The 288,358-nt window shown below is 41.8% G+C and overlaps 4 protein-coding genes and 1 pseudogene across 6 annotated transcripts in view; 3 read left to right on the forward strand and 2 right to left on the reverse strand.

The window, feature by feature from the left end:
• The first annotated feature begins 6,654 nt into the window (after window positions 1-6,654).
• On the forward strand, window positions 6,655-148,357 carry XPR1 (xenotropic and polytropic retrovirus receptor 1). Its single transcript, XM_080908461.1, has 15 exons — window positions 6,655-6,833; window positions 39,630-39,681; window positions 88,206-88,307; window positions 99,143-99,366; window positions 102,545-102,694; window positions 102,950-103,033; window positions 106,100-106,181; window positions 115,135-115,325; window positions 115,597-115,776; window positions 119,504-119,675; window positions 120,766-120,960; window positions 136,739-136,905; window positions 139,716-139,855; window positions 144,884-145,105; window positions 147,761-148,357. The coding sequence occupies exons 1-15, from the start codon at window positions 6,765-6,767 to the stop codon at window positions 147,819-147,821; spliced, it is 2,091 nt and encodes a 696-aa protein (XP_080764587.1). The 5' UTR covers window positions 6,655-6,764; the 3' UTR covers window positions 147,822-148,357.
• Window positions 148,358-173,030: 24,673 nt separating this feature from the next.
• On the forward strand, window positions 173,031-202,088 carry KIAA1614. Its single transcript, XM_080930027.1, has 10 exons — window positions 173,031-173,107; window positions 174,691-175,616; window positions 176,274-176,337; window positions 184,051-184,194; window positions 189,659-191,127; window positions 192,551-192,704; window positions 194,366-194,618; window positions 197,110-197,237; window positions 197,892-198,076; window positions 201,266-202,088. Exons 1-10 carry the CDS (start codon window positions 173,064-173,066, stop codon window positions 201,502-201,504), a joined length of 3,606 nt encoding a protein of 1,201 aa, XP_080786153.1. The 5' UTR covers window positions 173,031-173,063; the 3' UTR covers window positions 201,505-202,088.
• Window positions 202,089-208,065: 5,977 nt separating this feature from the next.
• Window positions 208,066-253,698, reverse strand: STX6 (syntaxin 6). Its single transcript, XM_080916587.1, has 8 exons — window positions 253,511-253,698; window positions 240,823-240,992; window positions 238,688-238,782; window positions 231,127-231,189; window positions 226,781-226,906; window positions 225,166-225,272; window positions 221,210-221,304; window positions 208,066-213,474 (listed from the first exon to the last, which is right to left on the reverse strand). The coding sequence occupies exons 1-8, from the start codon at window positions 253,543-253,545 to the stop codon at window positions 213,398-213,400; spliced, it is 768 nt and encodes a 255-aa protein (XP_080772713.1). The 5' UTR covers window positions 253,546-253,698; the 3' UTR covers window positions 208,066-213,397.
• Window positions 253,699-263,707: 10,009 nt separating this feature from the next.
• Window positions 263,708-288,358, forward strand: part of LOC308425732 (major histocompatibility complex class I-related gene protein) — a 25,435-nt gene continuing 784 nt past the window's right edge. The window contains exons 1-5 of one of the 2 annotated variants that reach the window (XM_080923215.1): window positions 263,708-263,840; window positions 272,538-272,798; window positions 273,470-273,745; window positions 277,656-277,931; window positions 279,519-279,623. In XM_080923215.1, the coding sequence (XP_080779341.1) occupies window positions 263,786-263,840; window positions 272,538-272,798; window positions 273,470-273,745; window positions 277,656-277,931; window positions 279,519-279,623 (973 nt within the window). In that variant the 5' untranslated portion in view covers window positions 263,708-263,785. Of the gene's footprint in view, window positions 263,841-272,537; window positions 272,799-273,469; window positions 273,746-277,655; window positions 277,932-279,518; window positions 279,852-288,358 lie in introns of those variants that run through there. The other variant, XM_080923214.1, reaches the window with a different exon arrangement.
• LOC308422150 (splicing factor 3B subunit 6-like) lies at window positions 266,288-266,665 on the reverse strand (annotated as a pseudogene). The gene has a single exon. The product of its transcript is annotated as a splicing factor 3B subunit 6-like (transcript).

The raw sequence follows: 288,358 nt of genomic DNA on the forward strand, positions 1-288,358 counted from the left end.
TCCATCCTCAAGATCTGGATCACAGGTGAGCCCTCCAATTCTGGAGTGTAGTTTGTTCCAGATATAGTCAAGTTGACAACCAGGAGTAGCCATTACAGTGAGCTTATAGGTCAAGGAAAGATGAGTTTATAGTGGGTTCGAATGGTTATAATGCAACAAAACTGGTATTTTTGTAGGAAGAGAAAGCAGAAAGGAGGGAGAATGTCCTATGAAACAAAGGCTTAGGCAGGCAGAATGCCATGTGATGAAGGAGGGAGAGAGACTGGTACAGAAGCAAGCCAAGAACACTAAATACTTCTAATATCAGAAGCTCAAGGTGGGTCCAGCACAGATTTGTCACCAGTGTTACTGAGGGTACAGTCTTAGTGAATGCTTGGGATCTTTACTCTTAGTCCCCAGAATTGTGAGATAAAATTCTGTTACACACTCGCCCCCATTTTCTCCTTTGTTTTCCACACAACAGAATAGATATGCCTTATCTGATTGATGACACAAGACAGACATTTCTCCAGAAAGCTCAACATGCGGAAGCATCGTCGGACTCAAGAACTCTCCTGGAGGCTCACAGAAGTTGAAAGCGGGTGTGCAGACATCAGCATTCACAGCAGCAGTACGTGCCGTAGTCAGAGCATAGAACCAGCTCAAACGGGCAGCAGCCAACGGCTAGGTCAACCGTGCATGCAATGGGTGTTTGTTCTACCTTTAAAAAGTGAAATACGGATGTATACTACAGCATGGATAAATTGTGAAAAGAACGTGCTAAGTGGAAAAAAAAAAAAAAAACCAGCTGGGAACTAGAAAAGGAAAATTCTATAAAGTCAGAAAGTACAACAGAAATTTCCAGGGGCTGGGGAAAGGAAGACTGGAGAGTTGTTGTTTGATAGAGACAGGCTTCAGTGGGAGACTGAGAAAAGGCTCTGGAACTTGATTAGTGGTACTGGCTGTGCAGCCCTGTAAATGTCCAGAATGCCGTTGATAAGTACATGCGAATAAAGTGGGAAACTTTGTTATGTACACTAATTTTAAATTAGTCAAATGAGAAGTTATTATGACATGTAAAGTTCCTCCTCCCCCACAAAAGGTAAACATGTACATAAAAGGCCCTATGGGTCTCAATTCGTTCCTCCTTAGCAGCAACCTACTCCCTGTTTGTGATGACCATTTCCCCAGGCCATTCACCACACTGGTATCCTTGCTGTTCTTCCAACTCTCTGCACACTCCAGTCTCAGGACCTTGCCCTTTGCAAAAGCCTTTGAAGGCTGTTCTCACCTCCTACTGCCATCTCCAACCTCTGTTTACATAGCCTTCTCTCTGCCTTCCCTCAAGCCTCTTATTCAAACCAACCTTATCAGGAAGGCCTTGCCTCACCGCCCTATATAAAATTATACGAAGTTCTTTTTCTCTCCACCCTGTCTTCTTTTTCCTCCACCGATGTGGATTCCCAGGTAACCTGCCATACGCTGCTTCCTTCTGCTTGTGTAGCTCAAGTTTAGCAAGCTCCTGAATCAGGGACTTTCAGTTACTACCCTAGCCACTGTGTCCTGTAGTGAAAGCCTAGTGGCTAATACTTGTTTAATGAGAATTTGTTGGATGGATGTTGAATAAAAGCAAATATCATAAATATTTTGAGTGTGTATGTGTGCTATGATGTAGGGACCTGCCTTAGTTAGGGTTTTTATTGTTATGAAGAGACATCATGACCCAGGTAACTGTTATTAAGGAAAACATTTAATTGGAGCTGGCTTACAGTTTCAGAGATTCAGTCCATTATCGTCATGGTGGGAAGCATGGCAATGTGCAGGCAGACATGGTGCTGGAGCAGCTGAGAGGTCTATATCTTGCTTGGAAGGCAACCAGGAGAGACTGGCTTCTAGAGGTGGCGGGGGGGGGGGGGGGGTGTTTCTCTTCCACACTGGGCAGAGATTCTGCATAGAACCTCAAAGCCCACCTCCACAGTGACACACATCATCCAACAAGGCCACACCTACTCCAACACTGCCACACCCTTCATAATGTTACTCTCTGGGCCAAGCTTATTCAAACTACCAAAGGGCCTACGTATGCAAAGCAGGCATTCTATTATGGAGCTGTGCCCCGTACAGGAATGCTCTTTTGTAAGTTGCAAAATACCTTACAACAACAAGAAGAAAAATCTCAAGTGTCTGGGAAGACAGCTTAGGTGTAAGGTGTCTGATGCTAGGAAGCAAGTTTGACTTTCCAGCACCTATTGAGAAGCAGTTCTTGTAACTCCAGCACTGGTTACCAGGAGTTGATGAGTCAGGTAGCTTAGCCAAATGACTGAGCTCCAGGGTCAGAGAGAGAGACTCAGTCTCAAAAAAATAATGCGAGGGGCAATAGGGGAAAACAAATAATATCAACCTCTAGCCTAAGTAGGCACAGAGGCACACATGCAAACATACACACAGATATGCTACACAGACACACAGACACACCCCCAGTGAGGTATATCTAATTTCAATTGTGTTAAAATAAAAGTATTTCTTGAAACCACCTTTGACAGACTACCTCGAAACTGTATTTGAAATTCCTAGCGTTGCTTTTTTTAATTATTTTTTGAGATTTATTTTTATTTCATGTGTATGGGTGTTTGGCTTACATATATGTCGATTAACATTTACACACAATGCCCAAAGTCAGTGTTGGATTCCCTTGAGCTAGTTATAGATGGTTGTGAGCTGCTGTTTGGGTGCAGGGAATTGAACTTAGGGTTTCTAGAAGACCTCTCCTAAGCCTCCTCTCCAGCCCCAGTGTGCTTTTCTTTAGAAGGAGAAGTAGGGAAGTCGATGCCCAGGCACTCTCTGAATGACTGCTTTGGAACTGGGCAAACTTTTGAGATGTGCAGTCTTGCCAGGAAAATATTCAAATAACAAGAAGAAATTGTTTTCCACGTCATTTTAATGGAGTCGCAGGTCATTTAAAGCTCAAGTATCAAACCTCTGCTGAGTCTGTAAACTGATCACATTTTAAAGCTGCACCCGGTGCTGCATCAGTGTGAATCTGGGCTGTACTTTGGACATGATCTTTACTCCTGTGATGCCGTAGCTTGCTCTGCCTTAGCTGAGGTGCACCTTAAGGTTTACTTTCTGAGCTGGTCAATTCTTCTGCTTTCTTTTGTCTTGGTCGCCAGTCTTATTTATTTATTTTTTTTTAAGCAACAGTTGGGCTTTATATTTATCACACATAATTCTAAGGTTTAAAACAGTTACTTTGTGGGAAGGATAATTGTTCCCAAACTTAGAATTATGTGTGATAAATATAAAGGCTTCAGAGCCAGTACTTATGAATTTCTAAATAAATTGCTGGGTGTACTATTAAATCCTCACTCCTGGCCCTCTACAACAGGTTCAGAGAATAAATACAAAATAGGATGGATAAAGGCTCTGCATTATTTAGCTTTCCCCAAACCTTCATGCTATCTTTTTCCTGGGTTATTAATGACATTCGACTTGCTAAAACCCAGAAGCTTAGAAGTCATACAGTTCAATGTCTCTGTGACATTTGACTTATTGATCGGTGCCTCCTTTATGAAACCATCTTTTACAGCTGTTTCAACATCACTCACTCCTAACTCTCTTGCTGCCTGCTCTGGCCATATCCCAGCCTGTTCCCTTGACCCTTCTTCATCAGCATCACACAGGTGTTCTCTTGGCCTCTTTTCCCTTCCGGTCTGTGCTTTATCTCTGGACAGTCTTGCTGGACTAAACTATCATTTAATCGTCAGCCACTTCCCAGTCTCCAGTCTGAACCCCTTAGAAGCCCTAGATTTGAATACGTAATTGGAGACTTCCAAATACCTAAGTCAGTGGTACTCCCATACCCTTTTTTGCTTCCATTATTCATCTTGGTGTATGGCAACACCATCTTCTCCTGTTATTAGATTTATATGCTGCATCTGGCTTAAACCATTGCATTCGAACACACATAATGTGATGCTCAAAGATACTCTAGATCTTGGCAGTAGGGGCTCAAATGTGGGTCTACCACTCACTAGGACTAGGGGACCTCACAGACAGTTTCAACCTTTTGGAGGTTATTTGGGTCAGATAGCATGTGGCACTCTTTAGCAGCCTTGGCATCCTGCTATTTGCCCTTGAGGGCTCTGAGGTGTGCTTTTCCCACTTGTCAGAACTTTGTCTGAGACTGGATTTCAGAAGCATCTCTGCAACGTGCCATCTTCAACTTTCTCCTCAGCCAGAGATACTTGTTTTCTTACAGCATAGATCACATTGTAGGCCATCAGTCTGTTTGTGACTTTAACTAGACTGTGATTTCCTTTGAAGAAAAGACAGTTTTATGTCATTTTGAATTGTCCCTTCATTCCCAAAGGGTATGGCTGGAATATTATAATGTTCACTCAGCAGAGTTTGGTTAAGTAAATAAAGATTATTCTCACAAGGGAAGTCTTAAGCAAAGGACCCATCTGGTTCAGAGCAAAACTATTCAGATAATTCTTAAGGCACTTGGCTTTATTTTCTACTGAGAGTAGGTGTTCAGCAAATGCCTTTCAAGTATTTGTTGAAATATTTGTAATAATGCTAGGAATAAAGAAATTTCTGTGGGGCATGATAGTGTGTGCCTTTAATTCTAGCTAGCACCCAGGAGGCAGAGGTAGGGGAGGATTTCTGTTGAGCTAGAGGCTAGCCTGGTCTACATAGAGAATTCTAGATCAGCCAGGGTTACATAACGAGACCCTGTCTCATTTATTTTTCCTTATCCACATGTGTGGATAAATAAAGATTTTATTTCTGGCTAGGCAGCTGGGCTTTGAGTCAGGCTGGAGAAAAACTAGGAATTAATTGGTTTTAGAGCTAGGACTAAGGATTTCATTTTTCCTTCAATAGGTCTACAGTTCCTGAATCTTGTATATGGTTAAGGCATGGGAGGGCTGTGCTGTGGTAACAGTGTACCCAGTGTATAATGCTCCCCTTTGCTGGAGTTTTTCTCCTGACACTGTACTGTTTTAAAAGAGGGATATTTTTGATGACAGAGGATTATCAGGCTGAAGGTGTCTGTTTCTTCCTTTTCCTCTACTTGGCTTAGCTTATCCTTTCTATCTTTTAAAAAGAGATTGCATTTATTATTTTTAATTAAGAATATCTGTGTGGGCCTGTGTGTGGGTACATGTATATGAGTATAGATGTCCTTAGGTGCCATGAACATCCCTGGAGCTGGAGTTACAGGTGGTTATGCGCTGTTTGACATGGATTCTGGGAATCAAACTCAGGTCTGCTCTTATCGTCAGAGCTGTCTCTGTAGCCTCTGATCACTCTTCACCAGAGGCTGAGGCTTTTACACAAACATTTGCCAGAAAGATTCGCCTTTTCCTGCTAAGCCTCATCCCTGTCTTTCTCCTGAAGAAATAGTCATAGAACCTTATTGCCTGAAATCTAGGAGAAGAAAAGGAGAAAAAAAAGTGTGTGTGTGTGTATGTGCCAACAGAGATATATATTGTCCCAGGCACAATAGTTCTCTAGCAAACATTTGAGTCTCAAGAGTTAAAGGACAGGGGGCTGGAGAGATGGCAGTGGTTTAGAGAACTGACTGCTCTTCCAGAGGTCCTGAGTTCAAATCCCAGCAACCACATGGTGGCTCACAACCATCTGTAATGGGATCCGATGCCCTCTTCTGGTCTGTCTGAAGACAGCTACAGTGTACTCATATACATTAAATAAATAAATCTTTTAAGAGTTGAAGGATAAAGTACATGTAGGGGGTTTAGAACAATGCTTGGAACAGGAACAAGGGTAGGGATACTCAAAAAGAAAAAAATGTCAGCTACTATGTTATCCAGGGTGGGACCTGGCTTTTCCCTCAGATAAGTCCTTCAGGGCATTCACTCTCACATTGAATGTGGTACTCTGCTACTTCAGTGGTATCTTTCCAGAGGTCTGCCTGGATGCGGGACTGTCTCACAGCGAGTGGACACATAGAGGATTCTCTTTTCCTTCAGCACTGTTTTCTGTTTCAATTCTTGCACCCAGTCCCAGTCAGCTGGCTTGCAGTTTCAGCCTTGGTTAGTATCCAGATGTTTTGGCCTTTCTGGTAGCTCTAGGACTAACTAGACAAATACATTGAAATCCAGAAGCAGCACAAACTTTCTGGCCCCGATATTTTAAATTGATTTCAACAAGCATTTTTGAGCACCTAGAGAATGCAAATACATTTTAAATACAATTGGCTCTTAACTGTTTCAACTGCTCAATTTGGATTACTGCTGATTCATCTTTAAGGGTTTTAGGAAGAATCAATATTAAAATGGAAACAATATTTGCACAGTTCTCTGCAAATATAAGCGTCTTGTGTGGATTATTGTTGCTCCAGTACCAATATTAATTGCAGTAACAACAGCGATGCTTCCCAGGCAGTACAGAAAGCAGCTGTAGGCAGACCTGAGGCAGGCGGAAGAGGTCAGGGGAGGTGCCTTCACACGTCCGGCCCAAAGGGGGCGGAGATTGAAGGAAAGCCCCTGAGGCCACACCTTATACTCCGCCCCCTCCGTCGGAGTGGTGTAGGCGGTTACCATGGCGATGACGTCTGGAGGGCGGAGCGGGGCGGGCCTATGGAGAGGAGGAGGAAGATGGCGGGAGGGCGGCTCTGAGGAGACCTCGGCGGCGGCGGAGGAGGAGAGAAGCGCAGCTTCGCGCAGCGCCGGGGCCCATGTGGGGAGGAGTCGGAGTCGCTGTTGCCGCCGCCGCCGCCTGTAGCTGCCGGAGCCGGGTGGGAGTGAGGGGGACACGGCAGGATGAAGTTCGCCGAGCACCTCTCCGCGCACATCACTCCCGAGTGGAGGAAGCAGTACATCCAGTATGAGGTACCCGCGGCTGCTGGGGTTGGGGCGGGCTCGGAGGGGCTGCCATCTCCCTAGCCGCGACCTCCGCCGCTGCCTTGAGCTCCCCGGCCGGAGCGGACTTTGACCCACCGCCGCGGGAAGCCACTGCGGCATCCCGGGCGCTGCTGGCCCCCGGCGGCCTGGCAGTCCTTCCCCTCCCCCGCAGCCCTCTGCCGCCGGGGTAACGGATATGCAGGCGGCGGCGAGAGGAAGGGCACAGCCGGGCTGGGGCTGGGGAATGGTGGTGGGAGGCCAAGCCGCAGGTGCGACGGCAGCCTGGGGTCGCGGTGGTTCGGCGCCACCCTCTCCCCACTCACGGTGACCTCCGGTCCCCACTGCGGGAGATCACCCTCTTTGCCAAGGTTAGGTGCTTTCTCGCTGCTCCCCTCTTGCCAAAGAACCGTGGTCTTGCAAGATAAACCTCTCCAGCGACTGCCTTCATTCCACTCAGCCCGTCGGCTTACCTCCACTTGCCCACTGTTAACAAAGGCATTGTAACAGGATAAAAACTTGGTGAAATGTGTATCACCTAATGCAGTGGTTATAGTTTTCAAATGCATTGAACTAATAGTTCTGTTGATAAGGAGACGGTGTCTTGTCTTTGTACTGATTGTATGAACTATACAGAATAATCACATCTTTGGATTTTTCACTCTTCTCTGGTTTTGGAATGGAGGGAAGATGAAGGAGGGAAGAGAATTATTTAAAATTTCAGGTTTTCTGCTAAGTTTTTGGTAGGGAGAAAAATCACTGTAATGTAAATATTGTACCTTACTTGTGCATTACATGAGTCGTGTTCCTTCTTTCAGTTTCTTCTTCTTGCACAGCTTTTGGAGGGTTTTTACTACATATTGTTAGGACCTTGCAGCAATATTGGGAAAAGTAAAGACAGTGAAAACCACTTACATACTTAAAAGGTAGGATACCTGAAAGGTGTTTTTTTTTTTTTTTTTGTTTGTTTGTTTTTGTTTTTGTTTTAGCTTGCAATAGGTTATTCTCAGAAGCTAGTAGTTCAGCTCCTGGAGAGAGGAAAGAGAAAAAGATCTGTAACCTCCAGGAGTTCACATCTATGGTATGAGCAGGAACAAAGAGTATAAAATCAATAGGAGCATGTACACACATACTAGCTAGGTTTTATGAATTAAATTATTTTGGATGTTTTAAAAACTTTTATATAAATTTAGTGATAAGGATGTTTAGGCATCAGCAGTAAGTTCATTTATTCATATAGCCAATGTAATAATTGAAGACCAGGGAAAGGGATAGTTAGGTTAAACACAATCTTGGAAGAGTGTAAAATAAGTTTACTTGTAATATATTGTATTTAATGACAGAAATGAATGACTAGTTACTAATACTCTCTTGTCAGTTTCCTTGTAATCTTCCTTTGCCACATTCTGTAAGAAAAGGTTCTAACAGTTGAGGCTGTGGAGTTGCTGATTTATTGTTTGTAATAACATTCAGTCAGTTTTAAAGCCTTGGCTAGAATCCAGATGGTGGTTTTCATTGAAAGGAGGGCATTGGGTGTTCATCTTCCTACTAGCATTTTCAGCACCGCTGCCAGTTCTTCCCCGAGGTTAGTGTTGGAGTGCGGAAGCATATTATACAGTATAGAATGCTTGCTTTGGTCTGAGGAACCATAGTTGGATGTATCCTCTGGTTCTTTTAAGTATTTAAACATTTGACTATTTTATAGAATTAATGTGGACTGTCTTGGGCTGGAAGGGGAAGCCTGATTTAGTTTAAAAATGTAATTAACCCTTGATTTGTAATGTCAGGTTTGTGGCTGGAGTAACCACAGTGACTCTGGGACTCCTTGATTTACACAACCTATTTAGTTACTATTATTTCTAAATGGTTACTCTAGATTGGTCACAGTGGGACAAAATTTCTATGCTTCTGAGTGACTGCATTATCTTTTTTAGACCAATTATAAATTACTTTTGAAAAATTCATTTATTGTGGATAATTGAAATTTGATTCTACAGAGATTTCCTTACTATGTAGCTCCTACCTCAGTAAATTCATCATTCCACAGGCAAGATGAAAAATAAGGGGCTTTTTTCTTCGTAAGCTGGAACTATTAAAGACATTTGCATGGGATTGCAGTCTTTGTGTTGGTGTTATTTTCAAAGATTTGGTGCTATTTCTTTAAAAATAGCTTGGAGGTATAAGTAAGGATTTTTAAGGTCTTGGAATGTTAGAATGTTCACTACTTTTGTCAGGGAAGAGACCCTGTCTCAAAAAAATTGTAATATGTATTTTTACATAGTTGAAAATGATGCTATCTAAAACAGTTAGCAGAACATACTTAGGTTTGTTTTTCAAGCATTGGTGATGGAATTTTGATGTATTACCTTTAGTTCAAGCCTAGGATGCCGTCTAGTGTCCTGAATCAACATGAACTCTTCCGCTTCTTTGTTTGTCACTTTAGTAAATATTACTTTGATCAGGAGGAGCTCTAGATAGGACCTGAGTATTTTGTTTACATCTATAATTCTATGAAACATTTAATTATATATAATATTATGGATACATGGCTGTATTGTAAGTGCTGGTTCATGTGTATGTTAGCTGTGAGGTCCTTGAGAGAATGTTTTTGCTCTTCCTGCTTTCTTCTTTTTTATAAAAAAAAATACACATGAGGCCAGAGCCTTTTAAGGTCTACTCTATTTCCTAAGTGCTTGGTTTAACTTTTAATTCTTTTTTATTCTTGAATTGCTGAAAATATTAATGATAGTAGCATATTAATATCCTAAAAATTATTAGTCTTTAACTAAAAAAAATGTGCATTCATAGGCAGAATAAGTAAGTATGAAAGAATAGAGAAGCGTGGAAAGACCATATATAGAACATCTAGGTGATGCTTCATAGATTCACTGGGAATAAACACAAATGACCAGAGATTATCTTTGTTTTTAATAACCCAAGTACAAATCTCAGTGTGGAAAATAGAACCTCAACAAGTATTTCTAACAGTATTTTTAAGAAATGTGGAATCAATGGTTGTATAGTTTAGATGTCTATACTAGATTAATCAAAATTAACTCAGGCCAGTTTCATACAGACTAGTATGATCAGTTAATATTTTACAGAATATTAGCAAAAGAGGCAAATATGTTTGAAGCCTTTGATTGATGATATGAATTTTTCTTTTGAGGGTCCTTTCTCAGGACTAAGAATGACTTTGTTTCAGTGACTACTGTAGAAAGCATCAGATGTTAAAACAATAAGCTCTCTGCAGTTCAGGAATTGAAAGGGAATTGTAAGGTTATCTGCCTCTTTGCTTTTTCAGGCAAAAAAGCTATGTATGGTATGTGAAGGCTGAGCTACTTGTCATCATTTAAATGTGTGCACATGTACACACACACACACACACACACACACACACACACACACACACGGCTAGTATTGTATGTTTTAATATTGGTAGCCAGGTCACATTAACTGTGTGACTGAACGCTGATGGTTTCTGAGTAAGTCTCATGTGATTTACTGTTCATCTAAATTTCCGTGCTTTGTTATGGTTTGATTAAGTTTATGAAGAGAGAATTTATGGAACTATTTTAAAATTCTAATATAAATGTTTAAATAATATTAATATAATATTATTAATTAATTATTTAAATAACATTAATATAAATCATAATATTAATGTTTAAAAATCATCTTTTCAAAAACTTTAATAAAAAGCCAGGCATAGTGGCTCTCAGCACCAGGGAGACTGAGGCAGGAGGATCTTTATGAGTTGAGATCAGCCTGGTCTACATGATGAGTTCCAGGATAGCCAGAGTTACTAGTGATACCTTGTCTCAAAAAACCAAACCAAACCAAACCAAACCAAACTAAACCAAACAAAAACCAAGCCAAACCAAACCAAAACCAAAAACAAAATTATAAATAAATAAATTTGAATACATTAAAACATTTTTTTAATTAAGATTTTGTTCTGTGACTGGAAACCTCAGTGAAACTATGTTTTCATTGCTGGGGATTGAACCCAGGGCTTTGGGCATGCTAAGCACGTCACCTTACTGTTGAGCTATACCCCCAGCATAAGACTTATTTAACTTAAATGAAAAAAAAAGTAATGGTCATGAACTAATTTTTTTGTTGTGTGATATGGAAAATGTAGTACATGAACTATACTTCCTTATTTTTCAGTATAAGGAAGCATTGCCATAGAGTTGTTGTGATTCTCATTTCTAGAACCCTCTCTTGGGAAAACTTGTGTTACAGGCTTCAGTGTCTCAAAGGTATTATGTTGATTAGTTAGGGTTCACTTGCCTTGCTGGAACTTGTTTGAAATTTCCAGGTCGGCCACCCGATGGAGCACAAACCACACTCTTCCTTTACGGGACTTCTGCAAATAAAAATACAGTGCAGTACATTTTAAATGGTATTTGCAAATGATTGTTAGTGAGATGCCTGGCATTTACAAATATGATTTAAATGAGTGAATAAAAGTTCTCATTGTTCTTTATTGTCTCTGTAAAGTGTGTTAGGGTAAGTATCCTCGTAAGATTATACTTGTCCATCCATTCCTGAGGTTGGCTTTGGATCAGCTTTTGGGTGAAGGCCCAGATCATAAGAACCTAAGAATCTTATTTGACCTGGGGTGACCATGGAAAACCAGCCCTGGTTTCACTCCTCATTTAGAAAAACATTTGAGAGACTGAGTTATACTAGCTAGGGGTTTCAGGTATATTTGAATTTTAGGCCCCAAATCAGTGTACCCCAAACTCTATGGAGTAAGAAAAGATAGTGTCAAAACTGTTAGTTTAATTTTATGATATAAGAAGGAAGAAATAAAGTCTACCAAATATATAGTAAATGGATTGGTGTAGTATTCTGCTAAGGAGGCTACTCACTTGTTTTAAATCTGAGGGAATCAATGTTGTCAGGGATTTGCTCTTCCTTCATTGTTCACAGCCCGCTGGTAGCAGTGAGCACACTTATGGGGGCCTAGGTTAATGGATGCTGTGTAAGTTTTAACTGGTCACCTCTTCACGACATAGATAAGACTTAAGACCTGTATAGAGATGCTCTAACAGAAATAACGGTGATGTAAGCACAGTGACAGCATGACAATGGCAGCTGACACATCTAGACAGCCCTCAACCAGACTACAGGTGAAGTAGCAATACTTTGTTAGAGCTGATCAAAAGGACAGATATTTCACAATTACTTTATTATGGTAACCCTTCGATGTCAGCGTTTACATCCTCTGGCATTCCCAATTAACAAGGCCTTTGGAATTAGGGGCATTTATTTATTTATTTATTTATTTATTTATTTATTTATTTATTTATTTATTTAGTCTTTGTAGCCCTGGCTGTACTGGAACTCACTGTAAAGACCAGGCTGGCCTCAAACGTAGAGATCCACTTGCCTCTGTCTCTGCCTCTGCCTTGGGTGCTAGGATTAAAAGTGTGCATAATCACACACAGTACCACCTACAGGTCTTTTACTGAACCTTGTAGAGTTGGTTAGACAAGGATCCAGCTGCTTTCCTTATCCCTGTCCTGGAGTTACAGATGCATGTTGTCATGCTGAGTTTTTACATGGATGCTGGGGATCCAGACTCAGGTCTTCATGACTGTGCAGTGAGCTCTTACCCACTGAGTCATGTCTCCAGTTCTTAGTCCCTAGCAAGTGGACTTTTGAAGACAGGAGACACAGACACAGGAAAGTGGCCAAGTCTCTGTCTCTGTTTTTCCCTCTCTCCTTCCTCTCTATCTTTCCTTCCCTCTTCCTCCTCTACTCCCCCTTTCCAGAAAGAATTTCATGTGTTCTAGGATGACCTTGACTCCCTATGTTGTCAAGGATGATCTTGAACTTCTGGGATTATAGGCATGAGCTACCACTCCCAGTTTATGCTGTACTAGAGATTGAGCCGACAAGCAGTCTTACCAGTTAAGCTATATCCCTCACCCCCGAAAGTGTGTTTTATAGGGATTTTTTTATTCCTTAGAACAGTGGTTTTCTTTTTTAAATCCCAAAACTGTTTGGAATTCTTAAAATCACAGAGGATACCAATGTCTATTGATAATAGAACAGGAATGTTTAATATACAGTATACAAGCATACCTTTTACTAGCTGCTGGGGGTATAACCTTACACTTTATGTATGCAGCACCTAAAAATCAAACGAGTGATAGGATTATGAAGGTTTTTGTGTTTTTTTTAAAATACAAGGTCTCACCATGTAGCACTGGCTAACTTCAAACTCCCAGAGATATTCCTGCTTCTGCCTCAGGTGGTTCCCCTAGTGTTGGGATTAAAGTCATGTACCATCATGCTGTTTTCAGAAGTGTCTCCTTTGAGCACAGGAATTCTTTCAGAAAGTTAGGAGGTTGCCTGAAAAAAGTATTCTGTTCATACAAAGCATGTGAGAGGATAAAAAACTCCAGTAGGGTGAGGATTACCTTGTGTCTGTTACACAGTGAAGAGCCATAGAAAAGAAAACTTTGGCTTTCCTGGATTTCATCGTCTTTAGTTTCTTTGAATTAGAAGAAATATGGTCAGCCTGTCTTAAGAACATAACTACCCACCACTGAGTACTTAGGGACTAGGTATTAGCTGCTTTGTGTTATGTTAGCTCTCACAATGTTTTGCAAGGTACATATTATCTCGATTTTACTTGATGAGGTAACCGAAAAATTAGTCAATTTTCACAGGCTAGTCACTAAGTCAGTAGAGCTAGAATTTGAAATCAAGTCTGTCATACTATGGAGCTCTTGCTTTTGTGAGGGAGTGTTAACAGCAACAGTAGTGGTAGTAATAAGGACAGTTGTTATTTATTTATTTACCTGTTTAGCGAGGGTTCATTATGTCAGGCATTGTGGTAAGCACTTTAAAAAACATTTCTCTTAAGAGCAGGCTGTGTCTCAGGAAGGGGAAGGGGAAGCTGAGCCTGTAACTATGTTGCTGTGCCTAGTTATAGGTAGCTCAGATGAGACAGTAAAAGCCCCTGTTCTTAATTCTCAGCTTCATGAAAATAGATGTTTATGCATGCATGCATAAACACACACACACACACACACACACACACACACACACACATTCAGTGCATTCAGGCCTCTAACAATGACCTGTTTCTGTAACTCTTATTCTATATTGATAGCATGTCAGCTGGGTTTGGAAGATAGTAGAGTTCTCAGTAGGACAGAATGCACCTCTGTTAATTATGTTTCCTCAAAGTGATCATAATATTGTGGATGAACAGCTAATAAAGGATCTTATGAAGATGAATGAAAGGAAAGGGGATGAGTTATGGTAAAGGGAGAATGGTGGGTGTGAATTATGTCGCTATGAACTATTGAGTTGCCTCAGTTGTGGCAGTTGGCTTCAAGGCTTATGCCATAAGATGTTAGACCTGAAAGAAACTTTCAGTTCCCATTTTTGTTCAAGAAAAAAATGGAATCATAGAGATTAAATGATGAAGGTCATTTGGCTTGCTCAGTGGCTGAGCTGTTACCCTGATTTATTTTATTAGTTTGTGTGTTAATGCAGAGAACACTCTCTACAGCCAGACTGAGCAGGTTCAAAGTGAAGCTCACCAGCTTTGGACAAATCACTTGACATTTCTTTTTTTCTCAGTAAATGTGTGTGTGTGTGTGTGTGTGTGTGTGTGTGTGTGTGTGTGTGTGTGTGTGTGTGTTGTGAGTGCACACCTGAGGAACTCAGGACAACTTTGAGGAGTTGTCTGTCTTGGGTCCTGAGGATTGACCATATGTCATCAGGCTTGCATGGCAAGTGCTTTTGTTGTTTTTTTCAGCACAAGGTTTCTTTGTGAAGTACTGGCTGGCCTGGACTTGCTTTGTAAACCAAGTTGACCTGGAACTCACAGATCCTTCTCCCTCTGCCTCCCAAGTGCAGGGACTAAAGGCATGTGCCACCATGCCCAGACTGAATGGTAAGTGCTTTTACCTGCTGAACTATCACCCTATCCCAAATCACTTGACAATTTTTGTGCTTTGGTTTTCTTTTGTGTAAATTAGCAATAATCCTAGTACAACTCTTGTAGGATTATTATGAAAATTGTCATCTGCAAGTTCATTTGTTCAATTGACATTTCTAAAGTCATTGAGACAGTTTCACAGGCTGGACTTGACATGCTAGGTAAGAACTTTGCTACTGAACTACAGCTGAGCTGTTTTGAGCTCTTGACACTTCAGTCTCAGCCTCCTGAGAAACTACTGGGATTTGATTTATATGCTGTTGAGGATTAAATGAGTTAAACAGGAAAGTTCTTAAAACAATGCCTGGCACAAAATAATAACAATATATTAAAAACATTTGTTTGTTTTGAAAGAGCTCAAGGTTGTACAGTGCTTGGTTAGCAGTGTTTATATTAGGAGAATGGAGCCTCAAGTTTTATCTATCAGATGTCAGATGGAGGGTTTTCTAGGAAATGACTGTGTTCATTTGAGCTAATACTTTTGCCATCTATAGTGTTTGTTCTAATGAATTGTTCTTAGCTGTTTTTTGTACACTAAGGAAACCAGGCATAAATGAAGAAGTGATTGTGAAATAAGATTGATTATCATTTGTAACATGCATTTATTTTGGCTAACCTTTGTCAAGGTATTCTTTAATTTTTTTAGTTGAATTTTAAATGTGTCCAGGTGTCTTCATCTGAGTACATTGTAGTGTCTTCAGACACACCAGAAGAGGGCATCAGATCCCATTACAGATGGTTATGAGCCACCATGTGGTTGCTGGGAATTGAACTCAGGACCTCTGGAAGAACAGTTGGTGATCTTAACTATGTCTCTAGCGTGACCAGGTGTCTTAAGTGAACTTCTGGTGGCTGCTTAACTTTAGTTTTTTGCAGTTTTATAGTAAAAATAATATTTTGCCTTAAAATTAGTTTTAGAATTAAAAAGACCTTCTCAATGTCTTTGTTTTTAGAATGGACAAATTGAGGGCATACAGACCAAGGCACGGGATCAATCAGTCTTGAAAATAGCTGCTGATAGAGCTTTCTTTAAGAGTATGGCCTTTTGCTTACAATTGGCCCTCGCTGAGGTATAGCATGGCCATATAAATTGTGCCTTTTTGTTGTTTTGCCTTAAAAGTTCAAGAATGAATTTTTTTTTGTACAAAGTAATGGATGTCCTGTGCTAATACATTTATCCGAATCTAACCTATTTATCTTAGTGTTTTATTGCTGTGAACAGATATCATGACCAAGACAAGTCTTATAAAAACAACATTTAATTGGGCTGGCTTACAGGTTCAGAGGTTCAGTCCATCATCATCAAGGTAGGAGCAGGGCAACATCTAGGCAGGCATGGTACAGGCAGAGCTGAGAGTTGTACATCTTCATCTGAAGGCTGCTAGTGGAGGACTGGTTTCCAGGCAGCTAGGATGAGGGTCATAAAGCCCAGACCCACAGTGACACACCTACTCCAACAAGGTCACACCTTCTAATAGTGCTATTCCTTGGGCAGAGCATATACAAACCGTCACATTCCACTCCCTTGCTCCCATAGGCTTTTTCAAACATATGAGTTTATGGGGGCCATACCTAAACATAGCATGATGCAAAACAAAACAAAAAAACCAAAAAAAAAAAAAACAAAAAAAAAACAAAAACATTTAATCCAACTTCAAAAGTCCCTATTACTTATAGCAGTCTCAACAATTTAAAAGTCCAAAGTTCAAAGTCTCTTCTGAGATTCATCCAATCACTTAACTGTAATCCCCAAAGCAAGACAGGAAACCAGATGGGCAAACTTCAAACTCTGCATCTCCATGTCTGAAGTCAAAGTGGTCTTCAAATCTCCAACTCTTTTTTCATCTTTGTTGACTGCAATAGACTTCTTTCTCCTGGATTGGTTCCACTCCCTGCTAGCAGCTTTCCTTAGTAGATAGCCCAGGGCTCTGGCATCTCAAACATCTTGGGGTTTTCAAGGCAACTTCAATGTTACAGTTTCTTGTTTCAATGTCTGGAATCCACACATGATGTTCTGGGCTCCTCCCAAGGGTTTGGGTTACTCCTCCAGCTCTGCCCTTTATAACACTCTAAGCTCATATTGATCCACTCTACTGATGCTGCTGCTGTTTTTGGCGATCAACCAATGGGACTGGAATCTTCAATATGCTGGGGTCTTTTGCTGCAACTAGGCTTCACTAATAGCCTCTCATAGGCTCTCTTCATGATGCTAAGCCCCAAATCCTTTGCATGACCCCTTCAGTCCTGAACCATCAACTGCAACTGAGGCTGCACCTTCTCTGGCCTTTCACAGTGCCAAACCTAAGCTTCACGACCCCTGCATGCCTTCAAAACTGTACCACCTGGGTGACTCTTACGTATTACCAAGTACAGCTGCAGCACGAGGTACAGCCTTGGCTATCTCTGAAACACAGCTTCTTAGTGCTCTCAGAAAACACTTCCCAGAAGATTTTACCTTACTTATACTGGTCTCTTCTTAATCAACAGTAATTTCTTAGCTCCAGCTAACCAGCATTCATTGTCCCAGAAATCCCCTTCTCTTGACTGTAAAGCTAGATACACATAGCTGAAGCTGCCAAGTTCTGCTGCTTGCAGGAGCTGGAACATGCCCCTTTGCTTTATTACACTACAATTAACCCGTTTTCCAAATCCTCCACTGTCTAAGCTTGGCTGTCTTAGATCTTGCTCTGTAGACTGACTTTAAATTCAGAGATCTGCACGGCTGTCTGCTGGGATTAAAGTGTACACAACATTTCTGGATTTAAAAATTTCTTCACCTAGAACACGCTCTGTCCCAGGCTGGCCTTGAACTCAGAGATCTGCTTGGCTTGTCTCCTGGGGTTAAAGATGTGTACCACCATGCCTGGACCTAAACTTAGCTGGGTAGGATCTTGCCCATACTTCTTTAATTGGTTATCTCCTAGAAAACCGGATTCAGGTCTATTTCACTTGGTGTTGCCCCTTTAAAACTTGAGCCATTTTTCCTTTCTAAGCTTGCTACACTTGTTCAAAACACTCTTCATGAGACGTAACCAGAGAACAAAGTCTCTGCTGGGATATTTTTGAGACTTCTTTTGTCAGTGCAATTAATATAAATCTCTTTACCTTATTAGACTCATGTAGACTCTTCAGACAAGGGGAAAAAGCAGCCACATTCTTCACCAAAATACAACAAAAACAGTTCCCTAGGCCGTATTCTGAAATTCTTCTCCACTGAAACCTCTTGTAGGCCACATTCTGAAATTATACTTCACTGAAACCTCTTGAGCCAGGTCTGCACAGTTCAAATGATACTCAGCAACAAAGTCTTCCATATTCCTACTAGGATAGCCCATTAAGCCCAATTTAAAGCATTCTACTGTTAAAGTCCCAAAATCCACATTTCTCCAAACAAAAGATTGGTCAGGCCTATCACAGAAATATCCTAGTTCTTGGTACCAACTTCTGTCGCAGGGTTTTACTGCTGTGAACAGACACTATTACCAAAGCAAGTTTTTAAAGGACATTATAGGCTGGCTTACAGGTTCAGAGGTTCAGTCCAGGTATCATCAAGGTGAGAGCAGAGTGCTATCCAGGCAGGCAGGATGCAGACAGAGCTGAGAGTTGTACATCTTCATCTGAAGGATGGTAGTGGAAGACTGGTTTCCAGGTAGCTAGGGTGAAAGTCTTAAAGCCCACCCACAGTGACACACCTACTCTAACAAGGCCACACTTTCTAATAGGGTCACTCCTTGGGCTGAACATATGCAAATCATCACATTATTAGATCAATTTAACAACCTAAGTGTTTTTCTGTATGCTAATGAAAAGACGAAGTAAATGACACCATTTACTTACTTACATAAATTAACCATCTAACTGTTTATAAGGTCTGATCACTAGTAGAAAGCCATTTGAATTAGGAGATAGGGGTCAGGTAGAAATGAAAGGAAGGCTCAGAAAGGTTAAAAACTGATTGTCTATCTTTCCATAACATGCCTGTTTGTTTTGAAACATAGGTTACATGTGCTACATGACACTACATTTACTGCCTTCTTTAATATACGTTGCCCACAGGTTGAAAACCACTGTTCTAGACACATTTGCCCTGACTTTGGTTTGGCAACAATAATAACCATAGCTAATGTTTATTAAGTGCTCTGGTGTGCTGGGCATTTTACATTTTATCCAAAGTAGGTTGAGTTATTCCTGTTAAGAGAAAACACTGATTTTTTAGTCTGAGTAGGTTGGCCAAGGTAACATAGCTTCAAAGTCCTTAGTGCTAGAATGCAAAAACAAGTGTGTTTTATTTTAGAAACTATTTCTAACATGGTGATGTACAGTTGGGATCATGTGGGGTGCTGAGGGTAAAGCCATTGAGCACTAATTTTTACCTTTGAGGAGTTTTTAACTGACATGGTCTTCTAATTATATATAAACATTATATATAAGTATTACATGTATGTATTTGATTTTAGTAGATAATATTGCACAGTTTATAGAACAAACTTGGAAAAGATCCCTTTAATCTTGGGAGGGATTAAAGGGCCTAGAACACTTGCTGAAAACACTTAAGATATTTTTCTGGGCATGAACTGGAAACATTTACTTATTGATGGAATCTCAGTATGTAGCCCAGAGTTGCCATCCTCCTTCTTCAGCCTCCGAAATGCTATGATTATGGGTATGTAATATCATTCTTGGCCCATAAAAGATTTTAAAGAGATGACACAAAGTGATGTGCGTGTGTTACTTTGTATCTTAGATGATGCTTTAGGTAGATTATGATCAGAACCATTACCAAATAGTATAGTAAAAATTATAAAGGCCTGGACCAATGTTTTATTTAATCAGTTTTATAAATAATCCACATTTTAAATGAAATTGGGGTGTGTTAAAATTAATGCTGTATTGTTTTGCAGTTGGTATATTGTGTTTCAGGCTGGTAGATAAGACAATGATGTGTGCTGTTATTAGTGGCTTTTTAGATTTGTTGTTTCAGTGTAACATCAGATGTGCAGTGTGCGTCAAGCAGGTAGATATTGTTCATTTAGCATATAGCTCATTCTTTGTCATATTTAACTACTCTTAAGTTTGTTGAATGAAGTTCTTGTATGATCTTTACAACAGGCCTATTAACATAGATGTTTATTCTATTTTTGAAGAACGATACTTTAGTAGTTGTCCAAGGTCACACAAATAGTTTAGGATGAATTAAGATTATGAACTCATTTGTCTTGGTTCAGATTCTATCTTTATTTAAAATTATTTTTTGAGATTATAAATGTCATTTCCCTTTCTCTTTTCTCCCTCCATCCTATTCCATGTACCCCATTCCCTTGTTTTCCCTCAAATCCACTCCTGCTAGGATTGGGGTAGGTTTTCTGTGCACTGGTTCTGCTGAGTGAGAAAAGGGTTGAAGAGGAAGAATGGATTTGTGAGGAACTTGGTAGTTAGGACTCTGAGAGCATTTGCTACAGGAACTAATAAGTACTGCTGCAGTTGGAATAAAAGGTGTCATTTGAGGTCAGTGACTTGCTTGGGAGCACTACTTCCCTGGTTGCCAAGAAGCTTCACAGAATGCCTTTACTTTGGTGAATTCAGTGTGCCCCAAGTTCTGTCTGAAATTGATCTTTTCACTGACCCCAGATTGATGGGGCTTGGCCAGTGGTATACAATTAAGTGGTTGACCGAATATTGTAAGCTCACAAAGGAGTGACAATGTGTAAATACTCATGTGCCGAATTGCTCGTTACACTGGGGAATGCGTTCAGCACTCACACTCTTGGTGAAAACAGCCTTCCTTGCCATCATTCTGTTCTGTGTTCTCCCCACCAGCCTGTTGAGAGGAGGTAAATTATTAGACTGGCTGAGTATGTGATTAGAAAGCTAGAGTTATGGTGCACTCATTTCATTCTACTAGGCCAAGGTTTTGTGCTGTTTGGGTGCATCTAATTTGTTGTGTAATATCTTTTTTACTGAAATATGCTTGGATATGCTGTCATGGTTACTGTTTTGAGATGCCTTTCACCTTTATTTTTACTGTTGACCTCTCCCCTATTCTATTTTTCTTTTCTTTTTTCTTAAGGTTAATGTCAGTGCTGGGCTGGAGAGATGGCTCAGAAGGTAAAGGCGTCTACTACCAGTCCAAAGATGATCTGAATCATTTGGTGGAAAGAGAGAACCAACTCCCATGGGTTGTTCTCTGATCTCCACACACGTGCTGTGTTACCTATAAACATGCACTCACACACATATTTTTTTTCAAAGACAATATGTTTTAATACAGAAATAACAGTTCCATATAAATATACCTCATTCTTTTGATTTATATAATACTTAGATTGATTTCAGCATTTCTTTTTTTTTTTCAAATACATTTTTAAAGGTTGTAATTAAGTATTTGTGGGTACATATACATACACATATGTATATATGTAACAATAATATAGGAAAAGAGGCTATTAATTTGAGGGGATAGGAGAGAGACTAGGAGGGGCTGTAGGGAGTAAAGGGGGGATGTGATACAGTTCTATTTTAATTAAAATATATTCTTTTTTTTTGTTGAACTTCACACAGTCTGTGAGTTGTTTCTGGGGTGTTCAGAGCTTTCTGGGGTTAGTATCCCATTATCGGTGACACACAAATTTTAAAGACTGCTTTTAAAAGACAGTGTTAATTCCTATCCTAGCATATGGTTGTTTTGTTTATTCCAGAACTAGGACTTGAACTTAGGGCCTTGTGTATGCTGTACAGTCATTCAATCACTGAACTACATCTCTAGCCTTAGCCTAGTTGGATTTTAAGACATTTGAAGTCTGGCTTTATTATATTAATATTATATATTAATAGTTATAAACCTTTTCTGAATCTTAAGATTCTACCTGTAGAACAGTATAAATAGCCTTTTCATAATTGTGATACTGTGTATAAAACACTGGTCTGTATATTATTGTAGGCAGTGATAATTTCTTTCTTTTTTTCTTTTTTTATCAAAGTAGGGCAGACACTTGACTGCTAAAGCTTTTATCACTAGAAGGAATGTTATTTGGCTCTAAGGAAAGCAGCATCGGTCCTCATCTTGATCGGTAACTGTAGCACAGCGCTGTTCAGGAGAACTTTCAGTGATACAGGAAATGTTCTATATCTCTATAGTCCAGTATGTGGCCACAAGTCATATATTACTGTTGAGTCTTTGAAATGTGGTTTGTGACTGAATATTTAATTTTAGCTAGTTAAAAATTTAATAGCAACATGGCTACTGGCTCCTGCAAAGCTCTAAAATTTTTATTATTCATGGCCATGACAAAGAAAGAGTATCCCAATTTAGGTTCCTTTTACTACTACTGATACACCTCTGTCTATGAATCTGGGTTTCCCAGCATCCATGGTGGCAGATGCCAGTGTTAGTAGGCTTATTGAATCAAGGTCTCACTTTTGAACTGTTGGAGATTGTTTCTCAAAGATTGGTCAGATGACTCTGCTTTAGAATTACCCAGGCTGCTTGTGAAGCAGAGCTGCAGGCACCTGCAAAGGCACCTGCTGAGAAGCCCTTTAACAGAGTTTGATACATGGGACCCACAAGTAAGGAGAGAACTGACACTTAAAATTGTTTTCTGTCCTCTGTTGGCATTTATTTGATCCCCACCCTGGATGCCTGAGGATACACACACACACACACACACACACACACACACACACACACACACACACACACACACACACACACACTGTTCCTATAAGCCAAATCAAACCAGCATGAGTTTTGAGTTTTGACTCAGGAAGGTGTAACTTGCCCTTTTGTTTTGTTTTGTTTCTTTCTTTTAGCTGCTGGCCAGAACTTAAGCATGGCCTTCTTCACACGCTCTTAAGCTCCCTTATCTCCCTGTGGCTGTGAGCTTCTTTGGCGAGTGGCATGGCTTTTACCCTTCTCTCCTCCATTTTCTCCTCTGGGTAACTGCTGAGATATGTATTTTGTCTACTCCAGAGTGGTTTTCTTTTAAACTCTAATAAAATTGTTCTTGAGCTTCAAAGCATTTAAATAAAGAGAGTAATTTTGAAACTGTAGAATTGCTAGTATCTAGACTCTGCTGCTAAATCTATGGAAAGTAGAATTTCTGGCCTTAAGACCACATGTTCTGATTAAAAAACAAAGCAAAACACACACCAAAAAAACCAACTTTTTGAGATGATTCTTATTATTAAACTAATTATATCTGTTCTTTTCACTTATGAAAATTTACAACAAGATTTATACATTTGTTATTTCAGTGTATGTGTGTGAGAGTAGTTTTACAGTTAGCATCTTTATTGGGGGAGACTTAATTTCTAATGTTGCTCATGTACTAGGTTCTGGAAAATTTTTTTGTGTTTCTCACAATTCCTGTAGATGTAAAGAAAGAATAACTCCCTTGTTAGTGAAACTAACCTAGAATAGCGTTTTCTAGTGCAAGGTTGATGGCTTCTATACTTTAATTAAAGAATTAAGGATGGATAACTACTTTAAAGCAAACTCACAGGAGGATTCTTTAAAATAAAATAGTAAGTGCTTGAGATTACTCTTGTGATGTATGCAGATGAACTCTGTTGAGGCTGTTATATAATCATCATAGTCACATGTCATTGTTTAAATAATCCTATTGGACAGAGAGTCAAGACAGTGTTCTAGTTTTCCTCCAGTTATATTCTCTAGTGCTTGTTTCTGCACATGCTCAGAGGTTAGAGGATATCAGTGTCTGTCTCTTTCACCCTCTACTTTATCCTTGTGTGAGACACAAGGGTCTGTCTCTGAACCTGTGGCTGTGCTGTCCGTATGCAAACCCCAGGGATCTTTTTGTTTCTATCCTCAGCAGTTCTGGGGTTACCTGTGCATGTAGCTACCACTCACTATTCACATAGGTACTGGGAATTTGAACTCAGTTCTTCATGCTTTACCCAGCAAGCACTTTTCCTCACTGAATCTGTTTCCAGCCCCCACATTTACATTTTCTTAGTTATGGGAGTTAGTGGAGAGAAACCAGCTTGGGATCCTACCAGATAGTGAATAGACTTGATTATCTATTCTAGACTATGCTTTATCCTCTGCTTGGTCTAGAGTCTATCCTAATCCTTCCTTTCTCCTTTAATTCTTTTTTTTTTTTTTTTTTTTTTTTGGTCTAAAGGATGCTGGTGTCTGTTGGGGTGTGTGTGGAAAGTATTGTGGTAAGCCAGAAGTAGACCTGCTAACTGCTTTATTCAACCAATCCTATAGTTAGCCTCTACTTTAACTGGCTTTCTCAACCATATGGTACTTCCAGTTCCTGGCCTGTTCTGGGTTTATAGACTTGCATTGGCTTGCTTCTTGCTAGAATCCTACTCTAAAGGTATTTCAAGTTTTCTGTGGTGTGTGCTTTGGTTTTGGCAGATGTGCTAAACCTGATGTCTGTTATCTCCCTCCTCATCCTTCTTTTCTTACAGCTTATACTTAAAGTAATCTCTACATTGTCATTAAGATTTTGGCAGGAAAGGAGATAGATATATGGAGTCAACATGCCACATAACTGGACTCTGCACTCCCTCACTGTTAGCTTAGAGTTACCCCATTACCTAGATTAGTATTGCTATTGGAGTGGCTACGAGAGCCATTTAAAAAGCACTTTTGAGGTTGGGGATCATAGCTGGTAGAGCATGTGTCTAACAATAGACCTCTAGGTTTAATCCCCAGTGCACCCCCAAATCCTGAAATGGAGAGTGGTGGTGTCTTTCAGGATTTATGATACAAATGTGTTTTTGTTTGTTTGTTATGTTTTGTTGGTGTTAGTTAAATGTAAATTAGTTAGTAATTTGCTCCAAATTAGTATCAAGACTTCCACAAACTCATGGTTTGACAAAGTTTAGTACAGTATGTTGAAGGGAAAAGTGAACAAAGAATTGAGCATTGGAATTGTTGACTGTGGATATGTGAGAGTGTGTGACTGACATGGGGAGCGGCCTGGGTTCAGTTCCCAGCTCCAAAGTTAGAAGTGATGAGGGAGGGGTGAGGGGGAGGGAGGAAGAGGAAGGGAAGAGGAGGAGGGAAGAGGGAGGGGAGGAGGAAGAGGAAGCCCAAGATTGTTAATCTTATTTCACATGGAAGTTTTAAACTTCTTTAGAATGACTAAATGTCAGGGAGCTCTGACACAAAGAGGAAGAGCAATTTAGAAGAGGAAAAGAGGTTGAAGGCAGCTAGCAGTGGGGGGAACATTTCATGTTTGTCTTCTGCCTGTAAGTGAGCTTTGGGGATGTATTTAGAGAACTTTGTTTTTTGTTTTGTTTTTTTTTTTTTTTTTTTGTTTGGTTGGTTTTTAGTTTTTTTACTCAGTAGGCCATTATTTACCACTAGGTTTTTGATCTCTTCCATCTTTCTAATGTTTTTATAATAGTGGATAGCAAAACTACCAATAAACAGATGAATTGGCATATATCATTACTACATAGTCCATACATCTTTTGACTAAACTTTTTTGTGTAGAATAAACTTATGCTTTGAAAAATAAATGCCTCAAAGTGCTCTGCTATTGATTTTTCCTAGAAAGGACAGAAAGTGTTTTCTATATGATTTGAATACATTGTGCTAGGGGCTTTATTTCCCCCCAGCCCCATTTCTCCTTTTCTTCTTTTTTAATTTTGGAGATGGCCTTACCATGTAGCCTTGACTGGCTTAGAGCTTACTGTGAGTCCGGAATTTACAGAGATCTGCCTGATTCTGCTGCTGGAGTGAAAAATTTAGTTCTTAGTAGGGTGATGTTAGAAAATTTTTGGCAGAGCAGTGGTGCCACATACCTTTTAGGCCCAGCACTCAGGAGGCAGAGGCAAGCAGATCTCTTAGTTCAAGGCCAGCCTGGTCTACAGAGCAAGTTCCAGAACAACCAGGGCTATACAAAGAAATCCTGTCTAAAAACAAAAAAGTTGATTTTTTAAAAGTTTATTGTATATGAGTACACTGTAGCTGTCTTCAGACATACTAGAAGAAGATGCCAGATCCCATTATGGATGGTTGTGAGCCACCATGTAGTTGCTGGGAATTAAACTTAGGACCTCTGAAAGAGCAGTCAGTGTTCTTAACTGCTGAGCCATCCCTCCAGCCCCCAAACAGTTGATTTTTTGACACCACTGAAATTGAAATTTTGAGGTAGCTCAGCTAGGGCAGGTCTGTGTCACAATTTTCTCATTCATAGATCACAAGAATTTTTTTTATATGAACTGAAATGAACTAATAAATGTAAAGCATGTAGACATGTCTGGGTACTTAATAAGTATGTTTGCCTTGCTATGATTGTTGTGAGAATTAGATGTAACCATACTTTAGATTCCATTTACTGTGCTTGGGATGTGCTAAAGTATCATGTGCTAGAGGCTTGGTTTCTGGTGTTGGGATGAAGTTTTAGAACTTTTAAGAGGTGTGGTCTCCTAGGGTGTCTGGGTCATTGAAGATAGAGATTAATGTAGTTCTCATGTGATTCAGGTTACTTCTTATGAGAACATTGCTATAAAAAGACCAAGACAGGCCCTGCCTTGCTCTCTGGCTTCTTATGTCATCATGCGCTCTTTTCCTATTACATGTGCTCTGACATGGTACCATCTGTCATGCTTTGGTGCAGCCACTGTCCTCACCTTAGCTGAGCAGAAGCCAGTGCCTAGTTTTTGCAGCTTCAGAACTATGAGCTTCATAAACCTTTAAAACTGGACGTTTCTGTTCCCATGCATTTCCTCCACCAACAGCAACAGTAGCCCTGCCACATTCAAATACCCAACCAACATTGGACACATCTAACACCTGCCATGATGCTTTCCTTCTGTATGATACATAAAATAACCATGTTTCCTGACAGCAGCTCAAGTTTGATGAAGTAGTATTTTATTAATACTAATATTTTAACATATGTTCAAGTGTAGTAGTAGGTTTGTAGGAACCCATATCTTACAGGTAATGCTTAATTTCTTGATGTTAAATTTCAGAAATTTAAACTTGAGTCATGAAGTAGTCTGAGACCCCTGCATTAAAAAGAATTTATAAGCACATAGGCAACATTGTAAAATTTAGTTCCTTTTTGAGTTTATTTTTACGTTTTGACTTTTTGCCACTATAAAATGACAGCCTTCTACTTAGCAGAGCAGTTAGCAGTATTACATGGTTAAACAATTATATTTGACCAAAATCCATCATGTTTTACTAAATTAAATAGTCTTAGTAACACACATGCACGCACACACACAAACACACACACACATGTTTAGGATGTCTAGAAGACAATCTTTGAAAAATTTTTCTGTGTATAGTGAATGAAAGAGATTTGAATTTTGTATAAAAAGAAAAGACAATGAAATTTGAGATTACTGAGAAATACTTTGCAATTTGATATCTCATGAAACTGGAAACACTGTAACATAGTTTAATAAAACTAATAATCAGCTAAACACTTTAAATCAGTGGTGAGTCAGAATAATTTATAAGTACATAGTTTGAACTTGTACTATGTTAGCTGCAGTGGCTCATAAAGGCTGACATGACATTGCTCTGTGCCCAGGAATGTAGGAATGAACTATATAAATTTCAGGGGTAGGAGAATGCATCTTATCAGTTTTACTTTTTTCATCAGAATAAGGCCCGTAGACAAAGGCAATGCTGTCTTAGTCTTCTGCAGATCTGTTCTAGCTGGGGAGTGAGTGATTTTTCAGGGGCATTTGAATTGGTGTAAGTTAAATTGTGGTAGTGGTGACTTTGAAATAGGAATGCATTTTTTCATTATTACTAAATAAATTACTTGAAGTTGCCATAGTTTTCCTTCTGTGGGTTTTTTTTTTTTTGTATTTCTTAAAATTTTATTTGTAAAAAAATTATTTTACTTAATATGTATGAGTGTTTTAGCTGTATATGTTTATGTGTCATGTGTGTGCCTGATGCCCACAGCCAGAAGAGGGCATCAAATCCACTAGGATTGAATATACAGTGGTTTATGATGCACCATGTGAGTGCTAGGAATCAAAACCAAGTCCTCTGGAAGAGCAGCTAGTGTTCTTCATCACTAACCCATCTCATCTGCCCAGCCACTCACATAAAACAAATAAAAGCTAAACTTTTAAATTTGTTTTATGTTAGTGCCTGCATATATGTCTGTGTACCATGTGTATGCAGGTACCTACAGAGGCCTTAAGATGATGATGGATTTCCTGGAGTTGGCATTACAGGTGGTTGTGAGTTATGTGGTGGGGGCGCTGGAAGGTGAGCCCAGGTCTTCTGCAGGAGCAGCAAGTGCTCTTAGCCACTGAGCCTTCACTCCAACCTTACTTTTCCATACTTTTTTTTTTTTTTTTTTAAGATTTATCTATTTATTTTATGTGTGTGAGTACACTGTAGCTGTCAGACACACCAGAAGAGGGCATCAAATCCCATCACAGATGGTTGCATTCCACCATGTGGTTGCTGGGAAGTGAACTCAAGACCTCTCTGGAAGAGCAGTTTGTGTTCCCAACCACTGAGCCATCTCTCTAGCCCTTAACTATACTCTTTAATTTTATAGAAATAAAAATTTATTCACCCATATGCAGCCACTAATCCCAAGTACTATTGCTGATGCCAAGAAGTACTTATTGGTAGGAATCAAATAAAGATGCCTTCACAGGGCTCTGCCAGAGTCATACAGATACAGCTGAGCATGTTTGTAGCTAACCACTAAACTGAACACAGGGGCCCCAATGAAGGTGCTAAAGAAAGGACTGAAGAAGCTGGAAGGGGTTGCAACCTCATGGGAAGAACATTACCAACCAACCAACCCCTCCAAAACTCCCATGGACTAAAACACCAACCGTTGAGTTCACATTGAGAGACCTATGACTTCAGTTGCATATGTAGCTGAAGACAGCAAGAGGCCTTTGGTCCAGGGAAGGCACGTTTTCTCAATGTAGGGGAAAGCCAATGGGGTGGAGAGGGTGATTAAGAGCAAGTGCACATCCGTGAAGACAAGTGGAGGGGTGGGGGATGGGAGAGGGTTGGGGAACGGGATAACATTTCAAATGTAAATTCAGAGAGTATCTAATAAAAAAAAATGGAAAAAAATTTAATCTGCTTTGATCAGAACAAACCAAAAGATGTTTGTTACAATCTATTGACAGGTATATTTGTTTATATAACAGTTTTTTCAAATCTAGCTTGTTATATTAATTATCTACTGGCAATTAATCTATTATTGCCATATTAATTGGATATTAATATATCTGTAGTAAATGGTTAAAAGACTTTCATGTAGTTCGTGTGTGGCAGAGTTTGGGAGCAGCTTGCCCAGGTAGTTCTGTGAAATTGTGAGTCTTAGCTGGGGCTAAGAGAACATTGTGTGGAATGGCATGGCCACAGATTTTTAGGTTTGTGCTACACTTTTATGAGGCCTCAGTTCTACTACATGGGGTTTCTGATAGAGCTATGTGTCAAATTGACACAAGTTGGAGTTATCACTGAGAAAGAAGCCTTAGTTGAGGAAATGCCTTTATGAGATCCAGCTGTAAGGCATTTTCTCAACTAGTGATCAAGGGGGGAGGGCCCAGCCCATTGTGGGTGGTGCCATCCCTGGTCTGGTAGACCTGGGTTCTATAAGAAAGCAGGCTGAGCAAGCCAGGGGAAGCAGGCCAGTAAGTGACATCCCTCCATGGCCTATGCATCAGCCCCTCCTTCCTGACCTGTGTGAGTTCCAGTACTGACTTCCATTAATGATGAACAGCAATGTGGAAGTCTAAGCTGAATAAACTCTTTGCTTCCCAACTTGCTTCTTGTTCATGATATTCATGCAGGAATAGAAACCCTGACTAAGACAGGCTACTTGAGGTTTTCTTGGCTGGCTTTCTCCAGAGTGGGTGATACTAGACAGAACAAGAAGAAAAACACTGAATCTTATGATCTATCTTCCCAAATTCTACCCTGGCATCTTTGCAATATTCAGTTGCCTACACAAACCTGCTGTCTGTAGTACTAGAAGGGCCTACACATGAGTGCTTCTACCGGGGAGCAAGGATCATCAGAGACTATAAACCACACCTCTTACAAGAAACAAAACAAAGGAAAAACCCAAAACAAGGAAAAGACACAGACAAAAATTAGAAATATATGGGAATAGTCAGAAAATTTTGAGGTAAAAATTAAGTTTGTTTTAGGAAATAAAATCTTACTCCCAATTATCTGTCTCAAAGAAATATTGATTGCAAAGTGAATAATACTTAGCTATACTTGGGCAAACTACTTTAATAATCTTTCTGAATCTCATATCTTTATTTGGTTAAATGGAGTCATATACTTAAGAGAGACTTGCAAGTTTCTCTTAAAATAGTAAATTACAATATTCATAATATCCAATGGTAGACATTCAGTAAATGTAGTATTTTTACTTCTATAATTTTTTTTATTGTAATCTTCATGGGCAGCTTGGCTGAATTTATTTTCACCCAAAAGACATTTCCAGAAAGGTTTAAGTGAACAAGGGAAACCCATCATGACAGTTGGAGGCATCATCCCATAGGCTGGGGCTTTGGACTGACTAGAAGGAGAGAGAAGAAGAAGCCACCTGAGTTTCTTTTCCAGTTTCATATGGTCTGAGAGTTTTTTCTTGGGTATTTAGAGCTTTCTAGTGCTTGTATCCAATTATCAGTGACTGCATATCATGTGTGTTCTTTTGTGACTGGGTTACCTCACTCAGAATGATATTCTCTAGTTCCATCCATTTGCCTAGGAATTTTATAAAGTCATTGTTTCTAATATCTGGGTAGTACTCTATTGTGTAAATGCACCACAATTTCTGTATTTATCCCTCTACTGAAGGACATCTGGTTTTTTTTCCAGCTTCTGGCTATTATAAATAAGGTTGCTATGAACATGGTGGAGCATCTTTGGGGTATATGTCCAGAAGTGGAATAGCTGGGTCTTCAGGTAGTACTATGTCCAATTTTCTGAGGATCGCCAGACTGATTTTCAGAGTGGTTGTATCAGTTTACAATCCCACCAACAGTGGAGAAGTGTTCCTTTTTCTCCGCATCTTCACCAGCATCTGCTGTCATCTGAGTTTTTGATCCTAGCCATTCTGACTGGTGTGAGGTGGAATCTAAGGGTTGTTTTGATTTGCATTTCCCTGATGACTAGAGATGTTGAGCATTTCTTTAGGTGCTTATTGGCTGTTCTGTGTTCCTCAGTTGAGAATTCTTTGTTTAGCTCTGTACCCCATTTTTTTAATAGTATTGTTTGATTCTCTGATTCTTGAGTTCTTTGTATAGATTGGATAGTAGACCTCTATTAGATGTGGGATTGGAAAAGATCCTTTCCCAGTCTGTTGGCTGCCATTTTGTTTTCTTGACAGTGTCAGTCTTATAGAAACTTTGCAGTCTTATGAGGTCCCATTTATCAACTCTTGATCTTAGTGCATAGGTCATTGGTGTTCTGTTCAGGAAATTTCCCCTGTGCCTATGTGTTCTAAGCTTTCCCCTACTTTCTCTTCTGATAGTTTCAGTGTAGCTGGTTTTATGTGGAGATCTTTGATCCACCTGGACTTGAGCTTTGTGCAGGGAGATAAGAAAGGATCAATTTTCATTCTTCTGCATGCAGAGTGCCAGTTGAACCAACACCATTTGTTGAAGAGGCTGTCCTTTTTCCATTGAATGTTTTTAGCTCCTTTGTCAAAGATCAAGTGACCATATGTGTGAGGGTTCATTTCTGGATCTTCAGTTCTGTTCCATTGATCTACCTGCCTATCTCTGTACCAATACCATGCAGTTTTTTTTTTTAACACAGTTGCTTTGTAATAATATACCTTGAGGTCAGCAATAGTGATTCCTGCAGAAGTTTCCTTGTTGATGAGAATAGATTTCACTATACTAGGTTTTATGTTATTCTAGATGAATTTGCAAACTGCTTATTCCAACTCTATAAAGAATTGAGTTGGAATTTTGATGGGGATTGCATTGAATCTGTAGATTGCTTTTGGTAAGATGGCCATTTTTACAATGTTGATCCTTCCAATCCATGAGTGTAGGAGATCTTTCCATCTTCTGAGATCTTCTTCAATTTTTTTCTTCAGAAATTTGAAGTTCTTGTCATACAGATCTTTCACTTGCTTAGTTAGGGTTACCCCAAAGTATTTCATATTGTTTGTGACCTATTGTGAAGGATATCTTTTCCCTAATTTCTTTCTCAGCATGTTTATCCTTTGAGTAGAGGAGGGATACTGATTTGTTTAATTTTATATCCAGCCACTTTGCTGAAGTTATTAGTTGTAAAAGTTCTCTGGTGGAATTTTTGGGGTCACTTAAGTATACTATCATGTCATTGGCAAATAGTGATATTTTGACTTCTTTTCTGATTTGTATCCCTTTGACTTCCTTTTGTTATCTAATTGCTCTGGCCAGGACCTCCAGTACTATATTAAATAGGCAGGGGAAGAGTGGGCAGCCTTGTCTAGTCCCTGATTTTAGTGGAATTGCTTCAAGTTTTTCACTGTTTAGTTTGATGTTGGCTACTGGTTTGCTGTATATTCCTTTTACTATGCTTGGTATGGGCCTTGAATTCCTGCTCTTTCCAAAACTTTTAACATGAAGGGGTGTTGAATTTTGTCAAATGCTTTTTTAGCATCTAGTGAGATGATCATGTGGTTTTTTTTTTTCTTTGACTTTGTCTATATGGTGGATTATGCTGATGGATTTCTGCATATTGAACCAACCCTGCATCCCAGGGATGAAGCCTACTTGATCATTGTTTTGATGTGTTCTTGGGTTCAGTTTGAGAATTTTATTGGGTAGTTTTGCATCAATGTTTATGAGGGAAATTGGTCTGACTTCTCCTTCTTTGTTGGATCTTTGTGTGGTTTAGGTATGAGTGTAATTGTTGCTTTGAAGAACGAGTTGGGTGGTGCTTCTTCTGTTTCTATTTTATGGAATAGTTTATAGAATATTGATATTAGGTCTTCTATGAAGGTCTGATAGAATTCTTCACTATAGCCATCTGGTCCTGGGCTTTTTTTGTTTTGGAGGCTTTTGATGACAGCTTCTTTAGGTGTTATGGGACTCTTTAGATGGTTTATCTGATCCTGATTTAACTTTGGTATCTGTCTAGAAATTTGTCCATTTCCTCCAGATTTTCCAGTTTTGTTGAGTATGTGCTTTGTAGTAGGATCTGATGATTTTCTTAGTGTCTGTTGTTATGTCTCCCCTTCCATTTCTGATTTTGTTAATTTGGATACTATCTCTGTGCCGTCTAGCTCGTCTGGCTAAGGGTTTATCAGTCTTGTTGATTTTCTCAAAGAACCAGCTCCTGGTTTTGTTGATTCTTTGAATGGTTCTTTTTGTTTCTACTTGGTTGATTTCTTTGCTCTGAGTTTGATTATTTCCTGCCATCTACTCCTCTTGGGTGTATCTGCTTCTTTTTGTTCTAGAGCTTTCAACTGTGCTGTCAAGTTGCTAGTGTATGTTCTCTCCAGTTTTTTTTTTTTTTTTTTTGAGGCACTCAGAGCTGTGAGTTTTTCTCTTAGTACTGCTTTCATTGCATCCCATAGGTTTCAGTATGTTGTGCTTTTATTTTCATTAATTTCTAAAAAATCCTTATTTTTTTTATTTCTTCCTTGACCATGTTTTGAGTAGTGCATTGTTCAGCTTCCATGTGTATGTGGGCTTTTTGTTGTCTTTGTTGTTATTAAAGACCAGCCTTAGTCCATGGCGATCTGATAGAATGCATGGGAGTATTTCAATCTTACATTTGTTGAGGCTTGTTTTGTGACCGAATATATGGTCAGTTTTGGAGAAGGTGCCATGAGGTGCTGAGAAGAAGGCATATTCTTTTGTTTTAGGATGAAATGTTCTGTAGATGTCTGTTAATTCCAATTGTTTCATAACCTCTGCTAGTTTTTCTGTGTCTCTGTTCAGTTTCTGCTTCCATGATCTGTCCATTGATGGGAGTGGGGTGTTGAAGTCTCCTACTATTATTGTGTGTGGTGCAATGTATAATTTGAGCTTCAGTGGGTTTCTTTAAGAATGTGGGTGTATTTGTATTTGGAGCATAGATGTTCAGGATTGATAGATATTTTTCCTGTGATGAGTAAAAAGGGTCCTTCCTTATCTTTTTTGATAACTTTTGGTTAAAAATCTATTGTGTTCGATATTAGAATGGCTACTCCAGCTTTTATTTTGGGGGGGGGCATTTGCTTGGAAGGTTTTTTCTAGCTTTTTACTCTTAGGTAGTGTTTGTCTTTGTCTCTGAGATGAGTTTCCTGTATACAGTAAAATGCTGGATCCTGTTTACGTATTCAGTCTGATAGTCTATGTCTCTTTATTGGGGGAATTGAGTCCATTGGTGTTAAGAGATATTATATTAAGGAATAGTATTTGTTGTTTCCTGTTATTTTTGTTGTTAGAGGTAGAGTTATGTTTGTGTGTCTTTCTTCTTTTGGTTTTCTTGCATGCTTATTTTCTTGCTTTTCCTAGGGTATAGTTTCCCTCCTTGTGTTGGATTTTTCATCTATTATCCTTTGTAGGGCTGGATTTGTGGTCAGATATTGTATAAATTTGGTTTTGTCCTAGAATATCTTGGTCTCTCCATCTATGGTAATTGAGAATTTTGCTAGATATAATAACCTGGGCTAGCATTTGTGTTCTCTTAGAGTCTGTATGATGTCTGTCCAGGATCTTATAGCTTTCATAGTCTCTGTTGAGAAGTCTGGTGTAATTCTGATTGGTCTGCCTTTATATGTTACATGTCCTTTTTCCCTTACTGCTTTTAATATTCTTTCTTTGTTTTGAACATTTGGTGTTTTGACTATTATGTGTTGGGAAGAATTTCTTTTCTGGTCCAATCTATTTGGAGTTCTGTAGGTTTCTTGTATGTTCATGGTCATCTTGTTCTTAAGGATAGGGAAGTTTTCTTCTATGATTTTGTTGAAGGTATTTACTGTGTCTTTTAGTTGATATTCTTCACCCTTTTCTATACCTATTATCCTTTGGTCTTCTCAATGTGTCCTGTATCTCCTGGACATTTTGGGTTAGGAGCTTTTTGGTTTTTGCATCTTCTCTGACTGTTTTGTCTTATGTTTTCTAAGCTGTCTTTGGCCCCTGAGATTCTCTCTTCCATCTCTTGTAGTCCGTTGGTGATGCTTGCATCTGTGACTCCTGATTTCTTTCTTAGGTTTTCTATCTCCAGCATTGTCTCTTTTTGTGATTTCTTTATTGTATCTATTTCCATTTTCAATTCCTTTACCTGTTTGTTTGTATTTTCCTGTAGTTCTTTGAGTGATTTCTCCTGGTTCTCCTGTAATTGTTTAAGGGAGTTGTTATTCATGCGTTTCTTGAAAATCTCCATCATCATCGTGAAGTATGATTTTAAGTCTAAATCTTGTTTTTCTGGAGTGTTGGGAAATCCAGTACTTGCTGTGGTGGGAGAACTAGGTTTTGATGTTGCCGGTTTGTCTTGGTTTCCATTGTTTGGGTTCTTGAGCTTTCCTCTTGCCATCTTGTCAGTGATTGTAGTTGATCATTTTGTTTCTGACTTGGGTCTGAAGGCTTGTGAGCTCAGGAGGGAGATTGCTCCTGGGTGTTCGGTTCTTTGTGGGCAAGCAGTAAATTCTGATGGCAGTGACTCAGTTCTGTCTTTGTGGGCTCAGGTGTGAGAGCTCTTTCGAGGCTGTTCTGGAAGCTCAGCCCTCTGCCACAGGTCCTGAATCCTAATGGCGGAGACTCGGCTCTTTCTCTAGGCCAAAAAGGACCCTTCTCCAGAGAGCACCATGCTCCCTCTGCTCTGAGAACTCCCTGCGTTCTCTCCAGACAGCCAGCATGCCTATGCGTCAGGCTTACCCCTGGTCCAGGTGGAAAAGCGCCTGTGCAGCAGTACCGGGGCTCAGTCTTCTGAGGGCAGATCCTGAGTACTGATGACAGAGACCTGGCCCTCTCTGTGGGCCGGAAAAGACCCTTTTCCAGAGAGTACTGCGCCTCCTGCGTCTGGAGAACTGGTGTGACCTCCCTGGGCCTGGGCCACAGGCTTACCTTTGGTCCAGGTGGAAAAGTGCTTGTGCAGTTCATCTGGGAACTCAGCCTCCTCAGGGCAGATCCTGAGTCCTGGTGGTGGAGCTCTTTGTATCTCTTATTTGGAGAAATACATCTTCAAGTCCTTTGAATCAGCATGGGATTTTTTTGGGGGGTGGTGGTGGTGGTGGTTGGTTTTGGTGTGTGTGTGATGTCTTGCCATAGTAGAAATCAAACCCAGGGTCTTATTTCTGCTAGGCAGATACTATGCACTGATATTATACATCTATTACGTTCGTGAAAATGTCTGCATTAGCTTTCATAAGAGATACTCATTTGTAGGTTTCTGTGTTTTTTTTTCTTTTACTTGTTCTTTTTGTTTTCCCCTCTTTTTTTCTCCCCCACCCCTCCTTCCTTTCCCTTGTTTTCTCTTCCCTTCCCTCTCTTCCCAACTTCTCTTTCTCCTTCCCTCCTTCCCTCCTTCTCTCCTTCTCTTCTTCTCTTTCTTTCCTTTTGTATGGATATTTCCCCAGCATCTATGTCTATGTGCCACATGCATGACTAGTGCCCACAGAGTCCAGAAAAGCGCATTGGATCCCTTGGGACCCAATAAAGACAGTTGTGGACTGCTGTGAGGTGCTGGAAATTGAACTTTGGTTCTTTTGGTAAGCAGCCAGCGCTCTTTCCTGCTGAGTCACCTCTTCAGTCTCGTGTAATGTTTTCAGCTTTGATACAGTAATGCTGGCTGGGAAGTGTCCTTTCTTATTATTTTTCTTCTCCTTTTATTTTTGTAAACATTTGAAGAAGTTTAATATTGATTAAAGTTTTTTTTACTCATTATTTATCTATTCCAATTCTCTATTTCTTCATGATTTAATATTGGTAGGTGTTTTAATTTCCTGGAACTTATCTGGTTTTCTCACCCTGTCAGTATACAATTGTTTGCCTCGCTTCCCCCACAGTCCCTTTATTGCTGTAGATCCTGTGGCTGTGCCTTCCCTTCCACTTATGGTTTTACTGACCTCAGTTTTCTTGTCCGTGTAGCTAAAGATTTGCTAGTTTTGTTGATATTGCCAAAGAAGTCTCCTTGCTCTCCGTGGGTTTTCTCTCGTTTTCCTATTCTCTGTTATTGGCTTGCTCTAATTGCATTTTCTTCTGGGAGCCTTGGACTTAGTTTGTTCTTTTCTTTATAGTTCCTTAGATTGTAAAGTTTTTTTAGCTGTTGTAGGTATAAATTCTCCTCTTTGTAACTACTCTCATTGTGACTCATAAATTTGTGGGTTTTTTCTTTTTCTTTTTTATTATTTGTTTGATCTATAAGTTGTTTGAGGGAACATTGTTCAGTTTCTATATTTTATGAATTTTGCAGTTTTATTAACTTTTTCTGATTTCTAATTTTATTATGATCAAAAAAGAAACCTCTGTGTACCATCTTTTAACAACTGTTGTGTCTGAGTTTGCCACATAAATAACACATGAGCTACACTGGACCTTTGAGACACTTAAGAGGGACAATAGGTGCTGTGCAGATAGCTTGGGAGGATACCAGGCACTTGTCCAGTAGGTAGTCAATGACAACATAAACCAGAGTTTACAAGTTGAATTGACCCTCTCATCTTTTAGTGTATATGACTAGCAATTTATAGTTTTCAAGGACCTAGAAAAGAAACTCAACTCTCTCCTCCCAAGCCCCTCTGTTTTCTACACATTTGGGAGGTATCATTACTCAGGCATAGTTGACTATGTGTGTGGAGGTGGTAGAACTTATTTCCAACAATCTGCCCACCCCCCACCCCAGACGTTTGGAGCTAGTACTGAAAGTTTAAAATTTACAGTTACTTAGTATTTCCATTGAGTAGTCTTTCTGAAGCCATCTGAGATTCTCCTCTAAGCCCTACCTTTTAGTGCTCTCAATATGTAAAAGACAATACAAAGGTTTCAAAGGTTCAGGAGTGCTGGCTAAGTACTATACACTTAAAGAAAAGATACACATTTTTATTATACCTCAGCCGTGCCTCAAATTCTGTAGTGAAGCTTACTGAATATTTTTGCTCTTAAATGTGACATTAAATTTTTGTATAGGTAGGTTTTTTTTTACCCTTATATAAAACATTAAAGTGAATAAAGATGAATTAATCTAAAAACTTTAAATTTTCTTGTTTTGTCAGAGATCTTTTTTTTTTTCCTATATGTAGTTGGACTTGGATAGATGTGGAATAGCAGGGTGATTATTAAAGCAAAGGAAGTAGTAAATTCACTTGGGAAGGTTATAATGTGCTAGATGTGAATACTCTTTAAGGAGAGCAGGCAACCAGAAAGGCTTATTTCTTTCTTTCTTTCAGTTTTTATATGCTTGAAGAGTGTGGGCAGGTGGTTCTGGGGAAGTGTGATTTTGCTTGCCAGGAGACATTTAGCAGTATCACTTCTGGGAGGTGAGGATTGATGCTGGTGTCTCTAGATGCCACTAGAGATGCTAAGAACTCCTCCTCTTAAATTATTTAGCCCCAAATGTCAATTATATTAAGGTTGAAGAACTCTGTCATATACCATTTTGGGAATTGGCAGTAGTTGGTTTAGTTAGAGTTGCTAAGGTTATGACTTCAGCCCTGGAACCTTATTCACTTGATGGGTTAAATGTTTGATTTATATGAAGAAAAGAGGCTCTCTTTTCTTTAAATTGGTTTTCTTAAAAACAATTAAGATGTATTTATTTTATGTATGTGAATACTCTGTCTTTATCCACACCAGAAGAGGACATCACATCTAATTATAGGTAGTTGTGAACCACCATGTAGTTGCTGGGAATTGAACTCAGGACCTCTGGAAGAGCAGCCAGTGCTCATAACTGCTGAGCCATCTCTCCAGCCCTATGGTCTTTTTCTTTTTAAGACATTTTATTTATTTTTCTGAGGGGAGGGAAGCATGTGCCACAGTGTCAGGGGGCAGGTTGGGGAGTTGGCTCTCTACTTCCACTATGTGGGTCCTGGGATTTGAACTCAGGTTATCTGGTTTGGCAATAGCAGCATTTATCTGCTGAGCCATCTCTGGCCTGAGAAATGCTTCTTATTCATGTTCCCCACCTACATGTTGAGAAACTACACCTTTACTACTCAAATTACCTAAATGTGGTAGTTAGCTAATCTACTCTGAAGTTTTGGGGAAAAATATAAAAATCTTTTTTTTTTTTTTTTTTTTAAATAGTCCTAAGCTTTTCAGAGTTTCACTGATTAAGGTTTATATCTACAGAGTAGGATTTCTGGGCATAGGTATGGTGGCTCAAGCATGGAGTCCTTGCACTCAGGAGGCTGAGCCAGAGTTGCTGTGACTTATAGGCCAGCTCAGCCTACAGAGTTTTTCTAGTTTTTCACGTTCTACTGTGTAAGTCCAGTGTTTACCTTTAGGATTTTTTTATTATTACACTTTATTTATTTAGTGTGCATATGCAGGCATGTGGAGCTCAGAGAATAACTCTTGGGAGTTGGCTTTCTCTCTAGTATTTGAGTTCAGAGATTGAACATCGTTCATTGGACTTAGGAACATATTTCTGTCCACAGAGCCAATCTCACCAGCCTCATCTTCAGGGCATTTTGCTTAGTCTAGAAGGTTTTGATCTTTCAGGTGTCTTTACTTTTTATGCTTTTTTCATTTTCAAATGTATAAATGAGCAGCCATTTTATAGATTATACAGCACTAATGGATTATTAAAGCTACCTGAAATACTGACTGAATTCTTTATTTAGAAAACTTAAATGTAGTTTCAGAATAATGAAAAGAATTGTTCAGCCTATGCTTCCAGCATAACTGTGACTTGTGAGTTCATGTGTTATCTTTTTTTCTGACAGGCATTCAAGGATATGCTGTATTCAGCTCAGGACCAGGCGCCGTCTGTTGAAGGTAAATTGGATTAACTTAGTCACAGAATAAGTTTATTTTTTTAAAGAAAAATACTTTAAACACCAGGTTATGGAATGAATACTGTAATTTGCTCTATTATGTATGTCTTTTGGTTTGGATTTATTTATTTATTTTAGTATTTTAGCTTTTGTTTGTCTGTTTCACACTCAACCTTGTGATGGATCTTGTGTTATATTCTTGAATCATCTGCTATTGTTTGGATATGAAGCGCCTCCCATAGGCTCATATATAAAGGCTTGGTCCTAGCTGGTGACACTTTTGTAGAAAGTTCTGGCAACTTTTGGAGATAGGCTGGGACCTATTTGGAGCAAGCAAGTCACTGGAAATGTGCCCTTGAATGACAGGCCTTGTCCTCAGACCTTTCTAGTCTGTCAGTGTCCTGCCATGAGCTGAGCTGCTGTATTCCACCAGAGGCTACCTAGCCATGGTCCAGAAACAACAGAGCTGGCCAGTCATGGACTTAAGCCTCCCGAGACTGTGAGCCAAAGGAAAATGTTTTTCCTTTTAATTTGGCACATTAACAAAAACAAAAACAACAACAACAAAAAAACTAAAACCCAAATGAACACGTCATCTTAGCACTGTACTGTTTAGTCCAATGTTTTCTCTGATGCCTTTCTCCCTCAGTGTTTATATCCCTCCACCCAGTCTTAGTTTATAATTACTCAAGCAATACAACTTTTTAAAAGAATTCTTTATTTATTATATATAAGTACACTGTCACTGTCTCAGACACACCAGAATAGGGCATCAGATCTCATTACAGATGGTTGTAAACCACCATGTGGTTGCTGGGATTTGAATTCAGGACCTCTGGAAGAACAATTAGTGCCCTTAAGCAATGAGCCATCACTCCAGCCCCACAATACAACTTTTCTGTTCATATAGTACATGAAGTTTAATAACAAAGTTTAAGACCAGATTTTAGCATCAACATTTTTTTCTAATTTATGTATTTCAGTGGTGGGGTATTCCATTGTATGCTTATACAGAGATCACTATATGGATTACAGGGATTGAACTATGGTTGTCAGACTTGGCAGCAAGGGTCTTCACTTGCTGAGCCATTTCACCAGCCCCTAAGCTTCAGAGAAAATATTTGGTGAAATAGATGGTATCTAAAAAGCACTCTGTCTTCATTCTCTTTCTGTGACACACAGAGCTTAAGTTTTAGTGGAGTTATGTATGTATGTATGTATGACCACAGTTGAGAACTTTTGCCATAAATGTTAAATACTTTTAGGTTAGTAAGGTTAATGCTAACCTTCCTTTAGACATTAATTAGCCAAGAGGTTAGTAGGTTTCTTAAGTTCATTGATAATTTGTTATTTTATTCATATAAGGACCGATTTATTTATTATTGGTTGATTGATTGAGACTGAGTCTCATATAGCCCCAACTGGCTTCAAACTCACCAGATAGCCTGAACTACTGTAAATTGGACCCTTCCACCCGTGCTTCCTGAACACTTGGATTATAAGCATGTATCACCACGTCTGGTCATATAAAGAATTTTTTTAATAGTATGTAATAGACAATTAAAAATAATTTAATAATTATTTAAATAAATAAGTAATTACAATGCTTATTATAGATATAAGTAATAGCTGTACCATGTTATTTAAATATGTTATATGCTTGTAGCATATTGTTAAGATTAAAGAACATTTGTAAAATTTCTGTTTGTCTGTTCTCCAAATGCAATCTTTGAAGTCTGCACTCTGGAACTAGAGCAGACTTTTAATAAATGTTATAAAGACTTATATAATTTGTTATATATGTTATATATAACATGTTATTATTATATATAAAAATGTAAATAATATAACAGTAACTATCACAAATATTGAAAACAGTAAAATCTAGGGAAATCTGAGTAAATTATGGACTTTGGCTGATAATAACGTGCTTTATACTGATTGTGATTGTTATAAAGTGTCAATGACAGGGATTGAGAGGAGGTGTATGGGACTGCTGTATACACTCTGTCACTTTTTGGTAAATTCAAAACTATTATAAAGTGAAAATGTTATTTTAAAAGAAAATAGGTATCAGAAGGTTTTATACAGCTGCTAGAAGCTAAATGTAGACTCTAAGGTTTTCTAGAGTTCCAAGGATAGGGCAGAAGAGAGCATAATTTAAAAGTGCAAATGGGAGGGCCTTGGAAATGGCTCAGGAGTAAAGGTGCTCACCAGGCAAGCCCTATGGCCTGAGTCTGGTTCCTGGAGCCCTGTTAAGGTGAATGGAGAGAACCAACTCTATAAACGTGTTCTCTGACCTTTGCACATGTGCTGAAGCATGTGTTTCCACACACACACACACACACACACACACACACACACACACACACACACACACATCATGAACATACACAGTATTAAAGTTTTAAAATCTTAAATGTGCATGAGGCAGATATATATTAGTTCCTCAGGAAAGGTCAACTTTGAGCAAGAAATGAAAGAAAAAGTTTTCTTTTGCCTTTATGAAGAGTGCTTGGTTTATGTGGTGGGTAGGATCTCTAACAGCAATTTCACAGAATGCTTAAGACACTGAGTTTAAGAAGGTTGTTTCCTTTGATCCAAGAATGTAATCTAAAAATTTATTACTAAGACCTGCAAGTCCCCTGTCTGGTTTTATGTTGATTTCACCTCCTGTGTCCTTCACTTGCTAGCTGGCTCCAGTTACATTGCCTGCATTTCTGTATCTAAATCTGGCAAAGCTTGTATTAGTATTAGAGCTTTGTTCTCTATTCCTTTCTTTAACCACAGATGCATCCTCCAGATGTTCTTCTGATTATCTAACTTAAAACAACCATCCAGTTCCATTATTTTACACCATCCTGTTTTGTTTATTGCTTTCCATAACACCAGGCACTATCTAATATTTTGTATATGTTCTAGTTTATTTTGTGGAAACAAGGTCTCAATATGCTGTTCAGACTGCCTTTGAACTCAGAACCCTCCCATCTTAGCTGAGATTACAAGTATGGGCCACCATGCCTATACTTAAAAGGATATAAGTCTTTTGAGGTCAAGATTTTTTCTGTTTTATATCTAGTATCCAAAATGCACATGACCATTATACATTTCCTTGAGTCACGAATGAATAGTAATAGTAATATGTGAAGCCAAACTTGTTATTGGACAAAAAGAACAAACAAAACTAGTTTGCTTCTTTATGTAGTGATTGTTTGTTGTTTTGTTCTCCTTTCATTTCCCTGTAGAATATAACATCTCACCTGCTGACTAGATAGATGATCAGACATTTGTTAGTGTTTTATAATGTTGACATTGTAATGTTAGAAAATATTGTGTGGTGTGATAAGTAGCTTTCTTTAAAATTAGTAAGGCATATAAAACAAGATCCTAATCTTTAAAGTTCTTGATGTTCTGTGACATTATATCAAAGCAATTATATTGCTTTGATGCCCAAGCTATGACAGATCATTGAGACTATATTTTCTTTGCAGGACACTAAGTTTCTTTTGTGTTTTTATATGTTTAGTATGTCTCCTTTCAAAGATATGTGAAATGAACATAAGGGTTTGAAAGATCATATGTGAGTTGTTAGTTGGTGTTCTTTTGCATTTGTTTTGTTTAGTCTAGTTAAAAATTTAAATAACATTGAATTAAGACAGAAACAATAATGGTATTTCTTCACACTAGTTTGTAATGCACTCCTCTTGGTGGGAAACATACTTAGCCAACCTTAGCTAAATACATCTAGTTCATTTATAACTCTATGACTCTAAGGCACTGTTTACTAGATAGACTACTCTGTTTTTCTATCACTTTTAAAAAAAAAATCTGACCACTTTCCCTCCAGTCTTATTCATGGGTTCTGTTGGAACATCTCACTTTCAATTTGTTTATTTTTGATTAGCAGATGTGTTACACTTTCCCTAAGCTCCTTAGGATTGAGCTCTTACTGGTATTGAAGATAAAAGTATGCTTGTAAATAATTCATTTTTATTATCTGCTTGAATGAACAGAGTCCACTTCGGGCATTTTTTTTTTTTTTTTTTTTTTTTTTTTTTGTGTCTCACCTCTGTTCCTGGATCTTTGTTGTTCTGAATAAATGTGAGCCCTTTTTTCTTCTAAAGATTGGAGTGCATTTCTAAAATTCATAAAGTAGTGTCTGCATGTGTAGGATTACTGTCGAGTGTACATTCATGATATATTACTTTTCATGATGTTTATAATCTAATCTCTTAGTCTCCATTTCCTTTTTTGTTGTTATGACCTAGAAATAAAATCTTTGACATGTATAAAAGAAAGCTGCATCAACCCACTATCTTTTAAGCTGGCAGCTACAAAGAGTAGCTATTCCTGTTTTGGTTGGTTATTTTGTCATTATGTTTTCAAACGTTCTTTTGCTTGTGATGAATTTGTTGTACGAGAAAACTAAACCATGGAGTGGTAATGGAATGCTCAGATTATTTCTAGCAACTTTGAGAGCTATAAAGAAATGAATGACTAAGAATTGGAAATTAAAATGGGAGCCAAATCATCTATTATTATTTCTTTAAGGATTAAAAAAAATCTTTCACTACTTCTGTTAGAAAGAATATAAAGTCCTGATGGAGTTGGAAAGTGGAATTTAGGGTATGTCTTACTTATCCTTATTTCATGTCTGTATTGGAAAAGGATTACAAGTTCATTTTACTTTCACTGTGAAGTGACGGCTTGCAGATGAAAATGATTATTCCCTAGAAAGCTGGGCTTTGTGTTCTCTGAAGATGCCGTCGACCTCAGTGTGCTTCAGTACTGAAGTGCTTCCAAAGAACAAACAACGCTTTGTTCCGCCAGAAGAAATATCTACTCTTTCGCAGAAAGTGAATTAGAGATAATTTAATGCTCATTCTTAAACATTAGCTAATCATATAAATAGGTAACAGAATAGTATTATAAAAATAAATGCTACTAAGCAGACTATAGATAGAATGGAGGAGGAAATGAAATGTTTCTAATGCAGGTCTTTCATCTTGGGGATCCTGCAGAGTTAAGGCTTTGAGGAAAGCATACAGTCACTGTTCATCACACAGTGCTGTTGTCTCACTTACAGGAACTGGACAGACAAATATGCTTGCATGTAGGACAAGTCACTTAGAAACATATAGTGAATGGATAGAATTTACTGTATGATAAAAATATTACAAGCACCGTTTGTTGGCCATCAGTACAACATTTATGTAAAAACAATCCAGAACTGGCAAGATGGCTCAGCAGGTGCTGTGCAGCCCTCACGACCTGTTTGGTTTCCATAATCCATACAACTGAACTACTGAAAGTTGTTCTCTGACTTCCACATATATTGCCGTGGTATGTGCATATGCACATGTGTACGTACATAAACATACACCAGTAAAAATTAAAAATTTTAAAAAGTCTTTTAAAAATCCAAATGCTAGCATTATCCAGAAAATGGTAGCAGTTAATCACAGTTGGGATTAGTTCTCTATTTGGCAGACTTTAATCACCTGGGAGATGGGTAGCTGGACATGTTTGTGGGGGGCTGTCTTAATTACATCAACAGATATAAGAAGCCCCATCTTTTGTTTGTTTGTTTGTTTTTTGTTTTGTTTTGTTTTTGTTTTTGAGACAAGGCCTCACTGTGTAGCCCTGGCTCTGGAACTCACTATAGATCAGAGATCTGCCTCTGCCTCCTAAGTGCTGTACTGAAAGGCAAACACCACCCCACCTGGCTGAGAAGACTCATCTTAACTGTGGCCAAAACCTGAGCAGTGGAAGTGAAGAAAGGGAACTGACCCCTAGATTACTCATATGTTACAAGTTACTCCTTGTTTCTGATTGTGGGTGTCATGTGAACAGCTGCCTCAAGCTCTCTTGGCTGTGACCTCCAGGCTATGCTACACTGTAACCACCAGCAGATAGAACTGAAAACTACATTAAACTCTTTCTCCTTTAAGTTGAGTTTAAGTCAGAGTATTTTATCACAGTGATGGGAAAAGAAACTAAGACTTAGATTTATTAAATTTTATAAGGTTTATTAAACCTTAGCTTCTTATAAATAAAACTAAGGTTTAGTTATAATTGTTAGAAAGTTTGAAATGTACTAAAACATTTTGACTTGTATTAGTGCTTTACATTCACATATTTTTATTAAAAATTGACACACAAATGAAGCCATAGCCAATACTTGATTATTTTTGTCCTCTATTTTGATATACTTAGGTACTTTTTGACCCCATGGAATGGAGAAATCTAATATTTGGAACTGTCGGTAGTAAAGAAGACTAGAAAGAATTGTTTGGATTCAGTTGTTTTCCTCACTATGTTCTTAAGCACATTCTCTTCTCTATGGATATGTCTGGGCTAGGTGGGTATCTTTTGGCATAATTATTATGTATGGGTAGGACACAGGTTGGTATCTTCAAAGAGGCCACTTGCCTTCTGCAAAGCACTTTTGGCTGCTGTTTTGAATCCTTGAGCAGTTTTTCACCGTATTTGTGAATTCTGAGGAGAGCCACAGTAGCAAGCCTGTAAGGTGGAGGCTTCTCCAGCGCTCCACTAGAGGGAGCAGTCTTTGTAGCAGCAGCTTTAGTAACCAGCTGCTTCTGGAGTGTGCCACTCCTGCTTGGCAGAAGCCAAAGGCCTTCAGCTAGAGCTTGGTGAGCCAGGTAGGAAGCCCTGGCTTTAGGGAGTGGCAGTGGTTATGAACACACCCTTCTTTTACTTAAAAATTGTTTGAAGAAGGGTCATCTAATAACGAAGGAATAACTACAAAACACCAAACAATGAAACAAAGGAAACAAACAGAAAAATGGGAATTATTGGTGTAGTTAGTTCTGTAGAGAAAATGTTACCATACATTGATGTGATAGTTTCAGGTAAATGTTCTATGCTAGTGCTGACAAACTGCTCCTTGCTCATACCTCCATGCCTTGTTCCACCTTTTTGGTGTTCCTTCTTCACTAAACACCATGGTAACTATACCTGAAGGAAACAAAGGAGCCCAGAGGACTCCCCCACCCCTGCCACCCCCAAACCTTGACAACTCTAAGCTTTTACAACTGTAGGTTTTTAGTGGCCAGTGCAGAACGTTTCCTCTAAAAATTGGTTATCATACTTTTAAAAAAATTATTTTATTGGTTGCTCTCTGTATTTACATTTCAAATGGTATCCTTTCTCCCCTTCCATCCCCCCTCCCCCTCAACTTGTCTCCACGAAGGTGCACGCTCTCCCACTTGGTTATCATATATTAAAACTTATTTGGTAGAACTTACTTTTAAATGGTAAAACTTAAAAGTAGATCTTTCAAAAATAGTTTATTTTGGCTGCTGTGCAGTTTACCACAAACTGGACTGCTTAAGCAACAGAAACTTATTCCCTAACAATTCTGGAAGTTACACACACATGATAGTCAGGGTTTTTTTTCTTGCGTTGTATTAATGTTACTAGGTATTCACGACAGTCGCCTAGCAGTAGCTCCATTAATTAAGAGGCACAGAGTGAGTCTATTCTGATGATCCAATATTCACTAGCTGGAGTTCTGTGAAGAGAAACTTAACCTTTCAGTGGATTATTCTTGGACACAGAATAATCTTGTCTAAGAATGTAGTATAATTGTTTCTTTCTTCTTATTTAAGATTTTAAAAATAATTTTAGCTATCTACCATTTTCCTCAAATTAACAGTGAAATATTTTATTTTTGAAGTATTTTTAAAAATTTATATATCTAAGCATATCTATGCTTTGGTCCACTGCAGATTTATGACTGTTAATTATTACGTTCTGAACCTTTGCCAGTGGGGGTCTCTTTGATGTCATTTCCAAAGGCCTTTGAATATAATCCTATAGTCTTCCATAGCCTTTCTGTATATGATAAATCGATCACACTTAATTTTAGTCTGGGACCCAGATAGATCATTTTTGCCATTTTATCATGGCTTCTTGGTTCTTTCAGTGCCTTCCAGGAAGATATTCTTTCTTTAGAACCTGAGTTGTGGGTGTGTGTTTGAACGTATCATTGCTGCTGAGCTATTCATTAGAATGAATACTTGCATATAGACTTGAAAACATGCAAAGATAAATACATGTGTATCTGTTTTTAAAACAGAATATTTTATTTGTTAAATGTTAGCTTTTTAGCAAGACTACTTTGGATTTGAAAAAGTGATTCAATTGAAATGTGTTTTTGTTTTTTGTTTTATTTTTAGATTGGATAATATTCTCAAGCATAGCAACCACAAGCACAGTTCTTTAGGACTGGAGTCTTGAGGATGGGGAAATATATATTGATTCAAATTTCATTTTCTTAGTCATAGGGTAAAAGGTGAAACATTGTTTATCACCTAAGAGATTGAGTGGCAATTTGTGGCTGCTGATGAGAAACTGACCCGCTTGCTATATGCTTGTTACAAGGGGTGCAATCAGTGAGATTGGAAAAGGAAATTGAATATATATTCATGTGTTACCACATGCAATTAATTTTACATATACATCAGAGGCACATAACCTTTCTCTAGGTTGAACCATCTATGCTCTGACATAGTGTGATAAATATATTTTAGAATTCTGTTCTTCTATAATCATTGTGTAACTTTAGAATATGAAGTGTTTATTAGTTTTCTATAAAGGAATGTTTTTATCATTATAAAAAGAAAAAATGGTTGTGTTTATTTCTTTTCAGAAAAAGATAATGGTAAAATGCATTATTTTTATATTTTAGTCTTTTCTGTAAGAAATAAAAAGTATAGATCTCTTTTGTGTTAATAAAATATGTTGTCATCATTTAAGACTAGCTACTATTTAAAACAATGTGATGATTCACTTATGACATAGGAAATAAATTAAGTGGATAATATTAGGATAGAAATAAAATCAGGAGTACAAAAAGAATGTTGTAGATTTTCATGGAGTTTTATCCAGTGACCACAAAATCACCTCATCTGTATAAGTAGTAGGAGAATGCTTAGTAGAGGGGGTGGGCTTTTAATCAGATCTTGAAGCCTAGCTAACATTTTTACACAGCTATAAGAGCAGGCGTTCTAGGCACAGAGATGCCATACAGAAACCACTTCATTAGCACTTTGGGATACTGAGTCATGAAGATTGTGAATTCAAGGTCAAACCTCAGCTGGACTGTGTCTCAGAAACAATTGTAATTAAGAAACAGGCTACAAAAAAAAAAAAAAAAAAAAAAAAAAAAAACCCAAAACCCTACAGTAATTAGTAACTATGGAACTTGTCATCATTTTGTTGCCTGGCATTTTAACTTTGTCTTTATGTTGTTGTATCTTGTTAAACAGATTTATATTTATGTAGAAATAATTTTATTTTTGGCAAAGTTAGTATAGTCGTTGGCTTCTGTATCACTTTCACATGTACTATGAATGTAGTCAGCACCACAGTTGTGATCTTTAGCCAAACTACTTTGCATTTTTAACATTCATGCATGCTTTGTTTGTCTGGAATGTGCTTTCTTAGAAAATGCTACCAGCAACTCCTACTCCTTTAAGACCCAGCTAAAAGTCATGTCCTTTTTTATCATTGAGGAGTTTATGGTGAAATGTATCACCATATATGTTTTAGTGCAGCTTGTGTTATGTAATGTGTAGCTAAAGCAGAAAAATGAATGAAATTACAGTGTATGGTTACACGTGGTGGCCCAGAAGTAGAGGCAGGAGGATCCTGATCTGAAGCCAGCTTGGGCTGTGGTAAATGGAAGCTTAGCATGTGGCTACATCCAAGACTGTCTAACCTAGCTTTCCTTCAAAAATAACATTCAGATTGTTACAATAGCTGACATTATCTCATGTCATCTACGTCACACTGATTTTTAAACAAAGTGCCTGGTGAAGCCTGGGGAACTGCAAACTATTACCCAAACTTTTAGATTGGGCTACCTCAGAGGAAAGTCTTTATAGATATCACCACATATGCATGCATGCATGAGTACATGTGTGTGCATGTGTATGTGTGTTGGTTTTTCAAGACAGGGTTTCTCTGTGTAGCCCTAGCTATCCTGGAGCTCAGCAATCTGCCTGCCTCTGCCTCCTGAGTGCTGGGATTGATTAAAGGCATGCACCACCATTAATAAGTCTTTAAATACATAAGGGGAAATGTGAGTGATCAGTTAGGAGAAATCAAACATTATGGAGGAAAATAGAGACTTGGGAATACAGATAGATAATCAAAATAATGAAAAGTGGTGAAGTAATCTTTCTGCTGCTCCATGGTGGGAGAGTAAGAGGTGGGACATGCTCAGTGATGTAGTCCACATATGTAGTGCTGGCCACACAAAGCTCACCCAGCTTTGGCCAATAGCAAACAGTGTTTGGCATTTTGCAGAAGCCACATAGTGGGTTGGGTTGTGTTTTTTTTTGCACCTGTTGCCCATGTTTACTTGAATGTTATTTGTCTGTCTCCCCAAGAAGATTGTCAGCTGATTTGCCTGTGGCAGACTGTAATTTAAGTTTCATTATACTTACTTTGGTTTGTGTCAAGGCCACTGTAACTCTCAACTAATTAATTTTGTTGATCAGCAAGGCTCCTGATGTGATTTAGATATTTTACTCCAAGACTAATAAATGACCCTGGTCTCTCAAACATTTTGTTCTGGGACAAGTCAAGTTTTAGTCCTAGAAGATCATGACTTTATTTTTTGGAAGAAATATGAGACAGTAAGGGGCAAAACTAAGGAGTTGTAAGTGGGCTTACTATTATCAAATTCTTATAATGTACTTACCTTGAAAGAAGATTCAGCTTTCACTGTGGGGTTTTAACTTAATGCTACAGGTATTACTATTAGTACTCTGGTTTTAGATCCATTTTGTATCTCTTGACTCTCACTTTGAGAAGTAATAGTTTTGTTCTATAAGCTCCTAGGAATGAATCTGGGTACATGATGAATGTTTGACACTGGTGTTCATTGACAGTTTTGTGATGTGCATTAAGAAGGATCTGTTCCCACTTTGTTGGAGCTCCCATCAGCATTGTATGTTGTACATACTCAAATTACTTAATTGGGACAGTCTTAAGTATTTTTTTCTTTTTTAAAATATGAATTAAATTTATTAATGTATCTTTATTTTTCTGCCAAATTCTTTATTTTTATTTGATTTAGGTTTGAGATAGGACTCCAGAATGATTAAAAACTGTTGAGGAGATGGGCATGGTGGCATATGATTTTAATCCCAGCACTCAGAAGGCAGAGGCAGGAGGATCTCTGTGAGTTTGAGGCCAGCTTGGTCTGCAAAGTGAGGTCCAGGACAGCCAGGGATATACAGAGAATCCCTGTCTCAAAAAACAAGCAAGCAAGCAAACAAACAAACCAAAAATCAAATAAACAAAAACTGTCCAGAGCTGTGGTGTGGTGAATATCTATAATCTCAGCACTTGGGAAGTGGAGGCATGAGAGTTTGAGGATAGCCTGTTTGATACAGTAAGACCCAGTCTCAATGAAAGTTTAAAAAATAAAAAAAGAGGAAAAAATGCTTTCTGGAGAATAGAGGAGACACGGGGAGATAGAGAAGGATAGAGGGGACAGAGGGAAGTAAGGAAGAACCCCTGACACTCGGAGATGCAGAACAGCTTCTCAGAAATTCCCGAGCTCTAGAGACTTAGTTTTGCCTGAGGGAGACCATTTCTAACAGGTTTTGAGGCTGTCAGTGTAAGAAGTGAGTTAGATGGTCATCCATCTTGTTAAGTATTGTCTCTTTGTCTACGAAGTCACAGAGATTGAGATCTAGGTGAATAGAACCCAAGTATGAAGACAGACAGGGTTCAAGTTCTTCTTCAAGCCACATTGTCTTCTGTGGTGCTGAGGGTTTTGACTCATCTTGAGAAAGTGCCTGAACATCCTAGAAGAGGGCACAGCTGGTTTTGTGTGCTGGAGAGATGGTTGGTACCCCTGTGCTTTTGTTTCCCCACATGATAGAATAACTCCAGTGAATCTGGGAGGTCATGGTTGTTTGACCATAATGAGTCAGCTAAAGACATGAATACCCATGCATTTGAGATTATTTGCATGAAGAGTGGTATGTGTGTGTGCATGTGCATACATGTGTTTGTAAGACACATGTGTTTGGTTTTTAGCTTTGTATTGTCTTGCTTCTAATTACCCCTTTTTTGAGTTGGATCAATGCTAGTGGCATATAAATTAGTTGGGATTTCCCCTTCATTTGGTGTTATAGAATACAGTGTATAGAGTAGTATTTTCTTTAACTGTTCAATTCCTAATGAAACCTTATCTGGCCTTGTAGTTTTCCTTTTTACTAGTGCCTCCTTCCAGGCACTCAGTACCACAGACTTACATGCTTCAGTTTTTTCTTACTATCTTTTCTTTTTCTTTCTTTCTTTCTTTCTTTCTTTCTCTCTCTCTCTCTCTCTCTCTCTCTCTCTCTCTCTCTCTCTCTCTCTCTCTCTTTCTTTTTTTTTGCTTCTGTCCACAGTTCTGCCTCTATCTTCCTTTCTAAAGATTGGTATTATAGACATGTGGCCCACAGCTGGCCTCTTTCTTTTTTCTTTTTTTTTTTCCCCTTCTTTTTTTTTTTTTAATGCCTCTAAGATCTATAGTTATAGATTTTATTTCTTGTTGATATTGGGGACTTGTGCATTATCTATTTTTTTTCCAGTATGAGGAAAGGTTATCAGTTTTATGGATCTTGTCAAACTATCACTTTTCTATAACATCGGGTGTTTTTAATTGTGGTTTTCTCTGCATGTGCAAAGTCTAGGCTTCATGCCTGATAGAGAGCTAAATTTGTAAGCATGAAAGTCTGAGTGGGCAGGTCAACTTGCCTCTCTGATTCTTCCCTCTCTAGAATTAGACACTTCTCTACTTCTTGCTCTTCGGTTACTTGTTGCATTGAAGTAGATGCTTAAAGTAAATTGCACTCTCTCGTTGTAACCATGTGAGTGCTGATTGGGCTTCTGCCTGCTTCTTACCTGGAAGTGACCCTTCCAAAACAAATGAATGTTGGGCTTTCAGCAATTTGTTCATCTCCTAGCAGTTCATGACTTGGCTCACAAAAGCAAGTCATGTGACTGTTGACCTAATTTTCTTTTGAAGTTGGTTTTCCTAATTGACTGGGTAAATGCTGGAGGCATGTCATTTCAGGTCAGATCCTTAAGGCCTGTCAGGTTCTGCTTAGGGAGGACAAAATGAGACGAGTGGAAATATAATTAGAGGAACTCTTAGCTAACTGAAAAAAAAGAATATTCAAAGAGTATTGTTAGATTAATGGAAGCCACTGTGTTTTTATCTGAGTGTATGTCTTAGAGATGCCTGAGGATTGTCAAAAAGGCCCACGTACCCGAGTTCCATGCTGTACTCACTGTGTCAGGATCAGAGACTAGTTGGGAAATGCTACTTTCAAATGCATTTGTAGAAACTGTGGTGGGAACTTCTAGCTAAAGTGGTGAGCTGAACTTAGTCTGGTCCCTGAGCTGTTCCACACAAGTTTGTGATCATAGTCTGCATCTCCTTTTAACCTCATATTAGTGTTGGTAGCTGGAAATGAGACATGATGAGATTCTTTCTATCATAAAAATTGCTAAAGTTTACAGACTAGTTCATCACTCTGGAGAACAATTACAAGCACAGTATTAGTTAAACTGAGTAAAACTGACTAGATGTGAAGGTATAAATGCCTGTAGGAATGAAGAATAATAACATGGTTATATATAATGTAAAGATGTCTAAGGATTTAACTATTTTCTTGGCATAAGCAAAGAATAAAGTTCTAGTCATTGGTACACAGTAAGTTTTACAGAACAACAATTACCCCCACCCCCCAATGCAGAGTGCTCTCCAACAATGTCTGGAGTATTGGGTGTGATAATGGGTACTATGACCTAAAAGGTTACTGAACTTTTCTAGAAATGAGCCATCGGCATATGGGAATAGGTACAGAGTAGCAGTGGTTTAAGAAAAGTTTAGCACAGAGTACCTGGGTCGGGGGGGGGGGGATACATGGATAATGAGCAGAATCTGGATGATGAACAAGAAGGAGGACTATTCTTTGGGCCACATAAAATGGGATTTTTAAAGAAGTGAATATTGAGTGACCATTTTTGCTTTTCAGAATTTTCAAGAAGTTGAAATAGCTCTAAAATGAAATTGATGGATATATATATATATTACACACACACACACACACACACACACACATCATACGTATATGTATGTATGTTAGTACCTGCTACAAACAGATTTTAGAGAAAATTTTTGTTATGGGTAGGAAGATAGATTAAACTGGTAACTTTTAACTGTAGTTGCACATCAGAATAACCAGAGAATGTCCAAAAAAGAAACTTGATGTAGTCTAGTTAAACACCTTTAACCCCAGTGTTCCTGTGGCAGGCAGATCACTGAGTTCCAGGCTAGCCTGGTCTACAAAGTGAGTTCCAGGACAGCCATGGTAATATAGTGAGACCCTGTCTCATACCTAAACCAACCAACCAAACAAACAAACAAACAAACAGTCAAGAAGCTTAATGTACCTTCTAAAGCTAACTAAATCAGAATTTAGGGACTTGGCATCTCTATGTCTTTACACAGCTTTTCGGATCTTTGTAATCACAACAAAACTTGAGAATCATCTGAATAGATAAATCATCTATCCAATGGCCTCACTTTGTTTTCCAGGAAAGGACTTTGAAGGACCTGTTTTGTAAATTCACAGAAACCTGAAATATATGACTATCTGGGAAGTGTTTAGATGTAGATTTATTAAATCTGAGATTAGAAATTCTTATTCTAGAAACTACTTAAGTGTCTGTGGTATGGTTTAATAATAAATAGCAAAGGTAATTAATTTTAAGGTCCCTATTTAAATAAAAATGCATTTTAAACCCATAAAACAATAAAGAAAACGGTTTATTTTAGTAGTTTTATTTCCTGTGTATAAACTGTGATATGATGGCATTTGCATATTTGGCTTATATTCTTTCCAGCTTTCTTTATTGGTTTTAAAATGTGATAGAAAAAAGACAGTAATAACACACATACTCACACACATATATATATACATGCATGCATGCACACATGTACACATGCATACACACAAGTGCACACACATACAGGCACACATACCCATAGCTTACACACATACACACACCAGCAAAATAAAGCTCTAGTGTTGGTCTTACAACACAGTGAAAGGGGATATGAGGCAGATATGTCCTGGAGATAAACTGTTTTATCATTTATTATTTTCCTCTTTTTAAAAGTAGTTCCTCGTGGTCCCCAATGGAGGAGTTAGAGAAAGGACTGAAGGAGCATTTGCAACCCCACAGGAAGGACAACAATATCAACCAACCAGACACCCCCCACCCTGAGCTCCTAGGGACTAAACCACCAACCAAAGAGTACACATGGAGGGACCCATGGCTCCAGCCCCATATGTAGCAGAGGATAGCATTGTTGGGCATCAATGGGAGGAGAGGACCTTGGTCCTGTGAAGGTTTGATGCCCCAGTGTCGGGAAATGCCAGGGTGGGGAGGGGGGAGGGAATGGCTGGCTGAGTTGGGGAGTACCCTCATAGAATCAGGGGGAGGGAGGATAGGATAGGAGGTTTCTGGAGGAGAAACCAGGAAAGGCAGTAATATTTGAAATGTAAATTAAAAATCCAATAAAGGAAAAAAAAAGCAAATAATTTTCAAGAAGAAAAGTAGTTCTATAGAATTTTCTGTGGTTATAATTTTTCTATAAAAATGAATTATTGGCATACTATATTGAGTACTTGGAGCAGAAACCCTTGGAAGCACACATATCTTCTCCCTGAGAGAATTAATATCTGAAATAACAAACTGTGGATTATAGTTGCTTGTAATATTCAGAAAGAGACTCTCCAGCTTGAAAAACCTTAGTGTGTAGAACTCAGTGCCATTAATAATGGTTTAGATAATTCATAGTTCTTTTTCGTGCACTAGTGGACTACAGGGATCATGCCTTTAAGTAATGAATTAATGGGTGTAATCTTTGTCCCCCAGGGTAGCGATGGTGGGTAGGGAAGCTTTTTTCTCCCCTTGAGTTCCTTGTTCCTGTTCAAGCACTAATCAGCCCTACCCCCCCTTATCTTCCAGGACTGATGAAATTGGTGCTTTCACAGTAGTATAGCCTTACCCCATCTGAGGTCCCCTTGCCACCAACTCCCCCCCACCCTCACCCCCATTTTTCAGGTTGTGTTCCCTGACTATCTTTCTTCAGCTACTCCTGCTCTGTTCTGATGTCAGCACTAATTTGTCTGTTTCTTTCTTATCCATTTCTCTTTCTTGCTTTTCTCATTCTGTATCACCTTTGTCTGATCCACTCCTTTGTCTTCTCAATTTGTTTGTCTGTTTAAATCTGTGTTTCTGCTTCCTTAACTATTGCTTAGTCTCCTTCTGTCCGTCCTTATCTTTCAGTTTTTCTGTCTCTCACCTAGTCTGCCCATTGTCTCTGGGTTTTGTTTTATTTTTTCCCCAATCTATTTGTATGTCTTTCTATTTCCCTTGGCCACCTGTCTCTGTCTTTTTTTCTCTCTCCTATGTTCTTCTATAAGATCTCCTTGAATTTGTGCACGCCCTTGTTTGCTTTCCTTTTTCCCAAACTTTTTCTTTCTCCTTCTTACTGATACCTACAGTGCCTGTCACTCACCTTTCCTGTGCTCTCTCTCACTGTTGAGAGGCATTGCTGAGAAATACTTTAAACTGCAGACTTGTCCCAGGAGCCAAGGGAGTATTAATGGAATGCTTACATTGTACAAAGTGCTAATGCAAGATAGTTTTGTTTTTTTTTTTTTTTTTACAGTTTCAGCAATAGATTTTCCTGTATTTCTTTTGTTCCTCTCGTATATTTGAAAAATGGGTTTGGGGGGATAAATTGTGGGCACAGTGTAAAATGTCATCAGGATATTTGGTTGGTGGTATCCAGTGATTTCAAAGTCTGGGAAATTCTGCAGAGTATAACCAATGGGATATAACTATTAAGCTGTTTACACTTAACTGCTTTAAGTAAGTAGAAATAGAAGGCATTTTTTTTTAGATTAGAGTTCCCATCAAAAATTAGGAAAAGCTATTGTAATTCAGAGCGATAATAAAGCTATGTCCCTTGGCTGTGTCATAGTTTTAGAATGGGCAAAGTGGTAGAGTGTTTAGCATGCAAGTGTGAGTTTGGATTCTCAGAAGCCATATAAAGCTGTACATTGTTGACTACTCCTGGAACAGACTTATCTCCTATTGTACCAGAGCACATTCTTATCTTGAGTTATTGTAGGTCTGGTATGACTTAGTGCTTTTAAATTTATTTTCCTATACAACTTTAGAACCTTTAACTTTATAAGGCACAGATTTTAGTTCTGCATATATTAAATTCTTGAGAGCATTGTAGGCTTATAGTTAATATTCATTTATATTTTCTGGTATTCTTTTTCCTTTTCTGAATTTCTGATTTTCAGCTTGTGATAATCTTCCTTAAAGAGCTGCCCTTTGTGATACTTTGACTGAAGTTCTCATGACAATAGATTCTTTTAAGTTTTCTCCTAAAAGAAAGCAAACCAGTAAAACGCCTTTTATTTCACCATCACTTTTTAAGGATGCTTTCACTGTGATTATAAGACAAGCTGCCAGCTGGTTTGTGGATACTCCACAGACACTGTCTACTACTCTCTGGTGGACCGGCAGTGACTGGTCCTATCTATATTGCTGCCTTGAGGATGATGTACCTTTTTCTTTTTTTCTTTCTTTCTTTTTTTTTTTTTTTTTTTTTTTTTTTTTTTGCTGTGGAACTTTTAAAAGATGTTTGTTTGTTTAATTTCTAGCAGTTTCACTATAAGGAATCTGGATGTGTTACTTTTTCACTCAGCATGAAATTTACTCAACAAATTTTTTTCCTGCCTCCTAGTTCTCTCAGGTTTTACCTCTTCACATACTGCTTCAGCCCATTCTATAGCCCCCTGTTTCTTTGAATAGTTCCTTAGATCCAAGGATTACCTGAAAGTTTCATCACTTATATAATTTTATAAGTAGATGTGATTTCTAAAGTCATTTTTATTATTGGCTTCTAATTTTATTGGGTTGATTTATAGGATATATCTGATAAAGGTGTTTTCTAGCTCATTGATGGTGGCTTCTAGTGCTGTCCTCATATGGTAGAAGGGGTGGACAGGTAAGCTCCCTTATAAAAGGATATAAGTCCCATTTGTGAGGTGTCACCTTAATATTCTCCAAAGCCTCTATCTCCTTGGGAGTTAGTATATTGACATACAAACTAGGGAAAGGAGTAAATATACTCAAACTTGTGTAACATTTAGAGACTAGGAATTTATCAGAATTTGTTTAAATATGGAACTCCCTCTTTATTAAGAATTAGTCCCTTTAATTTGTAAGTTTAGGTATTTATATAATCTGTTTAAGGCTGGGTTTCCTTTTAGACAACTGCTACTTATATGTAGATCTCCTGAACCTTCTCAGTGCATCTGTTGTCTTTTCCATCTTGTTTTCTGCTTTGTTCTTAGATACCTATTGCATCTTCTTTGCAGCTATAGTTTGGATTTGAATATTAAATATCTGCTTTATTCTTAATATAAGAAATAATAATTTTTAGAAATTGAGAACATTTCTTTAGGATGTCTAGTTTTATTACCTAATTTGTCCTCTTTCAGCATTTTATTGCACTCAGTGTTCTCATTACATATTCTGATTACTCTGTTTGTTATTGGCTCTGCCTCCCAGGACCCCACCCCGTCTGTTTGCTCTGCTTGCATTTAGCTCTAAAGTTTGGTATATGAGGCATTGGGAACCCTATGGTGACTGAAAGCACAGGAGTTCCATCCATATAGATGTGTGCTGGTACAGACAGGTGAACTATTAGTTTCCTTCCTGTGCCCCCACTGTCACACTCTTTCTAGAGAGACTTGACCTCTGCATTTGTTTGGGGGTCTGACAGGATGTGAACCATTAATGTTTAGTCATTGATGTTCATGTCCTCTCAGAAGTCCCATTTTTCTGAATGCTGAGGCTCAACCCTCCTCCATTGCCATTTGTTTGTTTGTTTTCCTTAGGTCTAGTAGTATCTTTGTGTGATTGTTGTCTAGGCCATGGGCAAACAATGACAGGAGGAGAAAATGGCAGACCAAGCATCTGCCAAGGAGACCCATCAGTTAAACTTAACTCATAGGAGTCACAGCAATCATGTTTCTGAAAAGTCATATATCTTGGAGTTTAGAAATGGAGTTAAAATCCTGGGGCTGGAGAGATGATTCAGTGGTTATGAGCACCGACTGCTCTTCCAGAGGTCCTGAGTTCAATTCCCAGCAACCACATGGTGACTCACAACCATCTGTAATGGGATCGATGCTCTTTTCTGGTCTGTCTGAAACAACTAAAGTGTATTCATATAAATATAATAATAAATATATCTTTAAAAAAACATAAAAAAGGAAGTCCTGCATTGTACTGTGTTCCAAAATCTGATTGGTTAAAGACTTGATTGCTGAAAGTGTTGCTGTCTTATTCAGCTTCCCCATTGCCCTAGCATTCAGCTCAAGAAGTGGCTTGATAGTGACCATGAACCAAGTTTGACAAGTTGAAAATACTTTGAAAGATCTTTTTATTTTTTTCCTAAAATTATAGGCACAAATTGTCCATCTTAAAAATGTTTTATTGATGCCTTTACATTTGTCTCCAAGTGTTTACTGACTAAATTTTCTAAATGCCAATGTTCTCATCTACACGATTATGTATAGTTTTTAAATCATAAGAACAGATGACAGGTAGACTGTAGTTATCCACATTTGGATGTTTGGCAGGCATTTTCTCAAAATAGGAATAATAAAGTAAGTCTCTCACTTCAAGAAAAACCTGTAGTATTGCTGCCATTAATAAAATTTGAGGTTTTAAATGAAAAAAAAATTTTGGGATATTTTTATCTGTTACCGTGAGTTTGGTAGCACACTCATATTTTCCTCTTGAACAGTAGTTTTACTGATCAGTGCTATTGTCTCCTAGAGTTCTGAAGCATGTAGTTTCAGTATGGAGTGCAGGCAGCATGGTTGGTGTAGTGAGAGCATTCTCTCAGGCTGCAGAACTGACACCTTATAGTCACATATAGCATAGAGAGGAATAGATTGCTCTCTGCTGTCTCTTCGGAGAGTCTTCTACAAAAATAGGTATTTTTCATAAAACATGTTAGTATGCAATGTTTTTGTTTGCTTGTTTCTTTTTTCATTGTTGTTTTGAGACAGAATTTTGTATCTGACCTAAAATTGTATATATAGTTCATGACCTTGAACTCCTACTCCTCTTGCCTCTGGCCTTTGGTTTGTCATTTTTAAATGGGTTAATAACTAATGTGTTAATCATGAGGACTCTATCTTTATGACTGACCATTCTCCAATGGCCTTAGATCCTAATACTATCACATTGAGGTTTAGGATTTTAACATATGTATTTTGAGAAGAACACAAACATTTAAGTCATAATTGTCATTTAAAATTTTTATATAAGCTGGTGTGATGGTGCATACCTATAAGCCCAGTGGGTTTTGGTAGGAAGAATGAAAATTGAGGGTTTGCCTGAGCTGTGCAGCAATCTCTAGCCAGCCCAGGAAACTTAACTAGATAATGTCTCAGACTAAAATGTAAAAGCTAGGTTGAAGCTGGAGAGATGACTTAGTGGATAAGAGCATTTAGTACTTTTGCAGAGGACTCGTATTCAGTTCCCAGAACCCACTTGGCAAGTCATAACCATCTTTAACTCCAGTTCCAGGGGAACTGAGGGAACTGGACACATGTGTGGTCTTCATGCATACATGCAGGCAAAACACTCATACACATAAAATAAAAATAAGTCTTTTTTTTTTTTTTGAGGAGCTGGGAATGCAGCTAAATGGTAGGGCACTTCTTAAGCGTGTACAAGTCCCTGGGTTTACATTTTCAGCCTTAGCAGGAAATACATTTATGATGAAATATGTTGACTTTTGGAAGAATTACATAATTCAGTAAATAAATATTTTCCAAATGACATATCATAAAATTGTAGGTGAATAGAAGATTCATTCAAAATGTAGAGTAAGCAAGGGATTTTACCTGCCCTGCCAACACACACGTCCCAACCATACACACAATAATAAATAAAATTTTAACAAGTGTAATTCATTTGTGCATTTTTGTGCTTAGGGAGAAGACAACTACACTAGTTGGCAGTAATATTTTTTCCACAATATTTAGTAAACTTAGTTATTTTTCAAGTTACCATATTCAGCAAGCATTTACTAAATGCTTTTTTTTATTATTGAATAAACATTTCTTTAAATGAACAAATAAAAGAATTTCAGGGTTTTTGGGGGAGGAGTAGGGGGAACAAATATATACTGAGTCATATAAAAGCATTTTTCTGAAGGCAAAATGATAGTTAAATTCAATATAAACTTATAGGTCAGGAATGTTGAGGTGGCTGTATGAAGCCAGTGACTAAGTAAGAGAAGGGTGAGTGGGTGCTTGGCTCAGATGTGCTTTAGAACTGGTACTAGGGCTGGAGCTCTAGGTGCTCTTTCAGAGGACCCAGCTTTATTTCTCAGCTCATACTTGTAATTCTTGTTCCAGGGGATCTGATAACCTCACACAGACACACATGCAGGGAAAACATGAATGTATATAAAACAAGATAAATATATAAGAAGAACTGTATTGAGGCACTACTGATTGAGAAGGGAATGGATATATTGGCATTGGAAAGATAAGATTGAAGAGATGTTGGCTCATCTACTTTGTTGTTTTAGAAATATTGGTTCATGTTGGTATCCATGTTTAATTTTGTAGAAATCAGTTGAGCCAGAGTATTTGTATTGGTTTATAACAAGGTAAGTGGCTCTGATAGGTCAAAGGTTAAATGCTAGGGCCTAGGGAAGGAGCCCATGGACCGTGATGGAATAAGAGGCACTTTAAAATATATATATTAATAAAGAATATTAAATTATCTTTCAAGAATTATTAAAAGGAAGAAATACAATTGTAGTTCACCTGCACTAGATTGGAATGTTTTAAAGAATAAGCTGAATTAATGAGAAATGGACACCATAATATACTGGTGTAGGGTAGAATTTAGAGATGTTTTCAAGCTGTCTTGAAGTAGTTGGTATCTTAGCACTGGGGAAAATGTCCTTCCTTTGACTCTTTTTCACTTCTCTCTATTTTCATTTTTATTTTTATTTTCTTCTTGAGGCAGAGTTTCTCTGTGTAGCCCTGGCTGCCCTGGAACTCATTCTTAGACCAGGCTGACCTGGGTCTTAAAGATTCACCTGCCTCTGCCTCTCCAGTGCTAAGATTAAAGGCATGTGCCACCACTGCCTAGCTTTTATTTTTATTTTTAAAATTTATTTTATGTGTATGGATGTTTTGCCTGCATGTATGTCTGAGTGCCACGTGTGTACCTGGTGCCCAAGGAGGATAGAAAAGGGTGTGGGGGAATTGGACTTATAGACAGTTTCAAGCCATTATATAGATACTGGTAATCAAGCCAAGGTTTTCTGGAAGACTGTCCCATGCTCTTAACTGCTGAGCCCTCTCTGCAGTGCCCTTTTATTTTAGATGGATTCTCACTATGATGTTTAGTTGGCCTCAAACTCATTGAAATCCTCCTACATCAGCCATCAAGTGTTAGTTTTACAGGCATGTGCCACCTTTTCTATCTGGAGCTGTTCTTTTTGATAGTATATCCTAAAATTCATACGGAGAAAAAGTATGTATATTATCCAATAAAAGAAATTGGCATAAAGCAACATTTATAAGTTGGTGATTTAGAATAAGCAGATGTATGACCTAAAAATTCAGGTTTAACATTTTACTAGATCGATAATTGTCATCATGCATCTTTGGACCAACTAAAGACCAATTTAGAGACTTGACTCAGAAACTCAGGAAATGGATCTGGGTCTTCTTTTGAGTTTGAAAACCCAAGACCTAGAATATTATTGCCAGGAACCAAAATTCTGTGTCATTCAGGAATTAGGCATTTATAGAAAGTCTCAACCATTTTATAATACCTGTATTAAAATATTTAAAAGAATTAACCATGCCTGGCAGTGGTGGCATACACCTTTAACCCCAGCATTCCAGAGGCAGATCTCTGAGTTTGAGGCCAGCCTGATCTACAGAGCTAGTTTCATGACAGCCCAAGGCCACACAAAGGAACCTTGTCTTGAAAAACCTAAAAAACAAAACAAACAAAGGGAACAGAATGAACAGAGGGAGAAATGATAACATTAAATGTTTAGACTGAGAGGAAGGAGAGTCTCCCATATTTGAGAAAACATGGTCAGGTCTTGGTATGGTAGATAAATTTATCGTTTCATTTTTTTCCTTCTTGGTATTATTTGTTGACTAATGGAGCTGCTGGGTTTGACAAACTGAAGGTAGCCTCTGTTAGTTGATCTTGGTCAGTCTAGAATGTCATTTGGGATGATGTCAGAATAAGTCCTGAGGGAGATGAGGGAAGAGATATTCTTGTCTTGTCTTGAGTAAGCATTAGGATAATCATTTTTGCCCCTGGTATGTGGGTCTTAATTTGAAATTTTTGTCTTAATGTATAAAATGTATATTTAAAAACATTTGTGTTAGCATTTATGGAGACAGTAAACTAGAAATGTTTGTCTTTTATTTTACTTGGTGCCTTAGTTTTGAGAAAGGGTGAAATGAAACTACAGAAAGAGATAAACAAAGCTGTGCATTTCTAATTGGCATATGGTAAAATGGCCTGGTACAGATGTAGGTTTAACAGATGTAATTATATCAGGTTTGTTTTTAACTGATAATCTCATTGTTTCCTAGGCAAGAAAGCTAAATGCTTGGCCATTAGAATACTCGTCCCAAAATAGGGTCCAGACTGTTTTCAACTTGATACATTTCCTCCTGAAATGTTTCCATTGAGGACTGGAAGAACTGGGATTATTTATAGACTAGTGTGCTTTGGACAGTTGCTGTGTTTACATAGATCAGTAGAGTTATCAAATGTCCCTGAGACCATTCAATGTCAGAACATTTTATTTTATCATCACCTTTTGTAATTAAAAGAGCAACTATGTGACTAGACCAAGGGTACCATTTGTGGGGGAAGGGGGTTACTCTCTTTTTTGGATTATATTTTATTTTTGTTTTGAGATGGAGTCTCACTGTAGTTGCCTATATTCCAGAGGTCTGCCAGCATGTGCTGGCACTAAAGATGTGTACCACTAAGCCTGTCTGGCCTTGTCATGAAGTTTTTAAAGACTATTTTTGTGTCATTGCAAAGAAAATATTAGTCCTAAATATTCTCTTTCCCCTCATACTTTTGGCTTTATATGATAGAAATATTTTTAAGGAACTAACCTGTAGAAACAGGATATTTATTGTGTATTATTGAAACTCTTGGTAAAATTTTTTTTCTCCAATGTATTTTAATTCTTTTTTCTTGTTTTTGAGAATTTTATACAGTGCACCCAAATCTTATTTGTTTCCCATTTCCCCCAGGTGCACCCTTGCACCTCTCAGCCCTCCCAAAATACATTAAGTTCAATTTTTGTTGCTCATTGGAATATGGTCAAACTTCCAGTGTTCAGCCCCTTAAAGATAATTGAGGGTTTTTTTTCCCCACTCCTGACCCTGCCAGAAGCCCTCTACTGTGAGGAGCTACACTTCAGCATCTTTATCACATTTTTTTTTTTTTTCAAGATTCATCTATTTCTTAGATATAGTGTTCTGCCTACATGTATGCCAGTGTACCAGAAGAGGGCACCAGATTTCATTATAAATGGTTATGAGCCACCATGAGGTTTCTGGAAATTGAACTCAGGACTCTTAACCAGTGCTCTTAACCTCTGAGCTATCTCTCCAACCCTCTTTATCACAATTTTAAAAGACTTAACAGCTTTCTGTCTAAACTTTCTTCTTCTCCTTCCCCCCCTCCTCCTCCTTCTCCTCTTTCTCTCTTCTTTTGGTGGGTGGAAGGTTGCCATAAAGCTTCCAGCGTCTCTCATTCTCAGTAGTCTATAGCCATCAAAATCCTAAATTAACTGTATTGTACTAAAACTAATACTGTGCTAGTTAATACATAACCAGAACTTTGAAACATAAAATATTTAACCCTTGAACCAATTTTTTATATTTAAAATTATCAGTATATTAATTAGGCAGTTTTAGACACTAGGACCACCTTGCCATAGAGGACATCAAATAGACCAAATAAAACTCTTCTAGTCTGTCTTCCCTAGTAAGAGTCTGTTTCTGAAACTTTTATTTCCTTCCTTTTCCTTTGTTATTTTTTGAACACTTAGAGTCTGTTTCCATTCAGGTAATACACTGTAAGATGGATCTCCTTTTCTCTTCCTTCTAGGTCTTCATCTCTCTCCTTGGGTAATCAGAGCCATCTGAAGTTCTAAATTCTTCATTATGTTTCTTTTTGTAACATATTTACTAGAAGAAATAACTTGCGCCTTGAGACATTGGCCCCTTTGAAGTCTTTTTTGCTTTTTAGTTAATTGCTTTTTTACATTCAGAATGTTGCCTCCTCCTTCTTGGTCCCCCCTCCTAGAGTTCTTTACTCTATTCCTCCTCCCCTTTGCCTTGAGAGGGTGCTCCCTCCCAGCATCCCCCTTGGCATTAAGTCTCTACAGTATTCGGCACATCCTCTCCCACTGAGGCTAGAAAATCCTCTGCTATATGTGTGCTGGGGAAAGGAGTTCAGACCAGCCTGTGTTTGCTCTTGTGGTTAGTGGCTTAGTTTCTGGGATCTCCCAGGAATCTGGGGTTAGTTAACACTGCTGGTCTTCCTATGGGGTTTCCATCCCCTTTAAGTTCCTTCAGTCCTTCCCCTAACCCTTTCATAAGGGTCTCCCACTTCAGTTCAGTAGTTGGCTGTGTCTGCATCTGTTTCAGTCAGCTGCTGGTAGGGCCTCTCAGAGGACAGTCATGTCAGGCTCCCATCTGCAAGTACAGCATAGAATAGTGCCAGGGATTGGCATCTGTACTTGGGATGGAACCCAAGTTGGCCCGTCACTGGACAGCCTTTTCTTCAATCTCTGCTCCATTTTTGTCCCTGCATTTTCTTTAGACAGGAACAATATGGGGTCAAAATATTTGAAGGTAGGTTGGTGATCTGATCTCTCCACTAAGAGCTCGGTCTGTCTACTAGAGGTGGTCTCTTTAGGTTCTATCAATCCACTCACTGTTAGGCATTTTGGCAAAGGTCACCCCCCTTGAGTCCTGGGATCCTTTTACATCCCCATGTCTCTTTTTCCATGGGACTTTCCAGAAGTTTCCTCCCACCCCACCCTGTCCCAGAAGCTTCATATTTTCATTCATTTTCCTGGCCCTCTGGGCTTCTCTCCTGCCCCCCCCCCCGCCACCTGATCCTCCCTCTTTTCCCTGCCTCTTCCACCCAAGTTTCTCTCTCTCTCTCTCTCTCTCTCTCTCTCTCTCTCTCTCTCTCTCTCTCTCTCTCTCTCTCTCTCTCTCTCTCTCTCTCTCTCACTTGGGCCTTCCTTCTTGTTAAATTTCTTATGGTCAGTGGCCCTTTCGCAGTCTTGCCGTACATGGTTGACAGTCCCTTTGTGCATATTCTCTGTGATCATTAGTATTCATCAGTCCTTTTAAAAAATATTTATTTTTTACATTATGTGGTGTGTTGGAAGTGTATACATATGAGAGCACAAGTGCCTGAGGAGGCCAGAAAAGGGTGCCAGATTCCCTGAAGCTAGAGGTACAGGTAGTTGTGGGCCACTCAACGTGGCTGCTGTAAACCAAACTCAGGTCCTCTGCAAGAGCAGCAAGTGTTCTTCCCCATCTATCTCTTCAGCCTCGCCTGGCTACCCTTCTGCCTCCCTCCTTTCCTTCCTTTCCGATCATTATATAATTCTTATTTTACCTTTATTTCTATAGAGATAGAGAGGACTGTGGCTACCTGCATCTGTTCTTAGTCTATCAAGTTAGCAGTTTCAGATTTGTCACCAACAATTACACCAAAGAGATAAAAATGATGAGCCTATCTAAAGCACTAAAATGTGTGACAGAGATTTCCTGATCAGATTCTGTAAGAAAGAGAACCAACTGTAACATGAGGAGAAAGGCTACAGTGAATTTGGAAGGAGACCAAAGAAGAGCTAAAAAACAAAACAAAACAAAACAAAACAAAACAAAAAAAAAAAAAAAAAAAAAAAAAACGCAAAGCAACCCAGATTTTATTTACTTATTTTATTTATTTATTTTGTTCAAGCCCTCGAAGTGGAGCCAGATATTAGATGCAGTAAATACAGCATTTTTCTGCTAGTGTGAACTGCCTCCTTGTAGGTCCACAAACAAAAGAACCAGTGACTCAGGCGAATTCCAGAAGCCCTTTCTCTCAGAAGTTTGTCACAAAGTGAGGGCAGACTTGATGGTGAAAGAAACTGCATAAAGTCTTTGGGTGTTTCTGGATAAGGATCCCAAAAGATAGCCAAACTAGAAACCTAGAATACTGACTGGATGCTTCACTTCATAAGCATACTTAATCTTTTTGTTAGTTTAATGTAGTATAATAGCAAACATAGGAAAATGCAGAAGACAGACATTAAGAATATGCACTCGCATGTAGAACAGCTCAGAAAACTCAGAAAATTATGGTAAATGGGTGGGATTTAGTACAATACAAATGTTACAACATTGTTTAGTTATATTAATCAGAAATTTAACTTAAAAATTATTTTGAGTTGTAGGTGAGATACATTGGCCAGGGATCAGTATAATTGACTAGTCTGGATCAGTTACTGCTGGACTGGAGATTAGGATTCTGAAATCATATTAGTTGGTAGGCTTCAGTAGGAAGCTCTTGGGATTCTGTAAACCCCACCCCTCAGTTACCTAGCAACAGCCAGGTAAACCCCATTCCTCAGTTACCCCTCCCCAGTGTCCTGACACTATAAAAGGGGCTACTTGCCCCCTCCTCTCTCTCTTGCTCTTGCTCTCTCTTGCTCGCCCCCCTGCCCCTCCTCTTCCCCTTTCCTTGCCCCCCCTCACGAGCTCATGGCTGGCCTCTACTCTTCTATTCCTCTCCTTTCTCTCTGCCTCAACTACCCTCTGAACTCCCCCATAACCTGAATAAACACTGTACTATTCCGTCTCATGGCTGGTCCTTTACGGGAAGGAATTTTCAACATGGATCCCCAGAGGCATCTCCCTTGCCCCCAGGACTCGCTGCACCTGCATGAGCCTTATTCCCCTACACACACACACACACACACACACACACACACACACACACACACTTCATCCTTTTCCTAGCATTGGTGCCAAAACCCGGGACATCATCTTTTAACAACAGAAGCACCTACAGTGAGTTTTGGTGTTGTGGAAATTAATATGCAGGAGTATGGTCAAGAGCTGTGAGTAGTCAAAACTGAAATGCATGCAGCCTAGGGTCTGTCATCTTAGCAATGAACATGTTATTTTGTGACCAGAAAGTGACCCTGATTCAAGTAGAATGAGCTAGTTACCTACCTTGACTACTCATGGGATTGTGGTTCCTCTCAGTAATGTCTGTTAGAGTGCAGATACACACTTTAGTTCAGAAGTACATATTGTTAGACAGACTGTGTCTGTTCTGTATTTAATAGTTCAAGTGTATTTGAAAACTGATTAAATAGTGTTTCAAAAATGGTTTTAAACAGATTTGAGTATTACATTATGGTTCTCTCTAGACATTTAACTTGTTTAGACTTAAGAAAAAATGATTTCCAATTAACACCAGATTTCATAAGAAAGAAAATATTAGCTAAACAATTCCATCAAGTACCATGTATTCCAAACAAAGCTAAGCACATCTGTTAATTCAGTTGGGAAGACAAGACTGAGTTTGATCCTCTTTTTTTTTTTTTTAAACTAGAATAATTTTGGGTTTAATAAATCAGTGAAATATAAGTGGGAGTAAAATCTTTTTGAGTCGTTAATCAAGTATTGATCATAATTTTATTTCAAGTATGATTTTTAAAGGGTTTATTTATTATTTTGAAATTGTGTAAGGCCAGCCTTGTCCACATAGTGAGGTTCAAGATAGCCAAGGCTATATAGTGAGACCTTATCTTAAATTTTTTAAAATTTATTTTTATTTTATGTGTGAGTGTTTTGCCTTCGAGATATACTTGGTGCATGAAGAGTTCTGAAGAGGGCATCAGATACCCTAGAACTAGATGGTTGTGATCTGACAGCTGGATCCTGGGAATTTAACCAAGGTCCTCTGCAAGACAAGTACTTTTAACCCTGGACCATCTTTCCTGCCTCTTATGTTTCAAGTACCTTTTATTAAATATGTTTTATTAAGTATGTTTCAAGTACCTTTATTAAATAGTAAAACAATACCAGAACTTAAAAGTACAGTTCCTGCGCACATCTCTCTCTTCCTCTGCCTCTCTATCTGTCTTTCTATCTATGCCTCTGTCTCTGTCTTGGTCAGTCTGTCTCTCTCAAAGTCTCACTCCAATTTATAGAGTCTCACCTGCCTCTGCCTCCTAGTGCTGGAATTAAAGGCATGTGCCACCACACCTGTCTAATCTTGCATGTTTGTTCTAATAGCAGAAATACTTCTGAGAAATGTGCCATGAGGTGATCTCATTGTGCAGATTATTATAAGATTACTTAAATAAACATAGATAATACAGGTCAGTTACTTGATGTACTCTTTGGAAAAAATGAAGAAAACTCAAGATTCAGTGAGTGAAACACTTCCATGTAAGTGTGGGACCTGAGCTTGTCTCCAGAACTCATGTGACGTTGGATGCAGTCAGTGTTCCTATAATTCCAGTGTTGCTGTGGCAGGTGAGGTGACAGGCAGAGACAGAATGGGTGGAACTACAGGAGATACTGTCTCAAAACAGGAAGAAGATAAAGGCAAGAACTAACACCCGAGATTATACTGTGAAGCATATGCACACATGCACTGGGTGGGTACTCACAGAGATATAAGCAACACTGTAGAAAAGGTTTTCAGTGAACTTTTATAAGTAGGAGGGCACTCAAATAATGGCAAAAGGTATAATGCAATCAATACACAAAGCAGTAACATCTGGGTCTACTGTGCTATATGTGGCCCATCACTAACCAAAATCTTAATATGTAGTGATTTTTTTTTTTTTAATAAAGGGTTTTCTGTGTAGGCCTGGCTGTCCTGGAACTCAATTTGTAGAGCAGGTTAGCCTTGAACTCACAGATTCACCTGTCTCTGCCTCCCAAATGCTGGGATTAAAGGTATGCACCACTGTGCCTGGGAAAAACAAATCTGTAAATAAGAATAAATGATAGATTTTGTTCAGAATAGTTTTATTATATACCACCACTGAATTCTAAGTATTTGAAATGATGAAATCTTTACTATTATAATAAAAACACTGCAAAGGGCTCTAAAAACCATTTAGTGTCAATTCCATGCTTTAGATAAAATGCTTAATTATTTCCTGGATGGATGTGGTCACATAGCTTTATTTATTTATTTTTCTATTTAAACATAATATTAAATTTATTAATTTTATTTTTTATTGTATATTCTCTGCATTTACATTTCAGATGTTATTATCTCTTTCCCTCAATTGCATTTCACTTCCCCCTCGCATTGCCTCCATGAAGGTGCTCCCTCTCCCAACCACCCTCTCTCACCTCAGCAACTTGGAATTCCCCTACACTGGGAAAATGAAACTTTGCTAGACCAAAGTTCTCTCCTCCCATTGATGCCAGAGAATGCTATCCTGTGCTACATATGCACCTGGAGCCATGGTCTCTTCATGTGAACTCGTTGATTGGTGTTTTAATCCATGGGAGCTGTGGTGGGTTTGGTTAGTTGCTAATTTTGTTCATCCCATGAAGAACATCCCATGTTCATCAACTCCTTCAGTCCTTTCTCTAGCTCCTTCATTGGGTTCCTCATGTTCAGTCTGATGGTTAGCTTCAAGCATCCTCCTCTGCATTGGTATGGATCTGGCAGAGCCTCTGAGAAGGCATCCATGTCAAGTTCTTGCCAGTAAGTACTACTTGGCATCAGCAGTAGTGCTTGGGTTTGGTGGCTGCATGTGGGGTGAATCCCCAGGTGAGGTGGTCTCTACATGATCTTTTCTTCAATCCCTGCTCTTCTATTTGTCCCTTTATTTCCTCCCATGAGTGCTTTGTTCTACCTTCTAAGAAGGACTGAGGCATCCACCTTCTGGCCTTCCTTCTCTTTGAGCTTCATAAGTCCTGTGGATGGCTTCTTGGGTACTCCAAGCTTTTTGGGATAGTATCAACTTATAAGTGAGTACATACCATGAGTGTTCTTTTGTGATTGAGTTACCTCACTTGGGATGATAGCTTCAAGTTCCATCCATTTGCCTAGAAATTTCATGAAGTCATTGTTTCAATAGCTGAGTAGTACTCTATTGTGTATATGTACCACAATTTTTGTATCCATTCCTCTGTTGAAGGACATCTGGGTTCTGACTATTATAAATAAGGCTGCTATGAACATGGTGGAGCATGTGTCCTTGTTATATGTTGGAACAACTTTTGGATATATGCCCAGAAGTGGAATAACTGGGTCTTCAGGTAGTACTATGTCCAATTTTCTGAGGAACCACCATACTGATTTTTCAGAGTGGTCGTACCAGCTTGCAGTCTCACCAACAATGGAGGAGTCTTCCTCTTTCTCCACATCCTCGCCAACATCTGCTGTCACCTGAGTTTTTGATCTTAGTCATTTTGACTGGTGTTAGGTGGAATCTCAGGGTTATTTTGCTCTGTATTTCCCTGCTGGCTTGGGATATTGAACATTTCTTTAGGTGCTTCTCAGCCATATTTCTTCAGGGTTATCTCCTTTTGTGATTTCTTCTGTTTCTATTTCTGTTTTCAATTTCTTCACCTGTTTGTCTGTGCTTTCCTTTAGCTCTTTAAGTTATTTTTGTGTTTGTGTGTGTGTGTGTGTGTTTCCTCTTTAAGGGCTTCAACTTGTTTGTGTGTGTTCTCTTGGCTTTCTTGTACTTCTTTAAGTGTATTATTTATGCGCTTCTCGAGGATCTCCATCATCATCATGAAGTATGATTTTAAATCTAAATCTTGTTTTTCTGGTGAGTTGGGATATCCACTATTTTTTGTGGTGGGAGAACTGGGTTCTGATGTTACCAGGTTGTCCTAGAACTCCCTGTTGACCAGTCTGGCCTTGAATTCAGAGATTCACTTGCTGTTTCCTGCCCTGGAATTAAAGTATGCCTGGTTTAGAACATGAGTTTTAACAGGAGAATTTCATATAATGTATGAGAGTCAGAGAGTGTTGCCTTAAGGTATATATGTTTTAGCTGACACTTGGAGGATGAATTAGCTACGAATAGCTGGGAACTTTTTCATAATAAAGAAAAAGTGTATGTGAGAATCTGGAGTTGGGAACATGACACACTGAAGACCTGAAACAACACCAGTGGGAAAGCACTTGTCCTTTTCTGCAGGATGCTAGCTTGGGTCTGAGTGTTGAAAAGTAAAGGAATCCTTTAAGGTTGAAGCTGGGAGCACCCCTGGTGATGCTTCTGTAGGTGACTGTAGAGGAAGCAAACAAATGGTAAACAGTGGGAACAGAGTAGGAAACCTAGGAGCACCCTGTAAGTAATGAACTAGAGCAAAGAGATCATGAGACATTGCACATGTAAAGGCAGTAAGCAGTAAATATTGGAGCTCTTCAACACTGTAAGCTGATAAGACAGAGGAAAATTTGAACTGTCTATACCTAACAAGCCATTTTATAAAGAGAAGACTTACACTGCTTTCCCCATTCCTCCCGTCTACCCTTTTTTTGTTAGGAAGTAGCATCTTGAAATTATAGTCAGATACACTGATACTATAGTTGCTTGACTTTTGACAAGGTTTTATATTTTTAAGTAAGCATAACAGTAAAATTAAGCTTTTATTTCTTGTAATTTATGGATTTTAACCTATATAGACAACGAAGATACAGAAGCTCTTTTTGAGTTATCCCTTTGCAAACATCTGAGGTTGTTCATCACTGTAGTTTTGTAGAAATAACATCAGAATGGAGAATTACAATGTATAACTCTGATTCTTGCATTTTTATACAGCTTAATTCCTTTGAGGTTTGTACGTGAGCTTTTACCAGTAACTCATTTCTTTTAGTCATCATAGTATCCATTGATCCAATTACCTGCTGAAGGATATTTGGGTTGTTTTGAGTTTTCAGTGGTTGTGAATAAAGCTACTTTAAACATTTATGTACATGTTTTTATACGAATTCATCTTATTTCCCTAGATACCCAGGCATGAGAGTGCTTAGTCATTTGTTGAGTATATGATTAGTAGGTTTTGTTGTTGTTTTTAAGACAGGCTCACTGTGTACACACTAGCTAGCCCAGAACACAGTTATTTAGACTAGGCTGACCTTGAACTCAAGGAGGTCTACTACCTCTGACTCTCAAATGCTGGGATTAAAGGTGCTCACTTTAAGTTCCACAGCTGAAATCATCCATAAACTCAGGAAAGCCACACTTTGCTGCTCCATAGCAGGGAGCCGAGTGCTCTGGTCTGCTGATGCTCACCTGTTCCAGGCACCACAGGCCAGTGAAGCATTGCTGCCTCTTCTCGGAGAGACCTGAGTGACCAGAGCAGTGCTTTCTGGAGTAAATGAATAACTATTAAACAGTTTTTAGGGTATACAGTGTTTTACATCTAATTAAGAAAAACATCCTTGAATTCCATCTAGGACTCTCTGGTTAAGGATACATTTTGGGATTTTGTGTGTTTGCTTTGTTTTTAGATACTCATTTGCATAGGTTTTATCTTTTTTCAAAGAACTCCTATCCCTTTGCTTACTCAAAATTATATTAATGCTTTATATCTTGTTACCTGTTTTTTTTTAAATTCTGATGCTTTCTAAACATTAAGCAAAAGATCTGATTTTATGGAAGAGTCAGTGAAGATAAGCGTCACAGCCCTTCCCGTTTGTATTTCATTAACTTGAGATCAATCGATGAAGCAAAAAGTAGGATTAAGTACCCTTCTCAAATTAAGGGCAATCTTGATTGGAACAACTATGGTCTGTCCTAGGCCTTATCAGATATAAATATATGCTCACATTAGTCTTCTAGAAAGAATCTGGGTGCCAGGTTATATAGTTTTATGTCTTTGGCATAAGTTGCCTAACCATGGACATTAAGCTCTTAGTTCGAACTTGTCTGCACACAAACTGATTTATTTGGTAACAGAGACTTAATCTGGAGGTAGACATCAATTCTTCTGCATGGACTCAAGGCTTACATACATTCCAGTGTGGCAGTAAGGTGTACTCATTTACTGAAAACAAGTTGAATAACCAAGTAAAATGGGGGTTTACTAAAGGCTTACTATGTTAGCATATAAAATGGAAGGAACAAATGAATGCAAGCAGCAGGCAAGAATGAACCTCTCTACTCAGTGTTCCTAGCAGTGTGGTCCATGAAGCGCCTTCACAGAAAGCATGTCATATCATCTACAGTGAGGTGGATCTTTACCCCATTAAACATGTTTAGTTTGGATAGTTGTGTCATTTCACCAGCAGCATGTCTCTAAGCACCTTTGCTGTGTGCTCCTTTGTTTCAGTGCTCACTACACTTGCAGGTGTTTTCTCCATGTTTTTGGCTCCTAAAAATTCTTCTTGCTCTTTCTTAGTTACACATTTAGTGAAATGGCAGCATAAACACACAGACTTTTACTACCTTAAACAACATACATTTATTTGTTATAGTTTTGGGGACTGGAAGTCGAAAATCTCAGGGTACCAGAAATGGTTCTAGTTAAGTAAGTCCCTCTTCTTGGTTATGTTGTCACATGACATGTCCTTGGTTTGTGCCAGCAGAGAGTAATCTTGTGTTTTTTTTTTTTTTTTTTTCTAATATGAGTTCTGCCCTTCTGATCGTACTGAAACCCAACTAATTGTAAAGGACCCACTTCTGAATGATATATTGGGGATTGGAGCTTCAACAATTGAATCTTTGGTGGGCAAGGTCCCAACACTTTTAGGTGTACTGTTCTATGAGACTCTGTGTGTTTACCTTGCATATACTAATCATTCATGTGTACAAAGCTTCTCACATGGATCCAATTTCCAAAATGAGATAGATGATCTTCCACACTATTTATAATGTGCTGGCAATATAATATCCATTATTCTTAAAAGTGATATAATATTTATCTCTTTGGTAGCCATATGATACTCAGCAAAGAATTTATGAATGAGTTTGGAGAAGGAGCTCTATCAGTTTCAATATGAGATTTATTTTCAAATCTTCAGTGATGCCATTTTATGTTTAATATTTGTAAATATTAATGTTACTTTGATATAGTACATTCTAATAATTATGTTAGCTCAGTGCAAGAGAAATTTTAATATTTAAAACATAGTAGTTAAGTTTTGGTATTTAAATTTTAATTTGTATGAATATTTAATGTCCATGAAATATGGTGGTATGTTTAGTAAATGGCTAAACATAAAAATATATTAACATAAAATTTTTAATCTAAATAGAATGGAAATATAAGTTCAAGAAGAAAACGTATAAATTTCAGTTCTAAAAAATTTTGTTTTCCTGTGTTTGACAAGTGCTTTTGGTTTTTAAACAGTACTGAGTGTTGAACCGAAGGCCTTAGGCTTGATTGGCAAGCCCTCTACTGCTGACCTGTGTCCATGGTCCTTTTATTTATGTATTTGAATGTAATAGTGAATTTTGGTAGTAGTGATGAAATTACTGTGGCATTTAAATTCCATTATATCTTTTTTCACAGTGTCATTTTAATCACAATCCAACAGAAATTACATTGTCTCTAACTACTTAAATATGTTAAAAATCCTTTCTTAGCTTAGAAATGTGTAAAATATATTCAGAAATATAGGGGTTACAAGAGCAAAATACTTGTGAGCGTCTCTTGGCTCACCAGCTCATCTTACTGTTGAGTGACGCCCTGTTTGGATGTATTTATCATCGCTTCTCGGCATTTTGGCTAAGATCGAGTGTGGATGTATTTGTCAATATATTCACATGAAATACTTGTTTGTCTAGCAGATATTGGGCGCATATTTATTAGCATAATTAATATTTTAGATTGTATTAAAGCTACCACAGATTAATTTCATTTGTTATATATCATTAGTATGATTTCAAAGATGTTTTGGTCTGTGTTCTGCCAAGTATATTTAAAACCACATTTGGTAAAAATTTTATGTGATATAAAACTTCAAAGACAGACTCGGCTCAGAGATTCCTGTTTAGGGCCACAGAAGCCAGGCAGAATTCAGATCAGTTTGCACAAATTAGCAATTTAAATTATGGAATTAAAAATTTGAAGATAAGAGAGAATTTTTGAGATTAACTATTTAAATGTTCACCCTTTTTAAAAGAGAGAATATAGCGAATCATCAGACTCTTAGGTAATGGGCAACAAAACCTGTTGTGAAAAATGTTAATTTTTATCTGTAAAATAGCTCTTAATTTGAAGCAAAGATAGGATTTATTCAGTGTGGCTACATTGAGAAAAGGAACAGATAAGAGGTCCGTTCACCACACCCATTCCCTGCACCCCAGTCCCAGCCCTACGGACCCAATTTTGAAGTGCTCCACTTCTCATTCTCCTGTAGTTCAGGCTGCCATGGTCTCCCTCGTGTTTTCTTCTGTGCTGTGCCTGATTGGTCTTCCCTAGCTCTCCTTTAGAAAACATATCTGCTCATAATTACCCCTCTGTGGTAATCATTCTTAGAAAGAAAGCTAGTCTTCCCGAGGCCCTGCTTGGTCAGGCCTTGCTTGCCTCCTGGCTTCAACGGGTCCCCTCACAAACTTGGTCTCTCAGATTTACTTTATCATCCATCCTATTAGATGCTGCTCTTGCTGCTTGGACCCTCTGCTGCTCCAGTGAATGACTAAATGTCCTGCAGACTTCATCTCTGAGGACACTTCTTTAGAAACCCCCACATCTCTCTCCCAGTCTTTTAGACTTGATATGGTCTCACTACTGAAGCTTTTTTTTTTCTTTTTTGCCTTTTCTTCAAAATTCATATTAACATTAATTGGCATCTTTTCCCTAGGTAGGCTGTACTCTCTGGGAGCAGAATTAATGTAGTTTGCTGATCACACCTGCCACATTACTTGGTGTGTAAGAGGGACTTAGTGTTGTTGAATGAATAACTTCCAATCTATTCTCATTTCTACTACACCAATGATTTTAGAGGAGTATTTTTATCTTTGGAATCTTTATTTGCAATGTGCATTTTATAATTTATCCTCCCATCTGTGGATGTAGTGTAGTTTCTGGGAAAAAATAGAATTTCAAGTTAGTTATTCCTAGTTATGAATTTCACACTCTTAAAAACTCCAACTAGTTTTCTTAAAAACATGAAACCAGTAACACTAAGTATTCTTTCTATTTTTGATCATCACATGTATAAAAATTTTAAAGCTTTTTCATAAGAATAAACTAAGAAGTAGACTACGGTGAAAATGCAGAGGTAGTCATGGTGACATTAAAGTTAATGCCTCCAGAAGGAGTGCGCTCTTGAGTACGGATCTTGGATTGTTATGTGTAAGCCTGAGACCCCTCACTAGTTTAGTAAAGCTTCCTTGCTGTAAAGCAGAGTTTTTCAGCCTCACACATTTGGAGCTATTGTTTTCAAGGGACAGGTCAGGGAAGGATTGCTGTCTTAGACATTGAAGGATATTTTGGCAGTATTCTCTGCCTCTACCCATTAGAATATAGTAAACTGTTAAGTCAATTATGACAACCAAAAAGTTCTCTAGAAAGCAGATCTTCCACCATTGAGAATAATACCTTAAAAAAAAAAAATTCACAGCAGGTGAGGGCAAGAGGCTTGTCAGATAAAGATGTTCACTGCTGACCAGTAATCGTCGGAGTTGGGTTCTGGAAACCCATGTGATACAAGGAAAGAACCAACTCCTGTAAGCTGTCCTCACCAGTTCCAGCTTGTCTCGTAGCCAGCTTGCCCCAGAAGTCTTTTTTTCTGTCTCCCAGGAGCTGTGATAAAGCATCAGTCAGACTCTCCTAGCTTTGACTTGGGCTCTGGGGATTGAAACGTCAATCCTCAGGCTTACATGGCTTTATCTTTTGAGCCACTCCCTCATCAGGTGTTGACTTTTATCGTTAATAAAGTATCACAAAATAAATTGTCTCCATAATATTAATATAATTTCAACATTTACATTTCAGAAATAATATAAGCACATGCTGGTAATATGTTTGACATAGAACTTAAATGATAAAGACAAAGTCTATAGCTTAGGTATCTCACAAATCTGGAAATTAAGACTGCTCTTTGTATAAGAATATCATAAACATTTAATGAAACACCAGAAATGAAGAAGAATCACAGAAGCTGTAAGTTGGACTTGACAGGTTTGGTGTTGTTCTAGCTAACCCAGGTCCTGCATTAAAAGATTATATGGCCTCTTTGGTATAAAGTTAAAGTATTCCTGAGAGTGGTTGTGAAGCACTTGATGGTGATTATGAGCTGCAGTAGTCGCTTGCCTTGATTGGTATTCTTAAAGAACATGGCAGGCTGGATGAAAAACTGTCATCCACAAATGTGAAGTAGGTATAGACATCTGTAGAAATAGCAATTAGATTCTCTGTATTAGCATAATTGATGCTTAACCCAGAACAAAGGGATCTCTACATCAGTGTTCTCTAAATCATTCTTTATCAGTGCTCAATTTTTTACACACTTTACTTTTTTCCTGTTATGTTAATGCTAATCAGCATAAGATATATTGATATGTCTTACCAAGATTTGTACTTTTTTTCATGCTAACTCTCTTTGAATTAAGCTTAGGGCTTGTGTGTGTGTGTGTGTGTGTGTGTGTGGTGTGTAGGGGGCTGACTAATTATTGAGCTTAGGACACATTTGACTTATTAAGTCAGCTCAGGCTGCTATTACAGAAGGTCACAGGCTAGGAGGTATAAGCAAAAGACATTTACTATCTCTCGTTTTAAAGGCTCAGAGATCAAGATCAAAATACTACAAGGCTTGGATTCTGGTGAAGCTTCTTGGCTTCAATCAGTCCTGGGGCTGAAGGTTGGGAGTGCATCCTTCTCTTGGAGAGCACCCAATTGTTGGACATGTGGAGTTACAAGATGATGAACCTTACTTAGGTGCTTTGGTCCTGGACTTCTTAGCTTTTATTGTTTAAGGTCTTTCAGACAATATTGGAGGACAACTTTAGAAAGAGTGAAAAAAATTTCAGATTCTGCAGGCTCTTTGGGGGCTTTATCCACCAAGACACAGTAATATCTGTCAGTCCTAGAATAGCTTTCCCCAAACCCCCCGTTTTTGAACAACAATTAAGTTAAAAACGCTCAGTTGACATCCACAAACAGATTTGTGCGTTCCTCTTTCCACTTTTCCTTGGACTATTACAGAAATGCCCGATTCAGCAGCAGGCACAGGCAGCTATGGGTCAGGAACCTGATTCATGGGAAAACTGTGTTTGTCATTCCCACCATTGATTTGGACCACACATCCCATCCAGTCTTCAGCCAGAGCATCAGCCATTACTTCTGTAGCCATTCACTTTTCATAGATAGTACAAAGCTTGTGTTCATGGTCCTCGTTAGTCAGTTTCTGATGGTTGGTGTCCACGAAGGAGTTCTCAGCCTTATCTGACACAATTGACCCCCTTGGAGCTACCATTAAGAAAGCCATGTATACTTAAAGATTACTGCTGTGGTGTAACTACTGTACCCCTTTGTCTTCTCTTTCATTATTAAAAAAATGGCGAATGAAATCTGGACAGATAACATTATCTTGTGTAGATTCCTTTAGAGTGTCTTTTCTATGAGTAGGATTGAGCATATTGAACATTTGATAGCTACTGCCAAACTGTCTTACTATAGAGACTACAGATTCACATAGCTATCGACAAAGAGCGATAGTGTTGATTTACCCTTATCATTGCCAAAGCGGTATTACTATTTTAAAATCACTCCCAATCTGACAGTGAAATTTTATTTTAGATCTTGAATTTATTTGGAATTTTGATGTTGAGCCTCCTTTCATTTTTCTGAGACCATTTGTCATTTTTCTATTAATTGCTTTAAATGACCCATTTTATTAAGAAATTAAAAATCATTTTAATATTGACTTATAAACATTTTCTAAAATAAATTTTGCATGGGTTTTAGAAAACTGAACTTGTGTTTTTAGTTGCCAGGCCATTTTTCCACTCTTAGTGTAAATTTTGATTATGAATCTTTTATCAAATGCTGCACATACAAAATTCCTTTTCCTGCTTCTTTTTTTTTTCCCCTTGGATATTCTCTGTATTTACATTTCAAATGTTATCCCCTTTTCCCCCCACTTCCATCCCCCCTCCCCCTCCCTTGCTTCCATGAACCAATCATGGCTCTCCCAACCACCCTCTCTACCTCAGTACCTTGGCATTCCCTTGGGAAATGGGAAAACATGACTTCACTGGACCAAAGGCCTCTTGATGCCAGACACTGCTATCCTCTGCTACATATGCAACTGGAGCCATGGGTCTATGTGTGATCATTGGTTGGTGTTTTAGTCCATGGGAGCTCTGGAGGGTTTGGTTGGTTGATAATGTTGTTCTTCCCGTGGGGTTGCAAACCCTTTTAGCTCCTTCAGTCCTTTCTCTACCTCCTTCATTGGGGTCCCCATGTTCAGTCTGATGGTTAGCTGCAAGCATCCTCAACTGTATCTGTATGACTCTGGCAGAGTCTCTGAGAAGGAATCCATATCAGGCTCCTGCCAGTAAGCACTTCTTGGCATCAGCAATAGTGCTTGGGTTTGGTGGCTGCATGTGGGATGGATCTTCAGGTGAGGTAGTCTCTGAATGATCTTTTCTTCAATCCCTGCTCCTCTATTTGTCCTTGTATTTTCTCCCATGAGTGTTTTGTTCTACCTTCTAAGAAGGACTGAGGCATCCACCTTCTGGCCTTCCTTCTTTTTGAGCTTCATAATGTCTGTGAATTGTTTCATGGAAATTCTGAGTTTTATAGACTAGTATCCACTTATAAGTGAGTGCATACCATGGTTTTTTTTTTTTTTTTTTTTTTTTTTTTTTTTTTTTTTTTTGTGACTGGGTTACCTCACTCAGGATGATAGTTTATAGTTCCATCCATTTGCCTAGGAATTTCATGAAATCATTGTTTCTAATAGCGAGTAGTATTCTACTGTGTATATGTACCACAATTTCTGTATCTATTCCTCTGTTGAAGGACATCTGGGTTCTTTCCAGCTTCTGGCTATTATAAATAAGGCTGCTGTGAACGTGGTGGTGCATGTGTCCTTGTTATATGTTGGAGCATCTTTTGGGTATATGCCCAGGAGGGGTATATCTGATTCTTCAGGTAGTACTATGTCCAATTTTCTGAGGAACCGCCAGACTGATTTCCAGAGTGGTTGTCTGGCAATCACTTACACCACCAGCTTACAACCACACCAACAATGGAGGAGTCTTCCTCTTTCTCCACATCCTCACCAGCATCTGTTGTCACCAGAGTTTTTGATTTTAGCCATTCTGACTGGCGTGAGGTAGAATCTCAGGGTTGTTTTGATTTGCATTTCCCTGCTGACTAGGAATGTTGAACATTTCTTTTACGTGCTTCTCAGTCATTTGATACTCCTCAGTTAAGATTTCTTTGTTTGACTCTGTACTCCATTTTTTAATAGAATTATTTGATTCTCTGGAGTCTTAACTTCTTGAGTTAACTTTGTAAATATTGGATATTAGTCCTCTATCAGATGTAGGATTGGTAAAGATCTTTTCAAACCTGTTGGTTGCCATTTTGTGCGCTTGACAGTGTCCTTAGCCTTACAGAAACTGCAATTTCATGAGGTCTCATTTGTCTATTCTTGATCTTAGAGCATAAGCCATTGGTGTTCTGTACAGGAAAATTTCCCCAATGCCTTTGTGTTCTAAGCTCTTCCCCACTTTCTGTTCTATTAGTTTCAGTGTACCTGGTTTTATGTGAGATCTTTGATCCACTTGAACTTGAGAATTATACAAAGAAATAAGAAAGAATCAATTTGCATTCTTCTGCATGCTGACTGCCAGTTGAACAAAACACCATTTGTTGAAAAGGCTGTCCTTTTTCCATTGAATGTTTGTAGCTCCTTTGTCAAAGATTGAGTGACCATAGGTGTGTGGGTTCATTTCCAGATCTTCAGTTTTGTTCCATTGATCTACCTGCCTATCTCTGTACCAATACCATGCTTTTTTTTTTTTTTTTTTTTTTTTAATCACGAATGATCTGTAATACGGTGAGGTCAGGAATGGTAATTTCCCCAGAAGTTCTTTCATTGTTGAGAGTAACTTTTGGTATCCTGGGTTTTTCGTTATTTCAAATGAATTTGCAAATTTTTTCCCTAATTCTATGAAGAATTGAGTTGGAATTTTGATGGGGATTGCATTGAATCTGTAGATTGTTTTTTGCAAGGTAGCCATTTTTACTATGTTGATGCTTCCAATTCATGAGCATGGGAGATCTTTCCATCTTCTGAGATCTTCTTCAGTTTCCTTTTTCAGAGACTTGAGGTTCTTGTCAAACAGATTGCTTGGTCACCCCTAGGTATTTTATACTCTTTGTAACTATTGGGAAGGGTATTGATTCTCTAATTTCATTCTCAGCCTGTTTATCCTTTGAATAGAAGAAGACTACTGATTTGTTTGAGTTTTTATATCCAGTCACTTTCCTGAAGTTGTTTATCAGCTGTAGGAGTTCTCTGGTGGAATTTTTGGGGTCCCTTAAATATGCTATCATATCTGCAAATAATGATATTTTGACTTCTTCCTTTCCAATTTGTGTCCCGTTGACTTCCTTTTGCTGTCTAATTGCTCTGGCCAGGATTTCCAGTACTATATTGAATAGGTAGGGGGAGAGTAAGCACCCTTGTCTAGTTCCTAATTTTAGTGGGATTGCTTCAAGTTTCTCACCATTTAGTTTGATGTTGGCTACTGGTTTGCTGTATATTGCTTTTACTATGTTTAAGTATGGGTATTGAATTCCTGATCTTTCCAAGACTTAATGTGAAGGGGTATTGAATTTTGTCAAATGCTTTTTCAGCATCTAATGAGATGATCATGTTTTTTTTTTTTTTTTCCCTTTGAGTTTGTTTTATAGTGGATTACGTTGATAGATTTACATGTATTGAACCATTCCTGCATCCCTAGGATGAAGCCTACTTGGTCAGGGTGAATGATCATTTTGATGTGTTCTTGGGTTCGGTTTGCAAGAATTTTATTGAGTATTTTTGCATCAATATTCCTGAGGGAAATTGGTCTGAAGTTCTCTTTCTTTGTAGGGTCTTTGTGTGATTTAGGTATGAGTGTGATTGTGGCTTTGAGGAATGAGTTGGGTAGTGTTCCCTTTAATTCTTTTTTGGTGGAATAGTTTGGAGAATATTGGTATTAGGTCTTCTATGAAGGCCTGGTAGAATTCTAGAATTCTGCACTGAACCCATCTGGTCCTGGAGGGTTTTTTTGTTTTGTTTTGTTTTTTGTTTTTGTTTTGGTTTTAGGTTTTTTGTTTTTGTTTTTTTGGGGGGATTGGGAGGCTTTTTCGGATGCTTTTATTTCTTTAGGGATTATGGGACTGTTTAGATGGTTTATCTGATTCTGATTTAGCTTTAGTACCTGCTATCTGTCTATAAAAGTCCATTTTCTCTAAATTTTCCAATTTTGTTGAGTATAGGCTTTTGTAGTAGGATCTCATAATTTTTTGAATTTTCTCAGTTTCTGTTGTGATGTCTCCCCTTTCATTTCTGATTTTGTTAATTTGGATATTCTCTCTATGCCCTCTAATTAGCTGGCTAAGAGTTTATCAATCTTGTTGATTTTCTCAAAGAACCATCTCCTGGGTTTGTTGATCTTTTTTTTTTTTTTTTTTTTTTTTTTTTTTTTTGCATAGTTCTTTTTGTTTTTACTTGGTTGACTTCAGCTTTTAGTTTATTTCCTTCCATCTATTCCTCTTGGGTGTATCTGCTTCTTTTTGTTCTAGAGCTTTCAGGTGTGCTGTCAGGCTGTTAGTGTATGCTTTCTCCAGTTTATTTTTAGTGGTTCTCAGAGCTATGAGTTTTCCTCGTAGCACTGCTTTCATTGTATCTCATCAGTTTGGGTATATAGTGCCTTCATTTTTGTTAAATTCTAAAACACCTTAAATTTATTCATTGAGTAGAGCATTGTTCAGCTTCCATGTGTATGTGGGCTTTTTGTTGTTTCTGTTGTTATTGAAGACCAATCTTAGTCCATGGTGATCTAATAGGATGCATGGGATTATTTCAATCTTCTTGTATCTTTTGAGGCCTGTTTATATAGTCAGTTTTGGAGAAGATAGCATGAGGTGCTGAGAAGGTATATATGATGAAATGTTCTATAGATGTCTGTTAAATCCATTTGATTCATAACTTCTGTTAGTTTCACTGTGGCTCTATTCAGTTTCTGCTTCCATGATCTGTTCATTGATGAGAGTGGGGTGTTGAAGTCTCCCACTATTACTGTGTATGGTGCAATATAGTCTGTGAGCTTTAGTAAAGTTTCTTTTATGAATGTTAGTGCCCTTGTATTTATAGCATAGATGTTCAGGATTGATAGTTCATCTTGATAGATTTTTCCTGTGATGAATAAAAAGTGTCCTTCCCTATGTTCTTTTGATAACTTTTAGTTGAAAATTTATTTATTCGATATTAGAATGGCTACTCCAGCTTGTTTCTTGGGACCATTTGCTTGGAAAGTTTTTTCCCAGCCTATTCTTCTGAGATAGTGTCTGTCTTTGTCACTGAGATGAGTTTCCTGTATGCAGCAAAAAGCTGGATCCTGTTTATGCATCCAGTCTGATAGTCTATCTCTTTTTATTGGGGGAATTGAGTCCATTGATGTTAAGAGATATTAAGGAATAATGATTGTTGTTTCCTGCTATTTTTGTTGTTAGAAGTAGAATTATGCTTGTGTGGTTTTCTTCTTTTGCATTATTTGCAAGGAGATTATTTTTATGCTTTCCTAGGGTGTAGTTTCCCTCCTTGTGTTGGAGTTTTTTATGTATTAGTTTTTGTAGGGCTGGGTTTGTGGACAGATGTTGTGTAAATTTGGTTTTGACCTAGAATATCTTGGTTTTCCCATCTATGGTAATTGAGAGTTTTATTGGATATAGTAACTTGGGCTGGCATTTGTGTTCTCTTAGGGTCTGTATGACATCTGTCCAGGATCTTCTAGCTTTCATAGTCTCTGTTGAGAAGTCTGGTGTAATTCTGATCAGTTTGCCTTATATGTTACTTGTTCTTTTTCCCTTGCTGCTTTTAGTATTCTTTCTTTGTTTTGAACGTTTGGTGTTTTGACTATTATGTATCAGGAAGAATTTCTTTTTTGGTCCAATCTATTTGGAGTTCTGTAGGCTTCTTGTATGTTCATGGTCAGCTCTTTAGGTTAGCGAAGTTTTCTTCTATAATTTTGTTGAAGATATTTTCTGACCTTTTAGTTGGGAGTCTTCTACACCTATTATTATCCTTAGGTTTGGTCTTCTCATTGTGTCCTGGATTTTCTGGATGTTTGGGGTTAGGGGCTTTTTTTATTTTTGCATTTTCTCTGACTGATGTGTTAATGTTTTCTATGGTATCTTTTGCCTGAGATTTTCTTTTTCATCTCTTGTACTCTGTTGGTGATGCTTGGCTTGCATCTATGACTCCTGATCTCTTTCTTAGGTTTTCTATCTCCAGGGTTGTCTACTTTTGTATCTTCTTTATTGTTTCTATTTCTATTTTCAATTTCTTTACCTGTTTGGTTGTGTTTTTCTGTGGCTCTCTAATTGATTTTTGTGTTTATTCTTTAAGGTCTTCTACTTGTTTATGTGTGTTCTCCTGTATTTTTTTTAAGAGAGTTATTTATGTGCTTCTCAAGGCCCTCCATCATCAACATGAGGTATGATTTTAAGTCCAAATCTTGTTTTTCTGTTGTGTTGGGATATCCACTACTTGCTGTGGCGGTTGAACTGGGTTCTGATATTGCAAATTTGTCTTGGTTTCTGTTGCTTAAGTTCTTGCACTTGCCTTTTACCATCTTGTTATCATTGATACTAGATGATCTTGTTGTCAGTGACTGGAGCTTATCTCTCGTGCGGATCTGTGGGCCTGTGAGCTCAGGAGAGTGATTAGTCCTGGGTGTTCAGCTCTCTGTGGGTAGGCTGTGGTGGTTAGCTGGCTCTGACTCTGGGCAAAGTTGAGGGTGGGAACAGTCTGTTCCCAAGCAGCACAGAGAGTTCCCTGAGGTCTATCCCCAGATAGTCAGGGGAGAGGAAGCCTTTACTCACCAGTGGACTCAGTAGGGAGATCCTCCTGAGGTTCCTTTGGGTGCTTAGCAGTCTGCAGGCAGGCTGTGAGTCCTGATGGTGGTGAGCTGGCTCTCTCCTGCTTCTTTTTTGACTGCACATATGGAATTTTTAAAGTGAGATACTTTCTTTTATAGATGTTTTAGTCATTTATTTATGGTTTCTGTATTTTCTGTAGTGTTTACAAGAGACTTCTGTATAATCCACTTTTTTATGTGCAAGTCTGTTTGCGTCTCTGTTCTTTCTGTCATTTTCTAACCTTCTACCCATGTTTTGTCTTTGAAATCGGAGAGGACAATAGCAGTAGCATTCATTGATTTCTTCTGCGCAGCTGCCATTGCTGTTACTTACACATCTCCTCTCTACTCTCAATTCTGACTTCCCTTTGTTGCTAAAAACCTTACTGTATTCTGTTAGGATTTGTGCCTGTTGTTTGTGAATAGATAGCAGTCTGCTGTGTTTTAGATGAAATAGCCATTGAAGTAAGAAAGTAGAATGTTCACAATTAATGCATAGATGGTTGCTTTCATTTCCAAGTCTTTGGCAATATTTTACACAATTTGATATTTCTGTATGTGTGATTTCTATATAAACTTTAATGTATTTAAAATTATTCTTAAGAATAGAAGCTATACTTAAATTACCTTGCTGGAATTTGCTACTTTATCTTAATGTTAGTAGAGAAGTACAGAAAATATAAGTAAGACCCTCTGTTTTGGAGATTTCTTCTTTAACAATAGGTAGTAAAATTAAAATGAAAAATGTAGGAAAATAACCTATTGCTCTTATTTTCAATTAGCTGGAGCAAGATGCTATTCTAAGCACAGCATCTGTTACCATGGCATTTCCTTAACTCAGGGTCAGCTTCCTTCAAAAGCTGGGGCCTGCTTTATGCTTTGAAAAGAAAATGGTTCTCAGTGACCTTGAGCAGCTATCTTTTGTTATACCTTAATTGCTTCCTTTACATGACAACATGAGTTATTTTTCCATGTATTCCTGAAGAATCAAGACAACTTCCATATTGTATGCTTAGACTTAAATTAAATGAGTAGATTTGATAACCTTTTTAAAAGTTCTTTTATTATACTTATTTAGGGGGGACACATTTGCCACCATGTAGACAGCTTGGAAGAGTCTGTTCTCTCTCCTGTTTGTACCACAGGAACTATCTGCCTTGTTGGCCAGCAACTCAGCCTACTGAGACATCTCACTGGTCAGATATGACAACCCTTTAAAACTGTTAGGCCCTTTTATCTCTCTTTAAAGTATTTCTAGTGCTGATTGTGTGTATCTTGTTTCTCAGGGAAATGTCATTTCATTTATTTTTACACAGGTTGACTATTTAAAGGTTTCTGGGATTGCACTCACATTCTAGGGCCTTGGGAATGGAAAGGAGCCTATTTTTTTTCTATACATCTTAAATTAAAGTTTTTTAAGTCTAAACATGGAAAGTTTCTATATTTTGGTTAACATCTGGGAAGTCTAGTTAAATCTCACATGAAAAAAAAATGGTCTTGGAGGCCCCTGAAGCTCTTTTATTCTGCATTTTCAGTAGATTTAATAGTTTGTAGTTTCTAGGACAAAACTTACAAAGTAGATCTAACCTATGGAAAGACATATATCATTAGCCCACCTGATGTTTTAAAAATACCTAGATTTATAATACAGATATTTATGATCCCACAAGACAGAAAGATCTGATAAGCCATATTACACACAGTGACAAGATGGCATTTCTAGGTGTCAGCTGTCATTTACCCACGGTATAGGTGACTTGTTTGAGTCACTGTGTTACTGGGATGCTTCTGACTGACCAACACTGTGGACCTGTCAGACCACACCACCCTCTCTCTACAGCTAAGATAGCATACGTAAATACTGGCATAGCATAAAACACAAATCTAGCAGAGTTTTCTGGAAACACGCTGCACTTTCTCTTCTTCATGTCTTTGTTGTTGTATTTTCTTTCTCTGAAACATTTTAATTTTCTTTTTGATTAAGTGAATTCTACCCAGTTCAACTGCCAGCCCTTGAACGAAGTCCTGAGCATTTTTCTTCTCAAAGTGGTGACTTTATTATAGCAGTAGTGTGTCTGCATTCGCTTCCTCCCATTCCAGGTGCTTGCAACAGGCATCAGTCTCATGTTTACTCCACTTTCCCCAGTTGGCCTTCTGCCCTAAATTTGAATGTTTTTTTTTTTTTTCTTGCTTTTCAGTTACAGATGAGGATACAGTTAAGAGATATTTTGCCAAGTTTGAAGAAAAGTTTTTCCAAACCTGTGAAAAGGAACTTGCCAAAATCAACACCTTTTATTCAGGTGAGTAGTCAAAAAGAGAAGAAACATTCTAGGATGTCCTCAGACTTGTTCAGTGTCATTTGAAGTTACCCTATGCTAGCTTCTGCTGCAATAATGGGTTTGTTTGGATGGATTAAAAGCATGTCTGACACCTTAGTGTTTACACTTTATATAAAGCTGCCTAGGTTCACTTACAGTTGTAAGACCTTCAGAGGTATAGATTTGATTTGATCTTTTTATCCACCTCCAGATTATTGCTTAGGTTAACTTTATGCCCTTTCATTAGCTAGAACACTATCTTTATCTCTTAAAAGTCCTGGTCCCCAGAGTGTCATCTACAAGGTGCTATTGGAGTTTGAGAAAAAAAGTATTAAAAAGTATTAAAGTATGTGTAGCTTGTTTAAAGTTTATGTTTTAATGTATTTTAAATAGAGATTAATAAAGTAATGTCCTTATAATGAATTGCCTAGAGCATTGCCTTAGGCATCACAAATCTGGAACCTAGTTGATAATTAGATAGTTCTGTGTGTACAGAATCAGATCAGAAAGATTTCATCTGTATTCCCTTGCTGAATTTACCCCTTCCTGCTTTGAAGCACCTGCTGAATGTAACTATCAATAATGAATTTCTTTCTTCTCTTGGCAAATACCTTTTAAAGTCTTAGTGCTGTTGTACTCATTAACAAACAAACAAAAACAAAAACCCCACTCGTATGGGTTAATCCAGGAATAACTATTCACATGGCTTTTTTAGTTTTTTTTTTTTTAACAAGAATGAGTTTTTCCTTCTAGCTTATGTACAGTTTTTAGAATCATTCAGTTGTTCTTTCAGCAGCTTTCAGATGGTCTTGTATATTCTTCTATGACACAGTGGGAGATTGAATGGAGAGAAGCCAAAACCCTAAAAGGCTAGATCCAGTGTTCTTTTAGGTGCCATTGTTTTTTGGTTTTTTTTTTTTTTTTTTTTTTTTTTTTTTTGGTAACTAAATGACAGCCATTGTTTTTCAACATTAGCACTGCTGTGTCTTCTGCAAAATGAATCTTTGAATATCTGGTTGTAATACAAATTGGATACTCCTATGTATTTGCTATTGCTGAACTCTTGGTTGCTCCCTAAGGATGGAGATGTCCAGCTCTCCTTTAAAGTTTTATCTCAACTTTATGCATAACCCTGGTGACTTAATTACCCATGTGGACAGTCCATTTTGGGTTCCACTCTACTTTGATGTATTTCTTTCCTGGTCATACTTGCCCAGAATTTTCTCCACATTAGTAAATCTCAGTGTAAGCTTCTATGACTATATGTCCCAGCATGTTTGAAAGCATGAAAATAGATAGGTCTGCAAGAGAGAATTGTGCAGAAAGAATTTCCAGTTTCAAAATAGACAACCAAGGAAGAACCAGCTGTGGAGACAGAGAGAAAAGTAGCTGTTGTGGGAAGTCACTGGTTTGAATCTGAACTGCCTCTCACAAACTTATATGTAACCGTTTGTTTCTGAGTGGAGTGCTGTCTTGAGAGGCTGTGGAATCAGGAGGTGGATTATGGACAGCAGAGCAGGCAGGCCACTGGGGGTGGACCTTTGACAAGTAGCCTCGGTCTACTTTCTCTACCTCCTGTTCTGGGTGATGTGAACAGCCTCCATCTCACACTGCTCTGCTGTTTTTCCCACTGCTGGGCTCAAATCTGAATCCTTGAGCCAGAACAGATCTTGCCTCCTGCTTTTTATCTGGTATTTTGGTACCATGATATAGAAGGAAGAACATTGGAAAGAATGTGTATACATTAGGAAAATGCTGTTAGGTAAGATCTAAGTTTGTAAATGAAAAGTATTTAATGTCAGGTCTACTAACATTTTTCTTTTACTGGGATGTTTTTAGAAGGGATCCCTGATCAAATCTAAATTGCTAGTTTTTGTTGCAACAGATAGTGTTTCTTCATTTACAAAGAAAAATAAATATCTACTCTTAGCAATAGAAAATTTTTTTGAAAAAAAAAATCTACTTTACAACTAAGCATACAAATATACAGATGTTCTCTTTTGTTGTTGTTGTTGAGTTTTTCAAGACAGGGTTTCTCTATGTAGTCCTGGCTATCCTGGATCTTGTTCTGTGGATTCAGAGATATCCCTGCCTCTGCCAGGATGAAAGGCATGCACTACACCTGGCTAGACCTTCATATTTCATGAGTACTTAAATGTACCTATGAGTGTGAATGCACAAATGTTTAAATAATTTAAATGTTTTTTAATCAAACAGTATTTTATCTGCTTTTAATATATTTTGTTTTTATACTTTTCTTTTACTGATTGATTTTTAAGATGCTGATTATAGTCTACAAAATTGTATGTGTGTGTGTTTGTGTGTGTTTATCTGTGTGTGTGTGTGTGTGTGTGTTTTAAGATAGGATATCACTGAGTAGTTCTGACTGTCCTAGAACTTGCTATTATATAGACCAGGCTGGCCTTGAACTCACAGGTTTGGACTAACTCGACCTTCGGAGTGCTGGAATTAAAGGCATGTACTACCACAACCAACCCAAATTGGCTTTGAACACTGGTCTTAACCCTATTAGGTTGCAAGATTCAGTTTAAAATGTGATATCTTTTGAGTAGGTCAATTTTCAAAAGTTATTTTGGGTTAGCTATTATTAAATTTTTTTGGATACTGTGTGTTAATGACTTATCTGAGTGTAATTGGCAGGGCCATTGGGGTACGAATTGATAGTCACTGAATTTTTTGCCAGGTCAGGAAATGGTAAGTAATATGAAAACATGATTGGCAGAAATAGAATCTGGCAGTTGTTGGAGACAGTATCACTTTCCTCCCTATTTAGCTGCTTCCTGCACCACAGATTGTCTTATAGACTGCAGTCCTCAGACACTCAAGCCCAAGAGAACCTGCTAGTAGTACATGAGTTTTGGTGAGGATTGAGGAGGTCTCACTATTTACCCAGGGATCCACCCTGTGCTTTCCAGTGCTGGGCATTGTAGTGCATGCCACCTATGGGAGCTTATTTTTATTAGCTCACCTTCTCCACTTCAGGTCTCAGCGATTACTTAATTCCTAAAGATGGTCAGCCTTTGAGAGACACATATCCAGGATACAAACATTCCAATACTTCCCAATTTTGTGTCTTTCTAATCATATCTAAGCCAAAAATAAATGTACTAATTCCATCAATTAATTACATTTCTAATTCTTTAACCTTTTGTTTTTGTTTACTTTTAAGATTTAAAAAAATGGCTTAACCTTCTTAAGCTTACATATACTTGCTTATAAGATAATTAAATGAATTCCACTTGTTAAAAGTAAGAAGCCATTTTTAATTGAAAACCTGACATAAATTATTTTCTTATTTTTTACTGTATGTTTTTGTTTAATTTTAAAAGGACAATTATTTATATTTATAGTAAAAAAATGCTTTCACAATTGAAAGACCACAGGGAAAGAGGGGAGTTTTAAAAATGAGGGACCCCAGTTTTCAAGATGAACATAGATGTAAATATCTTCAGTAAAATACTTGCAAGCCAAATTCACCAGTACCTTTTAAAGTTCATGCATGATCAAGTTAGTTTCATTCCAGAAATGCAAGGATGTTTCAGTAGCATATAAATAGAATCAAGAGCCCCAAATCACATGATCATTTCAATAAATGTAGAAAAATTCTTTGATAAAGTTAAGCATCCCTTTATTATAAAAACCCTGAATAAAGCAAACTAGCAATAGAAAGATTGTACCTCAGCACAATGAAGGTGGCATGCAGTATACCGATGCATAGCCAATATAATGAATAGGGACAAACTGAGAGCATTTTCTCTTAAGTGAGAGGTGGGCATCTCCCCTTATCACTCTTATTCAGTGTGGTGCTTGAAATCTTAGCCAGACCTTTAAGACAAGAGGAAGGAAAAGGGATTCAAAGAGAAAATAAAGAAGTCAAATTGTCCTTGGTTGCAGATGATGTAATCCTACACTGGAAAGACTTTAAAGACTCTACCAGAACTCTTGGTTTGATAAATGTAGCAAAGTAGCAAGATATAAAAGAAAGCATTAAAAAAGCTATCCTATAGCCAATAGTCAACTCACTTAAAAAGAGCTTGGGATACAGTCCCCTCACAGTTACCACCGCAAATCAGAAAGGGTGGGAGAAGAGGAGATGGATGTGAGAACAGGACAGGCATATGCTCACTGCACACGCCAAAGCTGTGTAGTGAGACTGTGAAGAAGGAACATGACAAGAGAGAAGCAATCTTATGTTCACGAGTTAGCAGAATTATTACTCTTACTAGCAGATCATACTTGCCAAAGCAATCTTTACACCCAGTACAATGCTATCAAAATTCTAATGCCATTCTGCACAGAAATAGAAAGAACAATTGTAAAATTATCTGAAACACAAATGACATCTGTAGCCAGATTTTGGCTATGTTGAGGTTCCTTTTTCTTCCACCCTTCTCCACCTCTCTTCTTCTCTTTCAACCTCCTAACACTGGGTAGGAGAGAAAGAAGCACAGAAGGCAGAGAAAGAAATTCCCCAATAAAGTCAGGGGTAGGAAGGGTGTCATAACATTAGACTACTTACTGCTCATTAGGGGCATTGAGCTTTTTAAAGCAAGTTTGATCTTAGCTGTCAGGATATCTTCTTTTATTATTATTATTATTATTATTATTATTATTATTATTATTACCATTACTACTACTGCTACTGCTACTTCTCCCTCTTCTTCTTCCTCTTTCTCCTCTTCTTCCTCCCCCTCCTTTCTTTTTCATGTACTTAACAAGCCACAAGCAATAGCATCCAACCACCAACCAGCCAACAACTTCCTAACTCTTGGGACCCTATAGCATTTATTTACCCTCTGAAGATTTCCCAGAATTCCAAATATCACACACTCCCAAAAACTATCTGCAGCTGAAAAAATCATGCTCCAGCTTGAGCACAAGACAAATTGTAGTCATCAGCTCTGGACAATCTGAAGCAGTCCCATATCCCACACCTGGGATTAAAATGAAACATACTCTTATAATATTTCTGTGTTTTTAAAGAAAACAAAATTCTCACTACCAACGCTAGTAGACAAAGCCATCTGAGCAGAAACAGCAGTGTCAGACGTATCACAATATCTTGCTCACTATACTATCCAGCCACAGTGTAACAAAAATAGCATAGCTCTAACACAAAACAGCCATATAAACAAATGGCTCTGATGACTTAGAAATAATCTCATGCAACTACAAGTATGTGAATCTCTGTAAGAGTCCTGAAACAGACATTGAGAAAAAGACTCTTCAGCAAATGCATGTAGAAAACTGCAACCCATATATAAAAGATATAAAAGATTCTAACTAGATTCCTATTATATACTATACCAAAAAGATCCATTCAAAATGGGTAAAAGGTCTTAATATAAAACCTGAAACTGAAATTTCTAGCAGAAGGAAATATAATGGAAATGCTTCAAGATAGAAGCATAGACAACAGTTTTCAACAGGATTTCAGTAACTAAGGATAATAAGAATTAATGAATAGAATTTTACACCCAACCAAAAAAGGCTTTTATAAGAAAGGAAACAGTTCTAAGGGTGAAAAGATAACCTGTAGGATGGGAGAGCATGTTTCACAGTTCTGTATCCAACAGAATATGTAAAAACTCAGAAAGGGAACACCCAGAGAACAAACGCCTAGAACATTAGGTAGGGAAACTGAGCTGGCAATTAGCAAATGAGACAGTACAAAAATTACTGGAGAAAATGTCCAGCAACTTTAGCTACCAGTGAATTGGAAATTAAAACTACATTTAGATTACATTTTACTCCATTCAGAATATCATCAAGAAAACAACAAGTGTTGGTGAGGAGGCTTAGCTATTGCGGAAATTGGAATAGAGTCTTCTCAGAAAAACTTAAAACTGTGTGATCCAGCTATAACATTTCTGGATAAGAATCAAGTTAGCTTACTCAAAGATACACCTGCATACACATGTTTGTTGAGGTATTATACACTAAAGTTACAGTCTGCCTGGATGTCCATCAGCAGATAAAATGTGACACATGCTAGGTTATTCACCAGAAAAGACTGCTCAGACGTGGGGTTAAGCCAATAGAAAGTCCTTATTAGTCAGCCGGCAGCAACACTGGGTGTTTGGGATCCCAGTGTAGCCTTGAACCTTTCTCAGGGTAAGCCTTTAACCACAAAAACCATGTCCTGGGTTGATATAATTCAGTTAACAAGAATAGTTAGCTAGAAGCAGAATTACAGAAGCCAAGAAGTACATTTTGAGCCTTTACCAGAAGGGGTTTTATTACTGTGGAAAAACATCATGACCAAGGCAACTCTTATAAAGGCAAACATTTTACTGGAGGTAGCTTATAGGTTCAGCAGCTTAGTTCATTCTCATCATTGTGGGAAGGATGGCAGCGTACAGGCAAACACATCTTGATCTGAAGATAGCCAGGAAGATTCCACACTGGGTAGAACTTTGAGCATAGGAGACCTCAAAACCCACTTCCACAGTGATCTACTTCTTCAAACAAGGCCACACATTCCTAATAAGGCCACACCTTCTAATAGTGTCATTTCCTATGGACTAAGCATTCAAATACATCTATGGGGCCCATACCCAGTCAAACCACCATTTGCACTTAGATAGATTGGGCCTTTGTTTTAGTTTTGGCAGGTGGTGCTGTCTACATGCTCAGTTTTACAGCCTGAGCAGCACACTCCATTGCTAGCCAGTTGTGCCAAGGTCAGCTTTTGGGTGGAGCCTCTCAGGACAGCCATGTTAGACTCCTGTCTGCAAGCATAACAGAATATCATTGGTAGTGCCAGGGCCTGGTGCTTGCCTGTGGAATGGGTTTCAAGTTGGGGCAGTCATTGGTTGGCCATTCCCTCCATCTCTGCTCCATCTCCTGTTCCTGCATTTCTTGTAGACAGAATAAATTTTGGGTTGAAAGTTTTGTGATGGGTTGGTGTTTCTATTGCTCCATTAGGGTTTCTGCCTGGCTACAGGAGGCAGCCCCTTCAGGTTCCGTATTTCCAATGATGTGAGTCACAGCTAAGAATGCCCCCATTGCTTCTTGGGTGCCTCTCATATCTAGGTCTCTGCCTTGTTCCCCTCACTCTGCTAGATGCATATTTCCATTTATTTTCATGGCCATCTGGCCATCCCTTATGTCCCCCCTCACACCTGATTCTGAACCCCTTCATTCCCCTCCCCATTTCCCTCATCTTCTCTCCCACTCATTCCCTTCCTCCATGTGCCTCTTATGACTATTTTATTTTCTCTGAAAGAATCTTTAACCATATTCTTCTGTTTGTTAACTGTTTAGAAAAACTTTTAAGCACAGGTTTAAAAATGAGCTACTATAGGCAGCTTTTAATAAAGTTAATGATTTTTCTGATATCACAAAACACATCGTCTACCTGGTGCTCTGACTGGGGCTGTTAGTGCTTCCGGTGAAGTGCTGAGTGACAGTGAGTGCTCAGTGCCACCAGATGCTTTTTCTTTTTTATGTAAATTTGGTGTCTCTTTCAATGTTGCTCTAGCACCATCTAGACACCAGTACCATATTTTCACTGTGAAATACTCCATTTGTGAATGGAGATCTTAGGTGATACTATGATATCAACTCTAAACTCCTCATACACACTTCCTTCTTAAACATACTTGTATAAAGAAATAATTACATTGTATCAGAATAGATGTTTCATTTAACTGAATTGCAAACTTTGGGATGTCCATATGCCTGTAAGAAATTGCATTTATTGGTCATTACAAATTCTGTATGTTTTTAAAGAAGCAGCATGATTTGATAAGAAAATTTTAGTATTTCATAACCATATATTTTTTTTCCCATGAACTATTCATTTTTAATAGTACAAGATAACACAAGATCTTTTATCATGTAGCACATTTTAAGTTTTGGGATTAAATAAGTTTTAGACAACACAGGAAATACTTTTAGTTGACAATAACAAAATGTTCAAAATATTTTTATTTGTTTGAATATTTTAAAAATTATTTCAAGTATTATAGTGACTTATTTTAGCATACTGCATGTTGAATATTAAGTTGTTTTAATTTAACTGGTTTTATGGTCTACACAGTCAGAAATTCATTTTCAGTTGAGGTTTTTTTTCATGCCATCACAGTTTTCAAAAGTAAGTCCTGCAAAAGTGGCTTTCATGCATGTCCTGTTCCATAGCAAAGACGGCGGCACTGCTGTCTGTGTCTTACTTTGTTCAGATTCAGCCACTTATCTGTAACAGAGTGTCTCTACCCGAAATAAAAATATTACTCATAATTTCTCAAATAAATACTAGCTTTAGTGTATAGTATTACTCTAAGTCTAACTTTTAATATGAATGTTTATGGAGCTATCAAGGTGCCTTAGCACCTGTCACTCAGTGATGCAAGCCTCAGGACCTTAGGTCAGTTCTACTTACATAGGAGTGGAGGGAGAGAACCAACTCCATAAAGCTTTTCTCTGACCTCCAGGTACAAATGTGCACATGTAGACGTGTGCACAATATTATAAATAAAGATTGTAAAATCATGTTCATGTACACATACATTACTGGTTTAGGAAATAATGTTTGTGATGAGCAGATTATATTTATGTATTTAGCAAAATAGGTTGGTAGGTTGGTAGATAGACAGATAGATAGCTGTATCAAAGAAACTGAGGTCATGAACTTAAGATAGAACAGGGTGTGTGTGGGAAGAGTAAGAGAGGGGAAAAGGAAAGGGAAAACAACGTAATTATATTTTAATTTCAAAAATGTGAACATTTTTAAAAATTGGTGGTTATACTTATATATACACCAGCAGTGATACTGAGAAAATAGTAAAGGACCTTTGTTTTTACTTGCTGTAGCTATGTACTCGTGTGTCTACGAAGGAAGGAGATCATAGCTATGTATAAAATCAGACATTCTAACAAACAACCTAAATATACACTGTTTTGATACTCACACAATACTTAGAGAGATGGTGGTAGGAAAATGCTGCAAGTCTTTTCTGTAATTACACCACTGTGATTCAAGGAGCAGGAAACCTTGTGCATACAGAAAAGGGACTAATACATAACACACAAGTAGTCTTGGTTCGGAGCTGAGTGGATTTGTGTGTTCACAATCAAGGCTCAAATGAAGTTGTGCAATACACCCTGGATGAGCACTATCTATCAAACTAACTACTAGTTCATTGTCTTGCTTGATTCTGAATTAAATTTTGGTCATTACATGTTCAGAAAGCTTTTACTATTGTCAGATAATTTGAAACCCTCATATTCAACCACATAATAACCATTTGATTATGACCCGGAGTTTAAAAGGCTGTATAAATATTAAAAAATGAAAGGTGACGTGAAATATATGGATGTTTTTGTAGGTTGACTGCAAGTATTACTCCATCTGTTAGAAACACTTGCAGATTTGGGGTCATGGGACTAGTCCTTGTATTGAGGTATCTAACAAGAACATATTTATTCAGAAATAGTCCTGTTTTAACACACAGTGCATTGGTTTTAGTGTGGTTTTTAGTGTGGGAGAGAAGTGATGGGTACAGTGGGAGGCACAGCGAACACGGCCTCAAGCTCTAATTCTAGTTCTGTTTGTGGATGAAGTTGAAGAGCCAGAAAGGTTTTTTTAAACATTTTTTAAAACTGCATTTATTGAGTGTGTCCACATGTGCATCAGTGTGTCAGTATGTTTGCGGAAGTCAGAGGATAACTTGGAGGAGTTCTTTCTTTCCCACCATGTGGGTCTTGGGTATTGTACTCAGGTTGTCAGGCCTGGCAGCAAGAGCGTCTAGCCCTTTGCTGGACCTTTAGAAATGTGTCTATCATAGCTTTTTAAAAATAAGCTATATAATACAAAAAAATCAGTTTTGTTATGTCTGTCTGTCTGTCTATCTATCTATCTATCTATCTATCTATCTATCTATCTATCTATCTATCCATCTTAAGTGCTGGAGATAAATTCCAGGACCTCATGAATGCAGGCAAGCACTTTACTAACTGGGCTACATCCTACTACCAGCATTTACTCTCTTAGAATTTGTAATTTCAAGTATAGTCACAATGTTGTAAATCATCACTATCTAATTCCAGAACATTCTTGTTATCCTTTTAAGACGTGTTCCCCTTAATTCCTGCTAAGAGTCACTCTACAGTTCTCCTTCCGTACTGCTAATGTTTTGTGGTTTTCCCCATTCTGGACAGTTCATGTGAGTGGATTTTGATCCTTACTTTTCTATATGGCTGAGACTGTTTGTATACAGCACACTACCTTTGTTTACTCATTCATCGACAGATAGACATTTGGCTGATAGGAGGACATGTTTATTTATGTATCAAGTTTTTGTGTGAGTACTTTATGTTCAGTTCTGTTAGATATATACCTAGGATCATTGTTGCTGATCACATGGTAAATTTTGTGTTTAACTTTTCGAGAACTTGAAACTGTTTTCCAAATTAATAGTAAATGTAATGCTTTTACTCTTAGTGACTCTAGCATTAACTTATTTATGAAAAGAAAGGATTCAGGAACAGCTTTGCAGGGAGGAAAGTGAGGGGAATGCACAGGTTTGGGCCAAAATGTTTTCTCTTATCATATTCTACATATCTTGTATAATTTTCCCTAGGAATTCGAAGCAAATTAGTATCATCAAGAAAAATTTAGAATTCAATAAAATAAAAATTATTCAAAGTTGAGCATGTTTATCACTTGTATCACTAATACAAGATTGGTAGATGAATACATTTTATTTTATTTTTAGATTCTAGTTTTAAATGTATGGGTGGTTTTGTTTGTATATATATCTTTAGCCTGATTGGATAATGTTCTTTCCTTATAGAGAAGCTGGCAGAGGCTCAGCGCAGGTTTGCTACACTTCAGAATGAGCTTCAGTCATCACTGGATGTGCAGAAAGAAAGCACGGGTGTCACAACACTGCGACAACGCAGAAAGCCAGTGTTCCACCTGTCCCATGAGGAGCGTGTGCAACATAGGAATATTAAAGACCTTAAGCTGGCCTTCAGCGAGTTCTACCTCAGTCTCATCCTGCTGCAGAACTATCAGGTGCTTAGTCTTATCTTACAGAATGGCATTGTAAAATAAAATTCTAATAAGTAGAATTAGAGTGTACTGAATCCCCTAAAGATTAAAATCATCTTTATTCTTGGGGTTCTTGGAATTTAAATGTCTTTTTGGGAAAAAGAAAACATAAACTAACAACCATGTACTAGAAGAATTAAAACTATTAACAAGACTTGTTTTTTGAACAGTTTGTGTGTGTGTGTGTGTGTGTGTGTGTGTGTGTGTGTGTGTGTGTGTGTGTGTGTGTTTGTACAGTCTTTTATAGGGATTGCTCAGCAGATAGAGCACTTGCCATTCAAGTCTAAGCACTGGAGTTCAGGTTCCCTGAGCCCATATAAAAGCCAGGCAGGCATGACAGCCCCCCTGTAATTCCTACATACAGGAGGCAGACAAGAACTTCCCAAAGAATATGGTTAGCCAGACTAGCAAAAGCAGAGAGCTCTTGGCTCAGCAAAACAGCCTGCATCAGTAATATAAAGTGGATAGCAAGTGAGGAATATATTCAAATCAACTTCAAGCCTCAAACACATACACAGTTAACTGCTAGTCTTTCAGTCAAAAGATGCCCCTAAGTACTTATAATGTTGGGTTGTTTGTTTTGTTTTGTTTTTTGAGACAGTGTTTTTTAGTAGCCCTGGCTGTCCTAAAGTGCTTCTGTTAAACCAGGCTGGCCTTAAACTCACAGAGATCTGTGAGTTGCCACTGTTGGGATTAAATAAAGGTGTGCGCCATCTCAGCACACGTTGGAATTTTTAAATACAAAGTACTTGAAATCCATATCTACAATGACCTAAGTTGTTAGTATGTGTACCTTCCCCATCAATTTCATAGTTTCTTTGATAATTTAATGTTTTAACGCTCAAAGAAGAAATAATTCAGCAGAAAAGTAATAATGGAGAAATAAATGATAAGTTCCTTTGTTTTCATTAGATTCCCCAGGCTGATCTGAAACTTGAATCTCTCCTGCCTCGGCCTTCTGAGTAGTACCTAGCTATTTAGTCCACATGCCTAGGCTCCTTTTTTGACATTTTTCCATAGCTTTATAATTTAATTTTTACAAACTCATATCAACAACTAAATATTGAAAGAAACAAAATGCTTTTCCACAGCTATTAATTTAGTATTAACTTAGTGCTCAATTGTTCAGAGCACTTGCTGCTCTTCTAGAAAACCTGAGTTCATTTCCTAGTAGCCACATTGGGAGCTTCACAAATCTCTACTAACTACTGTCCTTTTCTGGCTGCTACAGGCACCTGTACATGTGTGACATACAGTTACACAAACATATTCGAAAACATAAAAATAAACCTTTTTTAAAGTAATAGGAAATATCCATCTTATCAGCAATGTTTTATTTTGAACAGTTATTAAAACAAATAAACAAACAAACAAAAATACCAAGGACAAAACAAAGACATTTGTAAGTGACCATGTAGGTGCTAGTAATCCAACCTGGAATTTTTTGCAACAACAAGGGCTCTTAACTGCTGAGCCATCTCTCCATAATACTTATAATTATTATAAAAGTTATAATAACTATAAAAGTTCTGTTCTAGAGCTGGAGAGATGACCCAGTGCTTAGGAGCATGTATTGCTCTTTCAGAGGGACCTATTGGCCTCTGAGGGCACCAGACACATACACTTCATTTATATTCATGCAGGCAGAACTCTCATAAATACAAATAAAGGGATATTCTTTAAATTATGTCCTATTCTATAAGAAATTATTTCTATTTAAAAATCATATATATATATGTATATGTGTGTATACACACACACACACACACACACACATACACACATTTGTGTGCCAGGTTATCTGTATGTACGTTGCACGTATGCAGTATCCATACAGACCAAAAAACATCAGATCCTCAGAACTGGAGTTACAGGCAGATGTAACTGTCTGATGTAGGTTCTGGGATTTGAATTCAGACCTCTGCAAGAATACCACATATACTATTCCATTGAACAGTCTCTTCAGCCCCAAGAAAAGGAAAAACTTAAAGCCATATCTAGGATTGGGGAAAGTGTTTTTCATGAAAACATAAAGAACTGACTTAAGATTCCTAAGACAAAAGTGAAAGGGTCAAGTTTGGCCATACTGGTCTATACTCCCAGGAAAACAAGAGGACCCCTGGGGAGTATTAGCTAGTCAGTCTGGCCAAATTGGTGAGCTCCAGGTTCAGTAAAAGACCCTATCTACACACATGCATGAACACATACTATGCTGCATGCAAGCAAACACACACACACACACACACACACACACACACACACACACGTGCACGCGCACATACACATGCACCCCAGTTTCATCATGCATTTGGTCCAAGGAATAGATTCTAACAAATGAGCAAGAAACCTAACGGTCTCATGTAGATCTGATCTTGACCTACAAGTCCATGCTTTCCTGCCATTTCAGATGATGGGAACAGGTGACTGGGCATAGGAAAATGCACTCTTTGATTTTTGTAGAAGCTGAAGGAAAGTGGGGCTTCCACACAGTGTCACTGCCCTGTACAGTGGGGTTTTTTTTTTTCTTTTCTTTTCTTTTTTTTTTTTTTTTTTTTTGCCTTTCCGCTGGCCTCTCCTTCTTTCTCCTTTTCATCCCGAAGCTGAGATGAATGGAAAGAAATCGAAAGTTAAGAGAACTAGATATGTGTCTGTTATTCTTATATGTGTTTATACCAGTAGGAGTGAAAATACTCTTCTTTATTTCCAAAAAAGAAAGAAAAAAAGAAAGAAAGAAAGAAAGAAAGAAAGAAAGAAAGAAGTGACCCTCAAAAAACAAAGAAGTAAAGGAAATGGACTTAGTGAGTGATGAATGCAAGGCATTTTCTGAAAGGACTCTTTTGGCCAAAGCAGTAAAACAGCCCATTTTGAAATGGTTATATGTGGAAAAGTTGGGAATAAAAATGCTTAGAACTTAGGATTTTCATTAATTTATTTGGAAGAAAAATAACGTTCCTCGTGGGGTTCTACCTTGGAACCTGTGACCAGAGAGTCTTCCCCATGTCGGCAGTGTAGGGTGCTTCTAGGAAGGTGCTAGTGCACTTCAGGATTTGTTCAGTCAGCTCAGTCAGTGTCTACTGCTTCACTGTTTTAATCTTCTTTAATGATGCTGTGAGTGATAGTTATATTTCTTTTCTTCCCGTAGAATCTGAATTTTACAGGGTTTCGAAAAATCCTTAAAAAGCATGACAAGATCCTGGAGACATCTCGTGGAGCAGATTGGCGAGTGGCCCATGTAGAGGTGGCCCCATTTTATATATGCAAGAAAATCAACCAGCTCATTTCTGAGACTGAGGTACAGCACTGCTTGCTTGCCATATATGTTCAGTCTTGTTTGTATGTATTTTAAAGGAGTAATTCACCATTTTTACAAGTCCTGTAGGCTTTTGTAAATTGCTGGCTTAGAGTACCTATACTCTTATTTAAGGTCTTTTTCTTTTGCTTATCAGTATACTTATCAAGAGGCTATTGAGACATTATACATATGCATATGTATGCATAACCCTTTCATTTAGAATAACTTATACAAAACTTGATCATTTTCTTTTAGGCAGTGGTCACCAATGAACTTGAAGATGGCGACAGACAAAAGGCTATGAAGCGATTACGGGTCCCTCCATTGGGGGCTGCTCAGGCTAGTACTTGCTTCCAGAGCTTGGTTTCCTTTTGCATATTTAGTAACACAATATTGTTATCTGGTGTCATTATATTAAACAGTTTTGTAAGTAGTTGCTACTATTCTCATTCAAAAAAATTAGATTCTAGGATCTGGGCATGGTGACAAATGTTTTAATTCAGTGTTTAGGAGGCTAAGGCAGGATAACCATTAGTTCAGGGCCAGGCTGGGCTACATAAGATCCTATGTCAAGGAAAGAAAAGGGGAGGAGGAAAAAGTGGATGTGAGCCTTCAATCGTAATGAATTAATTGCAGAGCCTTGCCCCTTTCTCTTAGTGCTGTCCCCCCAGCTCCCTCCCCTTCTCGTTCTTATACATACTTGCTTCTTGCTATTATCAGCTGAGATGAAGCGTTTTGTTGTTGTTCATGATGTGGGAGATTTAGATGTACTGGGTTACCATATAGCTTTTCCCAAAATAACAATTATTACCCCTGTAAAAAGGAGGTGGGGGGAGGATTTATTAAATGCTATTTATATAGATAGCATTTAAGTCATATCTCTGTCTCATAAAATGTGTCTTAATAAATTAAAATAATTTTTATCATAGAGTATTTTGTGTCATAACAATGTATTGAAATTAATAATGAAGAGTTTATATATAACAACCAACATGTATGAAAAATTAGAATTAATGTCATACTTAACAGGAAAACATTTGAGACTTCCCTAACAAGACTGGAGCAAATTTTATATTCAGTCTTAGGACTGTCATTTCACCTTTTCCCAATGATTATAGCCGATGTGATAAGGTCAGAAAAGGACATAAAAGGCATTCAGGTTAAAAAGAAAGAAGTAAAACTGCTGGAGGTTTTGTGGTTTTGCTGTTTGTTTGTGACTTGATGATCTTTGTAGAAAATGCAGTGATCCATACACCTACTACAGCTAACTGGGGATAGCAAGCTGGTGTACAAAGGATCCATTTGACTGCACATCAAGTACAGCTGAAAGTAACAAATTTCCCCATAGACACATCACATTCAAACTGCTTGAAAGATAGAGAAAAACTATAAAAGCACCAGAAGAACAAACATAGAAGTTGTGTTTTAAATGTATATAATTTGTTATATCATTTATATAAGAATAAAACTTTAAAAGAGAGAATTAATTTTAAAAATTAAAGTGTTTAAGAATGTGTTTAGAGGAGACATAAAGAAAACATGAAGCGGTTATCTGGTGAGGAGGAAAGGTGTACACTGAGAGGGGGAGGGGAGCATCTAAGGACAGGGCAGTTACTGCATATATTCACTGCACTGTTCATAACATTTTAAATGATGATAGACATCCCTCTGTAAATAGAATGTAGTGTGCAATTTATGAAACTAAAGTAGCTTTGAGGAAAAGATAAATTACTGTCTTCCTTCTAGATACTTTCATTCTGAAACTGACAATACAGATAGCTCTCATGACAAGTAATCAGAGTTTTTATGTGGTGTGTGTATGTGTCTATATTTGTGTGTATTTGTGGGTGTGTATCTCTGTGTGTGTCCGTGTGTGTGTTTTGAAGGTCTATTTAAGCCTACTCTCTTATCCTTAACACTGAAACATCCATATCTCTCTATCCATTATCCCTTTATATTAAGAAATTTTCTGTTTGCTTTAGAAAAAAAGTAATTTTAATGTTAGATATAAAATCAAATTATAGCAAAAAAATTATTCCATTGCACTGGAGATTTTTATATGCCCATCCCTTTTTTTTATTTTTAATTCTTAGCTCTTGGATTATTAATGATTTAAGGTCCAGGAGTACCACATTCTAAGAGGGTACTGTACACTTATTTTTTTCCTCAGAAGGACTGAGGCTTTCACTTTTTGGCCTTTATTTTTCTTGAGCTTCATATGGCCTGTGAGTTGTTTCGGGGTATTCAGAATTTTCTGGGGCTAGTATCCTGTTATCACTGACTGCATATTATGTCTGTTCTTCTGTGACTGGGTTACCTCACTCGGGATGATATTCTCTAGATATATCCATTTTTCTAGGAATTTCATAAAGTCATTGTTTCTAATAGCTAAGTAGTACTCCATTGTGTAAATATATACCACAATTTTTGTATCCATTCTTCTTCTGAAGGACGACATCTGGGTGCTTTCCAGCTTCTGGCTATTATAAATAGTTTTACATTTTTTACATTTTCTCAGTACAAAAGCATAAGCATCATCAGAAAGTACATGTCCTTTCCTTTCCCATTGACTCTCATTATTCATAGTATCAGAGTAAACTCAAACTGAGTAATTCTGACTTCCAAAATATAGAGATAAATGCATTTTATAAAAATTTAATTGTATTCTAAATCATTCAGAGAGAACCTACTTTATTGTATTAATCTGAAGCCTAAGATTGCCATCTTATTTTATGACTCTGTTTCTGTCTGTCTGCCTGCCCCCTCCTTCCTCCCCCCTGTCTTCTCTCTCTCTCTCTCTCTCTCTCTCTCTCTCTCTCTCTCTCTCTCTCTCTCTCTCTCTCTCTCTCTCTCTCTCTCTCTCGTGTGTGTGTGTGTGTCTATGTGTGTGTGTGTGTATGTATGTATGTATGTGTCTCTGTGTGTGTGTGTTGTTTAGTTATTTTAAAGAGGTGTGTTTCTTGTTTTTGGAGACAGTCTATCAGTGAACCAGGAGCTCACAAGTTTGTCTGGGTTCATTGTCCCGGGAGGTCCAGGAATCTGTCTGCATTTGTCTACCTAGGACTGGAATTACAAACATGTACTGTGCCCAGCCTTTTATGTGGGATCTGTCTGGATTTTATGTGGGTATTGGGTATCCAGTTCATGCCCTCATGCCAACATAGCAAGTACTTAACTGGATGAACATCTCCCTAACCTCATGATTCTGATTTCTGTAAAAAGAACTCAATGGTGTCCCTATTGTAGTAATAGGAAGATGGCATGGGAATGATCTTCTGCTTCAGAGTTACAAAGGTTAGGATAATAAAATAGATTGTCCTTTATGCTGCTAAGTTACTCTACTGTGGCACACATTACATGTGTTTGCTCTCTTGTGTTTGACTCAGTTTTGTGTTCTGTCCACAGCCTGCACCAGCATGGACTACTTTTAGAGTTGGCCTATTTTGTGGAATATTCATTGTGCTGAATATTACTCTTGTGTTTGCAGGTAATTCTTTACCTTTTAACTCATTTGTTCTTTTTTTTTTTTTTTTTTTAATGTCATATTCTGCCCTTCTGTAAAGAATCAAGTATACCTACCAAAGCTATTGTAAGAAGTTTTGTTGGGTGGTTTTAGACATTTTTTTTTATTTTTCCCTTGGGATATATTTTATAGACCATCCCTTGATTTTTTTTTTTTGTTTTTGTTTTGTTTTGTTTTTTGTTTAAGTCCCTCAGATAAAGCCTAAACTTTTAAGAGAGGAGAGCCAGGTTGCTTACTGGCCCTGACCTCTTAAAATTTCCCCCTCCCAGTAACACTACAAGCTGGGGAACAACATCCATGGTACATACATAACCTTTGGCCAACACATATTTTATCCTTCATATTTTATCATTAATACATACAAAAAAATCTTACTGCTGTGTCTTTATACTGTTTGAATTTATCACTTTCACTCCATCTGTTAGTACGTCTCTGTCTCAAGAATCATTTCATGTTTACTGTACAAGTGTGCATCCACCGTGGGAGGGCGGTTTTCTTTCTCCCATTCTCCTTTCCTCAGCCCCTCCCCCATCGTAGTAAACAAGATCTTCAAGGATATCGCACCTTATTTGTTACTTCCTATCCGGTCTTTCTCCTGTGCTCACTCAGTTGCATTTACTGTTCTTTGAACACATCTGTTACCTAAGGAGCTTTTTCCCAGGGTATCTATTTGCCTTATTCTTTCCTTTCATTTAGATCTCTAAGCAATGCTGTCTTCCCAGTGAGGCCTTCTGTGATCACCTTACACTAAAATAGTCTCTTCTCTATTTTTCTACCCCTTTAGCCTACATTCATTTCCTCAGTTGCTTGTGACATGACAGTGCACCACATACTCATGTCTTCACTTCCCACTAACATGTAAGCAATATTTGGACTTAATCGCAAACACCTCAATGCCTGGGCGTTTGTCTCTAAGTACTAGAACACTACACGGAGATAACAGGAGTTTAACAAGTATTGAGGAAGTCTGAATGGATAGAAGAGAAAACCAATTGAAATTAAATGTACAGACCTTTATTATTTCTTGCAAGCATTCACCTCAGCGTTGCCTGTTTTACATTATAAAGTTATAACCCTAGTTGCAAGGGCTTTTACATGAACTTTCCTATTGATTGTATAATTTCATTATATTACTAGAGTTCTCTGGCTAGAGAGACAGCTCAGCCATTACTCAAAACCAAAGCATCGAGAGTTCTTCTTCCCTCCAGTTGCTAAAAAGTATTATGCAACTTTAGTGTACATTTAATATTGATGAGGTTTATGATAATTTTGTAACCTGTTTCTGTGTATAGAGTAATTATAGTTTAGTTGTATAAAATTCAGCAGTACACACACACACCTATATTATCAAGCTAGCTGCCAGGGAAAGAGCATAGATCCTGCCTGCGTTTCAGTCACAGTCCCACCATTGGTTGTTGGTTGTTATGGTCAACTGTTCTGTTCTAAAGCAGTCTCTTCATCTAGTCAGTGGACTCAGTACCTTAAATATATAGGATTATTGAGAACTTATTTTTATTTGCTCATCTATAAGTAACCTTAAAATGTGATGTGTGTGTTTTGTGTGTTCCATAAATGTAAATATAAGCACAGTCATGTGCCACTGCGCAGGTAGAGGATCAGGGGACCACAACAGGCATCATTCTATCTTGTTTTGAGGCAAGGTTTCTCTGTTGTTTAACTCTGCTGTGCCAAACTAGCTGGTCTACAAGCTTCTAAGATTTTCCTGTCTCCAGCTGCCATCTTGTTGCTAGAGCACAGGGATCATAGATTAATATTATAAAATCTCACTTTTTATGTGGATTCCTTGCATTCAACCTCATATCCTCTTTGCTCACTGTGCCATCTACCCAGTCAAACCACAGTCACTTTCGTGTATCTCTCGACTACCCTTGATCCCCACAAGTCTTAAGACAAAAAAAACGTAAGTGTGTGGGGGGAGGAGTGAGTTGTGTAACTCAGTACCAGAATGTACTGAAAAACCAGGAGAAATCAATCCTTTCTTTTCATGTGAATTAAATGGAAAGGGGTTTTGTTTGTGTTTTATTTTTTAATTTAGGACAAGCTGAGTTTTTAGTAAACATAGACTGTATTATTGTGACAGTTTTTTTTAATACATGCAATTTATATATCTAGCATTGTATTTTAACCTGGGAGCCCTTTTTTGTTTGATTTGCATGTGTATTGGTGAGGGGGAGGGAAAACAGATAAAGCCAGCTGTCTATCTTTATTTGTCTCCCCTCGGGTACTGAGAAGATGGCAGTGGTGAGCGTCAGAGGGAACACAGCAGGAGTAATGCATGTACAAGCACAATTCTTCTCTTTGAGCATTCACATAAAAGATTATGTGCATAATTGGTGTGGTCTCTCAAGGGGACATGGCCTAGTGTTCAATAATTTGCCAGAAAAATCTCATGTCCCAGAGTTTTAGTTTCATGAAAATGAAATGTTTCCTGTATAGATTTTTGTTTTTTTAGTTTTTCTTCTATTAACCTTTGCCTAATTTGAAACAATCAAAGTATGCCAGATTTCACAAACTACTTAATGTTTGCAGTAGATAAAAGGGTGTAAAATAAGCACTTGTAAATTAATGGTAAGACTATTATAGACTGTTGACATCCCTTTGGAGAATAATTGGTAATATATGTAAAATGTTACAGTCATTTTAATTAATTTATATTTTGTAAATGTAGCTCACAACCTAGGAGACTACAATACAAAGAAATTATTTTGTGCCATTTTGCTTATAACAGTAGCATCTTAGAAATTGTTCACAGCCATTGATGGTGAACTGTGTACGTGAGCAGTGCTGCCCTGCACAGTGGCACATCATGGCGGCAGTGCTGGAAATGAGATGTAGGCACAGCATTTCCGAGAACTGCTTGGCACTATTCTCCAAAACTGACTGTGTGTTAACCTATGAGGCATCTCTAGTCATAGAAATGAGAACATATATCTACAGGAGAACCTTCGAGAACATTAGTAGCTGTACTATTTTAATGTCCACAAACTGGAACAACCCAGTGTTCTGTCAACAACATAACAGATTTTTACCCAATGGAATGGTGTAGTGAAGGGAGTAGCATGAAGTGTAGCTTCATGTAGGAACAGATAAAAGTTTATAAGTGAGGTTTTAGAACATGAGATTAACCATTTTAAAGTAAACAAAAGAAGCCAAACACCAAAAGTGCATATTATATGATTTAATTTGCAAAAATATTAAAATGTGTATTAGAAGACAGTGCTTCCCATGACTGGAAAGAGTTAAAGCACAGGTACTGTTCTGTGATAAATCTCAACAGTGAAGCAGGACCTAGAACAACAAAGAAAACAGATCCAGAAACTTTGTCCAATACAGCAAGGGCTATAATGATAAAGTTTAGAATAGGCTTCTGTTTGGGTCATTGGTTTTTGTTTTGAGTTAACAGATGTGGTATATAACTTATATACAAGTTCAGCAGGCTCTGGAACTGGATTACTAAGATTAAATCCCTGTGTCCTTAGACAGGGGACTTGATTTAATTCTCAGTTTCTTCATTTATCTCCTGTTTTTAAAATGTATGGTTTTGCTGTGAAATTTAATAAAATTATACATGGCAAGCAACACACATCACTTAGCCCAAGACAGCTGCCTAATGAATGTTAGCTATCCTTTCCATAAGAGTTTATAAACTATGTGAGACTTTAGACTGGAACAGTATGTAGCTTTTTTTATATGGACCCATTATTCACAGAGGTGACATTCTTATTCTTACATAGAAATTATATTAACTCATCTTATTTTGTAATTACTTGGGATGTTTTGTGATGATCTTGTCTAACAAAAAAAAAGTTGTAATTTAATCCTCAGCCTATCTACGAAAGGATTGTACCAGAGAAACTATACCATAAAGAAGTTGGTATATTGTGAACAGATACACTTACAGTTTAGAAATTGTATCACTCAAAGTTTGTGTTCTTTAATGAATAAATTGACTACTAACCATTAAGACTGCTATATATCTTTGAGACTAAAACGGTTCATTAACAATTGTAGTCTTGTGTTTTCATTCAGAATGCTATTTCTTTAGCTTACTAAATGTCCTCAACGTTTGTTGTTGCTGTTGTAGCTGCTGCCACTGTTGATGATAAAAGTGGAGTTTAAGGATGTTTTCATTAAATTTAATTGTTCTAGTTTGCATTTCTGTTGCTGTGATACTCTGACCAAAAGCAAGCTAGGAATAAAAGGGTTTATTTGGCTTACATTTTAAAGTCACAATCTGGCATTAAGGATAGTCAGAGCCTGAACTCAAGGTAAGAAGGGACCCAATGGCAGGAACCTATAGCAGAAACCATAGAGGAACACTGCTTACTAGCTCACTTTCTGGCTGGCTTTCTATATATATATCCCAGGCCTACTTGCCTAGGAATGCTGCTACCCACAGTGGGCTGGGCCTTCTCATATCAGTCATAAGCAAATTCTCAATTGGAATACCTCTTCCCAGGTCACTCTAGGTTATGTCAAGTTGACTAGACAGAATTAGAAGTTTGTGGAATGTTAGAGCAATGTGAGTAGTAAACAGACAGTTCAACTTAAGAGAGGAATTGCAGTGTCAATTTCAATGTCTTATTACTTTCCCTCTCTGAAATTATTTCTTTAAATGAAATGAAGAATATATAAGATTAACACTCCTGCTCTGTACATGTATGTGTGTTTGTGTGTATGTTGTATGCATGTGTACAGGTATACCCAGCATGTGTGCATGTAGAAAGACCAGAAGTGGATGACAGATATCTTTTTTGTTCCCTGCTTTATTCCCTGAGGCCAGGTTGCTCCCTGAACTTGAGGCTGGTCATTTTGCTAGGCTGCTGGTTAGTGAACTTCCCAGACCTGCCTAGCTCCATGGAACCACACTAATTTATAAGCAGCTATGACCACACCTGGTTTTATATGGCCCAAACTCATTTCCTTATGCTTGCTTATACTAACCCATTTCCCTGACCTAAAAATTAACTATTTTACAACAAGAAATCAGTATTGTTGAACAATCCACCCAAACATTTTGTCATCCTAAAAGGAAGCTCAGTCACAGATTTCTATTGCTTCAGCTGTTGACAACTTCTGTCTTGTTTCTATCTCTATGGATATACCTCTTCTAGATAGTTTGTGTAACTGAAATCCTGTGGCTTCTTCACTTAACATTCATTCATGTTGTGGTATTATTCAGTACTGCATCCCACATACCACAGTTTGTTTATCCATTCATAGAGGCTTCTTTCTAAACTTAACGTTTTTCTTTGTTCATATTATTATGTTGGGGAGCCATGTGCATGTGCTTGCTATGGCTCACACATAGTGGTCAGAAAACCTGTATGGGCAGTTTAGGTGAGTAAGTTCTTTTCTTCCTATTGGAGCCAAAAATGGAACTCAGGTGTGCTGGCTTGGGGCACCATATTGTTTTCTATTTTACATTTTTTTAAATATTTTTTTCTAGTGATGTGTGAGGGTTCTTTTAAATCTATCCAAGTGAATGTGAGGTTTTCTCTTGTTATTCTTTTAATTTGCATTTTCCTAATAACTAATCATTTCATGCATTTTTCCCTAGGCTTGTTAGTCGTTTATGTATTCTTTGAATATATACCTAAATCTTTTGACCACATTTTTCTCTGAAGCTAGAAGAATTTTTTTAAAGATTTATGTTATGTATATGAGTGCACTGTCACGCTCTTCAGACACACCAGAAGAGAGCATCAGATCTCATTACAGATGGTTGTGAGCCACCATGTGGTTGCTGGGAACTGAACTCAGGACCTCTGGAAGAACAGTCAGTGCTCTTAACTGCTGAGCCATCACTCCAGCCACCTAGAAGAATTCTTTATCTATTCGAAATAGTGACTTGTCAGAGAGGTGATTTACAGCTTTTCTTCCATTTTTCAGAATTTTTTGTTCAAATTATCTGTTTTTTTCTTCTTTTTTGTATTTATTTACACATATATAGCCAAATACTACATTGTGGTGATATAACTTTTTCCCCCAAAGAATATTTAATAGTTTTTAGTCTATGTGTTAAGATTTTTTTTAAAAAGGTCTTACCAGGCTGGCCTTGCTCACTCTGTAGACCAGGCTAGTATCCTGCCTCTGCCTTCCAAGTGCTGAGATTAAAGTCATGTGCTGCCAGTCCCAGTTTATTATCAGTTTTGAGATAATTTTTGTCTGTATTATAAGATTAGGGTTCTAGCTTTATTTTTTTGTATGTGGATGTCTAGTTGTTCTGGCACTAGCTGAAGAGTATGTTTTCCCCATGGAATGTTGGTAAATTTGTTGAATGTCAACTGGTTGTACACATATGGTTTATTTGGGGGTTTTTTAACCCCTTTATGTATAAATCATTTTTACACCCTTACACACTGTTTTGATTATTGTACAATTATAGTACATTCTAAAATTTGAGTATGAATTTTTCAACTTTATTAATTTTTTATTACTATTAATTTTATTACTTGGTTATTGGAGACGTTTTCCCATGTAATTCTGAGATTTGTTGACTGTTCTATTTTTTTTTCCTGAAAACAAAATGGCCATTGGAATTTTGATAGGGATTTCATGAAATGTGTCGATTGATTTGCTATCTTAACAATATCAAATCTTCCAGTCAGTGACCATGGCTTTTCTTTCTATATACTAGAATACACTTTAATTTCTAAATGTTTTCTTACTCTTGGCATATAAACCTTTGACTTCCATGGTTAAAATTGCTACTAAATGTTTAATTCTTTTAAGTATTGTTAAAATTGTATTCCTAATTTTATTTTTAGATTGCTTATTACTGATATATATAAACACAGCTGAATGTGTGTGTTGATTGACCTTATATTCTGCAACTTTGCTGAAGCTATTAACTCTTACAGTTTTATCGTAAATTCTTTGGAATTATCTATATTTTATAATATGTCTGGGGTCGTAGGATTCATAATGTAAAACTACAAATGAGGTTTTCTACTCATCTAATTTCTAACTAATCTTAACTCTGCTGGTTCTCTTATGGACCATTTATCACATAACAGCTAGAGTAGTCCATTAATGTGAGTGACACTTACATCCAAAACTTTCTACCAGGTTATATATCATAATAAAAGCTTAAATCTGAGCAAAGTACTACAAAACCCAGTCTGGTATGCCACTGGGAACCTTAGTTCATTCCAGTCAGTGACCTTGGCCTTTGATCACTGAGCTCTTTGTGCCCCCTCTATACCTGGAGTCCCTAGAGATTCCAGGGTCTCATTCTTCATTCTGTAATAAGGCAAGTGTAATCTCCTAAAAGTCTTAGCCTGCTGTTTTACCACCTTCCCTCTCACTATATACTGTTATGTAGCTATTCAGTGGAGAGTAGTATCTTGTCTGCTTTTCACTGTTGAATAGTATCTTCAGTTCTTAGGATGATGTTGGACATATTTTATTTCAAAAGTATGTTGTTTGTTTTGTTTTTAATGGGTCGCTTGTAGTTCAGGCTGAACTAAAAACTACTTTGTAGCTAAGGATGACTATGAACCTTTGATCCTCTTGCCTCCACCTCTCAAGTGCTATGATAGCTGGCATGTATAATTTCAGTTTTATGCAGTACTGGGGATCAAGTCCAGTGTGAGAACAGATGATATTTTCACTGACCAAGAGGAAACTGAGAAGTAGAAACTCTTAAGTCAAATAATTTATCCTACTAGGATTTGATATCTGGTTTATATATTTGATTTCAAATCAAACACTTTTTCTATCCTGTTATTTTTGTTATTAAATATTTTATAAACAATAAATGGTTGTTAAAATTAAGTAAGTATAACTTGATAGAGATAAAATGAAAGAGCACAGTAGGTGCAGAGGGATGGGGACTCACTTTTTTAAAAGATAAGATACATCGGGTGGGTTTGGGAAAGGTAAGCTGGAGAAGAGATGTCTTTAAGAGCTCGTTCACAGAGCTAAGGTGTTTGTTTCTGTTTCACAGAACTAGGAGAGCTGTAGTAGTGGTACTGAGTGAATGGGCATTGGAGCAATGCAGTACTTGAGAGCCCCAGCTTTGTATGCAGTTGTAAAGGTTGCAGTCAGGTGTGGAGGTAGAGGCAGGTATGTCCCTTCAGGTTCAAGGCCAGGACAATGAAAGGCTACATTTTAGCTCAATAATCCAGAGCAAATTAATTTATCTGTGCTCCAGTTTTCTCAATCAGCATAGACATAGTAATTTAAATTCACAAAACTATTTTAATGGTTTAAACTAACTATTACATATAAAAGCACCAAGAATAAGACTAAACCCTTGCCATATTAAGCATTCCACAGATGTCAATTATTATTTATGTGACATTTAAATTTCCACATTGTCTTCTTTTGTTTTGTATCTTCATTTTACAACAAATCTGTGAAGTAGATGTTAAGTAACTAATGTAATGACAGAGAAAGCAATGTTGAAGAGGTTGTATCATACAAAAAGCTCCCATTAACAAAATGACCAAGCATGGTGGTATGCATGCCAACACACAGGAGGCAGAAGCAAGAGGATCTCTGTGAGTTTGAGGCCAGCCTGGTTTACGTAGCATGCTCCAGGATAGCCATGACTGCATGTCTCAAAACTAAAACAAAAGCTGGTTTTACTGTTCAAAGTCATTGAACCCTGTTGTCCTATAATTTAGAAAACAAATCAAAATTTAAAAAAACTTATAGAACAGCGGGATAACATGATAAAAAATGTTTGAGGGACAGGAGATTATTCTAATGGCACTCTGCAGAGTAAAGAGGCAGAAGAAAGAACCTAGAGGCTAATTTATCAGACCATTAAGATAATCTAGATACATATTGTCTTTGTAGAAACATCCTGTGCTGGGCTGTGTCTCAGAGAATGAAAAGATTATTAAAGAGAACATTGTAGATAACTAACCACTACATTTTCTTTCAGCTGTATTTAAACTTGAAACAGATAGAACTGTATGGCCCTTGATAAGAATCTATCGGGGTGGCTTTCTTCTGATTGAATTCCTTTTTCTACTGGGCATCAACACATATGGCTGGAGACAAGCTGGAGTAAATCATGTCCTCATCTTTGAACTTAATCCAAGAAACAATTTGTCTCATCAGCATCTCTTTGAGGTAATAAAGAACAGAGTCTTGCAAACATGTTCTCACTAAGTGAAAGGCCAACTCACTGGGAGTCTCATGAGTGCACTCTCTCTGAGCGGCTGACTCATGGGAGTCTCATAGATGTACTCCACTCTCTGAGTGGCTGCCCTGATGGGTGCTCAAGTCCATCTTTCATTTGAGGATTGTTATTAATCATTTTACTTATCTGTGTTTATTAAAGATTATTCTGTGAAATGATAAGAAGTAACTTTCTCTCTCTTGTGTTCCCTATACTTCATAGATTGCTGGATTCCTGGGGATATTATGGTGCCTGAGCCTTCTGGCATGCTTCTTTGCTCCAATTAGTATCATCCCTATATATGTGTATCCACTTGTCCTCTATGGGTTTATGGTCTTCTTTCTTATCAACCCCACCAAAACTTTCTACTATAAATCCAGATTTTGGCTGCTTAAACTTCTGGTAAGTCTAGAAGGTGTGCACAACATTTTTAGAATAGTGGGTTAGCATTGGCTTCCTCCACTGCCATACATGGCACAGCTTCAGAAGCAGGGTTCACAGTGCACCACCTGAGTGGTGCCCAGCTGTAGGAGCAAGTGCTTTCAATGGATACCAGATAACCCTGAAAGTTTACAACATGGTAGTCCTGCAAAAGTGCTTGATACTTTTTCTCTCCTAAAATGAAGAAACAGAGGATGGCCTTATCAGGCATCAAGGAGAGGAGAGGCCCCTTGGCCCTGTGAAACCTCAGTACCCCAGTGTAGGAGAATGCCAGGGCAGGGAGGTGGGAGGGAGTAGGTGGGTGGGTGAACACTCTCATAGAGGAAGGGGGAGAGGGATGGGAGATGGGGCTTCCACAGGGGTATCTGGGAAAGAGGATAACATTTGAAATATCAGTAAAGAAAATATCCAATAAAAAGGTTTATATTAAAAAATGAAGTATAAAGTAGCCAGATAGTAAATTGATTTTGCACATTATGATTAATTAACCAGTGTAATATGTAGAACTTTTTTTTTCTTTCTAAAGAAAAGAGAGTCAGGCAAAGTGGCATCCTGTAATTCCTTACTTAGGATTTAAAAGCAGAAGGATCAGAAGTCCAAAGTCATTGTACACTGCATTTACCTCAGTATCATCTTAGATAACCTATAACTGTAAAATCCCTATAAAGCGTTTATTTTTTGAAAGATTTGTTTATTTTTACCTCATTCTTCTATGTGGATGCCTACATATATATGTGTGTGTGTGTACCCCATGTGTGGCTGGTATTCATGGAAACTAAAAGAAGGCATTGGATCCCTGGAGTTTGAGTTACAGACAATTGTGAACCACAGGGGGGTACTGGGAACTAAACCCCATACACCACAGAGTAGCAAGTACATTAACTACTGAGCCACCTCTCTAGATTTTTATAAAATTATTTCTAAACGAGGTTTTCTTGGAAGATTCGGAAAGCTTACTGTAATAATATTGCAATAACAGGATGATGTAGATGCGCACCTGTTCCCCAGTGCATACTTTGTTTAAGTAGGAAGCCATGATTTCATGCATGGCTACTTTCTCTGATTAGTAGAATGATCCCTGTTGAGTGGATGTTTATGCCTGGGTCTGTACTGTGTGCTGATAAATGCAGACTGGTTGATTTAGTAGGTTGGAGTGATGTATAGGAAGGATTAACTTCCTAGAAGTAGTGAGACTTAGAAAGAAACAGTAGTTTGTTGCTTTTGTAATATTGTTATTAAAACACAAGTGTTATTGTGTATAGGTCACTTAAAACCAGTTGACCTATTTATTTTATTCAAACTTCACTGATAAAATTAGTCCCTACAATGTATGTCAGAGAATTAATAGAATGTTTTTACTGTAGTTATATTTTTTTGAAAATGTTTTTTAAAGACTTCTCCTAAAATAAAATTTTTATTTCTCTTGTTTTTTATCTCAATTTTTACTGTGGTCTTAATAGTAAAGACTGTTCACCATTTATATTCATAGATATATGGGAATCTTTGAAATTGATATATGCTACCTTACCCCCCCCCAAAAAAAAGCTTAAGGACCTTAAGTGCTAACTCCCCACAACGTTAGTATTTCTAATCTAGTGCAGTCTGTTTATACTCAGTAGGTCTTTTGTCCTCTTTCCTATCTCTGTATTTGCTTCAATTAGAAATGCAATTAGAAAGTACAAGCAAAGCCCGAGATTTTCCAGTAGTAACATTACCTTTTCTTTCTAATAAGCTAACTAAAGTTTCAAAATAGAGTCCTTAGTTATATCATGTAGAGATCAGTTTGTTTTGTTTTGTTTTGTTTTGTTTTGTAGTGGTGGTAGCTGTTGTTGTTTTTCAAGACAGAGTATCTCAGTGTGGCCCTGGTTGTCCTGGAATCGATCTGCAGAACAGGCTAGTCTTGAACTCCCCTAAATCTGCCTCCCTATGCCTTCCAAGTGCTGGGACTAAAGGCATGTGTCACTACCACCTGGATACAGATCAGTTTTTAACCAAATATATATTTTAGTTCTATAGTAAAATTGTGTGTACATGCACAAGGATTTAAGAGGCCTGGAGAGATGGCACTGGCCTCTGTGATTCCAGTTCCAGAGGATCATGGAACCAAGTATATCAGCTCCAGAGACTTGTTATTGTCATTTCCAAATCCAGCTTCAATACAGTATCTGCTATAGATGATACTCAGGATTGATTGATACTATATAGTCATGTATCTCTCTGAAGAGAAATTCTTATAGAATGAATAGAAAGAACCAGCCACTGAGAGGAGGACTGCTATGGATTTCCAGGTTGATTGTGTCTACTAAATGAAAACAGCTATCCATCCAGAGAACTAGGGATTTAAACTCATATTTAAAATTACTAATGTGTCAGAGGAATACATTATTATTATCTTATACATTTTCCTTTGTATAATAAAATCAATGGAGTCTAAGATCAAGATAAAAGCTATGTTTATCCATATTCCTTCAGAATCATCCATGTCCCCTGTACAACTTTATTCCTGATGTTTGCACTAGTGTCTGATCCTGCTCTGTTATGCCAGGATTTTTTTTTGCAATTATAACAGGTTTATACAGAACAAGTTAAGATGAGTTTGTGTTAATGGGAATAACAAAGGACTAGATTTGTAATTGCTCTGAGAAAGTTAAGCATGCACACTTGTAATCCTAGCACCTAGTGAGTAAAGGCAGGAGAATTTCAAGTTAGAGGCCAGCCTGGGCTACAATAGTGAGTTCTGTATCAACCTACTCCCCGCAAGAAAAGAATTGTTTTAAGGATTGAGCAGTACTATTCTAAAACCCTAAGAGAATGTATTGCATGACCTAGTTGCTTAATAGATTTACCATTACTTTCAAAATAGTGTCAGAGAGGTGATTTCTGTGGAAATTACAAGTTGAACAACAATCATTACCATTGCATTAGTGAAATCAATATTATATAGGCTATGGATGCAATTAAGTGGTAGAGTGCATGTCTTATATGTATAAGATCCTGGGTTTGAACCACAATGTTGTAAGAATGGCATTTAGGTCAGAGAATATGATGTGCCTCAGATGATGTGATCACCTTTCCTGCCTGCCCTCCCCCCCTGATTTTTTTGAGACAGGGTTTCTGTGTAGCCTTGGCTGCTGTAGAACTCACACTGTAGACTAGGCTGGTCAGGAACTCAGAGATCCACTTGCCTCTGAGTCCCTAGTGTTGGGATTCAAGGCATGTGCCACCACAGTCTGGCTTCCTGTCTTTTACAGGCAAAGGAGCTTTATAGTCAGCTGAGTGCCCCCTGTCCAGCCAATGCTCTGTAACCTCTCTGTGCTTCTATCACTTATTTTTTCGTGACAGGGTCTTACCTCAGGCTAGCCTCAAATTTGTTGCAATCCTGCCTCAGCCTTCTAAATGAAAGCTTACAGGAATGAACCAATGTGGCTAGTGTATTCTTCTTGCTTTCTGTTTTTTCCTTACCAACAACCCTTCACTCACCTACTGTTTCCCTTCCAATTTTGCACTCAGCTCTTTCCTACTTTACTACTTAACCCAACCTTGTTGTCTGAGTGATGTGTATATATGTCTGTAATTTATTGGTTTTCTGCAGTCACTCTGAATGGTCAGTCTTGAACTAGAGAACTGTTTCTATGTTTTCTCATTTTTCTTTCTTTCTTTCTTTCTCTTTTTTTTTTTTTTTTCTCAGTTTCGAGTATTTACTGCTCCCTTCCATAAGGTAGGCTTTGCTGATTTCTGGCTGGCCGATCAGCTGAACAGCCTGTCAGTGATTCTCATGGACCTGGAATATATGATCTGCTTCTACAGTTTTGAGCTTAAATGGGATGAGAATAAGGGCCTGTTGCCAAATGATCCACAAGGTATGGTATGGTTTTGTATTCACACTACTGAATTGCCAGCATAAACCAAGAACTATTGGGAACGAGAAGTACGACAGTTAAGGTCATGATGAAAACTCATCCAGTAGCATTACACATGTAATTAAATGTGCTTAGCATTTGGTTAGCAATCTCCTTATCTGAAATCATTTGACTTTTAAGTTGTATTAGGGTTTTAGTCAACCACTTGCCAAGAAAATTTACGACTTCCACTTCAAGAATTTTGCAGTTGTCTCTCAGCGTTCATATGTGTTGGTAGCTGTATCACAACTGCTAGAGTGCCAGCAATTTGTCCTCATAGAAATGCTCAGGATGCCATTGTAGGTGCCAGTGATCAGACAACTGATTGCTTAGAATCAGGTCAAGTACCTCGAGAACATCCTGGTCAATACAGAAGTCTTGATCTTCTTCTGGCTCTTTACCCATGCATGGGTAATGCCAAGTTTGTGTAGTTAGGAAATTTGCATTCATGGCAAAGATGTAATGGAGACATATTATAGTATGTACTCACAAAAGATAATGATATCCCAGCACTGAGGAGGCTGAAACCATAGGATAGTCCCTGGTCAGCCTGGGTATGTAATGAAATCCTGTCTCAAAACAAAAACCACTTCAAAGCAGCAATAAAAAACTAATAGCGAACCATAGGCTTGTTCTTGATTAGAAGGGGGGGGCCACAGAACATATACTCTGGTATGTTTTATAGTAGCTTACCACTTATAACATTGTCTCAGTACCTGTGATATTTCTAGGTTTTCCATATGTTTAAAGTCATAGAACAAAGCATGTGTTTTCTTCCTTTTATTCATAGACTCTTTCTATAGTTTTATTACACATGAAAAATTACACTTGAAACATATTTTCCCAGTAGTCGCCTTGGCTTCTCTCCTTGGCTTCTCAGCCACTAAAGAGCTTGAGCAAGTAGTACCTGAATAGGAGAAAGTGACTGTGAACCCAAGGGTTAGGATTTTCATGGACATGCTGATGGGTAGTTGTACTGTATGACTAAATGGTATGAGCAGTTCATTTTTTTGGATTGTGATTTTTTTCCCCTTCTTTGAAATCTTCACAGAACCAGAATTTTGCCACAAATACTCGTATGGTGTGCGAGCCATTGTTCAGTGCATTCCTGCTTGGCTGCGCTTCATCCAGTGCCTGCGCCGGTACCGTGACACAAGAAGAGCCTTTCCTCATCTAGTAAATGCAGGCAAATACTCCACAACTTTCTTCACCGTGACATTTGCAGCCCTTTACAGCACTCACAAAGGTATGCTGAGGTTTTTACATCTAAACTGTTACTACTTGAATTTGTTTCCCTGCACTTTGCCATCCCTGATGCTGGTTCTGCTGAGGCTCTAGACCCTGGTTATCTAGGTTTAGCTTTGAATACAGTTTTAATCTCATCTCAGTGGATATTTGCAAGTATCATTTACAAGACAATTTACAACTAGTCAGTTGGTAAGAGTTGTGATGCTGTTTGAATCCTGGCTGATGCTCAGTACCTTTAACCTATGGATGCCTTCTGGCAATCAAGTATATTTTTAATCGTTTTCTGACTAGTAAGGATTGTTTCCAGCCCATTTAACTGCAAATTGAGTTCTCTGATCCCTCCAGTTTCTCGTCTCCATGGCAACCTGCTATTACTTGCTACTGCTCTTCTGTTAAAAAGGGGGAAAAAGCTTTTAAGTTCAGAGCCACATGCCGACACTCCTTTTGAATTTTTAACCTTTCCCTAAGAACTGTCAATCAGTGATTTCCTGTCCTTGTACTAAAATGCACTCCTTCTTTGTCTGCTGAATACACAGTGTCCGCCCACACCTTTGACAGTGCCAAGAGCTGTGACTAATGCAGATTAGTAGAGTACAGATTAGTAGAATGCTTTTATATACTCAGGTAAATTGTTCTCAGTAACCTTTTTTGTGAGTCTGTATTGGGAGATGTATTCAGAAGTACAAACTACTGTTGCTCTATCTTGTGTCTGTTGTCATGTCAGATGAGGGCACTGTTAATACCCTGATATTGGTTCCACTTGAGCATGCACACGATGACATAGATTCTGTGCTTAGAATAATATTGATAAACGTATCCAATGATTTTGCTACCGGGTAGCCATTCCTGTTAAGTGATAGAATTTAATTGAATACCTCAGTGAAGAAAACATTTTTACCGGGCTGTGGGGAATGTGAGCAAAGTTCCTGGCTTGCAGAGAGACAACTAAAGTGTGCAGCTCCCGCTCTGTGGCCCTCGGACTTCTAGGCTCTGGGCAGAGTGAGAAACCAGTAAAGCCGATCCTTTTATTTTTAGCTCAACATATCCCCATGGCTTCCATAATTTTAATTCCTGCTAAGGAATGCCAGTAGTCAGTACCAATATGCACCATGATTTATAAAATTATTATTAGAGAATTTATAAATTTGACAATTGATTTAGTATAAGATATTATATGGCTCTTTTTACTAAATTATCAGAAACATCTGCCTCCCATCTTAGGTAAAAATGAGTATTTGAATATATTATACTAGTAATATGTTCATTAAGAAACTGAAAGTTGCCCAGGCTATTAGTGCTATTGACACAAAATTCAGCACTCACCTCAGGAAATAAGAGATACTTTATTCTTGAACCAAAGCTAAGTGGCAGCAGCTTCAGATTCAAGTTATAACCACTGAAGTGGTTACATGAGATTTTATTAGTTACAGAATAAAGAAAACCATGAATCAAGGTATTTATCACATTGGTGGTGAGCACAAGTAGGCTACAGCAACCAGAGGACACTCTCTATAAGTCTGGGTGTCTGCTTTCAGCTTTTACCTTGGAAAGGGCTAGTGTTCCGCTAAGCATACATTTCAGGGCTATAGTGATAACTCAGTCGGTAAAGTGCCTGCTGTACAAACTTGAGGATGTAAATTTGGTCCCCAACACCTACGTAAAGGTTGTGCATGGCAGCAAGCACCGATAATTCTATATCTGGGAAGACAGACATTGTGACTTGCTTGCCAGTCATTAAGCTCCAGGTTAAATCAGAGACCCTGTCTTACATAAGGTAGAGAATGCCTGGGGAAGACACTGATGCCAAACTTTCCACATACAAAGAATACATTTGACAGATTTTGATAGTCACAAGGATATTCAGACACAAGAGTGGACAGCCTTTAATGGGACAGTGTAAGGTAATCTGATTCTGGTTTTCACAATATCTACAATATTCAACCTTGTAGAATCTTTTTAACACTGGTATGGCTTTTTCCCCCAATGGGAAAAAGCTTGCCTTATTTATTTACAGAGTGAGTTCAGGCCAGCCTAACAACATAGTAAGACACTGTCTCAAAGTAAGAAGTATAATGGACAGAGAATATAGCTTACCTGTCATGCATGGAGCTCTGTGTTCAGTCCTCAGCATAGCATAAGAAAATTACAAAGAAGGCTGGGATAGGCCAGCAAAATGGCTTTACAAGGAAAGGTACCTGCAGCAAAACCTAATAGCCCGAGTTCAGTCCCCGAGTACCCATGGTGGGAGGAGAGAACTGCCTCCTTCAGATTGTTTTCTGATCTCCGTGTTTGTACAGTTGGCATAGGTGGAAATGGATGTTCTGTTCTGTCCCCGGTATCACAGGGGGTTGGGGAATGTGAACAGAAGTTGGACCCAGCATAATTTATCTTTAAATGAACCAGTTCAATACTAGAATATATTTAACTATAGTTTAATGTAGTGCAGTTTTACATTGGTATATTTGATACATTGATGACTTATCTGTTACACATATATGTAAAACTGATAGTAAATTATATTCTTTTCTCCAAAAAAAAAAAAAACCAAAAATATCAGAGTATATCCTTTCACTACAAGGTGCTAAGAGAATTTTTCCCATATCTGTCTTAAAATTATTGAGCTTTGTTTAGCTGCATATACTAAGGAATGGTTAGAATGATAAATTTTATGGGAGTTTGAAACCACATATTTTTGAAAGGCTATTTTGTATAAGTACTGTTTTATATAAGCAGTGTATCAGAACAGCGCACAGCACAAATCTCTCACACATCCTAATAGGCCACAGATGAAAGACGATGACATGTAGCTGGGAATGACCATGAATGTCTGATCCTCCTTCCTCCATCACCCAAGTTCTGGGATTACAGATGTGCGCTGCCCTGCATGGCTCTTTATTTCTATTTTGTGATACCAGGATCATGTTCGGGGGCCCTGAGTGTGTGTTAGGCAGTCACTGTGCCGTGGAGCTCATCCCAGCCTCACCTTGCAGTGTAAGGGAGAAGCAATCCTGTTTCCATACTTCTGTTTGCCCTGACCCCATTTCACGGCTATTTTGTCTCACACATAGCCATATCTTTAAAGTGGAGATAATAATACTTATGTCTATTTACTTCACAGAATTAGTGTAAGAATTGCTCCTGAAATCACAGTATAGACTCTATAGGTGTGCTACATTAATGCATGGAGAGGAAAATGTAGAGACCATTTATTATTTGTGTTGATCATATCCCTAAAGATTTTTTAAAATATTTATGATTGTTGCATATTGAGTACATTAATAACTTGTACCAAAAAGCCTAGAACTTGGGATGACAAAATGTTGACATTTGAAATTGTGATCAGGTTTTATTTCCTTCCTTTTCTTTCTTTAACATAGAGTCTCATGCCAGATGGTGTCAGTGCATGCCTTTAACCCCACCCTTGTCTATAGGCAAGGCTACCCTTGTCTATAAAGTGAGTTCCAGGATAGCCAGAGTTACACAGAAGAACATGTCTTGAAGAAGAAGACAGAGGACAAGGTCTCACTTAAAAATTAAGAAAAGACAAGGCCAGACCACACATAGGTCCAGTTAGCTTCAAATTCATTATGTAGCAAGCATGACTTTGAACATGTTTCCCTCTCCAGTGCTGGGATTACACATGTGCAACAATGCCCAGTTTTATGTGGTGATGGGGCATTAAACTCAGGGCTTCAGTATGCTAGGCAAGCATTCTACCAACTGAGCCATACTCTCAGCCCTATGTTATGAAGTTTTCTTGGACAGTGTCCTAAAAAAAACAAAGACTTTAGAAATAATTACCGAGTAAAAGAATCAAATCAAAATGACTAATAATGTAAATACTTTTCTACTGAGTGTGAGAAGAGTAAAAGATCATGACATAACCTTGTTCAGACTCTGATGTGATTCTTTTCAAAGAACTAGCCTGCCAGGGTTACCATAGTAACAACAGCATTATATTAAGTGCACTTTCAAAATCGTTACTGAGGTTGTTTTTATTTTATGCTGTAAGAGAGGTATATGCATTAACTCTGCACCTAGAATCATTTTTAGGTGAGGATTTAGGCAGCCTGTTTTAAGAAGATTAATCATGATAATATTTCAGTTTGGTCTCTTTTGTTATATTAAAAAAGACATTTGAAATAATTCAGTACATTTATTTTCTATCATTTTTGATTTTTGGAGACAAAAAGGAATTCAGCTAGCAGCTAATCTTTGTGTTTAAAGATTCATATTTCATCACATGAGCACATTTGAAACAACTCCTACAAGTGTTTTCTTGGATTGGAGGGTATGGAAAGTATTTTACATAGGTTCTGGTTTCCTCAAGGTTTCTTTGCTTTGCAAAGAAAGATATTTGGGAAGTACAGTAGCAGAAAGGTTTGATGTTATTGCTTCTAGCAAATTGTAATAAGAGAATGTTTCATCAGATTGTATGGCATTTGTAGCTTCTGACATTCTGCAATACACATATATTTCTAATGGAGTTAGAACCTTACTGTTCACATAAATATAGGAATTGGCCAGGGTGGGGAGGGAGCTTTACAGGTCACGTTTCCTGAGACTTCTTTGGGTGAGCACAGGGTTTGCTATTAATTTTTTTGAAGGTAGTTGTCTGTAGAGCTCCCTCACATCCATGTTAATTGTTGCCCCATCTCATCTGGGTCCCTTTGTGATTTCTGAAGGCCAATCCTCTCTGAGATGTCTTCTCAGCTCCAGTCAGTATCTTTGCAGCGGTAGCTGCTTCGTTATTTTGAGTGAGCACACACAATCCTGAAGTGCTGCTTCTCAGGGGTTCATCCAGTTGTTACTCTCTTTCTGCCCTGAATAATAGGCTTCTAGTCTACATTTTAATCTGCTTGTACTATAATAGGAATGGTAATTGTGGTTTTTAGTTCTCTAGGGAAATTTTTGTTCTATTATCTTTAAAAGATATATGTTCTATTAACAAAAAAAAAAAACTCATTTGGATAAATGTTCTAATTTTTGCCTTACTACTGAAAGTAACTCTTTTGGAAGTTAATATAATCTGTTGTGATGTCTTCACAGGGGAAGAAACTGTTTTACAATTTATCTTGACAAAATTGGCTAAAGACCTGTTGAACCAGAAAACCAAAATATAAATATACTGTTTTTTTCCTAATTAGTAATTACCACTTTCCGCTGTTATTGTGCTGATTTCCAAATGGCTATAATTGGTTTTATATATAAACTCATGTATAAATAAATTATTTCTCTATATTAATATTAAATTATAGCTTTGAAAAAAATTAAACCTTTACCTTCTTTGTCACTGAAGACTTTGTAAAAAGTAACACCCACATTGACACCATAATTACATTTTGGTTCTTTTCTCTTATCACATTGGTTTTCTTACTTGTTCTTACAATAAAACCGCCATTTCAACTGGATGATGGTGGTGCATAGCTTTGATAACACTTGGGAGGCAGAGGCAGTTGGATCTGAGTTCAAGGCCAGCCTGGTCTACAGAGTGAGTTCCAGGACAGCCAGGGCTACACAAAGAAAGCCTGTCTTAAAAACAAACATACAAAACAAAAAAAGAAAAACAGCATTTCTACAGAAGTTTGGTTGCTATAGTAATATAAAATAGTTTAAAGATTGTACAGTATCTGTAAAACTTTGTTGCTCAGAAGTTTGTTGATGCTTAAAGGAAGCAAAGGTAATAATTACTTGAATTCAACTTATACAACAAACAATGTCTGATTGGAGAGAAAGTTTAGACTTGGTAGAATTTTAAATTGTTCTTTTAGTCTATATATATATATATATATATATATATATATATATATATATATATATATATAACTTTATATTGATGCTATTAGCAAGAACAAATGAATTTATTGTATTTATATTTTTAGCCAAAAAATAAAAGGCAGAAACAGTGAGCAGACAAATAGACCATAAGGCCTTATTTCTACTATATGTGGTACTCTGGGAACAGAGGAGTTTGTATATAAATCTCTTCCAGCTGTTTTTATAGTTCACCATAGTAATACTCATCAGCTGTTATTGCCACATATAAATCCACCCAAAATTTGGTAATTTAAATAGCTGTAATTTGTTCTTACTAGAGCCTCTTTGAGTCAGCTGGAAACTGACTGGTGTAGGTTGAGCTCACCTAGTAGAACTGTTTCTGCCCTATTTTATCTGTGCTTAGCTCTTACTGTCAGTTGGGAGGGGGCTGTTCCATGTATGTTATTCTGGAGTCCCACCTCACCTTGCTAAGAGAAGCTCCTCACATGGCACTGAGGAAAGCAAGTCCTATTGCACAAATGCAATTAAGCCTCTTTTCTTGCTGCCTAAGAAAATCACACAGCAGGTCCAAAGGAAGCCTGTCCTGTCTAACACTAAAGCCAATCACCAAACCCAACATCACTGAGGCAAGGAATACTCTTGCCTTAGAAATGGATAGTTGAAGGGAATGATTTCAACTGCATCCTGACCACTACATGGAAAACAGTTCAAATTGACTCCTTAATTGGCAAAGGACCTAAACATAATTTTGTAGAATACACACATCAACAGTGTTTCATTTGACTAGTAGCAGAGTAATGCAAGTTAAAGTACTATTTGCTGAGTGATGGTGCTCATGGAAATAAAGAAAGGTACAGGGTGGTGATCATTAGTTCTCAGGCAATTGTTACTTTGTTTAAGAGTCTTAAGAATGTATCTTTTAGCCAGGTGTAGTAGTTCATGTCTTTAATCCCAGCACTTAAGAGGCAGAGGCAGGCACATCTCTGAGATGGAGGCCAGTCTGGTCTACAGAATGAGTTTGACACAGAGAAACCCTGCTTCAGAAAACCAAAATATATATCTTTTGTTCTAGTAAATCTCTTTCCATAACTAGAATAAGTAGAGAACGTGGGGAAAATTAAGACATGCTTATGGCATTCTATAGTAAGAAAATAAAAGAGTGTAACAAGTTTACAATAGATTTAGCAGCTGCAGTACATGAAACATTATATGGTAGCCCACCAAAGGATAATGTCATCACCTGCAAGGAGTAGGTGAAGGATAGTTAGTAAGACTATTACAATGTAAAAGCCAGGTATGCTGACACCTGCAGTACCCCAGTACTGAGCAGGTAGAAGCAGGGAGATCAATGGAACTTGGTCATTCCTAGTTGTCAAGTTAAAGGGTAGGAGAGACCGGATCTCAGTAGGGTAAAGAAAGATGGATGTCCCTGGGGAAGGACCTCTAACATTCTCCTCTGGCCTCCATGCACACAGCAGAAGCACAAAAAGAATGCTGATACCAAATGTGATATTTATTGGACGTGTACTAATTAGCTTTGTGCAGAGGAGTCCTGGATATGAAAATCAGAGCTAAGCAGGTCTTAAGGTGGCATTTTATTGAGAAACATTGCAGTTGAGGAAAAGGGATCATTATTCTTTCTGTGTTTGTAAGTGCACTTACATCATGAACAAAGAAATAAGGGTTTATAGCCAAGAAGTTCGGTAAGAACAGGAAATTACTAAAAGAAAACATTGGATTAGACACGGTGGATTCTTACTGACAGGATTCTTACTGAAGAAAGATGTAGGTGCTCCAATGTCTGTTGGATTTTCACAGTCTAAACTTACTTAGCAAGATGCTTGTTATGGCTAGGTGATATAGACCCCATGTGTAAACCACAAGTGCTAGAATTGAGGCCTAGAGAGGTTAAAGAATCTAAGCAAGTCAAAGAGAGAGTCTTTGATAGAGACAACCACTCGGTCTTCATTTTATAGGAAAGGAAATTAAAGCAGTGGTTCAGATATTTGCCCAAGCCCTCCAGATAGGAAATAGAAGAGCTGAAGGTATGAATATGCATAAAAGACCGTACTTCCAAAATCCACTACCAAGTGGATGACAGTGCTTGAATTCACGTCAGCATCTTGTGATTATTTGATGTGCTATTCTTCCTTCTAAGCTTGCAGAACGCTCTGAGTACTTCCCAGTGACACCATGTTAAAATCTAGGTAAACAAAACAGAACCAATGTGCTGTCATTCCATGAGACAGAGCAGTGTGTGAGAAAGCACAGAAGTACAGTGAGCAAGAATAATGCAAGCTATGTTTATCAGAAGATACACCCATTTCCTCCTTCCTTGTTCTAATTGATACATCCACTGAATGCAAAGCCAAGAAGGTGCCAGAGCATTGGTTCAAGCAGTATGGAATCAGCTCCAATATGAAAATAAGTTCTCCCTCTGCCAGAAAATAAGTTACCTCTGAGTTAGAGGAAAACAGAAACATTAATGCTATTTCAACTAGGGAATGATTTAGCTAGCATGTTTAATTTGCTTAGCATTATGTTTTTTTTAATTTTTACTTCGTTATTATTGTATATGTAATGGGGGTGCATGCATGCCATTGTGTGCATGTGATGTGAGAAGACAACTTTGTGCAGTTTGATTTAACCCCCCTTTATGTGGGGTCTGAGCATCAAGTTCAGCCAGTGAGGCTTTCACAGCAAGTGCTTTTGCCTATGAAGTACCTTACTGGCCAGAGCTGTGTTCTTTTTTGTGGCCTTAAATCTACTTCTTAAGAAATATCAGGGGGCTAGAAAGATGGCTTAATTGTTAAGAGCACTGGTTGCTTTTCCATTGGACCCTGGTTTGATTCCCAGCCATCTATATGGCCTCCTAACACTCTGTAGCTCCAGTTCCAGGGGATTCTATGTCCTAGCCTCCAGGGCACCAGGCACACAGCTGATGGACAGACATTCAAGCAGATGAAACACAGATCCACATAAACCAACCACAACAAAAGATATATATGCACATTGGTGTGAAGGTGTCAGATTCTTCTGGAACTGGAGTTTCAGATAGTTGTGAGGTGCCATGTGAGTGTTAGGAACTAAACCCATGTCCTCCAGAGGAACAGCCAGTGCTCTTAACATCTGAGCCATCTGTCCAGCCCCAAATAAAATATATTTTAAAGGAAGTGTTAGAAAAATTAGGAAGTTAGCTATTGTAGGTTTATGATTGGACATTGGAGAGGTAGGTGGGGAAAGAGGCTGGAGGAGCGGAACAGAGGGAGGCAGTAGGCAGAGATTCTAGGAACAAAGATGGAGGCAGATGTGTATGTTTCTCTCGGTGCATCTCTTTATAAATAAGGTTGTTATGAATGGTTTATAAGGGATGAAATTGTACAAGGTCATTTGACTTATCTAGGTTGGCAGCTTATATTATACCTGTTGGATCAGAGTAGTTTGGTGTGTTCTTTGATGTCACTACTTAAATTCAAAAGGTGTGGTGATAGAAAGCATAAAGCCCACCATAAAGCTGGGATGTGTGTGTCTAAGGCTTGGCAAAAACATGCCATGGGGAAGTGAGTGAAAACAACACATGGGGACGGTCATATCCACCTGGGACAGATGCAGCAGGGGCAGTAGAGTGAATCACGCTTGAGTTCTTAGAGGTGTCCTGGAGCGCCAAGATAGAGATCCCCACAGAGCTGTTCCCGCATGGGCCAGCAGAGCACGGGATAAAAGGTTAGCCATCTTTTTAATATTTACAACAACAGGCTATTATTCTAATAAACAAGACATGTCATCTCTTAGAATGTAGTGGACAAAAATGTACACACATAGTACATAAACATGCCGGGGATTTAACCCAGAACCTTGAGCACGCTAAACATATACTTACACTGAGCTGCAACCTTGGCCTCTTCAGTGATACTTTGAATAGGATACAGTATATGATTTTCATCAAAACTTTTTTTTTAAGATTTATTTATTTGTTCTATGTAAGTACACTGTAGCTGTCTTCAGACACACCAGAAGAGGGCATCGGATCTCATTACAGATGGTTGTGAGCCACCATGTGGTTGCTGGGAACTGAATTCAGGACCTCTGGAAAAACAGTCAGTGCTTTTAACCACTGAGCCATCTCTCCAGCCCTCATCAAAACTTAGAAAGAATTTTTGTTTCATACAGTAAAATAGTGCTTCTATTCTATTTAGTGGAAAAGAAAATGAAAATCTACCTGTGGCGTTCCAGTCCCTTCCTGGTCCCCAGATCCATAAGAGTCCCCAAGTTCCATTGTTTGTTCAGCTGTGGGTGTCTGCATCTGAGTCAGCTACTGGGTGGAGCCTCTCAGGGGACAGCCATGCTAGACTCCTGTCTGCAAGTATAACAGCGTATCATTAATGGTGTCAGGGATTGGTGCTTGCCCATGGGATGCATCTCTAGTTGGGCCAGTTATTGGTTGGCCATTCCCTCAGTCTCTGCTCCATCCCCTGTCCCTGCATTTCTTGTCGACAGGGTAAGTTTTAGTTCAAGTTTTGTGGGTGAGTTGGTGTCTCTGTTGTTCCACTGGGGTTCCTGCCTTGGCTACAGGAGGTGGCCTCTTCAGGTATTTTCCTCAATGCTGTGAGTCACACAGCTAATGATGCTCCCATTGATCTTGGGCATCTCCCTTATCCCAGGTCTGTCTCATTTCAGAATTGCTCCCCACCTCCCCACCCCCATCAGCTGAAGATTTTCATTCATTCTCATGGCCAGCTGGCCATCTCTCCTGTCCCTCCCCACACCTGATCCTGAATCCTCCCCATTCCCCTTCCTATCCCCTCTTCCACACAGTTCCCTTTCTCCATCTGCCTCTTAGGACTTTTAAATTCTCCTTCTAAATGAGATGCAAGCATTCTTGATTGTGCCTTCTTTTCTTGTTTAGCTTTTTTGGGTCTATGGAGTAAAGTATGGGTATCCTGTACTTTATGGCTAATATCTACTTATAAGTGAGTACATACCATGCATGTCCTTTTAGGACTGGGTTACCTCACTCAGGATGATATTCTCAAGATCCATCCATTTGCCTGCAAAGTTCATGATGTATTTGCTTTTAATAGCTGAACAGTATGCCTTGTGTAAATGGACCACATTTTCTGTATCCCTCTGATGAGGGAAATCTAGGTCTTCAGTTTCTGACTATTATGAATAAAGCTGCTATAAACATAATTGAGGAAGTGTCTTTGTGGGATGGTAGAGCATTTTGGGTATATGCCCCCAGTTTTCTGAGAAACTGCCAAATTGATTTCCAAAGTGGTCATTCAAATTTGCACTCTCACCACATCCTTGCCAACTGGGTTTTTTTTTTTATTGATCTGAAGATTGAGTCCAGATCTCACACATGCTGAGCATTGCTCTACCACGGAGCTACTCCTTAAGCCCCTATATATAGTTCAAAATTATTTTCCTGCATTATGTTAGGAATATTTTAATGGTACTCCATACTCCTAGGACTTCCTTTTCACTTTAAATATAAGAGGGGCTCAGGGAAGCAGGCTCTGAGGTACAAAAGTGTCTTAAATAGAATTGCTATTTCTCTTCCCCTCCTTTATTCTTAGGCATAGTTAGCCCCATTTTAGTCTCAATTATGTAAGATACAAGTCTTCTGTTACCATAAGGTTGGGAAGTGGCAGAGTCTGGATTCCAACTCTGATCAAAACTAGTTATAGTTTTCTACCTCACATCTCTCTGAATTTTAGTATCTTTAACTGTAAATGAAAGTAAGAATAGTTGCTTTTCATACTTCATTATGAAGATGGTCATCGCCTAAGGAGTGTCATGTGCTAACTAAAGCTCACTGATGATCAGCGACTGATACGATAAAATGTGTCCTGTAAACTCATGTGCACTGAGAATATGGTAAGTCAAAATGTGCTCCACGCACTTAACCAACCACACATCACAGCATGTGCGTGTGCACTGTGGAGGACCAGCTGCTTAAAGTCATGACTCATGACTGGAGCTGTGCCCACTGCTGCTGCCTTTCATTGTGAGACTGCCACACAGCGTATAACTAGTCAAAATGCAAACCATGATTTCTTCTGAGGTCATATGGCTTTTACATTATTATATGTTGCAGATTTTCAGTATATTCATTTCTCAGAGAACAGTAGTAATCTCAAAAATCAGTGGTTTGATCTGGGAGATTATAGGAATAAATGCAGAATTTTTAGGTGCTAATCTCAGGCATAATTCAATTTACTCCAAAGTTTGGACTTTGAAAACAATCTCTGCTCCATTTTACTTTTTATTTAATTTTAGGTTAAAAAGTGGTAATTATCAGAGTAGGACCATCTTTGTGTAAAATGACACCCTTCTCATGGTGTCACTTTAAGCTCCCTTTGGGATTGCTGCATGGTGCTCTGGCTCTCTGCCTTTCACTCATCTTATTTCACTTTTATTCCTCTCATGGCTGTGGCTTTGCAACTCTTAGGAAATTTATTTTTATTTTAAATTCAATAGATGTCATTTCTATAAATGTATTCCATATATTCTGCTTCAAATTTGGCAGCTGTGTAAGAGAGAGACTCCTCTGGTAGAATAGCAATGACTTGATTTTCTGTGATTCTCACCATTACTAAAATGGACTATCAGGGTAAGCCCAGAGAGAATAAGGTGTAATTGCTTGCCTAAAGTGGTGGTAGCAGCATCCTTCCAGTATGTCCCCTGAATACCAATGAAGGAGGAGGGTTTAAAGGAGGAACATTCTTTATTTGGGAAATGGGGAAGATAAAAAATGAAACCCAAATGTAGCACAGGTATATCATTGAAATCTGAGGTAAAACATCACTTACTCTGTGAGGATATTTGTTTACTCTAAAAGTCAGTACATCTGCATGTGTGTCTCCTAGAAGTTTCAGAGAGTAAATGGACTTAGAAAGAGGGAGCTGCTCGAACCATTTTAACAATTGTAATAGGGGGCTGGAAAGATAAATAGCTCAGAGGTTAAGAGCATTGACTGCTCTTCCAAAGGTCCTGAGTTCAAATCCCAGCAACCACAAGGTGGCTCACAGCCATCTGTAATGAGATCCGATGCCCTCTTCTGGTGTGTCTTAAGACAGCTACAGTGTACTTATATATAATAAATAAATAACTCTTTAAAAAGCCAATTAAAGACAAGGAAAAAAATCTCGAAATGCAGGAAGATTAGCACACTGTGTTTTGCTTCAGTATTGATTTGTTTTCCTCTGACAATAATTTATATTTTTTCTTCAGTAACTAATAAAGAGCATCAGCTTTCAGTAATAAGACTTGAGACTACCTATACTCACTTGATAAACATCAATCTGAGACCTGCTAGATATATACCTGTTAACTCTGTGCAAATCCTCACTTACTAGCAAACTAATTAATAGATTATTATTGGAAAAGTTGGAATAATATTTGTAGATTACATGGCTTATCATAAACATTTTATTTTAAATGTTGCTAACATAATTTATCATCAAATATCTTGTCTTTTAGTCTCTATGTTCATCTTATTTTTTTAAATAATGAAGACTGGATTCCATTCCATTACTGAGTTTGCTTTATTTTTGCAAACCTTGGTAGAAAATTGTGAGCGTGTTTTAATGCATCCATGAAGCTGATAATTCATACTACTTGGCTGACCTCTGAACAAATCCAAATATACTTAGATAGTTAATTATGTGTTAGATACTCAGAATTCATATTCAATGTCCTAACATAAAATTCGGACTTTTATGACTGTCTTGGTGCTTATTGCTGTGAAGAGACACCATGATCACAGCAATTCTTATAAAGGAAAACATTTAATTGGGGCTGGCTTACAGTTTCAGAAGTTTAAGCTATTATCATCATGGTGGGAAGCATGGCAGCACACAGGCAGACCGATGCTGGAGACGGAGCTGAGAGTTCTTCATCATGATCCCCAGGCAGCGGAAGGAGACTGTATATTACATTGGACATAGTGTGAACATAGGAGACCTAACAGCCTGTCTCCACAGTGACACACTTTCTCCAACAAGGCCACATCTCTTAATGGTGCCACTCTCTATGGGCCAAACCTATTTAAACCATCACGGTGACTATGATTTAAACCTAAAGATTGTTTTCTATCCAAAAAGAGCCTTTCTGTTCTCTTGTTCTTTTCTTATCTTTCTTTTCTTCCCTCTTTCTTCTTCCTCTTCTCCCTCAGTTTTCTTCTTTTTTTGATAGATCCAATTAGACTCACTTGCCTTTCCCTCCTCCTGACTGTCTAAAAGAAGCTAAGTAAGTGATATGCTGGTGTATATTTACTTAATAAGCCAGCTCTTGGGTAGGAGTATAGACTGGGGACACTGGGTTTTAATGTTTCTTGATTTCCATGATATAAATATTTCTACCAGATCCAATTTTATGCTACTGACTGTTTCATTTGAGTTGAAAACAGATGTACCATAGACCAGCATTATACAGTGTTTCTGTCATGCAGATAGAATGTCTACAACCTCGGAAGGGTAGAGAACAGTTTAACATCATGAAGAAGTGGTAAATTCTGAATGTCTATTATTTTAACATATGCCTAGTTATAAGTTTATATGACTTACCATTTAATAATGATTGTTATATATCTTATGATATAACATACAAACAGTTATATAGCTTATGAGCTAAGACATACTGACTCCAGTTGTTCTAGACCTGCAAGTATCAGTTCTTTTCTGACTATGCAATTCTGGTATCAATAAATGTCTAAGCATGTCATTTCAAGTTCTTATAAACTGTCTTATGTACTGTCTTAGGTCTTACAAACCCTAAATGTAAACAACAACTTTTTAAACATAACACACTTTTATACTTAAGCCTTTTCAAAAATGTCTTCAGCCTTAAATGACCTCACTTTATCCTCCTAGCTTTTGCAATACTGTTTATTTCTTTTTCTAGAAATATCGCAAATGCTACGGATGTTCATTTCCTTCTGTGGGAAACTCCCATTCTCCGTGATGTTTTCTCAGTGCCTTGTACTTCATTTGAACTCAGCTGTACTTGTGTAGCAAATGTCCGTCACTCAGTAAATTATCCGTTACCTTTGGATCATTCTATACTCAACTCATTAATAACTTTAAAGTGATTAGTAAATACTTGCTTATTTTGATTGGACAAATTGTAGAGAATGCATGAGACAGTCTGAGAATCTGACCAAAATTTAAAAGTTTTTTAATTTAGACCCCATGCACCATTATTTTTCTGATAATTCAGAACCAGATTATTGGTTATCTAGCCATATCTTGAAACTGGAGAACGTCATGGGAACTCAGGGAGTTACCAAAGGAGGATTTCAGAGAGTAAAACAGGGCTCTTAAAACCAAAATGATTAAACTGTGTAACTATATTTACAAATTATTTTTATCTTGATTTAATGTGCCTTATTGTGTTCTCAGAATAAAGCCAAAAGTTTCCAGCATTAAGATAGATTGTATCTATGGAGGGAAAAAAAGCAAAAGTCACCAAGCTCTATAGCTTGAGGGAAGCTTGTTTCCATAAACATGAAGGGCAAGTGCCTCATCACAGCCTTTGTTGTGTTCTCAGCACTTTCTCTGGAGTTGCCTGTGCTCCTGAACAGTAAGCATTGGCAATCAGATATGTAAATAATGCTCTAAAAAACAACCCAGGTGTTCTTGGGGAGAGAGTGGTGTAGGTTCTTCATAGTGTTTCTGCATTTCCCCCCCTATCTTTTGTCCTAAGCTGCCACCTAATGGAAGAATTTTAAATGACATGTTTAGAGCATCCAAAGAGTTCATTGAGATGTTACAGACTCCTAGTATAAACATTTGTATAATTTTGTATACTATTAGTTCAGTGATTGTTTCTGTACCTCAGAGAAGTCATATTTGTTATTAACCTTTGTTAGACAATGATTCTACTAAGGATGTTTATTTTTAAGTTTGATTTCTTTATGGACATTTTAAGAATCTATCTTTAATTGTTCTTACTTTCTTTTCTTTCCCTTTTTCTCTTCTCTCTTCTTTCTCCAGAACGAGGTCACTCTGACACCATGGTGTTCTTTTACCTGTGGGTCGTCTTTTGTATCATCAGTTCCTGCTATACCCTCATCTGGGATCTCAAGATGGACTGGGGTCTCTTTGATAAGAATGCAGGAGAAAACACTTTCCTCCGGGAAGAAATTGTATACCCTCAAAAAGTATGTATGGAATGTTCACACTTAAGGGAAAAAATTAAAATTTTAGTTAGATATATCTGCAGTTAGGTTATACAGCAGTAATGACCCAAGGTCTAGTTATATTAACTAATATGATTATAAAATAATTATCCAAGCTACCAATCTAGTCCACAAAAAAATTTTTTTTATCTTCTTTTCTATGTGGTAGATGCAGTAGGACATTTTCTAGAAACAAGTGCCATCCCAATTAGGGTGGGAAAAATATACATATAGTATTATGTCTTCTACAATAATATATTATTTTAGGATTTTACTGGCATATTAGAATACAGGGGTATGAGAAGCTGAATTTTAAATTAAAAAACAAAAGTATCTTTATACAAACGATTTAGTAAAGGTAAATACCATGATTAGATATTAAAAATATTAAACAATGAACTGGGAATCTAGCTGTCTCTATCCAGTCCCAGCTGTACTAGCAACTTAAGCCATTTAGACAGTCAGACTGTAGCAGATTCTCAAAGGTAAGGGTGTTAGACTGCATTAGCTCTTGATATGTTCTTTGGCCTAAAGTTCTGCTGTGGATAACATAGAGATTGAGTTAATAATTTTTTAAAGATTTATTTGCTTATTATATATAAGTACCCTGTTGCTGTCTTCAGACACATCAGAAGAAGGCATCAGATCTCATTACAGATGGTTGTGAGCCACCATGTGGTTGCTGGAAATTGAACTCAGGACCTCTGGAAGAGTGGTCAGTGCTCTTAACCACTGAGCCATCTCTCTAGACCTGAGTTAATAATGTTTTAACCTATACCAAAATGTCACCATTATGTCACATTTCTGTTTTGAAAGTATATGATTGTACAGTACTGAGTAGAGAAAGCTGCCTGCAAGGACTGAAGCCAAGTGAGTGTGCAGAAGGCTGCATGTGTGAGGTGACTTCAGGTGAACTCTTACATGAAAGCCATGATCCTGACGTGAAAATTTAGAAAATATCACTGAGGCATTGAACATATTTTTATAATTCTCAACTAAAGGGAAACAAAGGGTGGGACGAGGCAACAGCATGCAGGCACAAGAAGGCACAAGATGCAGATTTCAGTCCCTAGTACTGTTTTAAAGAAGGAAGGAAGGGTCGGGTGAAACTGCTCTATGTTCACCGCGTGTGTGCTTTTATTACTTCTATTGTGTTTGGTAAACACTTGTGCTGACTGTTTAAGTTCAGTGTCTCCTTATATAAATGTTAGTCTGTTTTCTCTTATAGACTTCTCATTTATTGGCCTCTATGTAGTGAGATTAGTGAATAGAATCTTTCAGTCAGTTTCTTGATTATTACGTATTTTAATGCTCTAGAAAATAAAGTAGATGCTTTCTTGAATCATAATTACAGATTTCTATGAAAAGTGAATAAGCCTTTTTATACAATCCAATAAACCTTCATTATGAAATCCTGTTACAGTCCTCATAGAGATCTGCCTGTCTCCTCTCAGTGGGGAACCTAGGTTGGAGCGCGAACGTGTGTGTGTGTGTGTGTGTGTGTGTGTGTGTGTGTGTGTGTGTGTGTGTGTGTGTAACTAGGAAGAGGACCATGAAAGGGTTAAAAAGAGATCTTTAGGCAGGAGGGGATGGATTTGATGACCACATGTGAAAATAGAAGAGGAGCGATTGTGGTGCAAGAAGAGGGATCAGGGCAAGGGGGCAGGAATGAATCTGTGAAGAATTCAGAATGAAGACTGCGAGGATGCCCTACTGAAGCCTATCACTGATTTACACTAGCTTAAATTTTTTATTTAAAAACTAATCAGCAGTCAATTGATAATGTTTAAAACTGACTAATCAAAACAGTAAAACATTTAAAATTATGGAGGGGAAATGTGATGGTTAATTATAAATGTTTGTCTCTAGGGGGTGGACAAAGAGGGCAGTACAAGGGAACTGATTGTGGGTTCTTATTAACCCTCTAGTGGTGGTGAATATACTTTGTTACAATTAAAGAAAATAGGGTTGGAGAAATGGCTTGGTGCCTAAGAACACTTGCAGATCTTGGAGGGGACCTTTGCTCAGTTCCCAGTACCTCCTGGCAGCTCACAGCCATCTGTAACTTCAACACCAGGGGCTCATTGTTTCCCCCTGGCTTCCACAGGCACCAGATACACATACGACACATAGTACTTGCCAGCAAAGCCTACACACATAAACGAAGAATACTTTTAAATTCATAAGTGCTACAGCTTGGTACAAATGAGTTCTACTTACCAAAATGCCACAGCCTTGAAATGCAAAGTGCTAATTTTGCTTAGTAATAAGTAGATCATGTGTTCTGGGATCTACTGGCAGTTGTGTATTTAACTCTTAGATAAACTGCACTAGCTGAATACCATGTTCAGTCATGTTTCTGAAGTCCAAACCTTTCTTTATTTTTCGACATCAAAAAAACAAGACAAAACTTGTATTGTGTGTGGGATAAAGAGTGTGAAATTCTAAGTACAAATGGTACAGTTAATAGATCTGCTATTCCCTGTAGTGCTGGTGACTCAGACATTGTCTTCCCATGCTTCTCCCTGAGTGCAGCCTCAGCTGACCAGGGCTCTCATTAGCTAGAGTCTAAGCCTGAGTACAGCGGGAGCACAGACGATGTTTGTTAAAGGATTTCTGAAACTCAAGACTATTTCATCTTGAATAGTGCACTATTTAGGAAAGGCAAAACCTATGTACCATTTCCCCTTGAGTCTGTTGGTGGGACATCTGAAGTGTCAGCAGCTGATATACTGTTGAGTACTTTGGGAAGAAAACGATGAGAAACATGCTCTGTTTGTTTGTGTTCCTAGGCCTACTACTACTGTGCCATCATAGAAGATGTGATACTGCGCTTTGCTTGGACTATCCAAATCTCTATTACTGCTACAACTTTTAAGCCTCATGTTGGGGACATCATTGCTACTGTCTTTGCCCCTCTTGAGGTTTTCCGGTAAGCAAACTATCGAACTATTTACCAAGGATTCTTTTAAAAAATGCCCAGTGCTAGGCAAGCATGCTGACTCAGCAGGTAAGGCACTTACTACCAAGTCTGATCCTAGACCCCAGATGGTAGAAGGACATTGTCCTTGACCAACACACATGAGCTATGGCATGCAGGTTCACACATATACACAAGTCAATTAAATGCAATAAAAAATTGATTTGGGCATAATTCAAGCACTCAGGAAAGCACACACATCTGTGAGTTCAAGGCCAGCTTGGTTTGCATAAAGAGTTCTAGACCAGCCAGAGATACATAATGAGATTCTGTCTACATCATCATCATCATCAAAAAAGATAGATTTAAAAATAGCAGACATTTAGAAATGAACCAAAACATCTGACATCTGATGCTTTTTCTACTGTGAAAGAGAACCAAGAGGTACAGGATAGAAAGGAAGGTTTCTTAGAGTTTGAGTTCATGGCAGCAATAGCTTGGAGGAGCATGGTAACACAGTATGTGACATTCTCCTCCATCACAGTGGACCAGGAACCAGAAAATGGAGGCCAGAACAAGAGGCAAGTATAAATTTCAAAGGTCCCAAGTAACCTTCTCTGGCCAGGCACCACCTCCTGCAAGTTCCATAGCCCTCAAAGTAATACTGGAAAGACTCAAAACATGAGCCTTTGGAAACATTTCAGATTCAAACCATTGTGATATCTAATGCCTGGAGTCAAAGTTTAAATTATAAGAAAACTGTTTTAAATACTTTTCATAGACCTAAATTGAAAGTGATAGCAAAGAAAAAATGGAGAATACAACTAAAAGCCACTGGCACCATAACCTTAAATGTATGTATCAGAAACATAGAAAGCTTTAAAACTTAGAAAAATAAAACCCAAAAGAAGGAAAGACATAGATTAGATATTACCAGAGTAGAAAGTAAATGTGCAATGGGAAAAGCATAGCAGTTGGTAAAGGGCTTACGCAAGACCAATCAAAGGAAGGGGAAGAAGAGTCCATGCTTGTCACAAGTCCTAAAGGCTGGGGATGTGGCCAGCATGCGCTAAGCCCTGTATCTCACTCCCAGCATAGGTCAGAAGGTCTGGAGTTGGGTTTTTGTTTTTCTAAACTTTTTAGTGATTCTTTGTGATTTTCACATTATGTGCCCAAGTTACACTCATCTCCCTTGTCCCCTCATTTCTGCAAAATAATAAGTGAACACATTATTTTGTTTAGCATAGAAAACATCTTCATTGTGAAAGCTGTTGTATGTTACAGAGTGTCCCGTAGTATATACCCCTCTGTCCTTTCATCTTCACTTGCAAATGTTCACTAGAATAAGTCATTGGTTTGATTTGAGGCTTCTGTGTCACTATCAATATTGGATCCTAACCAGGACTCCAGGTTTTCCTTTTGTTGCCCTGTGTCATGGAGATCCTGCAGTTTTGGATCAATGGAACTTGACACTTGTTTTCATCCACCCCAACAGTTCACAGATGATGTATTTAAGAAGGACAGTCTCAAAGCCCTGGACCTGGGCCTGAATGATGACTGAGCTGGTGAGCCTGCCCACTCTCCCTTATCCACACCACCAGGGCCAGCTCTCCAGCACTGCTCCAGCTAGGCCACCCAATGCTGCCACCTGCAGGAAGCTGAGTAAGCTTTCCTGCTGTTCATGCCCTCAGGGCCAACTCACCCACACTCACCCACACTCAGTCAAGGCGTGAGGGCCCAGCTCTCCTGCTCTCACACCTCAGGGTTGGCTCACCTGTGCCTTTGTCATCAGGGCCAGCTTCTGGGGTTTTTTTTGTTTTTTGTTTTTTGTTTTTTAAGAGACTGTAAGTATCAAGTATCATGAAAGAGACTGTAAGATTAAATAGTCAAATTCCTCAAAACAAAGAACAACAACAAAAAAAAAAAAAAATCCCAGTTTACTGCAATCGACATGGAAAATCTGAGAAATCTATTTCTTTTGAAGACATCATAATTTAAAGCCATATCAAAATACTTTCCATAAAGAAAACTTAAGAGAATTCTTCCAATTAGTTGAAGTCAATTTTTTTTTTTTTAACAAAGCACTTCAGAGGAAAGGGACAGACACAGAAATGCCTCACAGTTTATGTGGCCAGCACGACCTGACATCATCTGAGCCTCCCAGGAGACTCCCAGAAGGATCCTGTGCTGTCACTATGTTGTCTTGTAGCATAGTTGCAGAAATCCTGAACACATCAGCCAATGAATTTGATAGTATCTAAAAAGACTAATACTTGAAAATTTGGCTTCACTCTATGAATTAGGGTTTAATATTTGTCTTAATTACTGTTCTTTTACTGTGAAGAGACACCATGCCAGTGCAACTTATAAAAGGAAGCATCTTACTGGGGTCTTGCTTACAGTTTCAGAGGGCAGTGTATGATCATGGCAGGAAGCATGGCAGTAGGCAATGACAGTGCAGGAAGAATATCTAAGAGCTACATCTTGATCCATAGGCAGCAGGCAGATAAAGCAAGATTGGTTCTGGCCATAGACTTTTGAAACCTAAAGCTCATCCCCAGTGACCCCCTAATCCTTCCTAAACAGTTCCACCAACTAGGAACCAAGCATTCAAATCTGTGAGCCTATGGGAGCCATTCCCATTCAAACTACCAGTGTTCAAAAATCAATTGATGTAATTTAACACAATAATAGAATGAGAGGAAAGGTCCTGTTACATGTGGGAAGGCCCATTGTTAACAATACCTGGTTGGGCAATTAATAACACAGGCTCACTAACATACCCAGAAACAACTCTATTAGGAGATTGGTACATGTGTGAATATTGACAAGACAGTTCTAAAGTAGAGTGTGACTGTGTGTGTGTGTGGGGGGGGGGGTCTTACTAAATTACCCAGCCTAAATTCCTATTTCCTATGCAGCCAAGATTGACCTTGATCCTGCTGCTTCCCTCCCAAGTGCTGGAATTGCAGTTTGGCAGCTCTGTAATATATACAGATACACAAAGGATAGCAAGACTATTCTGAAAGAAACATAAAGTAATATTCTGAGCTGCAGACTGGTCATATAGAAAGAAAAAGGCAGTGCACCATGTCCGGAGAGGTTAGACAAAGGGTGCACTGGAATAGAATGGGGCATCCAGAGACAGACCCGTATGTATCATGACACCACCTGTTGACAAAAGGAGCTCCATAAAGTTAAGAGAGAACATTAAACGTGAGGCAGCTGACTGTCTATATGGAAGAAAAAATGCTGATTCCTGTCACATTCGGTATACACAATCAGTTACAGGTAGATCACAGAGCTAAGTAACTGCTACAAATGTGCCCTCTAGAAGTTGGTAGCGAGCCCTAGAGGTGACATTCAGTGTAGTAATGTATTTTCATGTTTTAGGATAGCAGTTACACAATGTATTTTTATAATCAACCTATATCCTAACCTGCAAACTTTAAGGTATATGCTATACTTCTTTTTAATTGCACAGTTTTAATTGTCTTGTATAATATATATAAATAAATGTAAATGTGCATGTGTATGTGGATACATGTGTATCATCATGCACATGTGGAGGTCAGAGAACAGTTGTGGAAATTGGTTTTCTCCTTCATGTGGGTCCCAGTGACTGCACTCAAGTCCTCCAGCTTGGCAGCACACACCTGCTAAGCCATCCCACTGACCTAGATTTCAGTCTTTTACATAGCCTGAGAGAAATAAGTAAACAGTACCTGTGAGGGTAAAAAAAATCTTTAAAGTTATGTTCTAGGTGTACTGGGGGAAAGCGAAGGTCTCCCTCCCTATAACTCTTCAGCATGAAGATAGCTTACACAATGAGCATATAAAGATAGTTTCAGATAGTTATCTAGTATTCCTGTGAGCTAGGATGGACACCCATGGCCTGAAATAAGATAGGATTGGAAGCCAAGCTAACCTTAAAGACAAAGGAGGCCCCTCGAAAGAGTGTGTTCATTTGATCATGCCATTGATTTCTCTAGATTGTCTGTCTGTCCGTCAGTCAGATCTCCTCCCTTCTTCATTTCCCCAAGTACATAGGTCTAAGACCCAAATCCACTCTGCATCCTTGGCTGTCTCTAATCTCCTTTCTCCCCATTCTTCCTTTCAACTCATGTATCTGGTCCCAATTCTGAAAGTGGGCCATTTTTAAAGATTGTCTTATGTGTCTGTGTGTGTGAGTGAAGCATAGACATGCCATTTGCATTGCCACATGGGGACCAGAGTGAAAGCCTCAGTAGTTACTTCTCTCCTGCTACCTTCTGGGATCTGGGTTCAAACTCGGTTTGTCTCCCTCTACTTTTGTTGGATGCCACCTGTCAGAATCAGTTTCCCCAAGCAGTCTTAAGACAGGGACTCTGGGCTGCTTTTCTTGGCTATCAGGTCTGCAGGGTACCTAACAGCTGATTACTTACTCACTTGTCCCCACTGCTGGAATAAAGGCAGAGACCCACCTGTGTCATCCAGTGCCACTTCCTCATTTTTAATAAGCACTCAATAAATTAATAAACTTGCTGGATAAAGAAAAATTATATTCCAAAATCAACTCTTGTTCCCCCCCCCCACCTGTCCTCCAGTCCTCATTCTGGGTCTTTCTCTTCCATTTTATTTATTGTATGGGTGTGCATCAGGGGGCGGGACAGGGAACACACTCAAATGTCATTCCACAGATACCTTTCTCCTTTATTCCAGAGCCTCTCATTGGCCTGGAAGTTCACCAGGTAGCCTGGGCTAGCTCTAGGGAGCTGCATGTCTCTGCTTCCCATCTTGCCACTGTTGGCATTACAAAAGCACACCATTGTGCCTGGCTTTCCACAGGTGGGCATCAGACTCATCCTCATGCTTATGAGGAAAATGCTTTCCTGACTGAATCATTGTCCCTAGCTGTCTCTTTGATTTTAATAGTCTAGCCTGTAATTGTTTTATTTTGTTTTTTCCTCCTCACTGAGTAGGAACTTGAGCCTCCTGGAGGTTTATCAGTAGTAATATATTCAGATCATAACATAAAAGTACTTACCCTATTTTGTTTAGGCGATTTGTATGGAACTTCTTCCGCCTGGAGAATGAACATCTAAATAACTGTGGTGAATTCCGTGCTGTACGGGACATCTCTGTGGCCCCCCTCAATGCAGATGACCAGACACTACTTGAGCAGATGATGGACCAGGAGGATGGGGTGCGAAACCGCCAAAAGAACCGGTCGTGGAAGTACAACCAGAGCATATCCCTGCGCCGGCCTCGCCTGGCTTCCCAGTATGTAGAGCACTCCTATGTTAGCAGCAGGTAGCATTGGCTAAGAAGCTACTGGACTGGACCAGATGGAGCTGCTGGTATTCAGCTTCCTCTCCAGACAGTTGTAACAAACCATCCATGTGATCATATCTGGAATATCTTCATACGCACATGAGAAATGCCAGTGTATTAAGTAGGAATGTAAAAGGCCATAGGAAAATGTTTGTTGGGAAAGGCCTTACCTGATTCTTGAATGTGACATGTTTGTTGTGCAGATGACCTTTAGGTTAGTTTAGAAATCCTGTCATTTGTGTAACCTTGACCAAATTTTTTAATTTCTCTGTTACCACTCTTCTGTACATTGGGATGTATGTGTAGTTCAAGGGAGATTAAGAAGAGTAAATTCATTATTTGTGAAACTTACCCAGTATCATCACAGAAAGACCCCAGCAAGTAGAAGCTACCTTATTAAATACGTAACCAGGACTCTTATCGGCCATTGCATTGCATTCCTAAAGGTAACAGTAAATGTAAAACATGTGGTGACTGCACTCAGTGTCAAGAGAATAGATAGCAGAGTAGGTTAAGAGATGAAAGACTTAAGATGGATGTCTTTCTGAAGGTAAGGGGGTGTTGAATCAGGTAAAGGCTGTGCCAGTGAAAATGAGGAGTAGAAAGAAATGTGTGTGTTCAGAACAGTAGTGAGAAAATATAACCGAGTGTGCTCATCTAAACTGTCAAAGAGTGGCCAGGCATGGTGGCCCGCACCTGTAAGCCCAGCATTTTGACAGTGGAAGCAGGAAGGTCATAGCTACATAGCAAACTTGAGTCCAGCCTGGTATACACTAGATCCTGTCTCAGAAACAAAGAAACAAAAACTGCAAGCTTCATCTCGTAGGGAAAAAAAAGAAAAAGACAAAACAAAACATATTTGTAGGTTGATGTCAAGGACAGTAGAGAGTGGGCGGGGACAGAGTTTTGGAAAATCGGAAAGAGGAGGAGAAAGCAGAGATTCAGGAGGAGGCAACATGGAAGCAGACATGGATGTTTCTCTCTGTGCATCTCTATATGGATGAGGTTGTTATGATTATTTCTAAGGGTTTCTATGGGTCAGTCTTATCTAGGTGGGCAGTTTATATCTTTGTTAACTGGTTGTAAGCTTATTGTGTAGAGGGATTGCAGATTAAGAATTTAACATATAAACCATTTGATAAGTTATTGATTGTCGAGTCGTGACTTCACCGGGCTGTGGAGGCCAGTGTGTGAAAGCAATGGCTGAGAGGCAGCTGGAGCTAAGTTCCAGCTCTGTTGCCCACACAGGGTGAGGGTACACAGGGCCTGTGGAATGAGATGTGTGTGAGTGAAAACAACACACTGGGGCGGTCATGGACCACCCAGGACAGAAGCGGGGGGGGGGGGGGGGGACGGGGACAGGTGGAGTAGACCAAGCCTGGGTCAAAAGAAGCCAGAGTCTGTGAGTACTTAGAAGTGGTGTGGAGCCACCAAGATAAAGATGCTCCACGGTGCCATGTAGCCTTACGGGAGCTGCCACTAGCATGGGATAAAAAGTTACCACCTTGTTGTTTTTACTGCAACACATATTCTTCCAAAGAGAGCGACACAAAAGGAGATTGTGCTGGCACTGCACAGAGCGGCAGGAGAGAAATGGAAGGCCAGAAGACAGCTTAGAGGCCACTGCCAAGTACAGGACAGCAAAGGCCTAGACTAAAAGGAGCATAGAGGAGATGAGTAGAAGGTGCTATAGCCCAGTGAGCACAGAAGACCAGGGCTGCCAGAGCTTTAGTTAGACAGTGAGGATTTTCTGGAAAGAAACAATAGAGAAGAGAAAAAGCAGAAAACGGGAAACTGAGTCTTAGGCAGAAGGAAAAGTAAAGTAGCAGAAGTCACAGGAGGTCAGTGGGAAGAGCATTGAATCAGCCTGTACTTGTGTCTAGGAAGGCACTGACAGGTAGGTGCAGGAGCAGCGGCTTGGTGAGAGAGCAGTGCTGAGTAGGTGGCTAGCCTCAATGGCAAGCCAGAGCTCCTCACTGTGAAGGTCTCATAGCTACCAGCAGAGGGCAGTGTAAACACGATTTCTGATCTAGAGGGAGGCAGGCTCCTTGGTGATAAGTCTGTTCATTTCAGGTGTTTAAAGGGAAACTAGATGGCAGCCAGAGGAAGGCATTTAGAAGAACAGGTTTATGGTACAAAGAGTGCAGGGAATGTAAAGTGAGATCTGAGTCTCAGCTCTGACATCATGGATTCCTGCAGCCTTTGCACATCTTCAGCCTCCTGAATGTCAGCTTCCCCATCTGTCAAGTGGAAGTAACAGATCTTCTGTCACAGACACTGCCTTCGTCCTGAGGCTCACAAGTTTTGGTTGCCCAATCCCATTTTTATATAATACAGAGATCTCTGCACAGCCTCCTAAATGTTGTGAAATTGACATCAGCGTTACTAACATTTAACTGATGCTCTGGTTATCACTTGGTAGCCAGTGTTCAAACTCAGATTCTTGTTTTGGGTACAGCTCTGTGTGTTGAAGCACAGTCTACTGCTGTTCTACTTGTTCACCACGCAGCAGATAGTTCCTGTGTAACGTGCAGCTTGGTGGTGGGAAGACTAGACACACACCAGACTGCATACTGATCAGTTTATTTCCTCTGATTATTCTAGATCCAAGGCTCGAGATACCAAGGTGTTGATAGAAGACACAGACGACGAAGCTAACACTTGAATTCACTGAGGTCTGAGTAACATCCTTGGTTTCCTTCTCTACAATTCTTTCCTTGACCAACGCAACCTCCAGCACCTTTTTCCAGCTGAGAGCAAGAGAGCACAGAACACGTTCCCGGGCTCTCCGATCGAGTCCTATGGACTCCGAGCAAGCTTCTGTGCTTCTTTCCTCTGGTTTAATCTCCATTTTCTATTTTTAAAACAAACACTTCATTTTGCCAATCAGAAGATGTTTTAAGGAACAAAAACCTAATATCTTACGGATTGTTTACAATCACAAAGATACAGATGCCCATCAGGATGAAGAACGAGCATTGGAAGGAGCCTCTGATGCGCAGCGTGGGATAACAGCATTGCCGGGCCCGGTTTTGACTGTTTAAAACCGGACGCCGGTTTTTAAATTTTCTGTCGGTTTCTATGGAGAGTTTTCCCTTTGCCGTAGCCAGCGCAGAGGCACTGGCAGCACTTGTGGGAAAGTGCAGCTTGGAGCAGCACCTCCTCCACAGAGCTACTTTTAATTCGATGTGACTTTTCTCATCTGGGGAGGGCTTGGGTGGGTGGGGAATATGATGTATTTGTTACATAGTTTCTCATTATTTATGAAGTGAGGCAGGAGGAACTAAGGCTAGCTGGCATTGCTGAGGGTCAAGCCCACATCCCTCTTTCAGGAAACAACTTGTACCAGTTTGATTTTTTCCCCTTCATTTGTTTTCACTGTAAGCCAAAGTTTTATTGCTAAATTTTAAGTTGCTGCTCTGGAGTCCCAAGCATCACTGTCATGACCAGGTGTCCCACTTGCAGGACATTCAGAGCAAAGGTCCTTACCGTTGCTTCTTTAGGAGCAAGTGCAGGATACAGTTACCCATACACCAGTTACAGCAGTGAAGTCTTGCCATGTGCTTCTGCATGTAGAAGTGTAGTTGTTACTGACCAAATGGAACGACAGGCCTACTTCAGACTCCTCACACGTCATCAGACATTTCCCCCTCTGGCCTCATCTACTTCAGCCAGAATTTGATCAAATTAAAAGTCTTTTGTGGGAACTATTTTTGAGCATCTAGAACAAGTCCTTCCTCCTTCATATTGACACAAAAGCTTTTGGTGGCCATTTTTAAGCCCAGCTGTATTAAAAGTTGATGTTGAATTTTATTACCTCCTTCCCGACCTGCTTTTAAATTTGGGGCCTCTGCACCTGGTCATACTTTTAAATTTATATTTCTTAGAAAATTTAAGTTATAAATACCCATCTTTACTAATTTGTCTCAGCCAATTTCCTTGTAAATTCTCTAGAGAAGCCTGAAAACATACAGCACGTGACTTTCTTGAAAAGGGTTGATTTCCAGTTTGGTATGTGTCAGCACTGGGAATATAGATCATTGGTAGTAGTGACTCTCCAGCATTCTTGAGACCCTTGATTGTCTTTCCAGCACAGTCGGGGTTGAGAAACAGCCATTATTCAATTAAATTAATATAAATACCAGAGAAGGGCAAACAGCCCTGCCCCTCAGATCTAGATGAAAGTCCCACTTAGGAGAGTTATGAAGGTTGCTCACTTGTGCCCTTGTCCATTTAACTTCAGACAAAGAAACCTCTGGTTAGGAAAACAGCAGTTAACACTTACTTGTTTTAAACTTGGCTACTGCCCCTTAACTCTCCATTTGCCCTTAGCTCCTCCTGTGTATCAACCCTTAACTCATTAAAGTTGCTGCACTGCTAAACTCCGACTGATTAACTCATCAGCTTCCATTTAGAAAGTTTCTTCCATTTTATTCTGACAAAGTTCCATTTTTTTCACCTTTCTGAACTGAGATTTTTAACAGCACCCCTCCCCAAAGCTCACTCAGTGTTGTAGGTTCTGTTGCTTTTTGTATTTTGCCAAGCATGTCCCTTGCTCCAAAACTAAAGAGCAAACATTTATTTAAAATAAAAGCAAAACTAAAAATAAACTGTATACTTTATAATAATCAGTGGTACCAATTTAGAGACCCTTGGTAGATTAAAGGTTGCATTATTTCTATTTAGAATTTTTTTTCCTTACTATCCTGGGGTTTTGTACTTTAAAGCTGGGGATGGGTTTCACTGGTTTCTGAGGTATCAGCAGTAATGATTAGGAATATACAGAAAAGTTCAGTGACCAGTCATTTCTTGTACAAATAAAATCAGTGGTACTGTGTATCCAGAACCCTGTGAATTGTCAGCTTCTTTCTCTGGTAGTGAGCCTGTTGAGATACAGACTCACAGTTGACTCCTGATATTCCAACTCTTTGATGTCTTTATGCCAGTTTGTCTTTCTCTGCCTGCCAGGGTTCCAGACCCTAATCAGTATTATTTCTTTCATATTCCTTTTCTGATATCTGCCCTATTGACTACTCAGAAGTGAGGCTTCCATGCTGCCTAGCTTACCATGGCAGATGCCCTAATGTGTATTCAGATGGTCCAGCTGCATCTCCTCCTAGCTCTAAAGATATTACTCCATCAGAAGACTTCAGGAAACAACATATGCATTAACTGTTTTTCTTTGAAAGAGGCAGTGTGAATTTTTCTTTCCTCAGTTTCATTTGCCCTGGGCACTGTGAGCAGTGTCCTGCTGATGTGCTCTTGGATAATCCTGTACCCTGAAACCCTCCATGGAACATACCATTGTCATGTTACATACTAACCAGAGGTAAAACTTATCTGATTGTAGCCTAAGAACTCTTCATTTTAGTTTTATTTGAGAAGGACCCCATTTTTAATAGTGCTTAAAATACTCCCAAAAGAAATAAAAAGAGACTAAAGTCCACTTTCCATTTCATACTCAATAGAAAGCATTGCCGTGTGAAAAGATATTAGCAGTTTGTTGTTCGAAAATCAGTGAGTATTGATAATGCCCTCCCATATGGAGGCAATGGTGTGATCAGAGATGAAGCCAACCCCATAGTTTGGTGTAATGGCCATGTGCAGGCTTTTTGTCTTCAGGCTCCTATTATTAGACTCCTTTAAACAAAAAGGGACACAGTATGAAAGAAAGTCAGTAGCTCAGCAAGAACCCAGATGAACTCTTAGAAGATGCCCTACCTAGGAGCCATGACTCCCCACCTTTCTAAATGAGATCTCTTAGCTGAGTACTAGAAGCTGCTTGTTAATGGGTGGTGTCCAGATCCCCTGCTTTCTGAACAGCTGGACCTAAGGCAAGGCAAGAGTAGAACTGAGGCAAACAGAAGCACACTGATGGAGTCAGAGTGACGGAAGAGCTTCGTATATGGCACAGAGGGCCTGGGGTCTTGGCAGCAGGAACAAGGCACTAGGTAAGTCATGTGACTTGAGCTGTGTCTTCCCGCCCCTCTGCCTCCACTTCTCTCACTTTCCATTATTTAAGAATAGTTCTTTACTCCAAAATTCAATTTTCCAAACAGTAGCTGCAGAGGTTTCTTAGTCTAAGGAAAAGGATTTAGAAATAACACTGTCTGTGACATTATTATATTAAAACCATGGGATTCTCAGAAGTGATTACACTATTTCATAAATATGTTTTGGGTTGCTGTTTTTTACTAGTTTAATAAAATCTGCCTCCCTCTTAATAGGGACTTTTTACTGTAAACAATACACTTTGCTATCTAAGATTAAGGTAACTTCTTAGACTAAATGTTGATCATATTGAATCTTGAGCCCCTCTACAGAAACCATATTTTTCTCTATTCTGATGAGCCAGTGTCATTACTGATCAAGTGAAAATAGAAATTTGGGGTGAATTTTGAAAATGGTAATCTGTTTTCTAACTGGTTTTTGCTGATCATTCACTTAAACATGAATTTCTGCATTTCGGGTATCAATCATGATACTGAATGTTAAAGCTCCCAACCTGCCTGTTTTAAGTTTATACAATGCCGGAACACATGGTCATGTGAGATAGAGTTGATTATATTGTAGTATCAGTTTGTGGTATTCAGTGTTAGGAATCAGCCCTCTAGCCAGTGTTAACCACACTCTACTCAATGAATGTTCTTTAAAAAGCAAAAACATTTCAATAGACCTGCAAGAGCTGAAGCTAGAGAGTACAAAGTCCATCTGATGGAGAAAAAGCGCTGGTGGGTGTAGCCCATGATGCCTTTCTTACAAGAACTTTCAAAACTGATAAGAGTTGCCTACCCCCTAGAAACAACCTTCAGAATATATTTTCTTACCGTGGATAAGGAAGTGAGGGGGACAAGATGAGTTTCCCCTGAAGTGGGGAAAACCATATCAATTTACAACTGAATATGTTTTCTTGTAGCAAACCTTCAGTTTATTTTATTAAACTCATGCCAGCTTCAGTTTTTTTATACGGCGCCATCCACCTATGGAGGACAATCAACTGACCTATTGTTTGCCTTGGATTTCAGTGTCTATTGATTGAGTCTCATCTTGTGTACCTTTGAACTTAGTTTCCACTTGACTCCTGTCCATCTGAACCACCACAAGGCGGAGGGCAGCCAGCGGCACTGCTGAGCAGATGTGGACTTATGAGAAAGGGCGGGGTCCCACCTCACTGTCTCTCCAAAGCTCTCTCTAAAGTTCTTGCCTGCACTTCCCCTGTTGTCCCTGGCAACACTAGAAGGACTGTTTGTGACCTTATTACTTGTTTTGAACTGTTAAGATAAAATTGTAAGCCACTCCTATTTCAGTTGCAAAATAACCAAAACCCTTGAAGCTTTCTTACATTGTGAAGATTCATTATGCAGGGTTTCTGGGCTAGCACAGAAGCATGTATCAATGAAGAGTGTTTAGGAGGGAATTAGGGTGAAACTTGTTTTTTTCCTTCAAACCCTCTCCCTCTGTACACACACACACACACCTCCACACCGTGTTGGTCAAATGATGCTGTCCAGTGACTCCCTGAACTGTAGTTGTCAAGAGTAACTATCTATGATCGTGATTGGTCCTCTGTGGGTGACTCTTGCCCCGTGTGCACCCTTGCTTTCTTTCCTACTCTCCACTCTGGTAAACGGAAAAGGTGACGTCAAAGAATCAATGCTTGCTTGGACTCACGTTGTATTTGTGACTCTGCTGTTAGCTGTCTCCTTTTTCCTTCTATGGGTAGAATTCTTATGACGTGGAGTTTCCTTCTGGATAAGTAGGTTAAATGCACAATGTGGTACTGTTCTATAGATTCTAGATGGTGTAAAAGGCAAAAAGTTAATGTGCTTATGTGTTTTTAAAAGATAATAAGTGATTGGTTACAAAACTCTGGCCTTTTTCATTATTACAAGCTCTGTTTTCTAACAGTGTGCTGACTCATCACTAGTGAGTGGTCTGTGTCACTGTGTGCTTTCTCTCTGTGTCTTGGATTCCTGGTCGTTATTCCCCTTCGTATTAACATGTGTAGGCCTAACACAAACAGCTTACAATAGTGAATTAGAAAAACATAATTTACTAAATTCAAAAGCAATTGAAGAAGAACAAGAAGAAAACAGGCATAGTGGGATATACCTATAATCCCCAGACTGAGGCAGAAGGATTGCTATGAGTTTGAGATAGGCCCCAGCTGCATAGTTCTGGGCCACTTGGGTAAGAGAGAGAGGTGGGGAGGAGGGGGGACCTGCCCCCTCAAATAAAATAATCTTAAATTGCCTTTTTCTTTAAAGGCTCTATCTAAACCAATGACATCAGTCCAGGAAGTTTTGTCCTTTTTTTATACAAAGAACGTTCAGCGTTTAATGAGACACTGTGTCACATGCTAGTGAGCTAGACCCTTGTTGCTTCTAAGTCCATTTCCAAGGTGGGGAGGCACCTAGCTCTTCCTGCTGAGTTCCTGGGTCGATTAGTACTACTGAGGTCTGACTAGGCAAAATTACAAAAGTAACTGCTCCTAAGAGGAATGTGTCCAGCATGACAAGAGGGAATAGCGTGCTGGCTGAGCAGTAGAGCCTTTGCCTTTAGAGTTGTTGTTACCCCTTTGTCCTGTTTCCATGCAGGCTATAAGTGGGTACGGACCCCTGTAGCCTCACACCATTTTCCTGTAGCATAGCATTTGTGTCTGTGACTTCCCTACTTGCCAAATACACATTGTTGCAGTCACATGTGAAACAGCTGGCAATTTTAATTAGGACCTAGAGCAAAAGAATCTGTTACCCTAGATCAATCCAGAATCCCACTCCAGACACATCCAAAGTCCTTGGACTTCTAGTCATCTGTATCTTTTTCTGGTTTGGTTTTGTTTTGTTTTTTCTTAAACCTTCTTCAAAGGTTATGAGAATAGTAGTCAATTTGTCCTTTCTGACCTAGTTTCCAGTTTCCCACACTTTCCACAAGGGCACTGTATGTGCATTGTGGAGGGTAGTTTGGGGGAATTTGTTTGTTTCCTTTGGTTTTTTTTTTGTTTTGTTTTTCAAGATAGGTTTCTCTGTATATCCCTGGGTCAGTGGAACTCGATCTGTAGACCAGGCTGACCCCAACTTCTACTTGCCTCTGCCTCCCAAGTATTGGGATTAAAGACATGTACCACCCTGCCTGGCTGAGTTCTTAGTTTTGTTTTTTTTTTTTAAAGAATTATTGATTTTATTTATGAATACACCGTTGCTGTCTTCAGACAAACTAGAAGAGGGCATCGGATCCCATTAGAGGTGGTTGTGAGCCACCATGTGGACCTCTGGAAGAACAGTCCCTAACCTCTGAACCATCTCTCCAGCCCCTGAGTTCTTAAAAAATTTTTAAAGATTAATTTACATCAGGTTCCTGCCATGTACTTGATTGACATTACTTGGTTTCGACTAAAGTTGGTTTCATTCATTTTATGAACCAGAGATGGTAATAAGGTTATTTATATACTTCTAGGTATATGCACCCAAAATAAGATGGATTTTCTCTACCAATTTCAGGGGCTCTTCACCCTTTCCTGGGTAGTTAGTAAAACCTATTCTGATTACTTTTCATCCCTTAACAAGTAAACTATGGAATAGAACAAGATGGCAGCCAAGATGCTCCAGTTACCATCTCCCTGCGAAATAATAAGTTGAACAGCTGTTTCAATACCAGAAACACTATATTCATGAGAACTAAGGAAATCCCATGAGTTACCAGTGCTTGTTTTTAGTGTGACAACAGAAAGACAGGACAAAAGACTCCCTTGCCACCACACCCCCCTTGCACTTCAGGCAGCTTTAGAGAGACATTCCCCACTTACTGAAGGGAGCCCTCCTTAGTTCATTCCCATGAAGCCTGCAGGCCTTAGACAGGAACGCCAGTAACAGACTTCCCGTGGTAAAATCCAGGGATAATCTAGCTTCATTTGAGCAGGGGAATGCTACTGCCCTCTCCAGCCTCAAGCAGCACAGCTATTGGCAGGTGCCCGTAGGTTCTAAAATGACCTGATACCAGAAAAAGACCTGCACCCAAGTGAGATAGACCTGTGTTGGATTGCATCACAGCCCCCTGTGCTATGAATTCTGATGTCAGTTCCCAAAGCTGTACAGGCCCCTGTGGTCATTTAACTAGGTTGTGACCAAGGAGGCTGAGGGCAGGTTAAGCACAGGTCTTTGCTCTGGAAACCTGCTGGCAAATGAAACCCCATTCCCAGGCCTGCCTGTGCACAAAGCCTTAGGAAGCACCTCAGTACCAAGAGGATATATATGACCCCACCTTGTTGGCTTAACACTGCAGCTAGCACCACCTGTGGCTGACTGCAGGAATCTTGAGCCACAAGCACTCCTCAGTAGGCAGTGTATGGAAGTGTGGCTGGAGATTCTACCTCAGTTGTGTTGGTTGGCAAAGTGTTTGAGCTATGGCACAGTTTGGTAGCAATGGTAGACACAGTTATGACTTAGGAGGAATCAGAGTAGTTCAGCTAGGTTGGTGAATCTCTCTGTGGTTGGGCGGAATTCCATAGTGCCTGACCACAGCATGGTAACTATGGAGAAGTATGCAATCCTACCCCAGCCACAGGGAGAAGCTTGAGAGGGCAGACTGCTGTTGCTAGGTACTCTCCTGGTTCCTTCTCGGCAACACACCAGCAGTTAAGAATATGTGGGATAAATCGGTGTAGACTACCCTGTAGCATTGAAACAATTTGTGCTCTAGCAATAGTCTCCCCATAAATCAGGACCAAGGCATCAACAAGCCAGTGTAGAAATGGTGACTGTTGCCAACTGAGAAATTCAGGAAAGGCATGCACAGACAAAGCCAGATGAAGAACAGTGGAGTAAAGACTAATAAACACCTACTGCTTCAGTGTGCCTGTGTCCCCAGGATATGCTTGAAGAAAGCATGACCTCACCTCATAAATTCCAGAAATGCCTGAGAGGACAGCCAGTAAGAGAAGCGTGAGTGAGCATTTAGAACAGCTGTGTAAGGACACTCAGTGAACTGAGGAGAAGAAAGCACAAATCTTTCAATATGAAAAGAACCTAACCACAGTGGGAGAAACTTTTTTTAAGATTTATTTATTTTATTTATATATGAGCACACTGTAGCTATCTTCAGACACACCAGAAGAGGCATTTGATCCCATTACAGATGGTTGTGAGCCACCACGTGGTTGCTGGGAATTGAATACAGGACCTCTGGGAGAGCAGTCAATGCTGTTAACCACTGAGCCATCTCTCCAGCCCCCGGAAGCAACTTTTAAAAATAAAATATTTGGAAAAATTCAAAACAGTAGAAGGAAGCCGCAGCATGGCCTGATCACATAGCCAATCAGCACAACACAACACGGGTCTCAGACAGAGACTCCAAGCTTAAAGCCAGCTGATGTAACAATACACAGCTGGGAGTAAAAGAAATGGAGAAAGTTTACAGAACTTTGTGGCACCATTAAGAGAAAATATTTGGGTTTTTGGAATTAGAGAATGGGGTGGGGTATATGCCTTTAACCCAAGCACTCAAGCAGAAGTAGGCAGACCTTTGTGAGGTCTACAGAGTTCCAGGACATCCAGGGCTACACAGAGAAACCCTGTCTCAAGAACAAACAAACAAACAAAAATCAAAACAAAAAAGAATGCCAAAGGCATAGGAAGCATACCCAAAGAAATAACAGAAAAGTCCCCTAACAAAACAAGAGCACAGAGCTGGGTGAAAGAAAGCCAGGGTCACTGGTCAGTTTAACCTCGCCTGAATCTCACCCAACATATAAAATGATTGAGCTCTCAAAGGGAAAGAATGGAGAAAGAGCTCCCAAGCCTGCAAGAGAAGAAACAACACATTTGGGTACCTTGGTCCTCCAGTCCACAGTAATTGACAGGGCAGAAGAGAATGGCATGAGTCTCATAAGTACTCATAAGGGGAAAAAAAACTGCTCAACCAAAATTACTGTGTCCAGGATAGCGTCCATTTAGAAATACAGAAACACACTTCCAGACAAAAGCTGAGCACAAGACCCGCTCTGTAAGAAACATCAGTCAGGCACGGCAGCCGATCTGTACAACCTCACACCAGAGAGGCTACAGAGGAGCCCTACGGGAGTACGGCCTAGCCTACACACTGAATCAAGCCAGCCTGAGATATAGCATGAGACTGTTGCAAAGTGACAGAAAATACGCTGCTGACTATGAAACAAGACGGTATATGCTCGCTGGTGTAACCGTACTACTAACATGCTCCAGTATTCCAAGCATGTTGCATAAGCCACACCTTTAGCTTCAAAGGGAAAATTAAAAGATCCTCAGGACATACAGACAATCTAGGAAGATGTAAAGATTGAAAATGCTAGAAAAATGGAGATGTTGACCTTACTCCTATATTTTGTGCTTCCATCTTTATGGTAATGTTAAACTTTTATTTTAAAAATTTTTATTACAATCCACATGTGTTTTTATAGGCCTCATAGTAGCCAGAAAGCAAAAACGCTATAGGAGACAGCCCATATATAACAATAAATTAAAACACGCTACCTGAGTAAATTACTTAACCACTCTAGGGGACGAAGAAAGCAAGTGGATGTGAAGTGTGTATCGGTAGACCTAACAGAAGAGAGAGACCTATACAGAAGAGGTGAACACCCCACTTTCAGCAATGGGCCAGTCATACAACACAAAGTCAACAAACTTCATGGTAAACTTGATACCTGCAGGACATCCTATCCAATAGCCGAGGGCTACATGTCAGTTTGTGGAAAATAATCAGGAGAGAGCAATGCAGGATCTAACTCTCTATACATAGCAAGAGAAAAGGCCTGTGGTGAAAACTGCAGGTTGCTCGCATAAGTTGCAGTGCAAACAGAGGCTGGAGGGATTAAAAAAGCAAGGTGAGGGCAGAGGAAGGTGGGTAAGAGGGCTTGACACTAGGTGTGAGACAACGAAGCTACTTGAGGGGAGGAACAGAGCTCTGGGCAGTGATGGTGAGTCAGCTTTCCTCCACCCTGAAGCCCTAAGGCAGTGTTATCCTTTCATATGCTCCACTGTTTTTAAATTTATGTGAATATTTTACCTATGTGTGCATATGCACCATGTGTGTGCCAGGCATCCGCAGAGGATGATTATGAGCTGCCATGTGGGTGCTGGGTCCTCTGCAAGAACAGCAAGTGTTTCTAGTCACCAAGCCATCCCCCTGCTTTCATATATTCTTGCTGCTAATGCAATCAATTGTAACAGACCAAGCTGTAAATCTTTCCCATCGGAGGTCTCCATAGATAAGAAGCTAAAGCTGGGATAACTGGAACAGACTGCAGAGACATGTTGGTGACTGTGGTATAGTGGTACAGCTACAAGCTCATTGTGAAAATGGGAGAACAAGGGAAGCAGAATATACGTAACAGCCAGAACGACACCTACAAGGTCAGCCCAGGGCTCACAGCTAGCAGACAGTCAAGGTCAGCGACTAACACAGCACAAGTCAGAGGTGGGGATATCAACCAGCCCTAGGTGGGCAGGCAGAGCACAGACAGCATCTGCCTGACGGCCACAGCAAACAGAGCCTGGACCCTCCATACACTTAGCCCACAAGAGCCCAGAGAACTAACCAATCTCTTAGCAATGGCCTTAGCTTTGTCTAGCTTCTGCACTAGCTGGTACATGGAAACACCAAAGAAGTTTAAGGCTTTCCTCTCTTGGGAACACCCCCCCCCCCAGGTTTATCTCCCTTTCCTCTGAGTTTAACTTTCCTATAATTCTTCTTGACAAAGCTTACCTTTATCTATCTCATGCCCCCATGAGTATCAGCATCTTTAATCTATAGTGATGTGAGACAATGAACTCAAAACCACTGCCCAGGTCAACCTTCAGGTATCGTGAGTATTCATCACCCTAGGTCTTGGGTCATGAGCTCGAAGCTATGTATAGTCCTATTGGACTCAAACTCTGCACCCATAGTTCATAAAAACAATTCTTGAGATTTTAGAAACTGAAATAGTATCAGTTTTTGATGACAAAGTAATAGCCCAGACAAAAGTAAGACATGGTGTAGTGTGGTTGTAATCCCAAGTACTCTGGCGGCCGAAGCAAGAGGACTGTGAGTTTGAGGTCAGTTGGGAAACATAGCAATACCTGGTCTCAAAACACAAACACCCAGAAATCAATAACAAAAACTTGGGAAATAAAACCAAATACACGAAAATGTCTTACTTTCAAATGCTCAATCATGGAAGAAATGAACAAAGAGATTGAAAGTCTTTTTAAACAAAAAATGGGGACATAGCATACTAAATTTATGGAATACAAACAGAGCAATGTTGATGAAAGTTTACAGCCTTAGATTCCTTTCAATGTAGTGACAGGTCAGTGAGATCATTTAGACAAGGTACCAAGCATAGTAATCCATTCCTGTAACTCCAGCAGTCAGGAGGTTGGGGGCAGGGGAGTAGGAGCTGTGAACACTAGACCAGACAAGTAAGAGCTTGTCTCAGGGGATAAGAACAAGAAAAAATGAGGGGGACAGGGTTGGGGGAGATAAGGATAAAATACAGATTGAAATGGAAATAAATAAAATTGAGACAAAAATATAGAATACTGATGAAACACAGTTAGCTCTTTGGAAAGATAAAATGGGACAAATGTTTTGCTAGACTAATTCCTTAAAAGATACTTGGGAGATGAAAAAGAAGGTGAGGGGGAAAGCTCAGGATGTAAAATGGGTGAGAGCCAGAATCTAGCTCCAGAAATCCACATAAAAAAGGTCAGGCATTATCAGAGAGTGGTGGTGCACACCTTTAATCCCAGTATTTGCGAGCCAGAGGCAGGCAAAACTCCTGAGATTGAGGCCAACCTGGTCTACAGAGCAAGTTCCAGGACAGTCAGAGCTACATAGTGAGACCCTGTCTCAGAAACAAAAAATAATAAAAGCAAAGGTCCTGGAGGGGGAGATTAATGAGATTAATAGTTAAGAGCACTCGCTGCTCTTACAAAATACTCAGGGTCTATTCCCATCACCCACACTACAGCTCACAACCAACCACAGGCTCAAACATGGTACATACACATACAAGCAAGGAAAATGTCTGTATGCATAAAATGAAAATAAATAGGTCTAAAAAAATAGCTTTTAAAGTGAAACAAGAGACATTCAGCTGATGCTACAGAGAGAGTATCATTAGAGATAGTCAGAAACAGCTCATACCAATGGACATAAAACGAGATGGAGAAACTCCAGGACATGCACACCTCCATCAGACTGAATCATAATAAAGTAGAAAACCTGAGCAAACCAAGAAAAAATACTGGAATTGTATTAATTAGTAATTAAAAGCCTTTCATCAAAGAAAAAAGCCTAGGTCAGGTAGCTCCACTGGTGAATTCTACCAAACAGTTAAAGAGTAACATATACCGTTATTTTATTTATTTTTCTTTTTTAAGACAGGATTTCTCTGTATAGCTTTGGCTGTCTGGATGGAGCTCACTCTGTATACCAGGCTGGCCTTGAACTCGCAGAGATCCACTTGCCTGCCTCCTCAGTGTGATTAAAAGTGTACCACCACTGACCAGCTCATCATCTCTTAAGTGAGTCCAAACAACAGGTTGAGGTTGCAAGGTACCTTCCCATGGCAGCTTGCGTCACCCACAAGCACAGCTGACCCATTGTAGGCTTTTCCCTTTTGCTTCAGCCGGCCCCCCGGGATCCCTACACACCCATAGCTATGAGCAAGACACAAGGAGGCCAGGTCTGCTTCACGAAGCTTGTTTGTGCTCAGTCCTGGAGCACGCATCTTTTGTGTCTTATAATGGGATGCTGCTAAGCCTGTCTGACAGGGCCCACCATGCATTGGGCAGTTGTAGTCACAGAGTCCCTTTTGACCCTGTGATTAGACATTCTTCACCAGGTTCAGTTGGTTAGCATGGCAGACTCAAATATGGGAAGCTTGGAAAAACAGTAGGGAGCAGGCTTTGGATAGTACACCTGCTCGTCCACTTATCAAAGGCCAGCAGCTCCAGGGTTAGGTCAGAGGAAACCAGAAAGACCAATCAATCTAAAGGGATCCGGGGGAGAAGTCTGTAGGGGACTTATTTATGGAAGTGGGTATGAACTTGGAAGTCTTCCAATCACATTAGCTCCTGTAAAACGATGTCTGTCATTGACAACAAAACAGACACGTGTCCAGTGACATAGCCTACAAACCTCTGGAAGCCTCTGTCACTGGCCACCCATGTTGATTGCATAGCAACAAGACTGAAGTATCTATCAACGTAGAGAAAAGACAGGCTGCTTGTGGGTCACCAGCATACAATCTATAGAAAAAGACTTAAGGGCCTATTGTTGCAATATCCTTTTCAACCAAATCCCCAATTTGTTGCATTTCCCTCTTCAACCCAAATAAACCCATTCAATGAAAACACAACTCAGTAATTAGGAAAACAAGCTGCATCTATTTTGGGCAGATTTAACATTACACTCTCTATTCCCCTCCTAGGAGATCCCTTCTCACCTGCCCCTAACCGCCCTCCTGTTCCAATTCTTTGTTCTCTTTCTCCTCCTCCTCTGACTCCTCCTCTTCCGTTTTACTCCCTGACTCCTCCCCTTCTGTTTCTTCCCCTTTTTCCCACCTCCTCTCCCTGTCCAATCATGTAGTGGCTTAACATAAATCTACACCTATCACCATGATCCTACCTTGAGAATATTTGATCTACTGCCAAGGATTCCATTTAATATCACCAGCTGTGGAGCACAGGAAGAACTGCAGCGGAGCCATGGCTGTGACACTCACTGTTGGTAGCACAGAGGTACCATCTAGAAGCTTCCAGTTGAATGAGCATTGGACCAGTCTACTGAGGACACACCTACTGTGTCCAGATCACAAGCATATCCCATCAACATGAGGAACATCTTCCAGGATATAATAGAATCTTTGAATCAAAGGCTCAGATATGGTAGGATGACCTCAAAGAAAGAACACCTGGGGCCCAAAGATGGGGAAGTGGACTCAGAGCCCTGCTTAGCTTTGTGCCCATGGCTCCACTTTCTCTTTTCTGTCTAACACTGAGCTCACAGGGTTCTAGCAATAGAAAACCCTAGGCCAGAAGCAGGGAGTGCTTGGCATTTTGGCAGGGCACCTGGCCCTTGTCATTAGGAGGAGGTGGGCTGCTGTTACACAGTGACAGCAAGAAGGATGTGCAGGGGCATTGCTGAGTGGCAGTCTCCCATGTCATATGAAGAGGTATAACTACCCGGTGAAGCAGATTTTACCATCTGAGGGTAGTACACCTGAGACAAACATATCGGCAGGTGGCTGCAGAGGTGGCCTGGCCACCACTAGCAGTAATAAATACTTCTGAGGCTGAGATGGCCGCCCAGACTTAGATTGTTTAAGGATGGAACTGCATCTTCCACATGTCTCTGAAGTGGTGGGAGAATGGGGTAAAAGAGCAACGGGTAAATGAGATTGGCGTGTTGACTACCCTTCCCAGGAAGCTGAAGGGTAAGCTGAATGCAAATGGTTTCTACTAATGAGGCCTCACTGCAACCTCCAAATCCGGGGTCTATGAGAGGAGTCAAATAACTAAGATGCCTCTCAGGTGTGACCTTCGATAGAGAGAAAGGGAAAATCTGGTGAGGCATGTTCTTAATAATGGCTCAGTGATGGTGATCAGAGAAGATTCAGCACTGGAATTCCCGGAATTTGGGAAAAGCGCCAAACAAGCCATGAAAGCATGCCTCACAGCCTGGCTTGTGGGAGCTACGGTGCAGACAGGATAGGTCTGTGTGCAGTGGACACAACCACACATTTACCCTCAAGACACAGGCTACATAACCTGAGGCAGTGGGAGGGGTATCAGTCCCTGATGAATTGTCTTGTCTGAGCCCTTAGAGATATATCGTCACCAGTGGAGGTCCCCATAGGTACCACACGCTAAAGGCATCATGGAGCGAACTAGCTATGAGGAAAGCAATGGATCATGCCCAGGTGACTGGTCCCATGGGATTGATCGCTCACCATGGAAGAGCTCCAGGACATGAAAATGGAATGGTTCCGAGAAAATGGCCAGGGTGCTTCTCGTCCACGCTGCTGTACCCAACATTGATCTGTTAAAGCAATGGATGCAAATGGATGGAATCGCTCCATGTCTGTGTGAGGGCCTGCTCATGTTTGGCTTAAGATCTTTTTAGTGGGAACTTCTGGGACCACCTGATACTTGCTCAGGGCTACTAACAACAGGCTTTCAATTTATATAACATCACTATCAGTTGTGGGATGAATAGTGGTCCAGGGATAAATATCAGTGTCCTGCCCATCTGTAGAAAGCGGCATAAGACCAACCTTCACTTATTTTGCAGGTTTGGAAACCCATTAGAGATGAGTGTGCCTGTAGGAGTGAGCATGGCCCATTAGTTCAGAAAGGGTACAAAAGCCTGGTGTTGCTGTGGTATTCCTGGTCATGTAAAGCTCACACAATACCCACCAAGGTGATTAGGAAGTGTCCAACACCAAAGAGTAAACAAGAATCTTGTGAAAGGAATGACAGATGCTCCTGGAAGATTGTTAGGAATCCCCATGCTAGGGAATGGGTCACGTCTCTAGGAGTTGTTGGCCACAGAGGCCATAGAGGTCTTGGTTGGCTGCATTCTGGAGCTATGAATTATGAAGGCATAGAGCATGCTTTGGTTAGAAAAATAAAGCTGGGACTGGGCTGGAAGTGTTTCTTCCCTGTCTGCTAGCTCCTCCAGTGCTGGAATGAATGGAGGAGGGAATTAAGGCAGAATCCTCCTCAGCCATGGATCCAGTGTGCTCACCTAGAAGAGCGAGGTGATATGTGCCAGCTGGTGTAATATCGGCACACATGTTTGGACTGAACCAACTTTCTGATTGGACATAAGGCCCACTCCTCGGGGAGAAAGTCACAGTCAATACTTAGGAGCTTAGACAAAGCATGTGAGACCAGGGGAGTCATAGTCCTGTGAAGATGCACCGGTATTGCTTCGTTAAACGATGTACCAGCTAAGGTGCTTCCCCACGTTTGTCTTTACAGTCATGTACTATTCATACAGTCTGTGTTCTGATTTTCTACTTCCCATTTCCCACCCTTTTCCTGCAGTGTTTTGTAGTAAAAGGAATGCCTGAAACTTGCCAATGGCCATGTTCTGGAGACAGAAAGGTCAATGAGAGAGCACCAGAGTTTGGTACCTCGCTCTTATAAGAGAATAGTCACATGCCTATGTCACCCCTTCCAAGGCGCAGGCAACCTTTCAGAGGAGAGGAGGAATTGGGTATGGCATTGCCACCATCCTCATGAGTTCAGTTGTGCCTACTTAAAGAAAGACATCACAGGTGAGCTTGCTCCCTCATAGAAGGAGGGGCCTGAAGGGTCTTGGGACTCTCACTTGACTGTCTAGCCACTCTAAAACCTGTTGTCAAAATTCTGCTCCAAATGCTCTTGACCTCAAGGGAGGGGTACATGTATACAGGTGGGAAGACCGAGGGAGGGAGGCTCCGCCTATCAGGCGCTGAGGAACTTATCCATTCTGGATGCAGACCTTCTAGTGTGGCAGCACTAAGGCAGCCTATACTCTTAGTCAGAACCCCTCAGCCATTGCTCTGTGTGTAATTTCACCTATTAAACTCATCGGCTCCCCAGAGTGGTCTTTGGTTGAATGTACCTTGATTTGACCTTAGGAGGAGGGGAAACATGTATGTATGTGGGAACACTGTAGCTGTCTTCAGACACACCAGAAGAGGGCATTGAATCCCATTACAGACAAGTTGTGAACCACCCTGTGGTTGCTGGGAATTGAACTCAGGACCTCTGGAAGAGTAGTCGGTGCTCTTACCCACTGAGCCATCTCACCAGCCCCCTAGCAATGGAATTTTTTTCTAAATCACTCACTCATGAGAAGTCACTATCTACTAATAAGTATAACAATTTTGAGCTTCTAAGTGATCACATGTTTTTTTATAGACCACAGTAAATGACTACGGTGGTCCAAATGCCCTCAGCCAATCTCCTCCACATTTGATGGATGCAATGTTAGTAGCATGCTGGCTGATGCATGGAGGATTTGAAAAAGATATTTTTATCCTGTTTAGGCAGACTTTACTCAGCATAGTGTTGAAACCTGTCAAATACCTTTTTTAGCTTTCCCTGAAATAGTCCCGGCTTTTTTCTGAACTACTGCTGTGAGAACGTTGCCAGGGTAGTTGATTTTTTTTCCATAGTCTCTGCTATGTATTAAGCCAATTAGCAATATAGCATAGAACATTTTCTGTCCTTTCTCAAGGTCAAACCTATCATAATAACAACTTCCCCCTCAGTCACCCTCCACATCACCTACTTCTTCTGGAGTCTTCTGTTCACAGCTTAGAATGTAGACAAAGCCAAGAGTACAGTGACTATTGACCAACAGCCCAAGGGTCAAAGAGCCTTTTCCTGTGCTAATAACAGCTTCCAAGGAGTTGAGCAAAACATTGAAAGGTTTTCCTAATCCCAGTCACTCCCTTGTGATTAGGATTCTGATATAAAAATTGCCATTGGCCTCCAATGCTGCAGTAGCTGCCTGGTAAAGACAGCGTCAGTTCAGGCAGGGTGAGAAGCATCCAAGCCAGTGAGGTCTGGAGTTCAAGTCCCTGGTAAAGGTTCCTGTCCCAGTGAGCTGCTGTCCTGCCATCTTGGGGAGCAGGAGAGGCTGAGACTGGGCAGGTAGGAACTATCCATGGGGTTTAGCTGTAGCCACGGTGGCACGGGAGAACCGGTGCGTGTATGTGCTCATGTGTATGCATGCATGCTGGAGCTGACCTTTGCTACTCTGAGTTTTCCACACCTCTTAGCCCCGCCCTTTACTCCCTATTACTAGAGAAAGGATAGAAGGGAGAGACAGAGGTAGAGAGCTCTCAATCTAATTTCTTTCTTCTTTGCTTGTAGCTGGTGGCCTTTGCTACTTTGTGGGTTCTTTTTACCACCCTTCATCCCCTCCACCCTTTGTTTTACCTATCACTAGATAGAAGAAGGATAGAGGGGAAAGGGAGGGAGAGAGAGATCCTTGAATCTAACTTCTTTCTTTTTGTTTCTTCTTTGAGCACAACTACTAACAAAACACAACCAACCAACCACCCCACCTATTGGGTCTCTCACATTTATATACCGTCTGAAAAATTCCAAGAATTCCAAATGTCACACAGTCACAGAAACTACCTGCAGCTCACAAAACTATGTCTCTGCTAGACCACGAGGCAAATTATAGTCAGCTGCCGCAAAGTAGCTCATATCCCCACACTTGGGATTAAAACGAAAATATACCTACAATATTTCTGGGGGTTTTTTGTTTATTTTTTTTTGTTTTTTTAAGAAACCAAGATTCCAGAATTCTCACTACACCTGCAGTGTGTAGGGGGACATAGCAGAAAGTATGGTGGCCTCTGGAGATGACCAGTGACCAGCTGACCACACCCCTTTGTGTTCTCCTCTACTTTGTCATTGTACGTCTCTCTCGCTGCCTTTTCTCCCTCTCCACCATCTCAGTTGATAGCCGTTTCACCTCCAAATTCCCAGCCTATCTCGGAACTGGAATGTGAAGACGGTGCTGCTGACCATGCTAAGTGGACTTTTGGGGAAGACGGACAGTGTGAGAAGTCCAGGCAAGCATAAGGTCCTGGCAGGTCAGTCAGAACCTGAATGCCTACTCTGACCTTGCTCCTAAACACCGTTCTCAGAGTCAAGGGCAGGACTGACTGTCTGGACAGATGCTCAAAGCCCTTGACAGTATCCCAGGTCTACCTGGCAAGCAGCAGTCCTTAAGCGTGCTGTCTAGTAGGGCCTTCCTCCCTTCTTCCCTCCTTCCCTCTCTCCCTTCCTTCCTCAGTCTGTCTGTCTGTCCTTCTTTCTTTTTTCCTAGCCATCCACACCTTTTGTGTAGCCAGGGACACGGTAAGGATCAGACATCATGTTACCATTGTGGGTTTCTAATGGGCAGGATGTTAGGACACGTGCAGGGTGTGTCCTGTGAGTGTGGCAGATGCTATGGAGGATGCCTGCACCACCAGTGGGGTGGCGGCAGGGTGTTTTTAATACATGAGAATTAAAGGCCAACCTGGGCTAAAGAGACTCTGTCTCAAAAAAAAACAAAAACAAGAGGTAAAACAGATTGTGTGGCTTGAAGAATAGTCACCTCTTTCTCATAGTCCTGATGTCTGTGCATTGGGGAAGCAGTGTGGTCTGGGTGTGGTGAGGATGCTGCTCCTGCTTTATATCTGCTCTCATTTATTAGGGAAGAGGTTAACAGAGAGACAGCAAGCTCGCCAGTATGTCTTCTTGTAAAATCCCTCACCCCATCTTGGGAAACCAGCCTTGTGACCTAATTACCTCCCAAGTGCCTTCATCTTCCAATGGGGTCATAATAAGGATTGTGGCTTTGCTACAGGAGGGAAGGAGTCCTCAGTGGCAGGGTCATTGGCTGGATGGAAGCCTGGACAAAGGGCAAGGAGACGGGAGCAGCCTCTGCAGCTGGGGAACAAGAAGCCGTTCAGCATCGTGGGGATATGAGGACAGCTGCCAAAGCTTGTTAGAGCTGAGGCTAGAGAGACCTGTGAGCCTCACATTGCCCCAGTGAGAGTCCTACTGTTTTGGGTTCTGAGTCCATCTTAGAGAACCTGACCTAAGATTAAACTCAAGTAAATTAACAGTTCAGTACCTAGCACCAGTTTCCAGGGTACCCCCAACCCTGACAAGACCTGTGTTTCCAGGTTTCACCCCTACCCCACCCCCCACAACAAATCCAGTGTCTAACACAAGTCTCTAGGTTACTCCCCCAACAAATCTGCACCTCCAGGTTACAATCCTGCCCCTGCCTAACAACCACCAATCAAGAAGAAAACAAAAGTTGAGTTTATGGTTTGGTCCCCAGCACCAGTTATGGTAAAGGCCACAATAGCCCCCCAAATTAGATGCTTGCCAGACTAGAAACACTCACCCATCACTTGTCATTTCCTATGAAACCTTGTTCTGATGAGTGTTAGGGGCTTTTCTCCACCAGACCCATCCTGAGGTATGCGGTAAGTTAGGCCCAAGCTTGAGCTTGTGAATAAAGACCCGTGTGTGGTTGCATTGGATCAGCTCCCGATCGGTCTTTTGGAGTTCACAAACACTTCCTAGTACTTCACCATAGGTTTACCAGGATATGAAATCCTGGGTCTTTCCCATCTGAAGAATCAGTGTCTACAGAGGAGACCATAGAATCGGTTCTTTGTCAGTGACCGAGTCCACAAGTACCCTGGTCAGTTTCAGTTTTAGATCTCCAGGTACTGGAAGGGCATATAGCAACCCAGTGTCTGTCTCGGGCTCCTGCTGAACAATGCCCTGCCTCAAGCCCTGCTCCTGGGGCCAGCTGCCTCCTTCCCTCACCATGTGCCCACCCAAGGACAAGAGAGGGGAGCTGGGGAAAGACAGGTTTCCAGTTGGACAAGCCCCCTTAGTCTGTGCACTCAGAGGTGTCCCTCTTACCTTGTTTTTCCTTGACTGGACTCTAGCCTTGTTAGCTAGAAGGACATTTTTTTTTTCTTTTAGTTTTTTGAGACAGTTTCTCAGTGTAGCCCTGGTTGTCCTGGAACTCACTCTGTAGACTAGGCTGGCATTGAACTCACAGAGATCCTCCTGCCTTTTGAGAGGTGGAGTTAAAGGTGTGGACCACCACCACCCCAGCGAGAGGAATCTTTCTCACTCTTCAGTCTTAAGGGAAACCTGATCCACATTCTGCCAGCTTGTCAGCCCTGCAGGATTCAGAGCACAGTGGAGAATCCTGGGGTGTGTTGAGGTTGCTGGGGGGTGGTGTACTTCATCCAAAGACTTTTTAGAGAGTAGTTTCTCTAGCAGCTCAAATGGGTGAGGACCTATGTTTGTTTTATCAGGCAATTCATGCCTGCCTATGCTGCGTATACACTATTCTTTCTCATTCAGAGCCCTGTTTGCCAGTGACACCCCTTCCCACACACCTTCCCTCACCCAGCTCTCCCTCACGAAATGTACACTGTTCAGTGCTAGACTGACCCGACACAAAAAGTACATACCCGGTCCCCTCCTGCTTCAGTGTTGCTGGAACTCTCTCAGGCTCACAATCTATGGTGCTTTGTTTTGTTCTCTAGTCCCCGAGATAGCAGAGGAATTCAACAAATATCTGTGGAAGTGGGGGTAGCATGAGAAAGCTTTGTTGGTTGTTTTTTTGAAGACAGGTCTTGCGGTGTAGGTAATTGGTACATATAGATCAGGCTAGGCCTGGTACTTGCTACATATAGCCCAGGCTTGTCTCAAATTTACAGCAATCCGTTTGCTTGTGGTTCCTGGGTACACGCATTGCCACACCCACGTGACCAGGTGATTTAATGTAGCGTTTTAAGAATGTGCTCTTTGGTATCTTTAGGATTGGAGGCTCCTCCTCTTCCTCCCCAAACAAATTTAATGAGTAAACCAAAGGTGACTGTTTGCATCTTAGAGGCCCTGGGGAAAGGCAGGGTTCCTTTAAACATTAAACCTTCACTGAAAGGTTCAGAAATCTGCCTTACAGATCATTAACTTCTTTGGGAGGAAGGGACTAGGAGCCCTCGGGAGTTACCTGTGGGAGTCTGACTCTAGAGAAGAAGCAAAGAAGACCACCTTGGAGCCAGACAGACAGACAGGACTGAGTTCACATTCTAACTCCGCCAGCTGTGTGGCCCGGAGCAAGCCAGTGTCTCTTGTACCCCAGATTTCCACATCACCAAGGCGGAGTCACACTGCTCCCTTGTGTAAAGACTTATAGAGCCTATGAAGTGCCTTAGTTTTGTAGGTCCCCATAGGGAGCAGCAACTGTGACGCTGCCTATGGAAGACAGGAAGGGGGCTAACCAGTTTTCAGGGTTTACCTTGGACATCAGAAATGGAGTAAGACAGGTAGGACCATCTGACAGCACATTTTGGATATGAAAAAGCTTATCTGGTGGCTGGAGAGATGGCTCAGTGGTTAAGAGCATTGGCTGATCTTCCAGAGGTCCTGATTTCAATTCTCAGAAACCACATGGTGGCTCACAACCATCTGCAATGGGTTCCAATGCCCTCTTCTGGCGTGTCTGAAGACAGTGACAGTGTTCTCACATACATAAAATAAATAAATCTTTAAAAAAGTTTCCCTGGCTTCCTACAAATTTGAAGCTTGTTATTCAACTTTATTTTGTGTGTCTACATATGTATTGGTACACTACTTCGTGCCTGATGCCCTCAGAGCCCAGAGGAGGGTGTCACATACCCTGGAACTGGAGTTACAGATAGTTGTGAGTTACCATGATGGACACTGGGAATTGAGCAACCAGCGATCGTGACGGCAGAGCCATCTCTCCTGCCCTGACTAGAGGTTTTGTCATTTGGATTTTGGAGACAGGTCTCTCTCACCTTTGCAGATTGGCCATGACTTTTCCTATGTTCTGGAGGATGACTTGTGATCTTCCTGTTTTTGTTTTGTTTTGTTTCAGACAGGCTTTCCCTGTATATAGCCTGGGCCGTCTGGACTCACAGAAATCCACTCAGCTTATGTGGTGCTGGGGACCAAACACAAACTGAGGGCTTCATGCTTGCTAGGGGAACACCCTGCCAACTGAGCTACGTCCCAACCTGATTTGAGGAGTAGTTTGGATTATTTATTTTTCAGCAGTCTCACTGTGTAACACCAGCTAGCCCGGAACTTGCCATGTAGACCAGGCTGCCCAGAACTAACATCTTAAAGACTCACCTCCCTCTGCCTTCCAAGTGATGGCATTAGAGGCTGAACTACCACCTAACTTAAGGGGGTTTTGTTTGTTTTTTAAGATTTTTATTTTTATTTCTATGTATATATGCCATGTGTGTGGAAGTTCCCTTGGAAGTCAGAAGGGGTATCAGATTCCCTGAAGCTGGAGCAAGAAGCCCAGCCAACTGACTCCAACACACACACACACACACACACACACACACACACACACACACACACACACACACAGGGATCCCTACCCCAATCCTCTACAGGAGCAGCAGCAAGTGCTCCTAAAAGCTGAGGCATCCCCTTGATTTGGGTTTTCAGAGACTATAAACGTTTCATGTTCTGCCGCAGATGCCGGCAACCACACTGAACATCGTGTTGATCAGGGGTCCTCGAAGACCTGTCACTGACCAGCTTTGTCCTGACTGTTCACCTTATTTGTGCAAAGGGACAATAGTTCTGAATCTTGAGGTATGCAGCAAGATGAGTGTGCAGAGACAGACGTCCGTCCGTGGACTGTGGTGTATTGTGATGTGATGAGCACCAAGCCAGAGCACAAAGTGCCTTGCCGAGGAACTTATTCTGGGAACATGGCGGGAAGATGCTTCAGACCCCGCTCACCAGAGCTGTGTGCCTCAGACCTGCTCACTTATACCGGATTTGCCCTGGGTAACCTCCCTGGTTCCTAAACTGGTCCTGGGCCAATCGCTCAGATCTGGGCTGGATCCCCTGCCTAGGTGCTCCAGGCCCCCTTTCTGCTCACTTAAGGGAAGGTAGACATCCTCTCTGCTTCCATAGCACTCAGTCTGAACCAGGGTCTCTTGCAGGATAGGCAAATTCTCTACACCCACTACATTTCTTCACTTTTCATTTTGAGAAAGTGTCTCACTAAATTGCCTAGGTTGGCCTTGAACTTGCAGCAAGATCCTCCTGCTTTAATCTCTGGAACAACTGGGACTCCAGGGCTACACCCGCGAAGGGGCAGAACTGTTTTCCTCCTGAGCCCTGCTCAGACCCTAGCTTTGTGCAGCCGTTCCAGTAACTACAGCTGCCTCCCAGCACAAAAAAATTAAGTGTGTGACATAAAACTTGTTGGCCAAAGAAAGAAGGGTGAGCCCTTTCTCTTTTCAGAGATGTCTGAAATGTCCTGGTTCCTCTTACTGTTCCCTTGGGAATGGGGATGGGGGGGGGCGGTCAAAATGGGTTTGGACACTGGAGAGACTTGTTCACCTCCTGGTTAGAAAGCTCCATGGATTTGGGACACAGTTGCCAGTGCTTTGGTTGCTCCTTCAGCGGAGGCCTGTACCCAGGTCTGTTCAGGGATCCTCCACTCCCTGACAAGCAGTCCCTTCCCAACACAGCTGGCGATGCAGGCCCCGCTCTCGGTGGACCCGATGAGCAGTCAACGCCAGCTTACCCTGAAGCCTCAGAGGGCGGCGGCCAATGATCTTGACCAAGGAGGACGCCCAAGGGTGACGGGGTGGCCCTGCGGAGAAGCCCACAGACCCATCCCGAAACGTTCTCCACACAAAGGCCATTCCTCCGCTTCCCGCTCCAGCGTAGCCGAGTGAAGGCGGCTGAAGTGTGGCGTCTTTTGCGCTCCTGCCGCGCCCCCCCCCCCCCCAGTCACCACGGCGCTCCTCCGCTTCCGCGCCCGAGTCCCCGGGGATCTGGTCGGCACCCGGGACACGGCCCTGTGGCAGCCGGTGCGCCCCAAATTCAGGATGCATCCTGCGGCCGTCTAGGAGGCCCTCGTCCCGGGCGTGGAGCAGAGCCGCGGCTGCTCAGGTCTCCCGGCGTGCGCCCCGGTCGAGCAGTCACGACCCTGGGAGGCCGCGGGAGGCTGGGGGTGGGGACAGGCCGAGGTCGCGGCTCCTCCAGCCCCTTCCGCCGCCCCTCCTCTCGCCTTCCTCGCCCTCTCTTCCCAGGCAGGCCGGCGAGGCTGCAGGCTGGGCCTTTCGCCTTCAAGCAAAGCTGTGAAGTAGCGGTCGCTGCGGCTCCGGTCGCCCAGCGGGGCCGGGGGCTCCGCGCACTCCCGCCAGCCCGGCCTCGCCTCCCGGGACACGGGGCGAGGCCTGCGGGCCATACTCTCGCCCGTCCGGATTCAGGGCAGGTCGGGCCCGGGACTCTGCAGCGGCTCCGGACCCGGAGAGTGGGACAGGGCCTCGCCTCTCCGAAGGATGGAGGGGATGGAGGCGGCGGCCAAGCCCGCGCGCCGCTCCCAGTGAGTAGGAAGAGGAGTCGGGCCGGGTGGTGGCAATCCCGGGGAGACCCGACCTCTGGCCGCCGCAGAGCTTAGGGGCGAGGAGGCCTGCCCTTCCCGTCCATTTTCATTCCAGGCTTTTTTCTGAGTTCGAGCATCGGTGCTAGGAGTTACGGGGTCTTCCAGGAAGACCGTCCGGAGGCCTTCAAGGGGACGGTCTCATTCCTTAAGGTCTGCGGACAACTCTAGAGTGCAGTTCCAGCGTTTACCGGTCAGTTTTTTCTGAAAGCTCCTATTACAACCTGGGCTTCTGGATTGGATCTCAGAGAAGAGGTAGCTGGGCTACACAGAGAAACCGAGTACATTTTAGATCAGTGGTTCTCAACCTTCCTGATGCTGCGACCCTTTAATACAGTTTATCATGTTGTGGTGATCTCCAATCATAAAATTATTTTCGTTGTTACTTCATGACTGTAATTTTGCTGCTGTTACGAATTGTAATATAAATAAATACCTGTCTGATACGTAGTATATCTGATATGCAACCCCTCTGATGCCAAGAACCGTTGTTGCTCTAGATGATCTAGTAGAGAAAAAATGACTTCTATAATCCTTACGCTTTAGATTTACTGCTGTGAAATTCTGTGTTATATATGTATCTTGCTTTATAAAATATGTATATCCAGAAAGGCATATAAATTAAATTATAATAAATGGCTGTAGAGGAACTTAGCCTTTAAGAACATCTTATGGTGGACCCCTGTTTGAGAAGGGAATGATTAACTTCTAAATAGTCTATGCACAAATTCTTATACACCGAGCTTACTTCATATGGGACACCGTAGCTTATACAGCGATTAAACAGCTGTTACTTCATTCTCTGTAAAGCACAGAGACTCAGCCCGGCCACCAAGGGCCATGTAATACCAGTGAGTCTTGTGCTCTCTGGACTCGGGTCTCCATCTGTTAAAAATAATATTTTATTTCCATATTATATAACATATAACAATTATTATATAATAGATAATTTATTTCTATAAAATAGCATTCTAGCACAGACATGCCAGAATTCTTTTAGAGAATATTGAAACCTCTGCTTGACATAGAGCAGAGAGCTTATAGTTTGTGACTGTTGCCATCTTCTTCTGAGCACAGCTTGACGCTAAGGCTCTTGCACTGGGGTTGACATGAAGCTGGCAGGCAGCACCTTCTACTGGAAGAGTACTGGCCATTAGGCAACACTGCCATTCTCCTCTGGGGCCTCCTTTGCATTGGATTGTTTGAGGCCTTGTTTTGCTCACCCTAAAGATGGGGATAGAAAAGCTGGTATTCTTTTCTTCAATGGGGTTTATTGCCTATGCTCGGTAACAGCCCTCTGCAGTCCCCTCCTCACTCTGGAAAGAGCATTATTCATGTCAGCAGAAAAAAACAAGCCCCATAGTAACTGGTGTGTACTGTCCTGTGACTTGTCCTTTCCCATGCCCAACCACATTCTATAGAGGACACCCCCTCTTCGTGAAGTCTATATCAGGGCACTGTGGAGACCGAGAAGGTTACTGGAGCCATCCGGGTTCAGGGTCTCAGCTTCTCTTTTTTTCCTGCAGAGCATCCTCATCAGGGAGCAGAACCACAAGCCCCAAGCAAGTGACTCCAACTATGGCTAGAAATGGTACTGAGCAGCCAGACAGTGGGCCTCTCCTGAGACCTTCACTCTGCGCCCAGGAAGACCGAACATCTAACCTGGCGCCCCCCAAACCTCCCAGGACCTGGGGGCTGCAGATCCAAGGTCCTTCTGTGCTGGAGTCCAAGGTGAAGGCCTTGAAGGAGAAAATGACAGCAGAAAAACAAGGGACAAATCCCCATCCCGCTTCTTATGAGCATCCATCCCCCATCAAATCCAAATGCCACCAAGTCGAGCCTGGAGCAATCTGGAGCCTAGCAGAGGGCTCTACTCCAGCAGATCCCCTGGTGGTCCCCCATGCTCAGAACCCTACTGATGGACTTCTGGCCAGCCATGCTAGTGAGGAGAAACCTGCCAGGAACAGTGGATCCAAGCCATCTCCCCCTGAGAGCTGGAATGAACAAAGGCTGTGGGCTTCAGAACCAGTGTGGATGCTGGCTGATCACGAGGAGGACCCAGTACCAGGGTCTGGCTCTTTACAAGAAAGTCCCAACAACCATGTTTCTGTGGACCAGCCACAAGGGCCTGGTCCCTGTCACACCACCCACTTGAGCAGCCTGAGGAAGACAAGCCCATGCCCTCTTGGAGATGGTATGGTCACAAAGGGAGATCTGGACTGCACAGCCCTAACCTCCAAGGCAGGTTTAGTTTCTGGAACAGACCAACCAGAGATGTTCTGGAGAGCTGGTGGCCTGGAGGCTCTGGGCTCTGTGGCAAATACTTTGTCCCTGTCTGACCGGGTAGAGAGGAACCGCCTCCTGCTGCAGGAGATGCTGAAGTTTTCCAGACAGAACCTTCCCAAAACAGGGAGCCCAGACTGGACTCCATCCTGGGACAGCAATGCATCAGGTGAGCCTCACTTTACTGGCCTGCGTTGGAGCAAATAGGACATGGTAGGGGGCTGGAAAGATGGCACAATATCACCCACATGACCACTGTTCAGCTGGGACATAAGGTCCTTGAGAATGCACATGCAGCCCTAACAGCCACTAACCCTGTGGTCCTCCAGATCAGCGTGAGGCTATTCTTTGTGCTTAGGGGCAGAGGCTATGAGAGCCTTTTAGCTACTTTGCAGAGGTGCTTCTTATACTCCCTCTAATGATGCTGCCCCTGCCGTCCCCAGTGTGGTAAAGTGCCCTCTGGTGGGCTAGCAGGAAGGAGCACATCCCCAAGAGGCCGAGCGTCCTGCCCACTGGGCAGAAAACCACAGGATCCCTGTTGGAGGTGTGCGCTCAGACTCTAGAAGACATCTTTCTGGAGTTCCATTACCTTACCTGAGGGTGTGTATGGATTCTCTTAACCAATCCAAGTTCACTCACAGTCTGACAGACTGTGCCTCCACTTCTCAGACCAGAGCTTTCTAATCCCATCATGCTGGAGATTAGATTTTATTGTGTGGATTTGGGGAACATGGGCATTTGGCCCACATGCAGGGTAGAGCATCTCTCCTCTGTGGTCACCAGTTGGTGGCTCTGCCCTGATCTCTGCTTCTGCTCTGGGCCCTAGAGCGACCAGCGGGAGACGTGGACTGGGACTTGAACACCCCCCAGCAGGACTCAGGTCAGAGCAGGTAAGGGTTCTTCCTTACCACCATTCCTCCATTTTCTATACACTAGAGCAGTAGGAAACCTTGCAAAGGCAGAGGAGACAGAGGCAAACCTTCACCAGTAAATAGTGATTCTTGAGGCCCTGTAGAAGGTACCAGGCTGCTGTCTACCTGTCTTCTGGGCCAAGCACTGGGTACAGAAGTCTGCAGCAAGCCTTCCAATTACCTGCTCAGTGTCCTGGAGGCCATTTCCCTTGCCGAGGCTTCTATCTCTTTTACCAGGAGAAATCGAGCAGTCATAGTTGTTTGCTTAGTTCGTGGGGTTATTGTGAAGCTAATGGGCTTGGGTGTGAAAGTCCTTGGAGGAGGTACAGGAACACAGCATTTTAACTCCACCCGTTCTTTCCTAAGCAGAGGGGTGTACAGGGCTCGGGGTCAAGGGTTTCCCACCTGACCTCTGTTTTCTAGCTCCTTCATTACTGTTTTAGGGAAGCTGGTGTGCAAAGAGTGTGGTAGGAGAGGTGAGCAGTGCCCTGAGTCTGGAAGAGTGGCACACCTGAGGTGTGGTGGGGGCAACGTGGAGGCCTGAGTCTCTGCTGGTGCCTACTCAGAGGCTGGCCTTTGCCTTTGGCCTTAAACCTTTGCTGGGATGTTGTCACATGAGGCTGAGACAGCCCTTGGGTCTGGGAGTGGCTCCTCTTTCCACAGCTGCACATGACATCAGTGTGGGAAGAGTCTCATGATGTCTGCCCACAGTAGTCAGCTTTGTCTCTTCTCCCTGTGTTCCTGATGCTCTCTATGTATCTCACTAAGATTGACTCATCCCTCCTAAAACAGGGGTAAGACCTCTGTAACAGAATGCATCTTATAACGACTTAAAATGACATATGAACCACAGAATCTACTTTTTAATTTTTTTATTTTTATTTTTTTTTGTGTGTGGTTTAGGAGGCTGGGAATCCAAGAGTGAAAAGGCAGAAGATTCAGTGTTTGGTGAGGGCATGCTTCCTCACAGATGGCATGTTCTTACTGTGTCCTCACAGCTTAGAAGGGGGCAAAAGTGTTTTCCGATAGACCTTTTTTAAGGGTGACAGTTTGTCTCCTCGTTCTAATCCCATCACACTGGGGGTTAGATTTTACCATACAAAAATTGGGAAGCATAGCCTGCGTTAGCAAAATGAGGGTGCCCCGCGTCAGGGTTATGCTCAGCTTCCAGGGGGGGGTGGCAGGTGAGAGTATCTTCTGCCGTCTCAGCCTCTGACCACATCCTTATCTGACTCTGCCACTGGGGTGCTCAGTGGTATTCTGCTGTCTGTGTTCTCTCTACTGCAGCCCTCTCAGAGATCGCCTTGCAAAGGCCCCTGGGTGCTGTGGAGACAGCCCCCTTTCCCTGCAGCTGCTGTGCTCTCCCAGCCTTAGCCTCCAGCCCACGCCAGTGCTTTCACACGGAAGCACAGCTGCTGGGATTTTGCTCAGGGTCCTCGTAGAAAGAAGGCAAGCCCCCGACTTGCTGGAGACAATGAGTAACAAGACCCTGTTCTCTTAAAGGAGCCGCTCGATCAGGGATAGGGGAAGACATCCACCCGTGCCTGTGAGGATATTGAGAACTCTCAGGACTAGACTCCTAGATCCGTTTAACCTCACAGGTCATCTGTAGCCTTGGGCCCTATATCAGAATTCAAGTAGGAGGGTCCAGTGTGACGGCACATAACAGTAAGCCCATCACTTGGGAGGCTGCAGCAATAGAGGTACACGTTCTGTGACTGCCTGGGCTACATAGTGAAACCTTGTCTAGAAAATAGACAGACAGACAGATCTCAGATATGGCATGTGTGCATGTATATTGTATGGTTCTCATATGTATTTTCATGTATGTACATGTATATATAATGAATCAGTGTACGTGTCTGAGGGGAGATACACACATAGAGAAAGAAGGACCAGCATACGTGTTTTAAGATTCTGTTTAAAAACTAATAGCATGCCTCTTAGAGTGCCTGGCATACAGAGCCGCAGGTATGAAGGTAGAGTCCCTGGTAGGTAGATGCTTAGGCTGAAGGTCCAGGGAACATAACTGGTTCAAGGAAAACTCCAGCCCTGCCGTGATGTCTGCATACATCCCAGAGCTCCCTGAGTGAGATGGATTTACAGATGCTCAGAGTCTAGATTCCCTTGGCTCATGCCCCAGGAATGCCACAAAGCACTCAAGTCCTGTAAGGGGTGGAGGCCCGGGGCAGAAGGGTGCTCTGCGCTTGTATCTGACCGTCTCAGTGACCGCCATCAGGACCTGCCACACTTTATTCTTTGCACTGCAAACTCTCTCAGGAAGAGCTCTTTGAAGAGCAGAAGGTTCTGCTTCCTGTTCTGTCAGATTTAGAATCTGAATAATCCCTGTTACAATCACAGGGCCATGACAACCAGGTGAACACTCCCAGTAGTTACTGTTCTACAAGGGGATAGGACAAGCTCACATTGATTGCAGAGCCCAGTGCTTGGCTCTGAGATATCTGGGCAAGCTTGTTACAAAGTGGCCTTAAGGAGTCAGCCATGGAGGGGAGCCACCTAAAGACTCGGGACCTCAGATCTTGCAGGAGACCTCCATCCCTACCCCTAGAGTTGTTCTCTAAAGGGTCAGACTTACTGCTCCATCCTGTTGGGCTAAGATACTTGTGACCTGTTGAAAGAGCAGGCTGGAAACTGCCATGTTCATCCTCTGGCTGCATGCTAGGTGCTGTGTGAGTACTTTTTATACATCTCACTTTGTCTGTGGACAGACCTTAGCCATTGTTCTTGCTTCGCTGACAGAGAGCTCTCTAGGGGAGGCCAAGTAACTTGCCCAGGACTTGGAGTCAGGACTTGCACTTGGGTCCTAAGGCTTATGCTCTGACTGCTATGGGACACTGCCTTGAGCTACCCTTTTTGTCCCTCCACAGGTCATCACTTAGATAGGTGACCCCTTGGGCTGGGGATCTGGGGCCTTCTATGTCCCTGCAGCTTGATCTGTTCTCTGCTGTGGGGAAAGAGATGCACGAGCCAGCTTGCGTGTCTGTGCTTTCTCATGGAATTACCACATGTGTTTAAGAGCTCTGCCCGCTGGCCCTGCCCACCCCTACTGCCCCCAGTGCCATTACTCCACTACTGGTGTCTTTCTCCTTGAGCTCTGGAGGCAGGAGCTGTGCCATTTTAGAACAGGTGCTCATAACGTGTCTGGCAAAGACAGGCAGGAAAGAGCTGACGGACGGCTCCCCGACAGCTGGAGCCTGTGTGGGATTGCAGGGTCTGGATGGAAGCAGAAGGAGCTTCCAGATGGGTGAGGGAGGCTGCAGCCACGCTTGGGGGCATCTGAGGTGGGCTGTGTGGTGATCCGTGGAGGGCCTGGAACTGAGATCTTGTTTGGACGCGGAGGCATTCAATGGTCTCCTTCCTGCTCCAGCCGCCTCCTCCTACACAAAAGGATGATCTTATCTCCTGGAAACTTGGGTTGGTGTGAGTCTGTGGGCTAAGCAGCATCAAGGAGCCTATGACGAGGGTTTGGAGGCCATCTTAAGTCACTGGTCATTTTTTGTATCTTTTGGGCCCAAAGTGTCAGGAATTTGGTTATGAGAAGCTTTCTAGCAAACCTTGGGGATGAGTCACTGGGCATTTGTGGGTCACAAAGGTCACCGAGGAATGCCCAGGGCAAGATGTCACTGGAGTAGTTGTGCCCCGTGCTCCTGGTTTACTCCCCACCCCAGCGCTGCCCCTATCTTGCACCAGCCATGCAGAGAGAGACACAAAAGCTGTGCACTTGCAGTCCCAAGATGTTCAAAGAAAAAAGGAAAAACCAGCAAAGCAGCGCATCCCTTTAAATGCTTAGCCACGTCCACAGTGTCTGTTCCCTGGGCTGATCCCGCACAAAACCAGTGGTTTGGGAGGTTCAAGTGCTCTGTCTGTTTGTGGAGCTTGTCACCACACCCACAGTCACTCCACAAACCAGATCCTTGGCTCATTCCTGACCTGGGAGGAGCTCATAGCTGTTAACATCTTAAAGGTAGGAGGGAGCTAAGCTGACCTTCTGGGAGTGTCTCAGACATCTGTCCTGTCAGATATCCGTGTTCCCCATACTGAGCTCACACCATGCTGACCTGGCCATGTTCTGGGCCTCAGTGGGGAATGTGTCATCATTCTTTGGGAACTTGGGACAGAGCTGGTCTGCCCTCTCTGGAAGGACACATTACAAGTGTTAAGTTCTGGCCAATGGCTTTTCCTTAGGAGCCCTTTCTTCCTTCTCTGTGGAGAAGGGCCTTGGCCTTCCTCTGCTCCCCACCAGCGTCCTCCTGTCCCCTGTGGTATGGAAGTCTTTCCACTGAGCCCATCAAAGACTCTGAAAGTCTGGAGCAAACCCAGTAAGTCCTCTCAAGCTGCACCGTGATGTCACTTCTCTGCACGCCTCCTCACCAGCAGCAGTGCAGCCTCATTGGCAGATGATCTCAGTTCATGCTCAGGGATCCCCACCCCCACACAGAGAGAGGGGGAGGAGCAACACTGGGGCAGACACAACAATAATATGTGCTAACATTTGTGGAGTTTTACTGTATTTGGAGGGACTATTTCTCTTACCAGCTGAGCCCTCATTAGCATATGGTGAAACTGAGGCACTCACCCGGTGACCTGGGAAGAGGTGGTCCAGGGGTGAGGATTTCTGAAGCTCACTGTAAACCACATGTTTAAGTTTAATTCCGTGGCTGTCTTATGGATGGAAGAAGTGTGTGCCTTCACAAACCCTCCCTCTCCAGACCCACTCTCCTCCCTGGCTCAGACAGCATTAGTAAGGTCTCTGTCCTTGGCTGTCAAAGCTTTAGTACACACAGATGGAGCAGCGTCTCACGAAGGCTTTGGACCCCTTCTCCATGCTGCATACTTTCCCTCCAGTCCTTATTCCTTGATCTGTGTTGCTGAGATGAAGGGGTTAACTCCAGGATTATGATGGCTGCTGAGAAGTGTCTCTCTCCCTCTTGTTTTCCCTGGCTGTGAGAGAGACAGGAATCTCCTAACCTGCTTAGTAGAGGGGTGCTGTTAAACTCGTCCCCAGTCCAAGAACCTGGCCAAGAACAGAGGGCAGAGGTCACAGGCTCTCTTTGTCTTCAGGATGCAGGTGGTGTGGGGGTTAGAGGCAAGGGCCTGAACACGCCTGTGGATCTCTAGCTTCCCCCCAACAAGTAGTTCTTTGGATGGTCGCTTCACAAGAGCCAGTCATGTGGTCCAAATGGCTCCTAGGTGGGAACTCCAGGACCCCCTCTTCACCTGGCCAAAGACCCAGACACACAGGGTGAGCCCTCTCTCTCCTACCGGCTCATGCTTACTGCTACCCTGGAGGAAAAGTATTTGGTGGCCGTATTCCTACACCCTGTCCCAGCAGTAATGGGCTACCAAAATTCAGGCTTTAAGATGCTGTTTTCTTGTAGGTGGTATTACCTGTGCTTGGCTTTACAATGCCTGGTTTTGCCAGGAAATTTCCAAAGAAATTGAAAGAACTAGATTGTGGGTTTTCGTTCATTTAGAAAGGTTGGGCCCGGGGCCATGTGTCTCTCTCTCTCTCTCTTTAATCTCCGGTCAGATTAGGGCCTTCCTTAGTCGGGAGAGTTGAACCTATCTTTCTAGAGTGGTGGGCGACCTATGGCAGGGTGTTAGGAGGCGGGCGATAGGAGGAACAGACACACAGGCTGTGCCTGCTTGCTCCACCAAGAGCAGCACCCTTCCCAAGCTGACAGAGCCACCATCTCCAGGGTGCACAGTGATAGCGTCCTTGCTTTGCTGACCTTGGCTGCAGTCTATGAAGGTGGCTGCCACTCACCTCTCTGCGAGGCAAGTTGCTGCATAGATGCCTCCAGGCAGCCAGAAAGCCTGCCTTTCCAATCAGTTGAGAGAAACCGGCTTTGTCTGCCAGACTACAGCAGGGCAGTTGATGAAGGGGGTGGGGGGTGGGCAGCTGTTCCAAGGAAACATGGAAGCTAGAAATGGCTTAGAAAGCTGGGGGCAAGGCTGATCTTGGCGGCAGCATCTGGCCAACTGCCGAGGGGCCCTCCTGCCTGCCCACCAGACCTCATGACAAATGCCCTCCGACAGGCGCAGAAGCACAGCTGTCACCGGAAGGCTGTGAGCATGTCAGCTGGAAGCCAGAGGCCGCTGCAGGGGCACCTCTGTGCATGGTAACCTCATTATCTTTGCTGTTGGAGCGGGAGCCCTTGGGAGCACAGCTGCTCTGGGCTGTGGTTTAGGGAGCTGCCTGCTCCAGAAGCCATGTCAGGGGAGCCTCTCCTGCCAATGGAGGCCTCATGGGGCAGCATGCCTGGAGAAGCAAGCCCAGCCTGGCCCTGCCAGAGCTCAGGCACAAATGGTGTCTTTATGCTAGCAGCCTTTCCCCCCTGGCCCAAAGCAATGTTCAAAACACACGGAAAGAAGAAAACAAAAAACCACCATTTGCTCAGAGCCAGTTCAAGGATATCCCAAGGAGCCCTTGTCATGGAGGTCTTTGTCTACTTCTGTCCTGAGAGCCCCTAGTGCCTTTCTGAGATCAGGATGTGGTGTGAGGAGGGATTGGGGTGTACACCAGGTGTGAGATCTAAGCCCTGCTGAGCTTTTGGCTAAGTTCTCTTTCTAGGGACCCCCCCCCCATGAGCAGAATCAGGCATATGTGAAAATGTGGATGCCGGAGTTACACCAAAGCCTGTCTGACCTCAGTCTCACACATTCTTCACACCCTGACACCCACAGAGGAGGAGAACAGGATGAGGAATGGGGCTAGGAGCGATGGGGTTGGCTGTCGTCTGCATCACTGACTAGCTCTCAGTTGATGTTCGACCTTGAGCAGTGTGTCCACATTCCCCTCCAATCCAGACACCCTCATCTGCTAGGTGCAGGAAACACCCGCCCTTGTTCAACCTGGCTGTGAAGAGCAAACTCTGCAGAGAAAGCCATCTTGTCATGGGGAAGTGTGGACTGTCTTTACTTCCATAACCCAGGTATCGCTGTCTGGGATACAGCTTTGGGAAGAGGTGCCTGTCATTCGTACAACTGACCAGGGAGGCAATGCATCTGGTTAGTAGTTCAGCACAAGAGGACCCTCATTATGAAAGTCGAGCCATATGCTGGCTTGGTTTGAGCCCAGCTTACGTTCTCTCTGCCCTGACTCTATAGGCCTGAGTTGACTCCTGACAGGTCTGGATTGAGACTATGACAAGAAAGCACCAGGATTTATAAAACATTATCTGCCAAAGGACGGAGACTGTAACAGGCAGTGCCTTGGCCCTGTTTAAGATGGGAGCTGGGGACAGTGCTGTGTGGGCTCCAGGGGTCCCTGGAGAGGTGCTGTGAGACAGAAGGAGACAGGGAGGCCATGCGTGGAAAGACCATCTGTCTGGGCACAGGCCCAGATGCATAACCTTGGGACCTCAAAACTCCTGCTTCTGCCCAGGGAGGAAAAATAGAATAGTCAGACTTCCATGGCCGTTTTCCCACCCCTGAGCAGATGTCCAAGGTTATGCTGCCTCCTGTCTGAGCTCAGGGTGTTTCCCAGGCCTCGGGTGGGGTGGGGTGGGGTGAGAAGACAGTGAGGAGGTGTGCATGAGTTAGAAGGGAAAAGCTGTGCATAGAAGGCTCTTTCTGGCAGAGCTGGGGCTTGATACCACTAAAGGCTCCTAAGCTGTGTGATTTTCTTTTAATCCCCCACTGTCTGTCCTGGCCCGTGCTACCCTGCAGGACCTTTGTTCCCAAGCTGGAGCCTGTGTTGAGTGTCAAGCACGAGGAAGCCAAGCATCTGCTACGGCATGCTCGCGTGAAGGCCAAGACCCAACCTCTCCGAGCCAGCCATGACATTGTTCCCACCATTGCCCAAGGCATTCGGTGAGTGGGGCTTAAGCCAGGCTGGCCTGGGAGGCTGGGAGGGCTTGTGGCAGGGAAAGATCAGTAGAATAGCTGAAATGTAGCTAAAATGCTCTGTTCTCTCTCTCCTCTGTGTGTGCATGTGCATTTGTGTGTGTGTGTGTGTGTGTGTGTGTGCTTGTGCATGTGTGTTTGCGTGTGTGTGTGTGTGTGTGTGTGTGTGTGTGTGTATTTGTGTGTTGAGCATTTGCTGTGGTCATTTAGTCAGTCAGCACACTGTCACCCAGTGGAGTGTCATATGTTGAGATATAAAGGTAAACAAACTATGTGATCTGCGCTCTCTGGGGCATAGAGATCGCAGTCTCCAGGGAGAGAGACAGCCGAACACCTAATCAGTTCTGTGGGTTACAGTGGGGAAGAGGAGAGCATGTGTGCAGAGGTGACACTCCACCTGGAAGGGACAGGTGAGGCTTTCAAGAGGAGGTAGCTCCCCAGGAGCTTACAGGAGCTGTAAATGTTCACTGGACAGATTTGGGGAGGAAGCTGTGAGAGGAAGCACTGTGCTCCAAAAGCCAGTCAGCTTGGAAGAGAGAAATCCACGAGGCAAAGCATGAAGTCTAGAGAGTCCTGCCATAGAGAAACTCCACTGAACAACTGTATTGAAGAGTCTGACTTGTATCAGAGTGTTCATGGGCCCCTAGCAAAAAGAGCAATGCCTAGGTTCAGGGTCAGGCTTTGGTGGGGGGTGGGGGGTTCGCATAGCAGCCACTTGAGATGTTTATTGAACCACTGGATACAGGATCATTAGAGGTGAGGCCAGAACTGGAGATATGGTCCCAGGGTGGGTGCATCCGAAGTGAAGAAACTAAAGAGAAGAGGCTCAGGATTCCTGGACTAGCACATTATTATATGACTGCCCAAGCCACATGCTTGTCCTAGCTTTGTGGTTGTTCTTTTTATGGTACCCCTTAAAGAGCTACTTATACAAGGAATCCCCCCCACACACACAAATGCAGCCACTAGTCATGCTCTGAATTGTCTGGCCATGTCACAGTGTGCCAGGCCCAAGCAGACCTACCTCTGCAAATGGCAAGGCTTGTGGTGGGCATCTGGATTTGCTTGTCTTCTTCGTCACTATCCGGTAGTGAGTACTCTTAGTGAAACTGAGTCATGTGCTCTTTGATAGGGGATGCTCAACCTGTTCACCAAAGGCTCAGAACATTTACAGAACCACTGTCGTGACTCCATTGCAAGCAGAGGCCTCTCTATTCAATGTCACTGTGACCCTTAAGAGAGGAGCACAGGAGACCCCAAATCCTAGTAAATGTTCCTTTCCACGTGTGTGCCTTGTCTCCCTCTAACTATAGACGGCTCACTGGAATGGCGGCTTCTTTGAGGCCTCCTACTTGTTACCCACATATCCAGAGAGAAGTCTTAGATAGCAAAGGCACTCCTGCCCAGTTTTCTATGGAATTCCACTGGAGTGGTGGAGTGGTGAGGCACACATAGACAAGACCCAAAGCAGACATCAGTGTGCTCTGTCCTCCTGGGCACTTTTCTTCTCTAGTCCATTCAGCTAGTCTTAACACCCCAGTAGCTATTGTGAAGTAGGTTCCCTCTTTCTTGGCCATAAAAAAAGCTATAAAAATGCAAGGTGACCTACTTCAGCAGCTGCTGTGTCCAGAAAAGAATTACTATGACTTGGCAGCGCTGGTGAATTCTCAGAGGGTGGAGCTGAAATATCTGCACCAGATGGCTTGCTGCAGCTGCTTCCAAAGGTTACGCTTCATCAGCTCACCCTGGAGGGCAGGCAGAGTCAACATGGTGATGCCATGCAGGCCCCAGGCCTCAGCTAGAGGCAGAAGGTCCTGCCCCAGTCCCTCCATATCACTCCTTCCAAAGAACAGCTTGGCAAAAGGTGGGTAGGGGGCAGGCAGAGCAATCTGTAGAAGGCTCTTTTTAGCCTAGGTCTACCTAGAGGCAGCCAGGAGAGCCTGGATTCTGCCCTTTCTGAGGAGGGAGGGGTCGAAACAGATGTGTTGTCAGGAAGCCAATTCAAATAGAAACTGAACAGTTCCTGGAAGTGTAAGCTGTCGCCACTTGAGGAAAAGGCAGACTCAGGTTGGGATTCTTAATTCTGAGAGAGTACCCTAGGGAGATTTGTCCTGTGTGACCAGAGGCTGTGTGTGGCTGCAGAGCTTTACAAACAGCAAATCAATTGTGTGTCTAAGATAGCACTGTCACAGAGCTGTGGGAAGGGATTCTCCTCTCAAAGGCCACGAAACTTCATCACGACAGCAGAGGCTTTGAGCTCAGCTAGAGTCCTGTCCTTCAGGGGCTTCACCTTGAGAAGCAAAGCAGCTCTGACTTCACTTTTGGCTTCCCTGCCTCAAGTGCACGTCGCCCGAAGCCTCTCCCCTTCTGCGCCTGTGTCTGTGTGGCTGCCTGGGGCCTCGGAGTCTGAATAAGTGCATTGAAGACTTGCATGATTAGACCTTAATTTTATTCTCATTATGATGATGAATAGGTTTTGTGGGATTTTGTTTTGTTTTATTTTGTTCTTGAGACAGGATCTCACTGTGTGGTCCTAGCTGGTCTAGAACTTACTTTGTAGACTAGGATGGTCTTGAATTCGGACATCTACATCTGTCTCTGCCTCCCAAGTGCTGGAACCAAAGGTGTACACCACCGTGTCCATCAGTGTCTTGTTCCTGAGATGGGATCTTACTCTGTAGCCTAGACTTTCTTGAACTCAGAATCCTCCTGCCTCAGCCTGTTGAATGCTAAGGTTAGGGATATGTATCACCATAACTAGCTTTTGGTTTTCCTTTTAAAATAAAAATAATATTTCTCTCTTTGAAATGAATTCTGAAATGGCTCAGTTTAGCATCTTAAGGCTGAGGCTCATGGAACATAGACTATTACTGTATTGCCCTGAGAACATCTTTATTTTTCTTTACCAGAATTTACAGCCCACTTCGCTCCAGCAAAGCAGGGCATTGTCCCTGGATCCCAGGAGGTGGAAGGGGTGGTTCTGAGCTGGGTGCAGATCTTCAATGAGCTATGCTGTATTTTGTGGACCGGGCTGCCCAGCTTGTCCACTCTGTGTTGGGGTTACAGCTTCTGCCTGCTGGGATAGCACGTGGTTGCTGTTGTTCAGAGCTTTCAACACTAACACCTGACTCTGTGACAGACGGAAGATGGGTGGCCCCTCAGAGCAGGGACACATCATCAAGGGGTATTTATTCCGAGAGAAGCACAATAGGATGTGTCTGTATATAAAGAGGCTCGCTTTAAGAGTTGGCTCTCAGGTGTGTAGAATCCTGGTAATCCCAAACCTGCAGGACAGGCCAGCAGTTCAATGCCAAAGTCAGCTTACAGGCAGAATCCCTTATTGCTCCAGAGAGGTCAGAGGTCATCCTTGGTTTTCCTCAGTTCCTCAACAGGTAGATGAGGCCTACCACATGATGGAACGTAATCTGCTTCATTCAAACTCTGTCAGGTTAAATGTTAATTTTGTCAAAAGAATGAAAGTCTTCTGCAGTAGCATCCAGAATAATGTCTTACCAAGTATCTAGGTGCTGGGGCCTACCAAGTAGGCATTAGATCAGCCACTGTATTTCCAGCCATGGAAAATGCTGCCCGTAGCCTGTGCAATCTGAGAACTCAGAGATCTCCACCCAGGTTAAGACAAGCTCTTCACTTACTCTGTAGAAAAGGATTTTTAGGACAAGCCTTTGTGAAGAAGTGGAGCTTGTTAAACAAAGGAGGGCACATGCTCAGAGAGACAGATTTGAGTGTGGCATGGAGAGAGGCTCGTATTTAAACGTCCCGTCAGTAGTGAGGTATGAGGTACGTGATTTTGTGGCCTTTGAAGTTACAAAGGATGGGAGCCAGAGCAGGGGAGGAGATAGGGAAGCAGCAGAAGCCTTGGGTCTTTACCCCGAAGGCTGTTGCTATGCCCTGCTGGTGCTGTTGTGATGCCAGTATACTCCACGAGGGACCAAGTCAGGAGGTTCGAGGGAAATAGGATAAGAGGCCACTGCACCCAGAGAGTGATGTAAGTCAGTCCCAAGACTTAGTCTGTGGGTCAGTAGGGAAAACCCCAGAGGGAAAAGCAAGTGTGGGCCTTGGGTCTGGGCCCATTTGCATAACTCAGTTACCTGGCTGTTGGGGTCCTGAGATGAGATTTTTGTGCAGCTGAGCAGGGTGTGGCCACTAGCTAGTGTTTTACAGAGCAAAGCTAAAAGAGATGTGCAGATTCCCCACATAGCAATGCACATCTGGAGGCAGTCGTGGGTGTGTGAGGTAGGCCTGGAGCAGGAGCTCAGCAGTTGTCCAAGGACAGGCGCCAGGGTCTGCCAATGTGCAGTTCATCCCAGTAAAGCCCGAGGCATCCTGAGTGGGGCCTCAGGTCAGGGGTGCTCCGAGTCCTGGACCTCCAGGCCCACGGAGACCTCTTGCCACAAAGGCTTTCAGGATTAAAACTGCTCCTCACTGTTCACAGGGGGCTGGTTAGGAGCCCCCTTGGATACCAGAGCCCACAAATGGTCAAGCTGTGGACATAAAAGAGTGTAGCTTTTGCACCTCGATTAGCTACACCCTCCTGTGCACCCCTAGATTACTCACACCCCTTAATGTGATACAAATGCTCTGCAGTGGTAGCTACTTAGTAGTATTTAGAGCCTCTTTTCTATTTTGTACTGTTCCGTGGTTCTCAACTTGTGGGCTGCAACCCTTTTGGGGTTGAATGACCCTTTTACAGGGGTCACATATCAGATGTCCTGCATGTCAGATGTTTACATTATGATTCATAACAGTAGTAAAATTACAGTTTTAAAGTAGCAATAAAATAATTTTGTGGTTGGGGGTCACCACACCATGAGGAACTGTACTAAAGGGTTGCAGCAGTAGGAAGATTGAGGACCACTGCTTTTAAGGGATAACAAAGAAAATAAGGTCTCTACATGTTCTGTACAGATACACACAGATACAGGGTTTTATTTTCAAATATTTTTATTATGTGATCGGTCAAATCCCCAGATGTAGAGCTCCTCACACGGGACTAACTATACATGTTTCTGCAATCCCTCACAGCCCGGTCAGACTACTTCTTCACCATACACACACACACACACACACACACACACACACACACACACACACACACACATACACAATGCATATATAAGGTCTGCCATCTTTCTTCTGCAGTTCCTAGTTTAGTAACTTTTCTTGTTAACTCGTGCTGAGCCCTAGCAGCCGAGTGTGAGTTAAAAATAAAGCTATATCAGTTTTGTTGAGCAGCAGGATGTTTTAAGATGCGTTCATCCTGCAGGACTTGGGTTATCACATGTCAGCACTGCTGAGCACTATGGGAGAATGTGCCCCAGAGCAGTGGGTCCTGGGCCAGAGCACATTCAGGGCAGTGTCGAGCATCCTCTACACCTTCCTGCATGTGACTTCTCTCCTGTCTCCTCCCTAGAAATGGCCAGAGAAGCCCAGCCCCAGATGTGAAGACCACCTCTGCCTACAGAGAAAGCCATCAGAATGGGAGCTTGAGTGACCCCTCCAGCACAGAGTCCAGCAATGAGCAGCGGCCCAAGCAAGGAATGCCTCTGTCTCATGTCCGTTTTGAAGATGAGTCTACCCACGAGGCTGAGTTCCGGTACCTAGACCGCCTTCAGCAGCGCCAGCGTCAAGTGTTAAGCACAGTGCTACATGCGGTGGACCAAGGACCTCTACGCTCCAAACCGGACCTAACCAACTATGTTAACCGCAGCATGGGAAACAGCTCATTTCATAGGGACAGTGAGAGGAAGTGTCCAGCCTGTGGCAGCTGTCTCAAGGAGCATTGCCCCGCTGAAGGGAGAGCAGCCTCTGACCTGAGGGTCCTTCGGAGTCTCCAGGCTGCCTATGAGGCAGAGTCGGTGCTGCTGGGACCCCGTAATTCCCATGGCTTGAGCTCCCCACTCCCAGGGCTCCACACAGAATGGATCCAGGAAACACACACCACAGATACTGTTGCCACACACCCTGAGAAGGAGGACACCCTGGACAGCACTCACGATTCAGACAGCCGGACAGACAATACGGATGCCAGGACCTCTCAGCCCAGCGGGGCAGGTGAGCAGATTGAAGTCAGCAGCCACCAAACATGGCAGCAAGGGTCCAGGCCCCAGGGAGGTCCCAGGTGGTTCAGAAAGGCTGAGACAGAGCTGCCCTGTGGCCTTCAGCCCTGGTCTCACCTGCCTGAGCTTGATGTGGTTGTAGGAGGGGAAGTAAGAGAAGCCAACGGACATATACCTCAGGGAACTTCGTTTCTAAAGGAAGATGCTGTGCCTAAACCTGCCTTGGAACCTAAGAGGCCTTGGAACCAGGAACAGCTTGGATCACGGTTAGGAAGTCACTGGGCCCACCCTGAGGACTACAGGACTCCACATAGTACAGCTTATGCTGTGCTGTTTTCCAAGAAGCATGGGTCCTCAGGATCAGGCCAGCCCAACCAAGATCCTGAAAGCTATGAGTCTCTGGAAACTCTCCACACTGCTCCCCTTCAACAGAGCCATGAAGAGCCCTCTGCACCCCTCCCAGCCTTGCAGTCGGTTTTGCCCCTCACCCCTAAAGTGCCAACCCCTCCTTCTTCAAGGAAATCCCTTTGCCCTATGCCTCCGAGGAAGTCAGCCAGGACTGGACATCACAGGCAAGATCAGGCGGAACATATGGATATCCCCCTGCCTCCGTCTCCTCCAAGAACTGTGGTTCTCACCCAACCCCAGACCCCAGCCTGTAGCCCCCAAGTCAAGCATTCACTGCTGGACCTGTCCAACAACAACTACAACAGCAGTGTTCCTCGCAGGCAGCAGGGGCCCTCTGGAGCAGCTGTCCATAGGAGTAGATCTGGAAAGGACCAGTGTCAGGAGCCTGCGCTGCCTCTGGAGAGCAATGGAGACGGTAAGGATCATCACTCCCCATCCTAATAACCTTAGGATAAGGTGCATACCCTCTACCCTCCAGCCCCCAGCACCTATGGGTCCCTCGGAGCAGCAGTAGGTGTGCAGGATTTAGCAAGAGCACGGAGAAAGTTAGCCAGTTTTCTATGCTTGGGGGATGGGGAGCAGGGGCTTGGACCATGGTGAGGATGGAGCCCTCTTTCTGTTGGGAATTCTGAGGTGTGTAGAGAAGCTCTAGTCCACAGTTGCTGGAGGCCACACTTTGTGGGAATTTGACTCTTGTAAACTATGAGGAATCTACGGTTGTTTAGAAGAGTAACTACCCAACAGTCACCCAGCTCTTCCACCGTCTTTCTTCTATACCTTGCACTGGTTTGTTCACCGCCGATCAGGCACCTGGTACAAGCTTTGACCTGTCCTGGGCACTGTGGGGTATGCATAAAATTACTCAAGCTGCCCTTAAGGCTTTCTGAGGGATGTGGTGGCCAGCAGGGGAGTGCAAGGTGGCGCTTGGAGCTCTCCTTGGCCCTGGCTGTCTGACCTGCTGGTAGAGTCTGATCCGCAAGGCTTCCAAAGCTCCTTGCCCTTGGGAGGAGGAGTCATGCAGTGGGCAGATTCTGTGTGTTTGTAGCCCCAGGCTTTGATCCTCACTGCTGTGATTCCAATGGACAGCAGTGAAGTTGAGGAGGCAAAGGCTCTCTCCTAGTGTTCTACCTCCACCCCTCTCTCACCCTCCACACTGTGCTCAGCTATGGCTCCCTCTCTTGTGTGGGCTCCAGGCTGGTGGCTGGTGTGAACCTAACCACTTCCTGCAGACCTTCTGAGACCCAATGACCTTTCTGGGAACTCTGGGTCAGCACCTCCTCGAGAACTTAGTGATGATTCTCTTATTAGTGACAAGGCCCCTGGGTGACCACTTTCTCTCTCCACACTCATGTTTCCTTATCTAGACAGGGAGGGTTAAGATGTGCCCTGTCTCATAGGAAACACAGGGGCCAGTCTATAAAGGGTTCAATCACCCTTCACATCACCCAGTGCAGAAAATGGTCCCAAGATGGAAGCATGGTAGAAGCTGTGGCAATTTTAGATTGTTTCCCCAGTTCTTGGCTGTGTTCCTTGACGTAGGATGGGCATGACATATCACAAGTAACTTGCCACTTAACAAATACTTATTAGGTGCTCTGCTGGGGGATGGGGTGACAGGAGTCCATAGGACCCCAGCCTCATCCTCAAAGTTTCCAGTTTAGAAGATACTCAAGGATGGGCCCCGGCTACCTTCACTGACTGCCTCCTGGGGCTTCTACTGCTTCTGCTGCTGCGGCTCCCACCTCTCCCCAGCACCTCCTACCCCTCAGGCTGGGAAATGGGCCTTTCCACACTGTGACCTGTGGTGTGTGTCAGGGGAGGCACTGTGGCTGTTGCAGGAAATCTCCAGGACTCTCTCCAGTCAGCGGATGTTACTACAGTCAATTCAACAGCCATCACCCTTTCCCTCACCTCAGAGGAGCCTGAGCGCAGCCAGGAACTGGGAGGTCCACGGAGGATGGAATCTAGCTCTGGAGGCCACATGCCCACTGGGTGAGTGGCAGGAATAAGCCCTGACTACATAGGGCATGCCAGATGAGAACACACCACCTGGAGCAGTAGCATCTCTAACCTTCCTCTTCCAAATTCCACATACTGGTGCCCTTAAACACCCTTCCTAATTGTGTGTGTGTGTGTGTGTGTTGTTCATATATGTTCATGCGGGGTAGATACACATGTGTCTGGGGACACATAGGTATAAGTATGTTTATAGGCTAGGTATTAACATTGGGGAGCTTACTAAGATGTTACCCTTGTGTTTGAACCTCAAACCCACTTGTTTCTGCCTCCCAGAACTGGGGTTACAGACATGCTCTGCCATGGCCTGGGTTTGAAATGGGTACTGGGGATCTGAACTTAGGTCCTCAGGCTTACATGCAGGCACTTTACCTACTCCCAACCCCACCTTTTTCAGTCCTCTTTGTCTGATGTACCTCATTAAGGTACTGAGTAATCTGCCCACCCTTGAGCCCCAGCTACTAATGATACAGCTGGGAACCACAGCCTTCAAGGTGCTCCCAGAAAGCAAGATGATGCCCTTCTTTGCTGGGACCTTGGGAGCTCCTTGGACCAAGTTCAGAGCGTAGGTAGACCTGGTCCTTGTGAGGCTTCCCCAGCTCCAGACTGCTCTGTGACCACATGGCACACACAGCCTCCCCACAGCCCAGACAGTGCTGGATGGTTGCCCGAATGCTGGGTCCGTCTGGCCAGTTTCTCCTGGACATCTCTCCCAAGTATCTAGCTGTCCCCTCAATAAAAATTCCACAGATGCTTGCCCACACTCCCCAGCAGCCATGCTGCCATCCCCACAGCTTAGACCCAGAATCTGCCTCCTGCTTTTCCCTCTTTCCCCACCAGCAGCCCACTCCAGCCCCCAACCCCGCTCGACACCATCTGGTCTAAGCTGCCTCACTTCCTAGCTGCACGAGGGAATATTTTTTTAAAAACCCAATTAAATGGTATCATTGTCCTACTTAAAGCCCCACGGTAGTCTCTCTCCTTCACTTCCTGAGGCTGACAGTGGCTGGCGTGGTGGGACCTGCCTGCCTGCCTGGCCTCCCAGCACACCTCTTCCTGCTTCCCTTGCTACCTGGCTGCTGCCACTGAACACATCAGACTTGTTTCTGCTCAGACGAGATCCCAGCTGTTCTGTGCACCTGCATCTCTCCCTTCAGGCTTAATGGCCTGATTCCTTCTTCCTGTCACTGGTCCTTGGTATAAAGATTGTTTTCCACCAAAGAGATCTTCCCTGAAAACTATTTAAAACAAGGACCTAGTCACACCTGCTTCATCCACACATGACTATGAATGGCTTCCTTCTCTGTGTGGTCTGTTGTTGACTAGATTCTATATACCCTCAGCTGAGGGCAGACGGGTAGGAGGCTTGTGAGACATCCTGAAGGAGTGGAGTGAATGAATTATGACCTGTGTCTGTGTGCTACGGCAGGGGCTATCCTGGACAGTTCTTTCACGGGGCACCTGGCAGAGTCTGCGTGGCTCTCCTCGCTACAGCCTTATTGTTAGATCCTCCCTGAGAACGTGGGCACTGTTCCATTTGGGGCTTGTGGAACCCTGGGATGCCAGATGCAGCCAGCTTGTGCCTTCCTCAAAGCTTTGTTCAGCCACCTCATGCCCTCCCTCCCCTTGTGTTCCAGAGCATCTCTTGAGGCCAGCGCAGGGCGCACGCCACCCTCGGCTGCCCATTCAGATGGGAACAAGAAAAGGAGGGGTAGTATTACCTCCACCCTGGGGCTCAAAAAGCTTTTCTCAGCCCTGGGCCACACGCCCCGGCCCAGACTTGGCACGTCCCGGAGCTTCAGTGTGGAACAGCTGCAGCCTTCAGCGCTGGCTCCACATCCCAGCACCTCCAAGGTGAAAAGAGCCCCATCATTACAGATCCTGCATCTGGTGAGTCCCCAGGGCCCTGGACAATAGGGTGTGGTCCCAGCACTGCAGTTTAAGGAAGTGAAGGGTAGAAGGGGAGGAGAGTCCAGGTCACAGAAGTAGGGAGCCGCTAGTGTCCTCACAATTGGCTCACAGGGCCTATACTTACTATGTGAGTGCCCCTTAGTTCTGTTTTCCCACCCGCCACCTACTGTCCTCTCTCCCTTAAATCTGTCTGTTTCCTGGAAAGTTCATGCACTGATCACTCTTTAACCTACTCCTTGGCCACAGTGACTCTTTAGTACAAGTGTGCTTTCTTTTTTCTCTTTCTTTCCATCTTTCCTCCCTCCACTCCTTTCTTTCTAAAAAGAAGTATTTCATTTTTTTCTGTGTGTTTTGCCTTCATATGTGTTTGCACTGTGCATGCCTGGTACACACAGAAGTCAGAAGAGGGCATCGGATGCTCCTAGGACTGGGGTTATAAAGTTATGAGCTATTATATGGGTACTGGGTACTGAACCCAGGACCTCTGGAAGATCAGCCAGTGCTCTTAACATCTAGCAATCTCTCCAACCCCCAAACAATTCTGATCCGTAAGGTCACAGCAAGCCTTGACTGGCCTCTCTGTTCAGGTCTTTCTCCGTGTGGCCTCCACAGTGGTTTCTCTGAGGATGTACAAACCTGGCCATTCCAAGTGCACCTTGCCAGAAATGCATTCATCTTTGAACATTTGCCATGGTCAGGATAGAGCTGAGATCTGCTGCTGTTACATCTCCCAGTCTCCCAGACTAGATCTGTACCCAACTGCCTTTGCTGTCTCTGCCTGCTGATGTCTGTCTGTACTCGAGGCGTGCCTCCTTTAGAAGTCACCACCGTCCTCAGGCTGAGGCGCTTCTGCTGTTTGCCTTCTCACACAGCTTCACTCCTCCACGTCTCTCCCCCTCACTGGAATATGATGTCTGCCCCCACTGCTGTCTCAGTAGCTACTGTACCCAGTTCACATTCAGTGAACACAGGCACTGGCTAAACATCTCTCTCTCTGTGTGCCAGGCTTAGCACATCACCTCAGCACACTCACTTCTACCAGGCCTCCAGAAATCAGGCCCTGTGCTAGGAGCGTGGAGCTGTTGTATTTTCTACTCCCTCCTAACACCGCGACCCTTTAATACAGTTCCTCATGTGCTCATTCCTAACCATAAAATTATGTTTGTTGCTACTTTGTAACTAATTTTGCTACTGTTAAGAATCATAATGTAAATGTCATTGTAAAAATACTCAGGATATCTGATATGTGACCCCTGTGAAAAGGCTATTCAACCCCCAGAGGGCCTCCACCCTTTCAGGGTGAGAACTAAAGTCTAAGGCATCGGAGCCTTTCATTTCAAAGGCCGAAGAGGGGAGAGAATGCAGGGTGAATGGTGGTCCTTGGACTGATTTCACTCAGGACGGTGTCTAGGAGTGGAGGTCCTTGTGTAGTAAGTGTCTGCTGGCTGGAGGAGACACAGGGTGAACTGGGAATGAAGGCAGCACAGCATGACCTTGTGTCTCTCGAAATGCTCGTTAGACTTTTCAGATGTGGAGCTGTGAGCTGGGCCTTTGCATTTCTCACCAGTGCGGTTTCTTCACAGGTCCCTCCAGGGACGTGGCCAATGTCTCTTGTGTCTCAGAGGTCTTGCTGTGGTTTAAACTGAGTGCCTGAAGGTAGAGAGCAGCCTGCTTTTAAAAGGCTCAGACATGCAGAAAGAATGGTACAGAAACTTGCAAAAACTGGGGGAAAGTCAAGCTAAAAGAAAAATCAGTCTCTCCCAAAAGCACAAATGCCTGCCTGAACCTTCACCCCTAACCAGCACGTACCACTCCTTCTCCCGTGTCCCCATGCCTTCTCCTGTGTCCCCATGCCTTCTCTTGCATCCCATGCCTCCTCCCATGTCCCCATGCCTTCTCCCGTGTCCCCCGCCTACTCCTGTGTCCTATGCCATCTCCTGTGTAGTCTTTCTTTTGCTTGAGAACCTGTCCTTTTTTTCCAGCTGGTGAGCTCTTGCTTCCATCCTCACTCAAGGACCAGCTCCTTCTCTGTCCACATCCCTTCTGGGTCAATGCCTCTCTGCTCCCAGTTACAAACTCCTAGAGCTATCATGTTACCTGGCTAACCCCTACTCCCAGCTGGAAGCATCCTGCTCTAAGGTGTGTTTTGAGTAGCTACCAGAGAGCCACACCCCAGCCCCTCCCCTTTTGATAGGATCTCCTATGTGACTCTCACTGGTCTTAAGCTGTTCCTCCGGCCATGGCTTCTGAGTGCTGGGTAGGTTTCCACAGTGAGACAAGCACAGGCATAAAGCTTAAAGCTGTGGGTGCCTGTGTAGTCCCATCTCTACAAGCAGGCTCTGCTGACGCTTGCTAGGCACCCAGGTGTGCGGACCAAAGCTTGCAGCACACTTTGTTCTCTTAAGAGTGACCTCAGTTCTATGGTTCCCAGCTGGTTTTCTCACCTGTAATATCGGGCCTTCCCCACTAGGTGTCACCATCTCATCAGCATCGGAAAGCAACTTCCTTCCAGAGCCTCCATTCTCTGCTAAGTGGCAAGGGAGACAGGTCCAGCCTCTACCTGGTAGAGGGGTCAGGGGACAGCAGTGCACCCAGCAGGTAAGTGTGGCACAAGTGACCCAAAGATTAAGCTCAGAGTGGCACCACAGCCCTGAGCCCATTTGTCTCTTTAAGAGGAAGTGAAGCAGAGCAGCTAAGTCTTGCCCTCCACAAATCTCCAATTCGGAGACAAAGCGGCACAGACAGCTCAGAATGACACCTCTGTGCCCTTGCCATGTGCAGTGAGCACCGAGAGGCACCGGTTTGCTGGAAGGTAGTGCTGGCAGACTGTCTAATGACTTCCTGGAATCAGTGTTCAGAGTTTCCTTAACACAGCTAAAGATCTTACTAAACACCAGACAATAACCCCAAAGAGACCCTTGACTCCTGGCGCAGGCCACTTGGCTCTGCAGGGCTTTGTGGGAAAAGGGCCCCTGAAAACACCATATAAAATGATAGCTTCCTCAGATTCTCAGAGGTCTCTTTCTAAACATGTTAGAGACCACCATCCTTGCTTCAAGACTCTCTGGTCCGAAGAGCTGCCAGCAGATGTGGAAACGCCTATCTTCACCCTAGTAGCTCATTTTGCTGGCTGAGGTCAGAGAAACCAGCTCTAGTTTCAGGTTCCTACATCAGAGATGCAGGTCACCTTAGGGCCAAGAAAAAAATGGCTGTGTCCTAACCCCATCGTTACTGTCTTTGGTCTCCTTGTAGGCCAGCCAAGGCCTTTCCCTATCGTGCCCTCAGTGTGGAAGATGTGGGTGCTCCTAGCCTGGCTCGTGCTGTGGGCCGAGTGGTAGAGGTGTTCCCAGATGGCACGAGCCTGCTGCAGCTGCAGCGACCCCCAAAGGGCACCTTTGGTTTCTGTGTGGCCTATGGCAGTGGGCGTCGAGACTCAGGTACGCTGTTGGGATCGTTAGCACAGTACCTGGGGTATGGTCGAGTTCCAGCTGGGCTTTGTCCCTCCAGAAGCTCCTCCTGAGTGCCAGATCCCAGGAGCCCCACTACTGAGGAGGTGGAGCTGGCAGATTTGACTGCAGTGTCCCCCTGCTGCCCTGTGACATCTTGAAATCAGAGCCTTCAAGGCTCTTCCAAGGGCAGAAGAAAACTGTCTGTGCGCGCCAGTTCTCAGCTCTTCCTTTGATGTGACGAATGTATTCCAACCTTGTGTCTGGGCTTGTGGAATGGGCCTGCCTGTCTGCAGTCTGTCCACAGCCCCCGCCCCCTCCCGCCAGCTCCTGGAGGCTTTGTGCAGATGGATGCTGGCTCCAGGTGCCTGGCTGGGTTGCCTACTGTATCCCAATCCAGTACCATCACTGAGCTCTGACCACTTCTTGGTCTCTCTACTTCCTTCATGGCAACCTGACCTGCCCAGGCCAAAGCCTTCCCCCAGGCTATGCTTAGCTGGGGGAGAGTGGGCAGAGGAGGCAGGGGTGACTTAGAAAGGCAAGCCCAGGAGCCTGTGCTGCTGGCTCCTGTGTTGTTCATCACTCAGCATCTGTCAGTAAATATGTATGTCAGGTGCCTGCTAATAAGTATTGTGGACACTGAGGTAACAGCACAGCATGGAGCACACAGACCTCAGACCTCACGCGCGTGCACTCCAGCACGGGTGCTGGGCCAGATCTTCAGGTTTACTTCATGTTTTCTGTTATGAACATGGCATAGTGAAATGCACCAAAAAGCAAATATTAGTAAAACAGGCATGGCCAAAACTAGGTCAATGGCATTCGAGTGGAGAGTGGACAGAAGGGAGGAGCCATTTGGAGTCAGGAGATGAGAGTCAGGGGGAGGAGCTACCAAGTGTGAAGGTCCTAAAGGCCACAGGACTTGCTGTTAGGGGAATAAGGTCAGGTTGGGAGCTGAGCTCAGAGAGGCTGCAGGCTGTCCTGTCCTAAGGGACCTGGAGTTTTCTCATCCAGCGGGAGAGGCTCCATCTACTGGAAGAGATTTTAGAACAGATGGGTGATACCTAGCTGTGTTGACAACACATAGTGGGACAGAGAAGGGCACTGAACTGATGTCCAGAGTCCAGGAGAAAGGTCAAATGGCAGGTGGTGTGAGGGTGGCCCTGGAGATGGTGAGCAAATCTGGCTGATTTGCAGTTAGTGTGACCTGAGTAGGGAGGGGAGAAAACATGTGTGATTGGGAATGGTGTGGGCCTCCTTCAGTCTGGACCTAGGGACAGTCAGATGTCAGTGCACACAGGGAGCTGACATTTAGGAAGCTGAGTGCCATCCAGGCTGTCTAGGTGGTGTGCCACTCTTGCTGCTGTATTTGGCCATCATATGTCACACTGGGGTCTCACACTAGGCAATGTGGTGGTTGCTGCTGCTTCACCCCAGGCCTTCCTCTAGCTGTTTAGGACCAGTTTCCCCCCAAGCCTCAGAGGAGAGGAGCCATGGACTGTAGCTGCTCTGACTCCCTGCTAAGTGTCAGTCAGGATGCCAGCATGCCGTTTGTCTCACCTGACACCACACCCACGGAAACAGCAGGCCCTGCCTTCCACTTCTAACTAGTTACAACCTAGGCATCTAACATCCTTAACAAAGGCTGTCTCCAACAGACCACAAATGCCAGAGATACCTCACAGTCACGATTTCAGCTGGGAAGCCTACCCAAGTCTCCCCAAAATGGCTGGAGTGACGTCAGTGTCTGGTCTGGCTTGGCTACATTCTTTTGTGTTTTGTCATTCCTTCCCACCTGCCTCTCCTTCTGCATACCAAACACTCCTGTAGGTTCACATTAGGAGGTAGGGGGTGGCTCTTACTCTCTGTGCCATCAGCCTTTAGACCCAGCAGGTAAGCTCTTTGAGCATTTGAGAAAGAAGATCTAGGACAGGCCAGGATCTCACTGGGAAGGCCTTCTGCCAAAGAACTGTAAGCACTTGATTATTTAGAGACAGAGCCTCAGTGGAAAGGCTCATCTTGGCCAAGAAGCACCGAAAGGGACAGCCACACTTCAGACAGGAGAGGAAGTGTGCACGGACCTCACATCGTCCAAATAGCCACAAACCTTTAGTAAAGGACTTGTCAATATTCAGAGCCTGGCTTCTCTGGGACCCAGGGGCTACAAAGAAGGGGGATCCTCTGGGTTCATAAGCTAAGGTACCACCCTCCTACAGTTTATGGACACACCAAACAGGCTTCCTGTCAGTGCTAAGCACCTGACTGACTAGGGGAAAGCCTGGGGGAAGGTATCATGTGGACAGCTACTATGTTTTTCTCAGCCAGCAGGTGAAGGGGTCAGGACTGCTCACCTGTCCCTAAACCCCATTGTGTTGTTGGCTGCAGGAAAGTCACTCACAAAGACTGTCCTCCAGCAGGCTGGCTATGCCCACCCAGAAGAGAATGGCAGTGGGCTCCAGCTTTGCCCAGAGGAACCTACCCACATATGCTGTCAGCTCAGGGCAGCTGACAGAGAACCTGAAAGATACCTAGCTCTCAGGTGGACATTGGCTAGAGACCTGCCTCGTCAGCCAAGCCCCTATAGCCTCTCTTACAACATGGCTTTCCTGGGAGCCAGCCACAAGTCTGACCATTTTACAACCCAGGGAATGTTGGCCAGGGTGAGCCTCTTGGAGTAGCAGAGGGAAGGGTGCAAGAAACAGACAAGTAAGCTGTAGATATGGGCATCTATTTTCCTTGGACTCGGACTATGCGCCACCAAATCCCACGTGAGGAACTGTGACCCTGAGGCCAGGGACAATCCTACATAGTGCTATGGAGATTTGGTCTCAGGCACTTCTATTGCTTTAGTGACAGTGATGAGTCTCCTGCTTTGGCCTTTGGGCTAAGCCTGGGTCGCTTGAGCTACATACTTCATCTATGCATGAGTCCTAAGCAGCACGGTACAGGGCACACACTGATATCCTAAAAGCTGACATCAGAAGAGGGTAAGACTAAACTGAAGGGGAGTAATGTCTTCAGGCATCATTTGCATAGGTTTTGCTGTTTTAAAAGACGCCACAGAGAAATGAGGTTAAGCATGGGACGGAGGAGGGGGGTAGGGACACATGACATCAGTTGTAAGAGGTGTGTCATTGTGTCTTGCATGACTGCTCACACACATCTCCCTTTCCTTTGCAGGGCTCTATGTGCAGGCCATGGCTGACCTGGACACTGCCAAGCTGTACTCGGGGCTGCTTGGGGTAGGGGATGAGATCCTGGAGGTGAACGGGGCCAAGGTCGCCGGGCTGGGCTTGGCTCACATCAAAGAGCTACTGGCTCGTGTGGAGAGCTTGTCAATCCGTGTCTTGAGACAAAGGCCCGTTCCCCAGAGACCCAGAAGCACTGCTGCTCTTGCTAACACTCCTTCTGCGCCCTGACCCCCACATACAGCAGGAGGGGCTAGAAACACGCTGCCCAGTGATAACATGAAAATCAAGCATCTGTCCAGGCTGTGACAGATGTTCTGATCAGCAACCCATAGGACGAAGCTGAGTACCTGTGTGTAAGGATTCTAATTTATACAGGTCTGGGGATAGAGAATACTGGTTTCTTCCTCCGCAGAGGTGGTCATGTTCCTTTGTTGGAGGAAGAGAGGATAGCAACTGACTAATCCTTGGGTTGGTCCTTGAGAGCTGGCTTCAGCTTCTGGCCACACTCACTGAGAAGGCTCCCAGCCCCCAGCACACCAGAGACAGCGTGGCCATGTTGGCTTTATGCCCCATCTCTTTCAGCTGTGGCTTGCTTGGTTTCCATGTGACACTTTTCTTTTGATCCAGAAAGGGCTCAGTGTCTTGGCACGGTCTGACAGCCAGGAGCACATATTCCTAACTGTGAGTTCTGTGAAGTGTGGCCTGTCAGGAAGGGCCTGTGCCCCTTCTGGGCATGCAAACTTTTGAGAGATTCTGGGAGCCAGAATATTAAGAATTACTAGAAATTTTTATGACCAATGCAAAGTTAAAAAAACGAAACTATTGCCATTTGCAGCAAGTGTAGCCATAGTATTAAGGATGTGGGGGCCCAGCCCAGTCAGTCCTTTGCCTGCAGCCCTGACTAGCCTGGGGTTGCTGCAGCCTGGCCTGGGCGGGCCCTGGTCTTTGTTCTCTTGTCCAGCTTGGAGACAGGGCTGCAGCTGGTGTCTGGCTGTCCCCCAGCTGCAGGGTTCCTATCCAGACCTCCCTGGTGGCAGCTGTGGGTGGGCAGCAGGCAGGGAGGCTGTGAGCTGGGGGTGGCCATCCCACCTAGGCATAGTGCAGCCTACTCAGCTTAGATGCTGATCAAGGGTTCAGGACTCTAGATGCCAGGTGTCGACCTTAAATTATTAAAAAGCCAAAGCTGTTTGCACTGGAGTTGCTGGATTCTGTCTTCACTTCATCTCTACCAGTCTGAGAGGCCTGGGGCTGGGCAGGGGCAGAATGGCACAGGCATGGCCAGGGGACATGTGGAAAGGACATGTGGAGGTCTGCAAGGGTGGGGTCGTGGCCAGGGTAGATGCAGAAGGCTCTGCAGAACTTGAGTCAGGAGAGGAGCCCTGGCAAAGCTGAGGTCGGAGAGAACAGAGCTAAGAACCTAGGGCTAGGTGCATGGTGGGGTGGAGTGTGTGGCTCACTGCTGCTCTGGAACTTGCTACAGTGCCAGCTATGGTTTAAAAAAAAAACAGAAACAAACAAAAATGAAACCAAAACAAACAAACAAACAAACAAACAAAAAACCCCAGAAACCAAACCAAACCAACCAAACAAACAAAAAAACAGCTTTCATCTGGATTGGGCTGTCATGAATGTCACAGGCAGTTTTTATCAGTAGGGCAGACACTGAGAAAGTGTTGCCTGTGGAGAGGTGACAGAAGAAAGTAGCCTGTCTGGGGAGGAAATTGGAACATTTGCTGCAGAAGTCAGTTAAAACCCAGAGGCTGGGGAGGGGAAGAGAAGTGGGGGAGTGTCTCGGAGCCCCAAGAGTCCAGGACTGGATGGCTAGGACTGCCCCAGGCTGAAGAGAAAGCAGGACGGGTGGGTGAGTTAGCAGGTGGGCAGTGTAGCCCGCATATCGAGTGCATGAAACCCCAGGGCATACAGAGGGCACTGGAGCACCCCAGAGATGACTCTGCTCCATCCTATCCCTGCAGAAGCCTGGCGACCCGCTACATCAGTGGTTCTCAACCTGTGAGGTGCAACCCCTTTGGCAAACCTGTCTCCGAAGATACTCACATTCAGCTCAACAGTAGGCACATTACAGTGCAGAAGGAAATCACTGTTTGTATGGGGTCACACGGCATTCGGAGTGTATTAAAGGCTACATTAGGAAGGCTGAGAACCCCTGCCCTGCTGGCAGCTCCCTGGCCTGGAGCTGCTGCTGAAGAAATTTCACCTGGGAAAAAGTGTCAGTAGCAAAAGCCATTTCTGCTTTCTGTATAGCTAGGTCACCTGTCTTCTGGAGAAATGCAGTGAAGGGGCTGGGAGAGGACAGGAAAAGGCTGGACTAGCAGGAGTTTCTCTCTCCTGTATCTTGTCTGGTCCCCATCATCTCTTTACCTAGAGAGCTGCTGGTGTGGTTTAGCCCTTTTCCAGATACTGCACCATCAGAACCTTCTAGAACTTAGTTAACTGTCCTAAGCCAGGTCTTGTGCAGGCTGGAGGGGTGGAGGAAATGAAGAAGACTCCATCAATACACAGAACAAGGAAGGGTAAGAATACCACACCACTTGGTCGGTGTGACAGTGTCTGGCATGGTGCTGAGGAGGAAAAAGGTGTTCCTAAGCATGGCTTTGTGAAGTTAGTGGGAACTTTTAGTGAGATCAAGGATGTTCTGGCATAAAAAATACATAGCCTGTGCAAAGATGTGTGTTTCCCCTTGAATAGCCTGCACCCTTTAAATCTACAGAAAGTGGGTGGTGTTGGGAACCACAGAACAGAAAGTACCAACTTTGGCATGATCTGAGGGGGTGCGGGGCAGGGACGGGAGCTTGCAGGGGATCTCAGAAGGCACTATTTTCAGTCAAGCCACGCTTCTGCTTCTAGGTATGCAGGGATGAGCCACAGGAGGCCTGGGTCAAGCTAGGGGTGCAGCGCTGCCACGTTACCTGCTGACCTTCATGGGTAGGGATGCTGTACTTCACTTCCAGCCTTGAGGTCCTTTGGGAAAATGAGGTCCAACCTTTCCAAGTTACCACCTGCAGGAGAGAGGTTTCCTCTGGCCATGTTTCTGACTCTACTAGACACCTAAAGCAGGATGTGTGGTGGGCAGGGCTGGGAAGCAAAGAGTTCCTCCCATGGGGCAATGACAAATTCTATACCACCTTGGGCTGAGTTGGTTGAACTGACGAATGAAACTCAGGCATGGTCTTCGAGAAGGTTACAGAACCAAAGTCACCAAAAAGCCACAGCCCTACAAGCAGATGTGATGTCATAACTGGACTTCCAGGCCTGTCACGATGGCTCGGGGAAGAGGGCTTACCACTGTGGTTGTTCCCAACAACAGCCTGGTTGCTGGTTGCCCTTGCACTGGGCTCCAGCTCCACACACTTTCTTTGTCCTGTTCACCTGTGGCCTTTGCTGACTCTCCTCCACCTACCCCACGGCCTGGCAACCTTTACAAGGATTAGAGAAGTGTCTGTCCTGGGAGCAAACCATGACACTGTCCGCTGGCATTGGTTCCCTCTCTCCTTAACCCTCACACAGTCATGCAGTCAGGAACTTTCCTCAGTGTAATTATCCTTCAGACTTACCTGGCAACAACGGGTCTGTCCTGGTGTACCTGCCCAAGCCATTTCTTCTATCCGTAGGCATATTCTGAGCGATTCCAAACCCCCTACCGTCCCCAGATCCTGCCCACCCTGCTCTGTGAAGTCTCTTCCCAGGGCAGCCAGAACACCTGCTCAGAGATGGCTGCCTTCCTCGGCAAACTCAGCCAGTTCTCAAAGGCTGTGCGTTTGGCCAGGTCGCTGTGCTGGGCCCAGGAAGGGAACTGCTGGGACTGGCTCAGACATTGTGCCCATGGAGCCAGGGCTCAACAGCTGCCCTGCAAGTCCTGGAGGACATCCGGGACTGTTCTATGGATGCCTAGGCACCTGCCAAGCCTGTCTTTGTCTTGTCCTTCTGCAGCCTGGGCTCAGGCCTCCATCACAGTGTGGGGCTGCCCTCAGGGCTCTGGACAGGTGCCAGGCAATGAGGGAAGGCCTGCTCTGTGCTTTGGGATGTCCACACCTCCTGAACAGAGTCAGCTATAGCTGAGAGATAAGCCAAATCAGGATGTCATGGGCTACAATCGACCCTGAGGCGGCAGGCCTATCCCACCTAGGGACCACAGAATCTTCTGGGAGGGCTAGCCTCAGCCCTGTGACACCCCAAGTTCACTAGCTTCTATCCAGCTCTGGAGCTAAACCGGGAGAAAGGAATGTGGATGTGGTAGGCGCTCTTGCGCTGTAACTGTTGCCATGGATACAACAGTCTCCAGTCTTTTCAGGTTACTACGATCAGCAGTTTGTTCAGTTTTCTTAGAAACAAAATCCAAATACAACCGAGGCTGATTCCTAAGCTCCTGGACTAGAATTATTATCTTGGGTGTGCACAGGCTGGCTTTGAACTCTCCACAATCCTCAGCTTCCTGAGGGGTTGGGATTATAGGCCTATGCAACTCTGCCCAGGCCTCGATCAGTCTTCCCGACTTAACAGCAGACTTTATTTATAAACAGCTCCGAGACATGGGCAAGACCAAGGCAACTGTCAGTCATCTTTAGGAACTGAGAAGTTTGATGCTATAGGAGCAGGGAAGAGCTCCACCAGGAGTATTTGTCTAACCAAGTGTGAGGACCTGAGTGTGATTCTCAGCACCCACATTTACCAGCTATAGTGATGGATGATGTAATCCCAGGCTGAAGACAGAGTTGGAAGCTGAGCAGGCCCCAGCTAGAGATATTGTTTCAAAAACCAAGGTGGTTGGTTCCTGAGGAATACGCCCCATTAGAGACAGCTTTGGTGAGACACCTGCTTGCCATTACCCACGCCAGACTGGCACCCTCTCCCTAAAGCAAAAACCTGTAGTCCAATCAAACTTCGTTCCTGCAGCATCTTTGAATTTTTTTTCCTTAGTACTGAAGACTGAACTTGGTCTCACACACTAGGCAGGCACTACACTTCTGAACTATTATGTGCCCACCCATTTTCTACATTAAAACACAACACACACACACACACACACACACACACACACACACACACACACACACTTACACACACACACACACACACACACACTTTTACACTTAGTCTGTATGTGTGTGGGTATGCAAATGCTATGGTGCCCATGTGGAAGTTGCCCTCTTTTTTTTAAGATTTGTTTTATTTATGAGTACACTGTAGCTGTCTTCAGACACAGAAGAGGGCATCAGATTCCATTACAGATGGTTGTGAGCCACCATGTGGTTGCTGGGAATTGAACTCAGGACCTCTCGAAGAACAGTCAGTGCTCTTAACTGCTGAGCCATCTCTCCAGCCCTCTTCTACCATGTGGGCTCCCAGGATTGGACAGGTAATCGGGCTCAGTGGTGTCTTTACCGCTGTATCATTTCATACCTTCTCTATATTTTGGAAATAAGGTCTCACTAAAGTTCATCAGGCCAGCTTTGACCTTTAAATCCTCCTGCTTTGGCCTTTGGAATAGTTGGGGATTACAGATAGGCCTTCAGCATGAGACTGGTGGTTAATTTCTTTTTTTAAGGTTTATATGTGAGTATCTGCATGTATGTATGTATGCACACCTGTGTATGCCTAGTGTCCAAGAGGCCAGCAAAGGAGGTGGGATCCCCTGAAACTGTTACAGGCAGCTGTGCACACTCAGATAGGTGCTGGGAAGAGAACACGGGACTGCAGAGCAATGACTCTCAGTGCTGAGCCTTCTCCAGCTCCATGCTGCTGTCTCTTAGTGACTTCATGCTTCAGTCTTCAGGCGGAGGTCTGTTATCCCAGATACTTAGGAAGCTGAGGCAGGGAGGCTGAAAATCTGGCCCCCCTGCTCCATTTTCCTGTGTTGCGACTCCAGGCAGGCACATCTAGTTTTATTCAGACTAGGGATTGAGCCCTGGGCTTGGTAGGCAAGCACTCTACCGAATGGGCTGCCTCTTGAGCTCTAACAATCCACAACTCTGATCTCCTAGCAGCCGCCAGCTTTCTCTGCCCCAGGCAGATGTCTACGTCAGGATATTTAATTGTTTTATTCTGTTCGTATACTTTAATTATATACTCCCCCAATTCCTCCCAGATTTTCCCCACCTCCTTATTCACCAACTTCATGTACTTTCTTCCTTATCACCAAAAAAGAAAAAGAAGGAAAAAAAAATCTGAAGAGACTAAAAGGAGAAAGATACCCAGTAGGTATCAACTGCAAATCGTTTCCTTTATATGCCAGTAGCTTTTAAGTGTGTGTGAGGAGAATGGAGAATACTGCAGCTGTCCCCCTACCAGTCCTTTACCTCCTGTAGCCATTGCTTTTCACTGAGTTTGGAGCATGAGGGGTTTTGGCCAGGTTGACGGTAGAGCCCCAGCGATCCTGTCTCCAACCAACCCCGGTGCCGAGGCTACACACAAGAGCAACCATACCCAGCTTTTCTGTGTGTGCTGGAGGATCTGAACTCGGTACTCAGGCCTCCACAGTGAAAGCTCTGGTCCACTGAGCTCCCCCCACCCCCCTGCATGCTCCATTAACTAGTGCTGATGGGAAGACGACTGACCTGTGCTTCAGTGTGAAGAGGAAGCTAAGCACGAGTGACGGAGGAGGTGTGGAGCACTTGTCTAGCCTAAGCTCAATCTTCCATTTTTTTAATATAAGAGAAAGGGGAGGAAAGAAAACACCCAGGACAGCACACTGGTCTTCATCTCACTTTAATACTGAACAGAATTCTGTCACATGGTTGGAACACGACCTCAAGAGCAGAAGTAAGTGGACTGCAAGGTGTAAAAAACGCCACCTTTATGAATGACTAGTTGAGTTTATTTTACTTAAGTATGTCTTAGAAGTTTTCAAGTGTGTGATGTCATCAGATTTTAGGATTACCATCTGAGCAGGAATGACTCTGAGGAATGTTTCCCTGTAGATGGAGCACGATACAGCAGCAATGGTCGGTCCTCAATGGCATGCACTGGAACCACAGGGTGGGGGTGCTAGCCTCCTCTTAATGAGTCCACAGAAAATGCATCTCTAACAAGCTTCTCACCCTGGGAGAGCCACCATATAAACCTACCTGTGGCAGAAGTGACAAAACTCTAGTCCCAGGGATCTGGCTCACTCTTGCCATGCTGTGGGGATGTGCCACCTAGAAGCCACCCAGGTAAGGTTCTGATCCTGACCCCACACCAGTGTGTACGTCCTATTATTTAAAAGTAAAAGTATTTACTCTTGTTAAAATACATAAGGGTCTAATACCCACTGTTTTGCCATTTATAAATTCCATTTCTGTTTTATACCAATTTCTGATTAAAATAAGCCAGGGAGGCTACTTCCATTTATAAGACTCAAATCTGCCATCATCTGCAGCTTGGTTCCTTTGGCCATTTCCTAGATGGCCCTCATAACTGCTAGCATGCTGAGGGCTTGATCCAGCCTGGGCTAATCAGGAAAAAGTCATAGGGAGCTAGCTGAAACATTTGCCAAAGCTAGGGTGTGACACTGTGGTATTCGGTGTGCTGGGTTCAAAAAAAGAAAGAAAAAAAAAAGTAGAACAAAACAAAAAAGGCAATTCCAAAGCCTCATCAGTGGCACAGACACTCTGCTTTCCCCGGGAATAAAGACGCCTGCTTCCAGAGCTCAGCGTGAGGGTCATACTCACTGTCCACAAACGAATTCCAGCTGAATCTACATTCTGCTGAACTGGAATGGAAACCTTGATCTGGGTCCCACCCCAAGCTCAGGAAAGCTCAGACAGAGCAGGGGCAAACAGTGGTGCCGGGTGGTCTTACTCCTAATAGCCCCTGAAGACCAAGTGGCCTTTTAGTAGAAAATTCATAACCACAAGAAAACAAGCTGTAAAATACACTTCTTCATAAAGCTCTGGCTGTAGTTGGCAAACCAGGTCCACCATAAAATGTTCATGTGAAACCCAGCAGCGGGGCAGGGCAGACACTGCCTGAGCGGCCGGTGTGCACAGCTAGAACAACATGTCTGCATTAAGGTCACATCAGAAGAAAAGTAGCACCAACATGTTAGCTGATAGGGTCTCTCTCTCTCCCCCTCTCCCTCTCCCTCCCCGTGCCCTGACAGCTGACTTGGCAGAAGCTGTAACATATGGAAAATTTCCAAACACAGCCAGTCAGCAGCCACCTGAACATGCAACTCTCAGGGCTTCGGTGTTGTCCACAGCACGCAGAGGAGTTGGGTACATGTTAGCATCGCTCTGAGTTCTGTCACCAAGGCCAGCTTCAAGTGCCTTGACTTGTCTTCAGATTCTATGAGCTCCCGATGGCTGTTCTGCCTACAATGCTGTTCATCTTCTGCAAGGGGTAGGACCTGGTCCCTGTCTCCTCCCCTGGGTCACAGCCCTGCTGCTCAGGTACCAGGAGCTGCTCCACTCCAAACTCATGCTTTTCTGGATTCAAAACCAGACTGTAGAGCTGCCCAGTGAGCATAAGAAACAGGTGACAGTGGCATATCCACGTTTGCACACAGCAGACCAACACCATCCTTTCTTTTAAAGAATGTACATCTATGTACTTATTTATCTGTACGTGCCTGTGCGTGCACCCACAATCCAGCCCGGATGGAGGAGAGAGGACAACTTGTGGGTCATATGGTTTGGCAGCAGGCTTTCCCATCTCCCTAGTCCCCAGTGCTCACTCTAAGAGGAAAGCCATTCTCAGGGTAAGATGTTTTTTAAAGGTTGGGAGTTGAGTAAGGACAACTGGACATTTAAGACAGACCACCTCCTATGTTACTAGGCCCCTCCCAGAAGGGAGAATCCAGGGAGGGTCCTGTGGCCGAGTCTCCAGCCGTCCGAAAGGCCTCTTGCTGGGGAGTCTTCTTTTCAGGAACTGAATAGTGTGCATGGTGAGGGGCTGATACATTTTCTAACTCCAATTTTACGTTCTCTCTGCTCTTGATGGACAAAGTACACTTTTAAAAGATACACATAAGCCCATCATTCCTACCAACTTAGGAGGGAGGCTGTGCAGTCGAGGGAGGCAGAGGAAGTGACAGATGCTGCACTCCACGTTTTATTACTTGCTTTCCAGAGAGTCCATTTCTGTTTTGGTTACAAATTCACTTTGTGGCACACGGTGAAGCCAAACTGCACCAAGTCCACAGTGATGAGCTCAACTCATCCCTCCCCGGAGCGTTGGGCCTGCAGATGCTATGAATGCCACAAATACACTTTGTGGGCAGAGAAATTACCCGAAGAAAAACCTTGGCTCCACCTCCTTTACTTACAGAAGGTAAAACACTTAACAGAGACAGATTTCTGTTGGAATCAGACTGGATTTCTCTTCACAGCCCTTACCCGCACGAGGTGAGAAGGCATGGAAATTGCCAAGTTGTTGGCTACCAGACCCATCAGTCTGTTTAATTCTGGCTAAAAGCAGAGAATAATGGGCAAGTTGCCAAATTTCCCTGTTTCAGCTCTAGAGTGAATTCTGAAATTGAGGAAAACACAACATGCGTGCTCAGGCAGACACGACAATTCCATTTGCCTCACGGTCTAGGGCAGGCATAGCATTGTGATTTCTCAGCCCAAACAAAGACACGAGCAAAACAGAGGGCTGAGAACTAAAGGTATTTGGGATCCGCACTCTGGCAGGCGCTCAGTGGACTGCCCTCCGTTTCTCCTGTCAGTTAGGTATTCTCCCGGTAAGCACACTGAGTCCTTCTGTTAACAGCACAGTCCACCAGTTCTTTAATGGTGGTGGGTGTGAAACCAAGTGCAGAGAATGGGCTGGGGCTGGGGAGCACACCTCTAAGAGACACTTCTGGGCAGTGTGGGTCATCCCTGGTGTCCTTTCCTCATTCTAAGACACAGGGTGGAAGGACCTTCAGCACACTGGGTCACTACAAAAGAAAGGTCCGTCTTTGTTCTCTTTGCCCTGGCTCTGCAGTGACTGCCCAGGGAAGGCACTACAGGCTGGCCTGGATTAAGGCTGCTGCTGCAGGACTGCGTGGTCCCGGGTGGGAACACCTGCATGAGAAGTTACTGTGCACACTCAGTCCCAGCCTGTTTTCAGGTCTGCAACACTGTTCAGCCAATACCTTCAATCAGTGAGGTCACCATAGCAACTCAAAATCAATACAACAAAGTTAAAGCCAGAGTTACAAGACCTCACCTCTGACCTGATGGGGCATCTTACTAATAGATTGCTTTCTGAATGGGTCTCACTGACTGTCCTCTCAGCAGAAAGCATGGCTTTAAGTAGGGTGATTTTCATTCTTAGACTGTTCCCAGCTTTGTAATGTGGAGTGTGGGTTACAGTACTCAGACAAGGCCCACATTGATTTTTAACAAAAGGCTTCTATATTTTAATGCAAATCTGAGGACTATCTGTAGTCTACGTTCACAGAACACTATTCAAAACTTTAAAATTTCATGAAACAAAAATAACACAGAGCCCTACATTGAAGCCCTTTGTAATATTCACATTTTCTCCTCATCTGAAAAGAAATAACATTGCTGCATCAAACACCAGAGCTGCACAGAGATGTGGTGCTGACCACCTTTTGGTTTACTAATCTCTTAGCTTTTACCAACAGGTAAATTTCCTTATCTATTATGATCCTAAACAAGATAAAATATCCTTCTTTTAAAAATTGTTACAAATATTTATTTAAAAGTGCAATTTAAAAGTTAGCTGGGCAAGCACATTATTGGGAAAAATAAAACAAAACAAAAAAGAAACTCAAAAGTCCAAATCCCAAGGAATATGAACAACCCAGGATTTTTTTTTAAAGTTGGCATGCTAAGGAATGCGCAGAAAGGCAAAGCAAGAGAGGTCAAAGGTCAAACTGTCCAGGTGCTGCTGTTCCCGCACAGATGATGACTGAGCAGCAGCCCAGTGTGAAAGGCTGGTCTGGACCTGACAGCTACTTTAATACCAGGCCATGCATCTGGGACATTATAAGAAATCCCACATCTATCTGCACATCTGAGGCATCCAAACAGTCACCCGAAGCCTGGAGTACAGTGTCAGCAGTTCCAGCTACTTCAACCCAATAAGCCATCTGTCAGTGAATTTGGACTCCCTCAGTAATTCCAATGGATGATGAAGCCAAGTTGTCATCTTAGAGAACAGAGTACCGAGCACTCTTACCCATCCATGCTATTACTCACAGAGTAAGGTCCTCTGGTTCAGAACCAGCCTTTCTGTGTCAGGACATTTCTGCATAAACGTAATAGATGTGCTGACCCTTCCACCTCATCTGAGTGCCGTGGGAATAAAAGCATCAGAGAAGAAGGCGTGTCCTACCCGGCTGAGCGCTGCTATGCTGTTCCACACTGTATGAGGGACTCTACATATGCAAGCTGCACCTCTGGGGAGACAGCCCTGGGACAGACCAGGACAGCAGCTATGGCCAGGTCTTGGGAGATGTCACTAGTCCTCCTTCAGTAGGCTAGACCAACGCAGGTGCTCTGCTCTCAACTGCCCCAGTCCATTAACACCTTTTGTCATCTCCACCTCTATTCCCCAGGAATGTCACTGTCTCCTGTTGCTTATCCCTGCCACAAAAACACCCGGAAAAGCAATTTAATGTCAGCTCTTACCCAGCAAAATGAAACACCGCATGCCTGTCGCCAAGTGTTTCTGAGCCCTCTGTCCTCAGCAACAAGCCAGCTCTTGGGGCTAAGAAACATAATAACAGCAATGGGAAACGTGCCTCCCAGGTGCCCTCACTCTTGCCAGGTTTCTTCTGAAGGGAGAGTGTCACCGTGTAAGCCGGGAAGGGTCTGAGCAGAAGGACAGGCTGCCCGGGAGCAGCAGAACGAGCAATAAGTGTGGCTGTTAGTTCTTCTGGTGACTTGAGTCCTTCCTCTCAAGGAGCGAGGTCCAGTAAGGCAAAGCAGTGGCTTGCTGTCCTCAGGAAGAACGGGTAGCCTGGGCTTCTGCTATCCAGCTGGGCATGTGGTCACCTCTTTCCTCTTCTAAGCTTGCCCTTTGAGCACTGGGAGAGAGGGCTGTCTCAATGCTGGAGTCACAGAGGAAGCGGGACAGAGTGTGTTTCTGGGAGAGGAATGTAAGTGGCGGAGTGCTTGCTTCTCCTCTCCCCTGGGTCCTCGTGCAGAAGCACCTGAGGCGGTCACCATCACAGCACTAGGAAGAGGGTCAGCACGGCCAACAGGACTGCGAAGAGGACGGCTATGGCACACCACTGGCGCCGATCTGGAAGGCAGGACACAGAGGTGACCTTCCCAGGGTTAGGCACTCCCCTCCCTGAGACACAGAGACAACATCACTGAAGCAAAGGAGGGACAGAGCACGCACATGACGAGCAGAGCAGATCCTGACCCCGCCCAGGTCTCCATGCTGTTCTGCTTTGGGGCTACACTTCAGATGCATCTACAACTCTGCCATTAAGTGCAGGCTTTAAGTCCCGAGCCTTTAGCTGAAGTCTTAGCTTTCTGCTGGTGGCCAGTGCACCAGGGAAAAGGCTTCTGGCACTGGTGTGTCAGATCAGAGTTCATCTGCTTTAATCTCCCACCAAAGAAATGCACTTTAGCAACGTGCATGCTCTTCTCCCAGTGAACACTGTGAGAGGGAAGAAAGGAGAGAAAGCCACTGCTGGTCGGTTCAGGAAATGAACGGCTGAAAAAGCAAGCTCTCATGGCAGAGAATGACTAATTTCATATCACACCTAGTCAGATAAGAGTAAGTTAGCTAGTAACTGTATTCGCATGATCTGCACTGTATATCTGTAATGAAAGCCCTTGCCCTCTGAAACCTTCAGCTTGCCAACAGTTTGGAACAATTGGCACAGGATACAGAAAGGCTACAATTCCTCTAGATGTCTTGCAGAGAAGCCCTCTATAAGACAGAAGGGCAGACAGGCCCAGGGAGGCCTACGACAGCCCACAATCCTGAGTCTACAACTATACCCCCAAAGGGTTAAGGAACAACTGCACTGCATGCAGCGCAGGGCCCCAGCTTGAGGCACCACCGAGACAGTACCACCATTAGGTCGCTTATGTAACTTGGAGAAATGTCCACTAGCAAGTCCTAGTGTCCTTCACAAAGGATTAGGGCATTACAAAGGAATGTTACTAAGAGGCTAGGCATGCTGGGTATGCCAATTAACACTAGGAAGGCTGAAACAGGAGAATTCCCACAAGTTGACAGCCAGCCAAAGTTCCAAAGTACCAAATGAGCCAGAGCTATACAAATTCTGTTAAGGAACAAAAGTTCCTTAATAAGGAACATGTCCTAAGAAGGACATGACGAGGGCTGTAGAGATGGCTCAGTGGTTAAGAGCACTAACTGCTCTTCCAGAGGTCCTGAGTTCAGTTCCCAGCAACCACATGGTGGCTCACAACCATCTGTAATGGGATCAGATGCCCTCTTCTGATGTGTCTGAAGACAGCTACAGTGGACTCATATAAAACAAATAAATAAATCTTAAAAAAAAAAAAAAAAGAAGGACATGACGAGGAAGGCCTGAGTACCTAACTGCTGAACAGGCAAGAGACCCAAGCCTGAGCCCAGGTAAACAGAAGGCATGGCGGCGTGCACCTGGAGTCCGGGGCTGGTGAGAAGCAGAGATAGGTAGATCCTTGGGACCTTGCTGGCCAGTCATTCCAGCAGAACTTACAAACTTTAGTCTCAAAAAATAAAGGTGATAAGGTAGGAAGGAATAGAGGGAGACACTCTAGTTGACGTCTGGCCTCCACTTGCACATAATGTCATTATTATGAGAATATAGCTGAACCAGGAGCAGCAAGCCACTGAAGTACAAGTATAAAGGCGTACATAAAAGTGTACATGTTAAGAGTCTACTGGACAGCCTTCAGATCTCAGCACAACACAGCTTTGATACGCATATTATGGGATGGTCTGAATTTAAGAAAATTGTGAAACTCTCCACAGAGCAAATCATGTACTTAATAAATGCCACAGTATCAATGTCTTAAAGCTGTTTCATGGCCAAAAGATGTGAATGCCAACAAGCAGAGCAAATCTCTTTTTGCTGGGCTAACTCCTTGTCTACTCCACACACCAGAAAGTCACTGAGTAACTAAGACCCCAGTCTACCCACTCCTTTGTCTGAGGCAAGACTGTTCTGGAGGGTGTGAGAGGCCTGCTATGGGGCAACCACCAATGTGTGGAAAGCATTCTTTTATTTCTTTAGGGGTACAGGACTAGTGTTCAGTCCAGACTTGAGGGTTCTTCCTTATCACTCTGCCCTAACAAATATGAACAGAGTGGCAAAAGCAGCCCTTCTCAGACCCTCCAGAGGAGTGAGGCCACAAGGCAGGCTGCTGTCCCACTAAAATACTAGTAAAATCTACAGACCAACCCTGGGAACTGCATCATGGAGCAGAGACCTTCCCTGACCTTAACCCCAGCTGTGAGCCACTGGAACCATGTGGAGCTGGGAAGCATGAGCTGCAACTGACCAGCTGCTGGATAGTGCGTATGGACAACTCTAAGATGTAACCTGTTAGAACAGTGGTACCCAACCTTCCAATGCTACAACCCTCTAATACAGCTCCTCATGTTGTTGAGGATCCCAACCACAGCATTATTCCCATTGCTACTTCATAACTAATTCTGCTACTGTTATGAATTGTAATGTTCTGATATGTAACCTCTGTGAAAAGATTGTTGGACTCCCCAAAGGGGTTGAGACCCACAGGTTGAGAACCACTGTGTTAACAGGAGACCCAAACACAGGTGAATTTTACTTCAGAAGCTCTGCCAGCCTGTCAGAGAATGTGGGAGAAATGGAAATATGTTAAGGTACTGAATACACCACCTCCTTCACTTGCTCACTACCCAAGGCACACATGGGTCAGGCCACCACACTGTAGCTCATAAATATGTACTATTATGTGTTAATTCCTAAAATAAAATTAACCAAGAACTTTGAGGCCAGCATGATGGGCACATGCTATACTTTCATCAAAGCCATGTGACAGGGCCAGTGTGTGGCACACACCGTTAATCCCAGTCCTTGGAAGGCAGAGGTGGGTGGATCTCTGAGCTCTAGCATAGATGGGGCTATGTAGAGAGACCTTATCCCAAACAAAGAAAAGAAAGAAGAAAGCTTATTAATATAAAAAATCAATAATAAACCACTTTTATTATTACAAGCAACACATGATTGGACAGTGGAGAAGTGGGCGGGGAAAAGAGTCTGGAGGATCAGAAGAGATTGAAGCAGGCAGAGATTGGGGAGAAAGAAGATGGAGGCAGACGTGTATGTTTCTCTTGGCATAGCTCTAGCTTAATAAAGTTGTTATTATTATTTCTAAGGGTTTCTATGGGTCTATTTATCTCACATAGATGGGCAGTTTATATCTTTGTCCATTGGTTCTAAGCTTATTGTGTAGTGGCTTTGTAGATTGAGAATTTAACATATAAACCTGTTTGATAAGTTAATGGTTGTAGAGTCATGTTTGTACTGGAGGAAAAGAACACGCCCAGACAGTTGTATCCACCTGGGACAGAAGCAACAAGGGCAGGATGGAGTAAACCACACCTGAGTTCTTAGAGGTGGCTTAGAGTGCCAAGTTAGAGATACCCATAGTGCCTGATGGCCCTGTGGGAGCCGGCAAAGTTCGGGATATAAGGTTAAGCCACTATTTAATATTTACTGCAACAGGTGGCAAACCAATGTGTTAGGCAAGAATCCACTAAAAAGTTATTCAGCCTAAGAGTTAGAGAGAAAATTTTATTTTCTAAGGAGGGACCAGCACCACATTGAGTCAAATGATATCTCAAGTGCAGGAACCTTAAACAAAAGAAACACAGAGGCAGCATTCTGCTGGGAGGCAGTAGGGGGTCCTGCTCTGAGAAGGCAGGTGACCTTAAACACAGAGGAGAGATTAGAAGCTACTAGATTCTTTGGCAGAATTGATAATAAAATGTATTAAAAACTGGTTTGTTTGTTTTAAAGATGGTATAAAGAATTAACGTGCAAGTCAAGTTTGTTTTTCTAGTTAGAAGAGAGTACAAAGTTCACCCGAATTACATGGAGATTTTCACCAAAGATTCGGAACTAAGATAGAAATCTGTACACCAGGCAGAGTGAATACAGTTATATTAGAGAAATTATTAATAAATGAAGATCTGAGACTCCAGATTGAGAGCTGGACAGATTGAAATACTTTGGGCTAAGATCCTGGTTTTACAAGTTGCTTATTTATTGATTTGAAATTGGTAATAAGTTACCTTGTTTTGTGAATTACCCTGCTAAGGCCACATGGCTTGTCGGATGCCAGCTAGTGAGAGTTTGTGGTTATCTTAAAATTACCACAAGAGGCTCATGGTCTCTTAATGTGGGATCCATAGGAATTTGAGTTGATATCTTGACATGACAGATTAGAGGACTAAGATCATTCAGTTTTCTAGTTTATTCATTTGTCTTATATTGTTTTAAATTTCAAAATGGGTGTGATGTTGAGTTTTGTGGTTTTATTATTTCTCTGGGAAAGAATACAAGATACAAGATATTCTAGTTGCTGAGTAGGGGACACACTATTTTGGGAGAAAGGTTTTGTTTTTGTGTTTTTAATAAATGTGATTCAGCCCTGTTTGCCTTCCACAGTTATACGGATTAGATTTGATAGAGGGAGACCATCTGAAAAACTAAATTCAAGAGGATCAAACAAAAATATCTCTTGATACTAAAATGTTTTCTTTATGTGTGTGTGTATGTGTGTGTGTGTGTGTGTGTGTGTGTGTGTGTGTGTATGCAGATTTGCAGCTATGGTGAAGCTTGTCATCAGAATGCTGAACTGGCCTGATTCCAGACATCAGAGGCTACAACAACTGTTAGTGTGGCTGTGTCCTTCTTGAGGCCTATCCGGCTTCCTCATTCCCCTACCCCTTTCTAAATTCTCAATACCCATATATTCAGCTTGAAGAGGCTATGAAGACTTGTTGCCCTGATTCCCTGGACTTTGGGGGGTAAAGGTATTTATTCTAAGGTTTTTTCTATGAAGAATTTAGAAATGGTCATAATTTAACAGGGAGGTATTAGCCAGATTGGTTTGCACAGCCACAATCTTCATTTGGTAACTAAGCTAAAGATCTTTACAGTGGTATAGAATTTATTTGATACAGATTTAAGGTTTTCAGTGCTATAATTTCTTATTGATTTAAACTTAAGATTAATACTGTTACTTTCATATAGGTATTGTACCTATACATTTGGGAATGCAAGGCTTAGACCCAGTCCTATAACTGCTATCATACATTGTTTTTTAGTTGATTAAACAATACTAGTTAAGGGCTGGATGGCAAACTCATGGATCTGAGTCAATTAAAAGGGTGTTTGTGAGATATTTCAATTAATAATGACCAAGAGTAGTCAAGGCTTAACAGTTCAGAAACGAAAATTATCGCCTCTCTTGGGTCATTCACAAAAGTGATTGTGGGGTCTCGACACATTTCTCCCATGTAGTAGCCAACCAGAGAGGGAAGGGAGGGCCTGGCTCTCAGGAGCTGCTGATGTGTGCTCAGGGCTGCTCAATCAAACTCTGATGTTGTTTTGAGACTACCTTTACATACAGGTTTGATAACAAAGCAACGAACTTAAAAAGTTATGGAAGAGAAAAGAACAATTATAAACTGCCTGGTCAGTAAACTGAAGTACATCATAGCAGTATTTTTTTGGTAGCAAGCAAAAATTAAAATGAAGGGTATTTCATTTAACTGCTCCCTTAATATACAACAGAGCAGTTGTAGACTCTCTCTTGTACACAAATATAACCAAAGATCTCATGCTGTTTCCCAAACTTTTCTTTCTGGACAAAGCAGAATAAAGCATAAGAAAGCTTCAGTGTTACAGACACTCTGCAGGACTTTCCTACGCTCTTCACAGCAGAATGCTAGCAAACAAAACACACAGGCTGCCTTTGTTCGCTCGCTCTTCCCTGACAGAGCTGATGCTGAGGAGATACTTGACTGTACAACCAGCGCACACACCAGTGAGAGGCTCGTGTTTAACTGGTTGTGTAACACTTCCTGAAAGCAATGCTTTTTGAATACAAGGTACTGAGAAAAATCAGTGGGCAAAGTGCCTGCTGGTTAAGCATGAGGGCCTGAGTTTGGATCCCCTAACCACAGTGCTAAGTTGGGGGAAAAGACAAGGAAGCAGAGATAGGTGGATCCAGGGGGTTCACACAGGTCGGCCAGGCTAGGCAAACTGGTATGATTCAGGTTAATGAGGCTGAAGACAGGAGAGATGGCTCAGCAGTTAAGAGCACTGACTGCTCTTCCAGATAACCCTAGTTCAATTCCCAACATCCACATGGTGGCTCACAACTGCGTAACTACAATTCCAGGAAATCAACATCCCCACACAGAAATACATGCAGACAAAACAGCAATTTATATAATAAACAAACAAACAAACAAACAAATAAAAAGAATTAGAGGCTAGTGAGATGGCTAAGTGGGGAAAAACACTTGCTGCAAAGCCTAACAACCTGAGTTAGATCTCCCGATCCCACATGCTGGGAGGATCTTCCCCAACATACATGTGCATACAGCATGTGAACAAACGATAGATGGGTGGGTGGGTGGATGGATGGATGGATGGATAGATAGGTAGATAGATAGGTATATTGGTAGATAGATAGATAGATATAGATAGGTAGGTAGATAGGTAGATAGGCAGGCAGGCAGACAGTAAAATAAAAATGTACACACATGTACACCACACACACACATACATAAAGTTAAAACTATACATCAATAAAGCAGATGGCCATAGGTAGGAGAAGACAGAGGAACCAGAAAACAAACTTCAGACCCTTCTCTACTCATGAGGAAGATACTCTGAGCTGGCACCTGCTTCCTGTACAATAAACAGAGCTTCAGGCAAAGAATCTGCTTGAAGCATAAAGGCATCTGACCTAGAGAGAAAGGAAAGAACTCCAGATGTGTGCTTCTTTTCTGGCTTGGAATTGACGGGTCCTTGTCCGTTAGGTCTTCTCTACCTTGAGGTATTTTTGAATATTTACCGAGCATGAAATTGATTATTGTTAAGCACCTTTGTGTTATTTTTCATTCAGTGCTCACTGCTCTGGGGTGCTTGCTATAGAGCACAGGGCGTCACCGATGCCTGGTTAAGTAGTAGAGACCCTCCCATTGAGCTCTAGCCACAGCTCTCAAGGTTGTAGTTAAGAAGTAAAGGGCGGACACGTGCGTAGCCAAGCAGCGGTCCACTCTGCAGAGCCCTCAGGCATCTGTGTCTCAGTCCTCCATGTCCCATGCACCTGACATCCAGAAGCCACCAGGGGAATGAGGAGTCAGGAAGTGGGGGTAGCCTTTTATGAGGGGGGCATCTTATGACCCAAAGCACTCAAATTATTTCAAGCAATATCTCAGGTCTTCCTTTCACCAAACAAGCCCCTCCAGATAAAGAGGAGATACTAGATTTTGACTTGAAATACATCACTTCCTGTCTGTCCGGGAACGCAATTTGTAGTAACCCAAAAAATGTAGATTAGAAAACACCTTCAAATGTGGTGACTGGCCTGAGAAATTACTTCTCCATCCTCACCCTGGCACACAATCGCTAGGACAGCACTTATAAAGGAGGCATCCTCTGAATGACGAAATACAGTTCAGAGAAAGCAGCAACTGCTACAGCAATGCAACACACACACACACACACACCACCCGTGCTAAAATAAAAAATACCAGAAAAAAATGTTAAGTTCTCTAATGTGGCAAGAAAAATTTTTAAAAAGTAAAAAAGGGTTTGTGATTGTGGTGAAGTTCTCCACTGAGAGAGCACTCAACGTGTCAGGCATAGGACTCTCCCAAAGTGTGGTCCACAAGCACAGGCTATAGCCTCTACATACTAGTATTCTATTCTCTGACCTCAAAGCAGTACAGACAAATATGCCACCGGCAAGAGAAGGTCACAGACAGAGTCACACATACATACCACTGGTCATGTGAGACACTTTTGCAAGTTTCTTCATCACGTTGTCCAGTCGAGACTGTGTGCTCTCCAACTCGTGAGAGAAATCATCCAGCATGCTAGAGAGAAGGAGGAAGCGGGTGGTAAGCAGAGCCTTTTATTTGCTGTGCTATTAACTAAGGCCTGGGCCTCCGTCTCAGTAAGATAAAAGGTGTCCTCTGGGACTCAGGATCCACTCTATTACCCCAAATCCTTGGAACAACTTACGTTTTGTTTTAAGTAAATTTGGGAAATATATGCTTTAAAAAACATGTTACATATGCTATAGATTAGTCAACAACCTTAGCAGTGTCTGGGGCAGTTCCCATTATCAAGTTTGCTTGTATTTCTGCAGAAGAACCCAGGAAGAATCAATCACAGCTACAGTCAGTTTAGCTGGGGTTTTTCTATCACACAAGTCTGCTACAAATTAAACACTTGGATCTGTAGAACTGCAAACAAGGCAGTGTGCCTCTGACTATACAACACTGCCAGCTCAGGCACAGAGCCAGAGAGTCAGGCTTTGTCACTTCTACTTTGAACAAGGGATCCTACACAACTCTTTGAGACTCTCGATACCTGCTAAACAGGGTGACTATGCCAAACCAATGCCTGCCAAGGGGGCCTGCAAGAAGCACACAATACACAAAAGTACTTTATGTCAATCGTGAGTTAAGAAATATACTTTAAATCAGACAGATTCTCCTTTAATACACTCTGTTTATTATAAGTTAAAAGCCAGAGGCTTGACATCCCTGATGGTGTAGGGGAGGGTAGAGATGCGCTCCGTCTCTCCTGCCCCTCCCCCTGTGTGTGTGTGCGATGCACCATTACTGCAGAAAAGCAGTGTTTCTCCAAGGAGAACTGGAGAAACTTGGGAGGCCTCTGTTACTTGCTCTTCAACGTGCTGCTGGAAACCACACTGAGAACTGTACTTGTATTCTAGCAACCTTTACTTCATAAATTACTGTATATTTCAGACTTCAGCTTCTGATTAATACATGATTAGTTTGAAGCTAAAACCAATACACCAATTAGTACCACAACCTTCCTACAAAGACCTTATTTACTTTGACAATGTCACTGGCAGCTATAAACCATTGTTCTGCGTGTGAGCCCACAAAGGACACAGGACAATTCCTCATCTGTAGTATCTGGAACTACTAAATCCTCATTAAACTATCACACTCCACACTGACAACTAAGTAAATAAGTCTTTGTTCTATACCTGAGTTTTCAAATTAAAACATATTTAGTTCACCTCAGATCCTGGCAGCACTTTGGTCCTGTGGCTGGCGGGCATCTACAGGCCAAGCACTGAAAACAAGGGCTATTTGTGTGTGCTGGGCGTAACTTTTCTTACCAAAGATAAAACAGGCATGCCAATCAATCCTCAGCCAAGCACAGCCACACCAAGTCTCTGCCCAACAGAGAGAGACACACAGGACACAAACGCCACTTTTCATTTTTTGGCTGCTGTGCTTTTTTAAAGGTTTTAAAGTTTGTGCCAGGATCCTCAATGCAGTCCAGGCTGGCCTTGAACTTACAAGGATGACCCTGCCCTTCTGACCGTCCTGCCCCTACCCAACTGTGTGGACCACCACACCTGGCTAACGCAGTGCTGGGGACGGCATGCTAGGCAAGTGCTCCAGCAACTGGCCTCTGAAATTAACTTTTAGCTAGATTTCATCTGTATTTGAAGTAGCTATAGTTCAACATGTAGTATAAAGATGATTACAGACCCCCTGACCCAGTGCTCCCTTTCTGCTCACAGCCACACTCCATACACTCAGCAGCCACGTGGCTATTCTCCACAGCACATGCATCAGTTCAAGGCCTATACTTCTTCCCTTTTATGTTTATCAGATGCATGAACACCTAGTTTGAAGAACAGTTCTGTGGGGATGTGATGTAAACTGCAGTTCTCCTGTTACCTATGTGTTCCCATCACTTCAGCTTCTTCTGGTCCTCCCTCCTCTCCTGAAGTAGCAGGCTTGGATCTTATGGTTTGGACTTCTGTCCTCAGACTTGAAGGTGCAGAATTACCACATTAGGATTTAGCCCTAGACCATGTGATTCCCACTCCTGACATCCTTCCCCCGTTTCTAATATACATAGTGTGTCAGTTTGATTAGGGTCAATATTCAACATTAACATCGATGCGCCTAAGTGCAGGCCAGTCACAGCTGAGAGGCCAACGGTGGAAACCCCACGGCTTCATGTTTGCTTCCTTTTCCTTAGGGGTCAGCCTTCTTAGGCCCACTGAACCCATCACCTGACTGCTTTCCATAAGCTAGACTGGTATAAATCATGTTTCCTGTTGTGAGTTCTCCAGAGATTTATATCTTTGTAAAAACATTTCTGTTGTTGCTGTGCTGATCTGAAGGGAGTGGAGACAGACCACCATCATTTCAGCATCTGTCACTAGTTGGATCTTAGATTGCCTCTCTTTTCAAGCTGCCTCACCAACAAAGTAGCTGAAGTCCTTCCATTTTAAATAGAAACTCACCTGTGGGGGTCCCTGTTACTCTAGATCCTCACCTGGCAGAGCCAGCTGGTTCCACTCTGGCATATCACCTAAAAACCAGCACCTGCTCATGTCATCGCTCAACACTACCTCTCTGCCTTTCCTCCAGACCGAAAGGGAAAGTCCAGCCTCCTCATCACACTGACAGGCCACACCTGCTGCCTCTGACTCCCCCTTTCCCCATGCCACACTGAAAGCCCTGTTGTATGTGTGCACACTTGCCCCTGGCTCTCCCCATGGGCTTCCTCCCTCCTACACACGCTGTTCCACACATCTCTGAGCCACTGTCTCTTTCTTAGCCACCTGTCTTCTGAATATCCCACAGGTGTCAGCTGACCCTCTTTCTTGGAAAAGACAGGGCTCTCCAGTCAGCTGAACTGGCCTATCGCAGTGACAGTGCCACCGTGGGACTACTTCCCTTCATTTGTACAATATGTGCTGTGCCTGGGAAGCAGGAAGCACTGTGGATGCCAGGCAGTCAGTCTACCCTGCTCCCTATAGCCGCAGGCCTCCGAGGCAGCCTGGTGCAGAGCACATGCCCAGGAAGAACTGATAATGAGCGTATGGAAGGGAGAACACTGAGACTGGGAAGTCTGAAGCAGCTAGGTAGACACCCCCACTCACCCAGGAAAAAAGTAAACGGTATTTTATATAGCAGCATTCAAGAGAGCTGGCTATGTATCTCATACTTCAGAGTGCAAGGACAGGTTCTTCAGCAAAAACAATCTTAAGAAGGTATGTTTTAGTTAGTTTTTTTTTTTTTAAGATTTATTTATTTATTTTATGTATGTGAGTACACTATAGCTGTCCTCAGACACACCAGAAAAGGATGTTTATTAATCCCATTACAGATGGTTGTGAGCCATCATGTGGTTGCTGGGAATTGAACTCAGGACCTCTGGAAGAGCAGTCAGTGCTCTTAACCGCTGAGCCATCTCCAGCCCTTTTTTTTTTGGGGGGGGGGGGTTATTCCTTTGTTTTGAAAGAGAAGATTGTTTTGGTAATTAAAATAAAGTTGGAATGTTCTTTTAAGATATGACTTATGTTAAGGTGGTAAGTACTGGGATGAATGACAGCCGGGAGTGCTAACGCCACCTTCATTCCCGTCCTCTTCAGGGCACGGCCTCCAGAGGTCACAGTTCTATCTGCTTAGCATTCCTAACTATGCCTCAAGAATCTGCTCAGAGAACTTAGTGTATATTTTCAAGGGTTTTTAAAGTAACAGCTTTGCCTAAACCATAGTTGTGAATTTTACCTGGTAGATTTGCTTCTTTGGGGGAGCTATTCTGTGCAACAAAGTAAAAACTGCAGCCATACATTAACTAGCTTTTCTCTTTAGCAGCCATGTAACTCACTGCTAGGCTTTCAGAGTCTCAATCAGCGTCAGTGTAGACAAGGGTGTCCCACTACTCACACTGCCTGTTCCTCCAGCTCCCCTCCGATGCGCTGGGACATGTTCTTCAGCACCCCGATGCTGCCAGAGACCAGCTCCAACTGCTCATCCTGCTGTTCCACAATCAACTGGTGCCAGAGAAACGGAAATAAGCAATTAAAATCCATCTTACCTGGTTCCAAGCCCAGCACTCCAGCAGCTGCTAGTTTCTTTGCCAGCTTGGGACAATTCACATTCAAAAGCAAAGCCCAGAAATCAAAGCAGCAGACCATTGCCTCTGAGAACACATTGCTCCAAAGCCTGGATTGTCAAGCTATTGCTATCCCCTGCTGATCCAACTTGTGAACAGTCAGCCGGGCTTGAAACCACCAAAAGAGATTTACTCTGCTTGGCTGAGGTCCAATAAAGAAAAAGACAATGGCCAAAAGCACATAAGCATATGACTACCACATCAGGGGTTGGTTAGGAAAAGGAAGCTCACTGCCAAGATCAAGGTCTCTGTCCACAACACACTGTCTCAGTGTCAGTAAAAGACAGCCTAGCAGATCTCTGGATGTGGGAGGACTGCATAGAGTTCTTTTCTTCTTCAAGGACAGTAAGTTACCTCAAAGCAACTGTTGGCTGACAAAGACATGCTTTCAATTGTGCTGTGGTTCCCTTACTCTCTATTAAAAACTTTGCTTCATTTTGAGAGCAAACAACTAGTTAGGCCAACATAATACTATAAAAAGAACAAAAGACCACAAAGCCTACATATAAGCATAAAACAGTATCAACCAAAGTTTCAATGGGCAGCTGATTCTCAAATCCTGATCCATAATGTCACCATTAGCTCGCTTTTACTAGCATAGCTATACGTAACAGCAACAACACAAACTGGCGAGGGTGGCTCAGCCCTACAATCTTAGCACACAGGAAGCTGGGGCAGAATGATTATAAGTCTGAGGCTAGCCTGGACATAGCATGACTCTGGCTGGATAGAACCATAACAAAAACAAACAAACAAACAAAAAAAAACCATAAATAAATGAATGTAACAACATGGAGACAATTAAGTTCATTTTCCTTCAATGTCTCAAGCTCTATCAAAGCAACTGTTTTTTATGTAGAATGAAACTAACAACTTTCTATGGAGAAAACAAGAATCCAATGTTTCTGAAAGTATCTTTGTTAAAATAAACAAAAAGACAAATGAACAAATAAGAAGTTTGGGAAGAGGGACTGTTTCTTTTTAAAAATCCTTGGCCTTAGCTGGGGTGGCATACACTTTTAAAGGCTGCATGTAGAAGGCAGAAGCAGGCAAATCTCCTTGAGTTGGAGGTCAGCCAACCAACCACAGCTACACAGCAAAAACGTATCTCAGTACAACAGCAACAAAACCAAAACCTGCATAAATCCTTGGATTTGTTGGTTTAGATGTCAGCTCTGCTTTTCCTGAGGTCTGATCAAGTGGTTCTTTCAGACACCATGCTCTTAAGATTTTAAATGGTGTGTACAATCATTACACACCTGACAACCAAGCACATGGCAGCTCAGGTCTAAGCTGCTTGTCGTTAGGAAACCAGTGGCTAGTGGAAGAGTTGGGGGAGGCACCCTCCCTGCTACACCCTGTCCCTGGCCAGCTGTCCTGGAGTACCTGTTGCTGTGCCTGCTGCTCCTCGATGAAATGGGAGTTGGCTAGTTGCAGCTCCCGATCAAGTCGCCCATACCGATCTGTCACTCCAGCATTCCAATTCTGGCTGCTGCTATCTCCTAGTAGTGCCTGTGTGAGCAGGGACAACCAGTCAGGAGAAACACCAGGAGCTACTACTCACCAAGGTAAATGGCCCTCAAACCTGGACCAGGCTTTGATATGGTCATACAGGTTGGTGCCTCATAGATGGGTTGAGGAAGAAACACCAAGAAGATGTATTCAAGACCTCCAGATGAGTCTCACACATGGATGCTACTCCTAAGGAGAGTGGCTAGGGGAAGATGAGAGGGAGCAGTGTAGAACGGAGTTAAGGCAGACTGGCTAAGGTTTCTTTAAGTGTGTGCCAAAGGCCCATGAGATAAAGGCCACCTTAGTCACTCACTAACTTCTTTGAAGGGTTCATGGTCAATGGAATAAGCTAGCTGATAGCTTCTCCTATAGTTTAAAAAAGAAAAAAAAAAAAAAAAAAAAAAAAGAACTATGAAAAGCAAAACAAACTGAAGCAAACAAAACACACACATCAGAACTTAAATTCAAAGTTTAAGTTTTAGGTGATGGCTGCCCATCTTTTAAGATTCCATTTTAACAATTAGAAAGGAGTCCCCACTTTGTTAGTTTTAATTATGTGTTAGTGTGTGTCTGCATGCAGGTCTGTACAGGTGAATGAAGACAATGGTCCCTGGAGCTAGGGCTACAGGTAGCTGTAGGCCTCTGACATGGATGCTGACACAGATGCTGGACTCGGGTCTCCGTCCTCTGGAAGATCAGCAAGTGTAGAGCCACCTCCAGCTTGAAAAAGAGGTTCTTTCACAAAAAGAACCAGGCATAGTGTCTCATGTCTGTAATCCCAGAACTCAGAAAGCAGGGCAGGAAGATTTTTATTTTTAAGTTTCAGAACAACCTTGGCCAGCCATAGCTACATGAATAGCAAACCCATTGTCTCAAAGCAAAAATAATTCTTTCCCCAAAACCGTGTACTCGGGAGTATGGCCCATGCCTTTAATCACTGCACTTGGGAAGCAGAGGCAGGTGGATCAAAGCCAATCTGATCTACATAGTTAGTTCTAGGACAGCCAGGGTTATGTAGAGTCTTTGTCTCAAACAAACAAATTTGAAACATGTTAGATTCCTCAAATGTCTACATCAATTTCATTCATGTGTTTAGTTTTGAGACAAAGTTTCACTATACATCCCAGGCCCTGGCTAAATTTACATTATGTGGACCCAGATTGGCCTTGACTTTGTAGCCATCCTAGACGACCTGGCTACTTTAAAACTCAAGCATACCCAATGCCATTTTCAAGGAGCCTGAAGTCCCATAAAAAGACAGTAAGTGACTAGGAATCTTTAGCAGACTCCAGACAATACAGTGCTGCCAGAAGAATAGGAGGTGCTGCTGGGTCCAGTGGCCAGGAACAGGTGAACTGGACGGGGTGGCAGTGTTGAGAAGAGCTGGCTAAGCTTTGTCTAAATGTCTGCCAAAGGCCATGTAGTAAATCCTAGTCTGTGGCACTCCAGAGAGATAATGGAATCTTTTTAAAGTATCACTAATACACAGATATGCACTGATGAACCCTCCCTGGAGAAGTTCCTTCTTGCAGTAGATGGTAATTAACACAAGAGACTCACAATCGGACAATGTGCAGAGCCTAAGACTTTGGAACACTTAGTTTTAACCAGGATATCTGAATCACAGCCCTCCACTCAAGGCAGAGGGATCTATGTGCAAAAGAACGTGGAAACACTATTAAGAGCCAGCAATGGTGGATGACTCCAAGGAAACAGCATTCCCTAGACACAACTGGGGTGATGCTTATATGAACTCACAGCGTCTACAACATGGACAAGGCCTGCACAGGTTCAAACCAGACAAACCAGCATGGAGAAGAGGAAGAGGTCACAAAGTCCCATCCCCAAACAGGTAATGGCCACTGAATGATGATGCCTGAATGAAAATTAGTTCAAGGGCTGGAGAGATGGCTCAATGGTTAAGAGTACTGACTACTCTTTCAGAGGTCCTGAGTTCAATTCCCAGCAAACACATGGTGGCTCACAACCACATGTAATGGGATCTGACACCCTCTTCTGGTGTGTCTGAAGACAGCAAGAGTATGCTCACATACATGAAATAAATCTTAAAAAAAAAAAACAAGAAAGAAAGAAAATTAGTTCAAGAGTAACACTAGGCATTATGAACCACAATCCAGGGCAGGCCACATTCTCAGGATTGGTGCTCCAACATTAAATCGGTTTGTGTGAGCTTGCTTCTGCTTGTTTTTTTGGTTTTGGTTTTTTAAAGATGTATTTATTTATTATGTATAAAGCATACAACATTCTACCAGCATGTACATCTGCAGGCCAGAAGAGGGCATCAGATCTCATTACAGATGGTTGTGAGCCACCAGGTGGTTGCTGGGAATTGAACTCAGGACCTCTGGAACAGCACACAGTGATGAGAGATGGTTCAAACGTTGTTTGCTTGTTTGTTTCTATGTTCTGTTTGTTTTTTAAGAGAGAAAGAGGGAAGATACCCAGGAGCCTGCCCAAAGCCAGAGCCACAATGAAGTGCAAGTGTGTGGTGGAGAAATAGAAGAGAAAGAAGTGTAATGGTTTGAGTGCTGCAGAGAGAAATGGAACTGAGGGTGAAAACAGCCTGATGTGTGTAGCCTGCCCTGCCACCTGACACTGGAGACCATGGTGACATCCTGGCCTGTGCTGCCAAAGATGGCCAAATCTAAGAGTGGAAGAGCTGGCCCTGCCCCTTGCCAGTTGTGGCTTTGTGTAAGTGTGGGTGCAGGAGAACTGGCAGACTGACCATACAAGCCCAGACCCAGGGCTTTGAGCTGGCCCACCCCAACATCCACCCCGTCTGTGAGTCGCAGGAGCATGTGAAGGGCACAGCCCTGCAGATCCAAAGCTGCAGGATCTCCATGACACAGGGCAACAGCAGGATGTCTGAGGAGTGCAGTGAGGATCCCGTATTGATGGCAGAAGGTAGAGGCCTCAAATCAGACTCACCGCAATGAACATTTGCAAGTAAAGAAGTGTGGACACAAGGGGATTGTGTGGGACACACTGTGGCACACTGCAGCCTCCACAGTGAGATATTTATTTGGGGAAGAAGTGTGTTTATTTGACCGTTTTTAAATTTCCTTTTCCAGTGGAGCCTGTAAGGGCAGAAGGAAGAGACAAAGGGACAGGAGATGAGTGGGACTGGGATACATGATGTGAAATTTACAAAGGATCTGTAGATTTATGGTAAGTTGATATGTGGCCGGACAGGGGAGGCAGGCGGAGAAAAGGCAGGAAAATGGAAGAGGAACAGGGATTGAAAGAAAAAAATCAAGATGGTGCCCAGGAAAGCAGACTTAGATCCTGGTGGCTATAATCGGACACAGGTAGATATAAATCTTTAAAGGGATTCTCTGGGTCTTTTATCTCATATAGAAGAGCAGTTTGCATCTTTGTCTACTGGATGTAACCTTACTGTGTAGAGGGTTTGTGAATTGAGAATCTATTATATAAACCCATTTGAAAAGTTATGGGGCTTTGAAATGATGTTTGTGACAGGCAGTGGTGGAAAGAGGACGCCGGGGAGGTAATGCCACCCGGGACCGAGGCAGCAGGGCAGGCAGAGTGAACCGCCTGAAAAGGGAACCGTGTGGAGGGGGCATCATGTGGACCAAGTGACAGAGTCTGTGTGCACGGCTCCACACTAGAGCGGCATCTGAAGCGTGGGACTGTGGGTGCTGATAGAGATAAGCCTTTTTATCACTAATATTTACTGCAACAGGATCAAAAGGTTAAAAGAAAAAAGAAAACAAAGGCATTGTACTTAGAGAAAAAGATGAGAAAGAATATGAAATGGGGTAGGTAAGGAGGAGGGAACTGAGAAATATTAGGGAGGAGAAACTATGAACAAAATATATTGTATAAAAAAAATTTTTAAGTGGCGTTACTAAGTTTTATGTCCTGCTGTCATGAAGCCTTGCCACATGTCCAAAAGCATTGGGGCTAACCAATCATGGAGTGAAACCTGCCAAACTGAGCCAAAATAAACCCCTCTTCTCTTCTCTTCTCTATAAGCTGATTAGCTCAGGATTTTGTTACAGTAGCAAGTAATAAGAACAGGAACTACCCAACAAAAGACATACCCACCCTATCACCCTCCCCTCCCATACCAGTGTATTATCCTCCACCACATAAGCCAGGGATGATCAGCGATTTCCAACTTTAAGTATCTAGCCAGCTATTTCTTTAATAGACACTATACTCTGATATTTTCTCACCTGTCTGTTTTTCCTTTCAGCCAGTGCCTGCACAGATGAAGCTGACATCTGATCCTTCATGTCCTGATGAGACAAAAGACAAGTGAAATATGCCATAAGGAAGTTCCCATGCAGGCAGAACACACTACTGACTGGCTATCTCTAAGCAAATGACAGCATTTTTTGGCTTTTATTTTCAGTTTCAAACAGAAAAGAAATAGGCAAGGCTTTCCCTTAAAAACAGATAATGAAGACACTACATTTAACTAAAACGAGAAAGGTAAGGGACAGTAGGAACCAGGGCTTTCCTAATTTCCCTGAGCCACAGGAGGTGACGTCGTCTCTTCTCAGGCTGAGGAGACCTAGGTCCAGAACAAGTGATACTTTCTCAAAGTCATACAGCCAATAAATGACAATGGGAAAGTAAAAGCCAAAGGCTGTGCTCAAAGACTAGCACCCTCTAAAACACATGTAAAACCTGTTCTCTTCTTAAAAGTACATTTACCATTAAACTCTTGCATATTCAGTTCTTCTGAGCTACATTCATTCACAGGACAGACTATTTCTAACACCAGAGTGAATTTCTAAAATGTGAAATATAATGCATAGAAGAAAAAAAACAGTGACTATATTAAGTTAGATAATATATTTATTTAAGCAAAATTTCATTAAATATGAGCCATTTAAATCTTACTATAATGGGGTTAATTTTAACTATGTAGATCTGGCTAATCTTGAAATCACAGATCTGACTGTCTCTGCTTCCCTGTATTGGGATTGAAGGTATGCACCCTCATACCAGCCAGGTACAAGAACCAGGACAAGTGAGTGCTGGGTCAGGTGTCCCAGGGCTTTACAATTCTACCTCTAGTTAATTTTGAATAGCCACCTGGCTTCAACTTTCAAAGTACCAGCCACCATATAATGCATAGGCAGTAACAGGACAAACTCTTTGAAAATGAATGTTATTGTTTTGTATAAAATAATTTAAGAATATTCACTGCCTTGACCCCATAAAACAGATGGGTAAAGATATTTCTGCAGTGCCATTTATAATATATAAATAGAAATAAGGGGTGTGTCCAAATAAGAGGGAAGAATTTATAGTAGACCCAGACCCTACAGTACTATGGACAGGCACCTTGTTTATCAGATTTCTTTCTGAAAGCAGACCAGATATGAATGACCAAAAATGGGAAGGGTCACTAGCCCATCAGCGATCGAAGTGAATCTAGAGGCATTTTCCCAGTGGAACCAAGATGAAGACTTAGCAATGCTTCTTAGCTAACTGGCTAAGTTGGGCAGCTTGCTGAACTTCCATTTTCTCTATACATCTGCAACAGTATCTCACAGGGCCACACGGTGACTATACACGGACACAGGTAATGAACACTATATATAAAATGCAGCCATTGAAAAGGAGTATCAATATTTGCTTCTGTCCATAGTGGCCATACCAGCTGGAGTTGTCTATCACTTCTAACAAGGTTAGTACATTATTTTAATTAACTAAAATATAAATTCAATTATTGGTAAATTTTTTTAAAGCATATTCAGAAAAAAACTGGGTTTCTAAATCTACTTTTCAGTTACAAGTCTAATAAAGTTTAAATGATAGCTAAGTTATTTTCAATAAAAACTTAACATCTGAACTGAAAGTTTATAGAGTTTTTAGTATAACAAGTTAAAAACTTTAACCTCTAATATGCCTTACATTGGTTATATGTTCAAATGATAATCTTTTGAGTATATTAAAGTATATTAAATTCACTTGTCTTTTTAAATGTGTCTACTAGACATGTGGTTCATACTGGATTTCAGTTGGACAGAGCCCACTATATCTATCTATATTTACATACATATATGTTGTTGTTTGTTTTGAGACAGTTTTCACTATGTAGCCCAGATTGGTCTTGAACTCCTGCTTCCACCTCTGAAGTGCTAAGGCACCTCTGAAGTGCTAAGGCACCAGGTCCATGTCACAATACACTCTCCCCCCACTTTTCTTTACTCTCCTTCTCTCTCCCTGATGGGTCTGTAGCTTTAACCCAAGACATCATGCATGCTAGGAACACTCTACAATAAACTTTAAGAAAATTTTACAAGATATCATATTATTTCTTAATAAGAGTTTGTGTTCTAATACCCAGAAAACAGAAAATGATTATTTTAAACCTATCTATCTATCTATCTATCTATCTATCTATCTATCTATCTATCTACCTATCTTATGTATTTAATGTGTACAGGTGTTTTGTCTGGATGCATGTTTATGCACCCTGTGTCCCTCGCCCGTGCCTGTGGAAGCCAGAAGAAGATGTCAGATTTCCTGGGACTGGAGTTACAGGCAGATGTGAGTCACCATGAGGGAGCTGGAAAACTGAGCTCCAATCTTCTAAAGAGCAGCCAGTGTTCTACACCAAGGCATTTCTCCAGCCCCAGAGAATGACTGTTTCTAGAGAGAGAATTTCAGACTGGAGGGACATTTTCACCTTTCAAACAGAATTGTTCACATTTCAAAAACAGCAAACAGAGTATTCTTAAGTAAACTTGCACTTGATTAACAACAGGGCTCCAGCTATGCATCAAGGGGAAACTATAACACAGTGCTGAATCAGATTATTTTGAGTAAAGGTTTATTTCTTTTCCTGTAAAAAAGCTACTCTTAATTTTCTTTAATAAAAATGCAATAGATGAACTGGAGAGATGGTTCAGTGGTTAAGAGCACTGACCGTTCTTCCACAAGTCCTGAGTTCAATTCCCAGCAACCACGTGGTGACTCACAACCATTTGTAACTGGATCTGATGCTCTCTTATGGTGTGTCTGAAGACAGCTACAGTGTACTCATATAAATAAAAATAAATAAATCTTTTAAAAACTCAATAGATAAATGAAATATTTTTTAATCTCAGATTCTTAAAGTTTTTATTTGTTAAGAGAGGGAGTAAGTGTGTGTATCTGTGTGTGTGTGTGTGGTGTGTGTGTGTGGTGTATGTGTGTGAGGGTGTGTGTGTGTGTGTGTGTGTGTGTGAAGGTGTGAGTGGGTGTATGTGTGTGAGTGTGTGGGTGAGGGTTTGAGTGGGTGTGTGTGGGTATGTGTGGGTATGTGTGTGTGTGTGTGTGTGTGTGTGTGTGTGTGTATACATTCTCTCAGCAGCTGTGTGATGTGCATATTATACATGCTCACTACTGCAGTGGAGCACAGCTTTCATGTACGGATGACATTTTATTTAAGTAGACTAGTCACCAGACACCGCAAAGGAGATCACCTTCACACTGGGATATGGAATTTTAAGCTGTGTTACTAAACAGTTTTAAACATCTTGTAACAACCTATCATGCCAAAAACAAAATTACTCATCCTCTTTCTAACACTTGAAGCTTAGGATCTACAGTTAGTCCCAATAAAACACGATCCATCTGCCAAAAGAACAACGATTGTCCTGGGTCCTGCTCCTGCTTTCCTGTCAACCGTTCCCAAGCTGAATGAAGAGATAGTATGCATTCCAATTTGCCCTCCTGGGCCCTTGTCCTAAGGTTATCTGTACCGGTGCTTATCTTAACCTTGTGGACTAAACAAAGTCATTTCTGCTCTAACTGATGGCAAACGCTCTTGGGGTGAAACGCTGTGGACTGTCGGGTACAGGGTACAGAACAGTTCTGACTTTCCTTCCAAGCTAAAGCCAGAGAACGTTAACAGGGCTGTTTTACTGATACACAGGAAGCCCAACAAGGCTTATTGACTTGTGACGGAGTCAGTCAAGGTCAGAGCTTATTAGCCTGCACCTCAGGTTTCTTGGTGTCTTATTCACTGACCTCCCAGAATATGCTGCAAAACTAAATGGACTGAATTGCTAGAGTAACCCAAAGTCACTTGAGAGATATGTCCAAAACAACCTTTTCCCTGTGGTGACTCTGTTGAAGAGATGACTCCACGATGTAAAAATAATTAGCTGGCTACAGATGAGCCAGGATATAGCTCAGTGCTACAGCGCTGACCCTTTGTGCATGAGGACCTAAGCTTATCTGCAGCACGATGCCAAAGGAAAAGGATGGGGGGTCTATTTTACATGATAACTAAGATTTATTTTTTCAGATAAAAATTACCAGGAAAACTTTGGACAACCTTAGAAGTTGCTTAGCAACTCTTTAAACAAGGGAAGAGTAAAAATTCATGGCTAATAAATATTCATCAGGAATTCACCCGGGAGAAGGGCTTTGCTGTAGCTCAAGGTGTGTACGTCTAGTGTGCACAAGTGCCTCACACACAGATCATACAGGAAGAATTTGCTTCTTTGTAGAAAGACAAAAGGCTTTGTTTATCACTGACTGCTCTGCTTGACAAGTAACTCAATCAAATTAGAATATGCTCATTTAAGAATAAAGTAGAAGGCCACATGTGGTGGCTCATGCCTTTAATCCTAATACTTAGGAAGCAGAAGCAGGTGGATCTGAGTTTAAGGCTAGCCAGATCTATATAGTGAGTTCCAGAACAGCCAGGGCTATGTAATGAGTCCCTGACTCAAAAAAACAAACAGACAAAATATAGGGTAATAACTCTCTTAAACCAGTATACCTCCCCAAGCTTTCTCAATGCTCACCCTTACTTCACTGATGAACATAACTCTCACTCCTACCAAAGAAACTTCTTCTGTGGCAGATGGAAGCCATTACAGGAAGCCACAAATAGTCAAATACAGAGAACAACTGACCGTGGAGTGCCCAATCCCAATCAATATTTCTACAGCACAAACCCTACACCAAAGGCTCAGGGAACATCATGGAGAAAGGGCAGAAAGATTTTTAAAGGTAGAGGAGCAGGACGTCTGCTAAGAGATACTGTCTTTGGTAAATAACAGGGAGGTTAATCCATGAAATTTTAACAATATCGTATCTAAACAAGACCTGCACAATGACAACAGCAGCTGACATCATAGTATGGATGGAGGACATGTCACAAGATCCACTCCTATGTGAAGATCTACAGGTTATGACTGGCTCTGAAAAGGAGATCTAGTCTTCTCCAGGTACAAGCCCTGTGATGGGCTATCCAATCCAAGGAGGTCAGGCCAAACACCTATACACATAAAGAACACTAAAGAGAAACAGCAGATTGCACTTTTAGCATTCATATGTGTGCACACATATATAAGTATATGTGTGTATATATGTATGTGCATGTGCCTGTATATGTATATACATTTAATTTGTGTGTATGTGTGTAACAGTAATAATGAATAAAGAAGAGGTCACAAATTTGAGAGCAAGTACGGGGAAAAGAGTTGAAATGGGAAGAAAGAAAAGAAGGGTAGAAATGCTGTAAACACAGCAATTAGACACAACGTTCTGAAGGGAAAAAAAAGTAGGCCACTAAACGAAAGGTCAGTAGGATCAAAGCTGGCTAAGCCTGTGATCTCAAAGTCCTCCTGTAAACTCTGTCCCATTTCCCAAACCTGCTACTCCCTGCCCCTTATCCACAGTTCCTACCCAGAGCCTGCAATCTCTTCAGCTGAACACACTAAGGTCAATTCATGCAACTCTTTTGTTTTTAATCAAGGTGACTCTGTTACTTCCTTCTTTTCTGGAAGACTTCCAGTTAAAGTTATTAAAACCAAGTCACCAAAAGTTTGGGTTTAATGACTCCACCGGTGGCAAATGCTAACAGTTTCTCAAAGGTGGGTGCGGGGAATAAGTGAAAGCAACAAAGCTAGTAAATCACCAAACAGCCAGCTGAGAGCGCAGTAAGTGTGGTTCAGGTCTCATGCCCTGTAAGGACAGTAAGCTTCTGAGGTACTGTTATGATCTAAAAGAATCTAAGATATACTTTAAACAGATTTTCAAATATTAGTGGGTAGTGGGGGCTCACAACTGTAATCCCAGCACTCAAGAGGCAGAAACAGGTGGATCTCTGTGTTTTTGAGGCCAGCTTGGTCTAGAGAGTTCTAGGACAGTCAGAGACAAAGAGACCATGCCTAGAAACAAAAATGAAATGAACTTTAGGATCTACTTCCAGTCATAATTTAACTTTCAATATACAAAAATCTTTGAATTCCAATTCTCAAAACTCACAAGTACCACCTTACAGAAAGAATAACTGCATTGATTAAAGACTGTACACTTGACCGTGAGGCACCGTGAAGTATTAGGTCAACTGTAGCATCCTTCAGAAACACCATCACAAAAAAGGGAAGGGAGGGGAAAAGAGGGAGAGCTGAGGGACAAGGGACGGGAGTGTAGGGCACCAGAAGCAAGGAGGAAGGAAAATGGACGTGTTTAAGGAACCGAGGGCTGGAGACAGCTCAGCTCTCAGGAACACTGGGTGCTGTTCCATGCAGCACACATGCTCTAACAGCCAGATGTGGTGGCTCACATCTGCAAAGCAGTGCTGGGAGGCTGAGACAAGCAGGTCCCCATGAGTCTGAGGCCAGAGTGGACTACAGAACGAGAGCATGTCTGAGTAAGTAAGGAAAATGGTTGAGGGAATGTCACACAAAAGATGTCACCTAGCAATGTGCTTAGCAGAGTAACATCACAACTGCCCAGAAAGTTAAAATGTTGAAGCCAAGTACTCGTTGTCTTTAGGGGCACCTGAAGTCAAAAAGGTTTCTGCTCTATTACATGTGAGCTTATATATAAACAATTTAGTTTTAAGCAGAGAGAAAGGCCAACTACTGAATGAAACAAAAAATAATGAAAAAAAATGAAACAAGAATAAAGTCTGGTGATAATCTACCATTTGAGATCATTGAGAGGAAAGCGCATGATGAAAGTCTTTGGCAAACACTAAGCAAGGTTCCTGCCATATCATATGTCAGCACTGGTCTGGTCCCAAGTCTTTCTCTTCAAGGAAGCTACTTCCGAGTGCATATGTTAATGGCAGCTGCTTCTCTTACATTTAGTTATGCTAATCAAACGGCTTAGCCGTATACTTTCAAAATATAAAATACATCTGACTGACAGGAGAGTTTTACCTAAACTATATTTTCTCCTTTATCCTTTATAGTGGCTAGTGTTCTTAATAATTTTATATTAAACCGTGTCCACTCCACGGCTTGTTTTTACATGCCACCCTTGGCTTGCCTGCTCTGGGTAACTCCTGGGAAGCTGTCACACACTTGCAATAGGAATAGTTTGGTAGGAGTTCCAAAAGCAATTCAGATGGTAGGAACTGCCACCAGCCAAACCCAGGAAGAGCCACTTAACCAACAATCACATGATTACCAGTCAATCAGGAGACCAAATGGCTTCGACAAGAGACTTTGCTTCTGTTCAGAGATAGAGCACATCAAAAGTTTTTTGTTCTGTTTTGTTTTTTATTAATCTCTATTTTCAGGAAGTTAGAGACCTAGGTAAGTAGATCATGCCCTTAGAGTAAGCTTCCAGCCAGCTTAAGCATTCTCATTCTAAAAACCCAAACAGCAGTCAAAGTAGATCCCCATCACAGACACTGAATATGAGACACTGGCATTGAGTTCATGCTGAAAGGCTATTTCAGAGTCAACCTGCTGGGCTGTGACTGATGAGGGTCTGACCAGTGTGTCTCTCTCTTGCAAAGACAACACAGCAAGGCGCACTCCTTACCCTGACAATTTGCCGAGTACTTGTGATGAAGGCTTTTCTTATGCTCAATTCAGTTGCATCCAGATTGAATTTTCTAGGATTTGCTTCAACTATGCGTAGCCAACAAATTAAGGCAAAACAATAGCATCAAAAGCCAAAAAGCTTCCTGATAAGCCAAGGGCACGGAAGCACAAGAAATGAAATAACCCATACCTCCCAAGAACACTCAACTTCACAGAACATTCCTAAACTTTCTCTTCAACCACAACTGCGAGAACATCCCTTTGCCCCAAGACAGAGATGCCTCGACAAGTGAAAGGTAGCCTCTGCTGGCTGGGCATAATGGGGCACACCTGTAATCCCAGCACACAAGAGGAGGGAGGACCTTGAGTTCCAGGCTAACCTGGGTTTCAGGCTGGGGTGTAGCTGAGCTGAAAGTATGAGAGAGGGTGGAGGGGAGAAAAGAGCTATGGGGCTCACCATGAATTCACGGCTAACTGACCACAGGTCAGCTAAGATCTTCCTCCTGTCTCTAGAACGAAATGAAGCACTACATACCAAGTGCCTATGGACCCATGATGCCCAGTGAGTGAACTTGTAGAAGCTGGTTTCCTTAAAACACAAACCAGAATTCAGACACTGAACCAGCATATTATCTAACTAAAGTTTTGGTTACAGAGCCTTTCCGGCAGAGAACAGAAAGCTGCACAATTCAGCATCAACAGATCAAGTTCATGGGTCAAATCTGTGTTTTCCCCCAGGATCAACTGCATAAATTAGCATAATGGATCTGCTTTCAGCAAACAGTGTTTCATGGTTACAAGAAGCTCTTCAAATGGACAGTAGCATTTTAAAATCACTTAAGTGGAGAAGTCTTTGAAGAGGTTCTCTTTTGAGCTCTAACTAGCAGGCTGTACCACTGGCCTGAATACACAGCTATGCAGCAATGACTGCTAGTGTGGTGCATGCACGCATGCCTGTGTTTCTACAGGGCCAGAAATCTGATTCTCACATGCTAGGATCAAGGGCTATATTACCAAAGAGCATCCCTGTCCAACTGCTAATCCTTTAGAGTCAATTACTCTGAGCAGGCCCACTTTAAGCTCTTGATGCATGTAACTCGCTTGGCTTTCCTAAGTTGGGCGCTCTCTTTATCCTAGAGTTCTTTTGAAGAGGAATCTAAAGCACAGAAAGCTTACTAATGTGGCCAAAGCCAGAGTCACTGCTGTGACACTATCAAATATATATTTCAACTCAGTCTCTGGCACAGAGCTCCTAAGGCCCTTGAAGTCTCCAGATTCCATATGCTCCTAGATGACTGGTGACTCCTACACAATTCCTCTGATCACCAAACAAACCAACTCTATGACTGGTAATAGGAATTTCCAGCCACCAATACCCCTATTGAGAAAGGGAAAAAAGGTTGAGCTAATCACCAATAGCCAATGACCTAATCAATAATGTTCCTGTGATGATACTTTCATAGTCCTGAGGTGGACAGGGTTCCTGTGGAGTAGTACAAAAGAATGGCATTCCTGGAAGCCACACAATGCTCTTCTGCCTACCTTCCCCTGGGCATCTCTTCCAGACTTTATAATACATGAGCAACTAAGCAATGCATTTCCCAGAGCTCTACTAGCTGCTCTTGAAAATATAAACAAACAGGAAGTGGGTTTGAAGCACAGGTCAGAAGCTGGGGCATGCGCATGGCATCTGATATGGGAGCTGTGAAAGCTACAGGATCCCATGGTACACAGTTTCCAAAACCAGAGGACACTCAGCTGGTGTCTACTGGAGAACTGTTTGGGTGTGATAAAAAAAAAAAATCCCTCACAGATATTGAAAGTATTAATATTTTACCATGTGAGAAGAAAAGTTTATTTTTATTTCTACAATGGTGAAATGAGGAGGGCACCAGCAGATTTAATCCAGGGTCCAAAGTGATGATCACTGCCCTGTGCAGCCTGGATAATGCCGGATTCGCCACAGATGAAAGAACAGGGCTATCCTTCCTGAGATTATTGGGTAATGACCAACAAAGGCAGATCAATCACTATAAATACAGCCTTTCATCTGTGGCTCCAGACATGTGGATAAAAGCTTATCTCCTGCCCATGTTCCCACGTCTCTAGACCCCAGACAGCAGAGAAGGATATTGATGGTTTCATCGAGGTCCTCTAGATCCCACTCTATGCTGCGGAGGTTGTTCCTCAGCTCGTTGGTGGTCCAGTCGATTTCTTCTCTCGTTGCTGCACAGGGGCCCTGAAGAAGCTCTGTCCATCTTTGAAACAATCCTTGGGCAGTGTTGACTGCTTTCTGTACCTCTCTGTAATCAAGGGAAAGGGAAAGGAGAGGTCACAAATGACTCAGTGACAAATAAGAGCAGGACTTGAGGCAATATCACACACACACATCCTCACAGCATCACACACACATCCTCACAGCATCACACATGCATCCTCACAGCATCACACACACATCCTCACAGCATCACACACACATCCTCACAGCATCACACACACATCCTCACAGCATCACACACACATCCTCACAGCATCACACATACATCCTCACAGCATCACACATACATCCTCACAGCATCACACACACATCCTCACAGCATCACACATACATCTTCACAGCATCACACATACATCCTCAAAGCATCCCCACACATTCTCAGAGCATCACACACACATCCTCACAGCATCACACATGCATCCTCACAGCATCACACACATCCTCACAGCATCACACACATCCTCACAGCATCACACATGCATCCTCACAGCATCACACACATCCTCACAGCATCACACATGCATCCTCACAGCATCACACATACATCCTCACAGCATCACACACATCCTCACAGCATCACACATGCATCCTCACAGCATCACACACACATTCTCAGAGCATCACACATGCATCCTCCCAGCATCACACATGCATCCTTCCAGCAGATGCAGAACAAATTGGCCACTATTTAAGCAATTTTAACATAAAGTTTATTTGAGGAAGACAGTTCTGTTATTTTCTCAACAGACGGCACTAAAGTAACACAGAGAAGCAATCCTATCAATTAACTAGGTCCTTCACATTCCTGTAGTTTTCATTTGGTGTGATAGTCATTCTTTCTTTTCTTGGTATGGGAGGAATGGAGGACTACCCTCCATCACTCATGTTTTATAGATTTAAAGTATTTACTGAGACATTTAAAACCCAAAGCCTCACTGGAATATTACTAAATATTTCAGCTTTGCTAAGTATCTGCTTCCCTATATTAAGCAACACAGTTTAACAGACTGATGTTTTTCTTGTTTACAGTATGGGACTAGGCCCAACAACAATACAATGCAGCATGTTTTCACAGCAGATGTAGTTAAAAGGTTCTCTCGGCCCAAATCCCATCAAAATTACTGTATCAAAAGGTACATACATGCCAAGGCCAAAGAACATCCTTGGGTTTTGTTCCTTAGCACCCATTCGCCTTATTTTTTGAAACTGTCCCTCTCGTTGGCCTAGAGCTCATTAACAAAGCTGGGCTGGCTAGGGAGAAATCCCCACATATCTCTCTGTCTCCACCTAATAATCTGGAATAGCATAATTTTTTTAAAAAAGTGGTTGCTGGAGGTTTGAGGTTCTTAGGCTTGTGTAGCACAACATGCCTTTACCAAATAGACTGTCTCCAGAGCCTGTCCAGTATCCTAACTATGGTAATGGTAATTGCATACCTGAGAATTCATGTCATCATGCAGAAGCAGATGATAAAAGGGGTGAATTTCATTATCGCTAAAGTATAACCTTACAAAAAAAAAAGAAAAAGAAAAATCCAGGCATGGTGGTACAGGCCTTAATTCCCAACACTTGGGGAGGCAGAGGCAGTAGAACTCTGTGAGTCTGAGGTCAGCCTACCCTATAAAGTGAGTTCCAAGACAGCATGGGCTATATGAAAAGACCCTGGCTCAACAACACACAAACAAAAATAAACAAAAAAACAAAGAAATGTCTATTTGAGGGACAAGATTTTATAAAATTAATAACTCTTACTGTTTTGTAAAGACTCTGTGTAAAAGCATATAACCAACATTTTTTCTGAGTTCCAGGTAGTAAGTCATTGTGATACAGCAAGGTAGGAAGATTTACAGATCACCTGGTATACCACTATTCATCAGTGCAGACAGCAACACTGAGAGGCATAAAAGGAACACTGTTACAAAGAGAGTCTGAGTAACAAATGGATCCTCCTGTGGCTCATCTCAAGACACGCCCCACCCCCACCCTAGTAGTCCCAGACCAGACTTTCAGGACTGCATGGTCTCAGGGCTGGAAAGATGGCTCCATAGTTGAGAGAGCTTCTTCTCTCCCAGAGGATCTGAATTTGGTTCCTAAGACCCACATTCAGTTCCAGAGATCAGCAATCTCTTCGGACCTCCTCAAGCACTCAAATACATGGGAATACAGACAGGAGACACACATACACATGAACCAAAATGAGGGGGAGAGAGACTGATCGCATAGTTTTAAAAAAGTTCTCTGGGGTGATTGAATATGGAGATATGGAGAGGACTTTGGTGGCACTTTAAGTTCCCAAGTAATCCACAGCTAATTAATGTCCTAAAGAAGCAGGGATCAGAAACATGATAGGGCTATCTCAGAGCAATGCCCAACACCCCACAGACCTAACCAGGTCTTGGTTTATTCCACTCTAAAGACCTTGGCTTTAAATTAGGGCTCATTTAGTTTTCATTGTAGAGTACAAACATAAGAAAGGTAAAACAACCATTACTTCATGTTTCCAAAGCACATTTTTCTTTTAAAGAGACTCCAAAATTAGGTACTGTCAGCAATGGCTAAATCTTGGAAATAAAAGCCAGAGCTCAGAGTGTGTCCGGGAACCCCAACTTAATAGTACCGAAGAGGCCTTCCAGAGAACCGAACAGCCTTACCTTTTAGTAACATTTTCCCAGGCTTGAATAAATAGTAGGGAATAATGTGGGTCACAACCAAGTTTTCTGAGGGTGGGGGGGTTTTCTCTTTTTTTAGGAGGGGAACATTTTTGTTTGTTTTTTAAGACAGGGTCTCTTGGGCTGGAAAGATGGCTCAGTGGTTAAGAGCACTGATTGTTTTTCCAGAGGTCCTGAGTTCAATTCCCAGCAACCACATAGCTCACAACCATTTGTAATGGGTTCCAATGCGCTCTTCTAGTGTGTCTGAAAACAGCTACAGTATACTCATATAAATAAATAAAACAAATAAATCTTAAAAAAAAAAAAAAAAACAGGGTCTCTCTATGTAGTCCTGGCTCTCCTGGAATCCTCTCTATAGGCCAGGCTGGCCTTAAACTCAAAGAGATTTATCTGTCTCTGCCACCCAAGTGCTCAGTTTAAAGGACTGTGCCACCATGGATAGTTTTGAGAGTCTCACTACGTAGCCTAGGTTAACCTTGAAATGGATTAATCCCGTTTCAGTTTTCAGAAAGCTGGCATTATTGTAAGCACATGCAACGATGCCTTGCAGAAACTTTGAAAACACTAATCAGAATTTCCCAAAGAACTTGAGATTTCCACAAAGTGCCCAGAACCACTAGCCACTTCTCAGAAAGCACAAGACCAACCAGGCCACTCTCTTACACTCAGAACTGCATATAAGCACCTAGCAGTAAACACTGAGGACCACTTAGCATTTTAGCAAACCAGCCCCTAAAATTCAGCAACACATAGCCCAGCCACCTGCCATCTGGGAGGTCAAAAGGAGAAGTGCCCCTCTTTCCTTCTCTGACTTCCTAGGAAAGGAAAGGAAAAAGGAAAGGAAAGGGAAAGGGAAAGGAAAGGAAAGGGGAGGAAAGGAAAGGAAAGGAAAGGAAAGGAAAGGAAAGGAAAGGAAAGGAAAGGAAAGGAAAGGAAAGGAAAGGAGCTCAGTCAAACCAGCTAAAGAGGGGCCACCCAGTAAACCACTCCCCTACACGGCCAGCCCAGTAAGCACTTTACTGAATGGGCAGCTGTGGCCAAGCTGCTCCTTTCTTTGGACAGCCCAGCCTAGCTATTCCAGACCTTTCTCTCAGGTATGTGATGGAATGATGAGGGATACACAAGGGCATGATACACCCACACTTCCTTGGTTAATAGCAGTTGAGTCACCAACAGCTTTGGAATCATGTCCAGCATTTCAACTAAAGCTCACTAGCTATCTTCCTAAGAACTATGGCTCTAGCTCCTCTGCAGAGACACCTTGCCCAAGCACTGAAGAAAAGTGACTATCTCCATGTGAGTCAGGGAAATTTTCTTCTAATCTTAGGCTTTGAAAGTCAGTCCTATGCACCATGTCATAGGCAACAAAGGCACTGCCTTAGTAAAGCTGTGAAAACAAAAACTTTACCCACTTGTTGTTTGACAGCCTGTAAAAGCACAGTATCTGACAAGTCCTCATAAACACGAAGTGAAGGACACTAACATCAACCCACAATGTGACTATAGGACACTTACATGCACTTCTTTCCGGATTAAGACATGAATGGACCTTCTCAGAAAACGGGAACTTTCCAAACAAGATTCCTCTACTCTCTTTAGACAAAAGTTGATAGCAACAGGACTAACCTTTTGAAGCTAACTCAACACTGACCCATTGGTACTGACTTGACTGTAATGTCTCTTCACACAGCTTTCCAATCTGTTGTGGCATAGTAAAGGGCTACCATCCCAAACAATCTAGGTTGGGAGAGCTACAAAAAATATTCCCAAGTGTCACCCCCTCCAAAAAAAAAAATCACAACGTTTTCTTACTTATATTTAATTAAGTTTGCCAAATATATGCCCCCCCCTTAGTGGTGCATGCCTTCAATCCCAGTAAGAAGACAGAGGCTGGCAGATCTGTGGTCAACCTGATCTACTGAGATCTTGCCTCAAAAGAAAAACAAAAGGGGTGGGGGTGCAAATATAGAAATAAATGAGAAATATCTCAGGTAACAGTGAGTGTCACAGTTTGGATGTGGTTTAAGTGTGTCCCTAAGGGTTTATGGTGGCTTGGCCTTAGCATGGCAAAATAGAGGTTTAGAAACCTTTAAGAGGCAGGTCCTAGCAGAAGGTAGGTAGGTCTTTGGCAGTTCTTGTGGGGCCCTAGGTAGTTCCTGAAAAGAGAAGCTGCTACAGAAGACAGAACTTGACCCTCTTCCTTGCCTCTGGCTTACTGCCTCCACAGCATATGTCCCTCCCATAAGTGGGTGCATTAAGGTGTGATACAGCTCAGGGTCTTTCTTTGCATGATTCAGTTTTGGACTCTGTGAGCTGAGTAAATCCCTTCTTTTTACGATCAGCCTTGGTTACCACATTAGATCAACAGAGAAGGTTTGTTCCTTAGTAGCTGTGATGAGCCTGTGTTAGCAAACTGTGGAACTGCAGCTCTAACTTCCCTTTGGATTCTACCTTTCTTCTCTGATGATGCAGACAGACTCTGAGTTGGCATCTGTTCCTGTGCTTGTGCAACAATTACTCCCCAACTTATTGTAAAACAGTGTTTGCTGTGCTCACAGACTCTGTGGGTGAGTGATCAGATACAACAGGGCTGACCTGTTCCAGGTCTATACTGTCCCAGAATACTGAGCTGAAGAATGCTAACAACAGGCCTCTCCAGTCACTTCTCTAGAACTCTCAGGGTCTCCCCATCCGTCTGGGGGAGTGGCTTCAGTGTCACTGAGTTCCTACCCAGACAGCTGATGCATCCTAAAGGAGTGTACTAAGATGACACAGGAGAGAGCTGCTCTAGTTGAGCGACCTTAGGGATCAGAGACACCACTTTATTCTGTTCATTAAGACAGTGACACAAGTCTGCAGAGGTATGACACAAAAGAGCACAGACTACTTACTGACTGACAGAAACGAATGCCTGCTTCCCAACATAAGAAACAAATGGAACAGTGCCTATGTTGGTGCAGCCTATGTCTGGAACAGCACCCGTCCTGCATGCCTCCTTACAGAGAAGCTTCTGGTTCGACAAAGTCAGGTAGTTTCTGGACGCGGGTTGTTTCAAAAACGCAGGTTGCAAACAGTGCAAGCCTCAGCAGCCACGTTACTCACCCACCTCCCACGCTCCTCAAGCTGGCTCCTGCCCTGCACCCCCACTTCACTCCACTGCCAACCTCACATGAGAAAAGCTCTTTCCACACACACCCTTTGCATTTCGGGGAAAATCAAAACACTCTCCACTTAGCTTTACTGCCAACCTAAATTCAGCCAAATTCAGAAAAAAGTCTGTTCTTAATTACCATCAGTTTTACACATTTTTGACCCTAACTCATTGCCATACATTAGTTACTTGTGTATTACTATGACCAAAGTACTGGAGAGAACGAGAGGAAAGGCTGACTTCTGCCTTAGGGTTGCAGAAGGGCCCAGTCCATGCTTGGGCAAAGCACGGTGTCAGTTCCAGAGTGTGGAGGAGGCTCAGACACTTTCGCTGCTTGCCTCAAGTTCACTTGACCCTGAGTAGAAAAAGTATTCCACCACCAAGACCTGTTTTATCTCAGTTCTAAAAGCTTCCAGACAAATCTGCTTTCCTTATAGAACTACAATATCTGTGTTTAAGCCCTTAAAAAAGTGATTTTAAATTAGTGAACAGTAACTTCTCTAAGAAACAAAACAAACAAAACCACCTACTGGTGACTGACTAGAGAGATGGCTCAGAAGTTTAAAAGCACTTGTTCTTGCAGAGAAACTAGGTTCGACTCCCAGTACCCACATGGCAGCTTACAACTGTACATTAGTCCAGTTCTAGAGGATCTGATGCCCTTTTCTGACCTCCATGGGAACCCACACATTCATGGGCACACAACACTTATACACATAAAAGAAATTAATCTTAGCCTTGCCTGCCCCAAAATTTTCCTTGACTCAATGAGTGAGAATAGCAAAGCAAAATAACAGAAAAACCCACCTCCTAAGCAAGATATGGCTAGTGTGTGCATGTAATCTCAGCCTTTGAGATGCACCGGCCAGAAGATTGCCCTATTTTTTAGGTCATCCTGTGCTGCATATTGGATTTCAAGCCATCTTAAGCAATATGACGAAACTTTGTCTCAAAACAAACAAACCAGAAGCAGGGTCTGTAAGACGGTTCAGTATGTGATGACTGCTCCTCCCTGTGAAGCATAGGGTGGAAGGAGAGAACTCCCACAATCTAACTTCCAAACATTCAGGGTGATATGCCCTGCCACATATGGACAAAATAAATACAAATTTAATTTAGAAAATTAAGAACAAAGAACAAAACGTAGGATGGCCTTAGCAGTGTAGTCGTCTTAGTTCATGTAAGTATACCTGTGATATCTCACAGTGACAACATTGTCTAATGAGGCACCTCTCTGACTGAAGCTCAAACACCAAGCAACACATAACTGCACTGATGCATCCCAACATGCTAAATTTTGTGGGTTTCTTGTCTTGTTTCAGTAGAGGCTGTGAACTCAAAAGAGCTGATTCTGAAAGCTTGGTAACAAGGGGGCTGGGGAGGCTAAAGAACCAAAGCTTCAACTGAATTAACTCAGAGTTCCTACCTGTATTTTCACACCCAACAAATTAGTATTGAATCTATGTACCAGCAAAGGATTAATAAAATAGGCCTCTTAAAGTGCCCGGGCACATGCTAGGGACAGACTGGCAATACTCATGAGAAGCTTTATTGTGCACGTATGCTGAATAGCTATTATACTGCAGAAACAAGGTCCAAAAACAACCTAAAGCAGGAGCAGGCCTGGAATAAGTACCTTACTACCATATTTCAGAGTGAAAAACTACAGATGTAAGAACCTGCTTTTGCTGAAGGACAACAAGGCCTCCTGTACAGGACATACTACCCACAAGATGAGAAGTCATCTGCACCCTAGAGAGGATCATCTAGTAGGAACTAGATTGGTCGTCTCAGCAAGGACAAAGACAGATGTGAGGCAGATCAGACTACCTTTGCAGGACCACCTGCTGATCTTTACATTACTTAAAACGTGTTGCCATGGCCTCCTTTTTAATGTCCCTCACACTGACACAGTACTGTTACCCAACCAATATTCCTAAATCCCTAATTTCACTTCCTTCCCAGTTTCCAAAGTCTCTGGAGGCATCAAGATGAGGTCTTCCTTGGGTCAGCATGATTTGACCCTGTTCTACCTGTCCTCAGTAAAATTAGGTTGGTTAAATGTGGGACCTGCAGCCCTTAGCTGTACCACCCCTCAGCTTCTCTTTGAAATGAAACAAAATTTCCCATTATCTGTCTGTCATTACAAAGTGACAATTCATAAAAGTGCTCCTGGTTCAGGAGATGTATCCTTTAAATATTAGTTGTTCTGTCTTAACAAACTTTCTACTCCATCTGGCTGCTTACCTCCATAATCTCTAAACTCACAGTGGCCCCCAAGGGCCTCAGCTGATGGTGTGTGTGTCCTTCTATGAAGCACCCTATCTCCTCTACCACCAACACCACCATTAAAGAGTGCACACTAGCATTTATGCTGTGTGTGCATTTACAGGGGAAAAGGTCACAGGTAATAAGACAATGCAATGAAGCAGCACAGTCAAGGATGGCAGGCACCAAGGAAGCCCTTCCTGAGGCAATGCAGTGTTCACAGAGACTCATGGAAGCTCATGGGTGAACAGGCAGAAGGAAGAGCCTGGTGTAGCATGCTGGAGCACTGAGGCAAAAGGGAGCAGAATGAGGGCAGTGCTCCACCAGGAGGTGTTCTGGAGGTGGCTAATGAGAAAGGGGGTAAGCCTGGATAAGTGGTTAGGGGTGGAAATACAGTTAGAAAGTGATCATCTTAAAAGAGGTGCTCTGAACCTGTGAATGATGGTGAGTACCCGAAAGTTGTAAAAGGACTCTGAGGAATGAATAAGGAATCAAATGGGAGAGAAAGTCGGTGCACACTAGAACGCACAGGAACAAGAACCATTCCAAGAGAACAAGATGATGGGCCTAGAGTCAAGTGTAGTGAAAGAAATAACAAGTGAGATTCCTGCTGACCTGGCCTGCAGAGTCAGTGTTGTGAGCTCTAGCACAGGGTATTGTGGGAGCAGCTGTGCCTTGGGTGTGAAGGGCGCCTCAGGAGGCCACCGCTGGTGGCGCTGTTTGGGAATTCTCAAAACTTTAGCAGGGAGGATCTAGCTGGAAGAAGTAAGTCAGTGTGTGTGTGTCTGCCTGTCCATCTGTCTGTCCCTGGCCCCTCCTGTCTCACTTTCTCTGCCACTGCCTGCCATGAATGGACATCTGCCCTCTTCCACACTCTGGAACTGACACCGTGCTCTGCCCAAGCATGGACCAGGCCCTTCTGAAACCCTAAGGCAGAAATCAGCCTTTCCTCTCTTGTTCTCTCCAGTACTTTGGTCATAGTAATACACAAGTAACTAATGTATGACAATGAGTTAGGGTCAAAAATGTGTAAAACTGATGGTAATTAAGAACAGAAATTTTTCTGAGTTTGGCTGAATTTAGGTTGGTAGTAACACAATGAGTGTTTTGATTTTGTATTTTTAGTCTGCAGCAGGTAGCCATTAACTGGCACTAAGTAGGCTACACCTGCTTACACCTGAAGGGCTATACTATGCTGTCCAATATTAAATTTACACATAACTATTCAGGTACAACTAAGAACTTTGAAAGCAGTGTCATTAAATAACTAGTATTTAATTATTTTAAAAGCTAATATGCAATTTGGTTCCCAAAATCGTGGTATGTTTGGTTGGAACAAATCAATTTCTTCCTTTTTTTTTTTTCTTCTCTTTTCTTCTCTTTCTTCTTTGAAATAGGATCTTATGTAGCCCAGGCTAACCTCAAACTCATTATGAAGCTAGCTAGCTTCTGAACACCTGTTCCTTCTGCCTCCGACTTCCAGGTGCTGGTATTATAAATGTCCCCTATCACCCTAGATTCTGAATATATCTTTTGAACTGTAAGGATTCTAATTACAGGACAATATAATCAAAGTTTTAACATCCAAATTGAAATGGTAGAAGTTTAAAACAACACATTTTGAAGACTTTATACAAATAATATTTAACTGCATGTTGAAGCCAATCAAGTGCATGCCTATGTCAGCACTCAGGAGGCTGAGGAATGACTGCTAAGTTTAAGGCTACCCTCCACTACTGCAATTACCAAGTCAGCAAGTTCTATACAACAAGACCCTAAATCAAAAACAAAACAAACAAAATGCAAAACCCATAGCAGGTAGTATTATTTTCAAATCTACCAACAAAGATATCAAATTACCTTCACTTTGTTTTAAGGTAGCAGGAAATGTAAAATGATGATGCATTATCTTAAGTCTAGCAATCAGAGACAGAGATATGGTCAGAAGATCAAGAGTCTTAGCCACCAAAACATAAAGGAAGAACAAAAAGAAAATGGAATTTGCATTATATTTCGGCTCTTTTTTTGTTTGTTTGTAGCCCTGGCTGTCCTGGAACTCACTCTGTTAGACCAGGCTAGCTGCCTACCTCTGCCTTTGCAGTGATGGGATGAAAGACCTGTGTCACCACCTCCTGCTTCTGCTAATGTTTTAAGCTAATACATCGAAAGGCAGAAGAAATAAAACAGAAGCAGGAACATTAACACAAGTCTCTTTCCTTAGTCCCTAGACAGGAGATAAAGGCCTAAATTGTCTGAATTCTGCTACCTTCAAAACATCTCTGCTCCAACAGTCTCCCCCCATAACAATTCCTAAGGCACCGTCTTTTCTCTGGACACCTGAAGTACATCAGCTGTAGGAAGCACTTCTCCACTTACTGATCACCTGCTGTATCTGCTTAGTTCCACTGATTACACTAGAAACACCTTGTTTCAGAGTCACATTTGAGACACCTTTACTTTTTCTACATTGAGATGCATTTTCAATAATCTTGCTTTGTAAACTGTGTGTGTGTGTGTGTGTGTGTGTGTGTGTAAATTCCTGCATTTGGGTTATGGGGATCAAATTCTGGCCATCAGGCTTGGCTGCAAACCAAGATATCTCAGTGGCCCTCAGTACTGTTAATAAAAGGATATGCATAGATGTGCTGTCACTCATCTGGAGACAATGAGATGGCTGGCTTGACTTTTCTATTGCAACATGTGACCTAGGACTGTGCTTTAAAACAGTAGTATTAAGTACCTAATCAGTAAGGAAGTTCTGGCAGACTCTCAGGGGAAAATACCAATATGGCTGAGCAATGAAGAACTTTCCAATTTTTCCCTCAAAGGCAAACACAGAAATTTGCTGGTTATCTCTGATATCTATAGATAACCTTTGCAACTTGAATGTTAAAAACTCCAATTCTGGGGCTGGTAAGATGGCTTATCAGACAAACGTGCCTACCACCAGGCCTGAGACTTGACTTAGATCCTTGAGACCCACACAGTGTAAGATGAGAAGGGAATCCTAAAAGTTGTCCTCTGATTTCCACATGTATGCCAGAGCATTCACTCACCCTCACACAAAATAAGACAAAAAAAAAACAAAAAAAAAAAACAAAAAAAAAAAACAAAAAAAAAAAAAACAAGAAAACCCTTCCCTTCAAGGGAAAAGTATACAACTCTTGCTCTAAATTTAAAAACAAAATTAACTAAAAACTAAATCAATACCGTAATAAAGAACACATCTGCCAGGTAGGTAAATTTCACTGTTAAATATACACCTTCCTAGTCCCCATCTAGAGTAAAGCAAGGTGAAAGGAAAACCCTTTTACGGGAATGTAGACACAGTCTTAGCCAAGCTGGTCTTTAATCCCAGCACTCAGGAAGCAGAGGCAGGCAGATCTCAGTGAGTTCAAGTCCAGCCTAGAGTAACCAGGGTTACACAAACACACACACACACACACAAAACCTGTCTCAAAAAGCCAAGAAAAAAAAAGTCATAATATATTTGACTGTACATTGACTGTACACACTATGGGATGGATAATAAAATACCTCATTTAAAACACCATTTTAAGTTTCCCAGGACCCTTAAATATGAACACCCACACAAATGGTCAGCTTCTACCACTACACAAATAAGATGCAAGTAGCAACTAGTTAGAAGCAAGGAACCCTTGGCAGTCAGTAGAACTTACTGTGTCTTAACTTCACAGTTCTAAAATTTTTGACATTTCTCTGACATTCAAAGCATAAAGCTGACACGTTATTAGAAATAAGTTGCGACATCATAATTGCGCTTTCTTGCATTTGTGTAATGGCTACAAAGTTGATACAACAAAGTGCAACCGATGTTTCCATCTCCTGACAGACAAAGATGGAGTCAGGACAGTTCTGTCACAAAAAGAGGGCAATAGGCTTCAGAAAAAGGCAGAATGTGGAGTGAGTTTAACCTAACACCCAGGACGAAACCGAGGAGTTCAATAGAAACACTCATTTCCTTCGACTCGGTGGGAAAATCCCGGTGGTTCACAGAAAGCCTCGGAAAGTTTGGTTTGGCTGATTGCATATTGTTTTCCTTCCAACATCAGCACCGGGCCTGGAGGACTTTTCCTCCCCGGGGAAAGCGCGCGTCCTCCCGCACCCGGCCCCCGCACCCGCTCGACGCCACCAGGCAAGCTGCGGGTGGCCGTCCCAAGCTAGTTCCACGACTCCACAATGGAGATCGCCCCCGCGCACGCCCACTCCAAGAGGGCCATTTCCCTTTTCCTGCCCAGATGCTGTCCGCCGGCTCCGGCGCGTCACTCCCCACCTGCGGCGCGCGACCCCGAGGAAGTGGCGGTGCGGGCCGATAGTGGGAGCCCAGGGGCCCAGTCCCGAACAACGTACGGTGTCGGAGCAGAGGCTGTGCCGCCCTGCCTCGATTTCCCTCCCCTCCCTCTGAGGCGGGAGTCCTCGGCCCACACTCACCCTTTCACTACAAAGAAGGGGTCCTCCATGGACATGGCGCCCAGCCCGGTAGCCCGAGCCCTCCCTGAGGTCTACCGTGGCCGGCGCCTCGGCCGGGGCGACCCGGAGCAGCGGTGCGCGCAGACCCGGGTGCCCGACAGCCGTCGGTCCAGCACTCGGTCAGCGCCGCCGGTCGAATCCCACTCCAAGCCGGCCCCCCGGCAGCCTCCTCCCCCGGCACCTCCGGCGTCTGGCCCCGCCCCCAAGACCGTCGCTACGACCAATCATGGACGCGTACCGCAGCCTCACTTCCGCACTCAAGCTCACGTGACTCAAATCGTCCAGGCACTGCGCCGGAGAGGGGCGGGGTCTAGGCTGCGTCACTAGGTCCAAGAGGCGGGGCTCTGGATGGTGGGGGCGGTCTTCTGCGGCTGGAAGAAGGCAATGGGGTTTTTAAGAAAGCTGTTGCTGTGTGTGGTTTGCATAAACCTTTCCTCTACTTTAAATACTTGTTTTTAACTCCCCGTGATTTATATGCTTATCTAATCATTGTCTTGCACTAAAGTATTCTTAAATGGTCTGTTTATGGTAAGGTCTTAGGTCTTGTAGTGTGTAAGGCTATAAAAACATCCTCAATCCTCTTTTGGAGGATGTTCTTACTCTTTCTATTTTGTTAGAGACTTCAGTCTTTCCTTACAGGGTCACACAGCGCCAGACACACAGATCCACAGATCTTGGGCATTTCTCCCCCAAACGTATTATCTTTTAAAGTTAGTTCTGAAAGCAAAGAAGGAGCCAGGTTGGGTAACTTCCTCTCAACTATGATTCCAAAACACCCAGAAAGCATTTTATGCAGCACAACTAGACACACTATGCATAGCTTTCATGGATGAGGAATGTGATCTATGATTATTGATAATCACTGAGCACTTACTGAGTGTTGAGCTCTCACGGGTAATTCCTGTTATTATCTTCATTTTATGAATGAGCTGTGACTGAGTTAAGTGACCTGTCCAACGTCTCTCATCTCCTTGGAGCTTGCATCAAACAAATCCCTTGAACCTGCAGTCCCTCATTCGGTTCCTCCTTTTTAAGATGTAAATAAGCCAGGTGGGGGTGGCACACAAGGGGTAGAGGCAGGTGGATCTCTAGGAGTCTGAGGCCAATCTGATCTAATGAGCTAATTCTGGGACAACCAGGCTGTGGGGTGGGGGATAGTGGAATGTAAACACCATCTAGCTCTTGAGTTGTTAGGTGAACTCTGAGACTCCAAAGGAAGAAGAGTGCTATTGGGGACCCCTGAAGAAAGCTGTTGTTTAGAGGACAGCAAGAAAACATGAAGGAAGAAGGACGGTGAAGAGAAACAATGAGCAAAAGACAAAAATTACAAGCTTCTCTGGATTCCTGAGTGATTGGTAGGTATGGAGAAGAGGAGCTGTGGGAAGAGTTGCAGGCTTTGGTAACCTACACACTGAAATGGGGAGAGAAAAAATGTTCATCAGTAGTGTAAGCGGAAGGGCAGATGAGCCCAGGGATTATAATCTACACTTGGAGCCCGATCCTTAAGCGTCAAACCTCAGCTCTGCCATTCCCAGGAGCAGTGTTGATCAAGGCTCTTAACTGTTCACTGTCCTTACTATAGATAGATACCATAGTAACATCTTTCTTCTACAGTATACAAGATTTGGGACAAAGTCTGGTACACCTGAGCTTTTTTTCCCTCTGTTCAAGGCATTAAGGACTCTCAGAATACTCTAGTCTTCGAGAAGCTCCCAGACCTGTGGAGAGGAGTATTCAGTTCCAGATATTGAGAGAGGGCACAGGTAACCAGAGAAATGCACAGCCTAGATAACAGAGCTGAGATACCAGTGTGTGTTGTGGGTGTTAGGGCTGAGGGCTGGGAGGCTTGGAAACAGTGACTAAAGGCAGAAGGGTTCAGTGATGTAGACAAGTAGGGCAGCCTCTCAAGTCAGAGCAGAGAGGTCAGTAGCAGCAGGGAGATACAACCCAATACTGTGGCTACAGTGATTCCCTTGGGCATTACAGACCTCCACTCAGGTGTGCCCACAATCTTGACAATATCACAGAAAGATTTTCAGAATAAACTATAGTGAAGTCAAGTTAATACATTTATTAAGTATTTAGAAAGCAAGTTGTATAGAAAAAGGGCAGGCACAATCTCGAGTCATGAATGTGGTCTCCTCAACACTTAGATGTCTGTGATTGATTTTGTAGCTTTTGGAAATTTGAACTTCTCTAAGGATGTAAAACACAGGATTTAAAGATTATGCAAAATCTAAATTAAAGTTTAAAAGTTAAGTAGGTATATGAGCTGGTTAGCTTTTTGAAAGGACTTTTTTTGTAGTAAATGAAGTTACAAGGTGCTTTTATGGCATGCATTATTTAGATTAGAGGTTAGGGGTCTGAAGAGATGGCTCAGTGGTTAAGAGCACTTACTATTACTAAGAATGGAAATTCAGATTTCAGTACCTACGTTGGACAGCTCACAACTGCCTGTTAACTCCAGCTCCGAAGAATCTAATTCTCTTTTCTGGCATTCATTATATTAACATGCACACACATACACACACACACACAAACACACACACACACACACACACACACATTAAATCTTAGATTTAAGGATAGAGATGCCTACCAATAAGGTAAAAACTCGGAATTACAAACATTCTGTTCTATGTAAGAATAGTTCACTGAAGTCAGTGGGATTAATTATTGAGTAAAGGTGTTTGCCACCAAGCCTGAAGTCTTAAATTCAACCCCCAGAGTCCACATGATGGAAGGAGAGAACAGATTCTTGCAAAATGTCCTCTGACCTCCACATTTACATTGTGCTACGTGCATGCATAAGTGTACACATACACACACACATACAAATACACACACATGTAAAACTCAAATTAACAAAATTAAAGTTAATAAACTCGTTCATTTACTGTTTTTTAACATCAGCCTTGAGATGTTTCCTAAGAAAACACTTCATCTCTGTAGGCAGTTTCTCTTTATTGTTTGTATGCAATTTCTTGATTTTGGCAGCAGGAAAGGTAAATTAGAGCTCAGGGCAAAGAGAGTCTTCTTTGAATGTTCAATTCACTTTCCTTGTCTCTCAATCCTGCCTCAGAAGGCTAAGGCTGCAGGTGGGCAGGGCTAGGTGGTTGGGAATGTTGAGTACTCTGTATTCTGTCCTGTAAGCCTAGGAACTCAGAGAAATAGCTGGGCCAGACTGAATAATAATGGCCCAGGTATGATCATATGTCTGAATGCTTGTTCTCCAGTTGATAGAACTGTTTGGGAAGGATTAAGTAGTATGGCCTTTGTTGGAAGAGGTGTGTGGACCTTAAAGTTTCAAAAGTCCAAGTTATTCCCAGTTAGTGTGTTCTCTGTCTCTCTGTCTCTGTCTCTGTCTGTCTCTGTCTCTTTCCCTCCACCTCCCCTCCCTCTTTCTCCCCCTTTCCCTCTCCCCTTTATGGTTGTTGTGTCAACATCTAAGTTCTCAGTTAGTGCTCCAGCCCATGTTAACATGCCTGCCATCATGTTCCCCAACATGACCATGAGCCCTACTATCCTCTGAAACTGTGGGCCCCACACTAAATGCATCCTTTTATAAGTTGCCTTGGTTGTGATCTTCACAGCAATAGAAAAGTAACTAAGGCTTTGAGTCAGATGTTGCAGTGGCTAGAAGGTCACAGTGCAGAAGATGGACAAAAAGATCAAGAGCCAGGATTTTGGAAATGAGGACATAGAGGGGAAATTCACTTGATAAGAGCTCTGAAGACCACAGAGGTAGACATTGTTGGTTCCTGATGAGGAGAAGTTGGTAAAAAGAGGAAGAAGAGGACCAGGGAGAAGGCTGGCAGCATTTGGAGCTGTCAATGAGTAGTAGTTGGTTGCATTCCAAGAAAAAAACTCCTGGGCTAGAGAGGTACCTAAGTGGTTAAGAGCACTGACTGCTCTTTTAAAGGTCCTGAGTTCAATTCCCAGCAACCACATGGTGGCTCACAACCTATCTGTAATGGGATCTGATGCTCTCTTCTGGTGTGTCTGAATACACCTACGGTGTACTCATATACATAAGTTTTTTAATTAAAGAAACTTCTACTGTTTGGAAAAATGAGGCAGTCAATGGAAGTAGGGGACAAAAGAGACTAATGGGAGAGAAGATTATGATCAAAGCACATTATATGCATATATGAAAATGCCACAATGAAACAAAGAATGTCTAATATATGCTAATAAAAGCTTTTCTTTCTTTCTTTCTTTTTTAAGGAAAGAGACTTCAGAGGACAACCTGGTTTAGGATATTAGATTCATATATTTTGGTTTTTCCCACTAAACTGTAAACTCTTGGAGGGTCTGGGTGTTTGTTATATTAATGTCATCACCATCTATCTCAAGGGCTAGTGTTTTTCAGCTCATGGATTTATTAATTGAATCACAAAGATATAGGAGTTTTACAGGTAGGAACAGAGGATAGAGCACACATGCTTACAGAAGCCTAATAATTAGGATATAAAAAGGTCAATACTGGAAATTGTGGTGGATTCAGGGAGCACATAGGTATGGGATATCCTTTTCTTTACTGTGGCACCTTCCTTTATCTGCTCTCAAACTAGAACTTGGCCTCCACTATCCAAGGAAAGGGAAGTTTCAGCTAAATGTGAGAAACAGAGGAAGTTATTTCTTTGTTTTCTGTGTTTTTCTGTCCCCCTCCCATTCAGCAGGGCCCAGGTCTGAGGTGAGAAACAATAGCTCAGGAGCAATGCTCAGCAAATAACCACCTTCTCCCACACTCCCACTCTTGCCCAACCCCTCTCATAAACAACCAAGATTTCTTACACATTTCCTATAAATTGTAAAAAAAAATTCAATGAGTAGGGGTCAAGCAGCAAACTTTCTAGGTTGCTAGAAATATTCTGTATTTTGATAAGGTGTAGGGTATAAGGGTGTATTTATTTGTTAGAATTTAAACAACCCTGTCACTAAAATTCTGTTCAGGTTGCTGAGGGAGGTTAATGTGCCAACTTCATTTTCCATTGCTTCATTGAGCAAGCTTCCTGGGGAAACACTAGTCCCTGACTGGGTCTCCAAAGCTAGGAGAGAGGATGGTACTGAGAGTTCACACGGGTCCTGCAAGACAGTTGTGTAGAAATGAAGATATGATGATGCAAAAAGTAGGTCACAGGTGTCAGAGCCCCAGAGCTGGTGGGGATGAGGACCAGAGGAGATCACATCATAGCTCATAACCATGGATGCCTGCATCAAGGTTTAAATACAGGGCCAGAGATGTGCATAGCTAAGCAGTCACCTTCAAAGTATAGTCTAGCCCAGCATTCACTCTGATAAGTTGTCAGACCATGTGAGATCTCGTTCTTGGAAACAAAGTTTTTCCTTTGAGAAGAACCAAAACAAAAGTCTTGGGAAGAGGCACCTTTAATCCCAGCACTTGGGAGGCAGAGGCAGGCAAATCTCTGGGGTTGAGACCAGCCTGGTCTAGAAAAAGTTCCAGAACAGCCAGGACTACATGAGGAAACCCTCTCTCTTAAAACAAAAACCAAAACTAAAGAAAGTTTGTCCTCTGCCTGGTACCAGGCTTCAATCTCCTTCTCCCAGCATGAGATTCCAGAGGAAATTCCTATTTCTGGGGAACCATTGTTTCCATAGTCTGAGAGCCAAAGGGAGGGGCACAAATGTCTCTTTAAAACATCCCCATTCCTGTTGAGCTGGTTTACAAAATCCCTACTCCTACAAGGAATCTCTTCTACTCTCAAAGGGAAGTCATAACATTCATCCTGCTCCAGTGTAAGTTGCTGTAAAGAATCTAATAGACACATACATGAACACATTATGCAAAGTATGAGATACCATAGACCATCCAAACTCACTTTTTAGTACGTTTTTTTTTAATTGTGGTAAAATACCTATAATCTTAACATGAGTGTGCATGTTTTTTCTGTGTTTAATGATCCTTGTGTATGTGTGTGTGTGTGTACACAAATGCACATAGAGGCCTAGAGACTGCTAGACAGTGTGTGCAAGGGTACATAGAGACCAATAGACAGTGTGTGCAAGGGTACATAGAGACTGCTAGACAGTGTGTGCAAGGGTACATAGAGACCGATAGACAGTGTGTGCAAGGGTACATAGAGACCAATAGACAACCTGGTGTCATAGGTACTGTTGACCGTTTTTTCTGAAACAGGGTCTCTCAGCTCAGACCTTGCCAATTAGAGTAGGCTAGCAGGCTCCAGGGATCTTCAGGCTCCAGGGATCTTCCCACTTCTGCCGCCTCAGCTCTGGGATCAGAAGCCCATGCCACCACATCTAGTATTGTCACATGTGTTCTAGGATTCAAATGTGGTGGTCCTCATGCTTTGTGATAAAGCCCTAGCTTCTTTCAGTCATGTTAAAATGTAGAGTGGTACACCCATACACCAGAAATATTTTCATCTTCTGTCCATGAAACAACTCCCCATTGTCCCCTTCCTCCAGTCTGACATCAACCGTCCTTCTCCTATGTCCATGAATGTGGCTGCCCTTGGTTCCTCAGATGAGCAGACTCAGACAGAATCTGTCCTGCTGTGACTTCAAGGTTCATGTGTGCCACAGTGCTTTGCAGAATTTCACTTGTAAAGCTGGATAATTCTCGGCTGCTATTTTTTCTTTGTCCATTCACCCATCATGGGACAGTTGGGTTGCTTGCTTCCACCTTTGGTGTCTGTGAATAGTGATGCTTGGAGCACAATGTATAAATACTTACTCAAGACCCTGACTTTGACTATTTTGAATAAATACTAAAAGTTGAACTGCTGTATTATATAGTAATTATTATTGTTGTTTTTAAACATTTGGAAGGACTGTTTTCATAGTGACTTTACCTTTTCATACTCACACTAGTAGTTCACAAGGGCTCCTCACTAACACTTGTTATTTTCTGGTCTGCTTAAATAGCATCCAACCCAATGGGTGTCAGGTGATGTCTTATATGGTTATGACTTTCATTTCCCTAACAGTTAATGGCACAGAGAATCTTTTCGTGTGTTTTGTGACCATTTGTATATTCTTCTTTTGGCCTGTTCAAATCCTTGGTCTATTTTTAACTAGGCTGTTTATTTTGTAAAAGAAGCTGAAGAAGGAAAGGGCTCTATGAGTATGAGACATTATACTTGTACTAATCATTGCAAGCTTAAAAAAGATTGTTTTTGTTTGTTTTGTGTATGTGTTTGCCTGCATGCATTAATATGCACCATGGGCGTACAAGAGCCCTTTTAGGTCAAACAAGGGAGTTAGATGTCTTGGAATTAGAGTTACAGAAGGTTGTGAGCTGCCATGTGGGTGTTGAGAACTGAACCTGGGTCCTCTGGAAGAGCAGGAAGCATGGCTCTCACCTCTGAGCCATCTGGTTGTGTTTTCTTTCCACTCTTTGGCTGTCATCAACATGTCTGCTCTTGCCTTCTATATACTGCCTTAAAATGAGCATGGACAATGTCAATCAGCTTATATGTTAGACACTAAAAAGTGATGAGTAATCTATGGAATGTTTGCTCGATGGCCGTTAGAAATGTTAAAAAGTATGTCATGACAAGTGAACATCTTTACTAAAAAGGTCAGGTGGTCAAATATGCACCTAAACCACTGAAAATACAAGCTTTAAAGCCAGATCCACAGGCAGCAGGAAGAGAGGCTGGCAGAAACTTTTGAAACTTCAAAGCACCCCCTCACCCACCCACTCCCCCACCCCCTTCCCCCCACTCCCCCATCTCCTGACCCTCCACCCCCACCCCCCACTCCTCCACCACATGACATGTGACATACTCCTCCAATAAGGCCACACCTTCTAATCCTTCTAGTTCTTCTTAAACAGGTCACAAACTAGGGACTAAGCAAATATAAGCGCCTGCTGTGCCATTGTCATTCAAACAACTGCCCAAAGGTGAGCTCACCAGGATAACACCAATAAACTTGTCAAACTTGTTGGAGAAAAGGCCATGAAGTCTCAACCTTACACAAAGTGTGGGCAGCCTGAAATGGGAAAGGTGGTCTTCCCCAGGAACGAACACACAAATTGGTTGTCCATTGCCAAACAGTCCTGAAAACATATATACAGGTGTATATATTGAACAAGTTATATTTAAGAATATATATACATATATATGATAACAACTAGTTTTAAAAATAAAAAGGCAATGAACTTGAAAGAGAGCAAGGAGGGGTATATGGGAGAGTTTGGAGAGAGTAAAAGGAAGGAAGAAATGATGTCATCAATTTATAATCTCAAAAATAAAAAAGGGGGAAAATATAAGTACTTGTAAAGTTATACCATTAATATGTATACTTGTTTTGGCAAATAAAAATTTGAGAAATAATTCACAAACTAGAATTAGAGAACCTCACATACATATACTTACACACATATCCACAACAGAATCACCAAAGAAACATGTTAAAATATATCAGGAATGGTACTCACTGACTTCTCACTCTTCACAATTTGCAATTAGATGAAGTGGTTTTAGCTACGTACTCATTTCATGCTTCCTTTTTAAGCACAGTATGATTTTTTTTTTTTTTTTTTTGTGACACGTTATTAACAGGAGAAAAAAAACCAAGGAACAAATGCATTGGTATGGAATGCAAGCCATCACTGAGCAGTAATGGGGTCTCTGGGAGGGGCACAGAGTAACCTGTATTTGCCAGATGAATAACCAAGGGAAAAAAACAAAAGAGCAAGGAAAAGAAAAAAGAGATACAAGCATCTGAGGAGTGGTCATCAAATAACTTCTTTTAGCCTTTTGTTAGGAAAGGAAGACATACCTAAATGTTTTCCATTCTCATAAAAAGCAAAAATTATGACTGCAAACAATGTACACTTTCTCTCCAGTAATTTAGGAGGCCACTGTTCTGAAGACAGGCCTCATGGGGGAAAAAACAAAACAAAACAGAAAACCAACAACAAACACAAAAAGCAAGTTTTGATGCATATGTTCTTTCTAGAAGTCCTGGGATAGGGTCTGTAACTTTCCCATTCCAGGCCCAGGGGCCACCTGCACGCCTTGGCTCACACCCACTTCAGCAATGCATCTGTTGTCACAGCTCCTTCTCAGATTATGACCCTCTGCCTTCCTGTAATAGGGACCCTCGTGATTATATTGGTTCTGCCAGATGGTCCAGGATCATCTCTCCATCTGTAAATCCACCGAACCTGCAAAGTTCTTTATGCCATATAAAGTGTGTTGTATTTACAGGTTCTGAGCTTTAAGAGTGGGCCATCACTCAACTTACCACTGAAGGAAGCCAAGATGTTTGACTCTCCCATCCCCTCTTTGTGCGTTATAAACAACCTCACCGAGTCTTTCAACAGTCCTATGGAATACACGGCAGATTTCTTTTAAAGTGGAAGATGCCTGGCTATGGTGCATTTCGAGATTCTTCTGCCCGGTGTCAAAGAGCTGGGCTCAAGCCCGGTGCCTGAACCTAAGCCGAAGCCTGCCCAACTCTCTGCCTTGTCTCTGTTCTCTCTACTCCACTGCACTTCCTCTTTCCTGTCTAGTCCTGTTCCCCAGCTCCCTGGGCAGCTCAGCTGCTGTTTCCTAACTTCCCGTGTGCTTCTAACAGCCACAGTCTGCTCTTGGGGATTGCTTCCCTTGAAAGATGAGTGGCAACCTCTCAGTCTCCCATAGGCCTTTTCTTTTCCCAGTTCAACAGGGATGTTTGGGGTCTATTGTTCTATGTAAAAAAGAAAAGTACAGGAAAACAGACATAAGTAAAAAATTACAGGACAATCTAAATGGTACATGCTATTTGAGACAGATGGATGGGAAAAACATACTGAGCAGGGAGTTCCAAGTCTTAGAACCGAGGAGGCGATTTTCTTTGTCCCTTGGTTAAAAATCTAAACTCTAAGAAAGAACCAAAAGCAATAAATTACCTGTGTTATTAATCTTTGCTTCCCTATACCTTTCATGTAATTGAGTAACAGTTGGGAACTGGATGAAGAGAAAACAGGAGCAAGCCATGTCTGAAACCAACAAGGGGTTAATATTTATTGCTTTCATTTTGTAAGTCTCTATTCTACCTAGCAACTAATGACACCAGATACAGTTCCCAGTTCTTATTGGAGAATGCACCTCCCACCCCACCCCCATCTCTGTAGTGCTCAGTTACCAAATTTCCCCATAAGCCGGTAGAGCACAAGTTCTCAAAAGATTCTTCAGGGGCCTGTCACTGTCTGGGGTTAAAAAAAAAAATCTGGAAAGAAAAGAACTTCAGTGGGGTTTGATGATGCTCCTGTTACCTCTCCTCACTGTATTCTTGGTGAAGCGAAGCTACAGTCGTAAGTATCCCAAGTGCTTTTTGCTTCCTAAACTTGTGGCTCAAACTATGAAAAAGCCAGAGGCAAATCCACAAGTCCTTTGTACCCAAGACTTGAAGGGTAAGGGACCAGCTGGCCTGCTGCCCAGATATGTGTGCATGGACGATGTCTGCCTGTCCAGAAAGACTGCCTCACTCTCCCTGAGAGCTGTCTCCTCATTTTGCTGTTATATCCTTACTTTTCCTTCTGTTTCTCTTCTTTCCTAACAATGAACCTTACAATAGGACGGTAGTGAGTTCCAGTCTGTTCCTTCTTCAGGCCAAGGGATAGTTTTTTCCTCCTCAGGACAAGGACAACCTGTAACAAAAGTGCAAGAAAACCATGGCTCTGAGCTTGTTTACTATGTGTAGGACATATTCACTGATTAAAAACAAAGTTCTGGGGCTGAAGAAATGGCTCAGCGGTTAAGAGCTCTGGTTGTTCTTCCAGAGGGCATCAGTTCAGTGGCTGGCACCCACATGGCCGCTCACAACTGTCTGCAACTCCAGTTCCAGGGGATCGGACATCCGCACACAGATACACATGCAGGCCAAATACCAAAGTACATAAAAATAAACAAAAATTAAAGTAAACAAACATAAAAAAATCCTCAGTAGTTCATCATAGTTTAGAGAGCTCGTGTCTCTAGAGAATCAGGAGCCCTGTGTTGCCACAAACACAGGGGAGTTCGTGTGACAGAAAGTGCCAGTCTTTGGTCCACAGAATTCCAGGACTCAGGCCACCCAAGCTACTGACTAATGCTCAGGACAGGAAGTAGCAACTGGATATGTGATGCAAATTTACAATTCTAGCTACTCTAAAGCTTAGGGGGTGGTGAGTTTGAGGCCAGTTTGAGTGGCATGAGACCCTGCCTCAGAAAAAAAAGGAAGAAGAAAAGGAAGAAAAGAGGAGGGGGAGAGAGAGAGAGAGAGAGAGAGAGAGAGAGAGAGAGAGAGAGAGAGAAAGGAAGAAAGAAAAATAAAGATGAGGTTAGATGGTTAGATGTTTCTCTGGCTGAAGGAGATTGCAGAAGCCTCTGGCACAGTGACCAAGCAGGCCTTTCTGTGATACCGCAGGACTTCCCCATGCGTAGATTAATTTGTGGGCAGTTATAGGATGGGGTGCTGCTCTGTGCTGGCTGTTTTCCTCTGACTCCTCAGAGGTGTTCCTGCTGTGTTGCTTTGTGTTCTGGTGGCCTATGGCTACAGACTGTGCTAGCATCTGTCTTGGCTCACTTGTTAGGAAACACTAGGAAAAGAGCCGAGAAAGAACATGGAGAAAAGAGATCGAAGTTTGCTTTTCTTGCCTCCTTCCTTCTTTCTGAGAATCTTGGGCAGTAGTTGTCTGTAGCTCTCTGCAGAGTAGGTTGTTTTTCCTTTTTTTCTGAAAAGTCCCTCTTTTTTATAGTTTTAGCTTCTTCTGGGTTTTAGTAATTCTTACGTGCTGTCTATTTCCCTCAATCTTAGGGGTGGGCAGGGTTTATTATAGTTGCTTCCTTATGGCTTTGCCCTGGGACCTATCTGGTAAAGGCTGTTTCCTCCCATAGTTCTCACTAAATGAATTTGAGGACAATGACAGGGAAGAAATTTCAGATTTATGAAAAATAGCTTAAGGTCCACATGACATTTGTGCCCAGTGTTACCCATAAATACTTTTACACCATAGATGGATGGCAGACATGGGGAAGAGAAATCAGTGTTTGAGACATAACTCCAGGAAATGTTAAGACAACTCTCATATTGCGTCCAGCATGTTGGTCTCTTCCGAAGCATAGCCCACAGATGACTATTCTGGCTCCTTCCTTTGAGTTCCCATAGCTCCTTTTCATGGCTTCCTTGTTTTCCAAAATCTTCCTATAGCTGCTTTTTGAACAGGTGGAAAGAGACCATTCCCTTTTCCTGTTTTTGTGACTTCGTTCCCAACAGATACTTAAGTGCTTTCTAAAAGACCTGATGTTTTGAAGTAATGTTCCTAAGACATTGAAGTCACCTGACTATGAAGTATAGCAAACTTAGACAATGATAATGAGTTCAAATGTAGAACTGTGATCTAATATATAATAATATACATTGTAGCTGCCGAACAATGTAGCAATTGGTGCTTTGTGCTTTTACCATTCACCTTGCTCTTCATTTCAACTGGTATGAAACTCAAGTGCTGATGTGTGTGTCTGTAATCAATACGGGATGCTACGCATGAGATTTCCCTTGCATAGCTATATAGAGCTCGTATGTTTTATCTTGATATAATCAAAGTTAGTCTCTCTCTCTCTCTTTTTTTTTTTTACAAAAGCTACAAGTTTATTAACATTATATATTCTAATGCTAGAAAACTTTCAAACAAGTCATTCTAAGTCTCAAATAAGAAATCACAATATTCAGTATTAATTAAAAAGATAAAGGATAACCAAGACCAGGCATGGCTGTTACTCATTTGGGGGGATCTGTATTGATGCTATACTTTTCCTTGAGAAGCTTCAGCTGCTCCTCCTTCTTCTTGGTGTCCATCTTCTGGAATGCCTGGTTAGCACTGTAATACAAAACCACAAGGTATCTGTTACAAACGTTGAATCCTGATAGGTGATCACAAGCATTCTTAACATCAAAGATATCTTCATAGACCACATAGGCTATTCCTCTGGTTTCAGGAGTATTTCCTACTCTGATTTGACGAATAGGTCCATATTTTCCAAATATATCATACATTTATTCTGCTGTGATTTTGTATGGCAAATTCCTTATATACAAAATCCGATTTACTTCAGGTGGGAGGCGGATAATCGCCCTCTTAGCCGCTTGCATCGCCATCTTGGCGGGCTGATGTAGGTTACTGTAAGATCCTTCTGGATATTTCTAAGTCTCGGCCGCCTTCGTGGGCAATACATCATCACATACAGGGTATTTACCCAAAGTTAGTCTCTTGATGCTATTTATAGTTTTATAGATGAGTTAGTACATTGCGTCAATCTAATTTATGAATGATGCTTCAGAGACAAAGACTGATCATGGACAAATCAGTTGTGTTAGTGTTAGAGGATATACTTGTAGATTATCTGCTTAGAAATAACCTGAACTGGACAGTGCTGGCACACGCCTTTAATCCCAGTACTTGGGAGGCAGAGGCAGGTGAATATCTGAGTTCAACAGCAGCCTGGTCTACAGAGTAAGTTCCAGGAAGGGGGTTGAGGTGTGGAAGAGAACCTTGAGTTCAAAGAGTTGGCATAATAAAATACAGGCAGTTTGATTTCAGACCGTCTCCATGGAGCTCTTGTCCAAGTTTATAAAAGAAGAAATTTCTTCAAGACAATAGTTCATTCCCCAAGGCCCTCTTCTTCATAGTTGATATGGAATGTTTCCAATTCTGATAAATATATTTTTAAGAAGATTTTATTTATTTTATGTATGTGAATACACACTAGAAGTGAGAGTCAGACCCCATTACAGATGGTTGTGAGCCACCATGTGGTTGCTGAGAATTGAACTCAGGACCTCTGGAAGATCAGTCAGTGCTCTTAACCACTGAGCCATCTCTCCAGCCCAGATTTTTCTTTTAACTAGGGAAAACAGCTATTTATTCTTGCTTGACCACAATCCTCTTACCCTAGAGAATTAATAAAAATTGAAGGGAGGAGGTCTAGATTAAAGATTATACACATAGCTGTTTAAATACTTTTATTTTATAAAGCTCAAATTGAGGTAGATACTAGGAACATTATTTTTGACATCTAAGTTTATGTAAAAGAAAATCTTTTAAGAATATAAGCATCAAGTCACATTTTATTATACTTTCAATGAGTTATTTAAAAAGATTCACTGTGAGTTCAAGGATAGCCTTGATCTACAGAGCAAGTTCAAGGACAACCAGGGCGACAGAGAAACCCTGTCTCAGGAAAACCAAACAACAATGAAGAATAGGATTCAGAAATTGAGATTCTTCTGAAATACATGAGACATGTGGTCATTACTGTACTTAAGGTATAGAAAGGGGAAACAAAGCATTTCTGCTCCCTTCTTCATTCACTCTCTGGAACACCATAGTGGTCTCCTTGATATTTTTCCAGTATGCATAGCATGCACTCTCAAGAATTTGGGCTCCATTATCTTGAAGGATCTTCCCCCATGGCCCCTCCTTCACTCTAGACACAAATCTGCTCAGTGTTACTTGGTCAAAGAAGCCATTTCTAGTTGGTTTAACACATTGGCTCTCTCTACTTTAGTTTTCTTTATTTGTTTGCTTCTTTTTTTGTGAGACAGGGCTTTTCTGTGTAGCCCTGGCTGTCTTGGAACTCATTATGTAGACCTGGCTGGCCTCGAACTCATAGAGCTCCACCTGCCTCTGTCTCCCTCCCACCTGCTGGGATTAAAGGCATATACCACCATGAACAGTAGTTTCTTAATACAATTTATTATCACTTGAACTTGTATTATGCATCAGTCAATGGATAATAACCCTTCTAGAAATTATCTCAGAGGACTGGTCCTTTATTTGTTCCTTATTGTGCTCCTAGCATCCTAGAACTGTGTTTACTGAAAATTCAGAAAAGAATAATACTTATAAAGAAATGAGATAATAGCAAGTGTTGAAAGGGTAGCCATTAAAGAGTAACTGTTACAGTTTCAATAGGAAATATTCCTCACAGGTATATGTGTTTGAACACTTGGTTTTCAATGGTGGCTCTGTTGTGATAGTCTAGAGTTTTAGGACATGGGACTTAGCTTGAAGACTTAAGGCTGCAGGGACAAGAATTGAGAGATAGAGGTGGATCCTACTTCTATCCCAAGCTCAGTACTTCCTGGCTGTATAGTGTGAAACTAGTGAGCTGCAAGCTCCTTCCTCTCCAACTAAGTTAACCCCAGTTTCCATGCCTGCTCCACTATGATGGACTATCTCCTTAGACCATTATGCAAATAAGTCCCTCCTGCCTTATGTTGTTTCTGTCAATCAAGTATAGCATCACAGCAATGAGAAAAGTAACTCATGCAGAAAAATTGGTACCAAGGGTGGGGTAGTTGCAGTGTTAAACCTGACTGTGTAGTCTGTAGGATTTCAGAAGTGACAGGTAAGAGTAATATAAAGTTTGGAGCTGTGTGCTAGCAAAACCTTAGAATGCTATAACTAGAGCTTTGTGAAATGTTCTGGCAGGGGCAAGAGGGACTTCATCAGAAATTGGACTAGAAACCATTTGTGTTACATTCTGGCAAAGAATCTATGTTCTTCTTGTGTCCTGAGAGTCCAAACAAGGCTGAATTAAAAAACAATGTACTAATTTGTTTGGTGAAGAAAATCTCTAGTCAGAAGTGTTCAGTCTGTGGTGGTCACTGTCCCTGCTTTTAGTCATATTACAGCAATAAACAGCCAAAAAGTAGAGAAGAAATATTTGAAAAGCATGTAGTTTGTCAGGGAAGGGAACATGACTATAGTTGTGGTCAAAGCAACTGTGGGGAAATGCTGTGACAATTCATAAAGGTATTAGTACAATTAAAGAAAAACCTCACATCTCTCCAGCCCCAAGATTTTGATCTGGGAACCCTTAAGATGTTAGAGAATTTTACCCTTGTATCATGAGATGCCCACTACCTCTTGGCTCAGGGTGGAATGCTTTGAACTGAATATGAAATACACCACCAGGCTTGTATATTTACACACTAGGTGCTCAGTTGATTACATCTCTTGAGAAGTTGTGCAGTTTGAGACACGGAACCTAAATAACAGGCCTTAAGGGTAGGGCTAAGGGTTGTTATCGCCCAGCACACTGTGAGACTGAGCCCTCTGCCTTCTGACCTGAAAAATGTGAGGAGCTATAGCACAAGCTCCAGCAGACCCAGACCAGTCGGTATCAGCCACCATTTCTTCTCCTTGTGGACTCTACTCCTTTATTCCATGAGCCAAAATAAATTCTTCCTCCCTTATGTTTCTATCACATATTTCTCTAGAGGAACAAGGAAAGTAATTAATGCAATGGCTAAGAAGTCATATTGTCACATTTGTCATTTTTAGACTCACTGAAAGAGCCAGCCACTTGACAATTATTAGGAGAGGGGACTAATGGTTTCTGCTGCATGCAGAACTATCAACATCACAGCATGCTTTAAGGAGTTCTTTTTACTAAAAATACAACCATTTACTTTTCTCCTCATTCCCACAATACCCGGATCTCAAAGAGTAGTTATCAGAAATCACAATTATTTTTATCTTACTAAGATACTGAGTTACTGTAGGAGGACAACAATAAACTGCTCTTTGTTGACATGGCTACCCAAGCAGAACCTACTACCCACCTAAGGAAGATCTACTTAGGCCTTAGGGACTGGAAAATCAGAGACTGAAATGTGTTTGACACAAGGGGGCAGGAGAGAGCACTTTAATCCAGGCCCTGGAAGGCTGTAGAATCCTATTGAGTGTCTATCAAGCAGAGTTGGGTAGTCATAGGTGAAGAAGCTCCCTATGTGTGAGTTCAGACTTGAATTTCTGGTTCCTTCACTGTGGCTTCTAAGGTTCTAAACGTAATTTAGTTAATTTTTAGCAATGCATTTAATCTCTCTGTACCTCCAATCTGAGGAACGGGAATGATAGGACCCACCTTGAAGGGTTTTTGTGAGGGCTGGGGATGTAACCCTGTAGAGTACTTACCTAGCTTGTACAAAGTTCTGGGTTCAATCCCCAGTGCTACCTGAACCAGACTTGGTGATTCATGAAGCAGGAGAATCAGAAGTTCAAGGTCATGATTGACTGCATAGAGAGTTTGAGGCCAGCCTGGAATACACGAGACCAGGTTTTGTTTTGTTCAATTATTGTGACGAATAATGAAGCCAATGTTTCTCAGGGGTTAGTATGGTGCTGACCACATGGTACTTGCATGATATATAAATAAATACATTTTAGTTTTATGATGGAGGTGCCTGCTGCCCTTTAGGACTCACTGAAGGTACAACTGATCTGGCTTGATTATTTTTTTGGAGGGTTTCTTAATGGACCACTCCTGAGAGAGCAGGGTCATCCTGCCTACACCCTATCGGTGCCTCTTTTGCAAGACTTGTATTTGTTCTGTTATATAAAAATCCCCAATTATACTGTAAATTTCTAGAGGGAAGACATGGTACCTGGCTCATTTTCCTCTTTCTGATGTTGCCTTATAGCTTGTCCACGGTAGATATTCAATAAAAACAAGTCTCTAGGGACGAATGCCTGAAAACACACTCTCCAGTATTTTACATTCTAGTAATTTTCTTTAGATGTTTGTCAAAAATGGCCCAACTGCTATTGTTCGAAGTTAAAGAGACAAAGCTCAGGGGAGCTGAATGAGCCGGCACATTGGTGTGAGAGATGCTTGTTGAGTTGGATGGCCTCTCCAGCAAGGCCGGGAGATTTGAGTAAACAGTAAATGGCCCTTGAGAAGCAGTGTGACTGGCTCAGCCAGACAAAGGGCCAAAAGCTAAGATCATAGATCTCAGCTCCACAGATGAGCAGTGCTGGTGACTCATGGAAGGGGAAGAACCCAACCTTACTGCATAATCACTGGAGCAAGAAGGGGATCAGAGTAAATGAAACCATTTCAGTTCTTCCAAATGATTCGACCTTAATAGCTATATTAAAGCTTTGAACACTCTGGTGAGATATGAATTGTCATAAGGTCTGACACGCTATGAAGGGGGGTGTAACATGGACTTTTCCTCATCTTCCCTGTTTTGAATTACTGACTTCATATCTGTCAGCAGACATCCTTATATTGTGAGGCGCTGCTTTAGAAGCCCGGCTCAAAGCCAGGCATGACTTAGACCTGCAGAGGCACTGGTTGGGTCCCACAGAGAATGAAGAGAAGGCTGTGGTGTTCTTGACCAGCACGCACACTTCTGCCAACCCCACTGCCCTCTCTCCCTGGCCTGCTCACCTCTTGACTCTGCAATCTCCTCCAAGATGTCGTCCTTTCTACAGACTTTCCCCAGAGACCACTTTAACATGATAGCCCATATCACGCTACTTTTGAAACCATCTTTCCTATCATCACCACATCCTGAATTTCCTGTACAACCTAGGAGTTCATTTCAGTTTACTTTGACCCTTAGTGATGATGACAATTCTTGTACTGATATTTAAATGGAAGAAAAAGTTAAAAAAAAATAGTAAGAAAGGAGCTACCAGGAGTGGTTGGGTACAGCAAGGAAAATCATGGTGCTTTTGAAAGTATTTTCTGCAGGAGGCCTGAGTCCTAAAAGCTGTACTGACTCTGCTTAATCAGGAAAGAGGGGTGTACACCCCAATATGAGTAGCTGGAAGATGGTAGAATGACAGTCCTCAATCGTCAACCCAGAGGCTTTATTAGTGAAACAAGGGAGTTGGACTGTCAGGGTTTTCTTCCCCTCAGAGGCTCTTCCCCTCGAGGCACAGCACCACTCCCCCTTCCCCCTGCCCTGCCAACCCAATGAATAGTCTTTGGCTCTTTCCTCAAGACTAGAGCATCACACTGTATATTATTTACAAGTTGCAGTTACCTGTAAGGTTTCATCTTCGGTCACACAGATGAAGTCTTTCCAGGTTGTAATTCCTAGGATTCTATAGTCGTGTTGGATAAAACAGTGGGATGGACACCGTACAGTGCTAGGGCACTGGTGCAGGAATGCTATGGAATGTGGTTCTGTCATCTGTGACTCTCAATGGCTTTCTTCCTTGCCTCCTCCTCAGGGACCCACTCGCTGAGATATTTTCGTCTGGCTGTTTCGGATCCTGGCCCTGGAGTCCCTGAATTTATCTCTGTTGGATATGTGGACTCACACCCTATCACTACATATGACAGTGTCACTCGACAGAAGGAGCCGAAAGCTCCGTGGATGACAGACAACCTGGCACCTGATCACTGGAAGAGGTACACTCAGCTGCTAAGGGGCTGGCAGGAGACTTCCAAGATGGAGCTGAGGCATCTGCAGAGGCACTACAACCACTCAGGTGTGACTGCAGCGATTGGCACCATTCTTCACTGCTTACTCCCCAGAGAAAAGGCCCTGGGCTGTGTGTGGCAATGTCACACGTGTTTATAGCCTCTGTGGCCTTTGGCAAAGCTTTGAAAATAAGGTTACTGGTGTTCTGTGCCCACCATCTCCCCTGTGGCTCTTTCCCACTGACCTTCTGTGGAAACCCTTTATCCCTTGTCCCCATATTCCTATCCCATTGGTATCCAACAATCTTCTCTTTCCTCATTCTAAATTTGCTTACCTTTGGAACTCATGTTCTGATGACTAGGCTTTGTGATTTGCTTATTTCTGCATAGAAACTTATGATATTAATTGCCTCAGATATATTTCTAGCTCCCTCATATCTCTTGCTCCTACACTGCATTCAGAATAGCTAGGAAATTTATCAATGAATCATCCCAAAGATAGAATAATTCCCCAAGGCAGGCATCGTTGTGATTCTTTGACATGCTGTGGGTACCTTACCAATGTCTGTGAGTAGGTGGGTGTGCAAAACAGGAAGCTTCTGGAACTCAAATATACAGACCTGTGTGGTGTTGTCTTCTAAGGCAAAGAGTGCTTCCAATCATGCTCCAGTCGCACCACTTGAGACGCCTCTCTCTGTCCTGTTTAAAGCCATCTTTCCATAGCCTGTGTATGTTTCAGGCCTTCACACGTACCAGAGGATGATTGGTTGTGAAATACTGGAAGACAGCAGCACCACAGGGTTTCTCCAGTATGCATATGATGGGCAAGACTTCATTATCTTCAATAAAGACACCCTGTCCTGGTTGGCTATGGATAATGTGGCTCACATCATCAAGCAAGCATGGGAGACCAACCTGCATGAGTTGCAATACCAAAAGAACTGGCTGGAAGAAGAATGCATTGCCTGGCTAAAGAGGTTCTTGGAGTATGGAAGAGATACTCTAGAAAGAACAGGTAATGGGAAGAGAAAACACCTTGTTCTCAACATCCTTAGAAAAACTGCCGTTGCGTCTCACTTCCTCTTCTGCAGGTGACATTCACCCTGTGCTGAAGTCCGTCTCTTGGTTGGACCGTTTTGACCTGTAACCCCCAAGAGCACTCTCATTGGTTTTATTTTTAGCAGCATCTTGACAAGCCTTAGCGGTTTCACTTGTCTTGACAGAATGTAGTGCCTCCAAGGGCACCTCTATCTGTCAGTGAGAGGCTGAGTAAAGCTTTTGGAAGCGGGGCTGTTGTTGCAGAGTATTTAAGAAGTAAGGGTTCACAGAATCCCTGTGTGAGTGCAAAGTTAGCCCTACGAAGAAGAGCCTTGGGAAGACAGGTTTTTTTCCTTACTCGGGGATTAACTCTTCAATTCTTCTGGGTACAGAGTTTATCTTCTGCCATAAGCGCATGATCCCACTAGCCAACTTCAGCAGCAAGTGGAACACTGCATGTTGGATTGGATGATTCGAAAATGTTTCAGGAAACCCCCGAACACTAGAGACCCTTTCTCAGGAGAGTAGTGGCCAGTCTGAGGGACTTTCCAGAGAGATATAGCAAGCCCCGGGTTGGGAGGAAGGGTGTTACTGTGGTTATAAACATGTGCTGCCTGCTGGGTGATGGTAGCTCACGCCTTTAATCTCAGCACTCAGGATGCAGAGGCAGGTGGATCTCTGTGAATTCAAGGCCAAACTGCTCTATAGACTGAGTTTTAGGACAGCCAGGGCTACACGGAGAGACCCTGTATCAAAAACAAAACAAACAAAATAGCCATGTGCTATCCATCTAAAATGTCCAGGCTTTGGAGGCAGAAGATTAGAGCTTGAGACTGGCTTTCTTCCCTGCCAGCAGAGTAATGGTCATGGGCTCAATGGCTTTAGTTAAGTTAACTACCCTATTTCAAACAGGTTCACATCCCATTCAAGAGCAAGAATCAGAGCACACAGGGACCTAAGAAACTACAACCAATACTTCAATGCTGTTCTCCATGGTGGTAGTGGGGTAGCTGAAGCTAAGAGCACAAATCTTACACCCTCATGGCTTCTCCATTCCACAAAACAGGCTACTACTGTCTCTGAGTACTTGTTTTGCCTAAAGAAATAAATCACAAGAGAACTGGCCTTAGTTGGACCACATGTGGCCTCCTTAACTAATCTCTGTGAACATCAGAAAAGACTTCAAAGATTAACAGTGGGTAACAAAGTTGTAGAAGGAACTAATGTCACACACAGCCAAAATGGTCTCATTTTGGAGATCCACCCAGGGCTCCTTTACAAGGGGTCTAGTGAGGATCCCAGTAAGGGGTGGTGACTCATCTGACCAAGTGCAAAATGAAAACTCCACTGCACTAGCATGATCTGAGGGGCAGGAAGAGAGGCATTCCTGCAAGGGTTGGTGGGCTTCCGGGACGTGTGGCTGCAGAGGAAAAGTGCCCAGGGCAGGACTGCCAATGTATTGAGATTGATTCTTCATCAGCTCAACTGCTCTCCTGCTGAGGCTGACCAGCTGGAAACCAAGGGCAGAGAAGTGCTAGAGTTTCAGTGTGAAGGGCTAGACAGATGATCTAAGGTCAGAGACCGGATCCAGGGGCTAACTCAAAGACACCAACCGTTCCACACTGAGTGATGGTTGTAGGGGAGGAATTAGCATGAGTACTTCATAGGAGCCCATGTCCCAGAAGGTTCTAGTGATGTCTTGAAATATGCTGTTGTTTGGCAGGAGAAGGAGCCTCTCCTATCAGGAAAAAGTGAAGCGTCTAGGTCAGTGAGCAAAGCCCTAGTCTCAAGTAATACAATGTTGCTTTGCTTACTTTGGAAGTTTGGAAGATGGTGTGGAGGAGAAGCTTGCTGAGCCTTAGGGCGCTGCTCTCATTGAACGTCTGACTGAAGAGTGTCTGCTAGGCTAAGATCTGATTAGATTCTATCTCAGATCTTGGCTGCCCTTCGTCACTAAGGATGTTTTAGGCTGAGTCTCAGCAGACAGGAAAGTGAAAGCAGGTGTTTACTTTCTTAGTTGGGTATCTTTGCCAAATGGCTGAGTTGGTTATTTTTGTCTTTGGTCTGACAGAATGCCTGAAACAACTTAATGTAGAGGAGGGATTACTAGTCACAGTTTCAGACATTTGGATCCATCCTGGTGGAAAGTGTTGGGTGAAGCAGTTGACTTCACAGTGCACAGGAAGTAGTGGGACTGAGGAAGGGGCCAGGGACAAGTCCAACCCCCAGGGATTCCTCACAGTGTCCTGCTTCCGTCAGCTGAACCCCACTTCCTAGAGTTTCCAGAACCTCACAAAATAACACCAACATTTAGAGAGCCTGAATTTAACACATGATCCTGTAAGGGATGTTTACATTCAAACACATCGGGAGCATTTGCCCAGAGTTGCCTGGCCTGCTGCTTGTCCTGAATACAGTACTGGACAGAGGTAGGAAAACCCAAGCGAGTTGTTAAGAATTGAGATTTAGAGCTTACTAGCTAATTCTGTTGATTCTGCCTGGTGTAGAAGCTCTTGGGATCAAGCAGGAGGAACCTGGGTTGTGTGGGAAGAGTATGGAAGGTTAGACTTAAATGTGTATAGTGTAAGTAGTGTAAGTGTAGTTCTCACACCGTCTTCTTTTGGTCAAAACCCCTGTCTTGGGAGGTAGATTCATTGCTTGCAGGAATAGTTTAAACAATAAATAAATAAATAAATAAATCTCTTGGCAATGTTTTATTTTGAATGTTGGAAAGTCTTTTCCTACAACTAAATTCCATGCCTCAGGTAAGAGACAAGGAAGGTATGACTGAGATGGAGGCTCTTCCCTGTGTCCACAAGGTTAGACACTAAGGTGAAGATAAGAAAGGAAGACTCACAGATGACTAGGAAGGTCCTCCAGACAGTGTGCTTAGTTTCAGTTAGGTTTTATGATCAGTTTCAGCTGGAAAGGTTAAGATAACACCATATGGCAAATGGACACATGATGTCATGAGGAAGTAAGATCACCAGTGGTGACTGGTGGTAAATAGGCTAAGCATAGTGGTACATACCTGTAATGCTAACATTTAACATTCAGGAGGCTGAGAGAGAGGCACTGCAAGTTCACTGTCTGTCTGTCTGTCTGTCTGTCTCATCATTGTTACAGCCCTTCTGTAATATTAATTTCTACAGCTTCTTTGAGGGCACATGGAACTATGACATGTGCTTGTATTTGATTATAACCATCAGAATGCTACTCTGATAGCATGAGGCAATCCAGAGCTTCCATTGACCTGACATGGCTGTGTGTTTCGATTGTCAGTAAGTACAGAATTGAGATATATTGCATTCTAAACTCCAATCTCTAGGTGACTTACTTACCAAGAACAATCATTTACATATGTTGTGACTCACTTTTCCTCAACACAGAAAGGTATGTATTTTGTTTTGTTGTTTTGTGTGCATTGGTGTTCTGCCTGTATGTCTGTGTGAGGGTGTTGGATCTTCTGGAACTAGATGGGGTCACAGACAACTGTGAGCTGCTGTGTAGGTGCTGGGAATTGGACCCGGTCCCCTGGACAATCAGACAGAGCCGTTAACCACTGAACCATCTCTCCAGCCCCCAGATAAGGGTATCTCAAAGGTGAACAGTAAGCAACTTCAATACAGTTTCCAAGTATTTGGTGCTATATGACTTTTCTCCCCTTAGGAAACAAAAGTGCCTCAGTTGCACATGTTCCCTTGCCTGTGGCATAGGAGAAAGGCCACAAAATCCAAGTTTGTTGTTGATGAATCTGGGTTCTGATTTATTCTCAGCTTTAGATATTTCTTGCAGCAAAGAAAATCAACTGGAAAACCATGTTTGAACACGGTTATTATGTTCAGTATTCAAGACCCTTCCGTTTAACTGTGGCTGCTTCTCTCTAGAGCATCCAGTGGTAAGAACAACCCGAAAGGAAACTTTTCCAGGGATTACAACTCTCTTCTGCCGAGCTCATGGTTTCTACCCACCAGAAATTTCCATGACGTGGATGAAAAACGGGGAAGAAATTGCCCAAGAAGTGAATTTTGGAGGGGTGCTTCCCAGCGGGGATGGAACGTATCAAATGTGGGTGTCGGTTGATCTGGACCCTCAGAGCAAAGACATTTATTCTTGTCATGTGGAGCACTGTGGTTTCCAAATGGTTCTGGAGGCCCCTCGGGGTAAGCATGGGGGTGGGGGTTGTCTGGGAAGTGACAGTGAGAAAAGAGATGGAAAACTGTAAAGCCTTCAAGAAAGGGAGGCTGGGTTACCTCATGGGTCTCCACATGAGTCACCTCAAGGGTCACCGCATAGGTCACTGCAGGCTTCACCAGGTAGCGGTACAATATCCAGCTGCTTTGTTTGTTTGTTTGGTTTTAGGGGAAGGGTTTCTGTGTAGCCCTAGCTGTCCTTAAACCTGCTTCATAGACTAAGCTGGCCTGGAACTCACAGAGATCCACCTGTCTCTGCCTCCCGAGTGCTGGGAATAAAGGCATGAACAGCTAAGCCTGACTTTGATTTCTATTTGTAATTTTAGAAGTTTTTATTTTATTTTATGTGTATTGTTATTATTATTATTTTGCCTGCATGGATGGCTGTGCACCACGTGTAGAGTGGCCAGAAGAGGATCCTTGAATCCTCGGGACTTAGAGTTATAGAGAGTTGTGAGCCACCAGGCGTGCTGGGAACCCAACCTCAAACCCCTGGAAGAGCAGCCTGTGCTCTTAACCACTGAGCCATCTCTCCAGCTGCAAGGCTTATTTTATTATTCTTATATGTATCTCTGTGTGTATCTCTGTGTGTCTGTGTGTGGGTGTGTGCATGTGAATGCAGGTGCCAGTCAAGTTCTCTTGGAGCTGAAGTTACAGATGGTTATGAGCTACCCCAGGCAGGTGCTGGAAGCTCAGGTCCTCCATAAGAGCAGTCAGTGCTCTTAAGTGCTGAGCCATCTCTCTAGCCCCCACAATGTTTGTTTTAAGATGTATTTATTTATTTGTTTTTTTATTTATTATAAGTACACTGTAGCTGTCTTCAGACACACCAGAAGAGGACATCAGATCTCATTACAGATGGTTGTGAGCCACCATGTGGTTGCTGGGAATTGAACTCAGGACCTCTGGAAGAGCAGCCAGTGCTCTTAACCCCTGAGCCATCTCTGCAGCCCCACTATGGTTCTTTTCAATCAGTGTTTCTCACAGTGTTTAGTTTCCACACTCTTCTATACTCATATGAATTACTGAGGACCTTAAATAGCTGTCATTCGTGTGTGTCATACCTGTCGCAGTTTACTATATTACGTATTACTTCTTTTAAAAATAGCCAGATGGTGGTGGCACATGCCTTTAATCCCAGCACTCAGAAGGCAGAGGCAGACAAGTCTCTGAGTTCGAGACCAGCCTGGTTTACTAAGTGAACTCTAAGACAGCCAGGACTACACAGAGAAACCCTGTTTAGAGGGGAAAAAAACTCCAAATAGATAGACAGACGGACAAACAGAAGCGGGTGGTAGAGGCACATGCCTTTAATCCCAGCACTGGGGGGTCTATGATGAGGGTGGGATGCAAAGGCAGGTTGATCTCTGCATTTGAGGCCAGCCTGATCTGCAAAGTGAGTTTCAGGGCAGCCAGGGGTACACAGAAAACACATAAACAAATAGAAGAAAGCATAAAGCATGTATTTATGTGCTATCAGACAGGCTTCCTAATAAACATGACACACTTAATGCAGAAGGCAGGAGCAACGTGGAGGTTTCTCTCATTTACTTACAGAATCAGGGAACATCCTTCTAGTGGTGCACACAATCTCCGGGATCATAATATTCATCATTGTCCTGGCTGGAGTTGGTGTTCTGATCCAGAGAAGAAGTTCACGAGGTGAGATGCTGCTAGTGGTCTTCTTGCTTGCCGCAGCTCCTGAGACTTCTGTTTACTGGATCTGCCTCTTGAGTTCTGTTTAGGAAACGGTTGACCCTCATGTTAGAATCACATGAGGGTCTTAGACAACTTGCCCCCTCTATAGAGAAAACACCTGTTAATTTTCCCATTTGTCTTAGTTTGGGTTTCCATTGTTGTGAAGAGACACTATGACCAAGGCATCTTTTAGAAAAGACATTTAATTGGGGCTGGCTTACACTTTAAGAGATCCAGTGCATTATTATCATGTCAGGAAGCACGGCAGCATGCAGGAAGACATGGCACTGAAGGAGCGGATTGTTTTGTGTTTTGATTAGAAGGCAGCTAGAGGAGGGTCTCAAAGCCCACCCCCACAGTGACACACTTCCTCCAACAAGGCCACACCCACTCCAAGGCCACACCTCCTAATAGTGCCACGCCCTGGACCAAGTATATACAAACCACCATACCATTCTTCTATCCCAGTTACATGAAAGGCCTCTTTCTTTGAAATTCATTTCTCAGAAAACCAACTGCTTAAAAGTAGAAACCTCAGTAAAATAGAACTTGAGATAAGGTAAGAAGGAAGGAGATATGCTTCTGATAGCACAGATAATAAATCCATTCATTAAACGTGAAGAAATATCTCTTGTATAAATCTATTCACTTAGGGGGGATGGGAGTGGGGAAAAGGGGATAACATTTGAAATGTAAATACCGAGAATTTGTAGATTTATGTTAAGAAGGTACATGATTGGACAGGGAGAGATAGGCGGCAAAAAAGGAAAGAATATCCAATAAAAAATGAAAAAAGCATGTATGAAATGTCTGTCGTGCCTTAAGCACTGTACTGGCTCCTAGGAAACTGCAATGAGAAGTGCAATGAAGACCCCATGTCATAGAGCTAATGACATAGTCTAAGATGTCATTTGCTATTTCTAGTTCACTAGTTACTCAAGCTGATCAGGACAAATATTAATGAAGCCTGGATCAGGGCTCAGAAGCCAGGTGGACAGGAGCATGCCTTCCTTGATTGTTGTTGACTTGAACCCGATTCAGGAGGTGCTGTCCCTGTGTGGCATTAGTTACTCGTCAGACCAGCCCGTTTGCTAGAAATCAACCCAGCGAGTGGGTAAGGTTCCCTAATACAGTACAATATGAACCCTAAACAAACTAATACACACATCTCAAGAAGAAAGTTCCCGCCTTCTCTCTTCTGCAGTTTGTGTATTTTGAGTTAAAATGTGTCAAGTTTTAGGAGATTCTTGAGAAAGCAGACTAAAGCTTCTAGGTTTTGCTGAATATTGAATAATTTTTGAGCTGTGAGGAGACTGTTCCCCTAACTAAAACCTTTTCCTTTCAGAACCAAAAGGAGTCACGTACCAACCCACCCAAGTGCATGGGGACAGTCCTCCCTCTTAGGAGCCATGGTCTCTGCTCTCAGAAACCCACGTGCCATATTCCTGACACAGTGTGGATTGTACCATTGAGCATTTGTGACAGGAAGATAGGAGCTACAAATTTTTCTTCATCCTTTGGCTTGAGAAGAGCTGTCAACTTTTAGGCTCTTGATGAATTCACAGTCGATTTTAAATACAGCTTGTCTCATGACCCAATACTGCCCAATACCCTTTTTCTTAATGGTGATTTACAGTCAGATTACAGTCTTAGAGCTGCAAACAACTTTCTCATCCAAACAGAAGATGTCTTCTAAAAATGTCACAGACTTGAGCATCCAACCTTTACTTGACATCATGTGCAAGTTCCTGATTCTACCACAAAACAGACTTTCTTTCTTTTTCTTATCTTATGCTGCTCTTTTTTTTTTCTTACAACTTTATTTTTTTTTAAAGAGGAATACATATACAGATTTTAAAGGCATTTTAGCATAACACTATATAAATATTTTTGTCAGTAATTAATTCTTTTAGAGGTTTGATACCATGCATTGAAATCCCACTAGTTACCATAAGCATAAAGTACATGTAGGACAGAAGGTAACATGGAAACAGATTTCTTGGTGAGTATAGATTAAGCATAATGATCTGTGAATATAAAAATTGACACAAGGATACTATCTTAGCTCTTGGATTATTAGTGATTTAAGGTCCAGGTGTACCACACTCTGAGAGGGTGCTATACATTTATTTTTTTCCTAAGAAGGACTGAGGCTTTTATTTTTTGGCCTTTGTTTTTCTTGAGCTTCATATAACCTGTGAGTTGTTTCTGGGGTGTTCAGAGCTTTCTGGGGTTAGTATCCAATTATCACCAACTGCATATTATGTCTGTTCTTTTGTGACTGGGTTATCTCACTCAGGATGATATTCTCTACATGCATCCATTTTCTTAGGAATTTCATAAAGTCATTGTTTCTGATAGCTGACTAGTACTCCATTGTGTAAATATACCACAAGTTTTGTATCCATTCATCTACTGAAGGACATTTTGGTTCTTTCCAGCTTCTGGCTATTATAAATAGAGCTGCAATGAACATTGTGGTGCATGTATCTTTATTGTATGTTGGAGCATCTCTGGGGTATATGCCCAGAAGTGGAATAACTGGGTCTTCAGGTAGTACTATGTCCAATTTTCTGAGAAACCACCAGACTGATTTCCAGAGGGGTTGTACCAATTTACAACCCCACCAACAGTGGAGGAGTGTTCCTCTTTCTCTGCATCCTCACCAGCATCCGCTGTCATCTGAGTTTTTGATCTTAGCCATTCTGACTGGTGTGAGGTAAAATCTCAGGGTTGTTTTGATTTGCATTTCCCTGATGACTAAGGATGTCGAGCACTTCCTTAGATGCTTCTCAGCCATTTGATATTCCTCAATTGAGAATTTTTTGTTTAGCTCTGTACCCCATCTTTAGTATCTAACTTCTTGAGTTCTTTGTATACATTGGATATTAGACCTCTATCAGATGTGGGGTTGGTAAAGATCTTTTCCCATTCTGTTAGCTGCCATTTTGTTTTCTTGAAAGTGTCCTTAGCCTTATAGAAACTTTGCAATCCCATTTGTCAATCTTTGACCTTAGAGCACAAGCCATTGGTGTTCTGTTCAGGAAATTTTCCCCTGTGCCTATGTGTTCTAAGGTTTTCCCTACTTTCTCTTCTAATAGTTCAATGTACCTGGTTTAATGTAAAGATCTTTGATCCACTTGCACTTGAGCTTTGTACAAGGAGATAAGAAAGGGTCTATTTTCATTCTTTTGCATGCTGAGTGCCAGTTGAACCAACACCATTTGTTGAAGAGGCTGTCCTTTCTCCATTGAATGTTTACAGCTCCTTTGTCAAAAATCAAGTGACCACATGTGTGAGGGTTCATTTCTGGATCTTCTATTCTATTCCATTGATCAATATGCTTATCTCTGTCCCAGTACCATGTGGTTTTTAACACAATTGCCTTGTAATATAGCTTGAGGTCTGGGATGGTGATTCCCACAGATAAAAATAGACTTTCTTGTTCATTTTCTCTCATGAGAATGTTTACCATGTAAGAACTTCGGCCATCATGGCTCTCATGACTGAGAATTTATAAGTAGGGTTGAGCCAGCCCATGAAAACAGCCTAAAAGTTTCTACAACAGCCTTTGAAGAAACAAGTTACTATATATAAATCATGGCCCAAGGGGAAGCTGAAGTACCCAGTTCATGATGGCTCTGCCAGAAAGCACCAAATGTTGAACGTCTGTCTGGATCTACGGCAATGGCTTCCTTCACTCTTGCCGTTCTGTGAGAAATTAGAACAATAATTTATCAAGCTGAGTGTGAAAGGAATCCTAGAAGCCCAGTACTCAGAAAACTGAGGCAGGTAGATTATATGTTTGGGGCTAGCTTTAGCTACACAATGAAATCTTATCTGAAATAACCAAACCACCACCACCACTACCACCACCACCACCATCAACAACAACAAAACCACACTAAACAGAACTAAACTATAATTACCAGACATATTTTCCCCTCCCATAGAACTGCAAAGACTTAGACTCACTTGAATTATTTCAATGTGAAAATAATATATTTGGCTGGAGTTGACCCAGTGGGTAAAGATGTGTGTTACCAAGTGTGTCCACCTGAGGTCAGTCACCCTGACCCACACAGTGAAAGAGAGAACTGACAACTGACTCCTGAAAGTTGCCATCTCACCTCTCCATGAAGGCTAAATAAATGTTTTTTAAAACCTGGAAAAATGTGATCACATGTTTATATTTCAAAAGGAGTCCTCCACACTCTGGTGCTGGAGACTGAACTAGGACAGAAAGACAGAAGTTAGAACTGAACCTTTGGGGACTTAGCATGGAACTCAGTGGCAGAGAATTTTCTTAGCATGTGTGAGGCCCTAGGGTCAGTCTTCAGCACTGCAAGCACAAACACACACACCACCCCCACCACCTCCACCACCACCAACAACAAACAAACAAGCAAAAAAACCTAAAACTTTGGATCTTTTATTTTGTAAGTTGTTTAAAGTCATATTGTTTCTTAATACTTTAGACCTGTCATTTAATTAATTCACATTTACTGATTATAGATATTCAGTAACTGAGGTCTGTGGATGGCATGCCATAATCTAAATGTTACAGAGATCTGCACTACCACTCCGATTGTGTTTAGGCTTTGAGTTTTCCTTGCTAATATTTTAGATCAAGAACATTACATGAAGAACTTGTTTGACTGGTTTTGTTTTAAACTCTACTACATTTATTATGTCTTTCTGTTTAGCATGTACAGACCAAGGTTTTGTCCATAAGGTGGAGAATGGAATGGGTTAGGAGGGAAGCAGTTTGAAGGGTGGTGTGGGGGCTGGGCACAATACTCAGTTGTTAGACTGCTTGCTTAGCATTTGCAAGCCCTGGGTTCAATTTCTAGGGCAACATAAAACTGGGCATGACAACACATGCCTGTAATCTCAATACCTGGGGGAGAAAGGCAGGAGGATCAGGGTTTCAAAACCACCCTCAGCTACAGAGGAAATTTGATGCCAGCCTGAGATACATGAGATTCTGTAAATAATAATAAATAATAATAATAATAGTAATAATAATAGCAGCCATTTGGTTACAGGTTTCTTGCTGCCCTTCTTTGACTCACAAAATTGATGAGAAATGAAATGTTCTGCTCAGGCATATAGTTCATATACCTTGCCTGGAAATGCTTGAGGTCATGAATCCAACCCCCAATAACACATGGAGTATGGGGGAGAGTGTTGTTGGAACAATTCCCATGTTTGGATCTTTCCCTTATCTCTGAGGAATTGCTGGATTTTCCTCTTCTATTTTTGGAGAAGAGAAGAGCACTCCTCTTTGAATCACAAGGTCCATTAGTTGGTGATTTTCTGGCAAGCTCCCACAAGGCAGTCATTTTGATCACTCTAGTCTGAGACTTTGTCCTCATGTGTGCAGGTCAAGCATCCCCAGGAGGTAGTCAAATGGATACATAGAGAGAAATGCCAACTGCCAATGCATTCTCTTACTGTCAGGAACAGAACTGCCAAATGGGTCAGGTCTAGTTTCACCTGCACTGCACAGAAGGGGGGGGGTTGCTAACACCAGACTTAGGGGCACGGGGACATATTGTTTTGCCTCCTATCTTTTCATAACAATATATTCACATAACAGTTAGTTCACAGAATGTTCCCTTGGGAGAAGGGGTTTGTCTCAAGCCACAAAGAGTGGACAGCAAGGCTAGAAAGGAATCTGGGTGTCTGTCTCCAACCTGGGTCTTTCTCCCTTGCTTGATTGGCAGCATTGCCATCCTTAGATGATGACCTCCACTGGCCCTTTCAGTGCCTCCCATCAGATAGATGCTGGTCCTCCTTCAACCTCTGTCTTTAAAGTCTCTGCAGCTCCCTTTCACTTTGGATTTTCCTCCTTCACTGTCCTTCTAGCTTGTAATTATCCCAAACCTCACAGGTTATAAACAAAATCTCCAAACTCAGCTGCTTAAAAACAATCATTTCAGTATTTTCCATAGCTTCTAAGGGTCAGGAATTTGGGTAGAAACCGAGCAGGCAATGTTGGCTTATAGTCTTCCCTGGAGCTGCAGACAATCAGTGGTTAAAAGTAAACAGTGAAGGGCTAGAGAAACTGTGGGACAGTGGAAGTTCCCAGTCTCTAAGTCAAGCCAAGTTTCACATGCCCGGGGTGGGACAGGGACTCTAAGATGGCTCTCTGTGTGGGCTAGTTTGGGCTTCCTCACAACATGGTGGCCTTGGAGCAATCAGATACTGTAGGTGGTAGCCAACTCCCCTCACTTTTTTACCATGCCCTTAGTTGGCCAAGAAGGTCTTCACTAAAGCCTGATTGATTTCAAGGAGAAGCAACACAGACCCTGGCACTCAATAGGAAAACTGTCAAAGTGAGGTTGTGAAGAGCATATGTAGATAGGATTGACCATTTGCCTAATAAGCTTCACTGGAGAAAGTCTGGGGCTTCTGGATGGGAGATTGTGATGCCTTTCAGCAAAAAGACAAGTTCTAGTGGAAGGGAGTCAGTGATGCCTTTCAGTGGGTTAAATGAGCTGAGTTCTTAGCGACCCTGGATATAAGGTTAATGAAAAAAGAATGGAGATGCTCTGTACTAAGGGAACATCTTGAGACTTCCATTGTAGCCTTCTTGTTGAGTTCCCCTCTTCTTTCCACAACTGGCAGGGCCAAGAGAAAACACAACTTTTTGCTCTGGTTTTTAATTTCTGTTTTGTGAACCAGCAGAGCCACAGCTGACCTATGAAGGACAGTTGTGGCCATGATGAAACACCATGACTGAAAACGATAGTTGTGGCCAAGACACTGTCTAGTGCCTTGGAGTTTCTATTGCTGTGATGAAACGCCATGACTGCAAACAACTTGGGAAGGAAAGGACTTCTTTGGCCTCACACTTCAATTTCACTGTTAAAGGAAGTCAGGGCAGAAACTCAAACGGGGCAGGAATCTAGAGGAATCTAGAGGCAGGAGCTGATGCAGAGGCCACGGTAAGGTGTTGCTTCCTGCTTGCTCCTCCTGGCCTTCCATCATCTATCACTAATTAAGAAAATGTCCCACAACAGGATCTCATGGAGGCAGTTCCTCAGTTGAGGTTCCCTCCCTTTAGATGATCCTAGCCTGTGTTTAGTTGACATGAAACTAACCAGAGGTCACATGGCTTGGCCTATAGAATGGACTTTGACCCCATTTGCCCTTTTGGTGGGGGATCCTCATGCAGTTGTGCAGGCTGCAGTACACACAGCAACTCACCATAGCATTAGAAAACAAACAGACTCAGCGTGGAAGCAATCGGATTTATCTGGAAGGGTGGAGTAATGGAGTAAAAACGTTCATCTAACCCAATGGGAAAGACATAGATGTCCTGCTTAGGTCACTCAGTTAAAAGTGTCTCAATCATTTTACATAATCACGGTGTTTATTTGTAACAATCTATTTTTGAAAATTTATATAACGTTTCACGGTCAGCTTCCATGATCCCTTGTACGTAGTAGAAACTCAGTACGTGCTTCTTGAATGAGTCAGTACAGTATTTTAATGAGCAAGTCTACACGTACTGGTGCAAAAGGACAGTGTCATCTTACAGCTGAGGTCACGGAGGAGAAACAGCCTGTGCCAGTCCAAGTCCCCAGAGTGAACAGTCCAGAGCTTTGTCTGAATTCTCAATGGATTTCAACAGCATCAACATGTTTTTAAAGTATCATTCATTAGTTTATGGGGGGTGACGCGTGCACATTGCAGTGCATGCCAAGATGCTCATGTGGAGGGCCAAAGCCAGCTTATAGGAATTGGTTTGGTCTCTCCATCATCTAGATCAAGCTCAGGTTGTTAGGTTTGGCAAGTGCCTTTACCTGTTGAATTGTCTTACCAGCTCAACACTCTTAGTTTAATAAACTTTAATGTCACACTCACCTTCCACCCCACCCCCAGATTTTAAGATGTATCTCAGGCTTGTTCCTTTTGTCTCTGCTTCTGCACTGAGCTGGTAAGCTGAGCTATTACAGCTAGGATCTTATTGAAACTCTGCCCTGTCTGTGTAATTAGATCCCAAATTTTACCAATTTCCACCTTTGTCCTCTGTAAACACATTGAAGATAAGGACAGAATTCAGTGCTTTTTATGTGAGGTGCTCTCCCTCTCTCCCTCCCTCCCTCCCTCCCTCTCTCTCTCTCTCTCTCTCTCTCTCTCTCTCTATCTCTCTCTCTCTCTTTCTCTCTCTTCCCCCTGAGACAGGGTTAGTTCAGGCTGCCTCAAACTTACAATATCCTCATGTATTACCATGTTCAATAAGGAATAAGATTCCCACTTCCCTTTTCTCTGGCACAGGGTCTCATGTAGCCCAGACTAGCCTCAAACTCAATTCATAGCAGAGCTGAATATCTGGTCTTCCTGAGACAATGTTCCTCTTAAAAGCTATAAGGAGTGCTTGGCCAGACTCCGAAGGACAAATATTTCATATTGTCTTCCACATGCAAAATCTAGATATAAACAAATAGAAAGGACTTGTAAGAAGTCAGACTGTGAGGGAGAGGATGAGATCTAAAGGGAGGGGAGAAGGGTGGTAGTAAGAGAGAGGAATGAGGAGGAAGAAAAGGGTTGACTGCTTCTCTTGTAGGTACAGTCTAGATTTGTGCATTTGTGGGGGTGGGGAGCAGGTGTGGTTGTGTGTGTTACTCGAGACGGAACTTAGAACCTCAAATATGTTGAGCAAGGGCTCTAACATTGGGCTATATGCC

This window comes from Micromys minutus (assembly GCF_963924665.1).
Source record: "Micromys minutus genome assembly, chromosome: 1".
NCBI lineage: Eukaryota > Metazoa > Chordata > Mammalia > Rodentia > Muridae > Micromys > Micromys minutus.

What these genes read in the sequence shown, in the direction of transcription:
- STX6 (XM_080916587.1), bottom strand. Translation starts at nt 253,545, where the DNA reads ATGTCCATGGAGGACCCCTTCTTTGTAGTGAAAGG. An exon ending in CTGAAAGGAAAAACAGACAG is followed by an intron (nt 226,907 to 231,126) that starts GTGAGAAAATAT and finishes CTGCTCACACAG; the next exon opens with GCACTACTAGGAGATAGCAG. An exon ending in AGCAGCAGGCACAGCAACAG is followed by an intron (nt 225,273 to 226,780) that starts GTACTCCAGGAC and finishes CTCTGGCACCAG; the next exon opens with TTGATTGTGGAACAGCAGGA.
- KIAA1614 (XM_080930027.1), top strand. Translation starts at nt 173,064, where the DNA reads ATGGAGGGGATGGAGGCGGCGGCCAAGCCCGCGCGCCGCTCCCA. An exon ending in AAGCCCGCGCGCCGCTCCCA is followed by an intron (nt 173,108 to 174,690) that starts GTGAGTAGGAAG and finishes TTTTTCCTGCAG; the next exon opens with AGCATCCTCATCAGGGAGCA. An exon ending in GACAGCAGTGCACCCAGCAG is followed by an intron (nt 197,238 to 197,891) that starts GTAAGTGTGGCA and finishes GTCTCCTTGTAG; the next exon opens with GCCAGCCAAGGCCTTTCCCT.
- XPR1 (XM_080908461.1), top strand. Translation starts at nt 6,765, where the DNA reads ATGAAGTTCGCCGAGCACCTCTCCGCGCACATCACTCCCGAGTGGAGG. An exon ending in TATTACTCTTGTGTTTGCAG is followed by an intron (nt 106,182 to 115,134) that starts GTAATTCTTTAC and finishes ATTTTCTTTCAG; the next exon opens with CTGTATTTAAACTTGAAACA. An exon ending in TTTGGCTGCTTAAACTTCTG is followed by an intron (nt 115,777 to 119,503) that starts GTAAGTCTAGAA and finishes TTTTTTTCTCAG; the next exon opens with TTTCGAGTATTTACTGCTCC.